The 212,664-nt window shown below is 49.6% G+C and overlaps 7 protein-coding genes and 2 non-coding genes across 16 annotated transcripts; 5 read left to right on the top strand and 4 right to left on the bottom strand.

The window, feature by feature from the left end:
- Positions 1–2,100: 2,100 nt before the first annotated feature.
- On the bottom strand, positions 2,101–71,138 carry FOXK2 (forkhead box K2). Its single transcript, XM_036836293.1, has 9 exons — positions 70,726–71,138; positions 28,989–29,183; positions 26,154–26,301; positions 22,460–22,606; positions 17,161–17,354; positions 16,169–16,344; positions 14,730–15,026; positions 14,299–14,508; positions 2,101–4,876 (listed from the first exon to the last, which is right to left on the bottom strand). Exons 1-9 carry the CDS (start codon positions 71,136–71,138, stop codon positions 4,680–4,682), a joined length of 1,977 nt encoding a protein of 658 aa, XP_036692188.1. The 3' UTR covers positions 2,101–4,679.
- Positions 58,836–58,908, top strand: TRNAG-ACC. Its single transcript has one exon. It is a non-coding gene; the product is annotated as a tRNA-Gly (tRNA).
- Positions 71,139–92,332: 21,194 nt separating the features above from the next.
- On the top strand, positions 92,333–92,404 carry TRNAM-CAU. Its single transcript has one exon. It is a non-coding gene; the product is annotated as a tRNA-Met (tRNA).
- Positions 92,405–95,525: 3,121 nt separating this feature from the next.
- On the bottom strand, positions 95,526–116,202 carry NARF (nuclear prelamin A recognition factor). The gene is made up of 11 exons (XM_036837248.1): positions 116,051–116,202; positions 115,038–115,118; positions 111,883–112,026; positions 109,246–109,378; positions 106,567–106,701; positions 102,561–102,679; positions 101,838–101,967; positions 100,755–100,818; positions 99,682–99,819; positions 99,244–99,401; positions 95,526–97,189 (listed from the first exon to the last, which is right to left on the bottom strand). Exons 1-11 carry the CDS (start codon positions 116,075–116,077, stop codon positions 96,948–96,950), a joined length of 1,371 nt encoding a protein of 456 aa, XP_036693143.1. The 5' UTR covers positions 116,078–116,202; the 3' UTR covers positions 95,526–96,947.
- Positions 116,203–120,607: 4,405 nt separating this feature from the next.
- LOC118886318 (cytochrome b-245 chaperone 1) lies at positions 120,608–126,881 on the top strand. Of its 5 annotated transcripts, XM_036835886.1 has the most exons (8): positions 120,626–120,708; positions 121,082–121,300; positions 121,754–121,881; positions 122,713–122,754; positions 123,357–123,430; positions 124,013–124,109; positions 124,731–124,875; positions 125,293–126,881. In XM_036835886.1, the coding sequence occupies exons 3-8, from the start codon at positions 121,797–121,799 to the stop codon at positions 125,411–125,413; spliced, it is 564 nt and encodes a 187-aa protein (XP_036691781.1). In that variant the 5' UTR covers positions 120,626–120,708; positions 121,082–121,300; positions 121,754–121,796; the 3' UTR covers positions 125,414–126,881. The 5 variants fall into 5 exon arrangements, with proteins under 5 accessions (XP_036691782.1, XP_036691786.1, XP_036691784.1 ...); XM_036835887.1 differs by lacking the exon at positions 121,082–121,300 and having other exon boundaries at positions 120,608–120,708; XM_036835889.1 differs by lacking the exon at positions 121,082–121,300 and having other exon boundaries at positions 120,623–120,699; positions 121,751–121,881.
- HEXD (hexosaminidase D) lies at positions 126,828–144,645 on the bottom strand. 3 transcript variants are annotated; one of them, XR_005017711.1, is made up of 16 exons: positions 144,550–144,645; positions 144,218–144,330; positions 143,865–143,914; positions 141,942–142,082; positions 139,067–139,176; positions 137,271–137,358; positions 132,699–132,863; positions 131,387–131,570; positions 130,477–130,548; positions 130,151–130,346; positions 129,290–129,372; positions 128,281–128,359; positions 128,104–128,205; positions 127,830–127,919; positions 127,315–127,458; positions 127,085–127,223 (listed from the first exon to the last, which is right to left on the bottom strand). XR_005017711.1 is itself a non-coding variant. In XM_036835881.1 (15 exons), the coding sequence occupies exons 3-15, from the start codon at positions 143,877–143,879 to the stop codon at positions 127,037–127,039; spliced, it is 1,512 nt and encodes a 503-aa protein (XP_036691776.1). In that variant the 5' UTR covers positions 143,880–143,914; positions 144,218–144,330; positions 144,550–144,645; the 3' UTR covers positions 126,828–127,036. The 3 variants fall into 3 exon arrangements, 2 of the variants coding, with proteins under 2 accessions (XP_036691776.1, XP_036691777.1); XM_036835881.1 differs by lacking the exon at positions 127,315–127,458 and having other exon boundaries at positions 126,828–127,223; XM_036835882.1 differs by lacking the exon at positions 127,315–127,458 and having other exon boundaries at positions 126,828–127,223; positions 132,750–132,863.
- Positions 144,338–164,218, top strand: OGFOD3 (2-oxoglutarate and iron dependent oxygenase domain containing 3). 2 transcript variants are annotated; one of them, XM_036835883.1, is made up of 9 exons: positions 144,346–144,961; positions 146,984–147,201; positions 150,157–150,232; positions 151,364–151,406; positions 153,544–153,608; positions 154,165–154,221; positions 155,164–155,317; positions 158,601–158,724; positions 162,136–164,218. In XM_036835883.1, the coding sequence occupies exons 1-9, from the start codon at positions 144,423–144,425 to the stop codon at positions 162,270–162,272; spliced, it is 1,413 nt and encodes a 470-aa protein (XP_036691778.1). In that variant the 5' UTR covers positions 144,346–144,422; the 3' UTR covers positions 162,273–164,218. The 2 variants fall into 2 exon arrangements, with proteins under 2 accessions (XP_036691779.1, XP_036691778.1); XM_036835884.1 differs by lacking the exons at positions 158,601–158,724; positions 162,136–164,218 and adding an exon at positions 155,524–158,312 and having other exon boundaries at positions 144,338–144,961.
- Positions 164,219–174,157: 9,939 nt separating this feature from the next.
- On the bottom strand, positions 174,158–178,975 carry UTS2R (urotensin 2 receptor). The gene is made up of 3 exons (XM_036835885.1): positions 178,880–178,975; positions 178,105–178,278; positions 174,158–175,759 (listed from the first exon to the last, which is right to left on the bottom strand). Exon 3 carries the CDS (start codon positions 175,673–175,675, stop codon positions 174,521–174,523), a length of 1,155 nt encoding a protein of 384 aa, XP_036691780.1. The 5' UTR covers positions 175,676–175,759; positions 178,105–178,278; positions 178,880–178,975; the 3' UTR covers positions 174,158–174,520.
- A 24,043-nt stretch (positions 178,976–203,018) lies between these two features.
- On the top strand, positions 203,019–203,597 carry TEX19 (testis expressed 19). The gene has a single exon (XM_036836672.1). It carries the CDS (start codon positions 203,019–203,021, stop codon positions 203,595–203,597), a length of 579 nt encoding a protein of 192 aa, XP_036692567.1.
- The last annotated feature ends 9,067 nt before the right edge of the window (positions 203,598–212,664 follow it).

Genomic DNA, 212,664 nt, shown 5'->3' with positions numbered 1-212,664 from the left:
TCAGAGGACTGTGACAGTTGCTTTATTTATTCAGCCAATGGGTGAGACACAGGGCAGAGACCTCAGAAAGACATTACTAAAATCAGAAATTTTGTGCCCACAGGTTTAGTCATCTCATCAGAGATCACCTGAGAGACCCATGTTAAAATTTAATTTTGTATTGCTATGGATGTAAACATGGAGGGGTAACAACAAGAGGCAGTATTCCACAGAGACCTACAGTGAGTGCTGGCCAACAGGCTATAGTTTAAATCACTACATACTGTGGGTTCTTTCACCTCCCATATTTAGGCCTGAACTTACCATATGGCAACTGCACATAGCTTCATGACATGCCCCAATGTCTTCCTTTTTTTTTGGGCTGTGCCGCATGGCATGCGGGATCTTAGTTCCCTGATCAGGGATCAAACCTGTACCCCCTGCGGTGGAAGCTTGGAGTCCCAGCCACTGGACCACCAGGGAATTCCCCCCTATGTCTTCCTTACAGACGAAATGTGGCCTAAATGTGGGCCTCCCCGCAATAACTAACATGGCTTTTGCTACATGAAAGACCTCTTATCAGAGTTACTGAATTGTTTCCCATACCTGAAGGCCTCCTGCCTTCAACATCTTTTTCTTGGGTAAAGGTAGGTTATCCTGTAGGATAGCTCTTATTTGACTCAGTTTAACTTCAACAAGGTGACCCTAATGAATTACCAGAGGAGCTTTTCCTGAGTGAGAAGGGAGAGGTAAGACCTAACACACTTTAAAGCATCTATTAATACAAAATGGACCGCGCCTAAAGCCCGTGATCTGCGACGAGAAGCCACTGCAATGAGAAGCCTGCGCACCGCAACGAAGAGTAGCCCCCGCTCGCCGCAACTAGAGAAAGCCTGTGCACAGCAACAAAAGCCCAACACAGCCAAAAGTAAATAAAATAAAATACATTTGTTAAAAAAAACAACAACATGGACAACAGATCTGAAAAAAACATTTAGGAACGCTCCCTTTTGTTAGGAGAGAGTCTCAGTACACAAAGAGCAGTTCTTTTATGCTAATAGAACTGTTTTTACACTAGGGCATCAATGTCAAGAACAAAACTCCATGTGAACTCTGTGCTTGAGCTTCCTTTAGCTCCCAAAGGGGACTTCATGTCATTTCAGTATTCCTCCTTCCTCTTACCACCCCTCAGGACATCAGCAATCCACACCACAGACTTTCTAGTAGCTGGACAATCCAAGTGTTAACAGTGTGGGGACTGGAATACCCATGTGCCTATTTAGACAAGAATTTCATCTCATGGGAGGATGTATCTCAGGCTGTTTGCAATGATCTTTCTCAGGCTGAGGAGCAAGTCTGCAGAAGAAATGGCAGCTACAACCAGAACCTCAAAGTAAGTTTGAAAACTGTAACATGATGGATTGAAAGCCAGCAAGACTGTTATCGCTGCCTGTGACCCAATGCCCTTTTCACATGCAAACACTCAATGCCCCCTTTCTTCTGGTGGAGTCAAGAAGCCTGAACTGCTGTCCTCACAGCAGCTCCTTCGAATATTCGCTCCAGTGCTTTAGGCCTTTGGCATGCTCAAAGAGCATTTAAAAAAAGCAAAAAAGCAGTGCCTGCTTAAGCTTATCAAAATGACAATGATACTCTGTATTCAATTAAAATTAATAAAAATATTTTATTGAATTTCAGGAACTTGGTACTTTTAAAATTTCAAATCTTTGCACACAAATCACCACTATACCTTCTAGAATAGTGGAGGTTAGGACTTGAAGATTGTCACTTGTCTCCTTGTGTAACATAGCACAGAAATCCCAAGTCCTGACACGCCCCACCCCCTTCTGACCGTGACCCCGCCTACTCTTGTTCTAGGAGAGGACGATGAGAGGTGTGATGCATTTAAGGAGCTCAACTGTCCGAGTGGAGACTCAACTGACGTGAGAGGAAGATCAATCCAAAAACCATTCATAGACAGCTTGGGATGCGCCACGTCACTTGGCTCACGTGTGAGTTTCCCTTTTGTATTTTTGTCTGGTTCAGGGCGAAGCTGCTGAAATGAAATTTCTAGTCCCTGAGGGAGCTCAGAAGTTTGGCAAAGGTCAAAGCAGAGACTTTCTGAAATGAGACACTTAGGAACCACCAGTGGACAGCCGGGCGGGAGTGAAGTGCAATGTGACTGTTGATGTAGCACCAGGCATCAAGTGGGGCCACAAGGACACAAGCTCATGACTCCTGGGTGTTGAAGGGCTCCTGGGGATTCAAAGCTAAATTTAAAATTTTTTTTAAGTGCCCAGGACATGGTAGTTTGTTAATCTATGTTTTCCTTTCCCTGCCTTCTCCTTGATATTCTTAAATTCCTATGTGCCAATGAATGAGCCAACTGAATAAGACAGAAGGAAAAAGGAAAGAGAATGCCCCACCTTTGAAAAAGGCATGCTCGAGCTCCCAGCAGCAAAAACTATCCTTCTCCCTTCTTTAAGTTTGAGAACAGGGTACTTTTCTTACCTATAAACCAAGCAGAAATCCCTCCAGACCCATAAAGTCTACATTTTAGGCTCAGAAATAATCAACTGATGGACTGGGCTTACGCAGGGAAAATCTACCCGAGTCTTTCTGGACGGTTGTGGAGATGCGTCTCCTGGAGGACGCACAAGGCATTTGCTTAGTGTTGCCCAGGCCATCTCCCCATCAGGGTGGTCTTGTCCACTCACCTCCCCAGAGCTCACGGTTAGGGGGCTGCAGTGGCTATGACTGAGAGGTCTGGAGCACTCAGTGGAGTGACCTGACCCCACATGTAGGACACAGCAGATCCGAATTATTTTGCAAATTGCAAACCTTCTGAGTAAAAAGAAAAAAAATATACATTCCAAGGTATCTGTAAAGTGCCTGGGAGATGCAGATTGCTGCCCTGAGGTGCTCTGATCCATCCGTGCTTCAGTCTGCAAGTTAGATTTTGCTACTGTCACACACGTGGTCTCATTCACATGATGGTTTCGTTTTTATTTTTTAAATGGCTGAGTTATAAATCCAGCTAGTGTGCAGTAATTTCATAATTTTTAATATGCATTATCTGCAACAACATTGTGACAGCTCCATACTGTGGATTGACACATAATACTTAGAACAGGTTTATCATATTTGGTCTTTAGGTAAATAATAAATGTTTTAAAATTGCCTAAATATACCATTCTGAGCTGTTTCATTCCACCAGGAAAATACAGGGGTTTTTTCCTCTCTTTAAAAAAAAATTAAATACCAAAATAACTACATTTAAATAAATAACGTTATGATGACATTTAAAAATTCACAACAAGGCCAAAGCCCTCTTTCTGTTTGCATGCTGCTCAGCTCTGACCCCCAGAACCCTCTGGAAAGGTGAGTGGCTTTCTTCTGGAGGAACATGGGCTGAGGCCGTGTGGGCCTCCTACTTCTCATTCTCTCACCTTTGTTTCCTTTCCTTTCACTTTTATTTTTTGTAGGAGAGAAGTCAGCCTTAGTACCGAATTCAGTTCTAAAAGGTTGAGGGGAATTTCCTATTACAAATCAGAAAGCAACCTAGGTGTTTCCAATGCTTACCGGACGGAGGGCGCCTGCTTCCAAGACCCTTGTATTAACAGGCAGCTTCTGCTCCACCCCAGCAGCTGCTCCTGCCATGAGGGGGGCAAACCGCACCATCATCGGGTGGCCGGCTGGTCGGACGATGCCGAGAGCTGGTGACGGCACCTAAAATAGCGAACGTGCCACGGAGAGATCTGTGATGTTTGTTTGAAAAGGGTGTGTGATAAAAGATTGAATCTTTTTTCCCAAATGAAGAAGTAATAGTTCTGTTGTTTTAAACATACACAATACATAGGAGACTTGTTTTACTTAGAGTGGAAAATTATGCCAGGGACAAAGTCAACACAAAGAAACAAACAACAAAAAGTAGCAAGAAAGAGAAATGGGTAAGTGCAGCTCCGCGAGCCTGGCAGCTCTTTCCGTCAGGGTTACAAGTGGCCCGCGGGTGTCTGTCTGTGTGTCTGTCCGTCTTACACACGGAAATGGAGGTGGATTAAATTCATCAGGTAACTGCTCTAACGTGGAAAATTTGTAGATGTCAAGTAGCTCCATTTAACTTAAACAGGACAGACAAAAGTAAATCATTCCATAGGCTGAAAACAAACAACAAAAACAAACAAAACTACTTTGTTTCTTCTCCCCAGATGAAATCCACACAAAAGGTCCTGTGTGATTCCAAAATTACCAGAGTAGAAATGGAGTGATCTGAAATGTCAAAGACCCCATTATTTTGTAAAGAAAGAAAGTACACCTCAAAATATTCTAATTCCACATGTGAACAACAAAATACTGTCTTGTCTACTGGCGGCGGGGTGGCTCTGGCCCAGCAGGCCCGCTCGCACCGGGTCCGTCCTCCCTCGGAAGGACTGAGAGTATCTACTCGGAGCTAAGCTGAGCGCTGGGCGGGGAGACACTGCCGGAGCCCAGCTTTGCTGCGTGTGGTTTTGTTCAGGGGTGACTTCAGTCTTTAAATTAAGGAGTTTTAAGGCCACCTGGGTTTGTGTTTCCAGTGCTGAGGTGAAGTCCAACCGCAGGGCCCTCTACCCACCGAGGGAACGCGCTCTGAGCGTCGGTGAGAGGCAGTGTCTCCTTTTGGCACCACAGAGTTGACGTTAAAGTGAGAAACACTCTCCCGGCCGCTAGTTCTGGACGCTCTTCTCCCGCACGGCTGCCGGCGGCGCATCCATGCTCAGGGCGATGACGAGGCCCTCGCCATCTTCTGTCTTGACCCGCTTTAGCTCTGGCTGCTCCGCTGGGTCGCCGTTCTGGCGCTTGGTGGGCAGGGAGGCCGACGCTGAGGCGTGTGTCGCCAGCATGTGCAAGGGACTCGCCGCTGCTGTGGAGAGACAGTGGGTCAGCGCCCGTGCTTCTGGGTGGACCCTCGTCCCCGCCAGACCCCTGGGGATCAGAAACCCCACCACACGTTAACCGCGTGAACAGTGAGTCTTTTTATGAACGGCCAGCATCTGTTTATTGCTTCCAGTCGTGTGCTGTCTTGCTGAAGCGGGAGGGGGTAAAGGGACTGAGGCAGTGGTGGGGCACAGAGCAGATGGCTTTGCTGTTTTGGCCCATGGGCCACTGCCGGCTTCTCCCTGATGCAGAGTCCCCAAATCCAGAAGGGGATCGGGGTGCAGCAAGCCAAGCCTGCATCTGAGCCACACACCTTCTCCCGAGCCTGTTGGAAGGGAGCTCTGCGAGCCCTGGGCCGGCTTCCCCACACCCCTCCACCCGAGCCCTTCTTCTCTCCAGTCTTCATCACAGAGGGGCCCTTCCTCCTCATGGGGCTCTCACTGGGCACAAGGGTCTCCACCACCTCTGATCTCACCTGCCTCGTGCTCTGCACAACCAGGCAAACTGGTCGTCCCACACCTGGAAGTGCTGCTTCCTCCAATGGGGAAAGCAGGCCTGGGCTGGGAGGAGCCTGGAGCTGTTCCACTCGGAGAGGGGTGGGGGTGAGTGGGGGGTGGGATGTGTGCTGGAGGAGGCACAGTGACCTGGAGAAGCAGCATCCTGTCCAGGAAGACCCCTGCCCTCCCACCCCATGCCCTCGTGCCCCGAGGGAGGTTTAGGACCATGGCAGCAGGTGGCCAGATGGAGAAAGATATGTGCACAAAGAGCCGGGAAGAGCGACCCTGTCTCCTGAGCATGCCTGAGTCCCAGCAGTGACACGCGTGCTGTCCCGCCACACTGATGTTAGTAACTAGACGTTACGGCTGCTGCAACTCATGACAGTTTGCTCTGCATGCTGCATAAGAGCTGTAAGTATAAGGAGTTTACACCAACCTTTATAACTTTAGGTATTTTAACATACCGCTTTAGCTGGCACAGGGTGATTACAGAATTTCCTCTCAAGAAATGGAACTTGAAGCTAAGTGAAGAGATGAGGGAGGGTCTACAAAATGAAAGAGACAGGAAGCCACGGGACACAGACGACTGAGGTCAAAGAAAGGGGAGCTCTGACACTGCCAGGATGCCAGTGTCCCCACTCTCACCTCCAGATTCAACACCATTCCAACTGAAAGTCCCAGTAGGCTTTTGTGTAGGAAAATTTCATGTGGCCATGCCTTTAGGGAACAAAGGGACCAGCAGCTGGACCCTGGTTAACATGGGGCCTCTGACCACCTCCAGTGTCATCTCTCAAGAACGACTGCTGTGTCACTTTCATGAATAAGGGCATGTGTGGCGCTGGGGCAGCACTGCCACGGAGCCTGGGTTCTTCCAGCAGGACACACACTTCACTGCTGCAGTCCATGGCAGAGACCCAGAGCCCTGGCTAGTCTAGGAGATGCCCCACAAAATTCTGGCTTGAAAAAATGCTATTTCAGGAGGATGTAGTGGCTGTAGAATCAGAGCAGAATGGAGTTAACGCTAGATCAGTGCAAACGGTCAAAGCCTGAAAAATGATGTGACTGGAAGAAGGGGCTGGTGCGCTGGGGCAGGGCAGCAGCGAGCAGGGCCTGCTGTCCGGGAGGCAGGGATGTGGGTGGAGCCTGGGTCCCAGATTCCCAAGCAGGCATGGCGTGGTTCCTAGGCCAGGCTGAGCAGGGTTTTCCGCTAACTGTGAACTGCAAACCCTTAAGAAAGGTGACAGAAAGAAAAGGAAAGGACCAGGACAGTGAGGGAGACTGAGGAGTGGGCAGAGGAGAAATCTCAGCAGGAAGAGTGCAAAGGGGCACTCAGGCCACAGTGAGCAGGTGGGACGCCACCTAAGCATGGCGTCGGCCCAAGACTCCATATCCGACCAAAATGATGAAGAGTCGTTGAAGAAATAACACAGCCATAACCATGCTAGTGAACCACACATGTGCACCTGTGACTGAGGCCAGGGCCAAGAGCCCACCTCACAGCTGGACTCATCCTACCTCTCCACTTCCCATGAACACTGGGCATCAAAATGCCAGGCTTTCCTTTCCGTGCCCTCCTCATGCCCATGGTGGCAGTAACTGGAGCTCAACGCACGTGCCTGGGGAGACAGGCTTCCTTTCCCAAGGGTGAGAGGGCAGCTGTGACAATGTGCTGCACCGGGGCTCTCTCTCGAGGCCACGCAGGCGCCCAGAAAGCAGGGAGAGCACCATGTTCCCGTTGGGGGTACTCTGCCCTCAGTCACATGGTGCCTCAGCAGGAGGGTGACTCAACTCCAGGGTCACCTTCCAAGGGGACGCCAGGCACCATCCTGACCCCTCTCGCCCCCCACCCATCTAATCAGCACTGTCTGCGCACATGGGCAGAGGCCAGCAGCTCCAACCTGGATGGTGGCACGGCCTCCCGGCTGATCCCCTGAAGCCTCCTTGTGGCTGTGAATGCCCCTGAAATACCCATCTTAGGCTTGGACACTCGTTGGTCCCCCAGCTTGCCCGCTTCCCACACCAGCATCCCCTGGCCCTGCAGGTCTCCCTGCCAATGCGCTGTCCTACCCAGTTTCTTGGCTGTGTCCCAGGATGCACTCTCCACTCAGGCAGAGACTCAACTCCCGTCCAAGCATAACGCATGGACACATTTCCTGCTATAGCCCAGCACCACTGCTCCTAAGAGATGCCTGACACGGCTGTGAGTGAAATCAGTGCCCAAAGCTGAGCCATACCAGGTGGGATACCAAGCTGGCAGGTGCTGAGTTGCTGTCCCGGGGAAACACGGGGTAGGGCTTGTCAACTGATCAACACATACCTTGTTTTATGTGGTTTTTGATTAAAGACGATTTAATCTATACTGTTGATCCATTAACACTGAACTCATGCCTGTACTTTCTCCATAAGGCACGTCACAGCCTTCTGTGCCTAGAACACTCCAGGCCTTTTCAGAACCATGCTCAGAGTCCACTTTAAACAGCAAAACCGGGACTTCCCTGGTGGCGCAGTGGTTAAGAATCCACCTGCCAATGCAGGGGACACGGGTTCGAGCCCTGGTCCAGGAAGATCCCACATGCTGCGGAGCAATTAAGCCCCTGTGCCACAACTACTGAGCCTGTGCTCTAGAGCCCATAAGCCACAACTACTGAGCCCGCGTGCTGCAACTACTGAAGCCCGCGCGCTTAGAGCCCAGGCTCCGCAACAAGAGAAGCCACCGCAATGAGAAGCCTGTGCACCACAGTGAAGAGTAGCCCCCACTCACCACTAGAGAAAGCCCACACGCAGCAACGAAGACCCAATGCAGCCATACATACATAGTTTTATAAAAAAACAAAATAAACAGCAAAACCACCAACAAAAATTACAAAACGTGAAAAATGTGGCCCTAAGAAACAGTGAGTAGGACACGTGTTCACAGTGGGAGCTGAAATGAGGAGGAGGGGCACTGCCGAGTTGTGCTCGGCCGGGAACCAGCATGCTGAACTTGAATACTTTGCTGCTCTGCACAAGCCCGCAAAGGACTGTGAAATCAATACAATGAGTACTGATCTGGGAGTTGTAAGTAAATTTCAGTGATCTGCAAGAAATCTGCAAATATGGAATCCACGGATACAGGCTCAAGTGTGTGGGACCACCTACCAGGAGTCCCACAGAGCAGCAGCCTCACATGGGGCGGGTGTTGCAGATGCAGAGGCAGAATGATGCCCCGGAGGAGGCGGCGCTGCCTCACTGCTAACCCAGCCGCGCCCCACCAAGTCCAAGCAGCTCCTCCCCTTGCGCCAGCGGAAGAGAGGTGCTGGTACGGCGGGCACTCTGCCTGCTGCTACCACAACCTGCAAGTGGTTCCCGGAGGACGCTGGGGTAAGTCAACAGAGCACACCACCGGGCAGATGGAGAAGGCTCCCACAAAACCCTTTCACCTCCTCAACACCTAGCAGGGCCTGGACCCCAGGGCAGCACAGGCTGGAGGCTGGGGCCACTTTCTGTGAGAAGGAGTAATACCTGTGAGCACAGGGGAGACTATTTAGGACAACAGGTGAAACGCTGGTCATACGAGGACACTGTCTGCAGGGTGAAGACACCTTTCCTCCCGAGACCACTGCCCCACAAGATGGAGGTCTAGGGTAGCAGAGTCTCCACAAAAATGGACTGAATACCTGTGACCAGAACTGTGGTCCAGTGCGGAAGAGGCTGAAAAGTGGCCAGAGCATGTTGGGTTCAACCAATGGAATACACTGTTTTAATAGACTAAAGGAGAAAACCCACACGACTATCTTAACACAGAAAAAGTATGTGACAAAATTCAACACCCTTTCATGATAAAACTACTCAGCAAACCAGGAATAAAAGGAAAAGTCCTCAACATAGTAACATGTATGATAACCCACACTTAATCAGCTTCAATGGTGAGAGACTGGATGCTTCCCCCAAGATCAGGAACAAGACAAGGATGCCCGCTTTGCCACTGCTAGTCAACACTGCATTCGAAGTCCTGCCAGGGCAGCTGGGCAGGAAAGGGGAATAAAAGGCATCCAAATGGGAAAGGAGGTAAAACTATCTCTACTGGCAGATGACATAATCTTTATATACAGAAAATCCTAACAAATCGACATAAGGAAACCCCCTAATCAAAAAGTAATACAATCAATTAGTATTAGTTTTTGAATTCAGCAAACTTGCAGGATACAAGATCAACATGCAAAACAATCAGTTGTATTTCTATACAGTACCAATGAACAATTTCAAAAAAAATTATGAAAACAATTCCATTTAGAAAAACATTCAAAAGAAATAAAATAGGAAGAATTTTAACCAAGACTTAAACACTGCAAGACTTATATACTGAAAACTATAAAACACTGTTGAAGAAATCAAAGAAGACCTAAATAAATGGAAAGACATTCCACGCTCAAGGATTAGAGAACTTAATATCATTAAGATGGCAATACTACCCAAAGTAATCTACAGATTCAATGCAATCCCTATCAAAATCCCATTTTTTCCCCCAGAAATGGAAAAGCTGATCTTAAAATTCACATGGAATTGTAAGGTATCCAGAATAGTTGGAACATTCTTGAAAAAGAATGCTAGACTCGCTCTTTACGCTGTGACCGAAGATTGAGTTCTCCACTGGATATAATAGTAACTTGATAGTGCTATGTTTTCCGGATGGAGATACAAGCCACTCATACCCATGATTGGTGATGTGGGAAAGTAAAAATAAATGTAAATATCTTCCAACTTAAAAAAAAAAAAGAATGGTGGACTCACACTTCCGGATTTCAAAACTTCCTACACAGCTACAGTAGTCAAAACGGTGTGGTGTTGGCATAAGGGTAGACACGAAAATCAATGAAATAGAACTGAGAGAAATAAATGCATACATCTGAGGTCAACAGATTTTCAACAGTGGAGCCAAGACCATTCAACGGGGAAAGAACAGTCTCTTCAACAAGTGGTGCTGGGACAACTGGATCTCCACATGCAAAACAATGAAGCCGGGCCCTCGCATTATATACAAAAATTAACTCAAAATGCATCAAAGACCTAAACATAAGAGCTAAACTATAAAACTCTTAGTAGAAGAAAACACAGGGGTCTAAGTGTAAGTCTTCATGACCTCAGATCTGGCAATGAATTCTTACATATGACACCAAAAGCATAAGAAACAAAAGGGAAAATAAACTGGACTTCATCAAAATTAAAAACTTTTGTGCATTAAAGACACTATCAAGAAAGTGAAAAGAGAAACCCACTGAATGGAAGAAAATATCTGCAAATCATATACAGGTATCCCCCCACACCCCCCTTTGCAAAAGTTCCCTTTATGCCACTTCACTTTTATGAAAGACCTACATTAGTACCCATTTTTGATAATGGGAAGAAATCTGAAGAGGATTTTCACTTTTATGGAGAAAGGCAAAAAGCAAAAAAATAGGGCTTCCCTGGTGGCGCAGTGGTTGAATTACCATACAACTCAGTAATTTCACTCCTAGGTATACACCAAAAAGAAATGAAAACAAGGACTCAAACCAATACTTGTATATGAATGTCATAGCAGCAATATTCCCAATAGCCAGAAGGTGGAAACAACCCAAATGCCCATCAACTGATGAATGAATAAACAAAATGGAAACATATTTAGCTAAGGAATGATGCACACATGCTACAACATGGATGAACCTCAAAACATTGTGCTAAGAGGCCAGCTAAGAAGAGCCACAATTCATACGATTCCATTCACAGGAAATATCCAGTACAGGTAAATCCACAGAGATGTAAAGTACATTAGCGGTTACCAGGGACTGAGGTAAGTGGGGAATGGGGAGTAACTGCTTAATGGGTGTGAGATTTCCTTTTGGGGTGATGAAAATGCTTTTCAACTAGTTAGAGGTGATGGCTTCAAAATACTGTGAATGTACTTAATGCCACCGAACCACATACTTTAAAATGGTAAACTTTATATTATGTATATTTTATTGAATACCACAATTAAAAAAATATACAGATGATTTGAACCCTAAGGAGACACTGGGTATAAAAGAATTATTGTTGGGACTTCCCTGGTGGCGCAGTGGTTAAGAATCCGCCTGCCAATGCAGGGGACATGGGTTCGAGCCCAGGTCCGGGAAGATCCCACATGTCGCGGAGCAACTAAGCCCGTGCGCCACAACTACTGAACCTGCGCTCTAGAGCCCGCGAGCCACAACTGCTGAGCCTGCGTGCCACAACTACTGCAGCCCGTGTGCCTAGAGCCTGTGCTCTGCAGCGAAGAGTAGCCCCCACTCCCGCAACTAGAGAAAGCCTGTGCACAGCAACGAAGACCCAACGCAGCCAAAAACTAACTAAAAGAATTATTGTTTATTTTTAAAACTATAACAGTGGTATTGTGCTTATATACTAAAAGAGAATCCTTATCTTTAGAGACGCATGCCAAAACAGGGAATGACATGTCTGGATCTGGGTGGGAGCAGATGGGGCGGGTGGGGAATATGGAACAAGGCTGGCTGTGAATTAATTTTCAGAAAGTTTGTCATTTTCCATAATAAAAATTTAAAATACCAAAGCTTCTGATTTTCAAAATTCATTAGTACTAGGCACTGCTTCCCTTTCTTGAGAGTGACTTTCAAGGGTAAGGGAGGTCACAGCTGGGTCATACAGCATCCACATCACACCCAACATCAGTTTTCAAAAAAACCACCATCAGGGCTTCCCTGGTGGCGCAGTGGTTAAGAATCCGCCTGCCAATGCGGGGGACACGGGTTCGAGCCCTGGTCTGGGAAGGTCCCACATGCCACGGAGCAGCTGGGCCCGTGAGCCACAATTACTGAGCCTGCGCGTCTGGAGCCTCTGCTCCGCAACAAGAGGGGCCGCGATGGTGAGAGGCCTGCGCACTGCGATGAAGAGTGGCCCCCACTTGCCACAACTGGAGAAAGCCCTCGCACAGAAATGAAGACCCAACACAGCCATAAATAAAAAAATAAATAAATAAAATTAAAAAAAAAAAAAACCCACCATCAGAATCTCCACTTGCCCACGGAATCTTTCTAAAAGCTGATCTGCCACCTCCTCCCTCCTTCTCAGAAGGTCTGGAACATGTGAGAAATGTACATTCTCGGGTCCCAGGCCAGACCTGCTCAGTTGGGGACTCTGGGAGGGAGCCCTTGAGTGATTCTAAGGCACATGGTATCTGGGAATCAACAGCCTACACCATGGCTTAAGACAGGGAAGAACGGCTCTGACCAGAAATAGACCGTCCACCTCTTGACACCACCTGCTCCCAGCCACACACCAGGCCACCAGGTTTGCCACATCTGGACCACCTGTGACAACCAAGTTATTCATGGAGAAAAGAAGAATGAGGCCTGAAAAACTCTTAGTTACTTAGGAGACACCGGGCTTGAGGAAGAAAGCATTTTAAATGGGCAACTGGTTGCAAACTTCTCAATTTATCCACAAGTGGCATGTTACCTATTACTTAAAAACAAAAAACTCTCAGTGGTTAGTCTTCCCTAGAAAAGGTCACAGATATTGTTCGTCCATTAAATTTGGGGAGGAGCAAGGGGGAAGCAGAATCACATGAGGTGTCTGTCCCAGGTCTCTGTCCCTTAATAGCTCAGTAAGGAAGGATTCAGAGGTCAACACAATTAAGCCTTCTGTTCCCCACCCTCTTTCCAAGAAACTACCTCTGGGCACAGAGAGCTACTTTGAGCCAGTAGCTTCTGATTCTACTGCCTGGAGTCCTGTAGTTGAATCACGACAGCCCACATGTGTGGACAGCAAGCACTCCACATGCCTGGGTGAAGACCCACGGCAAAGACGTCTGAACACCAGTTCCAAGGACCCCAAACTCCTGAGCTGACTTAACAGCCAGCTGGACTCCTACCCTTCACACTGCTCCACAGGACTGGGTGGAAGAAGGTTCTCTGTCCTCTGGTTTAAAAGCCAAGCTCCCTTAGGCTCGTCCATGTCAGAACATCTGCGGGAGTTATGTGCACGGGGCTCCAGAGGGCTTTCAGAGCAAAGAGAACAGGAGACCAGCATTCTCCCCTTCCACCATCAGATACTCTCAAGCACACCCCTGCCCCAGGGGAGGGCACCACCATTGGACAGATCAGCTGGGACAGCCCCCAGGTTGCTTCTAGGCCACACCCAGATGTCTACAAAAGGTGGGAGTATTTTCATCTCTCTGGATAAGTAAGTCCCCTACATACAAACCTTCAAGTTGCAAACTTTCAAGGTGCAAATGTGCAGTCCATCAACGTCAGGCATGGGTGAAACTGCAGCTTGCCCTCCGTCTCCTATTGCTGATGATCCTTCAGCTCTACCATCTCCCACCTCCTCTCCCTCCTCCAGTCAGTAACGTTTCTTGCCTGTTCACTCCATGCCAGCCCCTGTATGCCAGCTGTTGTACTGTACTACTGTACTTTTCAAGGTACTGTACTGTAAGATTAAAAATGTTTTATTTTTTGTGTTTGCTTGTTTTTTATGTGTTATTTGTATGAAAAGTTATTATAAACCTATTAACAGTACAGTACTATACAGCCAATTGTGTTAGTTGGGTACCTAGGCTAACTTTGTTGGACTTACGAGCAAACTGGGTTTATGAACGTGCTCTTGGAATGGAACTTTTTCATATGTAGGGGACTTACTATATTTAGAAATGCTTCTCTCTTCAGATGGCTCCTCCAATGGGAATCACATGGGAGCCAATTCCCACAGCCAATTCCCCGGTATCCTATAGCACTATTCAGTTTCGTATAGTTTAGAAATGCAAATATTTCTTCAGACAAAAAAATTAAAATTGTAACAGTCAGAATGAAAACCTTGAACACCATGCTTCATAAAAGGACAGCAGAGGACCTTTGCTCGAGTTGTTAGCACCCAGTAACCCACGGAGGACACTGCTTACCGTTATTCACCTGGCCGTGGACGGCGGCGGGGATTGGCACCACGTGAGTCCCGTTTTGTGTTACAGTTTTTATTGGAAGCTGGTGCTGACCTAGAGGTGCCTGCTGCACTATGGTGACCGTCTGGACAGGGGTGGTCTGTGACGTCTGAATGATCCGGCCAGCAGCACCTAGTGTGGCATGGCTAATCGCAGGAATAGGTTCTACTTTCACTAAATTCAAAGAAAAGGAAAAGAGAAAAAGTGACACCAACTAATATTACTGGGTAGCTTACAGAAATCTCACTAGTTTGAAGTACAACAAACCAGGCGGCGAGCAGCCCTGCTCCATCACAACGTTACGTAACATGTTAGCAAGGGGGTCAGGATGAACGAGGCTGGTGGGTTTCTAAGAGCTTGAAAAGCTGCCCGAAGTGACTGCTTCTGCTGCTCACCTTTTACTTCTCTGTGGTCTCCATTCTCTTGTGGCTCTGCCTTAGGGGGCGCCAGCACGGCCGCCTGAGTGACCACGGCCTGTCCTGCGACGGTGTACGTGTTTGCCGGGGCCAGTCCGGCCACGCTGGTGACAGACACCGCTGGGATCTGGTGGACGACGTGAACCGTCTGCACGACGGGCTGCTGGGAGGTCGAGGTGGTCACAGGGGCGGCGACAGTGTAGGTAACAGGCTTGATCGTCGGTGGCAGTGGTCGCTGCACGGCGATTAAGACGGGCTGACTAGACAGAGGTGAGCCTACCGAGGACGGGAGTGGGGGTGAGGCTCATACATCCCAAACCAACTAACTATGACCCCTCACTAGCAACATGCAGACTGATTTCAGAAAACAGGACATGGCCCCTTTCACCTGGTAATAATAAAGTCATTCATGATGAAAGAAATGACATATTTAATGGGGATATTTAATGTATATCTAACTGCTAAAAAGGCAATCTCTGCTTTGTTCAGATTTCTTTTCTTTTTTTTTTGGACGCACCATGCCGTATGCGGTACTCCCTGACCAGGGATCAAACCCGGGCCCCCTGCAGTGGAAGCACGGAGTCTTAACCACTGGACCGCCAGGGAAGTGCCTGTTCAGATTTCTTACAACACCTCTTCCCACAGTTCTCTCATGAAAAAGAAAACCTCAACACAAGATATGGGAAGAAGGTGCCCAATGAAGCCTGAAGGAGGGGGCCATGTTCCCCAAGATCAAAGTCTCCATCTTATGATGGGTACAGAGGAGCAGAAGTGTGCAGACAGAGCTGGCAGCCAGCAGCTCTGCCAGTCTCTGTTCTTTCTGATTTGGGCGTTTGGACTCCAGCAACAGGAATGGGGGCTGGCAGGGGGTATTGCCAGCATGGCCAGGAATTCGAATATAACAAAATGCACATTTTGCCAACCAACTAGGAACCATAACAATTACTTTGGACACATTTTCACACTACTTTTTTTTTTTTTTTTAATTCCCCAGGGCACATATTTTTATTCTACATTGCGACTTTGTAAGTACACTGAGAAATGCTCACCTATTCATTAAATAGACATTTTTTTTGCTGCTAATGTCTACTTCATCAAATTTATATTATTTCTTTACAAGGGGAATCTTTTTCATAGATTTTTGAATGATAAAGCAACTAAGAAATGGGTTAATTCTAAAATATTTCAGGCACCTACACAGAGTCATAAAAGAATGTTGACTGATTTTTTTTTTTTTTTAACGCAGTGCAATTAATTTTTCAGAGCCTATAAAATAACATTCAGGTACTATGCAGAAAGTATCAGGCACAAGGTGCAAAGGATCCAAGGCCTCTTGCTATTTCTTCTCTGATGAGACTGGCTCACATGCTCATCTGACCCACCCCTCTCCCACCACACTTGCCCTCTGCACATCTCACCTGGTGCACTCTGGGCAAACCGTGCCTCCTGGATGACAGCGAGTTTGGGCTGTGAGGCACCAGGCTCGGGCTCCAGAGGGGCCGGTGAACCTTCCCTCGACAGGCTCTCAGGGGTCTGGGCGCCACTGGAGTGAGCAGACAGCACTCCAGCATGATTGGGAGAGGCTGGGGCACTTCTGTATGACCAAAAAGAAGACAGTGGATTTTTACAGGTAAAGCACTCACAAAGCTGCCTTGTTTTAATAGGCGTATTTTGCAAAAACAAAGGTGTCATTTGTCTTCTGCCAACCAACTACAGTTCCATAAGTCTTACTTTAGGTGTGATGCCTGTGACCTGAGACGGACACTCAGCGAGGCTGGCATGGCTGTGACAGAGCCACTGTATGCAGGGTGCCGCTGCTCCACACCCAGCACAGGCCGCACAGCATGGGGCGGGACTGGTTGCTTCCCTAGGCAGCTCCCATCCACAGCCAGGCAGCAGGAGCCAGCAGCGTGCGAGCCAGCTGGGGCTCAAGACTTAACGTTACAGTCATTTCTTTTTTTGTTTAAAAACAGAAATCTAATGGAGCTAAAAATATGGATTTTAAAATCAGGCAATTAATACTATATAAACCAATCTTGAGTTTAAGCAGCTAAGATGTAGCTTTAAAGAGCTTTTCACATCCAAGAAAAAGGAAAAAACATTATTCATCAACATGGCATCGTGATATTGCCGACTCATCATATTGACAATATGCATTCAATGAAGCAACAATGTTACATAGGAATGAAATTCAAGTAAAACTTTATAATCTGAATTGTTTCAGACCACTAGAAACAAAAATACATGGGTGGCATCCAACACTTTTTTTTTTTTTCCAAATCCCCAACCCAACATTTAATCATAATGCATTTGGTAATTCCTTCATTTTCAAAAGGAAAATTTACCAATACATCAAAGGTAAATTTACTGACCATTAAATGAGGTCTTTTTGTTTGTCTTTTTTCCTTACCTAGAGGAGAGCGGTCCCAGAGGGGTTCTAAAGCAAGGCACGCCCCTAGGCCGTCTTTTCCTAAAAGCCTGCTCTATTAATTTGCTTTCAGAGGCAGGATCTATCCTCCAGAATGAGCCTTTGCCTGGTTCTTCCTGGGAACGTGGTACTTTGATGAAATAACGATTCAGAGAGAGATTGTGGCGAATTGAATTCTATGAAACATAAAAAAATACGTAGAATTCATATATTTCTTTGCTGAGAAATAAAAATGTGCCCCAGTTTTAGTGCCCTGCAAAGGTCCTGCAGCTCTGTGCTGGAAGGAACCGGCCCTCCCCAAAGTGAAGGAGGAACTGCGGGGTGTGGCTACTCAGAGGCTGCGACATGGCTTCTACAGAGGAAAAGACACAAGGACACAGGGCACTGTGAACAGCATGGCAGGATGGGCACCAGGAGGCAAGGAAGGGAACTGGGAATGGGGAAGGGGTGAGAAATCTACACCACACAGAAAGAGGCTATTTCCAACGGGAAAAACGTCAACTTCCACCTTTTTACCAGGTAGGAAATCAAGGGCTATCACTGTGACCTCTCCCTGTTTGGAGAAGGACAGCGCTGAGATCCACTATTCCTTTAAAATACTTTTTTGAGCGCAAAATTAGCTTATAGAAACTGTCACAACCTTTAAAATGAATTAATCCAGCATAAGGTATTTGGCAAACCAGCAAAGGAGAAAAAATGAGCCAAAGTTTGAGAAATATTATTGACACCATCTTCCCATAAAAGAACTTCTATATACTTTGATTCTCAAAATAATATTGTGAGGCACATTGAGAAAATTTTTCTCAATTCCTAAGTCCATTCTTCTTTCTATTACAAAAAGCTCAGCTCACAGTTTACACATGATTTGAGGACAGCTCCCTGATACACCGAAATCTGAGACCTCCGAAAGGTCAGGAAAAGCTGGATGGAAGTCCTGAATTCAGATCCTTTCAGCATTTACATTAATGCTTAAATTTAAAATTAATAAACTAGTAAAGTTTCAACCCAAACTAAAATTCTGGCTATCCAAAAATCATTTCTAAGTTCTCCAACTAACTTTCTAATAGAACTGCTAGTCACGACCTGAAATTCTGAATTCCCAGAGGTGGCTCAGAAATCAACACATGTCAAATACTACTTTACAACCAATCTAAGGGACTATTCAAGAACCAGACCAGTCACAGGCCACGACGAACCACCAATGCCTGTGGATGTCAGTCACCTCATTGGCAACATGAAGGGACAGGCTAAGCTATGTCTGTGATTTGTGAGATTGTTTATAAGCAGATGTAGTATATTAGATTTAGAATATATGCATAACCACAGATACTTGCTATGACGTTTTATCATAGGGTTTGGCTGATAACCAACCAACGCCTACCAATCCCTCCAGAAAATCGAATCTGTTATTGGTGCCCCATCAAGACAGAGAAGGCAATCCTTCTCCATCTGCATTCAGACCTTTCGAGTGTGGAGTAGAAGGCAGATTCTAAGAAAAAAGACTGAGAAAAGCCAGCCCAGATGATGACACTGGAGGACACTCTCACTGTGAACTGTGGGTGAGGGTCCAGAGTTCCTGACTGCGCCGTGGGAGGCCGGCACCCAGATGGGAGCTCAGAAGTGACCACTAAGCCACAGTGCTAGGTGACACGTGACAAGGGAGGTGCCGAGCCTCAAGTGAAGGCTGGAACTGCACTGACTGGGGTGAAGTAGGTTCACATGCATGTTGTTAGGAGGAGAAAGGGAGGTTAGCACAGTGGGAATCTGGAGGCAGGAAGTGCTACTTCAGGGGACTGGGCACTAGGATTTCTACCCACTGACAAAGGTCAGGACCAGGATCAGCAATACAGCTGTTCCGTTAACCCTCACACCACGGACAAACTGTACAGTTAAGTCCTTAGGTCAGGGAGTTGCTATTTTCTGTTCTGAAAATGTAACAGAACCCAGTCTGCACCATCAAAAGAGGGTCTAACTTCCTCTGCGCTCCAACAACAATCTCACAGACAAATGACCCCAATTACTGGTCACCTGTGATTCTCCAGCCAACAAGACTCTAGAAAACATGAAGAGGTAATAAGAGATATTTAATGTATACACAGATAGAATAAATAATTGTATTTCTAAGGTAATTTAAGGCCTTTGTAATTTGATCAAACCAAGCTATATACATTTAAACCACACTGATTCAATTCCAGTGATTCAGAAATTATTTTAAAGTATTCAGGGAGAAGGCAGGTTATTATTTAAAACTAAATACGAAGAAAAGGATCTTCAATACTGTGCACATTCTCTTTCCCCCAAATTCTCCCCAGTAGGGGCTGCTTCCCAGAGCCCAGCTGACAAAGGGGAAAGGCACAGAGCTCATCACTCGTGCCTGCTCTGTGCCGTCCTCCCTGAGCACCTCCAGCCTTCCTGCCCGTAACCTACACTTCTCATGGGCAGTTTGTGTCTGTTAGTCCCACTCAGCACTGAGCATTTGCCCATGTGTACTCAGCATAGTAAGGACTTGTAAAGAAATTTAAGGGAAGGACCCTCCAGAGGAGAGTCCAGTGTGCAGGGAGTGGGTGAGCACAAGTCACTCCCTCTACTTTCAGAAACCAGCTCTGATCCTTTCAGAGGCCAAGAGCTCCAGAATTCTCAAACTTTTCAGTCACAACAAATACCTCAATTCTGAGCGGGGTAAAATTATAAGTCATAACAAAGTGAAACATTTTGGCATAAGTATGCAACCAAAAGAGATATGCCATCTTTCCAGCTAGTGTTACTCAGACCATCTTGCTTTATCCTCAAGTTTGCTCCGGATTAATCAATAAGCTTTTGGCATGGGTAGACTGCATAATACCAAAAGTAAGTCTGAAAGGAGACATGGATTTCCATTAAGTGCTCAGAATTGGCGTGGTGGGAAGTGTCCGCAGGCGTCATCTTAGGAACTGAGGCAGAGCAAGGGGCTCAAGCACCGGGACCTGAGCTCCGAGAAGCATGGCACTGCCATCTCCCCTGCCCCACTGGGGAGGGCAGGATGCAGTCTGCAAATCCACACTTGAAAAATGGGCTGTTTTGGTTGACAGTTGGTTTTTTTTTTTTTCTCAAAAGAAAAAGGATATGGGTCTTTTATGAAACAAGGTTGCAAAATAGAAGGCTTTTTGTTTTCATCCAGGAGAGAGGGAATGGGAATGAGCCTTCCGTGTAGTCTGTAAGTGCAGTCCCTCAGGATGGGCAGCTCAGAGAGTCCCATGGCAGAAAACAACACATGCGGGCATGCTGGGGAGAGCAAGGACTGCTGAGGACAGGAATTTGAGTGCATATCCATGAATTAAAGGAGGGCTGGAGCAAGAAAGCCCTTTCTCGCTAAAATAGCTGGAGCAGGAGGTGTGAAATGTCCCAGGAACAGCCTTACACGGGCAAGAGGCGCAGTTCACCCTTACGAACCTTTATCTGGACAGAAAAGAAGATGTTTCAATAAAAACAAGCGTTAATGACAGTTCAGTAGAGAGGGTGTTTATAACTCTCAGTTCTAAGTGGGCTGTGAAGTCACTTCAGGAGCCAGCAGCAATCAGTGTACTCAGGGGTCACCTCCACAGGCCTCGCCTCTCCGTGATCACGGCCCCTCCTGACTGACTCACTCCCCAGGACCCCGAGGCCAGGAGGAGGTCGCCCTTCAGCCTTCAGTCTTCTTTAGCAAGAAAACCCTGTGATGCACGGAATCAGTTCTCCCGTAAATGGATGCTACAAAGCACAGGGAAATATGACCAGAAGGGAAACACACCACTGAAAGTCTGGCCAGGCTTTTCAGAAACACTCACTCCCATTACAACCCAGCTCACTGGCATTTCAAATCATCAGAATTCTACACACAGCTCCTGGACAGGACACTCTGTGACAGACCTCACCTGCCTGTGCCCAGGGAGCTGTGTGACATGGACATGGATATAGACTGTCGTCTGCTTCTGCTTCTTTTGTTTTTCATTTTCTTTGAAGCACAACCTCACTGTTACAGATTAAAATATGGTAAGTACTGCTGGGACCTAATTGTACATCATCTTAAGAGAACTGCCAGGTAGCTGGATACAGAAGTGTTCTCCCGAGCCACTGTTTCCCTCATGGCCAACTAAGAAATGCCACCTTGCTGTGAACAGGAAGGCGGGCAGGGCACAGATGCTCCAGGCCAGGAGGATAGGCTAGGTCTCATTTCGTACCTTTAGTCTTTACATGACTAAAGACCCCTTACAGAGGAAAGAGTCAGGATTTGGCTGGAATACTATTTTTATTACAACACGTTTATACATCTGCAGATAGAAGAAAAAAGTTTTTACCCTCCGTAAACAGAATGGCTTACCCCCTACCCCGCCCACATCACTTGATTATGGTTATGGTTCAACAGATGTATTTTTCAAAGGATCATTTACTCATTAAGCCTCAAAGGAATTCTGTAGCCATTCCTGGTTACTTAATAAATTCAAAGTATGTAAATGTATGTTTCTTCTCTCTTTTGTGATGCTTTTACTATTCCATACTTCAAACTTACCCTTTCCCATACTGTCTGAATTAGTGAGGTCCTGCTAAACACCTAGTAAATGGCCACACATAACACAGACACGCAGAACAAGGAAAAACATACACAATGTAGAGGTTTAAAAATTAAACTAAATTAAAAAGCTAAAAAATGGAAATACTATGCACCAATTTCAAAGTGTCCTCTGAGGAGGCCTGGATTCACAGACAGCCTAGGAATAGGCTGGAAGTACAGGTGGACAATTGAAACAGGGCAGCGCTGTGTTCATCTGTTTTGTATACTGGCCAACTGGAGGAGGTATCTTTTGAAGAAAGGGTTCCTCAGTAAAACAGTTTGAAAACCATCTCTGTGCAAACTTCAAAAAGCTACGTATGTCAGCAGACGTATAGCTAAGGAAGACAGAAGAATGCCAAAGTAAATGGATGGACAAGATTTTTAACTCTCCCTCACTTTAGACATATGAACTGCACTGGTCCAAGAGAAACATCTCAAACGATCCACACCTTTCCCATCCATGGAGACCATAACAGTAAGAAACAGTGCTGAGATTTCTTCTAGAACCACTATTCCCCCCACTCTGCGCTAAGGAGGTCAGAGAGAGTGTGGCAACAGCAGGCCTCTTCCTTTCTCGGCACAAGAGACCCTCACTCATCTCATTCTACCTGTGCCCCAGCTACATACATAGCAGCTCAATTCTCTTCTCATTTGCCAACCAGCATCTACAAGACATGTAACAGAAACATTTAATAACAACTGAAATGGATTTACCTGCCAGCCCTTGTCCGCAGTCCTGTAGTAGGGATAGTTTTTCGTGATGTGCGTATAAATTCCATTTAGGGTGAGTTGTTTATCAGGAGCCATCGTAATTGCTTGTACGATTAATTGTGCATAGGAATAAGGTGGCTTTGAATCATCCTGTGTTTAAGTTAAAAAAAAAAAAAGTATTGAAGTTATCAAAATTTTTACTAAATTTACTAAAATTCAGGATTCTTGACATTTTTGAGCATTCCTATGATAATGCTTAGTTTTCCTTCCTATAAAAGTAATCTAATGTGATGGGGGGAACTCCCTGGTAGTCCAGTGGTTAAGACACTGCGCTCTCACTGCTGAGGGCCCAGGTTTGATCCATGGTCAGGGAACTAAAATCCCACAAGCCGCGTGGCAGGGGGAAGAAAAAAAAGTAATATAATATGATGGGAAAGCATTTGGAAAATTTGGAGGAAGCAAATAGATGCATGTACAGTAGCATAAAAAAGAACATTAAAACCACATAAGGAAAAAGTCCAAATGGTAAAAACGAAAAGAATAAGAAAATGAGAAAACCTGCCTCACCTCAGCAGGGTCCACAGCATGCATACTAAACCATGCCAGAGGACCATCACGTGGCTCTAGCAGTCAAGTGAAGAGCTGGGCCAGGACAGTGGTGGCGAAGGGTGGAGCGAGCCACCCTCTCTCAGGCCCCTGTGGGGGTCCTCATACACCCAAGGAGATGGGGCAGGAATGCTGAACACCCCAGCGCCAGAGTAAGGACCACTCAGAAACAAGTGTCCATCAAGAGGCTCCTCCTGTAAGAAAACCCCACACAGAGGAAAGCACCAGGAGCCAGACGCAGGGTTCCCACACCGGGGTCCAAGGCACTTGGGCAGGCATTGTTCAGGTGTGCAGGGCTGCCATGCACACCACAGGATGTTGGCATTCCTGGTCCCAGCGCACTCAAAGCCACCAGTGGTTCTTTGCCATTGTGACAACTCAGAACCCCATACACGTGCACAAGCCCACTGGGGAGAGGGTGCACCTCTGGCTGTGAACTGGGAAATACACATATCAACAGAGTAACCACAGAACCTAACATTGAATGTAAACAGTAAGCTGCAAAAGAATACATTCAAGATGATATTCCTTATATGAGGTTTAGAAATGAACAATTTAGATATTGTTTAGAGATAAATACAAATAGGCAGACAAGCAGAGGACTGTAGGATGGGTGAGGAAGGAAAGTGAAGTGCCAAAGAACGGAATGCAGGCTTCACCTGTACAGGCTAACTTTAGTCCTGACAGCTGGCCGTGGGCATGTGCTCTGCACTGGAAGACTGAACCACCTGTTATCCCAGCACCCCACTTTTATTAACTTTTTTTATTTTTTAAAATATTTATTTATTTGGCTGCACCAGGGTGTGGCCCGCGGGATCTTCGTTGTGACGTGCAGGATCTTTAGCTGCGTCAATGTAGGATCTTTTTTTAGTTGAGGCATGTGGGATCTTTTTTAAGTTCATGTGGGATCTAGTTCCCTGACCAGGGATCAAACCCGGGCCCCCTGAATTGGGAGTCTTAGCCACTGGATCACCAGGGAAGTCCGTTAGCATCCCATCCGTCCATTCATTCATTCATTCATTCATTCATTCATTCATTTATGGTTGCATTGGGTCTTTGTTGCTGCGCACGGGCCCTCTCTAGTTGCGGCGAGCAGGGGTTACTCTTCGTTGCAGTGCGCGGGCTTCTCATTGCAGTGGCTTCCCTTTGCTGTGGAGCACGGGCTCTAGGCGCGCGGGCTTCAGTAGTTCTGGCACTCGGGTTCAGCAGTTGTGGTTCTCGGGCTCTAGAGGGCAGGTTCAGTAGTTGTGGCACACGGGCTTAGTTGCTCCGCGGCATGTGGGATCTTCCCGGACCAGGGCTCGAACCCATGTCCCCTGCACTGGCAGGCTGATTCTTAACCACTGCACCACCAGGGAAGTCCCCAGCACCCCACTTTTAAATAGCTGATATTTCCTGAGCACTTGGGCCAGGCTCTGCCCTGTCTGTCCCCTGAGTGAGCTCACGCTGAGTTACAGGAAAGGGACGGTGGAGTGGCTGAGCTGGAGTACACACCAGGTGAGAGTACAAAGCCTTCCTCACTGTGCCTATGCTGCTGTGTTTGTTATCTTTCTTCTATACATTTCAATTTTTTAAAAAAGCTTTTTTATATTGAAAAACATAACACAGACAGAAAAGCCCATAATACACCCATATCAGGTAAAAACAAATTTTTGTAAAGTGAACAACAGTACAACCAACACTAGGTCAAGAGAAAACACAGCCCACGTCTCAGAAGCTTCCTCGTGCCCCCTCTGCCTCCCAGAGAGGCCACCACTATTCCTGACATTTTATACTAATCATAACCTTACTGTGACTTAAGTTTTACCATCTAAGAATGCATCTTGAAACAATTTAGTTTTGCCTGGTTTTAAACAGGCAAATGGACTATGGACAAAAATGGAATCCAACAGAGGGTGCCCCTCTGTGTCTGCCCCTGCCCAGCACCCTGTGCAAGAGGCTCCTGGCTGCTGTGGAGAGACAGTGCGCAGCCACGGCTTAACCATTTCCATGGCTATGACGTGTCCTATGACACGAATATACCACATTTTATAAATACATAAAGTAACACTATGCCTGGCTTTATTTTATTTTTTCACGTAGCATTATATCAAGAGCACTTCCATATCAGTAACTATGCCACATAATATCCCCTTACTTAATCATTCTTCCCTCAGTTAGGGGCATTTAGGTTGCTTTCAATTTTCTGTTTTATATGAACTTTTGTTTTGAGATTTTTGTCCATTTCCCTTAAATGAAGTCCTAGAAGGGGTGTTACTGGGTCAAAGAATAGAAATAAGCAGGGTCCTACTGTGGGCCATCAATAATTACCATCCAGGGACTTCCCTGGTGGTCCAGAGGTTAAGAATCCACCTTTCAATGCAGGGCATGTGGGTTTGATCCCTGGTCAGGGAACTAAGATCCCACATGCCGCAGAGCAACTAAGCCTGTGTGTTGCAACTACTGAGCCAAAGTGCCACAACTACTGAGCCTGCGCATGCCGCAACTATTGAGCCCGCACGCTCTGGAGCCTGTGCTCCACAACTAGAGAGAAGCCCGCGCACCACAACGAAGAGCCTGCATGCCACAATGAAAGATCCTGTGTGCCGCAACGAAGATCCCACATGCCACAATTAAGACCCGATGCGGCCAAATAAATTAAATAAATAAATAAAATTTAAAAAAAAAAATAATAATTACCATCCAAAAGGGGAACTGATGTGCCCTCTCTAAAGTGTGTTTGTGTGCATATGTGTTCACATGTACATTCAGACATGTGTGTGTGCAACCTTCAGCATCTGGGACAGGAGGACTAAATCCCAAGAGTGGTCTCCTAGGACACCAGGCAGTGACCTTGTGAGGACCAAGGGTTCAAGCTCTCAGGACCTGGGCCCATAGCTGCCACCAAGGAGGGCCCAGTGCTGAATGACCAAAAGAACGCATCTCTAGTGCCCAGCACTGAGAACATGCTCAGCAATGACCCAACATCCGCGTAGACGTGCACTTCTCAAAAGGCCCTGGGGGGGTGTTCCTTGACATGCAGGCAATGCAGTGAGGACAGCTGGCTCCCCAACAGGCCCTGGGTTCTGTTTCGAGGCTATAAAACATTTACCTTTGGGCTGTCTCCACCTGAAGCTTCCTTCTCATTTTCTGGCTGTGAGTTGTCGGCCATTAAATTGAGGTCAGATGGTATCACACGGCCCATTTTGTACCCTGAAGACCCTGCTCCCCGGGGGCTGGATGGACAGGAGTTCGCAGCACTGTGGACGAGAAAAGGTTGTTCCTATCAGTCTATGGTAAAACGTACATCACACTCTGTTTCAATAACTGACTCTTATTTCAAGGAAAACAAATTTTAAAAGTAAGAGAACTTCAGCATTTTCCATGGAAAAATGGACTCATTAACTCTGTGAAATTTAAGATCACCCTAAGAAATCAGGTATTTGCTTCCACATGTGTCATCTTAGGAACTTACCAAGGACACAGAACCATGCATGATGGCTCCAGGACTCGGCCTGGTAGAGGAACACAGACCACTGCTCTGCTCGCCCCCTCCCACCAGGAAGCTGAGGACAGGCTGTGACAAAGGACATGGCTTCCAGCTACACTGGAAAGGTCAGGGGGAGTCTGAAGAGAGGGGGACAGCAGCGAGGCTGAAGACAGGACGCACAAAGAGGGGAGGAGGCCGTGGATACAGACACGCAGGCTGTGACGGGCTCACAGGGAACACCCAGAAATCAGAAACAGGAACCTGTTTTCAAACATGCACTTTCTTTTTTCACAAGGTAGGGCTTGGCCATGATGCTGAGAATGTTCTGATTCTTGATGTCTGCTGATTAAGAGCCACATTCATTTGTGGTAATTCACCAAGTTATGTATTTAACTTATTCTCCCTTTTCTGTACAGTATTATACTTTACAAAAGAGAACAAGCTACTGAAATGGAAGGATGCCAAGATAAGACTGTTTTAAAAATCCAGTAAGTTATAGAACAGTATGTATGGTTAGATCTCATTTATGTTTTGGATAAAAAAAAGTCAAGTATTGCAAATGTATAGAAAATTTCTGGAAAAAATACCTAAGAAACAGTAGTTACCTCCAAAAAACTGAACTGGAAAGGAGGGGCCCAGGAGGTGGAACAACACACTATTACCTGGCACCCTCTGAAGCACTACTGGACTCTCTACCATGAACATGCACCGTCAGTATATGCACTCACCCACGAAACAAGTGTTTACCGCATGCCAGGAACAACTCTTAAAGCACTGGGGAGAGAGGAACAAGACAGATGGCAGGACCACACTCTTGGAACTCCTGCTTTATGATTTTAAAACTAGCTAACATAAATGAAGGGTCAATGTGGTGAGTGGCCCCACTGGCTGGGTGGTGGTGGGCTCCACCACCGTGAGCTGTCTCAACAGCAGGGGTGCTCTGCTGCTCGGTGCTGCTGGTGGGGTATGAAGAGGGGATGAGCAAGGAAAACAGGATGAAGATGGGGCAGGGGGTGAGGAGAGACTGCATCAGCTCCTGACCCAAACCCTAAAGTTTCCAACCACCTCCAGTTCCCTGAGCGCCCACAGAACTTCTGTCTCCACATGGCCGGGCAGTTTGCCAGTGACCTGACCCTAAGGCTGCTGCTTCCACTGTGGGCCGCTGTCCCACGTGGGTAAACACGGGCTTTCTCCTCTTCCTCTGTGAATTCTGTGCACTTTTCACACAGTGCTGAATAAAAATCGGGCCACCAGCTGCTGACTTCTGCCTACCCACTGCCACACTTACTACCTGGTCCATCTAGTCACATGCAGACCAATTTCAACCAAGTGGGAGAGACAGAGGCAGCATCCTCAGCGGAGCAGCCATGGCAGGGGGCAGAGAAGGAGCCCGAGAGCAGCTGCACTCACACAACACCAAGCAAGGGTGCAGCCAGAGTCTACCTGACACTCCTTCCAGGCCTTTCCAGAAGGATACCTTTCTGTGCATGCTGGCTTTTAAGATAAGAAACAGAAGTGTCCGACTGAAAGCTACAACCCAGAGCTGCCAGTGTTCCCTCTGTGCCCTCCTTGCTCTGCTACATGTAGGGGTCAGTCCCAGTGGACGAGGCAAGGCCTTCTCTGCCTGGAGCCATGCCCTGCGGACACACCTGGACAGTAGGAGCTTGGCTCTCAAGAGAAGCAAATGTGTTCCTTTTGCACCTAAGTCTAACATTACTCACATGGAAGAAGATGCCTGAATACATACTTCACTCTTCTAAGACCCAACAGAACACAGGAGGACCGACCATCTGAGCCCTGTCCTAGGGTCGCGCCTGCTGGTCCTGGGCAATTCCTGACCTGACCCTCAGCTACTGCCCCCTGAAAGCGCGGCACAACATGACCATCTTGCACTGGGTTATGCAGTGGAGAGCACGCCTTGAAGGCACCATCCTCCACTTTCTGAGGCTCCCAGTCTCTCTTAGGACATCAGGACAAACAGAAGTTTGTCACCTCACTGTGGTCAAACTCAGTAATCCAAAGTGTAAGTCATCAAAATTTGCATGAAATTGTAGCAAACCAAAAAACTCAAAATGCAACTGAAAACCCACCTCACACTTTAGACCAATAAGACAAATCATCTGTCCTTTAAACTTACACTCAAATAAAAGAATCCACAAGTGAAAACAAGGAACATTTGGGAACTGTGTTTCACATGCAGGAAACTAAGAGCAAACAGTGCTCAGAAACTAAACAATATTTTAAGTGCCCTCAACATCTCCCTCTCCATGTAGGTCAGCACCAGGGAAGGGAGAAGACGTCGCTGTGTGCTGCTGCCCACTACTGTGACGTACGATGGCTTCTGAATGTCCCACTGCAAGAGGCAAGGACTGAAATTTGGACAGGGTCATGTCCACCTTGGCACATGCACACCCTGACCCCACGGTGACCCCGTCTACCATGGAAGCTGCTGTGTACCTGATGGTTCCTGTGGGGGAGGGGAGGGGGCTGATGAGGTGGGCCATGGTGTCTGGAATGTTGATGGTCAGCGGCGAGATGTGAGCCTGCACGGGCTTCACTGGGGACTCGGGCGCTTCCTGTTTCTCCCTCTTCTCGCTGGACAGGGCAGTGAATGTGATCTTGATGTTTGTGCTCGGGAACCTGAACGTGCACCTAAAAAAGAAAAGCCAACTGTCAGCGTCCATCTGCCGATCGGTGGGCAGGATGCCCCACCCACAACAGGTTGCAGAGCCCGAGTGTCCCCAGACATACTGGAGCCTCGACTTGCATGGAAGAGTTGGAAAGAAGCCCACTTCAAGTTCACCTCACATGTTACAAGTCGATTAATGAGTGAAACACAAAGGAGGCATCACATGATTTAAAAACACTAGTAAGCAAAAACATCATTTAGACCAGCCCAACAGGAAAAAAAAAAAAGGGAGAGGAGACTCAAAAAAGACTCAAATACCACTTAATCTACACTGGGCAGGCTCTGGAGACAGGCTTGGGATCTGGAGATGTGCTCCTGGCATTGAGTAGGTGGAGGCCAGGCAGGAATGCTGCTAACCCTGCAGTGCATGGACAGTCCCATCACAAGGAGGAGGCGCCCCAGGCACGCCCCTCACCTGCTTACCTCTGATGACATCTCTTGCCCAGCCCTTCTCTCAGGTTCCCACTCTAGTCTGTCTGCAGCCAGTAGCCAGGGTGTTTCTAAAACAGCAAGATCTGCATGTGGTGTTCAAAGATACAAAAAGGCCAGCCTCTGTCTCTTCTGCCCTCGGGGCACAGCTCTTTCCTTCTCGAGATCCTTCTCTCATGCTGTCCTCCCTCCACTTTAATACCCCAGAGGCCCCCACCCCACTGTGGGTCAGACCCCACATCCCTGCCTCTTGTCCGTTCCTCCCCTTGCTCACTACCCAGGGGTCCCCTCCCACCCCTCAGCTGCCTATCCAAGGGTTTCCTTACCGCCCCACACCCTCCCCTTGCTGCCTTGTTCTTCATTTCACTCTGGCCACATGATTCTATGTTACCCCACTTTTGCTTGTTGTCACCCCAATAGGATACAACCTCCATTAGAACAAAGCTCAGTTCACTGCTATAACATGGAGACCAGAAGAGTCCCTGGTATATACAGAGAAGGCCCTCAGTACACACTTGTTGGAATTAATGAACAAGTGCCCAGTTTCATACATTAAAAAGGTAATTAAAACAAGCAAATCACATGAATACAACAAACGGGAAGCCCACAATTGCAGCTGCCCCTTTGTCGTTAGCATGAGATTTGAATAATCAACTCCAGGCCTAGAAAAGAAGGGGATTAAGACCCCACTGGCCTTAATTTCTAGCACAATATATATAACAATTATGGGAGTAAGGAAGTTTCCTCCTTTTCCTCCCATTTGTAGTTCCCAAGCCCCTGTCCTCAGGCGATAGTCATTGTTCAGCAGGAAGGTCAGGCTGTTAGAACAAGCATCGTCACCCAGCACGAGGGCATCCGATCCTGCAGAGCAGTTACCTCTCTGTGCCTGTTTCCTCATCCACAGAACAGATGACAGCATCTTTCTCTGAGAGTACCATGAGGATTAATTCAAATATTTATCAAACACTCAAACGTTTATTAAAATGAAAAAACCAAACTACCTTCAGCCCCACTGTAAGATGTCAATAGTACTTGCTTTTCCTACAGTTGGACACTCGCCATCCACTGTGTTGTTTGTTCCGTCATCATCTGGGAACTCACAGAAGCCCAGACTGCACCAGAGGAGCAGCACACCCACCTGCCTGTCCTCCATGTGCCACGGAAGCAACAAAGCACTGTGCACAATTCCAACACGGGAATGTGAGAATGGGACTCCTCCCTCCCCCAAGGGGTACCTACACGTCTCCCGGGGTTTATTTCTGCTTTCCACAAAATAGGACCACACCCTGCACACTGGCCCTCAGTCTGCACGTTCCCTCAGTGTCACCCACAGGGTCTGTTCGCACAGACGGCTGAGCACTGCCTTCAGGGCTAGCACCACCACATGGAGAACTTCCTTCCTTTGTATCCTATTCCCAAAGTTTCCAATTAAAGACAACAATCGTCTCCACGGCACAGGCGCCATCCATAAACCTCAGGCTCCAAGGGCACAGAGGGCATCTAAAGCAACGCAAGGCACTGTCAGGCCACCTGCTGACAGCCTCTGACCGACAGCATGTGAGAGTGTCCTGGCCATCAGTGGACACTGCCACTAACCCCACCCCCTTGACAGGTGAAAATGGTATCTCTGTTTGCATCTAAGCGTGAACTTCTCATACGTGTATGAGCCATGAAACACATTTAAAAGCTACCCAGGTAGTGTGGTAACTTTGTTTTTTAATCTGAGTTATTATTACATGGGTGAGTTCCTATTAGTGAAAATTCATCGAGTTATGCATGTATGAAACACACTCTTCTGTATATGTAGTATATGTCAATAAAGTTTTTTTTTTTTAAATAAAAAAAGCCATCCGTAGATGGATACAGAAATTGGTAAAATGTTGATAACATGTCAGGGGGTTCACAGCACATATTCTATACTTTTGGGTTAACAGTGGCCTATTTCTTTACCTGGGTTGTGATTACATGGGCACCCATGTTATAATTATAACCGATTTTTCTATGTAGGTTACATTCAAAGCAAAATATATCAAAACGGTGTTTGAGTTCTCTATGGAGTTCCATTAGTGATGAAATCCTTGTTCCCCTTTAGGGAATGTGAATGGCCACTGCTTGACTTTTCTAAGCTAGAAATAAAAAACAGTGGGATAGGGACTTCCCCGGTGGTCCAATGGTTACGACTCGATGCTTCTACTGCAGGGGGCCCAGGTTGGATCCCTGGTCAGGGAACTAAGGTCCCACATGCCACGCAGCCAAAAAGAAATAAAATAAATTAATAAACAAAGCTTAATTACAGAGACTAGGTAGCCCAGCCCACCCTACCCAACATGTTAAAAAAAAATAGTGGGATAATTTTAATTAATTGTTTCACAAAAGTAAAAAGAGCAGCAAAACATTAAAACAGCAGACAAAGCAAGGTGAGTGTCAGATCTCTGTCTCCCCCACACCACCACCAAGAGGCTGTTACATCTGGGCACTCTGGTCCTCGTTCCCATGAAGCACTTCAGGTCATGGAAAGGGTTTAAGAGCCTAAAAGATACTATACTGATTTGGGAAATTAAGAGCATGCTGCCCGGGTCTCACACTGCTTCATACCACCACAATACCTAACACCGTGTGCTCTTTAAAAATACTTTAACTGATCCTGAAAGATTTGTAATAAAGCTCAGTATAAAAATAGGCATCTGTGGGCTTCCCTGGTGGCGCTGTGGTTGAGAATCTGCCTGCCAATGCAGGGGACACGGGTTCGAGCCCTGGTCTGGGAAGATCCCACATGCCGCAGAGCAACTAGGCCCGTGAGCCACAATTACTGAGCCTGCGCGTCTGGAGCCTGTGCTCTGCAACAAGAGAGGCCACAATAGTGAGAGGCCCGTGCACCGCGATGAAGAGTGGTCCCCACTTGCCGCAACTAGAGAAAGCCCTCGCACAGAAACGAAGACCCAACGCAGCCATAAATAAATAAATTAAAAAAAAAAAACAAATATATTAAAAAAAATGCATCTGTTTATGAGAACTCTGAGAAATATGACAGAATAACAGAGAAAAGGGAAAGATTTTAAAATGAACAATAAGAAAAACCAGACAGCAGAAAGCAGAACGGCAAACCCCTAAGCAAAAAATGACCAGGTACTGAGCACCTCTGAGAAGCCGCACAACTTGAGCCACAAATCAAAACTGAAGCAACACAACAGCTGATGGTTTCAAACTTAGGCAAGGACCCTGATAAAAACTAAGTTTCTTTTACTTGAATAAACATTAACAATTTTAATACGAATTCAGAGTTGCAAATATCTTTTTCTTCACCTCTCTCTTAGTCTCCTATACTTGGTGACAGGCATTTTTCTTGTTGGAATGGAAACTCTTACAAATGAGATATGCAAGCCAATGGCTTGGGTCTAGAGCTCTGAATTTTCAGATTCACAAAGAAGCTCTAAGGATTCTGAAGACCTGTTCTTTATTTATTTATTTATTTTTTGGCTGCATTGGGTCTTCGCTGCTGTGCCCGGGCTTTCTCTAGTTGCGGCGAGCAGGGGTCACTCTTCTTTGCGGTGCGCGGGCTTCTCCTTGCGGTGGCCTCTCTTGTTGTGGAGCACGGGCTCTAGGCGAGCAGGTTTCAGTAGCTGTGGCGCACGGGCTTAGTTGCTCTGCGGCATGTGGGATCTTCCCAGACCAGGGCTCAAACCCGTGTCCCCTGCATTGGTAGGCGGATTCTTAACCACTGTGCCACCAGGGAAGTCCCTGAAGACCTGTTCTTTATATATCAATACAAAGCCAGGCCTTGCTGCAAATACTTCAACACTAACATCATACAGCTAGGCAGAAATAAGCCATATTGAAATAAGTCTCCAACCAAATGGAAAGTCAAATTTAGTGATATCTCTATGCAAAGCAAGTTCAAACAATTAACCAATTAGGCAAACTATTCCCTACAACCAAGTCCAACTGGGCCACTTCAGAGGTGTAGCTGGTCTCAGGAAGAGGTTGGCTCCCATACCCTTTACCCCACAGAAGACGAGACAGGCAGGAACAGTGGTCTGGCCCCACAGCACCACTCGGAACGGTGAGTGCAGCAGAGCAGCCTTCCACCTCAGCCCCCACAGTGACGGCAGGCCCCGGGGAGGACGGCCACCATGTCCCCCAGCCTCCTGTCATCCTTCTCTGTCGTGGCACAGATTACTCAGACACACTTCCTGAGTTGGAAAAATCTCCCCACAAGTGGGCTTCATTTCTACCTACTTAAAAAAACACATCTGAATGTGATTCAGACAGTCATTATTAGGATAACTCTGGAGTCCCTCAGTTTTTAAAGAGTATTTTAGAAAGTTTAATGGGACAAGGCCTGCAGATGCCACCCTCATGGCCAGGGCACAAAGCAGCAACAGTGTCCCTGCCATGGGGCACCGAGAAGACACTGCCTCACCTTTGGATTTCCTGCTAAAAATAACAAACCTGGATCTCACCAAGAGGAAACATCAGACAAATATTCTACAAAACAACTGGCCTGTCCTCAAATATTCTACAAAACAATGGGACTTTCCTGGTGATCCAGTGGTTAAGACTGCACGCTCCCAATGCAGGGGGCTCGGGTTCGATACCTGGTCAGGGAACTAGATCCCACATGGCGCAACTAAGAGCCCACATGCTGCAAATAAAGATCCTGCATGCCGCTAAGACCCAGCACAGCCAAATAAATAAATAAATATTAAAACAAATGAACAAAAAACCCCAACTTTCTCCAGCTCCCTAAATCTATGACCTGCTAACTTCCTATCTCACCCCCAGCAGCTGACCCTACTTCTTAAAAAAAAATAAAAATCAACATAGAAGACACAGAAAGGCCAAGGAACGGTCACAAATGAGAGTAAAGTTCAATGCATGTGTGATCTGACTCTAGAAAAAGGGCATCAGTAAACGATTGCTAAGTCCAGTTAAGGCCAGTGGGTTAGGTCACAGTGTTGTATCAACGTTAATTGGTATTGGTACCTGGGCTGTGGTTATGTTAGAAAATTTTTTAAGAAATACACATGGAAATATTTTAGAGGTAAAAATGAATCATGTATGCAGCTTATTCTCAAAATTTTCAGGGAAAAAACAGAGTAATGAAGCAAGTGTGGTAAATGTTAGTATTTGGGGAATCTGGGAAAATGAGAATCTCTGTTCTATTTTTGCAACTTTTCTATAAGTCTGAGTAATTTCAAAGAAAAAGAAGAAAATTTGGAAACTTTCAAGATGTCCAATGCAAAGCTTGATGATCTAGGCTGTGCCACTCCAGGTGTCGCTGGGCCTGAGCCAGGCCAGGAACTGTGTCATGAGCCATGACAAGGTGAGCATAGACACAGTGTTTGGAAACCACTCACTCTTCTACTTGTTCAGACTATACCTTCTCCACAGACAGTCTGAGAGCCCTGCTCTGGGACACACCCTCATCATTATCTATCTTCTATATATTTCAGAATCCCACCAAATTCCAAGGACAATCTTGTGGGACACCTGACACAGTTATGAAATGTCACCTCACTGCAATTCTTATCAACTCCAGACCCTCCTCCAGAGTCTGTTTGTCCCTGATAGTCAGCCTCGGGCTAAGCAGGGAAGTACAACCCCAGTTCTGGAGTTCACAGGACAGGGTCATGGCCACATTCACATAAGTGACCCTGACATCTGTGCCCTCACATTCACCCAACACAGTTGATGTCTGTTAAACCTACACACCATCCCGTCACTGGGCTTCCAGACTGTGACCCAAGAAGCTGTGGTTTGTGGTGACACCATACTCTGTACTCTGGATTTCTTCTCTCCTGGGAAGATTTGTCCCATCCTACATATAACAATATTCACACAGAACAGTATCTCCCAATCACGTTCCTAGAGCACAGCATTGAGTGTCCTGACAGCCAGCATAGGCTGAACCCTGCTGTTCTACAAACGGCCCAAGATCTCTGTGGCTCACAGCAAAGGTCTGGGTCTAGCTTCTACCATCCACCCACCCCATAAGTGGCTGCTCTGCTCCACGTTTCCCTCACTCTGGGGCCCAGGCTGATGCAGTGGCTCCACTGAGGATACTGCTGGTTCCAAGGCAGAGAGAAAAGACAGAAGGAGCGAGTTCCGTGGCCACACCTGCGGTCAATGGGCAGAAGGGCTTACAGCGAGGACCCTCTCCACACACCATCACCTCCCTAGTGTTAGCAATCCCAAGGGATGTCTGGAAAATCATTTCAAGTCCTTTCAGCTATGCAACTGGCCACAGAGACATTAGCTGAGCTGCTGACCTGCTCTCCAAGGGAAGAAATGGGAGGCCAGTTACTCTGTCATTCACCTGTGACAGCTGACAAAGATAATCTAATAAGAAGGGGAAGACAATCCGATCATTTAATCTCGGGATTGGCAAAGGAAAGACTGTGTCAATAAAAATAACATGTCACACAGGGTGGACAGTGCTCTGAGGCCATCGATGACTTGCTATGAGCAGCAGTGATTGCCAAGGAGGAAAGCAACAGGATCTTCCGCATTTGAAGAAATGTGTGGACAGTTACATCCAAGACTGGATCGGGAGATAAGGGGGGAAATGAGGAAACCAGTGAGGAGGCTTCCAAGGAGCCAGGGTGTGCAGTGCTCACACCACGTGAGGCAGTGAGGACAGAAAGAGGAGACGGGATCTGACTGGTATGGGAGATGGAAATAAACGGCCCTGATGACCCACCAATATGTGTGGGCACAGAAGGGAGAAGACCGCAGGATGACTGGCTTCACATCTGGCTCGTGTGACTAAGAATGTTGGTACCAATTACTGAGATGAGGATGGATGAGGAACAGGCTGGGGGGGTGCAATGGCTAAGTGGACACATGACCTCTGAGGTGCCCATTACCCATAATCCCAGGGGGACGTCCAACCAGCCCCTCCTGAAACCTGGACAGACACACTCGGTGTCCTCGGCGGTGAGAGGGTACATTCGCCACATCACAGAGGAGAAAGAGCCTAAGAAACTCAACCAGCAGGCCTGGTGGAAGAGAACAGCCTTCAGGACTCAAGCAAGCATTACCCTGCAGAAGGAAACACTATTGTGGGAGTTTAACAATGGGCTCTAGTCAACCCATAACTCAGTTACGATGGCAAGCCGTGCCTCTTTTTTATCTTTTGCAAAAATGGAAGAAAATTCCATTGGAATTTTGGAAGAAAAATTGGAAAAAAAATTCCTCTTCTTTCCAAACCCTGAGGAGGACTTAGCCAAAAAGGCACTTTAAATGGGCCTATATATACACTTTGATCATTCTCTTCTACTAGTTTCCTCTAATTTTTGACAGAAATATCAAAACTTTTACTACAACCTTTAATGAATTGTAGCCCTTAATCAATCACATTTGTCAGTGACTCATAAATCACTCCCCCACCCGGGGCTGCCTTTTCTGTGGCTCCAAGAGCAACAAGTCCGCACCACCAGTCAGTCCTACCCGCTGGTCACGCTGAGCTGCCACCACCATGGGTCTGAAAGGGCCACTCGGAGCCTGGCGGGTGCTCCCTTCGCCCCAGAAGAGGGTATGTGGAGGGGCAGCTCATCAGCTCAGGAGAGGGCTGCCCCTCAGAAGAGGTGTCTTTGGGAGGCCAGCAGCCACTTATTAAAGAGCACAAGTCACAGGTCGACAGCCTGACCCACTATAAGACAGGTTAGGACAATGAAGACCATACTGGAAGGAGCCCGAAACCCTAAGTAGTCCACACTTTTCTCTGCTGCTCCTTTGCAGTAAACCTCAAGCAACACCTACTACCTCAGCTTGACTTCTTACCCTGAAAAACGCTAAAACATTCTAGAAAACTCATGAAACACAATGGTGTTTATTAAAAGAGGCCACGTTACTATAGTTTTTGTTGGGTTTAGCATGAATTTCTTTTTTATATATAATAAAGCTATTCCTTCTTTTTTAAATTTATTTTTTATTTATTTTTGTCTGCGTTGGGTCTTTGTTGCTGCGCGAGGGCTTTCTCTAGCTGCGGAGAGCGGGGGCTCCTCTTCGTTGCGGTGCGCGGGCTTCTCATTGTGGTGGCTTCTCTTGTTGCAGAGCACAGGCTCCAGGCACACGCGCTTCAGTAGTTGCAGCACACAGGCAGTAGTTGCGGCACTCAGGCCCTAGAGTGCGCGGGCTTCAGTAGCTGCAGCGCGTGGTCTCAGTAGTTGGCGCGCAGGCTTCAGTAGTTGTGGCTTGCGGGCTCTAAAGCAGGCTCAGTAGTTGTGGCGCACGGGCTTAGTTGCTCCGTGGCATGTGGGATCTTCCTGGACCAGGGCTCAAACCCATGTCCCCCGCATTGGCAGGAGGATTCTTAACCACTGTGCCACCAGGTAAGTCCCTAGCATGAACTTCTAACCGGAGCCTCAAAAGCCTAATTCAATAAGACACCTGCAACCTGGGCTCAGGCGCTGCGAGATTTATCTTTGAGTGAAGCACTTTCACTGCACGTTTAGCTTTGAGGTGACTTAGAAACTACACAGCACGTGAAACAACGCTTTTCTGCGTGGACAGGGACACTGCAGGCATGTGGCTAGTTAGTGAGTCAAACAGGCGTTGTGCTCAGAAGGGCCCACAGATGAGGCTGAATGTTCCGTAGCCAGCACCTTGAAATCTCTCCTTAATCATTTTATCTGAGTCTGTGTTTTGTAAGTGAGGTCCAATGGGTCAAAGGACCACAGCCTGGGGCCTGGAGGCTCAGTTCACACACATCTTGCCTCCCACACCCCCTTCCCCTCCACGACCACCCACTGTCCAGGACGGGGCCTGGACAGGGGCACCTTGGGCACCTGGGAGAGTCTGCACTTGCCCCACGAGTACCCCTCCACCTAAGAAAGCTTGATATTAAATGACAAAAACACCGCAGCAGGTTGAGAGAGAGAGAGACCACAAAAGAAATGAAAAGCTTTTTGCAGCTTCTTAAAAAACCGAGGTATAGTTCATGTACAATGTTACATAAGTTTCCAGCGTACAACACAGCGATTCACAATTTTTAAAGGTTATGTTCCACTTATAGTTATAAAATATTGGTTATATTCCCTTTGTTGTACAATATATCCTTGGAGATTTTTGCAGCATTCTTAATCCACACTTTCCTTTTGCACTGGACCCCATGTATTATGGAGCTGGCCCTGTATCCTAAGATACTAGTATATTAGGAAATGGTGCATTTCCATAGGCAGATCTGCTTTTGTACCCACAGACCAGGAAGCCTTGATTCCAGAAACATTCCTGACCCAATTTAGAGAGCTGGTGTTGGGTTTTCCAGCAACACATGTGACCAGCAGCTTCACAACTGCTTCTGAGTTTTTTCTTTGGCTTGGAGAAGAATTTTGTCTGTTGGCCACTTACTGCACTGCAATTCCATTAATGAAGGTACTGGAAAGAGCTGCCTTATCTACTACTTTGCATGGCAATTTGCTGTTGGGGGAAAGGCTGACTCAGAGAAGCACACTCATTTAAAATCCTGATGCCAGGCTGAGGGTGAAGGCAGTACTGGATATTAGTGTAGTCAATGTGATGCTTTGTGCTTCCAGCAGTCTTATAAAAAACCACAGTACAAATTCTACTTTAATTTTCAGTCATTCAAAACATGTTCTAGACTAACAAAGATTTCCGCTAGTTGTAGAAATAATCCCATGAGCCCTCTCTCGCCTGGATCACAAGCCACCACACCCACGGCTCTGGGTGCAGATGGCTGGGTGGGCCCTCCTTCCGTGTCGCTGACGGTAGCAGCAAACAGTCAATCGTGCTGAGCATACAGTAGGTGCTCAGAGAGAAGCGATTACCCCTCTGAGGTGGGACTACTCTTGAGATTACCCCAAACTTGCCCAAATAACATTCACATGAAACCAAAGCAGGCTCTCCAACAGACACCTGACTCAGACTGAACTCATAAGCAAAGCCGTCGGGCAGGGCCTGGGCTCCCTCCTTCCTCTCCCCAGTTCACAGCAATCCCTTCCGCCAATGCAGAAGAGCAGTAGTCTCCAAATATTTTTGATTGTATACTTTTAAATGAAAAATTAAGCAGGAGTCAACATATGACTAATATATCATCAAGAAATGAAAAGGCAAGGGACAGAATCTGAGAAATATTCATAATACACATAGCTCACAGATGACTTGTGTTCAGGATATACAAAGAATTCTTAAAATTCAATAAGAACACAACCCATTAAAAATGGTCAAAGAGATCTTCACTAAAGTAGTACAGAAATGGCTAACAAGCACATGAAAATATGCTCAACATCATTGGTCATCAGTGAAATGCAAGTCAAAACCACAATAAGATACCACTGCACATCCACAGAATGGCTAATATGAAAAAACTGACAAAACCAAGTGCTGATGAGGTCACAGAGCAACTAGAACTCTCCCACACTGCTGGTGGGAATATAAAAGGGTGGGACTGCTTTGGGAAAGTCTGTTGGCTTCTTAGTAAAGCCATTCCACTCTTAGGCATTTGACAAAGAGAAATGAGAGCATCTGTCCACACAGACTCCTTCATGAATGTTCACAGCAGCAGGATGCATAACAATTCAACCTGGAAATGGCCCAGGTGTCCAGCAACAGGTGAATGGATCAACCAATGATGTTAAGTCCATGCAAGAAAATACTTCTCAACTACCACTCAACAATCACAAAGGAAAAAACTGGGGGCTTCCCTGGTGGCGCAGTGGTTAAGAATCCACCTGCCAATGCAGGGGACACAGGTTTGAGTCCTGGTCCGGGAGGATCCCACATGCCGCAGAGCAGCTAGGCCCGTGTGCCACAACGGCTGGGCCTGCGGTCTGGAGCCCGCGAGCCACAACTACTGAGCCCATGTGCCACAACTACTGAAGGCCGCGCGCCTAGAGTCCATGCTCCGCAGCAAGAGAGGCCACCTTAATGAGAGGCCTGCACACCACAGCGAGGAGTGGCCCCCACTCGCTGCAACTAAGAAGAGAGCCCACGCGCAGCAGCAAGGACCCAGTGCAGCCAAAAATAAATAAATAAATTTGCAAAAACAAAACAGAAAAAAAAGTGCCCAAACAAGCAACATGGATGAATCTCAAAAACATGTTAATCAAAAAAAGCCAAACTGAAGAGTACACACTGCATGATTCAATTTTTAAGAAATCCTAGAAAAGATAGAACTAGTCTACAGTGACGAAAAGCAGATCAGTGATTGCCTAGGACTTTCAGTTTAGTGAAGGGGGCAAAAGGGCAGGAGAGAGATTCTGGGAGACAGAAATGTTCTATTATCTTGACTGAAGTTTTGGTTACACAGATGTATGCATCTGTCAAAACTCTTTGAAAGGTACCCTTAAAATAGCTTTGTTTTATCCTATGTAAAGTATACCTCAAAAAACGTTTTTTTTTTTAAAGATTAATGTGGCAACAACACATTCACATATGTATAAATTATATTACTGTACTACACATTATAAAACATAAAAATAGCGACCAAACAGGATGAGAAAAACAATCAGAAGTATATCTTCTTCCAAAATTCTAAAAGATCATCTTGATCTCTTTCTGGGGTACACACACACACTCTGGAGACTAATGTACTAGAGAAAACATCACTTTTATTTTCCCTGTGAGGTTCCAAACACAAGGGCTATAATGTCTAGGATTCTGGAATTTTTTTGTTATATTGAGATAAAACATGGTATAAGTTTAAGATAATGTAAGGTAATGATAAATGCATATAGTGCAGACTGATTAGCACACTAAGGTTAGTTAACATCCACCACCTCAATAGTTACAGTGTGTGTGTGTGTGTGTGTAGAGCTTTTAAGATTTACTGTCTTACCAACTTTCAAATTTACAATACAGTATTGTTACCTACAGGCACCATGTTGTACATTACATCCCCAGGACCTATTCATCTTACAGCTGGAAGTTTGTAATTTTGACCCTCCCCCCTTCACCCACTTCCTCCATCCTAGGATTGTGTTTTTTAAACCACTGATAAGGTTACCAATTACACAGCAGTAAGAGACATGACTGCAACAAGTTCCTTATTAAATGGACAGTTGTTACGTATGTTCGACAATGGAGTAAGGCATTCCATTCTTGGGGCAGCTTATAAAAAGATAATTTCCACTTTATGGGTAGGAAAACAAAAGCATAACCCATAAGGTGTGCTCTCTGAATCGGCAGTTCTGATGCAGTGTCACCCTCCAAATTGAGGTATTGCCGATGCTGAATACCTGCAGGTGCATTTAGACTTCTCACTTATTAGGTCAGCTGCACACAAGAGGTGTGCATTTGCTCAACCTGCAGGAAAGTCTTCTCAAAATACCATGCTGAATGGCCAATATGCACACGAAAAGATCAACGTCATTAGTCATCAGACAAATGCAAAAACCACAATACAATACCACAACATACCCATTAGAAAACCTAAAATGAAAAAGAGAAAATGCCAATGTGACGAAGCTGTGAAGACACCTGAACTCTATCTTACACAGTGTCAAAGAAGTGTAAATGTAGAAAGCGTTTTCCAAAGTGGTTGTACCTACGAAAGCCGAACATATGTACATCCTGTGAGCCACTGGAGCCTACCCAACAGAAACGTGCACGTGCTTGTCAAAACACAGCTACCAGAATCTCAATCAAGTGTTCAACTGAAAAAGTCTTCCACTTAAAAAAAAAAATCTATGAAAGACTCATACAGCATTATCCATTATAACAGCCCCAAATAAAACTACCTAAATGTCCATCTATGGCAGAATATCAAACTGCACTATATTCACATTATTAAATACTTTACAGCAATGAGAATGAATGATCCACAGCCAAGTACAAAAATATGGGCTAATCTCAAAAACATTTTATTCAGTGAAAAGCCAACACCACCCTCTGAAGTACATTCTGTATAACTCCATGTATATGAAATCAAAAGCAAACACTCTACACAGTTTAGAACTCAGGATAGTGGTTCTGTGGCTAGGAGGGACACATGGCAGGCTTCTGTGTGCTGACAAGGCAATGTTTCTTAACTGGGGGCAGGTTACACCGTGGATTCTCATTAAGCTTTATACTTAGGATCTATATTGAGCTTTTCTGTATGTAGATTATACTAAAAACAAAAATAAGAACAAATTGTAGAGGGTGACAAGACTAGAGACCAACTAAGAAAGTACTCCAGAAGGCCAGGTGAAAAATCGCTAAGTCAAGAGCTATGCAGCAGGAAGGTAAGGGAAAGATCTGAGAAATGTTCAAGTGGAATGAAGGGGACAAATAAATAACTCTATGAATTCAGAGAAGCAGAGCAGAGTGGGGAGAGTGTGAGCCCTGGTCCTAGATAGACATCAGCTCACAGGAGGAAAGGAGGATACTTGAGCAGAGAGAAACAGCAGGACTGCAGACTCTGGGCTGGAGGACAGCCACCTATCAGCATCTTACTCTTCATATCCCACCACAATGACTTGCCTTCAAGGCCTCTACCTTATACAGGCCCACAACACCTTGTTCACAAATTCCAAAAAGCAAACAGCTCCAAAAAACGTGATCTGAAATGATTTGCAGCCAATTCTGATCTGAACTGAGAAGGAGCTAATTCTAGCCTTTAATTATCCCACTTAGAAAATTCATGTGTTTTGTAACAGAAATTCTAATGTGTTGAATTACAGGGTGCTGGGAATGTGAAACAATATACAGTACACACACTGTACTACTTTTCTAAAATCCAAACTACTCTTGATTCTGAAACACCTCTGGCTCCTTAGGTTCTGGGCGAGATCTGTGTATGCCTGCTGGGTTAGAAATGGTACCATTTCCTTAAGAATTTCTCCAGAAATAATTCTGATTGTTGAAGGGGAAATCAGATGGCTTATTTCAAAAAAAAAAAATCCATTAAGCTACTGTCCAGAGTAGAATATCAATTAGTATTTTTGTTGCTGTCATTAACAGGCAATAAATGTGCATGGCACAAAATTTAAAAGCCACGAAATAGTAAAAACAGCAAGACTCTCTCTCACCGCTCCAGTTTCTAGTGACAGCTCTCAAAGTAGACCCCAGAACTATTCAAACAAACAAGTAAACAAGCAAAGAGAAGCCTGCCTCAAGAGGCAAAGGCCCTGGGTTCCAAGCAGACCAGCAGTGTCTGCCTCTCTGCTCACTGCCATTTCTTCAACTCCCCACTTGTGGCGCCTCCCCACACCCCAGAGTAGCTCACAAAGCCCCTTAAAAGAAGTGTTCATCTGTGTGCAAAAAGGCTGTTTCACCTACTGCCTCGCTGGTAACTAGCATCTCACTTGTGAATCATGTCTGACCCTCAATAATTTGATTAGCCTCCACAAATGACCAAATTGCAATGTGTTTTTCTTTTTTAAAAAGACATTTCATCAGAAAATTCTGGCACAGGCTACAGCATGGATGAATCTTGAAGATATTATGCTGAGTGAAATAAGTCAGACACAAAAGGACAAACACTGTAAGATTCTATATGAAGTCCCTAGAGGAGTCAAATTCATAGAGACAGAGAGCAGACTGGTGTTGGCTGGACCAGGGGAGGGGAGGATAGGGAATTAGTGTCTAATGGGCACAGAGTTTCAGTTTTACCAGAAGAAACGTGTTCTGGAGGTGGTGGTGTTGCACAGCAGTGTGAATGTGCTTAATGTCACTGAACTGTACACCCTAAAGATGGTTCAGATAGTACATTTTATGTTATGCGTATTTTACCACAATTTAAGAAAAAAATTTTAAGAGCACATACAATTGTGTCAGAACATAGTAAGCACTCAATAAATCTTTATTGTTTCTTTCTTTATTTTTTAAAGACATTTCACTGAAAGAATTTGACGACAAGCCTGACTGGGAGAAAATATTTGCAAAAGACATACCTGATAAAGGGGTGTTATCTAAAACACACAAAGAACTCTTAAAACTGGACTAGAAAACAAATAACCCAATTTAAAAATGAGCAAAAGGGCTTCTCTGGTGGCGCAGGGGTTAAGAATCCATCTGCCAATACAGGGGACACGGGTTCGAGCCCTGCTGCGGGAAGATCCCACATGCCGCAGAGAAACTAAGCCCGTGCGCCTCAACTACCGAGCCTGCGCTCTAGAGCCCAGGAGCCACAACTACTGAGCCCGAGTGCCACAACTACTGAAGCCCGCACGCCTAGAGCCTGTGCTCTGTAACAAGAGAAGCCACCCAATGAGAAGCCCGCGCACCACAACAAAGAGTAGCCCCCGCTCGCCGCAACTACAGAAAGCCCGTGCGCAGCAACGAAGACCCAACGCAGCCAAAAATAAAAATAAATAAATTTATTAAAATAAATAAATAAAATAAATAAAAATGAGCAAAAGAGCCGAACAGACAACTCACCGATAAAGATATACACATGGCAAATAAGTATAAGAAAAGATGTTCCACATCATATGTTAATCAAGGAAATGCAAATTAAGACAATAATGAGATACAACCACGCAGAATGGTAAAAATTGAAAACAGGGCTTCCCTGGTGGCGCAGTGGTTGAGAATCTGCCTGCCAATGCAGGGGACACGGGTTTGAGCCCTGGTCTGGGAAGATCCCACATGCCGCGGAGCAACTGGGCCCGTGAGCCACAACTACTGAGCCTGCGCGTCTGGAGCCTGTGCTCCGCAACAGGAGAGGCCGCAACAGTGAGAGGCCCGCGCACCGCGATGAAGAGTGGCCCCCGCTCGCCGCAACTAGAGAAAGCCCTCGCACAGAAATCAAGACCCAACACAGCCAAAAATAAATAAATAAATAAATTAAAAAAAAAAAAATTGAAAACAGTGGCAACACCAAATGTTGAGAAGGGTATGGAACAATAGGAACTCTTATTCATTGCTGGTGGGAATGCAAAATGGTTCGGCCATTTTGGAAGACAATTTGTCAGTTTCTTATAAAACTAAACATACTCTTACCATATGATCCAGCACATAAATAAACTGTGGTCCATCCAGACAATCCAATATTATCAAGTACTAAAAAGAAAGGAGCTATCAAGCCTTGAGAAGACAGGAGGAACCTTAACTGCACATTACTAAGTGAAGGGAGCTAATCAGAAAAGGCTACATATTTGTGTGATTCCAATTCTGTGACATCCTGAAAAAGGCAAAACTATGGAGACAGTAAAAAGATCAGTGGTTGCCAGGGGTGGGGTTGGAAGAGGGAGGGATAAATAAGTGGAGCACAGAGGATTTTAAGGGCAGTGAAACTACTCTGTATGGTACCATAATACGGTGGATACATGTAAATATACACTTGTCTAAACCTATAGAATGTTCAACACCAAGAGTGAACCGTATTGCAAACTATGGACTTTGCGTGATTATGACCCGTGGATGTGGGTTCATTGACTGTACAAATATCCCACTCTGTTGGGGATATTGATAGTAGGGGAGGCTGTGTATGTGGAGGCAGGGGGTGTATGGGAAATTTCTGGACCTTCCATTCAACCGTGCTATGAACCTAAAACTGCTCTAAAAGTATTTTACCCCCTTACCAAAAAAAAAAAGACATCTCAAAATATTATTGATAGAATGTCCAGTTTTTAGTTAATATTTCCAAATAGTTGAGGGGGGAAACAGATTTAGAAAACACTGAGCCCCCCACACGGGAAATGACCTCTGACTTGTGGCCCCTCTGGAGACAAGCCAAAAAGGCCTTGCTACAGTCAGACACAGGCGTATCCACACAGCCAACATTACGCCTTCTAATCAGCTCAGGAAGTTGAACCAATTCCATATCTCCTTCTCATGGAAATAACCTAAACAGTAGCCAAAGGCAGGCCGTTTTAAAAGAAACAGAGAAAAACAAACCCACACAACACAGCAAGCACCACCTGCACACTGGCTGACCGACCCCTGGCTAATACAGCTCTAACCCACCTCCCGCCAGGCTCCTTCTCTATGTCTCACCCTTCCCACCTCCTGAGCCCACAGGAGCTTTAAGACACAATGTAGTTTAAATAGTTAAGTTAAGCATAATAAAACCATTTTTCAGAAGTTTGCCAAAAGTTTTGTTTTGAGTGTCATATCTGGTTGTCACGCAAGTTGTCAATTTTTAATATACAGATTTAATAAATTAAAAATTTAAATCATTAGACATTCAGAATCTGTAACTACTTTTTGAAATCCCAACTCCATAAAATTGCTTACTTCAGGAGTACTTTTTTCTTCCACACATGCTCTCCTCCCTCCCTCTGTGAGAGAGGCTGGCCTGATGCACACCTCCGCCCAGAGGACGGCCTGTTGGTGGAGCCAGAGACCAACGCACTCCAGTGTGGACCCACCGTCCCAGAAGGTGGCAAGTCAGTCCTCCAAGGGGGCCGCTGCACTCCAGCCTACACAGTATTAACAAATGAAAAGGCTTCCCACTCAGCAAGCCCAGGTGCCAAGTGCCAGGAAAGCCATCCACTGCTCACCTATCCATATGTGTGCCCTCCGCCATCACTCTTGACAAACTACTTGAAAAAAAAACTCAGAAAATGAGTATTCAATGAAACCTATGATGTTTCTCCTCTAAACCTCTTCTTAATATGACAAATGACACAAATAAAATAAATGGTACTAGGTCCAAAATTATTAATTATTTTACTGAACTATTGTTACTGTTGTTGTCTTTTCTTCACTTCTATATATAAGCAAAAAAAATTTTAATGTTTGATTCTTTGTAGTTCATCTCAGTGTAACTAAATTAAAAAATTTAACATTTAAATTTACATCCAATTAATAAGTTGTTCTAGCTGTAGATGCAAATTTAAAATACTAGTAATTTCAAATAAACCAAATTTAAATATAAATATTTGACCTAAAAGTCAGTCAGCTTTACAGTTGTAAAAGCTTCAATACTCTTTCATTTCTCCCTCCCACACTCACATCAAGTTTTCAACTTCAAAAAGAAATCCCATCACCTCCCAGTTTTAAAAAAATTTTCTATCTCACCAGAAAACAAACCAGAAAAGGAAAGAAAATAAGATTCTCAAGGACTCATCATCACTGCCTGGGTTGGGTGGTCTGTAAGCCCCTCCTCAGTGTGGTAGGGGGACAAGTCCTTCACTGGGCTGCCCATGGCTAAGCATGGCTGGAGGAGGTATCTTAAGTTTGGATGGGGTTTCTACTCCATATAAAAAGAGTAAAACACTTTGCTCTTTTATTTTATACCACAACACAATACACAGAGGAGCCCCTAGCAGCAGTCCAGAGGGCAGCTTTCCACCATTCGTATGCCACAGACAACTAAAGGACCACCAGAGGATTCTGGGAGAAGGAAGAGAACTGCTAGGATGGTAGAATCAGGGTGATCTTTCCTTTTGCAAAATGAACTCAATGGTGCTACATGTCACTTTTAATAAAAAGAAAGAACATTTAAAAACAGAAATGTTCATCTGACACAGGAACAGCAATTCTAAGAATCTACTAATTCAAAATTCAATCACAGTATTGTTAATAATAGCAAAAACAGTTAATCTAAATGTTGAACCACAGGGGATGGTAAGGTAATTCACAGCACGTCCAACAGAAGGAAGCTCATGCAGCATGTTTTAAGAGTTAACACCATGAAAAAAAGTAATTGAGTGAAAAGAGGAGACAAAAATCCTACCTATAAAGGGAGTCTCTACTATTTAAAAAACAAATTTAAACCTATTCATAGAATAATGCACATATGTTTTGTGCCAACAGTGGCTACCTACGGATGGTGAGATTACAGGTAATTTTTCCTATCCCTTTTAATTGTTCCAAATGTTCTACTGCAAACATTATATTATTTTAAAATTTACAATATTTCAAAATAAACTTAATTTGATCATTTAAACTCTAGCCCACAGCCCCACTCAGCTGTCTGCTGGAGGTCAGCCCTCAAACACGTGCCCAGAGGGTGATGCATGAAGAGCCTTCTGCAGCAACTGCTAAGTTTTATACGCTTTTTCCTGGAGAGTGCTTTCTAACCTCAGGTGCCTACCAGAAGCTGCTGGAGAGGTTTTCCAAAGTATACACGCACACAAACACACACACACATCCCTCCCACTGTCCCCTCCGCCAGTCTCTGCAGGGAAAGGGAGGTCCAAGCACCATTTTTCAAAAGACCCCCATGTGACGGTAATGCGTACCCCTGGTAAAGAGCCAAAGGTGGGAACAAAGTTGGACATTTGGCACCACCTCACAGCCCATCCCAGTAAGGGGCTGAGTCAACTAGGGCTCCCACTTTGCCTGCAGAGCAGGGCTTACTCAGGTTCTAAGCACCAGGTAGGGCCAACACATCACCAAAATGATAGTAATGAGGCCAGTGAGGGGTGCGAGGCAGACACGTACTGCGCCTTCTGCTCTTCCGAGAGGGAGGGAGCAAAGGCGGCGGCCGGGGAGCATAAGGGCTGAGAATCCTGAACCTGGGCAGGGCACTCTGACCACAGGCCCCACAAGTCTGAGCGACAAGCTCAGCTTCCAGTGCACTTCCTATCTGCTCCTCACTGTGTGTACCACCCCAAATGCTATGTTTTTGGCTGACGTCAAAATTGGAAAGGCCAAAGAAACCTGTGCCTTAATAATAAATCCTGGGGATTTACCAGTGCCTCAAACTCAACAGGTCCAAAACGAAATCCAGCCACTCCCCATCGGTTAGGGCAGCGCTAAGGTGTAGGTTTACTCCTAGGACCTCCCCACCCCCGCAGCACGTGCTGCCCTCTGACAGGACCCGGTCCTGTTGAGGTGCTGGTCTCAGCACCCTGTCCACTACAGCCTGTGGCCCACGCAGAACCAACCAGTATGCTTCCACCTCTTCTCATGTTTTGAAACAGGTGACCTCCTGGGAGCACCAGCCTAGATCCTTCCCCTCCCTTCAGTCAGGAGGGAATTCAGGTCCACAGGAAAGCAGGAAGAGTCTAAGGACATCACCACCGAGAAAGACACAGGAGACAGTGGGGAATGGAGACATCACAGGCCCTGAGAAGCACCTGAGACCACCTCAGTCCCTCCTCCTCCATAGTGGAGCTTCTGCTTCAACCAGCTTGAATTCCAGCACTCCGCAGGTCAAAGGGGGCCCAGGACAAGAAGTACACAGAACAAAGAAAGGACAATGAAAACTATAGGACAAAACCAGAAAAAACACCAGACTAGAACATTAACGCCAGAAGGAAAAACATAAAGGGCATATACATAAGCCAAAAGATCTGTGTTATCCTCTTGGACAGGGCTTAGCACCTGCTCTGTCTCCCATGTGCTCAGACTAGTCAATGTCAGCAGCAAGAACCATTAACTAGAGCCTAGAGGTCTGTCTGCCTGATGCCCACAATCCCCTCACTCCTGCGAGCTGCACCACACAGTATCCCTGCTCCCTCCCTCCTTGCAAGGGCACCTACAGTTGCCAGCTTACCCACATGCTCTTTCAGTCAGGTAGAGCCATGAATTCCAGTGCTAAGCAAGAAGATGCACAGGAAGTGCCTGGGACTCCAGGAAGTGCTCACCCTGCTGCCTGGAATGCAGGGGTAATGCTGGAATGCTGGCCATCAAACATTACAAAAACAAGAGCCATAGTAAATTCATATTTTTAAAATGAGAGAGAGGGACTTCCCTGGTGGCGCAGTGGTTAAGAATCCACCTGCCAACGCAGGGGACATGGGTTCGAGCCCTGGTCTGGGAAGATCCCGCATGCCGCGGAGCCACTAAGCCTGCGCGCCACAACTACTGAAGCCCTCTTCCCTAGGGCCCACGCTCCGTAACAAGAGAAGCCATGGCAATGAGAAGCCCGCGCACTGCAACGAAGAGTAGCCCCTGCTCGCCGCAACTAGAGAAAGCCCACACACAGCAACAAAGACCCAACGCAGCCCCCCACCACCACAAAAAAATAAATTAATTAAAATAAAAAAATAAAATGAGAGAGAAATACACTTCCATGTGTACAAAATCCCTCATCCATAATTCTGAAATCACCAAAGTCTGGTTTTTTTTGTTATTCATTTGGCCACAAAGCCTGATCTGAAAGCGGAAATGTACATGTTTCTCTGCAGAAACAGGATATGACTGAGGGGTAGCACTGCCCAGCCTTTGCAGAAGATCCCAGGAGCTGATTTATACATAAGCACTGGGTCACCCTTCTACAATCCCAAAGCATTCGGAATTCCAAAAGATTTCTGCCCCGCAGGTCTGTGCAAGGATCTTTTTAAGGCCCTGCTAGCTTCTGTCTAGTCATGAGCAGCAAAACCTAGGCCTGGCTCTGCATCCATCTCCAGCCCCCCTCTTCTCAAGTGCAGCACCTAACCCTAACCCCCCACCCCCACCCCACCGCCGTGTAGTCATGATCGTCCTTCTGCTCAGACCACCAGAGCTCCCTGGCTGACGAAGGACAAACTCCTGGGCAGGCAGGGTACTCCCTAGCCTCAGGCCCCATGCCCATCAGTCCACATACGCAGCTTTCTAGACTGTGCCTTACTCCAACTACCCCCAGCCTCCCTGTCCCCACATGCTCCCTCCCACCAAGGCAGGGCCACATCTTCTTGGCCCTCGCATCATAGCCCTGCCTGAAGAAGCTCAACTGCTGGGCCCTCGAAAAGCCAAGGAGTTTCATTGTGGATTCTTGTTTATTGTGAGGGAAAGACTTGAGATCAGAGAGAGGCAACATTTACTATAGTTTAAAGTACTGGGGACTTCCCTGGTGGCGCAGTGGTTGGGAATCTGCCTGCCAATGCAGGGGACACGGGTTCCATCCTTGGTCCGGGAGTATCCCACATGTGGCAGAGTGACTGCGCCACAACTACTGAGCCTGTGCTCTGGAGCCCACAAGCCACAGCCGCTGAGGCCCGTGTGCCTGGAGCCCGTGCTCTGCAACAGGAGAAGCCACAGTGGTGAGAGGCCCGCGCACCACCGATGAGGAGTAGCCCCCACTCGCCGCAACTAGAGAAAGCCCGCGCGCAGCAACAAAGACTCAAAGCAGCCAAAAATTAATTAATTAATTAATAAAATTGCCCATGCTCAAGCTCCAGTCCAGGCTAACTAAATCAGAGTTTCTAGGGGTGAGGCTTGAGCATCAGTGTTTAAAAAAAAAAAAAAAGTACTGACCTCTCTAAACTGGAGGTGCCCTGAGGCCCTGCCCCTGCTTTGCTCCCCATCTGAAGCCCCCGGGCCCACCCCAACCAGAGAAAGGGCAGGCACCCAGACATCTAAAAAAGCACAGTTACTACACGGAAGGAGAAGAGTGACCTTGAACTGTCCAAAGTACAGATGCCAACAACAGACAGGATGGTCTGGGGCAGAATCAGGAAAAGTAATCCCTCTTTCCTTTCAAAAATGAAAAGGAAAAGAAAGCTTTCTTTGCCTATGTCCACAGATAAAAACTTTAACACAAGCCCAACAAATAAACAATTTATTTTTGATGAATCGGATTTTCCTTGCTAGCAATCAGAAAGTTAGATCTAAAGAATAAAATTCCCATCAGACTGCCCTATGAAGGCAACGCAAACAGAACATAGAAATTTCAACACGTGGGGGCCATGCAACATTTATGCCAATAACTGACTTCACGTTACTTCCTATTCCTCCTTTAGAGCAGGGGGGCAATCCTCACATGGCTGAGAATTGGAGATTATTTTTAAAATACTCATTCCTAAGAGCTGACAAGCAGTGACATCATCTACTGATGGGCACAGATGCCACAATCCGTGGACACAGCCTATTCTAGGAACAAGACACACACAGCATTTCAAAGCGAGACTAAATGTTCTTCCATGTCAAAAGAGTATTACAAAATAAGCAAACATTCACTTACATCATCACAGCTCTTCAGCCTATTATATAACATACACAGGCCACTTCACAGTCACAAGGCAGGTCTAGAAGCCACAGGGAGTGTAATTCACTTGCTGCAGAATATGAATAACTAATATGCCTAAAAAACACATTAATCTAAATCAGAGTAGTCAACTTTTAGATGCAACAGTTTCTTATTAAACAGAAACATATGCTCATTACAGTAATTTTTTTAAAAAGGAAAACAGAAATGTCAACCCATGATGCCCATTTGAAGATAAGCATTCTTACCATCTTAATGCTGTTTTAAATGCAGATATGCATCAAGTATGCCACACACATACACTTACATTTCTAACAGATGGAATTACACCACACATGCTTGTTCTTTAACTTTTCCTGCTGAATACGAGACTTTCTTTCTATGTGAATAAACACACTTTAATGACTATATGGTATTTCCCTGGCCATGAGTAATTTACATATCTAAATGCAAAAAATAGATTAGAGAAATCAGTGCTATTAAAAAGCTTATTTTATTATTAGAGAAATGCAAATCAAAACTACAATGAGGTATCACCTCACACCAGTCAGAATGGCCATCATCAGAAAGTCTACAAATGGACTTCCCTGGTGGCGCAGTGGTTAAGAATCCGCCTGCCAATGCAGGGGACACAGGTTCGAGCCCTGGTCCGGGAAGATCCCACATGCCGCGGAGCATCTAAGTCCGTGCGCCACAACTACTGAGCCTGCGCTCTAGAGCCCGCGAGCCACAACTACTGCAACCCGTGTGCCTAGAACCTGTGCTCTGCAACAAAGAGAAGCCACTGCAATGAGAAGCCCACACACCACAACAAAGAGTAGCCCCGCTTGCCGCAACTAGAGAAAGCCCACGCACAGCCATGAAGACCCAACGCAGCCAAAAAGCACATTAAAAAAAAAAAAAAAGTCTACAAATGATAAATGCTGGAGAGGGTGTGGAGAAAAGGGAACCCTCCTACACTGTTGGTGGGAATGTATATCGGTGCAGCCACTATGGAGAACAGTATGGAGGTTCCTTAAAAAACTGAAAATAGAGTTACCATATCATCTGGCAATCCCACCCTGGATCCTACGGGGCATATATCTGGAAAAAACTCTAATTCGAAAAGATACATGCAGCCCAATGTTCACTGCAGCATTATTTACAATAGCCAAGACATGGAAGCAACCACTGACAGATGAATGGATAAAGAAGATGTGGTATATGTATACAATGGAATTATTACTCAGCCATAAAAAAGAATGAAATCCGGCCATTTACAGCAACATGGATGGACCTAGAGATTATCATACTAAGTGAAGTAAGTCAGAGAAAGACAAATATCGTAACACTTATATGTGGAATCTAAAAAATTATGCAAATGAACTTATTCACAAAACACAGACTCACAGACATAAAGAACAAACTTATGAAAAAAAAAAAAAAAGAACAAACTTATGGTTACCAAAGGAGAAAAGGGTTGGGGAGGGATAAATTAGGAGCTTGGGATTAACAGATACACACTACTATATATGAATAAGAAGGTCCAACTGCATGGCACAGGGAACTAGATTCAGTATCTTATGATACCCTATAATGGAAAAGAATCTGAAAAAGTACATGTACATATATATATGAACCACTTTGCTATACATCAGAAACTAACAGCACGGTAAACCAACTATAGTTGAATTTAAAAAAAAAAAAAAAAGAGCAAAAATAAATAAATTGAATAAACATCTTATTGGTTTTAAAAAGAAAAAACAGCCAATTTTAGATTGACCTGTAGAGTTTCCCATCTTCCATCCAATGGCTTTTTCTTGGCCTTGAGTAAAGCTTAGTGCTTTAAAACACTGGCAAGAAAACTGGATGTGGGTTCGAATCTCAGCTCTGCCATTTCCAAGCTATGCAACTTCGGGTTAATACTTCCAAGCCTCAACTCTCAACTGGAATAGGGATAGGAATCAACTCAACAGAACTCACAGAGCAAATGAGAGCAGAAGCTGCAGGTCGGTGCCCCACAGCCTCCATTCCATCCTCAGTACCATCTATATGTAAGAACTTCACCCTTTCCCACTGGCCTACACATGGCAACATTTGAAAACATTTGTAATAACTTAAATGCAAAATTATTTCTTACTTTATGCAAAACATCCTGCAGGTACTAAGAAACATTTATTTAACAAAATCACTATTATGATCTTAACTTTTTTCTAAGGGATTTTAAAGAAAATGAATCAACTTCACGCAGCGTTAAGACTCCTGAAGAAATTTCATATCTTCTGATTCAAAGTATAGACCCTAACAAATTACTAAGAATAGTCAAGACAGACTTATTGGAAATGAATGAGAGTGTGACTTTCATGTCATTTTGCACTCAAGGTAATTTAGAAATTTTGTCGCACTCTATTTCACTTTTAAAAAAATGAGACAATAAGTTTGATTTTATTCAAATATTGTCATATCTCTAAATCCAAGGAAAACAACTGGACTATTTCATACTCAGTGAAAAATGAGAATTAAAAGAATTAAAAATTTCACTGGAAAGAACTAATCAATCAGAGTGACATCAGCAAAATGGCTCAGTAGGAAGCTCCAAGCTCTCGTCCCCTACAACACACACACACACACACACACACACGCAGAAACTGTCAGAACCAATATGTGGAAAACCCTGCAAAGCAGTCAGAAATCTGTAACCACTAAGTGCTGAATTGAGAAAGAGGTACTGGAAGGTAGGAAAGTTTTAGAATTTGCTACCCCTGTCCATCCCCTCTGCAGGGCAGCAGCAGACTTGGTCTTAAAGCATAAATGGTCTTAAAGTGAAGCAGCCTGGGTTGCCAATGTGGGACTGTTTCCCTGGTTCTAGGGAGCAGAGCATATCTTGAGACAATTTATTGCATATGTCTGTTCCAACCTGTCTGAGGGCTACCTGAAGGACTGACACAGGCACCTCTGTGTTTTGCCTACCTCAGAACTCAGGCTGAAAAAGCTTGAAAACACTGCAAATCAAATCTGCCCCAGAGCCTAAGGTGAAAGATTACAGTCCAAATATACAATACAGTGCCTAAGGCAAAAGATGGGGAGAGTTTTCCTGGGAAATTAGGACATTCAAAAGTAACAGTGCAGGGGGGAGAGGGGGACTCGGAATTGGTTGTAAATACTTTGCATATTGTCTGATTAAACACAAACAGATGGGGTGGGGGGAGTAACAGTGCATGCTGGGAAATTCAGAAAGCCACACAGATGCCCAGCGCAAGATGCATGCTCATGTAAGACCTGAGAAGACCCTGGGCTTTCACCTTGGGCTGATCCCCAAGCACAGTGCAAGCCTGACCAAAAGTTGAAGGAGGGCCCAGGCACAGAGACAACTTTCAAAGACTGGGAGATGGGAGAGCTCCTGGTGTTCGAGGAAATCTCTGTCAAAACCCCAGCTGAGGGACTTCCCTGGCAGTCCAGTGGTTAAGACTCCATGCTTCCACTCAAGGGGTCATGGGTTGATCCCTGGTCGGGGATCTAGGATCCCACATGCCACAGCCAAAAAAAAAAGAAAAACCAAACAACAACGACAACAAAACCCCCCACCAGCTGAACACAAGCCATGAAATAGGACTTCAGGGATCACTTTGTCAAGGAATACAGTCTTTGCAATAGCAGTTTGAGAAAATCACTAGGCAAAAAGGAGTCCTGTAACCTTCAACAAATGAAAAACAGCAATCCCTAGGGAAGGTGGAAAATCTGATTTTCAGAACTATTACATTATAACAGTCAAATGTCCTGTTTTCAATAACAAAGAAATTACAAGGCACACAAAGAAACAGGAAAGTATGACTCAAAGGAACAAAATTAATGAACAGAAATCATCTCAGAAGAAGGTGAGAGATAGGACTTGCTAGATAAAGACTTTTTTTTTTTAAACTTTTTTTTTTAATTTTTATTTATTTATTTATTTTTAATGTATGGCTATGTTGGGTCTTCGTTTCTGTGCGAGGGCTTTCACTAGTTGTGGCAAGTGGGGGCCACTCTTCATCGCTGTGCGCGGGCCTCTCACTATCGCGGCCTCTCTTGTTGCGGAGCACAGGCTCCAGACACGCAGGCTCATTAATTGTGGCTCACGGGCCCAGCTGCTCCGCGGCATGTGGGATCCTCCCAGACCAGGGCTCGAACCCGTGTTCCCTGCATTAGCAGGCAGATTCTCAACCACTGCGCCACCAGGGAAGCCCTAGATAAAGACTTTAAAACAACTGTGTTAAGTATGCTCAAATAACTAAAGGAAAACACAAAGAACTAAAGGAAATCAGGAAAACGACGTATTGACAAAAATGGAATATCAATAAAGAATACAAAGTATAAGAAGGAACACCACAAAGCCTGGAGCTGAAAAGTACAGTAACTGAAGAAATTCACTACAGGGGTCCAACAGTATATTTGAGCAGGTAGAAGAATGAATCAGCAAATTTAAAAGATAGGACCAATGAAATGATCAAGTCTGAGGAGCAGAAAGAAAAAAGACTGAACACAGCCCAAAGGACTCATGGGACATCAACGAGCAGACCAACATACACATTTTGGGAGTCCCAAAAGAAGAGAGAAAAAGACAGAAAGAATATTTTTTAAAAAATCACGGCAGAAAATGTCCCAAATTTGATGAAAAGACATGAACCTACAAATCCAAAACACTCAACAAAGTCCGAGTAGGTTAAACTCAGAGGTCCCACACTGAAACATTATAATTAAACCATCAAAAGACAAAGAAAGAATCTTGAAAGCAGCAAGAGAGAAGTAACATGTTACATACAAGCACTCTCAATAAGGTTAACAGCTGATTTCTTATCAGAGACCACCGAGGCCAGAAGACAGTGGGATGACACTTAAAGTCCTTAAAAAACAAAACAAACAAACAACAACAAAAAACTGTCGACCTACCAAGAATTATATCCGGCAAAACTGTCCTTCATAAACAAGGGAGAAATTAAGACATGCCTCAATAAACAAAAGTTGAGGGAGTTTGTTAACATTAGACCTGCCCTACAAGAAAGGTTAGAGGGTGTCCTTCAGGTTGAAATGAAAGACCAGTAAACAGTGACTCAAAGTCATACAAAGAAAAAGATTTCCAGTGAAGATAAACACATGAGAAAATATAAAGATTAGTATTGTGACTATGGTTTGTAACTCCACTTTCCTACAGGATTCAAAAAACAAATGCATAAAAATAATTATAAATCTGGGAGTTCCCTGGCAGTCCAGGTTAGGACTCGGCACTTTCACTGCTGTGGCCCCGGGTTCAATGCCTGGTCAGGGAACTAAGATCCTGCAAAATGCAAAATGCAAAATGCAAAAAAAAAAAAAACTATGTTATTTGGCACATATGTATGAAGATGTAATTTGTGACAAAACATAAAAGGGAGAAAGAAGAACTGTATAGGAGCAGAGTTTTTGTTTTTGAAGTTGATATCAATTCAAAATAGACTGTTTTAAATTTAGGATATTAAATGTAACCCACATGGTAACCATAAAGAAAATATCTTAAAAATACACTCAAAAGGAAATGAGAAGATAATCAAAACAGTTGACTACAAAAAAAATCAACTGAACATAAAAGAAGGCAGTTAGGGAGGAAATGAGGAACCAAAAAACTCTAAGACATAGAAAAGAAAACAAACAGCAAAATGGCAGAGTCCTTCCTTATCAGTAATTACTTTAAATGTAAATGAATTAAACTCTCCAATCAAAATACTTGAAACAAGAAATTTAAGATGTTTTCTTTAGAGAACAAACATTAATATTCATTCAGCAACTCTCCTGCGTCAGGCAAAGGCAATCCATACAACAACCCCATGAAGTCGATGCAGTAATATCCATGTTTACAGAAGAGGACCCTGAGGTTAAGAGATTAAATAGCTCAGCCACAGGGGGAGGGGCTCTTGCCTTCCTTTGGCCAAAGTGACATTATGACAGTGTTTCAGTAGCCTGATGAGCATACAGTGCCTGCCTTAGTCATTCTCAGCCCACCCTCAACCTTTCCTACATGGAGCGGTTTGTGGAGAATAACACAGAGAGGGGAATAACAAGCAACCTCTGGGATGTGATTCTTAAGTGAAGCCCCTTGAAAGCTGCCCTCCAAAGAACAGAAAGGAGACCTAGGCTGATCCAGAGCTAGCTAGGGTTACTGGACACCAGGAGGTGAGGGATGCTCAACCAGCCTTCTCAGTTGAGCTCCACCTCAACCTACAGACAATGCAATGACTCACAGAGGCTTGGTCAGATGCCCAAAGTTAATCTGCAGCCAAGCCAGGATGCTGTTCCAACAGCATGAGGTGTCCTCCAACAACTATAACCAAGGCTTAGCGCACTGCTTTAACAAATAATGGCATAAGTATACAAGTCAGTCACAAATAAAAGCGGTCAAATAATCGTCATTCCCAAAATACTAAAATCACTTTAAAAATTATTTATAGGGACTTCCCTGGTGGTCCAGTGGTTAAGACTCTGCTCTACCAATGCAGGGGGTCCAGGTTCCATCCCTGGTCAGGGAACTAGATCCTGCATGCCGCAACTAAAAGATCCTGCGTGCCTGCAACTAAAAGATCCTGCATACTGCAACAAAGATCTTGCACCTGGCAACAAAGATCTGCGTGCCGCAACCAAGACCAAAAAGTAAATAAATAAATATTTTAAGAAATTATTTATAAAAGTAAAGCTCTTCCCATGAGAGATACACAGGAAAAGAAACCCTAAACATTGAATGCCTGGTTACTAGGAACCCACAGATGTTATAAAGAACTAGATATTTTTCAAAACTGTGACTAACAGATAAATTTGCATCAATAAGAAAATGAACACTCTGAAAGACAACTTTTAAGAGAGAACAAAATAAAAGATCAATGGAAAATAAAGTATAACTTTCAGAGGTGGGGCAGGAGTGGGGGTTAGAGTTGGGCCACCTCATTAGGACAAGGACATGCTCTGGACTGGGCAATCCCAGAAGGATCTCCCCAGACCTCTGCAAAAGTCCTAAGCCAGAAGAACCCCTAGGAGCCTGGCCCTCCTCCAGCCTAAGGCATGAGGCCATAGGAGCCAGGATCTGTGCACCTGCTCTGTGGGAGAAGTGAAGACATATTTGCAGGGACGTAGGCAAGACTAGATCCACCTTGTCTAGCATGGAGCAACACTGAAGAAAAGAAAACTGCATGGTCTGACTTGCTCCTGGAAGAGGTCTACAGAAGCTACCCTGTAGCATGACAACAGTTATATGATCAATGCACATCATCAAGGACATTTTTATTCAACTACAGGAAATTCTGTCCACGTGTATCCAGGCTTCCCCTGACCCCCTCCATGTATCAATCAACTTTAACTTTAAAAAACATATATACAAAACCAAAAAGGCCATTTAGGATGGTCCACCATCAATATAAACAAGAAGACAAGTGCAGGGAACTGTAGAATCAAAGAGTGAATTTAATTTTATTTATAACTGTTCTAAACTGTTTCCTTTGGTGCAATATCTATCAAACACAAACCTTGCAGCCTACAAACAAATTCACCAACAGACACTTGAGTCCTTATCATGTTCCTGGCACTACTCAAGGTCACTGAAGGTCACAGGCCACAGTCCCAGTAAGTGTACAACCTGAGGATGAATGAGCCCAGCCCACGGAACACTTGAGTGCCAAGGTACAGGATATAAGCAGTGTTTAAAACACGTGTGGGCAAGTTCAGAAGGAGACTAGGCAAAGTGGGAACACAAGACTCAAGGAGGAACCAGAATGGACAGTTTACATTTAAACCACATCTTCCTCCACCCAGCTCAAACACCTATAAAACTGATGCTCATAAACCTAACATCCTCCAAAAGTTTAGAAGTGGCAAAAACATAGTATTTTTAATACATCACTTAAGCACTCAAAATGCTATTACAGTCTGAAAAAGACCAGAAAAACACAACACTCTCCAATCTACTTGTTTAGGGTTTTCTGTATCCCATCTGTTCAAGAGTCAAAAGATGAGTTTCATACTGCTGACAACTGGTGACTAAATACTATGAAAAAACGGCATCTGACAGCAGTCTTTCACAGTGTGGATGTAATGACACTAATTCACACTCCCTCACACCATCAGTTCATTTTCCAGGAGAACCAAGACCACAAAAAACTGGAACAACTCCACTAAGACAACTCAGTGTTCTTCTCATTAACCGTAAGTGCTTGTAAAGTAATTTGACCAACCTAACTAAAGCCACTGGATATGCCTGAGCGCACATATTCCAAGGGGGAGAACATCAGGCTACTCCCTAAAGTACTAAGGCCAATCTTCTTACAACCCAGGTTAAGGTTTAGGATCGCTTCCCGTGAGTGTCCTTCCAAAGTTGCAAAGAGAATGATTCTATGCCAGGCCTCTCCACCTCAGGCTTCGTTTCAGAAAGGCACCTGCCACTGAATTAGAAACAAATGCTTTGGTACCTTAAAGGTTGTAAATAGGTACCATTTGTAAGTTATTAAAATTCACCATCTATGGGGCTAAGAATATCATCACACTGTTACTGACTGCTAAGATCACTGTGCTCCAGGGGTCTCCACCGTCCTACCACTGATGCTTGGGGCAGGATCATCCTCTGTTGTGGGGGGGCTGTCCTGTGTATCGCATTATTTTTGGCAGCATCCCTGGCCCCAGCCCACTAGATGCCAGTCGCACCCCCTCCCAATTGTACCAACCTAACATGTCTCCAGAGGTTGCCGAATATCCTGGGGAAGGGAAGGGTACCCCAGTGAGAACCACTGTTGTACTCTGATACCTTTCACTGGATAAGATACAGAAGCACTCTGCAAATGACAAACTGCAGCAAAAGCCAAATAATGTCTAAAATCCCTATGGAATTCCAGCAGAGCACCAAACATATACTCCAGAAACTGAGGCATGCTAGGAAAGGCAGCTTCCTAAGAGGTGCTTTCTAATCTCCCTGCAGCCATTTCCTGGGATGACGGCAGTAACACTTTGTCATGGTGCTCAAGCTGCTTCAAATCACAGAAATGGCAATGTGTGCCGCCTTCAATGTGCCCTGGTGTACTGTGTTTCATTAGCAAACTCAAAAAATCCTCCTTATAAACTAGGACCAGGGATTTCCCTGGTGGCACAGTGGTTAAGAATCCGCCTGCCAACGCAGGGGACACGGTCTTCGAGCCCTGCTCCGGGAAGATCCCACATGCTGCGGAGCAACTAAGGCCATGCGCCACAACTACTGAGCCCGCGTGCCACAACTACTGAGCCCGCACACCTAGAGCTGGTGCTCCACAACAAGAGAAGCCACTGTAACAAGAAGCCCGCATACTGCAACGAAGAGTAGCCCCCGCCGCTCGCCGCAACTAGGGAAAGCCCAGGCACAGCAACAAAGACCCAATGCAGCCAAAAATAAATTTATTAAAAAACAAAAACTAGGACCAGAAGTGTGGGAGCTGACTTACTGTATTATCGTTAAGATATTGTAAACTAGGGGGCTTCCCTGGTGGCGCAGCGGTTGAGAATCTGCCTGCCAATGCAGGAGACATGGGTTCGAGCCCTGGTTTGGGAAGATCCCACATGCCACGGAGCAAATGGGCCCGTGAGCCACAATTACTGAGCCTGCGCGTCTGGAGCCTGTGCTCCGCAACAAGAGAGGCCGCGATAATGAGAGGCCCGCGCACTGTGATGAAGAGTGGCCCCCGCTTGCCACAACTAGAGAAAGCCCTCGCACAGAAACGAAGATCCAACACAGCCATAAATAAATAAATAAAGCACACCTAGTATAGTGTAATTAAAAAAAAAAAAAAAAATTGTAAACTCTCCAAAACCCAGACATAAAAGAAAACATGAGCTACACAAAAATGTTAAACAGATAAGAATACTATCCAAAATGCTAATTGCTTTGGTTAAAAGCTTCCTTATTTTAGAAATCCTCTTTTCTTCATTTAAAACACACAAAAAAACCTTTCTCTCACCAAAGCAAGAATCGTTGAATTTTCACAGTGGAAAAACTTGCTGTTACTGAGGCTGTTGCCTTGTCTTGTGGAATATTTCCACCAATTATGCATGAAGCTATGCTATGCTTCTGCAACTGTGTATCTAGATGAGACCTGCTGATGAACAGGGGACCATAAATGGTGGGGGAGCCACACCTGACTAGAATCCTGTCACTAAATGATCAACATTTGAGAATATTCAAGTAACAGTAATGTCCTAAATCAGCAGCCAACAGGCACATGTATGCTATTTTTTTTTTAAGATTTTTTTGACGTGGACAATTTTTAAAGTCTTTATTGAATGTTACAATATTGCTTCTGTTTTATGTTTTGGTTTTTTGGCCGTGAGGCATGTGGGATCTTAGCTCCCTGACCAGGGATTGAACCTGCACCCCCTCATTGGAAGGTGAAGTCTTAAACCACTGGACTGCAGGGAAGTCCCTGCACATGTATATTATATATGTACCAAGTGATGATGGATCTGTGCCATTACCAGGGGGAACAAAAACATATAGGACCTGGTCCCCACCTTGGAGGACCAGCAGGGGAGAAAGTCAAACAAGAAGACAAGTTCCAGCACAAGGTGATGAGGAGGGAACGTTTTGCCTCACCCAGCTTGACAGCGGAAAGTGTTGCTGAGAGGCTAGTCCCAAGAACGGGCTCCATAACCTACCCCTCCTAGGGGGTCCACAGCACTTTGAATGTCTGAAAAGCACACGGCTGACATTCGAGGCCTGCAGGGGAACCCAGCTTCAGGTCCTCACTGCCTCTAAGAAAGAGACCATGGCCCAAGTTTCAAAAGTATATGTGGGAACTTCCCTGGTGGCACAGTGGTTAAGAATCCACCTGCCAATGCAGGGGACAAGGGTTCAAGCCCTGGTCCGGGAAGATCCCACATGCCGCGGAAAAACTAAGCCCGTGTGCCACAACTACTGAGCCTGCGCTCTAGCGCCCGCGTGTTGCAACTACTGAAGCCCGCACGCCTCGAGCCTGTGCCCCGCAACAAGAGAAGCCACTGCAATGAGAAGCCCGCGCACTGCAACGAAGAGTAGTCCCCGCTCGCCGCAACTAGAGAAAGCCTGCACGCAGCAACGAAGACCCAACGCAGACAAACATACATACATACATACGTACATACATAAATAAATAAAAATTTTTTAAAAAGTAAACGTGGTTTGTGGGACTTCCCTGGTGGCGCAGTGGTTAAGAGTCTGCCTGCCAACGCAGGGGACACGGGTTCAAGCCCTGGTCCGGGAAGAGCCCACATGCCACGGAGCAACTAAGCCCGTGCGCCACAACTACTGAGCCTGCGCTCTAGAGCCCGCGAGCCACAACTACTGAGCCCATGCGCCACAACTACTGAAGCCTGCGTGCCTAGAGCCTGTGCTCCACTGCAATGAGAAGCCCGCTCACCGCACTCGCCGCAACTAGAGAAAGCAGCAACGAAGACCCAGAGCAGCCAAAAATAAATAAATAAATTTATTTAAAAAAAAAAAAAAAAAAAAAGACTCCGTGCTCCCAATGCAGGGGGCCCGGGTTCAACCCTTAGTCAGGGAACTAGATCCCACATGCATGCCACAACTAAGAGTTTTGCATGCTGCAACTAATGAGCCCGCCTGCCACAACTAAGGAGCCGGCAAGCCACAACTAAGGAGCCCACCTGCCGCAACTAACACCCGGCGCAACTAAATAAATGAGAAATAATTTCCTAAAAAAAGTGTATGCGGTTCGTTACACTTCAATAAAAAGGCAGTTTTAGAAAGAAAAACAGTATACTGTAAATTGCAAAGTTCTTCGACTGGACAGAGAAGCCATCCTTCAATTACAAAATGAGTTTGGCCAATGGCATTAATGAACAAGAATCCTTCAAATCAGATGGCAAACAGGACATGACTTTTAACCAGTTCCTTTTCCTGACTTTGCCCCCAAGGCAGAGGCACTTTTCCTTTCCCCCTGAAATGGGGAAGGTTTGTGGTGAAGCCGACATACTGGAGTGGAGGAGAACCAGAACGGAGGCTCTGGGAGAGAGGGCACCCCCAGACAGACCTGGCGTGCTGGACGACACCATCCACGTCCCATGGCCTGGCTTTATCCTCAGGTCCTGGCAGGGAAAAGACAACTTCTCCCAGCTGAAGAAATTTCAAACTTCGCTCACTACTCCCAGAGGCTCTTGATCAATTTACTGCAAACACGTGTGCATGCGTGTGGAGCTATGAACAAGTTGGAGAGTGCTGGCCCCTTGAGGACATTTTCACCCCCATGTCATATTTTCTGTCACGTTAGATCTCCATAGGCCCCTCCACACCAGGACACTGTGATAGATAAAATACAAGCAGCCCCTGATGTCTAGCAAGGGCAAGGGCACAGGCATGGTGTTAACCGTGCCACACAATGTCACTTATTATCCCTGTTAAAAGTGAGGGAACTAAAACTCAGATAGGTTAAGCGGCAGGTCTGGAATTTGACTCCAGTCTGTCCAGCCCCAGAGCCCATCCTTGCCTTCTCCTGATACAGTTAGCTGGCACACAAATGACCACTACAGGTGACAGGTCCCACCATGTAGCCTTGTTCTCAAACTCTGTTAGAAATTAAAATTATTTTAAATCTAACCATCTTAAACCATTCCTTAAGTAAACATTAAAATGAATAGACTGAGCTTTACCACTAGAAGAACTACTAAACACTATGTAAAGTACAAGTAAGCTGGTTATTGGGTTATTTTTAACTTAGTAAAGTAATAATTATGCTAAAATAGCTGCACTGTGTTCCCAATGTCTACAAATCAGTGATAATAAAAATGTATCTCAATTTGCCAAATGAATATATATTGTAGCTTTTAAAAAAAATACAGAGTGGTCATTAAAAGCAATTAATTTGTAAACTGAGCACTTTCCGAAGTGTAAAGCACCTCCGCTCCTCTGCTATGGATCTGCCATTACATGTCGCCCACTTCTGGGTCCTGGACTCCAGCCATCCTAGACCCCAGATCTTAGCTCTGCCTACAAGCTGGTCAGAGTCTCAGGTCATAAAATGAAGGTGTTTCAGCCAACCCTGCAGCCCTGAAACAAAAAAACATGCCAGACCTCACTAGTGGCTCTGCTTAGGTCTTCTAAGAAGACACCCTCGGGACTTCCCTGGTGGCGCAGTGGTTAAGAATCCGCCTGCCAATGCAGGGGACACGGGTTCGAGCCCTGGCCCGGGAAGATCCCACATGCCATGGAGCAACTAAGCCCGTGCGACACAACTACTGAGCCCATGTGCCACAACTACTGAAGCCCATGCGCCTAGAGCCCGTGTTCCACAAGAGAAGCCACCACAATGAGAAGCCCGCACACCACAACGAAGAGTAGCCCCCACTCTCCAAAACTAGAGAAAGTCCGCACACAGCAACAAAGACCCAACGCAGCCTTAAATAAATAAATAAATAAATAAAAGAAGAAGACACCCTCATTTTGGTGGGAATGCAAACTGGTACAGCCACTATGGAGAACAGTATGGAGGTTCCTTAAAAAACTGAAAATAGAGCTACCATATGAGCCAGCAATCCCACTCCTGGGCATATATCCGGAGAAACCATAATTCGAAAAGATACATGCACCCCAGTGTTCACTGCAGCACTATTCACAATAGCCAGGACATGGAAGCAACCTGAATGTCCATCAACAGAGGAATGGATAAAGAAGATGTGGTACATATATACAATGGAATATTACTCAGCCATAAAAGAAGAACAAAATAATGCCATTTGCAGTAACATGGATGGACCTAGAGATTCTCATACTGAGCGAAGTAAGTCAGACAGAGAAAGACAAATATCATATGATATTGCTTATATGTGGAATCTAAAAAAAGGCTACAAATGAACTTATCTACAAAACCTAAACAGACTTACAGATGTAGAAAATAAACTTATGGTTATGGTGGTGGGGGGGGGTGTAAGAGTAGGGGAGGGATAAATTGGAAGACTGGGATTGACACATACACACTACTATATATAAAATAGATAACTAATAAGGACCTACTGTATAGCACAGGAAACTCTTACTCAATACTCTGTAATGGCCTCTATTAGGAAAAGAATCTAAGAAAGAGTGGATACATGTAATTGTATAACAGGTTCACTTTGCTGAAACTAACAAAACATGGTAAATCAATTACACCCCAATAAAAATTTTAAAAAAAGAAGACACCCTCATTTTATCATCTCCTACTGGGAACTCTATCCTCCACACCTCATCTGTGTCCATTCTTTGGGCCTCAGCTACATATCTCAGCGGTTCCCGCACCCACTTCACCCTGGTGATCCACATGGTTTCTACTCCCTCTAACCCTAATATCGCCTCTGCCTTCCTTAGAATATCCACCCTCTCCCCACAAACACTTCTTACACCCCCACTCCCTCCTCCCTCTCTTCACCCAGGAGTCCCACACCCCATCTCCTTCCTCATCCTCCAAAACATCCTAATCACCAAGCCCATGGCTTCCCATGGAGGGTGACACTGCAGGTCACTGTCCTTTTCCCAAGGCTCTCCTCTCTTGGTACACCCCTTCTTATTTCCTTCTTCCTGGTACTGCTATTCTCTGGGAAACTTGGTTCTGCCCAATCCCTATTATCTAAGCAGGACTGAGTCACTGTGAGATCCTTCAGTTCTCTTCTTGGAGTCTTCACCTGCGAAGCTCCAGAAGCCACTGTCTGCTCAGCTTTCTCCTGTCCTCACCTTAGAGGATGCTACCTGTGATTTTGTGAGAAAGTCTTCAAGTGTGACATTACCAAACTTCATCTGCAAGTTAAAACATGCCACATAAGAAAGAGGAGGTGTGCTGTATCACCAACCGATAGGCAGTTAATTCAGCATAGAAACAGGGTCACTTTCTAAATAAACACAACTGCAGTTCTGCATGTTAAATATCTTTGGGCAATAGTAAATTCAACTTGTTCTATTTATGCTTGGCTATTAGATATTTAGGATCTTACTGATTGGAAAATACATCAGATTCACTTGACATTTCAAAGTATAAACAACTGTTAAAGAGTTGTTTATTTTTATTTATAAATTATGCTTAGTTTGCTACCATGGCCACAAGAAGAGCAACAGCAGCAAAACCAGACATTCCTGCCCAACAGATCTTCCTAAAACACTTTACTGCTCACTCAGGCGCCAGACCAGGTCCTTAGACAAACAAGGACCCTGTCCTCAAAGAGAACATTCTTCATTCTCTCGTTGACCACTGTGAAAATGCTCCCCCACCAGGCCCAGGCAAACATCATGCTCCACAAGCCTGTCCCCAAAGTCCTTTCCAGCCTGAATTCTCTCTCTCCAGTGCCTGGATGCTGGCCCAACCACACCTGCAAGGTCACTCTACCTGCCCACTTCAGGAGCCCAGCCCAGGTGGCCCAGGGCTCCCCCACCTAGATCACTCCACAGACCACCTCCCCCCCAGTCCCAATAACACCTGAACCTCCAACAAGTCAGACGCTCCTGGGGAGGAAAAAGTTGCATCTCTGTACACACAGCCCTGCATACTTGGCCAAAAACCAAGGATTTTTGGAAATCACTTGTTTTCTGGAAAACCACACTATGGCACTCTTGTACATATTCAGCTCAAACCCCCGCCCCCCCCCAACATACACACTCACGCGCCGGTCCTCACTAGGCATGGAACTTACCAACCACCATGGAGAAGGTGCTTGTACTCAGATCTTACCCAAACCATTTAAAATACTCACGACACCAACATACAGGATCACAGTCCTCATTTTCCTCTATTCCTCCCAAATTAATACTTTAGTATTTTAATAAAATAGTGAACCATACTTTAAGCCTAAAGTGTTTATATACTCTTCCAAGTCCTCTGTATATAAACTTTTAATACTAACTACAAAATTTAAGTTCATTTTAAAGTTGGAATAAAGTCATTGTTATTCAAATAAGAGACCAACCATAGGTTGTCATATTTTTAAAACTCCTCAGTGATTTTTCAATTCAGTAAGCAAGTATGAAATAAACAGTAACAATACTTATTAACCTCTGGGGACTTCCCTGGTGGTCCAGTGGTTAAGACTCCACACTTCCACTGCAGGGGGCGTGGGTTCAACCCCTGGTCAGGGAACTAAGATCTCGCATGCCTTGGGCGTGGCCAAAAAAAAAAAAATTTCAACCTCTGCGTAATCACTCTAAGTTACATTTGCTTTTAAACTTTCACAATTTAATTATTTTTAATGTTAAAAAGAACTTGGAACATAAAACTGAGTTTAATTTCAAGAAAAAGATTTTTAAAACAATTTCTCTGCATTTAGCTAGCACCAATCGTCTTTACACAGTTTTTTTCCTGTAACCTGTATCTATGATCACCCTACACCAACAACTTGGAAACAATGCCTTACAAAAAGGGAGGTGCTGCAAAATCCTAACAGATATCCACTCATCTCACACTGTAAAAATGCCAAAACCCCTTCCGTGAAAAAAACCACTCCCCTCTGTCAGTATGGGCAGAGGTTCCCAGGCCCAGAAGAAATCCAGGGTTGGTGGTAGCCTTGGTGGCCCAGGGACTCTTCACTGTGCACTAGCTGGAGATGAAGGCCAGAGACCCGGCAACTACCCATCACCTTTTTTTTTTAAGATATTTTATTTTTATTTTTTATTTTTGTTTTGTTTTTTGTTGTTGTTGGTTTTCCTTTTTTTGGCCCTGCCACGTGGCACGTGGGATCTTAGCTCCCCAGGATCAAACCCGTGCCCCCTGCATTGGAAGCGTGGAGTCTTAACCCCTGGACTACCAGGGAAGTCCCCCCATCGCCCTTCTTACTCATCTCCTCTGAAAGCCTCACTCCACTCCTCAAAAAGTCTGAATTCTGCTCCCTCGCATAAAAATCAATTTATTTCCATGTTTGGTAGGTCAACGCAAATGGTTTTGGCTGAATGATAATAAAAGAATTTTCTTCAAAAACCTCAAAGTTCTCAGAGTAAAAATATAACGCTCTTTGCTGTGATGCCAAGTTATTTGTAAACAACAAACTATCAAATTAAAAAGCTGCCATCAGGTACCTACTATCGATTTTATGCAATCTACAGTACAAATACACACAAACAGCGTTCTGGTTTGAAAAATAACATTCTTTGAAATGCTCCCATCAAGATTTAAGGAACTAGCTGGTGCAGCTTTCCAGGCTAAGCAGTAACACAGCACCCACATACAAAAGTGAAGAAATAAAGAAAAGCAAGAGCTCTTATCACCATCTCCAACAACTGAAAGCAGTCAAAAATTCCAGTTTGTGGAGAAAGGTTCTACTTGGAATAATCTAGAAAGCCCCTGAGGAATAATTAGCATTTCCTAGAGAGCAAATTTGTTTTTCAAGCAGACTAAATAACTTCACAAAACCATAGAACCAAGCTGAACTGCTTTGTAGCAGGATTGACAGTTCCTCAAGAAGCTCACTTAATTATACTCTATAACACCTTATAAAAATTTCTAAATAATTTAGTGACTTTTTAAAAAAAGTTATGTTGAAAGTATCTAGTTTTCCAAAATTTTAAGGTTCAGAGCACAGATTTAAAAATCCATCATGCTTCAAGAGCTTTCAATTTTTAGGCTACAAAAAACACAATGAGAGAAAGAAGTCCTTGCAGCTTAAAAAACACACGACTGAAATAATACACTACTGAAAACGTGTAGAACAAAAAGAAAGTAACAGATAACCCAACATCAGTTAAGAAGACACAGATTTTTGTTTTGGGCAGTTCCACCAACCAGAGTTTTGCATTTCTATTCTATACTACCTACATGCTAGTTACGAAAAATATATGCGAACTCCCAGAACGCACACAGTACCCCAGAAAACCTCAGCCCACGTGGACAGCTGCCTGAGCCTCCAGCTTTGGATAGGTGAGGATGGGGGGTCCCGGGCAGGGATTGTAGTCTGTGTTCTGGTCGTGGGTACGGTGGATGAGGTCGGGACATTGGGGTCATGGACTGAGATCCAACCGGGATGATGGGGTCTGGGTCTGGTTCTGGTCGTAGGAAGAACGAGCCCAGATGTCGGGATCTAGGTCCTGGTTGGGAAGATGGACAAGGGCTTGGGGTCGGAATGGGGCTCCGAGTCTGGGTCCTGACTGTGTCCTACTCGTGGCTAGGTCCAGGCGGGGATCGCTGGCCGGGGACTGGGTCCTGTAGGTGGAGGCAGCAGATCCCGGGGGGTGGTCAGGACCCAAATCTGGGTCCTCCTGGTCGTAGGTGGGGGTAGGGGGTCGTGGATCGCGAGTCGGTGGTCCGGGTCGTGGTAGAGGTCGTGGTCGGGGTTCGGGTCCCGCCGGCCAGGCCGCACCCCCGCCCGCCCGCCCCCCCGGCCCGGGCCCCACTCACACGCGCGGCAGCTGCAGTGGCGGCGCCCCGCGCCTTTGGAACACGCCGTCCACGAACACGCCATTCTTGCCGAGGCAGCGCAGGTAGAAGTCGCCGCCCGCGTCGGGCCCGGGCTGCGCCGACGGCTCCGGGGCCGCCCCGCCATGGCCGCCGCCGCCCGGGGGCGTGAAGATCTCGAGGTGGCGCCGCGAGATGAAGCTCGAGTGGCCCATGCTCACGTCCACCGAGCCCTGCGACGAGTTGCGCCCGATGGTCACCGAGCGCTTCTTCATCAGGTACTCGAACTCGCGGCCCTCGAGGCGCGCCACGGCCCAGCCGCCCGGCGGGGACCCGCCGCCCGCGCCCCCGCCGCCCCCGGCGCCGCCGCCCGCGGGAGGCCCGCCCGCGCCCGGGAGCGCCGCGGCCGCCGCCATGGGCCTGCGAGGGCCCGGGCCGCCTTTCGCCGCCGCCACGGAGCTGAGGGCCGAGCGAGGCCGCCGGCCGGCGAGCGACGAGCGGCGGCGAGGGGCGGGACACGCGCGGCGCGCCGCGGGCCGGCGCCGGGCCCGTGACTGACGGCGGCACCCGCCTATAGCGGCGGTGCACGGCAGTGGGGCTACCAGAGGCTGGCCAATGGCGAGGCACGCCGGCCGTGCGCCCGCACGTCGGCCGCGGCGCCCGACGCAGGCGCGGCTTCTGGCGGTCTGGAAAACCCGGTACGGAGCTGGGCGGCCGTGGAGCCGCCGAGCCGACGCACGGCGCCGCGCCGAACGGGGAACCGGGACGGGGCGGGGGCCGGGCCGGGGTCAAGGTCGGCGGGGGCAGGTGGCGGGGGCCCGCACACTCCGCACCCGGCCCCGTGCTTTGCCGCTGCCGTCACGCGCGCATCCTCAAGCGTGGCCGGAGCCTGCCTCGTGTTAGCAGCCGAAATCCACGCGTTTCCACGGTTGCAGTGGCTGTGAGACCCCACCGTGAGTGTCTGCGGGCCGACGAGGAGGGAGAGAAGAGTGGGGAGAGTCCACGGGGGCAGGGGGAGGGTCCTCCGGGAGGAGAGTGGGGAGGGCCCGCTGGGAGGGTCCAGGGGAGCGTGGGGAGGGGGCGAGGGGAGGGGCGCAGGAGCGCGGGCCAGCGTCCCGACGCCGTGGGCCTGGAGTGAGCGGGAAGCTTTCGAGGGCCGCAGGCAGGTCGGGCTCCGGTGGCAGAGCCCGGCACTTGGGGTTCTCTGTGTAAAAACCCATTCTAAAGAAATGGAAATTAACGTGCCCCTCTGAATGCGACATCTGTCTGTCTCATTTGCCGTAGATGTGTTTGCGGTTATAGTATAAACCCCCAGGGGTTAACACTGCTTTGAACCATAAGCGTGGCAGAATCTCCTAGACAGAAGAAAAGTAGTTTCGTTAAATACTTATACGTGGGAGAGATTTTAGGTGGTGTTGAGACAAGAATGGAAGTATTGGGTTTGGCCAATGAGTTCGTTCGGGTTTTCCGTACGGGAAAACCCGAACGAACTTTTTGGCCAACCCATAATAAGTAGGGAACCTTTCATTTTCAAACGAAACACAGTCGATCAAAAGAAAGAGCATCCCATCAAGTATAACTGATGTTTTCAAACCAGTTGTCAAAGTGACCAGTGTGTTGTCCCGAGGTCCTGGTGCTCTGGTGGGGGACAACCACCACTCTACCTGGCATTCGGAAGCTTCCTTGTGATAAAGTAACTGACTGTGTTCGGAGTATATGCTGTGTGTTGTTGAACTTACGTAAGGCCGCTCACTAGAAACGTTCACTTGCTTTTCACATTTTTTCGTCAACACAGAGTGTCCACCGCATGCAGGGAACCCAGGCCTATAGGTATAAAGAGGGTGAGTTTGTCCCATTGAACTGATGTGTCTCAACAATGTCCCTCCTATGTAGACACAAGGCCCCTTGATGAAAAGATGGACAATGCCAGGCAAGTGGAAATGGTAACAACCACACGGTTCTGAGAAGGAAACAGGTCACCGACACTGGGATAGTCAGAAAAGGCTCCAGAGCAGAGGGGGCTTGTACCGGCCCTTCCATCCGTTCCGAGTGCTCAGTAAGCACCCGTTGTATACCAGTCACAGGCCAGGGTTGGACAGAGAGCAGTGAGCAGACCCGGCAGCCACGTCCCATCAGCACGTGTGAAAGAAGGGGCCAAAAGGAAGCAGCACGCAAGATCCATTGAGACAGGGGAAGAGCACCGGGAGATGCTCTCGGGGTTCAGCAGCATCGCTGCTCTTTACATTGAGCAGCTGAAGGCGGAGATGTGGAGGAGACACACCCCACCCAAAGGGCTTACAAACCTTTGTTCTCTCATCTGGGGGTGTGTCCATGCTGGACACAGGTGCAGGAAGAGAGCGAGACCACGGGGCACCTGCCTGGTGGGGCACCTACCTGGTGGTGCTTACGGAGGACCCACAGTGCACGTGTGAACACATATAGGCACAGCCAAGGAGCAGCACATAGAGCAGAGTGAGAGGTCTGAGAGGCGGGCAGGAGGGCCGGAGGAGGAGGATACCTCTGACCTGAGGCCTGAAGGACATGAGCCAGGGCCACGGTGACCTCTGGGCAAAGAGCAAGGGCAATGGCCCAGAGGCAGGAGTACTATATGCTCCGTGTGTCAGGGGCGGGGGGGGGGGCCCTGCATGAGGGGAGAGACAGCCAGGGAGCAGTTCAGAGGCTGCTGCTCCATGGGGCCCTCAGCACCTGAGATGGGAAACCACTGGGCATTTCAAGCAATGAGCAACATGATCCAATTTAACTTTTACAAAGATCAACCTTTCTGCTGTGTGGGACAAAACTGAAAACAGGGAGGCCCATTTGTGTCTCTTATAATGATTCAGGCTACAGAAAAGGGTAGCTGGACTCATGATCCTCAAAGCTTTTTGCGTAAGTACCCAACAAACTAGTTCTGTGAAAATTTGTAAGCTTACACGTTTAAGATAATAGCAGAAATTTCCATCATGTTTAAATAGTTGCAATAGATGCAATTTCCCAAATGTTAGAAACATTGCCTTTTAAAATAAAATCATGGAGACTTCCCTGGCGGTCCAGTGGTTAAGACTCCGTGCTTCTACTGCAGGGGGCACAGGTTCGATCCCTGGTTGGGGAACTAAGATCCCATAGGCCACACGGTGCAGCCAAAAAAATTTTTTTAATAAAATAAAATCATGACATCATTCCTTAAATGTATCAAATGGATCCTGAATGTCACTGTAGTTTGAAACCCACTGTCGTATGTTTTATAAACATATATGTAATTTCTTGGTTAACGGTTAGGAGTTGTATTAAATCCTCTTTTCCTAAACTCAAATCCCCCTGCAATTTTAGTTCTAAATACAGTAAGTGTCTATACTTGAACATTATTTATTTATTTATTTATTTTTGGCTGCACTGGGTCTTCGTTGTGGTGTGTGGGCTCTTTGTTGTGGGCTCCTCTCTAGTTGCCATGTGCGGGCTGCTCTCTAGTTGTGACACGCGTGTTTAGTTGCCCCACGGTATGTGGGATCTTAGTTCCCAGACCAGGGATCAAACCCATGTCCCCTGCATTAGAAGGCAGATTCTTAACCACTGGACCACCAGGGAAGTCCCTGAACATAATTTATTGATGACCCTATTTTTATGCCTGGAGAGAGAGAGAGATTCATATATACATACATATTTTTAATTTGCAGTTCGCTGTGAATTTGTCTCATGATAAAAATACTTCTCCTGGGGACTTCCCTGGCGGTCCAGTGGTTAAGACTTTGCCTTCCAATGCCTGGGGTGCGTGTTTGACCTCTGGTCAGGGAGCTAAGATCCCACATGCCTCACAGCCAAAAAACCAAAACATAAAACAGAAGCAATATTGTAACAAATTCAATGAAGACTTTAAAAATGGTCCACATCAAGGGGCTTCCCTGGTGGCGCAGTGGTTAAGAATCTGCCTGCCAATGCAGGGCACACGGGCTCGAGCCCTGGTCTGGGAAGATCCCACATGCCGCGGAGCAACTAAGCCCGTGAGCCACAACTACTGAGCCTGCACGTCTGGAGCCTGTGCTCCACAACGGGAGAGGCCGCAACAGTGAGAGGCCCGCGCACCGTGATGAAGAGTGGCCCCCACTCACCGCAACTGGAGAAAGCCCTCGCACAGAAACGAAGACCCAACACAGCCAAAAATAAATAAATAAATTTTTTAAAAAATGGTCCACATCAAAAAAAAAATTTCAAGTTTTTTGTTTTTTTTGAGGATGACATCTTTTATTTATTTATTTATTTATTTATTTATTTATTTAAATTTTTTTTTGGCTGTGTTGGGTCTTTGTTTCTGTGCGAGGGCTTTCTCTAGTTGTGGCAAGCGGGGGCCACTCTTCATCGCGGTGTGTGGGCCTCTCACTATGGCGGCCTCTCTTGTTGCGGAGCACAGGCTCCAGACGCGCAGGCTCAGTAGTTGTGGCTCACGGGCCTAGTTGCTCCGCGGCATGTGGGATCTTCCCAGACCAGGGCTCGAACCCACGTCCCCTGCATTGGCAGGCAGATTCTCAACCACTACGCCACCAGGGAAGCCCCCAAAATTCAAGTTTTGATTAAGACTAAAGAGTTGAATTATATTGGAGATTTGTCTCAGTAATGTCTACGGCTTTTTTCCCCCTAACAATTAGTCCATATATCCAGTGATGAGAATTACTAGAATGAGGCAGGGTACAGAATCGGTATTATCCCTATTTTTTTCATAAATGTATGCACATAAGTAAACAGAACTGGGGGAAGTTTTACTAAAGCAACCTAACTGTTCTTTGAACCTCTTCTGTCTGCAGGTCCTACATGAGAGCTGAACAGAGATTGCAGAGGTCCTGCAGGACTGGGAGATGTTGAAGCAAAGAGAAGAGATCTTGGTGCAGCCCAAGCAACCAGCTGGGACACCAGAAAGGCCACACCCTAGAAGACTGAATACAGCTGAAGAGAGGAAGTTTCAACTCAAAGTCACATCACTAGAAATCATCTGAATCAAAACACAGGAAAAGGGACTTCCCTGGTGGCACAGTGGTTAAGAATCTGCCTGCCAATGCAGGGGACACAGGTTTGAGCCCTGGTCTGGGAAGATCCCACATGCCACGGAGCAACTAAGCCCGTGTGCCACAACTACTGAGCCTACATGCCACAACTACTGAAGCTCACATGCCTAGAGCCCATGCTCCACAACAAGAGAAGCCACCGCAATGAGAAGCACACGCACCGCAATGAAGAGTAGCCCCTGGGCTTCCCTGGTGGCGCAGTGGTTGAGAATCTGCCTGCCGATGCAGGGGACACGGGTTCAAGCCCTGGTCTGGGAAGATCCCACATGCTGTGGAGCAACTAGGCCCATGAGCCACAACTACTGAGCCTGCGCGTCTGGAGCTTGTGCTCCGCAACAAGAGAGGCCGCGACAGTGAGAGGCCCGCGCACCACGATGAAGAGTGGCCCCCGCTCGCCGCAACTAGAGAAAGCCCTCGCACAGAAATGAAGACCCAACACAGCCAAAAATAAATAAATAAATAAAATTTAAAAAAAGAGTAGCCCCTGCTCACAACTGGAGAAAGCCCACGCACAGCAACAAAGACCCAGCACAGCCAAAAATAAATAAATAAACATTTAAAAAATGAAAATAAGGAAAAAAGATAACAGAAAAGAGTATTAGAGACCCATGACAAGATCAGAAAGGTCTAATGTACATGAAATTGGACTCTCAAAAGGAAGGAAAAAGAAATGGAACGGAAGAAAATTCTTTTTTTTAATTTATTTCTGGCTGCGTTGGGTCTTTGTTGCTGTGCGCGGGCTTTCTCTAGTTGCAGCAAGTGGGGGCTACTCTTCGTTGCAGTGCGCGGGCTCCTCCTGCAGTGGCTTCTCTTGTTGCAAAGCATGGGCTGTCGGCATGTGGGCTCAGTAGTTGTGGCTCGTGGGCTTAGTTGCTCCATGGCATGTGGGATCTTCCCGGACCAGGGCTCGAACCCATGTCCCCTGCATTGGCAGGCGGATTCTTAACCACTGTGCCACCAGAGAAGCCCCCAGAAGAAATTTTTAAAGAGAGAATGTGTACAGATTTTACAAATTGGTGAGAATATACCAACCCACAGATCCAAAAAGGTTAGCAAAAATAATATATAAAATATATATTAACATACATAATATATATTCCAAAAATACAATAGAGGAGATGAAACAAAATTTTTAAAATACATGAATAATTTAGTAGAAGGCAAAAGAGAAGGAATAAAGGGCAGATGGAACAGATACACAACAGCAAGGTGGTGGCTTTAAACCCAACCATGTCAATCATTACATTAAATGTAAATGTATAGAAAACTACAATTAGAAGTCACAGACTTTAGAATTCCCTGGCATCCCAGTGGTTAGGACTCAGTGCTTTCACTGCTGTGGCCCCAGGTTCAGTCCCTGGTTGGGGAACTAAGATCCGGCAAGTCGAGCAGTGCAGCCAAAAAAGAAAGAAGTTGGAGACTTTAGACTGAAGTGGAAAAAAAACCCCCACCTAACGTAAATGAGTTTACAAAATCGATATAATAACATAACTGCCTAATGTTCAAAGCAAAAATTGACAGAACCGAAAGGAAAAATAACCCACTAATAGAGTTTGAGATTTTAACACGTTGCTATGTAATTAATGGAACAAGCAGGCAAAAAAGTCAGTAAGGATGATTTAAATACTTATTAACTAAGCCAGTTACACTCCATAAAAATGATTATGTACCCTCATCATCAAAACTGCAGTGGTCCAGCCACATTGTGTGCCAGCAGAGTAAGAAGGCACCGGGGAGAAGTCTCAGATTTCCACTTGGGTCTTTCCACTAACTGATGAGTGGTGTGGCCTGGGTCCCACCGTCTTGTCCACATTCTCAGTTTCCTCACCTGCAAGATGAGCCACGGCACGGGCTGCTCTCAGAAGCCTCTTCCAGCTCTAACCCTCCATTCTAAGGAGGCTCTAGGGGCTACCCCAGGATGCTACCCCACTTGAAAACCCTCTTTCTAGAATAAAACGAGATTCAAACAAGGCCTGACACCTCCAGTGTTTATTTTGGGGCTGTCCTGACAGAACCTGCTATCAAAATTACCTGTGATTCAGTTAACAAACTCTTGTGCAGCATTCTCTGCATGCCAGGTACTGCTCTAAGGACTCTGTCTCAGCTGCTGTATCTCAGCCTGAGATACTGGCTCAGGCCATCCTCACGATACACCTCTAGTTGATGGATGCTCTGACTGCCCACATATTACTCCTCGGAGGCACAGAGAGGTTGAATAACTTGCCCATGTCAGCACACCAGTCTATTCTTTATCACTTCACTGGAGAAGCAAAAACAAGGCTTCCTGTGTGCCACTCACAATAAAGAGGGTGCATATTGATGATATAATAATCATGAATTTTGATACTCTAAGAAACAAAAATTCAGAGTAAACTCCAGCACTGCAACTGGTTTCATTTAACAAAATAATATGTGATGAGAACAACTTGTGATGAGAAGTCCTGTGATCTTGAGAATGTAACACCAGGTTTCATAACTTTTCCTAGTAAAAAACCTTCAGAAGCTCATGGTTAGACACCAGATGGAAGCCAGACCCAACAGTCTGTGTTTCCTCCCTGTCCAGCTCCTGCCCAACTTTCCCCATTTCACTGCACCCAGGTGGCATGGAGGACCTGTATATCATCTGCCTGCACTCAGCACTCTCCTCCCACCTATCCAATTCCCTCTCCCTGCACAAAGTATTCCAGTGCTGCAGCAACTCTGCTAGGTTCTCCAGGGCCCCGGACTTCCTAACTTGTGTGTTCTGTGACACTTAGTAACACACTGCCTACCTTGCGTTGTTACTTACTTTCCATACTGTTACTTTTCACTAGTGTGTGGTGTATGTCTTGTCTCCCTGACTCTATTACTGCAAACTTTGAGCTGCCACTCTGAGAGACAGGCATTCAGCGCCCAGCTGCCTCAGGAAATCATGCAGCTCTATCCATCTGACTGGGCTGCCAGGTGCTGCTTTCAGCTCTGTCCTTGGCTATGGGTACCCTATCCATTTTGACAAGATGGAAGCAGCACTTTGAATTGCATGGAAAAAAAATGTACAGAGAGGAGACAAATATTCTAATTTTGGCCAAGCTTTCAGAGGAAATATAAGGTATGTTCATTAAAGTATGGCCCTGCTGGTAATCAGTACTGGAAATTCAAAAGGTATTATCTTGGATAAAAGATAAATTTCACATTTCTGGTTCTCTTTACAGAAAACACAAATACCACGGAGTAAATAAGTCATAGTATCATAAACTTTTTGCTACCCAGGATTCTGAGACGAATGAAATGTTACATTTGATCACACATCCTCGGCTCTGAGGCAGGAATATGGCTGTTCCTATGTTCCTACCTCAGCATCATAGAGCTGGCAGGTAGTAGGTATTTCATATATTTGTCAAACCACGGAGCTGAATTGAGGTCCACTTGATAAAGAAATCCAAATTTATCATATGATGATATCACTTATATGCTAAATCTAAAATATGACACAAATGAACTTATCTACGAAACAAACAGAGTCACAGACATAGAGAACAGACTTGTGGTTGCCAACGGGGAGGGAGGAGTGGGGAAGGAAGGGTTGGAAGTTTGAGGTCAGCAGATGCAAACTATTATATATATAATGGATAAACAACAAGGTCCTACTGTATAGCACGGGGAACTATATTCCATGTCCTGTGATAAACCATAATGGAAAAGAATAAGAAAAAGAATGTATATATGTATAACTGAATCACTTTGCTGTACAGCAGAAATTAACACAACATTGTAAATCAACTATACTTCAATAAAATAAATTTTAAAAAATTTATCATATGACTGTGAAGTTTCAAATAGTTGTGATACAGTCACAACAACCTGACATCAAAACCTTACTGACGTGACTTTTCTTGACAATTCAGGAGGCATTTCATGATCTCACGGTGCCCATGATCATAATTACAAATACCGTTTTTTCACTGGCATGCTATATGTGGAAAAGTACCTGCCAACGTGGAGTTCATCCTGATTGGTTTGGTTAACTATATTGGTATACATCATTAAACAAAAGTAATTGTATTCTTGAATATTGATTTGCTAAGTTGGTTATATGGCCCAATTGATCTATAGAGTCAATATCATCCCAATCAAATCCCCAGCTAGCTTGCTTGTAGGAATTTACAAGCTGATTCTAATATTCATATGGAAGTGCAAAGGATCAAAATGATCTTGAAAAAGAAGAACTAAGTTTGAAGGATTTACAGCTATATTAATATAAATTAAAATAAAGCTGTAATAACCAAGTGAATATAAGATGCCTTCTCTAATTCAGCCTTTAATGAAAAGCTAATCAAATACAGTATAGCTATAGTAATCAAATCAACATAAAACTATACTAATTAAAATTGTGTGCTACTGGTGTAAGAGTAGACAAATCAGTGGAACACAATAAAAAGTCCAGAAATAGACCTCCACATATAGAATCAATTGATTTTCAACAGAGGTGCTGAAGTTACTCAATAGGGAAAGGGCAGTGTGACATAATATATACCTGGCCTGTGCCCCTGGTTCCTGACACAGAGCTCCTAAATCCCTTGGAATTTCCTGGGTGATAGGAGCATCTTTTGTTCTAATGAGGCAACTCTGGGTGGGCTCCTGGATGGGGGCTGGTCACCAGAAAGACCGAGCCAGGGTTAGAAGTGGACGTTTTAGCCCCACCCCCATCCTCTGGGAGAGGGGCTGGAGATTGAGTTAATAATTAATCATGACTATATGATGAAACTTCCATAAAAGTTTCTAAACTATGGGGTTCAGAGAGCTCCCAGGTTAGTGAACACATGCATGTGCCAGGAGGGTGGTACTTCAACCTCACACAGGCAGAAGCTCCATTTAAGACCCTTCTGGAACTCTCATACATTGTTTACGGTAAGAACATACAATGATGCAGCCACTTTGAAGAATGGTCTGACAGTTCCTCAAAAGGTTAAACATAGAGCTACCACATGACCCTGCAATTCTACTTCTAGACATATACCCAAGAGAAATGAAAAAGTATGCCCATACAGAAAACTGTACATGAATGTTCATAACAGAATTATTCATAATGGCCAAAAAGTCAAAACAACTAAAATGTCCATCAACTGAAAAATGGACAAATAAAGTGTGGTATATGGGGACTTCCCTGGTGGTGCAGTGAATAAGAATCCGCCCGCCAAGGTAGGGGACACGGGGTTCGAGCCCTGGTCCGGGAAGATCCCACACGCCGCAGAGCAACTAAGCCTGTGTGCCACAACTACTGAGCCCACGCACCACAACTACTGAAGCCCGCGTGCGTAGAGCATGTGCTCCGCAACAAGAGAAGCCACCGCAATGAGAAGCCTGCACACTGCAACGAAGAGTAGCCCCTGCTCACCACAACTAGAGAAAGCCCGGGAAAAAAAATTATTTTTTAAATTATTTTTTAATTTTTAAAAATTTTTAAAATGTGGTGTATCAATACAATGTAGAATTACTTGAAACCAAAAATTTAAATAGTAATACATGCTACAACATGGATAAACTTTGAAAACGTTATGCTAAGTAAAAGAAGCCAGTCACAAAAGACCTCATATTATATGGTTTAGGAAGTCTACTCAATAAACAATGCTGGAATAACTGGATATCTGAATAATTGTAACAACCACAAATGAGAACTCTGACCCGTATCCTACACCATACAGAAAAATTAATTTGAGATGGATCATAGAGTTCTATGTAAAAGCTGAAACTATCAAGCTTCCAAAAAGAAAACATAGGAAACTATCCTTGTCTTTTGGGTCTCAGCACCCCAAACATGAAAACCATAAAAGGAAAAAAATTGTTTAAATTAGAGTTATGGGGCTTCCCTGGTGGCACAGTGGTTGAGAATCTGCCTGCCAATGCGGGGGACACGGGTTCGAGCCCTGGTCTGGGAAGATCCCACATGCTGTGGAGCGACTAGGCCCGTGAGCCACAATTGCTGAGCCTGCACGTCTGGAGCCTGTGCTCCGCAACAAGAGAGGCCGCGATAGTGAGAGGCCTGCGCACCGCGATGAAGAGTGGCCCCCACTTGCCGCAACTAGAGAAAGCCCTCGCACAGAAACGAAGACCCAACACAGCCAAAAATAAATAAAATTTTAAAAAAAATTAGAGTTATGAAAAAATAAATAGGCAAGAGGCTTGAACAGCTACTTCACAAGAGAAGACATGTGAATGATCAATATACACATGGAGAGATGTTTGGCATCACTAGTCATCAGGGAAACGCAGATTAAAACCACGAGGTACCGGAAGAATGGCTAAAATTTGTAAGACCAACCTTTCTAAGTGCAGACAATGATGTGAAGCAACAAGAACTCTTGTACGCTGTCGGTGGGAATATAAAGTTGGTACCACCACTCGGCAAGAAAGCCTGGCAGCTTCTTACATAAAGTCTTACGAACACACACACACACACACACACACACACACACACACACACACATCCCTACCACGTATGTGTAGATGCAACCATTGCACTCATAGGTACTTACCCAAGAGAAAAGAAAGCAGATGCCTGCAAAATTGCTTGTCCAAGAATGTTCATAGCAGCTTTACTCGTAATAACCAAAAGCTGAAACAACCGGAGTGTCTTCAGCAGGCAAGTGAGAAACAGATGTACGGGATGGGTGCAGCGGGACAGGGGTGCCGCCCCGGATTCCGGGGAGCTGGTGCAGGCTCTCCCAGGCACACCCTTTGGTGCCTCCTAATATAAGCATTTTGTGGAAAGTGTTTTGAGTTTCCACAAAAAGGTCATTCGAATAGAGCAAAGCTGGTAGTGTGGTATCTTCAGACTTGGAGGTTCCAGGTGTAGGAATTTACAAGTTACCAGCACAGCTGTGCTAGGTTGATTCCTGCAGGGTTCAAAACAGGAATCTACACAGCACTGTAATGTACATCAGTGGCAGCCAGCTGTATATTTACTAGGACATCCACACATTAAAGAAATGAAGAGGTGCCAAGACTTCCCTGCTGGCGCAGTGGTTAAGAATCTGCCTGCCAATGCAGGGGACACCCAGGGAAGATCCCACATGCCTTGGGGCAACTAAGCCTGTGCTCCACAACTACTGAAGCCGCGTGCCTAGAGCCCGTGCTCCACAACCACACAAGAGAAGCCACCACAATGAGAAGACCACACACTGCACTGAAGAGTAGCCCCTGCTCCACGCAACTAGAGAAGAGTAGCCCCCACTCTATGCAACTAGAGAAAGCCCGTGCAGCAACGAAGACCCAACGCAGCCACAAATAAATATATAAATAATAAATTAATTTTTAAAAAAAGAAATGAGGGCTTCCCTGTTGCGCAGTGGTTAAGAATCCGCCTGCCAATGTGGGGGACACGGGTTCGAGCCCTGTTCCGGGAAGATCCCACATGTCATGGAACAACTAAGCCCGTGCGCCACAACTACTGAGCCTGCGCTCTAGAGCCCGTGCTCTGCATCAAGAGAAGCCACCGCAACGAGAAGCCCGCGCACCGCAATGAAGAGTAGCCTCTGCTCGCCGCAACTAGAGAAAGCCCGTGTGCAGCAACGAAGACCCAATGCAGCCAAAAATAAATAAATTAATTAATTAAAATAAATAATTAATTTTAAAAATTAAAGAAAGAAATGAAGGGGTGCCAAAATAAATAAATAACATATATATTTTTTTAAAAAGGAATTCCCTCGTGGTCCAGTGGGTAAGACTCCACACTCCCAATGCAGGGCGCCTGGGTTCGATCCCAGGTCCAGGAACTAGACCCCACATGCTGCAACTCAGACCTGGTGCAGCATGCATAAATGAATGAATGAATAAATAAAAAAATAAATATTAAAAAAGAAAAAAGAAATGAAGGGGTGAATCTGCCCAGGTGTGGTAATGGGGATGTGATGTTTGCCCCATGGTCAGGGCTGATCTACCACCTGTTCACCAGGAAAGGCCCAGAACAACACTCTCCCAGCTGCTCATATGAGCTACTCCCACTTCTTAGAATTCTACCCTTTTCCATAATAAGAAACAATAATAAGCATGTCTCACTTTTGTAATTGCAATTTAAAATTACATTTTAATTAAGGTTGGAAAACATAATTAGATCACATAAAAGTTAAAAATTGGTAAAATGTTTTAAACCCTGTCTGATTTTTGGAAAGAGTGAGTTTTATAGGTGAATAATACACACATTCCTAGTTGAATTTCATTCTAAAAAAATGAGAGCTTCAGGGACTTCCCTGGTGGTCCAGTGGTTAAGAATCTGCCTTCCAATGCAGGGGACGTGGGTTTGATCCTTGGTCAAAGAACTAAGATCCCACATGCCACAAATAAGACCCGACCCAGCCGAATAGATATAATAAATTTTTTTTTAAATGAGAGCTTCAGAGATAAATCTTATAATACCAATTTAAAAAAGAAAATACTGAGAATACCCTTAAATTTGCTGATATTAACTGGACATGAAAGTGTGTTTCTAATCCTCTTCCACCAAAACCTCTTCTCCAAAGACCTCCCTTCGGAGCTTTGGAAACAGGGGGAGGCATGTTCCCACTCTCTGTACACCTGGGGGCAGGAAGGGGGTCCTTGGGTGTGTCCCTGCATAGTTCTTCACACGTCACAGAAGCCATTATATATGTGGCTATGTGTACAGTAAGTCTCCTAAATACGAACCTTCAAGTTGCAAACTTTCAAAGATTCCAAAGTGCATTCCATCAATGTGAGTGAAATTGCAGCTTGCCCTCTGTCTCCAATTGCTGATGATCCTTCAGCTCTACCATCTCCCACCTCCTCTCCCTCCTCCAGTCAGTAACTCTTCTTGCCTGTTCACTCAATGCCAGCCCCTGTATGCCAGCTGTTCTATTGTACTGTAAGATTAAAAATGTTCTATTTTTTGTGTTTTGTTTTTATGTATTGTGTGAAAAGTATTATAAACCTATTACAGTACAGTACTATATAGCCAACTGTGTTAGTTGGGTACCTAGGCTAACCTGTTCGACTTATGAACAAACTGGACTTACGAACGTGCTCTTGGAATGGAACTCATTCATATGTAGGGGATTTACTGTACTTACCTCCTGGGTTAAGGCAATGCTCCCAGAAAGGCAGCCCTCAGAATGTGCCCTGGGGCAGGGGGGCCCTGCTCCAGCTGTCTTGTGTGCCTCTGTGCTCTAGGCCACATTTTTTTTTAAGATTTATTATTTATTTATTTATTTTTGGCTGCGTCGGGTCTTAGTTGTGGCACTCGGGATCTTCGCTGAGGCATGCAGGCTCTTTGTTGTGGTGTGCGGGCTTCTCTCTAGTTGTGGTGTCCAGGTTTTTCTCTAGTTTAGTTGTGGGGCACAGGCTCCAGGGCGCGTGGGCTTTGTAGCTGTGGCACACGGGCTCTAGTTGAGGAACGACAGCTCAGTAGTTGCGCACGTGGCCTTGGTTGCCCTGCGGCATGTGGGATCTTAGTTCTCTGACCAAGGATCGAACCCACGTCCCCTGCATTGGAAGGCAGATTCTTTACCACTGGACCACCGGTCACATTTACCTAAGTTTGAGAAGAACACCAGGGATGGCCTGGGAGCGGGGGATGAAGGTGTGAGGCGCGTGCCCCTTGTAGTGACTGGTGTCCCATGGTCAGCCACATGCAGACCCATCTTCGGTTGCCCTTGGCATCGGCCATCCAGCCAAGTCTCCTCCAGGTGACCTTTCTGGATCTCTATGCTGAGGTTAGTGTCCCCCAAAGCCCACATGGAAAACATGCAAAACACAGACAGTAGGACAGACAAGGATTCAATAGCTAAAGGCTATTTCTGAATAGAGGAACTTCTATCGCCTGGACTCAGGGCCCCCAGCCCCAGCCCCAGCCAACCTGGGCTGTGGCTTCTCAGAATTTGTCTGGGCATCTCTGGTCCTCCCATCTCCTGAGCTCTAAGCCTCCAGGCTAACTTTGACTCATGGGCTACTCATCGCCCATTCATGCATTCACTCTTTCATTCATTCATTCACTAGCTTGTCCACTCATCAAACATTTCCTATTTCCAGCTTCATGCTGGGCCCAGTGCTGGATGCCCAGGCCCACAGGGAGCAAAGGGGACCTGGGCCCTGCCTTCATCAGGACAGGGAGGGGAGGCAGCCTTGATTCAGCACTCCTCACCTGGACCAGCAGCCCACATTCCCTCACACATGGCCAGCCCCCTTCCCCGGGTCCCCCTCCCCTCACATGCTCACCCAGACACCCAAATGCAAGACCCGGCTCCCATGGCACCTCCATCAGCCGCCCCGGCCACCTGCCGTGCCGTGAGAACTGCTCCTCCCTCGAAGCTGCTTGGTACCCACCTGGTTCCCAGCTTGCAGTCTGGGACAGTCATTGCGTACATGTTATCCCAACAGGACTCTGAGCCTGGAATTGGAGCTCCTGATTAGGCTTGGCACTGGCCTGATGCAGAGTAAGTTTGGGAAAGTGACATAATGAGTGAATGATTATTCCAATCACTTACTGTCCATTGGCCCATGCAGAAAACTTCTCTGAGCTTATGTGAAGCACGGAGGACCAAGACGAAAACCTTGCCTCATCCTGCTGGCCCTGGGTTAGGGATGAGAAATAGAGAGGAAGCAGGCAGTCAGAACATGAGCATGGAAGCTGAGGCAACTATTTTGTAGAGAATTCTGATGGTAAACATCAAAGCTAAACATGTCAATTCAACATCGGTGCAGAGCTACATCTGTAGGAGACACTGTGCTTCATTTAGGAAATAAAAAGATGAGAAGGGCTTCCCTGGTGGTGCAGTGGTTGAGAGTCTGCCTGCCAATGCAGGGGACACGGGTTCGAGCCCTGGTCTGGGAAGGTCCCAAATGCCGCAAAGCAACTAGGCCCGTGAGCCACAACTACTGAGCCTGTGCATCTGGAGCCTGTGCTCCGCAACAAGAGAGGCCGTGACAGTGAGAGGCCCGCGCACCGCAATGAAGAGTGGCCCCCGCTCACCGCAACTAGAAAAACCCCTTGCACAGAAACGAAGACCCAACACAGCCAAAAATAAATAAATAAATTTATAAAAAAAAAAAAAAGAATGAAAAACTATATGGAAAATACTGTCTCATATCTTTAAAAAAAAAAAAAAGATGAGAAGACAGGGATCTTGCCTCTAACAAATCAAATACCACAATTTTTAAAAGTGGGCAAAGAAGATTTCTCATGTTGGAGAGTGAGTTACAGAGAAGCAAGGAAAGGCTGGAGGAAACCACGTGGAAACCATGAAGCTGGACTAGAGCTAGAAACGTCAGTATGAACTCATTTCAACCTTCATATGACACAGCAAAAGGGCCTGAAGAAATGTGTTTTCCTATGATAGAACTCCTTCACACATTCACCTGTAAATCACTGTATGTGGTGTACAGTTATTTTATTTCATAGTCATGGAGCTCAGTACACATAGGGGCAATAAAAAAATGCATTTGAGTTGTACTTGTACTTGCCTTAAATTCAGATTAACTTTGTATACTTTTAAAGAATTACTGATCATATCAAAATTCAAACAGAAGGAAGTATTTTACTGGAAGGGAGGGGAAAAAAAAGAAAAAAAAACAAAAGAAAAAGTCTGGTAGAAACTTCAAAATATCAAAACAAATGTAACACAATGGAAACTAAAAACGATAATGGTCAAAATCATGAAGGGAAAGAATCATGACATCTAAGAAAATATGGGTAATGAATATGACAACACAGAGATGAAAGGTATTATGAGAGTCAGAACACTCCTAAACAGGAAGCAAAAAACAAACAAAAAAAACAGAAGGAAAAAAAAGCAGAAGGAAGATGATGATAACAGAAAAGAAAACCACAACCAGTCCACTCAGCAGGACACAGCAGGTGGCCCCACCCACTGATTTTTTACTTCATTGATTACTTCACTAAACCTGTTTGAATGAACACTAATTCCCCCAACCCTGTTTAATGAAAAATTCATTCGTTCAAAATTATGATTCCATTTACAAAGAATCAAGGTACAACAGACAAAAGAGATGCTTCTTAAAACATTTGAAAGTTATTTTTTAACAGGAAAACTGCTACAGGATATTGACTAGCCTATTCCAAGACTAAACATTGCCTGTATTGTTTTGCTTGTGTAGTTTTCAACAAGACAGACATCACTTACATCAGACAGACTTTCACATCAGTGGATGTCTTTAGAACTGTCAAAAATCATGAAGACTGCACAAAGCACAAGAACATGTTTACTTGGGCCACACACAAATCACATAAAAACAGAGTAGGCTCCTTCTGTAAGGAGGTCGGAAACACACAGAATGTATGCAATCCAATTTGTGAAGATGAGGAAAGCAAACATGGAAAGTGTTTTTCCATTTCTTCCTGGTCTGACATGAAACACAAATCATGAAATACATGACACAAAGCTCCTAACAAGTCACTGTGAGGCCACCACGGATTAGAGGTGGTTCCCTGCCTCCAGACATACAGGATAGGTTTGGCCAAGTCTGATGGCAACCCTGAAAGAGTATGTAACATCATCAAAAGAATGCAACTCTGGACAATCTTTTCTAAACTATTAATAATAAAAAGCAAAATTTGATTAACCCTGCTAAAGAAAAGACTGAATTATCTATTTACCATATAAAAACAGTATTACCAAATCATTCCCATATGAAGGAGTAATTAAGGTCTGCATTTAAAAATTCCGAAAAAATTGAGACTTCCCTGGTGGTCCATTGGTTAAGACTCCACGCTCCCAATGCAGGGGGCCCGGGTTCCATCCCTGGTCAAGGAACTGGATCCCGCATGCTGCAACTAAAAGAAAAAAAAAAAAAGAAAAAAATATGAGGTGTGTTAGGCAGTTAACTAGTGAAATGTTTTATTTAAAAAAATTTTTTTAATTAATTATTTTATTTTATTTTGGCTGTGTTGGGTCTTCATCACTGCGCGCGGGCTTTCTCTAGTTGCGGCGGGCAGAGCCTACTCTTCGTTGCGATGCACGGGCTTCTCATTGCAGTGGCTTCTCTTATTGCAGAGCACGGGCTCTAGGCGTTCAGGCTTCAGTAGTTGTGGCCCGCAGGCTCAGTAGTTGTGACTCACAGGCTCTAGAGCTCAGGCTCAGTAGTTGTGGCGCACAGGCTTAGTTGCTCCGCAGCATGTGGGATCTTCCCCAAGCAGGGCTCGAACACGTGTCCCCTGCCTTGGCGGGTGGATTCTTAACCACCGCGCCACCAAGGTAGTCCCAGTGAAATGTTTTAACTGTTTAAAGTTTGTGATATTAATCAGCTGTGTATACTTTGCAGTTTGTTGTGGTTACTTATTCTTATCAACATCCACCTTCGTATCTAATTCCGTATTCTTCTTAAAAAGGGAGCTCCAAACTGCACAAGCTGGAGACCCCACCCATCCTGTGCCCTGCGTGGAGCAGGGCACCTGGGGCCCGACCGGGAGCGCGCAGCGTCTTGACAGCAGGGGCATCAATCAGCGCGGCCCCATGGAGGGGGCAGGCCCGGAGTTCGCCCTGTCCCCAGCGCGGCCACCAGGGTCCCCGACCCACGCCACTAAATGCGAAACGTACGCAACCGCTAGGGGTAGACAGCAGCGCCGCCGCCTGAAGCGGACTTACGCAGGGCACGTGACGGCCCTCCCACGTGACCGCGCCCACGTGACCGCCGACGCCGTGCAGAGGGAGGAACCCGGTTCCGCCGAGACCTGGCGAGGTCAAGGCTGAGTCTGGGGCCGCGTGGCCGCCGTCCGCCGCCTCCTTCGGCGACGAGTGGAGCGGGTGCCACGCTTGGCAGTGGGCCCGGGGCCCCGAGTTCGACGGGGCTTAAGGCGGAAAGCGGGGCGGCCTCCTCCCGAGCAATTGGGCACAATTGTCAGCGGGAACGGAGCGCTCCTTCGCTTTGGTCCTGCGCTCTCCCTTCTCAGCTGTGCTGAGGAAACAAAGAGGCGCTGACGCGCCTTTCTAGGGCACTGCCTCTGGTGGTGAGGTACTGAAAAGAGAAATCCTTTCCCACGAGCAGAGACCTGTCATTGTAAAGCCCCGTGGTTTGCTGGGAGCGGTGTTGTGATGGACGCGATGACAGTGGGGTGCCCGAATGGAAAGCAAATAAGTCCAGGTCCGGAATTAGAGTCTGTTCCGATGTGGCCTCACCCTCAGGTGGCTGGCTGCCCGCTCTGCCCCGCAGCCAATATTGGGATTTAGGGTTGGCCACTAAAACTTGTACGTGGGAGTCAGGCAGGGCAGGCTTAGTGGGAGAGTCTCTTTCCCTGTCCCCACAGTTCGGTCCGACGGTTAAGCAAGCATCACTAGGATGGCTGAAGAAGGAGTCTGACAGGTATCTGCAGGTTACCTAGGCCACCTGGTTCAGCCTTTCCCACAGTAGAGACCTTTGGAAGAGCTTTTGTGTGGAATATGAATCTCTCAAATTCTGGACCCGTTCAGAAAAGTCCATCCCCACACCTCACTGGCAAAGAGCTTTGACCCCAACCCTCCAATGTGGTTTTGTTCAGGCCCTGCCTGAGGCATTGATGAGATGTGCTGCCCAGAGGGCTTCCCCCTGTCTTCTCCCAGTGGCCACCTTTTTGCCTCACAGTGTACCTATATGGCTAGATTTATCAGACTCAGACAATATCCTAGACCCGGGTGGTGGAGATTCAGGCTCACGGTACAGCCCTGTGGGTGCATTTCAGGGAGCCTTATCCCCCAAGGCAACTGCCAGTCTGTCTTGATATTCTGAGCCAGGGGCTGCCCCTTGTGCCCCTTGTGCTGGATGTGTCACTAAAGTTGTAGAAGTCCCTGCCTGGTAGCTTTGCCCAGGCCTTTGCTAAAGTTCCTCCCTCATCTTCACTCTCCCTTCAGAGCCCTTGGCAATGTGGTTGTACGTCTGGATTCTAGTTGTGTTCTGCAGTTCTGGGTGTCTTCTGCTTCCACTCTAGATCCACCACTACCTTCCTCTTCCCTAAGACCAACAGGAAGCTGGAGGGCAAGAGAGCTGAGTGGCTGCAGCCAATGAGAGGCACTGGTAAGGAGATTAGAGGTTGGGGGAGCGGGGAGAAGGCCTGGGTATTCCTCAGTTCTTCCCTGCCTAGCTGAAGGTCCACAACCTGCTAGGGAAGAAGGCCACAGCTCCTGTTCTCACTGGGTCCAGGAACTCCAGCTTCCAGGCCTTGGGATTCTGACGGCTCAGCGCTGTGGCCAGTGTGGGACTGCATACCGTGCCTGTGGCTTCATTTAACCCTGCTTGTAGAAATAGTTCCATGCACCCCAGTGTTCATTGCAGCAGTGTTTACAATAGCCAAGAAATGGAAGCAACCTAAATGTCCATCAACAGATGAATGGGTAAAGAAGATGTGGTACATATATACAATGGAATATTGCTCAGCCATTAAAAAGAATGAAATAATCTCATTTGCAGCAACATGGATGGACCTAGAGATTGTCACACTGAGTGAAGTAAGTCAGACAGATAAAGACAAATATTGCAGAAGCTAAGAAAAATGATACAAATGAACTTATTTATAAAACAGAAACAGACTTAGAGAATGAACTGATGGTTACCAGTGGGGAAGGGTGGTGGGGAGGGATAGTTAGGAAGTTGGGGACTGACATGTACACACTGCTATGTTTAAAACGGATAACCAACAAGGACCTACCGTATAGCACAGGGAACTCTGCTCAATATTATGTAACAACCTAAATAGGAAAAGAATTTGAAAAAATAATAGATACATGTATAACTGAATCACTTTGCTGTACACCTGAAACTATCACAACATTGTTATTCAACTATACTCCAATATAAAATAAAAAGTTAAAAAAAAAGAGAAATAGTTCCATGTCCTTTGACTGTCCTGGTGTTCATAGTCTGGCCATAGAACTCCAGCAGTTTCAGTCTCTGTGTTTATTTTTCCTGATGATTCTGTTGGCTTGAGAGAGGAGACACCCTACTATCTGCAACGGCAAGTTCCATGGACACTTTTTACATGAAAAGGTTCAGCACAAATTCAGCGATTTTTTTCCCCCAAAGGATTTATATCCAGAATGTTCTTGGGGGAATAGTTTCTACCTCTTTGAAATGCAAAGTTATTTTTAATTTTTTCTTCAAATTATAAAGCTGAACAGCAAGATTTCATAACACTTTAATTTTAAGCAGTTTTGTATGGATAAAACAGCTTCCTTGGCCATGGGGAAGAAGTAGGTCAAGAGAAGAAGCTGAATTAAAAGGATAGTTTATTGATAATTGGGACAAATTAGGAGTCTTTTTCAAATGATGGGGAGAAACGTTGCTTTTGTTCTTTTCCGAAATCCAACCAGCATCGCTGCAATACAGAACCTGCCACCATTGTCCAAAGACACTCTGGGCTGAAGGTTGTGTTTCTTGACTTTTTTTAAACAGCAGAAAAGGACGTGAATTCAGAGATTTCTCTGGGTAAGAAGTTGAGGGAGGGAGAGCAAACATCCACTTTATTCTTAAAAGGGCACTTGCAGGAGACGCCCTCCCCCCACCCCTTTTCTTTTGTCTTCTGGGCTGTACCCCAGGGAGGCTGTAGGGCTTGTTACAGACAGGCTCAGAGGGAAGGACATTACAGCAGAGTGGCGCAGTGGGAGCGTGCTGGGCCCATAACCCAGAGGTCGATGGATCAAAACCATCCTCTGCTATGAGCTTACATTTTGCCTGCTAGATCTGGCTTTTGGGTCCCCAGCTGTGGGGCAAGGTCGGCCTGTGGACCCTGGTGTCCAGGGGTGGCAACTAGTTCTATGATGTAACGGTTAGCACTCTGGACTCTGAGTCCAGGGATCTGAGTCGAAATCTCAGTGGGACCTGTGGACCCCTTTTGTCCCTTCCCAGGGGCACTTAGGCCAAGGGTGGCCAGCAAAGGGACACAGTGGCATATGGTTCTAAGGCGTAATGGTTAGCTCTCTGGACTTTGAATCCAGAGATCCAAGTTCAAATCTCGGTAGAATCTGCTTTGCCTGTGACCATTTTGTCTCCCTCTCTTGTGTCCCGAGCAGTGGGACACAGGGACATAGTCTGGCACAGGATAGGTGGTAACTCTGAGACCCTGGCAGTCCACCTGATCACCAGTGTTCCCCTTCCCCCCACCCCAGAGGGAGCCACGTTAGGGATTTCCTGATCTCTTTGTTCTTTTTAATGTCCTTCCTCCTGTCCTGCCCCCCAGTTTGGCTTTAAAAAAAGGAGACTAGGGGAATTCCCTGGCGGTCCAGTGGTTGGGACTCCAAGCTTTCACTGGCGAGAGCCCTGGTTCGATTCCTTGGTCAGGGAACTAGGATCCCACAAGCCACACAGCGCGGCCAAAAAAAATTAAAATAAAAAATAAAAAAAGGAGACCAAAGGGGCTCATACTCTAGTTCTGAGATGTCCCATCATGCACATTTAACCTCTAGAATCCCATGTCAGGACAGACAATTACTTAATCTTCTCCACTGACGAGCTTTTAGTGCGGACTGTTTACTCTTCATGCCAACGCAGAAAAGGGTCCATTCAGGTACTGCCCATTGGGCCCCTGGGCGGCTACTGTCGTAGGAAAGGCTCTTGAGAGTGACAGTGCCCACAAGTGCACCTGCTCTTCTCATTGACACCAATACTTCATAGGTCGTGTGCCCAAGTATATGCTTATGTGTGTATGTGTATATATGTATATGTGCTTATATGCTTACATGTGCATGTCCGTGTACACATGTATATGTGTGTGTGCACATACATATGCCTGTGTATGTATGTGCACACATATATGTACACACGTCAGTGTATATGTATGTGTACACATGCACGTGTATGCGTATATACACGTGTGCATGTGTATATGCATAACACACATACCCGTATGTGTGCACGCATATGTCCATGTATATGTATGCATGGGTATGTGCACATGTATGTATATGTGCACATATAGTTATGCACGTGTATATATGCACACACGTGTGTGTACACATATACATGTGTGCACACGTGCATGTATGTGTATGTGCAATTTGATTTCAATTTAAAAATCAGACTTCCGTTCTGGTACCTGCTCTCCTTGTCTTTAAAACGTACGGCTTGAAAATCATTACCTTTCACTCAAAGAACATTGTGCCTAAAAGTTTTCATGAAGCTTGTAAGGAAAGTCTATATAAATCTAATTTAAAAGGAAGTCTTTACAAGGAGACGGTAAGAAAGACAGTTTTTCCTTGAAGAAATCTAGGCTTTTGGCAGCTTCAATGTAGCCTTAGAAATACTAGTGCTTTAAGTCACATACAATTCACTACTTGCATGACTCACTGAGTGTAACTACCCTTCACTCTTAGAATGCTGTGCTTGAGTTCTTTCATCAAGCTTTTGGAAACATCCATGTAAAACTAATGTGGAACACTTTTTACAGGGACACGGAAAAGAAGACACTTTTTCCCAGTTAAAAAGCCAGGCTTTTCACAGCTTCAGTGTAGCCTTAGAAAGACTAGTGCCACGGGTCTCTTATCCAGTACACTACATCTATGACTCAAAAAACCAAAAACAAAAAAACCCCAGAACACATGGCTTATCCTTATTCAGAAAGTCCAGGGGCCAGTCTCTGTCCAAACATGAGACCGTGCTCCCTGCTTCCCAGAACATCAGAGTTGAGGGTTCATTTGCTTTAAATGAATGCTATGTCTGCTGTTGCTGATCAGGAGCAAGGCCAACGCCTGTGTGGAAGGAGGTGGCATCTAAGTACCAAGGTTGGGCCCAAGGTGGGAGCTCACGTTTGGTGGCCAGGTGGCCTCAGGCAAGTGAGCTGCCTGCCTGAGCCGCAGTCCCCTCACCAGGTGAGACACCCCTCACCTGCGTCTGATTGGACTGTGTGAAGACCTGAGGTCTCACTGCAGGCGGTGTGTCCAGAAGCTTCTGTTGCTCAGCTTTGGGCCAGCAGGTGAGGCCACGGAACACCTTTAAGTCAGTGGCAGAACTTAAGAGCCTGTAACAGGCAGTGCCCTTGCCTCACACCCTAGGCCAGCATCAAACTGATGTGTGGGCAGTGCATGAACTCCAATCCTTACTCCAGCAAAGCTGAGGAAGAAGCACCAGTATCTACACTGGCTGGAACTGGACCAAGCTGACAGGCCTGGAGGAAATGGAATTGAGAAATCTGGGCTCGGATATGGTCCAGAGCAAGGGCGCTGGAGAACAGCTATTCACCAGGATGGCCGACATACACACACCTACAGGACATGATCACGGGCCACTGGAGGTATCAGTGGCACCAGGACTCAGACAACAGCACTCCTGTAGGGCAGCTGCTGGGTGTGACACGAATCTGGACCTACTCTGTTCCCCTCCTCATGCCAGGATAGCACTGCTCACTAGCAGACACCCCCTGCACACCACCCCAGCCCGATCGTGGCGCCACCCCTCACTGTGACTGCTCATATCACTTGAGTTATAATGAAGGAAAACCAATCCTCATTCCACTTTCCTCTCATGTGGCCGTAACCAAAGGTCAGCTGCGGGTAGGACCTGACAACGCATGTGTGAACACCCAGCCCCCCAGCCTGGGCCCTGGCCCAGGGGTGTTTTTGTTGTAGCTGGAAGAGGGGGCTTTTGAAGCAAGAGGAGCAGCCCCACCCGACTCCTGGCATCCCTGGCCCGCGGAGGGCTTCGGGCAAAGATGCTCCCCTGCTCCAGGCTGGTGCTGGCTCCCAAAGCACGAGGGAGTTGCCTGGGTGGGGCTGGTGAGGGAGGGCACACGCAGGCCCCTGGCTGGGGAGTCAGCATCTGGTTCACGCACTCTCCACACTCAGACACTCTTCAAGTGTTTATTCCATAATCAGTTACTGTAGAGGATAGAAACCCAATTGTATATAGGTTGAAAGCAAAAAATATACAATTTCACACATTATATCCAGTTGTCAACCCAGATAGGTATACAGGTACAATACAACATAGAGTAGATGAAGGAAATCTAACAGCTCAGGCTTTACAGCACTGAGGGATCCAAGAAGAACGTCACCACCCATGATAACAAAATTCAAGTGCTTTTAACAACCAACTGGAGGCCTATCCACAGACGTCTTTCACAGGATGAGCCCTGACATGGAGTTCCATGATTCCATAATTTCCAATTCTTTGCTAGCCCTTTCTGTTTGTGGGTAAACTGCTCTCTTCCACCTTTCTTTAAGGCGAGCTCACATGAGCACTACATGCCAGGTGGGGGAGTCCCGTCAGGAGCCACGGAGGCTTCACTGAGTCCCGTGGACGAGCCAGGCCCACGGTGTGTGGGAAGGACGCCAGGGAGGAGAACGAGGAGAGGCTGGAGCATCAGGAAGCTGCCTCACCCAAGTTCAGGGTCAGAAGGGCCGTCACCTGCCTGACCCCACCCAGGGAAGGATGGAGGAGGCTGACTGCCGACCACACAGCCTGGCCTGAGCAGGGCAGCTGCCCCTCCGTCCTTCCATCTGTAACACCTGTCACCTTTCGCAGGCCTCCCTCTGCCTCGAGGTGAGTTCACTTAAAGACTGAATGTGAAAGCATGAGTTTGGGACATAAGTTGCCAGAGCCTGCAGGGCCCACAGTTAGAGGGTCTGGTCCCAGGAGGCGGCTGTTACTGCACTCTGGACACCACAGCAGTGAAGAACGCGGCCCACTGTTGCCAGAACTTTTTCTCAAGAAAAGCTGAAAATCCAGATTCATATTTATGAGCCCCCTGATTCCCAAAGGATGCAGTTTATTCACATTCTGGCAAAAACATTTTTATGAATAAAATAAGTGGGTAAAAATAAGAGCCAACTTACTGACCATAGACCACAGACCCCTGCAGCCTGCCCGCTTCCTGTCATTTCCACATCAAATCTCTCTGAGGCATGGGAATCAGAACTTCCGGGGTCTTAGCTGTTCACAGGACACTTTCTGGATTTTTATTAAGCCCAGAAGACAGTACTCTGTCTCCATTCTTGTTCTTTGGAATTTTTCAGTCTTAAAGGGAACTCAAATTGGGGCACCCTTCTCTCACATTAAAATATTCCAATCACATACATATTACGAAGATAGCACCTCATCGAACTGAGGGAGGGGGCTGCTGACAAATGGGGGTAGCAGAGAATTCTGAAAAACCAAAGTAGTAAGAGAAAAGCTGAGCTGTTTTCTTCCAGTGTCTCTGATACCCACACGTGGCAGCTCCTCCATCCTCAGGCAGCTGACAGGCCTGCCTCCCAGCCTCCTCGACCTTCACCACTTGATGTCTCGGCTGTTAGCAGGATGCCCTGGGCCCTGGTACGCGGTATGCAGGGCTTCCTGGACTCGGGGGGAGTCGGTGCCATCCAGCCACTCCTGGTACAGCTCCTGCACATGGGCACTGGTCTCCGGGAGCCGCACAGGGATGTCAGCGTAGATGCCTTTCATCTTCTGCAGCAGGGCCTTGTCCACGCACCCATCCTCGGTCTGGGCTTGGCCTCTGCCGTTAAGGCATCCTGAAAAACAAAGGAAGCTTACTCTTTCCCTCCTTTCACCTTTTTTTTTTTTTTTTTTTGGCCGCACTACATGGCATGTGGGATCTTAGCTCCCTGGCCAGGGATCGAACCCTCGCCCCCAGCAGTGGAAGCACGCAGTCTTAACTGCTGGACCACCAGGGAAGTCCCCCACCTTTCATCTTAAAGTGAAGATGGTTCTGGAAGAGGAGAGGAATGACAGCAGTGTGCAGTGTCTCGTGGCCAGAGCCTGGAGCTGGACCTTGGGCCCCAAGACCCCGGTCACAGGCTCACAGTCCCTGGTGCTTCCTATTCTCTCCTATTCACATTACCCATGAAATGTTTTTACCTAAAGCCGAAATAACTTGCCAACCTTTTAGAACTGAGTGGCTATGTATGCAAATCTGGATTTCCAGTTTCTCTTGAAATTTATCAAAACCAGGAGAGCATAGAAATTATTAATGAACAGCTAAATCACTGGTGTCTGCATAGTGCTTTAGTGTGTGCATCCACATCTGGGCTGCACAGGGGAGGGGGACGGTGGATGGAGACCCATGAGCCCAGAAAGGAGCCCAACACCCTAACACCTCGGCCTGAATAAAGAACATGCCTCCTACGTATTGGTGCTACTTATTTTCAAATGTGTTAGATGATGTCATGACTTGTAAGATAAAAATTCATTTAAGAGAACTTGCAGCGGGACTTCCCTGGTGGTCCAGTGGTTAAGACTCCATGCTCCCAACGCAGGGGGCCTGGGTTTGATCCCTGGTCAGGGAACTAGATCCCACATGCCACAACTAAGAGTTTGCATGCCACAACTAAAGATCCCACATGCCTGCAACTAAAGATCCAGCATGCCACAACTAAAAGATCCCACACGCAGCAACAAAGATCCTGCATGCCGCAACTAAGACCCAGCACAGCCAAATAAATAAATAAATAAATAAAAACATGAAAATAAAAATAGAAGAACCTGCAGCAAATTTCCAAACCTCCCTCCACTTATCCCTTGGCTGCACCCAACAGCTGCCCTCTGGACCTCACGTCTCACTTCCCCAGGGGCCTGCTTCTCTCTCCTCAGATCCCGGCTCCTGCTCCCCCAGCTGATGCTCTAACTACAGGGCACAAGGGAGTCCTGCTGAGCCTCTACCCTGATCGGCATGCAGGTATGGGGTGCCTCTCCTGGAGGGCCTGCATGGACCTCTCAAGCCCATAGCTCCCCCGCTGCCTCCTCGTCCTCATCTCCTGTCCACTCCTCCGTTCGGACCATGGGATCTGCCCTCCGTGTCCTGGTCCCTGGAGCGCGGTCCCCAAGGCTGCCCATCCCCCACGGCCAGCGCTCGCCTCTCTGCCCTCAGCCACCCGCACTGGGGCCTCCTCTCCCTGAGCCCATCTCGCACCTGGATCCGCCCCACCCCCCCCCCAGGTATTTCCACCTGCGTATCTTGTGGGCACCCCCCACCCCCCCCCAGGTATTTCCACCTGCGTATCTTGTGGGCACCCCCCACCCCAGAATGGCACAGACATCCCTGACCCCCTCTCTGAGTTGGCTCTATCACCACCAAGGGGCCTGATGGGCCACAGGGTCAGGGTCAGGGTCAGGGTCAGGGCCGCACGCTCCCCTCCTGCCCGACTCCACCAGCAGGTCCTCTTGCGGGACCCCTACCCCCTCTCATGGGCCTCCATCCATCACACGGGTCTCTCCCATCACTCACTGACAAACCTGGCTGGAGGAGGTAGGGGCCATTCAAGCTACCGGGCAGTTTCAGTGTTCTCGACACCAGTTGCCACACGAGCCGGCTCTCAGCTGGTGCCAGCCAAGCAACTCTTCTCTGGGACCATGTCCCCAAGAGGTTTTCCAAGGTGACATCTCCCAGCCTGCACTTTCCAATATGTGGGTGTGAGGGAAGGAGAGGGACCATCACGCCACAACCACCAGGGCAGCATCCACACTCCCACAAAGCCCTTGGAGCTGAGTGAGGCTGGGGGTGGCCAATAGGGCCCGTTTCCTACAGGGCTCGGAGGTGCCCAGCTCAGCCTGGGCCCCTGAGTCTTACCCCCGGCACAGGCGAGGACCTCCACAAAGTGGTACGGGAACTTGCCCTTCTTCAGCTTTAGGACCACGTTCTGGATGTTTCGAAAGCCATAAGCAGCAGCAAAGCGCAAGAGAACCTCCCCGCTCTTCTCGAGGGTGACCTCCTGGAAGTCTCTGTTCCTATAAAATCAACAACACAGACTTTGATCTGTAGGGTCCTTCCTCTGTGGTTTGAGGATTATTTCCAATCTAAATTTGGAGTGTCAGCAAAATTTAAAAGTCTGTGAATAACACATAAAAGGCCTTTCGATCTTGACTGGTGTAAATTCTATAAATAGGACCTCCCTCCCGGACCTGCAGCTGGCTTTGGGGGGCAGGAATCCTATTTATAGAATTTACACCTGACAGGCAGCGCTGACCACACAGGCAGACAGACAGAGGCCACCCCAGCCCCACGCACCTCAGGGCGCGGTAGGTGACCTCCCCCACGTCCTCATTGAACAGCTCCTTGGCCGCGTGTCTGAAGATGTGCGCCAGGTATCCGTCGGAGCTGGCTCCGTCATGGCGCCTAACCTCCTCTTCCTTCACGTCTCCAAACCTCACCAGGCAGGAAAAGTGACAGCAAGAGTTAAATCCAACTCCCTAAGTTTTATGATCCAAGGTCGCGAAAACCTTTACAAGTATTTAGACTTTGGGCAAAAACCTCATCTGTGTTGGGTTTCACTGGCTGACGTGAAGCCTGCAGGTGCAGGCGTGCCCACCACTGCCCGAATGACTCCTTTCCTCTGGCTGCATGTGTGGCAAGGTACAACCCTTAGAACCTCACAACTCGGGGCACGAGAACTAGGCATCTGAGGGCCACTTGAGAGGGCACACCGTCTGTGCCCGGCCAGGACGAGGCCTCTGGGTCAGCCTGGGCCCAAGCATGGGCTCTGGCCACAGGCACACCAGTTGCTTACATCCTATGCTTACGGTCTGCCTTCCACACCAGGGCCACACGTGGGCCTGACATCACTGCTGGGAGGATCTGCTGCGTAGCCCGTGTGTGCCCTGTGGCCCCCGCGTGCTCTTGCAGTCTGTGTGCACTCTGGGGAACAGGATGCAGCAGGAGTGCGGTCGGTGGTTGGGGTCACCACTGATGGCAGAAACCCAGTCTGCTGCTCTTGGGCAAACGGACCTGAGGGAGCCACTCTGTGTCTGGAGGTGCCCCCCCATCCCCCAGTAGGTCCAGGTGTAACGTCAGGAACATGTGAAGTTCAGGAGTGGGGGGTGCTGATGTCCACGTCAGACCACCAGGTGAACGGTGTCCACTCCATGGTGCTGCGCGTGCATGCAGAGCCAAGGGTCGTACGTAGTGGGGCAACAAAGGGAGTGGCCCCCCAGGCCAGGGGCCTCACCACACCCATGCCTCAGTGTGGCACATGGCCTTACTGTAAAGGAGGGAGGCCTTGGGACATGCACCTGGCAGAGGTCACAAGGTCACACAGGAGGCCCCCAAGGTGCAAGGGTGCCCCTCCCTGCAAAGCCACTTACAGAGTGTCCAGAGCAGCGTCTCTCACCGAGAGGTCACTTTGTTCCATCATCTGAGTGATTTCACCTACAGACAAAGAAGCGACGTAAGATGCCGTGACGGGACATGGCCCACATTTCCTCAGGAGCTGTTCCCGGTGTCACCTCCTTCCCCCGGAGGACATTCTAGGTTACAATGACCTTGGTCATCATGCCTGTCACAGGCAACAGATGCAAAGTAACACTGATGAAATGCCAGGGAAGAGTCTAATCCTCCTTCTGCCTGAAACGGGGGCTTCTACAAACATCTCCCGGTGTTTTTGTTTCCTGAGTGGAAAGCTTTCATGTGGATAGGATGACAGTTATCTGCAACAAGACCAATCGAAAATCAGGACCACTTTTGTATCTCCCTTTGCACAAGGGATCCTGAAGAAACCCTTAACGCTAAGGGTGTATCCTGAACCAACTGCTGTGGTGTCAGGTATGTGTGAGAAGACTGAACATCTGTGAAAAAGAGTAAAAATCTACTGTATTCAAAGAAAAGATGCCCGAGTGTGCTTCTTAGGAAAACCCATCATCTAATGTGAGCAGAGGGCTGTGGCTGAGGCTCTCCCACCCCACTCACCCCTGTCACCGCCATAGGAGCCTGTGCGGTGGGGACCTTTCCATGGGCTTCCACGTGGGGAGTGAGTTTCTGGTCAGGGGACCCACTGTCCTCGGAGGTTGCCAGAGAGCCAGCCACTCTGCCTCCATGCCGTAGGGACCTGTTTTCAAGGCCATTTAAAGTACACCCACCTGGGCTTCAGCAAAGACTTAATCTACCCCTCAACTGATGGCAGCATTCTGAATGGCTCTTGAGGATTCCAGGGAATCACTCCCATCCCAACACTGAGAAGGTGCTGCGGCCTCTCTGCACAAGTCCAGGGGCAGGGCCTCAACGAGGAGTCCCCCAGCAATGTCCCCGGTCACACATGTGCTTTCTGCTTTGCTCTGAAGGAGGAAGCTTCCGTGTCCCCAGTGTGGTTGGGTATCAGGCCCTCACCGTGGACACGCACCGGCCGCGGGGCTGGCCTCCCCCTGCTGCCTTTCCCGAGTCCCCACCCTCACCTGAGGTTAGCACGCAGTCAGTGCCCCGGGAACCCCTCGAGGCCGTGAGAACGTCTTCCTGAAGGGCCTCCAGCTTCTTGTCATAGCAAGGGGCCACGATTGACATGGAAATCTTGTCTGGGGACAGGTTCTGTGCAGGAAAAGCAAATCCACGTTGGGGGCCGTGCAGAAGGGAGGGGGCAGCTTAACGCGCTGGAGCCAGAACATGCCGCAAGGGAGCAGGCCTGGTGCTTTCTCGGGGTCCAAGCCCCAGCTCCCACAGACCTAGTTCCTGAGCCGCAGCACCCCCAAGCCCACCCACGGCACCACCTCGCTCAAGACCTGCTGCCTGGACACTCACAGGGAGAAGCCAGAAGCTGGCCTGTTTCCCCTGAACTATGCACATGGTGACCAAACATCATGACAACAAGCCACTGCTGGGCTGTAAATGAACACCCAGCCATTTTCCCCGCAGACTTTCCAGATGCTTCCCAAGAGACCAGGCCGCCCCTCTCCGTGCCCCCGACTGAGCAGGAATTGGTGGCAATGCCAGAAGCTGGAAGCTGAGTGACCAGGTGTCTGGATGCCCCCTCATTCAGCAGAGTCTGGGGCTGAGACCACCGCGCATGCCTGGTGGAACCTCCCCTGCCTCCCTCGCTACCCTCAGTTCCCATCAGCACCTGTCCGCACATGGAAGCTCGTCGCCTGACCTGCATGCTGCCCTTCAGGAAGAGGCCGGCTTACCTGCCGTCTGGCAAAGTAGTCCTTCACCAGGGATCCCATAATCTGCTGGGGAGACTTGGCAGTGCAGAGGTGGGGGGTGACAGGGTGACCTAGCACTCGCTCAGCATATCGGACCCAGCCTGAGGAGGGAAGGGCCCCGTGTCAGCTCCTCGTGGCTGCCTCACCCAGAATAGAGCAGGACACGTCTTCTTTCAGGAGTGCGTGACAGGCTCCCTCTGACCAGGCCGCCTCTCCTCAGCGGCTCGGCCACGGGAATCCCAGGTGCGTTTGCCACAAAACTGGAGGGTGCTGGGAATGCACGCCTCCCTCGGCCCCAGACCATAGAGAACAGAGCAAGAGGAAGGTAAGAGCTGGGGTAGCAGGTCTCCCCAAATTGAGAACAAGCTTGGAGGAGCAGCTACGAGGTGGTGTCCTGGGTGGCTTGGTTCCAGCTCCACCTTGCCAGCTGCAAAGTTGTTCTCATAGCCAGGATGGGTGGCCACAGCTCAGACAGAAGCCAATGGCCACCAGGCCCACCCAGCTTCACTCACCTATTGGAAATTAACAGCCCAGTAATTGCCCACTTTTAGGACAATGAAATACGAGAAACCCACACTCTCCAAGCAATGCACAATAAGCAGCGCAACCTGCAGCGTGCCCACGGCATGCCCAGCATGGTCCTTAGCATTTCCCCTGAGTCACTGACTCCCACAATGCCTTGTGAGTGCACCACCGCTGCCACAGATTCCGGGGTGGACTGCAGGTCAGAAAGGTCAGCGGACCACACAGCCAGCAGCTCAACCTGCAGGAGCAACAGCCTGCTCCCTTCTCCCGCTGGGCACGACCTGGTGGGGAGAGCGTCCGGTGACGCTGCTGATCCTACAGACTGGTGTGCACACCACAGCACCATGAAAGGGGTGTCGGGGGGGAGCGGGGGGCGAGGAAGCCTGGAGACAAGCTGCCCACCAGAACCCTGGGGCAGCCACCTCCCCAGGCCCACTCCCGGAAGGAGGAACAGCAAGCACCAGCCAATCCATCTGAACAAACTAAACCACAGCCATCACCTGCTTGCAGGCCTGAGCATACTCAGGAAATGTCCATGGTCACCAGCAGAAGCCCCTAAGAGAAATGTTGCTGGAGGATGGCTCCCCTCGTTCCCAGCCTCTGCACGTATACATGGAATGGTTCACATTAAAAAAAGAAAAACTAGGGAATTCCCTGGTGGTCCAGTGGTTAGTATGTAGCGCTTTCACTGCCGGGGCCCCAGGTTCAATCCCTAGTTGGGGAACTAGGATCCCACAAGCTGCACGGCGCGGCCAATAAATAAATAAGTAAAAAGAAACACTATCAAAGGTCGTTGAGCGTTTGCGGGCCCAAGGCCACTCCCACCACAGGTCTGGCTTTGTAAGGCCCCTGTGCACCCTGGTCTCAGCGCCAGTGCCCGCACCTGCAGACTCGGCTTTCAGGCAGACCCCAGCTCCATGCTGCGGGCGAGCGTGCTATGTGCTGTGAAGGCCTCGCAAAAGATCAGGCAGAACACCAGGCAGTAGGAGCCAGGGCCCCGGAGAACCTCCTGGCCAGGGCGGGGAAGAGGACCAAACAGGGATGAAGAGGAGGAACCAGGTCACAGGGTCCGCAGCACCTGGCATAGGAGACCAGACAGGCTAGCACTTTCTCATGGGCACCCCTGATCAGAACTTGCTACCAGCACCGGCGTGGGGCTTGGTAAGCCCCGCTGGCCCCCCAATGGTGGCAGCATGGTGTGGATAGGGCACCCAAATCCCACCCTGTCAGACTACCCACCTCTTCTCAGTGGACCCTCTCTGAAGGCAGAAAGGGAACCTGCTCAGAGAAGTGCCTGGCACAAGGTTCCCACTCTCCAGACACTCTGCTGGGTTGGAGAGATTACTTCCCACACTTCAGCTCAATGAGTGCTCTTGGCGGGATATCACAAAGCCCAAGGCCCATGAGCATGTCCAGAACTGAGCAGCTCAATACCCCCTCTCCCACCCACCCCCAGTGGGCAAAGGTTGCATTGGCAAGGTGGGTGCTCCATCGGCTTGTGGGCAGCAAGGGCCCTGCCCAGATGTCCCTATCCCGGCCTGGATGTGCTGCCCTCCAGTCTGAGGAAGCACGACTGGGACATAGGGACCCTGCGTGCAGAAGCCTGGCGAGTCAGTCCAGGACCACCTATAGCCTGATTCTGCCACACAGGTCAAATCCATCCGACTTGGTGTTGTTTTAATTTCCCTAAGTTGTCATAGGGAAGCAAAACGTTCAGCCACCAAATTCTAGAAAAGGGTTAGGTCCGAACCAGATCTCACCTCATCTCTCTGAATTTGAGAGGTGGCATAAACCTGAAACAACAGTTACAGTTTTGATTGGCTTAGCTACGAAGAGCTCCCGAAGGAAAATGCATCATTATCTAGGAAGAAAAACTTGGAGAAGCTCCAAACCCACGAGTAAACAGCCCTGAGCAGCTCAAGGAGACCACCAAATGCAGCAAACACCAAGCTGGAGGAGGGGGAGTGGCTGGTCTGCAGCAACAGCAGACAGCCCAGGTCTCCACCAGCGCTGTGCTCACTCCAAGGACAGAGGGCTCATTGCTTTCTGCAGGAATCAACTACCTGCTTACTACCCAGGTCAGCAGGGCTAGTTCCTGCCAGGAGTGGAGGCTTCTGTTCCAGGCTCCATCCCAACAGGGCCTCCCACATAAGGAATCCATCGCTATCTGAAGGTTTTGGTGTCAGGACAGCACAGGAATTCCTGTGATCCTGCTGACAGGAACGTGAAATGGGAAGTCTGGAACCACCGCCCTGGGGGCACGTGCCGAGCTCGGGTCATTTTATACTGCCTCTTCCTTGGATGGGTGGGAATAAGCCACAGTGACTGGCTGTGTGGCATCGAGTGAGGGCCCCACAAGGATCCGGTGCTGGGATCCCAGGGGCAGGGGCACCTCAGCAGTGCCCTTGGAGAGCCAGGTGGTTCCCCGAGACCTCAGCTGTGTACATCTACTCCTAAGCAGCTGCAAAAACACCTACAAGGACGTAAACGCAGAAGTGGACACCACAGTCCAGCAAAGTGTGCATTTAGAGTCAGTTTATACGTAGACTCTGGATACAGAAACTGCCTGACACGCCTGGAGAGCTGGGAGCATCCACGTGGGGGGTCACCTTTCCAGGAGGACAACCTACACACCGGAAATAAGCCTCCCCTGATGCTGATCACCTCTCACCAGCCCGTGGGCTGCTGAACAACATCGCTCAGTTAATGAATCAATCCATGGGCCTCTTGGACAGATGGCAAATTTCCTTTCCATGGTTTTACGAGTGGGTGGAAAGTATTTCCAAATTCTAAGCAACCATAATGTCAACATTCAACTTTATTAAATCATAATCCTAACGATTGATGGGTGACATGTAAAATGCTAGAAAAATTTGGAACCATGGTGGGGGAGGAGGGATAAACTGAGAATAGAAACGTGAACAAAAACCTAAGATTATGTAGACCATAACGGGGCTCTCACAGACCTGATTTATTTAGAAATAATTTTTTCACTAAATGTCACTTACCAGTACAGCACTTCCTCCCTTCCCTTATGCATCATCTTTAAACATTTTCTTATTCCAAAACTTTCTATTTTTCCAGAATTAAAAAACCTGTGATAAAATTTCTCTACCTCAGGCACCAAGCTCTATATAATAAAACTAATTAAAGACTGGTTTAAAAAGTGCTCCAGGATGGAATCTAGTATTAATGTAAAGAAATATTTTTTATTATGTAATTTCTATTTAAGCTGGCAAAAGATCCATGGGTGTTCATATTACCTATAATTGTTTGGACATTTGAAATATGTCATACTTTTAATAAATATGTTGGTCGATGTAAAACTACTCAAGGCTCAAACTCCTCCCCAAGACCCACTGACACCTGACCTCATCCACTGCCTAGGCCTGCCCCCAAACGCAGACTGATGTGAAAAGGTGCTTCAGGCACCCAGAGGCCCAGCCGCAGGCCCTGTGCTCACCAGGACAGGCAGAGGTCAGCATGGGTAACGTGGGCTCTTCCTCATTGTGCTGGCGGAATCGACGCACAAATTCTTTTTGACTCTCCAGGATGCTGAAATCTGCAGCGATTGTTGTATCGAAGACATATTGCACCCCTGCAGGGAAGAGAGGCGCATTCGGCTCCACATCACAGAATGTGGGATCTATTCTCAGGGTCTGGAGTCTCAGCGACGAACTGAAAGGGCAGACTCCACAAGCATCGCTAGCTGCCGAAGTAGGGGACTATGCCCTTTACTCTTTCAAACAACAGCACGTATCATTTTTCACAATAAAACATATATATTCTCTCTCTTGCTTCCTCTTTTCCCCTCTACATGTACACAAACACCTTACCGTACTCCATATATAAATTAATGGAATATTACAAGGTACCAGCAGTATTCTCTTCCAATTCACTGGCTAAATTAAATTCCAGTCTGTAATGGTCTTTGATATCTTTAAAATAAACAAAATGAGTAACCTGGCTGAGCATACCTTTATTATGTTGATTTTTAACTAGCTATCTTTTTTTTAATAAATATTTTTCTTTTTTTAAAACTGAAGTATAGTTGATACACAGTATTATATAAGTTACAGGTGTATGGTATAGTGGTTCACATATTTTAAAGGTTATGCTCCATTTATAGTTATTATAAAATATTTGCTATAGGGAATTCCCTGGCAGTCCAGTGGTTAGGACTCAGCACTCTCACTGCCATGGCCCGGGTTCAATCCCTGGTCAGGGAACTAAGAGCCTGCAAGCCGCATGGCATGGCCAAAAAACAATTTTTGGGGGGCTATATTCCCTGTGTTGTATAATATATCCTTACAGTTTATTTCATACCTAATAGTTTGTACCTCTTTACCCCCCACCCTTATAGTGTCCCTCCCCCCCTTCCCTCTCCTCACTGGTAACCACTAGTTTGTTCTCTATATCTGTGAGTCTGCTTCTGTTTTGTTATATTCACTAGCTTATTATATTTTTTTAGATTCCACATATAAGAAATATCACACGGTATTTGTCTTTCTCTGTCTGACTTAATTCACTTAGCATAATACCCTCCAAGTCCATCCATGTTACTGCAAATAAGTTCTTAATATTGGAAAATAAACCTAGGACAAAAGAATGTGCTTTCAATAATTACAATACAATAAAGCAAGCAAGTAATTTTAATATCTGCAGCTGGTCTAAACCTTAAAAGCAGCCAGTTATTCTTAGAAAGAAATATTATAGGGACTTCCCTGGTGGAGCAGTGGTTAAGAATCCGCCTGCCAACGCAGGGGACACAGGTTCGATCCCTGGCCGAGGAAGATCCCACATGCCGAGAAGCAATGAAGCCCGTGCGCCACAACTACTGAGCCTGCACTCTAGAGCCCACGAGCCATAACTACTGAGCCCACGTGCCACAACTACTGAAGCCCGTGTTCCTAGAGCCCATGCTCTGCAACAAGAGAAGCCACCGCAATGAGAAGCCCGTGCACTGCAATGAAGAGTTGCCCAGCTCGCCACAACCAGAGAAAGACCGCGCGCAGCAACGAAGACCCAATGCAGCCAAAAATAAAAATAAATTTATAAAAAATAATTTAAAAAAAGAAATATTATAAATATTGTGTCACCTTAAAGAGTTACCTTAAAAATATCAGTTTCACTGTGGATATATTTTCTTTATTAACATATAATGCCCAATTATTTATTTTTTAAAAATCCCCCCCCTAAAAATAGGGCCTTTCCCTATGAGAAGACAGAGCATCTAATAACTTTGATCTCTGGTAAAACTAAGCTAAACTTAGGCTTTTTAAGATTAAAAGCATGAAGGACGACTTAAGGAGTCCACGCTGGTAGCTGCAGCCTTAGTTTTGGTTGTGGCAGGCAGTGCACCGAGAAACAGCTCCGCGTGGAAAGCAACACGGAGCAGTGAGGCAGGCAGACCGGTGCGAGGACATTTACTCTACGTGTCATCTTATTTTATTAGTAATCCCAATGCATTTACATCTTTAAAAATCCATTGAGGAACAGTAAAAACTCTTATTTGGCAAATGGCTCAAGTTCTCCTCTTCTGAGCCCACCTGTAGGACACTCTGGGTTGGAGGGGAAGTTCTAGTCTGACATGACAGACAAGACAGAAGCATTCTTATCGCTGTTTGAGGCAGTATTACTCTAGTATTCATTCACATTTGAGTCCTCATGTACTGACCTTTCATGCTTCACACAAAGGACATAGCCCATTCCCTTCCTGCTCTGCTCTTCAGAGAGCTTCCTGGGAAACCAGATGCCAATCATTGTAGATGTGATTCTCCATCAAATAAACACCCTCTGTAACCCCTATGAGCCAGGCAACTCGACACTGCTGGGCAAGTGTGGGTCCCAGGTGTCCCCAGCTACGTGCCCTAAGATGGTCATTTGCTGTTCCCGGAGGGGCCAGCCCCGGCCGTAACACAACACCCATCTGCATGGCAAGAGGGTAAGTGACACCAGCCTACCATGCATGGGTCAGAGGCACGGTCCTCTTATGTTCCACAAAACTCTCATGGAAGTTCTTACCTATCTTGTGCCCTTGAAAATTGAACTCTAGAGATTAAAAGGGCAGTTAAAAACTCAAGTTACAAATTCAAATTAAATCAAATTTATTTGCTATAAATAATATCAAAAGGCACCTCACCAAGACTTTTGAGGAAGCCACAGAGTCTTCTGGATGCATCAGTCACACTGAGGCTGAATTTAGCAGCAAAATAAGGCAGAGACTGAGGACATACCGACACTGCCAGCACCTTGTGCTTTGAGGTATCACATTTCTAGGAGAAACAGAGAAGAACATTGGACATGTGGTGATTACACAGGGAGTGAAAGTAAGACACCTTCATGAAAAGTCTAGAACAAACAGAATGTAATAGATGCCCTATGGAAAAACTAATAAAATATACAAGACACTGGCAAGCACAAAGAAAAAGGAAAAAAAAACGAGAATGAAAAGAATGAGACATTCCAAGAGATTTTATCAATTTTAAGAACACTATTAAATCAAAAATATATATATCGATATTATACATAAATGCAAACATCTGGAGAAAATGGATAAATTTAAAGGAAAAATAAAAGTTACGTACAATATTGGACTGTAAATAACTGAAATGACCCATAACAATGAAAATACATGAAAATGGGGCCCTGAGGTCTGTCCCCAAGAGACCTCAAGCCCAGGTCACTTAGTGGCAAATTTTAGCAAATTTTTAAGTAGTAGATGATCCTCATTTTCTGTGAAGTCTTTAATAAGTACCAAAGAAACAAGCGTGAAACCAGGCTATCACAGCCTGAATCCAAAACTAGATCCTGGCAGTTCAAGAAATCCCTAGAAAAATATGAACAAATTGAGTTTAGAAGTGTGCTGACTCATCACGGACACGCAGGATGTAACCCGGGGGAGCAGCATGAGCAAGCATGTCGGGCGTTAGAAAGTCAGCAGTGGGATCCCTTGACCTGGGATTAGAGGAGAGAAGATGTAGGATTATCATGACAGAGACTGTTCAGGTCAGACACTGCCTGCAAATTAGGAAAAGTGGAAACCTGGACAGAGGTGTTCAGTGGTCACTGTCCACCACAGTCTACCTGTGGACTGGTCACAGACAGGACAGTCTGGTCCCGTCCCCATGCCCTGCCTCGAAGCTCAGGCGAGACAACGCTGAGGCTGCCTGTCTCCTCTGGATGGGATTTCACCTTCATGTGACGCCTGGGAAGCCCACACCCAACAAATCCATCAGGGCACCAAGCTGGCACACACTGACCTCCAGCTCCCTCACAAACTCCTATGATGCCCAAGCCAGCCAGGCATGGTTTCTGTGGTTTGTGACCAGCAGCATCCTAGTATAAATTTGGAAGCAGGAACAAGGGGGTGCAAGTTTCAAATGCTAATGGAGAAGGAGAGGCAGAGGGTGGTCTGTCCCCAGCTTCAGGAGCCAGACTCGGCACTTCCTGCCCCTCTGTCTGACACCCTGCCCAGGAAATTGCGAGGGCGCACTCCTCACTTCATTCTCACTCAAATATCACCTCCTCTGAGGGAGCCGATTTATGACCAAGAGGGGATCAGCCTGAGCCCAGAGCCGAGGGCAGCAGGGAAATAGAAACTGCTTTTTCCTGATGACAGCACTGACTGACTCAGCCAAACCCAAAACCTCTCCCACTTCTAAGCTTTCAGTTTCATGAAATAACTAAGCATTTCCTTTTTATGCTAGTTTGACTTGGGTATCCATTTTCTATAGCCAAAATGCTGATTGGTATGAGTATGTACATCTCTTTAATAGCAAAAGATTCTGCAAACATCTATTTAATAGTAAAACTTTACCAGCATTTCCACTAAAGTCTGAAACAAAACATTAGTACTATTTTTTTAAATTTAATTTTATTATTATTATTTTTTTAATTGGCCACGCCACACGTGGCATGCGGGATCTTAGTTCCCCGACCAGGGATTGAACTTGCGATCCCTGCATTGGGAGTGTGGAGCCTCAACCACTGGACCATCAGGGAAGTCCTGACATTAGTACTATTTTTATCACTACTGTTATTTCAGGTTGATTTAAAGGTCCTAGACAATACCATCAGAAGAAGAAATAAGATATACACAGACTGGAAAAGATAAAATTTGTTACCTGTAGTCAGTACACCTAGAAAGCAACCTGGGCCTCACATGGTACCCGCACTGTCACATGGGCCAAAGCGCCCAGCACTGTGTGTAGAGCCGGTACACACACTTCCTGGGAAGCAGCTGTGAGAGCACAGAAACACCCCAGGCCAGAGTGAGGGCGAACAGAGATGTGCTTTACAGCCTCATCTGCCTCCGCCTTTCCTGTCTTTCCCCTTCACCTGTCTTCCTGTCACTACTGGAATACAAGTGACACTGAGTAGTTCCATCTGTACAGGGGGTCTGCAGGGATGAGCTGAAGGACCACAGCCCTGCCCCAGGCTGCAGAGCCTGTGAGGACAGAAGCCCTGCCTCTGAGAATGCCCCAGAGGCAGAGTGGCAGCAGCTGAGCCGCCGCACCATCCCATGACCAAGCACGCAGAGGCCTCCCCCAAGCCAGGGGAGCCTGGTCGGTGGTGCCGGCCATAGCTGCTGCCCACATCAATGAGGGAGTGTGACTGTGGGTGCGGTTTTGTTCTGACAGGGCTATGGAGAGGGTCAACTACAGCAAGGAACACAGGGCCAGGGCCAAGATGCACTCCCCAAGCCCCAGCAGAGGCTTCATGCCTCACCTTGACCTCCACCCACCTCTGGCGCCAGAGAGCGCCCGGGATGCCGTACCTTGTTAAGGTTCAGAACTCGGAAGAAGTCCTTGGCGTTCTGCTGGGAAACCTGGACTCCTTCCTCTGCAGACACACAGCTGTCACAGGCCAGGCAGTCACTCAGAAATATCTTGGCATCAGCCAATTTATGGAATTCTCCTTTCTACGAAAGAAAGATGATGCTCTGGCCTGATTCTTCAACAAAAACTCTTTAATACTTGCTTCTTTAGAAAAAGTAACAGCACAAGCATAATACAGAAAACTAGTGCACAATCCCTGAGACATCCAGGCCAGGCCTGGAGCTCCAGGTGCTGCAGCCACCATGGTACCAGGGTCCCACGGATGGCAATATGCGGGGAGCGGGCCAGCACCGTCAAATGTGGCAGGAGGAGAGTTACACTTCTGGGCTTCTCCTGCCCCCACGCCTCTCCCTGCTGCCACTGGGGGCTCCTGCCTTGGCCTGCTCTGCACTCCCTGTTGAGCTTGCCCAGTCCCACGGCTCCCCACAGAAGCCTCCCATGGAAGCCCGCAGACTGGCCTCCCTGAGAGGCTTAGAACTAACGTATTTCACTGCTGACCTGTGGGCAACAGGGCCTTCACGTCACAGAGCTGTGACGCTCAAACTCACACATCAGTGACTCTGTTCCCTTAGACGCCAAGACAATAACCCTTGGCTGCTTCGTCTTCTCCTGGCTACACCTGCACCCACTTGCTCCCTGCAGCCCCCTCCCTAGGCAGAGGTCCATCAGAACACAAGCCACACCTCCGCTGCTGGAGGCCCTCATCGCCGTCACTCCTCCCAGCTCTCACCTCTAGCCACTCTGGCCCTTCCTGCTCTGGGTCTCCCTGAGGGAAATGCTCCCTGAGAGCCTGGCTCACCCCTCGGACCCTTGCAGACACCTGCCAGAACAGTACCCCCTGGCATCTATGTGTTGCCCCTTCTCCCTGAAATGCAAACTCTGAGGGAGCAACCTTGTCTCATTCCCTTCTGTTCTCTGACATCTCCTGTGTACAGAAGGCACTCAATAAATATTTGGTGGATGAACATATGAATATTCTGAAGCCTATTAGAGCCATTGCAACAAATAAATTCATAACAATGAATATTCTGAAGCCTACTAGAGCCATTTCAACAGCTCCTGATGGTTGTACATTGGTTCTTCTTTCAAACATTTGGTGAGAGAGGGCTTGGGGTGGGGGTGGTGTGGCCCTCCCGTCCACAGCAGCTCTGAACAGGAGTGCACACTGTCACCTCCCTCCCCACCATGTGCCCCGGTGTCACTATGCAGCGCTCACTCTGGGACCTTGTTATGTTGCAGATGCTCATTCAGGAGGTATGGACAGGACCCAAGGCTTTGCACTTCAAACAAGCCCCCAGGTGGGGCCAGAGCTGCTGCTCCAAGGGTCTGGAGCACATGGCTTGGCACACAGGTGGTGCCTAATAGGTACTGTTGAGCAGCACTGAGAGTTCTGCCTCCACTGCCCCTGCAGAGGCGCCCAGGACCACGCTCTGAGCCGCCACGGGCAGCAGGGCTCCCTCCCGGCCTACGAGCCACACGCCACCCCGTCATCCTCATCCTTCTGCAGGCTTTCAAGGGCCAGGCCTGGTTCCTTCCCACCTGTTGCGGTCCTTCCTCTTTCTCCTGCTGCCTCTTAAACACGGGCATTCTCTGCAGAAGCCTATCCATCGGCCCTTCTCTCCAATCAGCCTCACTTCTCAGAGCAGCATCAGGCCCCTACTCAACGTCTCCAATCTCTGCCTCCAGGGAGCTCTCTCCCTCCCAAGCTCCAGACTGATATCCTGCACAGCTCAGTGTCCATGCAGCTCAAACTGCACTCAGCTCCCTGTGCCGTGCCCCCTTTCCTGCTTCTGCCACTCTGGCTGGCCCACCCAGGCCTCACCACCCTCAGCCTCCCAAGTAGTTTCCTTCTATTCTTCCCCTACTCTAGTCAGCTTAAGCCACCTGCCTTAAAACATGCATCCAATCTGTCTCCTTGCCCTTAACACCTTCCCTGTGCCTGATGAGCTTTCACCCCATCCCTACATCCCCCACCCTCAGGGCCCACTCCAGTAGCCACTTTCCTGACTGGCTCTTCCCATCAGGGGGTCCGCCCATTGTGCTGGCAGGGTGCCCACTTAAGCCATGTACACACATTATCTCCCAGCTACCACAGCCCTGGGAGAGAAGTAACCCAACTCCCCATGTCACTGATAAGGAAACTGGGGCTCCCAGGATTAGATGTCTGTCCAAAGTGATGTAGCCAGAGGGTGGGTGTGGGAGGCCCCAGGCCAGGTGCTCTGGGGCTGCGGGGCCCCAGGTGCTCCCTGCCTCTCTTCTGCCTCAGTGCCCTGGGTGCTTGTCTCATCCCCTGCTGCTCACTAAGCCGTACAGTCACCAGAGCACACAGCAGCACTGGTACATGAGGGAACCAGATCGAAGCCTGTCTGACTCAATGTTGTATTAGGACTCCTAAACTAAAGAGGAAACCTGCTGCTTGCTTCTCCCATGTTGCCAATTCTCCATTTCTAAAACCGGTACCAGTACTTTTTAAGGGAAGAAATAACTTTAACCTCCCTGTACCGCATCCTTCTCTCTATAAAATGGGGACAACAGTAGGGCATACTTGAAATGCTCATTCTGAGCACGAAGTGAGATCACATGTATAAAGCACTTTCTCTAGCGCCCAGCTCAGGGTATGTACCCAGTAATTGTAAACTGTCACTACTAGCTAAGGAAAACTTAAAAACTCAAGAACTGAGAGAAGAAACCATTAGAAAAATAAACTTACAGAATTAGGAAATCTGAATTATTTTATAAATTACCTACCTAAAATTACAGAATAGAACTTTTCACTAAAAAAAAAAAAAAAAAAAAAAAAAGGAAGTTTAAACATTACAGCTCTATTTCTAATAAACAGCCAAGGACAACATTTTTCTTTGTCCCTAACATGGTATGTTTTGGCTTGGTGTATTCTGTGAAGAGACGCTATTTCGTGCACTTACCTTGAAGATCGTGTGCCTCCAACTGACTGACCTGCACGTTTAGCCCCTGCATTTCTTGCTTCTTTCTTTCTTACAGCAATGATATACCTGGTGATGTGAGCCCCCAAAGAGGAGAAAAACAGCAGCAGCTGTTTACTCCAGGCTGATACAAAACTGAAAAATCTACTTGCCTCTCCATTCTCGTGGGCTGGACTTGGTACATCGACTGATGCATTCTCTTGGTCATCGGTTTTTGTTTTTTTACTACATTCCTTGAAAAGGCAAAGGAACATATGAAAGAACTTTTAATCTGACTCTGTGAATTTAAAAAAACATACATACTTGCTGAATTCATCGCATGTCTAAAAATCTTTTCTACAGAAATAGAAGCACTTATAATTGTGGACATACAAACACACCCATACACACCTTTATACCTGCATTGTTTGCAGCAAATGAAAACTAGAAGCAATGTGGCCTCTCAAGACAGGTAAATTAATGCCAGACTACCTGGACACGTGTATACTTGGAATACAACGAACTAAGGTTGTGTGTAATGCTATGAAAAGGTATCTCCTGTATAACGTTGAATGAAAGGAAGAGCAAGTGATGGAATAACATTTATGATACGATCCAATTTTGAAAAAACAAACATAACCCCCCCTGTGCATCACAGCCTAGAAATAAGTGGGTAAGGCTATCACAGTTACTGTGGTTACCCAGGTATCAGAAGGCCCAGCCCGTGTTTCCTTCCTGCACTTCTGTATCGTTTTCGTTACTGTAAGCACTAAAGTTTTTAGGTAGCATAAAGCCCCCTCAAAACACTGTTGATCACCATATCGCTAATTCACACTAAGAATGGTGTTTGCTGTGAGTGCCCTGACTGGTAGCAAAGGTTGGTCGGTTTTTCTGGTGGTTTTTGGCTTCGAAGGTACTTTGAAAGGATAGACATGCGCCCCGACGTCACGCCGCCTCCGGGAGACGGGAGCGGGAACCGGACGCGCGGGTGACCCACCCTCAGCGGCCTCCACACCCGAGAACGGGAGCTGCGGGCCGGCGCCCGGAGATTCTGTCAGCGACAAGGCGGAGGCTGAGGCGCTCGGAGCTGCCAGGCTCCCGACGCCCCGGGCTCTGCGAGCGTAGGCTCCTCCGGGCCCCAGACCCTGCCCCGGACCCCGCCCCGGCCCGAGCGCGCGGAGCCCACCTTCCGCGTGCAGTGCTCACACTTCATCTGGAGCAGGGCTGGCAGGTCCGGGTGCGCGGCCTGAGCGGAGCACCGGGAGACGCGGTCACCGCCACCCGCCGCCCGCCACCCTTTGTTGTCTTCGCTCCGACGCGGCCCCACCCCTCGCCGCTCCGCTCGACCAATGAAAGCTCCTGGAGCGAGCGAGCCACAAGCCTGAACCAACAGGAGCGCGTAGAGGGCGGTGCGGCTCCACGCTTCGGGGCTCTGCCTAGGCCAATGAGACCGCGGGAAAGGGGCGGGTCAGGCCCTGGAGCCAATAGGAGCACGCGGGGCGGAGCGGGCGGGACCCCCGCGGAGACCGCTGCCTGTTCGCAGGTGGGTTTCCGCGGCGTTCGGCTCTGACGGCGGCTCTGGGCGAGCTAGCTCACCGTGCCGAAGGGACGGCCCGAGATCGTTCCCAGGGCGCTCGGGCGCGTCAGCTCGGCGCCAGACGCGCGCCCCGCTCCGGGCTCGGGCCGGCCGAGACGGCGCCGCCCCGCCGCCATTTCCGCCCTGAGAGGCGTCACGTAGGCCCGGCGGGGCGGCAGTGCGCACGCGCGGCGGGTCGGGAGCACGTGTCGCCGTCGGGAGCGCGAGGCACCTGTGAAGCGGTGGTGCTGGACCTGCGTCCTTCCGCTGCCTCTAGCAAACCGGGGGTGGTGGGGGGGATACAGGGCTAAGTGGAGACGCTGAACTCTGTCCACTGTGAACATTTTATGAAGTCTGTGCATGGTCATTGTACCATCGGAAATGAGAAATACGCCTGGAAGAAAAGCATGAGGGTGTCTCTATCAAACACCAGCAGTTCACAGGAATCTCAGGAATGGACCCTTCTTCCTCCTAACCTTGGGGGGGAGTCACAGAGGTCAGCAAAACATTCAAGTATATTCCACGTCCCAGAACCTCACTAAGATCTTAAAATTTTCCCCATTAAAACCTTTTTTTTAAAAAATAGTTTTTGGTTCGTACCACTTTTTTTTATAAATGCCATCAGTTAAATTCAGGAGGTTCTAACTGGCTGCCAGATTAACCCATTGTATTACTCAAATCTATGTCAGCACCTCTCAGAAAACATCTTCAATTATCAGCTTGAAGAAAAGAATAATTTTAGGTTGTCATTTGTATATATTTTGTTAATGTTTTAAAAACAACAGTATCATCATGTGTGAAAAAAGCAAGTTACAATTAGTTTAATCAAATGTGTAGATAGTGTCCAGGTTTCTCCAATGGTCTCATCATTTTTCTAGTTTCAATCAGGATCTAAATAAGGTTCAATGTTTTATTAGTCTATATTTCTATTGGTTTGTGTTTGTCTCTTAGAAATCTTTGTTTCTAGAAAAAAAAAATAAGGCTCACTTAGAAGTTAACAAATATAGTACAGGGAGTTCCCAGTCTTAAGGTTTTGGGAGTTTTTTTGGTTTGTTTTTTAAATCTATAGGTTCCATCCACATACCCCCTTCTCTCCTTGCATATCATAAAGAAATCAGGTTGACTGCAGGGTTTTCAGCAATCGCTGACTGCATCCATGTGGAGTTCTTTAGCATACCCTTGTTCTGAATTTTCAGCAAAGGGTAGTTAAAACATTCTAGTGGCTTGATCACAGGTAAAAATTTTTTGGCAAGACTACTTCATAGATGGTGTTGTGAAATCCCTTCAGGGGGTTCTATTTTCTGTTCTTTTTGTGATGTTAATTAGCAGCCATTGATGAGATTGCCTAGATTCATTAGGGTGATTTTTGAAAAATTATTTATTGGCTGTGTTGGGTCTTCGTTGCTGCGTGTGGGCTTTCTCTAGTTGCTGCGAGCGGGGGCTACTCTTTGTCGCGGTGCGCGGGCTTCTCTCGTTGTGGAGCACGGGCTGTAGGGTGCGCGGGCTTCAGTAGTTTCACACGAGCTCTAGAGCTCAGGCTCAGCAGTTGTGGCGCACGGGCTTAGCTGCTCCGCGTCATGTGGGATCTTCCCAGACCAGGGCTTGAACCCTTGTCCCCTGCATTGGCAGGTGTATTCTTAACCACTGCGCCATCAGGGAAGCCTCATTAGGGTGATGTTTTACTCCTATCATTTCTTCTTCACTTATTAGCAGGACTACTTCCATAATGAGAAATTCCTCTTATCCACTATTTGATTATGCTGTTGAATTCTTCTGACAAGACATTAATAGTCTCTTTGCTTTTTTAAAAATAAATTTATTTATTTTATTTATTTATTTTTGGCTGCGTTGGGTCTTCGTTGCTGTGCGCGGGCCTTCTCTAGTTGCCGCGAGCGGGGGCTACCCTTCATTGCGGTGTGCGGGCTTCTCATTGCAGTGGCTACTCTTGCTGCAGAGCACGGGCTGTAGAGTACAGGCTCAGCAGTTGTGGCGCACGGGCTTAGCTGCTCCGCGGCATGTGGGATCTTCCAGGACCAGGGATCGAACCCATGTCCCCCGCATTGGCAGGCGGATTCCTAACCACTGCGCCACCAGGGAAGCCCAGTCTCTTTGCTTTTTAATACATTTCCCTGTACATTTCTTACTTCAGACCTGACATCAGTCTCACTGGAGGCACTCTGCTACAAAACCACTTAGGGGTTGCTGGGGAAGGTGGTGGATGCTGGGTGCAGTTGGCCAGTGTGTATTGTAAAAGCTGGACACTGGAGAAGCCCTGTGCACTGCAGGAGCCTGTGGATCCAGCACAACAGAACCAGAACCAGGAAAGGAAACTCTTCCTCCAAGTGTCTCCAGCACCCTCTACTGACAAAGCTTAATATCATGCCAGAGAGCACAGAACAAAATAAGGGCTCAGATGCATTTTCATAGAACAGGCAATGAAGTCTGAATTTAGAACAGAGATATAATGCATTGATAACTGGCAAAATATGCAGATTTTACTCAGTCCCCTATTTATGGATTTTGTATTTATTTCCAGACTTTTGCTCTTATCAGTATTCAGCAGGATTTTAACCAAATCAGACATCATTTGTTCACTCATTTAACATTAGTAGAAAGCTAGTGTAGGCTTCATTTTTAAATGGCTTGTACTCTAGTACAAAAGGTGAAATTATGCAAATAACTGTAATGCAAAGTAGAATTTTCTGGGTATCAACTCAGTTCTCCCTAAGTCCTAAGGAATTAAGATCACTTTCAGCTGCACCAAGCAAGAGGGACTTAAAGGAGGTGCTAACCAATTCAAATGGACCTTCAAGATGGTGTGGGATCTTACCCGAGAAGGCATTTCAAGAAGATGGAATGTGAGCTGAGGCATCAGGTCAGGAAACCTGCCACATTCAGGCAGAACCTTCTTCTGTTCCAGCTTAGAGCATAAGTTCTCTGAGTGTGGTTCCCAGAGCAGCAGCACATGTACATTTCAGGCCCCATCCACTGCTGGGAACAGGTCCAACAGTCTGTGTTTCAACAAACCCACCAGGTGATTCTGAACCACAGGCGGAGAGTATATGGAGACTGGTAAAATAGAAAAGTCATCTCCAAATTTTTGACATTGTGCCTATATTGATAAAACATCTAGGATTATGCATATCTATGTATGTATATTTCTTTATAAGGTAATATGCACTGTGTATTAATCTTATGTAAATTATAAGACACATGACAATAGATATAAAAACATAAAATAAGTAGGAATACAAGCTCTAGTACGTTTTTCTAGCACTCCACAGATCATCTTGACCATCCCAGTTTGGAGGTCACTGAAGCAGGCAGTGGCCGTGTGGTGGAGGCTCTCCTGTAGGGTCCTTCTCCATCTGGTGGAAAATAGAAAGGCAAGTCAGGGTCCTGCTTGGGGCCTCATGTGGGGGCTGTGGGGACAAGTGCTGAGTGTGTTGGTGGAGAGTGGAGCAGGGAGGCCACCGAAGCGGCCATTCAAGATTTTCTTGGAGAAAACTGTCTCTCTTACTACAATCCTCCTTCCCAGACACTGGGGCAAGCTTCTGAGCAGCAGAAAAACTGCCATCACGAACATGTGAATGTTCAGTTTCCCCAGCTACACTGAGTTTTTTGCGGGTCAAGGATCTCTGGTTTTCCCCTACCCTCCTCCACTGTGCCTTGCAGCATTGTTCAGATTTAGTTTTTTAACCTGTTGATATTCTTACTGGGTTCGCAATTGAATCTGCAGATCACGTTCGGAGAATTTACATTTTTACAATAATTTTCCAGTCCATGAACAAATATCTTAGTTCTACTTTAATATTTCTTATTAAAGTTTTTACAGAATCTACCATAATGTTCGTACGTATCTGTTGTGAGGTTAACTACGTACTTCACGTTTTCTCACCATCCTAAGCGGATGTTTCGTGGTACAACTCACCTCACCTTCCTTTGCGGACTTTCTAAAGGTTGTGACCCCAAACGCTATCTGCTCAGAGCCCGGGCGCGCACACCACACCACGCGGCCGCCTCTGCTGCTCCGTAGGCAACCTCCCGTTGTAGCCCCGCCCGTTCTCCCACCTCGAAGGCTGAATGGGAGATCAGAAGTTAGCGTCCGCCCGCCCGCCCGCCGGTCCGGAAGTCAGCTGTCCCATCCGCCCCCGCGGGTCCGGAAGTCAGCCGACATAGCCCCCAGCTCCGGAAGTCGGAGGCCGGCGGGTACTGAAACCTAGAGGTCCCGCCTTTCCCCGCGTCCGCGTCCGCGCCCGCGCCCGCAGGTTAGTGTCCGCGGTGGACGCCCGGGCCGTTCCGCCGTCGCGGGTGGGAGGTGCGGGGTGGGCTGGGGGGCGGCTCCCGCAGCCGGGGTCCTGCTGGGAGCGCGGTCTCGGTACCCGGCCCGGCTCAATGCCCCGGAGGCCTGGCGGCGTGCGAGCCGGGCGGGGCGCCCGGTGTGGCCGCAGGGGTCAGCGGGGCGTGTCTAGGGTGGCTTGTGCCGGTGACAGGCGTGATCTCGCCCCGCGGGCGGCTGAGTCGCGCGTGGAGACAGATGAGGCATGTCAGGGAAGGAGCCGGTGATGTCCCAGGATCCTGGCTTTGTTTGTGTGAACTGAATTAACTATTTGTTGTCAGAAATTTGACTTGACTTCACAGGGAATATCTGAAAAGCTACCCAGAACGGGGTCCCTGGAGCCAGCAATTCGAGCGTATTGTAGCGTGCAGGGCAGAATTCTCCACGTGTGGAAGATCAATCCCCTTTGCTGACTCGTTCATTAAACCGGTGCTCTGGACTCTCCGGACCCTCCGCTCCCTCTGCTGGGTGCAGACTGTTCTTCTTGGCAGCTGTAGGAGACCGCAGAGCTGGCTTTTTCGGTCAGTGCCAATACAGACTCAAACCATGATGAGACTTTCAGTTCCCTTTTTCAGAGGCCAGCACAGGGAAATGAGGGTATTCTGGTAGGTTCCGGTAGGGTGCTGGAAGTTTGAAGCCTGCTGGGGGCTAACGGTTTCCAAGAGACTGAGGTTTCCAGGTAGGAAGGGAGCAGGTGATGATCAAGTGCTTGTTGATGCTTTGTGAGTCGGAGCAGGGGACAAAGCCCCAGTGCAACCATTACAACTGAGCAGAGAAGAACCTTCCTTACAGGTCTCTGGGGGATTAAGTGACTTGGCCGACCACAGAGACTGCAGTCAGCACGGGCTGACTGGTTCCTGAGCCTGTGTGGGCCTTGCTAGTGGGCAGCCTGGCTTCCTGTTCTGGAGAGGAGCTGGGTTCTTGTCTGTTGGCAGTGGCGCGAGGGCTCCAGCTGTCTATCTGCCCTTCCCCAGCCCCCCGGTCTCCTGTTGAAAGTGGTGGCAGCACGTTCCAGGGATGTATATGCAGGTGGAGACACGCACCAGTTCCTGCCTCCATCTGAAGAGGGCTCCAGGCATCAGGTCCTGGTCCCTGCTGGTTGGTAAGGATGTTCATATTTCTTCTCAAGTTAAAAATCTAACTTTAAAAAAGGATGAAAATTAAACTAAAATTTTCCGTGGTTCTACTACCCCAAGATATAGCAACTATTGTGCCTTTCCAACTTTTATCCTCTACGCGTGCTTTTACAGATGATGTGTGTCTGTCTTGTCTTTTTTCACCATTTAACATCCTTTGGTTAATACTCTGCATGCTCTTCTGAGGTCCCCGTACTTCCCCTTTTGCTTGTTTTCATACACCCAGTCCCAGGTATCTGATTTATGTCAGGGCCCACATGATGGAGACAGGAGTAAGGCGGCGGGGGCCCTGGCCTCCATCCCTGTCAGTACCCGTTGGAGGGCCCTGCACTCCCTAGGCAGCTGCACCATGTTGATTGGAACCTAGGTGTGTGGGGAGACGCTGCTGTGCCTTCAGCAGCCTGGCTCTGGGCCTTCTTTCCCAGGACTCTGCCTGATTTGTCTCACGTGCCGGGTTGTGATTCTTTACCTTCACTCTTGTCTTCATTCCACACAATGTGCCATCAGTGGGTAAAACCCACGTCAGGTTCCTCTTTCTGGTTCCCCCGTCAGCTCTGCAACCTCACGTAGGTATGTGTCCAGTGAATACTGTGACTGGTGTAGAACGTTCTTCTGAACAGACTTCCCGGTTGTTTCCCCCACTTCTGAGCCTGGTGGTCTTCTTGCCCCCTGCTCCCTGCGCTCAGCCATCCCTGGCAATGGGAAGGGCCTGCTTACCTGGGTCTGTGGGTCCTGGGAGGAGTTGGGCTCTGGGCTGGTGGTGGCCCAATGGGAAGGTACCTGCTTTCTCCTCGCAGGAATCTTGTCGATTGGCCTGGCTGCTGCCTACTACAGTGGAGGTGAGATGCATTATCTGCCCCCCAGGAACTTCCTCAGCTGATGGGAAGAGGGAAAAAAGGAAAGCCCATCATTTGTAATCTGCCAGGGCATGGCTTTGGGGACTGCCTCTGCCTCTAAATTGTTTGCGGATGTGGCCCACTTCCATGTGCTGGTGTGTCCCCCGCACCTTACGTTTTTCACTTATATCTTCAGCATTTTCATATATCATAAAATATTCTTCAGAAAGGCACTCTTGTGTCTGCCTCGTGTTCTGTTTCAGGGATGATCCGTGCTTTCAGCGGCTCCCTGTAAGCGTTCCCACCTTTCTGCTCTCACTCACCATGCTGTGATTGTCATCACGAGTAGACACCCAGGGGGAGAGTGAGGGCAGAACTGGTGGAGCACGTCCTGTCCCAAGTGACAGGGCCCGCAGTGCTAGGTGGCCATGGCGGGGGTGGGGTGTCCTTGCAGGCATGGGCAGCAAGCCAGGCCCCCAGGTGCCACTCCTGCCCTCGGTCTGGGAAGCAGCTGTGCTGGGGAGGGGGCACCGTCTCTGGGCACGTTGGCCTTCGCCCCTCTGCTGCCTTCCCTCGCCTGATTGTTTCCTTTGTTTGCTCCCCAGATAGTCTGGGCTGGAAGCTCTTCTATGTCACGGGCTGTCTATTCGTGGCCGTGCAGAACCTGGAGGACTGGGAGGTGAGGCCAGTGCAGGAAGGGTGCCCAGGCTTTTGGGCTCCTGGGCTTCCCTGCAGTGCGAATCAAAGTAGGAAAAAAGGCTCCAGGGGCCTAATGCCCTGCTCCATCCTGAAACTTGAGCTTAGTGGTTTCTGGATAGCAGGACTTGTCCTCTGGACATTGCCTGTCTATGACCATCCCTAGGCGAAGGAATCCTCTAAAGCTGTTGTTCTCCCAGAAGTTCTCCTAGAAGGGCAAGGCCACCTCCCTCGCCTCCCTTTTGTCCCTCTTCACGTGTCCTTTGGGTTGCCTGGCCCCAGTATTGCTCTCTGACTGCCGATCTCCATTCCCTCGTTTGATGACCTTGCCCACTGTGCTCGCTTCTCTTGAGTGCGGAGAGGAGAGGCTCCTGCTTTTCACACCCCAGCCCCTGGAGGGATCAGGTTGCAGGGGTTTGGGGTTCTGACTGGGATGGGAAGGAAGAGGGGCTGCCTCCTTGAGTGTCTGCTCTGGTGAGGGTGGGGACACAGTCGGCAAGTCTGTGTGTGTTGGGCTGGCTCACAGGCTAGCAGCCAGGTGACTGCCTTGTGTCTGGTGTTCTAGGAAGCCGTCTTCAATAAGAGCACCGGGAAGGTCGTGCTGAAGACGTTCAGCTTGTATAGGAAGCTGCTGACTCTCTGCAGAGCAGGCCATGATCAAGGTGAGGCGTGGGGAGTGAACAGGACACAGGTTACTCTGGGATGGACGGAGGGCGGCGAGCGTCTGTGTGTGATGGCAGGGAGCAGGCTTGAGGCCTGGAAATGGGCTGGGTCCAAGCTGGCCACTCAGTGACCAGAGTTGTGTCCTGCCTCGTGGACGCTGTGTACCCCAGATGTGCACTGGCCCAAAGGAAATTGCTGGGCAGCCCCCAGCTTAGTGACTGGCCGCTAGAAACCAGGAAGGCATTTTCCAGCAGTTGGGGAAAATGAAGCAGAAAGCTGGGCAGCACTGTGCTTAGCCGCCTCCTGACATGTTAGACTGAGAGAAGGGGTGGGCTTTTCAAGGCAACGGTGGGCCTGCTGGACATTCCTTCTCACCCAGACTGGACATTAACCAGCAGCCACACAACCCTGCACTGCGGTCAGTGACCTGTGACATCTAAGGTCAGGGTCTCGGCATCCTCTGGGGCCCAGCCTCAGACATGGCGTGACACGTGCTCTCTGCTTCATGACAAGCGTGATGTGATCCTCTGCATCGTGGCCCTGAAGCAACTGTGCCAGCACCCAGGTGGGAGGGGCAGGGTGGGTGGGGGACACGGCCACTGACAGGGCCCTGCCCACAGTGGTGGTCCTGCTCAGTGACATCCGGGACGTGAACGTGGAGGAGGAGAAGGTCCGGTACTTCGGGAAGGGCTATGTGGTGGTGCTTCGGTTTGCCACGGGCTTCTCCCACCCCCTCACGCAGAGTGCTGTAATGGGCCACCGCAGGTAAGTTGAGGACGGGTGACTTGATTGGCCAGGGCTGCCCCTCCCCCTCACCCCCAGTCAGGTGGTCCTCCCCAGGGACTGCCCAGCACGGCAGGGCATGGAGAGAGGCCTCAGGAATGTGGGGGAGGAGGTGAGGCCGGGGGGCCAGGCCTGCCACCACCCACTAGGGGGAGGTCAGGGGTCCCCACAGGGACAGAGAGGGGATGGGGACGTCAGGGGTCCCTGGTGGGCATAGAGGACTGGGCTAGTGTCAGGTGAGGGTGGGGATCAGGACTGAAGGTGCTGGGTCCTATCCTAGTGGGTTACCCTGGAGGTAGATACCTGGGGTGAGACTGGTATGGTCTTGTGGCTGCTGCGGGGTGGCCAGTACCTCTGTCACAATAACCCACCCTTCCTCCCGGTGCCGGTCTGGACCAGTGATGTGGAAGCCATCGCCAAGCTCATCACTACTTTCCTGGAGCTGCACTGCCTTGAGAGTCCCGTGGAGCTGTCTCAGAGCAGTGACAGTGAGGTCGATGGCCTCGGGGACCAGAGCTGACCTCCACGGGACCCCCGCCTTGGTTCTGGTGGGGCCCCAGCAGGACTGATGGGCCGCCTACAAATCCTCCTCCTCAGCTCCTGGCTGTGTCCCTGGAAGCCCCAGGGCAGGACCCTCAGCCGTTCCTGCTGCTTGCTTCTGTCCTCTGAGCAAAACCACAGTGGAACCTTCTCTGCAGGCTCCGAGGGGTCCAGAGAGGGCATAGGCCTCAGATCTGTCTCTTCCTGGAATCAGACAGCCTGCTGGGGCAGTGGCCTGGTGTGGACAGGCCAGACGTGCTAGCTGTGTGGGGCTCAAGGCCTCTGAAGTGGGAAGCAAGAACACCCAGGGTCCCAGGGTGTGAGGGCCAGGGCTGAGCTCTTTGGGTTGGGAGGTTCACCAGGACCAGGTCCTGAGGGTTGTGGTGAGGTGCCAGCGGGCCAGTGCAGGGCCAGCAGCTGGGTTAGGCTCTGAGGATGCTGCTGCCACATGTCATCCCCAGGAATCCCATCTCCTGCCCTGCTCCCCATGCCCGTCCCTCCCCGCAGCAGGACGTCCTCAGTGGTCAGAAGTGAGGTGCTTGCCTGCGGAGCTGCCGGGGCTCAGGGTGGACGCCAAGGGGCACAGCTGGGTGGTGTGCTGCAGCCACTCCTGAGGCTTCCACAGCCCCCAGACCGCTGTCCACTCAGGTGGCTCATCTCGAGTCCAACCAGGATTGCAGCCGGGCTCTCACAGAGAGGATAACGTCCTGCCCCTGCCCCCAGTGTAGGCAGAAGTTCTCTCTTCTAGCCTTGTGCAGCATTTAAAAACCTGGACCCATCCCTCAGAGCCCAGATTCCCAGCTTCTCTCGAACTCTGGCGCTGGGCTTGTGTGTTTGGGCCCAGAATCGCTGGGCTTACGGCTGCCCCTCAGCAGCGCCTGAGCAGCTAGCTGCAGCCACCCTCGTGGAGTCTGGGTGCCAGCCACACTGACCCTCAACTGCACTATTGGTTTTCTCCTGCTTTCTCTGAACCTAGGCTCCTCCGAGGTACAGCATGTGCCCAGAGCACCTCTGAGTGAGGGACCCATGAGGCTGTGCACCTGGGAACGGCTGCATGGATCAGGGGTTCTGAGGCTGCCTGGGTGAGAGACAGCAACTTCCAGGGAACTCCAGAGAAATGAGATCCTCTCCCTTATCAGTGGTGGCCGCCAGCCAGCCCTTAGTTTGGGCACAAGGTCATTTAAACATGCCAAAGTTAGGTTTCTAAATGGTTAAACCTGAAATACTTTTTTCTTAAAAGGTGTGAAACAGCTATGGTTGGTTTCTTGTGTGTTTGCCCCTGGGCTGGAGGAGGGAGGGCGTTTGGCCAGCTCCCCTCTCCCAGGGCTGGGTTGGGCGAGGAGGGTCTCCAGACCATCGTGAGGGCCAGTAACTAAGTCTTTCAGATTTCTGGCTTCCACTCTCCTTTTTATTTTGAAAGAATTAAAGTTCTAATGCTGATCACTGCATAGGCCCAGAGTGTCTTTTCCTTCCATGTTTACTCTTGTTTCTGTGGGCGCTGTCTGCTGGCATGGCTGCCCAGGGCTCAGGAGGCGCACGTGGGGCTGGGTGCAGCTGGATGGGGGTGCAGGGAGGCCGACAGCCTGAGCTTGGCCCCCTCCCCTCAGGGGTCCTGACCTGAGTCAGGCCTGGCGCCGGCTGCCTCACCCAGATCCTGCAGCAGAGCCTGCAGCCGCCGCAGGCTGGGGCGCACGTTCTCCTCCAGCCACTCCTCCACCGCGTCTGGGTAGAAGACACGCTGCAGGGCAGCCTCCAGCTCCCCCACGAGAACGCTCCACCTGGCCAGGAGACTGAAGACCAGGAGGCAGTGAGCCTGCCTGGCGAGGGCCCTGGGGCATACCTCATGGCCTCCAGAACCCCACGGGTCAGTACATCCCGTACCTCAGTTTACTCATCCATAGAACAGGGCCGTTAGCACCAGCCTCATAGGGTTGTTGGGAATAAGTGAATGACTGTCACAGTTTGACCTCTGAAACTAGAAGGCACTTCACAACTGGCTGGCAGGGTTTTTCTTGGTGCATGAACCTGTTGACAGTTGACTGCATCTTATACTCAGTAGGGACAGTCTGTGTTGGCCTCAGAGCCAGGAGAGCACTGGGGAGGGCTGGCTGGGACCCTGTCCCCATGGTGACACATGCAGCTGCAGGGCCAGGATCAGCCCTAGGCAGTCTGGTTCTATGGTGAGCCCTGGACCCTGCTCAGGGCATCTGGTGACCCTCACCCTCTCAGGCAGGAACGCCCCAGCTTCTCTAAAGCCTAAAGGCACAGCTGATTCGGTTGAGTCACCTAGGAATCCACGGCTGCAATACCTAGAAAGCTTGTCCAGAAAGCTGCCAGCATGCAGTAGAGGGTGGGCAGCCTCGGGGATGGGCACGGCTGGGAGGGGTGTGGGCTACCTGAGTGCCTGGGGCTGGATGTGCTGGATCATGACGGGGTGGATGAACTTCCGTCTGCGATGGTAGGGGCTGAACCAGCCGGTCACATACCTGGGGGCAAATCCACACACATAGGTAGGCACGCTGTGGCTCGTAAGGCAGACTCGGTGGTTGTAAAATAAGACCTTTGAAAATCTGGTAGAAATTTTAAAAGGTTGTTTTCCGCCCAGAAAGTCTTGCAGGATTGGCTGGCCCTCACCCTGCCGGGTGGGGGGTCACTCCCCTGCCCACTCACCTGTCCCTCTCCAGCAGCGCATCCACAGAGCTGCACAGATGGAGGCTGACTTGTGTGATGAGGTTCAAGATGTCGCTGCCAGGGAAGGAGCCGGCCCTCTCACTGCACAGGGAGCCGCTGTGCTGAGGATGCATCCAAATATTGGGGGACAGGCAGGGCTGGGGGTGAGGGTGTTACCTCCTGAAATCCGTTGCTTCCAAGCTCGAAGTCCCAAGAAAGTTCTCCACTCTTGCTTTAACGTTTTCGGCAAAGCCTCCTAAAACCAACCACAGACGGAGGTTGGAGGGGCCTCTGGAGGAGGAGGTGGCCTGGACTCTGTGCTGGCTGGACCTCCTGGCCCTCAGGCATGGGTGGTGGGCAAAGCAACTGAGAAGGACTGCCGGCCAGGCCCAGCTGGGCACATGCTGACCTCAGGGATGGGTTAGCCCAAGGCTACTGCAGCCTGGTAGGGAGGTGAGGACACGCTGGAGGCTCTGTGCTGCCTGCCTCCTGGGGAAGGGGTGCCAAGGCCAATGCGCTCCTATTAGCACAGGCATCTGCTCTGTTGTCTGTACCTTTCCCCAAAGAGTTCAGAACTGACACTTCAAAAAAGGATAAGCCAGAGTCCCAGTATCTGTCCTTCCACCTCCCTGTAGCTCAGCACAATACAAAGTGTTTATTTTTCAGTCCTCACTTTCCTCAACCACCTCGACGTTTTTCTGTGCCAACACCACATACGTTGCTACTTAAATTCCCACCTGGTCCCGTATAATATGCAGTTTATGTAACCAGGGCCTCGTCACCAACCTTGCCTGCTGGTCTCCTCTGTCTCTAAGCACCTACGCCCACACCTGGCTGCTCCCTCGAGAACCAGAAGTGAGGGAGCTGCCCCTCTGGGGCCACACCCACCAGCACTGGGCATTCAGGCTATTTATGCAGCGAAGGTGGGCCCTCTCCTGCACCCTATCCATGATGAATTTTCTTGTGGGTTCACTGTGCCTGCAGGGCATGTCCCCCTAACTTCCTGGTCTGTGTCCTGGTTTAGGCTCGAAGACCCGGGCTGCAGTGGGGTGGGTGGGTGGCTGAGCCGGGGCCATGGGTGTGTTCCCCTCTCCTGCACTGGTTGGAAGACCACAGTCCAGCCCCAAGGAGGTGGCAGTTGGGGGCCCCGGGCACTAGGCTTCCTGGGAGGAGCAGGGGACCATACCATGTAGAAGCACCTGCAGACAGACAGCCAGGGACGGGATTCCCACGGGCAGCAGCTCGCACAGCACAGAGAAGTGGTCATACCTAAGTCCGTGGGAGAGGGGCGCTCAGCACAGCAGATGCTCAAACACGAGCCACCGCGAGACAGGACAGGGATCTAGAAGCTTCTGCAGAGCGTTTGCTGCTTCCGGAAGGTTCCATGGCTTTGCAGGAACCCCACCCAGAGTGACCTGCCTGGGCTTAATGCTCTGTGGTTGCCACCCTGAAATCCCTAAGTTAACCTCTGACTCAGCTTTATGAGTGAGGGCTGAGGTCCAGTGGGTCAGCCCTGCCTCCTGCTACCTCCTGTGGGTTCAGGGCCTCCTGCTCTTGGTGTCAGGGCCACCTGGCCTCCCCCTCAGGATGGGACCTGAGGCCAGGACTTGCCTGGGACCAGGGGTTTACCTGTAGCTCTACTTTTCAAATGGTGTGAAATCCTAAACAAGCCGAAGTCTGTCCTCATGCCTCTCCCAACATGACCTCGGGCAGGGAGGCAGGGCGGGGTGAACATGCAGAGACGTGTGGTTCGGACAGGGCATGGGCCAGGAGGGCCAGTGCCCTAGGGCCCTGAACACCCCGAGCAGCGTCCCCTCTGCAGAGTGTGGCGTGAGGGGCTTGACCCCAAGTGGCTTGCTTTGTGCAGCTGGTCCTTCCACACCCTCCTCAGAGGGCCGGCTGCTTCCCCTTGACCGAATGGCGGGAAGGACTGAGGCCCAGACTGGATGGGCCGAGGAGGGCGGTGTGTCCTAGGTGACGGGAACCGCTTTGACCCTCCCGGGAAAGGCCGGCCCCGAGAACGTCCCTGGGGCCTGCATGGCCTCACCTCTGCCAGCCAGTCAGGACGATGCCCTGCAGCGTGTCCGCTGGCACGCTGCCCGCCACCTGCAGCCACTGCACGTGGTTTCTGAGGTGGTGCTCGATGGGGGTCAGGGCCTGGCTTGCCCCCGTGGCTCCCTTGAAGGCACTGGCGGCCCAGAGCCAGGAGAAGCCGCTCTTCCGGTATTTCTCCATGAGGAGCGCTGGGTGAGCAAGTGAGAGGTGTGAGTGGCAGACCCTGAGGAGGTGCAGCCGGGAAGCCCGAAACACACACTCGTCCGGGTGGAAAACCGGGAGGAGCCCATGACCGCTGGGCTCTGTTCTGGTACTGACCCTTGCTGTGGACGTCCAGGTCGGCCCCGTAGTCCCAGAGCACAGGCTCCACCAGCTGCGGCACCCTCGATGCTGGGGGTGGAGAGAGGCTGTGAGGGCGTGTCCCTCTAACTCTCCCTTCTTGCGTTAAAATGAATTTAAGTACAGACTCAATACTATGCTATGATTTTGGCTGTAAATGCCGCAGCCACAAGCCCAGCCGGCTTTGGAAGTGACTGGACACTGCTGGAGCTGCCCGGGGTGAGCCCCAGGCCAGCGGTCCCAAAGCTCCCTCGAGGGGGACATGCTGTCTGCACGCGGGGCCGGCCCAGGTGCAACAGGAACATACCGCTAAGTGGACTTAATTGTAATTAATTAAAACCCAAGTGGCCACGTGTGGTAGAGGCTGCAGCGAGGACACCTGGGTGGGCCTTGCGGAAGCATGGGCCATGACCTCCCTGTCTCAACCTAGAGCCTCAGGCAGGCTGGGCCCCGGAGGGCTGGGGGCCCACTGCTTCCCTCCACCAGCCGGTGTGAACCTCAGTAGAGGCCCCTGCAGGGCTGGCCGTGCAGGTGTGTGGGGCCGAGGCCCCTAGAAGCACTGGAAGCTCTCAAGTGCCACCAGGGGCCCTTGCCGCCCCGCACCCCCGCCTTTTGATGGCCAGCGCCCCTCGGGGCCTCGTGCTGCTCTCTGGGTCAGATCTCTCACAACAGTACTCCTGGCAAGACTCCAGGAGGCCTTCTAGGGGAATGGCATTTCCACATGAGAAACGGTCCTAACAGGATGGTCTGGAGTTAGCTTTGGTGCGGATCTACTACACGGTCTCTCCTTGACAGTCGGGGGCTCAGAGTAGCTCGGCTTCCTTCCCTCATGGCACCAGGAAGCGCCCTGTGGAGCTTGGCCGGCCCCCCAGGGCCATGCCTGGCCGACCTGAGAGCTGGTCCTCGGGGATGTCCCGCAGCATGTCGTCCCACACCAGGGGCGTCGTGGTGGGGTGCTGGGCCTGCACGTGGCTGGCCACCGCCTCCATGTAGGACAGACACAGCTCTGCTCTGGTGTTGGGCTCCTGCTGCAGCCACTGTCTTGAGTCCTCACCCTCTCCGAGGTAGTAGACCTGGGAGGAGACACAGGTGGGTTTGCCCCAGGACCACCCATCCTCACCCACGGGTTCACGCTGTGGCCTGGGAGACTCTCGGGGCAGCTGCCCATGGGGAGGAGACAGTGAAGGGTGCCCTTGCCTTCTGCACCGAGACCCGAACCTCGACTCAAGACTCCCTTGAGCCTGGGCACAGGGGCTCCACAGCAGCCAGAAGGTGGAAATAACCAGACGTCCAACAACACAAGATGGATAAACAGAGCGTGGCCCATCCACACGCTGGAACGTCACTCAGCCACGCTGGAGAAGGTGCCCAGTGAGAGAAGCCCACGCACGGGGCAGGACTCCATTTATGGGGTGCTTAGGGGGCAATGCAGAAATGGAAAGGAGACTGATAGATGCAGGGGCGGAAGACAGGGGGGCGGGGAGATGAGAGGTCCTGCAGTAGCCGGGGGGAGGGCTGCACAACACGGAGAATGACTTAAAAGTTACTGGATTATTCACTTTAAAGTGGTTACAGCGGTAAATTTTATGTTATGTGTATTTTACTACAAAAAAAGAGATTTTTTTTGAAGAAGAGGATCAAACTCTGGGGTAAAATGTCTACAAACCACCATCCTATCTCAGATGCCCAAGCTCAGACGAGCAGAGGCCTTTGGGTCACTGTGCTCGGTGGCTCGGTATCTTCCTGGCCACTGTGTTTCTCAAGGACAAGGAGGGCACCTCTGGGAACCACCTTTCTAGCCAGTGCTCCACGGCCCTAAAGTGGTATTTCCTTTCTCCCACAGTCCAAAACTGCACTTCTTCAATTGGAAGAAAGGAACCGGCTCAAACTCATGGCCACACTGACCCCGAGGACGTGAATGTGCCGTAACCAGGGGCTGCTCTGCTGCTGTCCTGTGGGTGCCTGCACCCCACTGCACCCTGCTTGGCTTGGCAGGTTCGCCGGCGTGAGATCACCCGTCAGCTGGGACCAAGGCCCTCACTGGGGACATCTCCTCGGCCAGCACTTCTTTATCCTCGGAACTACTTTTCTATTTAAGAGAAGAACCCACGAGGTGGGAGAAGGTGACCTTGAGGTGAAGAAAAGGGGCTGCTGCAGAGCTGGGGGAGCCGCCTGCTGGCAAGGCAAGGCAAGGCACCCACCTCGTCACAGCCGATGTGGAGCCACCGGGCGCCCGGGTGCAGTGCCATCACCTGGTCAATCATGGCTCCAACCAGTGCCAGGGACTCCGCCTTGTGGGGATTCAGGGTGTTGGGGAAAAGTGCCACTTCCCGGAGGTGAGCAAGAGCCTCGTGCTTCAGCACAAACTGTGGGGAGACAACAGGAAAGCTGGTGACCCTGGGGAGGAGCTTGTCCCCGAGCTCCCTGAAGTCCGGCTCCTGCCTCTGAGTCCTGATGGCCTCACGTCTATTAGAGTCCCCGGAGGGGCCGGCAGGGCTGCACTGCGGACCAGAGCCAGGGTGCCAAGTGGGCGGGTCTCTGAGCAACATGGCTGCTTGGTCAACAGCCCTTCTCCCTTCCAACTCTGACTGGGCTGAATGAGAAAACGGAAAAGACAGCTTCCCTTCACAACAGAACTACACACGGGTGGACTTCTTGCTCAAGTGAAGGGGCTGGCAAATCCTCTCCCCAAAACAAGTACAAAGTGGAATGATTTGTCCAAAATGACCGTTTTAGGGCTCCAGAAACCAACCAAAGGTGAACAACGAATTGGGAAATGCGTGTTCATGAAAGGCTGCCATAACTTTGGGTAAAAACAGATTCTGCAGCTTCTGCCTAGGTGCTCCCACCCCCCACAATGGCTGGCTGCGGGTAAACCCGGCCTTTGGGGACCTGTCAGTAAAAGTGGCAAACTGTTCTGAATTCTGCGGTCCCCATAGGGCGACAGAGGTGACACATGTTCTCCTTACACACCGGCTGGCTGGGGCCACACACACCCAGGGGCCCGAGCAGGCTGGGTGGAAAGCAGAAGCCGCGGCAGACTGAGAACTGCCTGAACCCTGAGTGTGGCCCCCCAATCCTTGTGGCACAAGGGGGGGCCTTATGGGCTCGGGCACAACCACCACCCAAACCCTGCGGAATCATCAGCTGTGAAGACCGAAGAGTGACCCCTAGGGCAAAAACCAAAAACAAGAATACAAAAACAACAGAGGCATCCGTGACCACACACAGCTGGGGAGACAGATTAAATCCAGGCAACTTACACCTACCCATGGGGGGAAAAGTCAGACTTGCTATAACATATGATCTGAAATGTCCAGTTTTCAACCAAAAATTGAGACATGCAAATAACTGGAAAGTGGGACCCAGACTCAAAGAAAAAACAGTTCTATGGAAACTGATGCTGAGTGGGCCTAGATGTTGGATTTATCAGACAATTATCTCAAAGAAACTATTACGACTATGTTCCAAGAATTAAAGGAAGGGCTTCCCTGGTGCTGCGGTTAGGAATCCGCCTGCCAATGCAGGGGACACGGGTTCGATCCCTGGTCCAGGAAGATCCCACATGCCGCGGAGCGACTAAGCCCGTGCGCCACAACTACTGAGCCTGTGCTCTAGAGCCCGTGCTCTGCAACGAGAAGCCACTGCAATGAGAAGCCCCCGCACCGCAATGAAGAGTAGCCCCCGCTCACCGCAACTAGAGAAAGCCTGCGTGCAGCAACAAAGACCCAATGCGCCAAAAATAAATGAATGAATGAATGAATTTTTTAAAAATTAAAAAAAAAAGAATTAAAGGAAACTATTTACAATAAGGGAAATTAAAAATCCATTCAGGGGGAATTCCCTGGTTGCCCAGTGGTTAGGACTCTGCGCTTTCACTGCCGAGGGCCCAGGTTCAATCCCTGGTCGAGGAACTAAGATCTTGCAAGCCACGCAGTGTGGAAAAAGACAAATCCATTCAATGGGCCCAGCAGCAGATCTGAAATGTCAGAAGAGTCAGTGATTGGAACAGAAGATCAACAGAAATTATTCAATCTGAGTAACCGAGGAAAGGTACAAGAAAATGAACAGAGCCTCAGAGACCATAGGGCAACATCCGAGCTACCAACGCATGAGCAAAGGAGTCCCAAAAGAAGGGGACAGAAAAAAACATGAAGAAATGGCCCCAAACTTCACAAAAGTGAAGAAGCTCATCAAACTCCAAGGAAGATAAAGGCAAAGAAACCCAAACCTGGACACATCATAACCTAAAAGGCACATTTAGGGGAATAACACAATTAATGGCTGACATATGACGTTCGTGGTTTGGGAAACTCAACACAGTAAAGAGGTAATTTTCCGCCAAAACTGATATACAGATTTAACACAATCCCAATCAAAATCCCAGCAAGGTTTCTTGTAGATACATAGAGAAACTGAATCTAAAATACATATGAAGAGGCAAAGGAACTAGAATAGCCAGAATAATTCTGAAAAAGAATAAAGTTGGAGGAATCTCACTACCTGATTTTAAGACTTACAATAAAGCTATAACAATCAAGATAATGTGGTATAGACAAAGGGATAACACATAGATCAATGGAACAGAATACGGTCTAGAAATAGATTCTCATAAATGTGGTCAACTGATTTTTGACAAAGGTGCAAAGGCAATACCAAATCTCAAAGAAAGCAGTCTTTTTGACAAATGGTGTTGGCACCATTGGTCAAGCAGTGCCATACTACATGCAAGAAAAATGAACCTCCACCTCACACCTCACACAAAAACTAACCCCAAATGGATCATAAGTCTAAATGGAAAATGTGCAAGTGTAAGACTTTAGAGGAAAACAGGAAAAATCTTCATCACCTGGTGACTGGCAGAGTTCTTAGAAATGACATCAAAAGCATGATGCATCGAAGAGAAAAACCGATAAACTGGACTTCATCAAAGTTAAAAACTTTTGCTCTTTGAAATACACTGTTAAGAGAATGAAAGGACAAACTGCAGATTGGGAGAAAATGTTTGTAAGTCACGTATCTAACAAAAGACTTTGTCCAGAATACACAAAGAATTTAAAAAACTCAACAGTTCAGAAAGTAAAATGCGCAAAATCCTTGAACTGTGCTTCACTGCTGAAGAGGGTATTCTGATGCAAGTGACCAGACGTAGAGTCTTCGCCAACCCTGCTGACACCTTGATTTTGGACCGCTGTCCTCCAGACAGTGAGAGAACAAATGTCTGTAGTTTAAGCCGCCTGGTTTGTGGTCCTTTGCTATGGTAGCCCCAGGAGACGAATCCACCGTAAGCGCAGAGCAAGGCCACTTAAGGAGCAGGAGGGCGTGGGACGATGGAGCTGTACTTGAGGCGCTCAGACCAGCTGTGGTGGGGAGCAGGGCGCGGGGTGGGGGTGGGCGGAGTGATGCTGGGAGACCCACTGGAGGACTTCACAGCAGGTCAGGCAGTAATTTAGACAAGGATGGTGACAGTGGGACGGAGGGAATGCTGATTCAGGAGGCAGAGGAGCAAAGGGTAGGACCTGACAGTAGACAGGAAATGCAGCTGGTGTCGGGGGTTGGGGATGGTACAGCCCCTCCCTGAGGCTGGAAGGGGCCTCTCAACAGAGACACCAAGCAGACAACTGTAGACTAGAACCCAGGGTCTGCACTAGAGACAGGGGTCCTGGGAGTCACTGAGGACAGGAGAGGGAAGCAGGAGGGGAAATGGCTTTGTCCAGAGAAGGAGTGTGAAGTGAGTAGAGGGCCCTCAAGAGGTGCCATGGGGACAGCCAAGTCCAGTGCAGCTACAGGACAGCACATGGAGAAGATGCCGGGCACAGCCAGAGCCGGGGACCAGGAGGCCGTAGGGTTTAGGAGAAGGGGGTTGTGGGTAATGAGAGCGTGTCGGGACCGGAGCCCAGAGAGCACAGCAGGGAGAGTCAACCAGGAGAGCTGGAGGGCAGATGGTGGGAGAGAATCCCTGAACAGGAAGGAAAGCGCCATCACTGGGAGTGAAAGTGAAGATGTGGGGGAAGGACTGCTGATAGATCTAAACGGAGCCTGAGAGCCATTAAATCAGTATTATGTTTAATTTGCTTCCCCTTATCTGAGGCAGACGTGAAAAATATTTTTGAAGATCACATAGGAGCTTGGGAAAATATTTTCAACATTAAGTGAAAAAGGAGAACACAGAAAGCACGTTTTCTTTTTTTTTAATAAAGTATTTTTTAAAAAATATTTATTTATTTATTTTGGCTGTGCCGGGTCTTAGTTGCGGCACATGGGATCCTTAGTTGTGGCATGCAGGATCTTTAGTTATGGCATGCGGGATCTGGTTTTAGTTGTGGCATGCGGACTTCTTAGGCGCAGCATGCATGTGGGATCTAGTTCCCTGACCAGGGATTGAACCTGGGCCCCCCGCATTGGCAGCACAATTGAACCCGGGCTCCCTGCATTGGGAGTGCGGAGTCCTACCCACTGGACCACCAGGGAAGTCCTAGAAAGCACATTTTCTTAATGTTGTATTTCACCTCGCACAATAATAATTTGATGAATACACGTTAAAAAGGAAAACAACCCAGTCTGCAGGGCTCTGTGGGAATCAGGCCCCCCATCCAGCTCTTCTCCTCCCCTCCTTGGACAGAGGGTGCTCCCACCTAGAGCTCCGAGCTCCTCAGCTGTTCACAGAGCCTCTCTGTACAGTGCTGAGCTGCTCCCTGCCTGTGTCTGGCCCCGTCCGTGCACCCCTGAACCCCACACCTGGGTACCAGGTAACTTCCCTTCCTCCCACTTACCTCCATGTGCCCAAATGTCTGCACCAAGGGAATGACCTCCAGCTCATTCAGTGTGGCCAGATGCAGGATCTCTTTGATTTCGGAGGGGCTAGAGAGACCAAGACCACCCAGAGAGGTTCACGTTGGCTTCCACTCAGGCTCCCCCCAACCCCCCTCGTCAGGTTCCTGGGGGAGTCTACTGCGGAAACTAGCAGGGTCGCTAACTCTGAAAAGCCCAATGGATATTCTTAAGTTTTCAGAGAAGACTCCCATGCTAGAATTTAGGAAAACGATGCTCTGTTATATCAAGTAACAGTTTACTTCTTGTGAGAATAGTACCAGCTATTCTGACCCAAACTCGACAAGAGGCTAAAGTCATTTTACAAGAAACTAGGCCACACAAGCAATCATATTTTAGAGCAAGGGTGGGAAGACAGGCCTGAGAACAAACACACCACCTGTTTCTGTACAGCCTGTGACCTAAGAATGGTTTCTGTTTTAAAATTGTTGAGAAAACTCAAGAGAAGAATATTTTGGGACATGTGAAAATCGTATGGAATTCATCCTTCAGTGTCCACAAATAGGGTTTTATTGGAACACAGCCATGCCCACTCATTATTATCACCTGTGGCTGCCTTTGCCCCACTAATAGTTGTAACAAAGATCAGATGGGCTGCACAACCTAGAACATCTACTGTCCGGCCCTTTATAGAAAAGGCTGGTGATCCCTTTAATAAAGGAAAAAAAAAAAAAGTTTCAAGATTCGGGTGGGAGTGTCCCTTCAGGCCAGCATTCCGTCGCTGAGGCCACTGAGGACGCCATGCTGGAAGGGCCCACTGCCTGCTCCACCGTGAGTTGTCATTTGTGAATTTATCTCAACTTCTGTATGTGTTCGAACCATCTCTAAAGTTAACCAGTTCTATAAATGAATTGATTGTATAAAGTTCTGTCTTTAAATATACCTTTTTCAAGCTTCACGGGAACCCTGGCACCTTTTTCACTTTCAAAAACAAAGGAACAAAACGTGTTCATTGTAGGAATAAACACGAATGCCTCCGCCATCTCACCACATTAAGGCTCTGGCTCATGCCTTTCCGGTTTCCTGCCCACACGTACGTGCTGGGAGCTCTACCACGTGGAGCCAAGCTGCCCTCTGGAACGGCTGGGCTGCTTTACAGCCCACCAGTGGGAGGCTTGCTTTTGCTCACCCTCGTGGACACAGAGCATTATCATTTTTTTAAAAGCTTCACCAATTTGGTAGCCAAAATGGCATTTCACTGTTATTTTATTACTATCATATACTTATTGGCTATTTTTCTTTCTTTTTTGGGGATCAAAATGTTCTTTGCCCATTTTCTTTTGGGCCATTTATTACTGATTTACATGGATACCCATAATTTTAAAGCCAAGTGGGGTGCACCCATGACCACGCTATCTGGCTTCACTGATTCTGATCCTCTCCCTTTTAATCCTCACTTTCCTGGTGAAGATCCCACCTTAAACAGTAGCCCTCCTTCCCCTGCATGGACACCTGTCAAAGTGTCCTCCACACACTTCACACCCAGACAAGACTGAAACAGATCACAGCGCTTCCTCGTGGGGGATCATAGCTGATGCTTATTTTCTTTTAAACGTTTCCAAATTCTCTTCAGTGAACCTGCTTTATTTTTATGATTAAAGACACGCATTTAACAAGACAGAAGAGGACTGTCCTGCTGTCGTTCAATTCTCACCTGGCCTCCCCTCCCTTCCAGGTTGCCGCCCCACACACCCCATTTTCTCTGCAGAGGCATCGCCTTGCTTGGCGGCTCGGGTACCTGTATGCGTGCTTGGCCCTCAGCAGCCTCAGGTGGCCCTCGTAGGGAAACATGTCTTCATACTCGATGAGGAGGCCGTTTGCACCCAGGGCACGGAACAGGGGGAATATCTGGGGGAGAGGGGGATGTGATGAAGAAATGACTATTTGAACAGAAAGTGACACAAGTGAAGCTCATGGACTTGTTCTTCCAGCTGATGGACATGGATTGTAGTTGATCTTTGTATTTTTCCCGTGTACTCCGTGTGACGCCAAATCAAATTCTAATGTAGTGATGTGTTCATTTTATATAAGGGGGCGGAATGGGGGGGGGAGCTGGGGCAAGGGGAGCCTACAGGGCTCTGGAGGGTTACTGCAGCACCTGGAAGGAGCCTAGAGGAGGGAGATGAAGGAGGAAAGAGGCTGTCCCACTGTGCTCATGGGGTCCCTCCCCTGGTTCTCCCCCACTTCTTTCTCTACCTTTATCTCAAAGAACATGGATCCCTATCCTCCAGGACTTTTAGGACTGTGTCTACTGTATACAGGACTGAGATTTTCTTCTAGCCTGGCATCACGGCCAGGGGTGGGCGCTGAGGGAGGGGGCTCCTGCAGAAACTTAGAATAGTAACCCACCTCCAGACAAGGGCCACTGTGAGTTTTATGTGATTTGTAGCATTCTTGTTGATGTTGCTATCAGAAGTTTTCTTTCCCCAAGAATATGGGGATGTTCTGAAGCATGCTGGATGGAAGGAGGAAATCAGCTTGGGACTAAGAATTAGCTGGGATAATTGTAAAATGGGTAATCAATAATTGACTACAAATTACAAGAAGAGGCAGATTGTGGAAAGGAGTCAAACCAACCCAGGTCGGTCACTTACACAAATGGAACATAATGGTTACAGCATTTTCGTATTTTCCTCAGCGTTTTTGTTCCTGGCTTCCCTTGTAGCCTTTCGGCCGTCTGACCACTGGGTGGCCTCTTTGGCATTTCTATTGGGGGTGGTAGGGATCCTTGGTGCTGTGGGTGGCTAACAGGCTGCTAAGCTCAGCCTAAGGGTGCCACCCAGCCAACTTGTGGAAACAGGAGGAATAAGAAATTGTTGTCTAAACCTCTCTGTCAGCAGCAGCAGGTAATGAAATGGGGGCTCCAGCTACACATAAGCTGGATCTTCTTTGCCTGTCTTCCACATCTATCCATTTGTCACCATGCTTTTATCTCTTCACACTTGACTTTTTCTTCTCGGCCATTTATTTCCCAATACTGTTTCCCATGGCGTCTATTCACTTTTGTTCTTTTTCTAGTTTAGTCTCCGTTTCTGATTTTCTTTTTTGCTTTTGCTTTCTAATTCATTCCCGAGTCTGGAGGCAATCTTTTCACAACCTCCTTCTGTCTGGCTGTCACATTTCTGGGCTTTTCTATTTCTGACTTATGCTGTTCTTCCATAACTGTATCACTTTCTTAGCATCTCTGCTCTGATTTTGAAATACTGCGGAACTATGTCATCTGCTTTGTGGTCACATGTTCCTGGTGCACCTTCACTGTTACTCAGATCATCGTCCTCTTTTTTCTTACAGTGTCTTTGTGTGGCACAACCACACTCCTTTTCTGTTGCTCATTTTTAAATGAGATGTGTTTTCTTGTGTTTCTGAGAGCAGGTTCTTCTGTTCGGGATGGAGCTAGGCCAGCCCAGGGCTCCCTCTGCTGCTGTTACATAAAGGATTAGCAGTTATGGACTTTGTGCAGCTACTGCCATAGCACGTGGTCTCCACTCCCTCTGGATCCCGTCCCCCCAGTATTTGAAACTTCTCTCCACTTCACCCACAATGTTCCTGCCCAGCTCAATGTGGATTTTTTCCCCAACACTGTGTCCTTAGTGTGGGCTCTGTCCTTCTGGAAGAAGTTTCTGGAAGGTATTTTGGAGTGCTTTGAGGCCTTGGGCACTCATCCTCAACCTGGAGCCAGGGACGACTGGCCCAGTTTCTGACAGACCTTTACTAGTTGGGCTCTTTTCTGGGTCCTCTGGTCTTGACATCATCTGAATTCTTTTTTCTCTTTCCTCTACCACCCCCTGCCCGGCTGCTAACACCACGTGGGTGTTGTGCTGTCGGTGGTTTGGCCCCACCCCTTGCGTTTTGGAATTCACGGGGATACCCTGATGCCTACTTTTGATTTAGAGTACATGTGTTTTCTGTGGCTGCCCTAAGAAGTCACCACAAACTGGGTGGCTTGAAACAGTAAGAATTTATTCTCTCACAGTTCTGGAGGCAGAAGTCCAAAATCTAGGGTGTCAGCAGGGCCATGCTCCCCCTCTGAGGCTGTAAGGGGAATCCTTCCTGCCTCTTCCAGCTTCTGGGAGTTTCCAGCACCCTTGGTCCTCCTGGGCTTGTGGATGCATCGATTCTAATCTCTGCCTCTGTCCTCATGTGGTACCTTCCCTGTGTCCTCACATCATCTTCCCTCTGTGTATGTCTCTGTGTCTAAATTCTCCTCTCCTTATAAGGCTACCACTTATTGGATTAGGGCTCACTCTATCTCCATATGACCTCATCTTATGTCAATGACATCTGCAAAGACCGTATCTTTAAATCAGGTCACATTCCAAGGTCCGACAGGTTAGGATTTAAACATATCTTTTTGGGAAACACGATTCGGCTCACAATGAAGAGGTTGTGTGCTTCTTTTGTCCTTTCTGTTTTTCCTTTTCCTATCGTGGTTGCTGTCTGCTTTGTGAGGGGATTTGGGGGAAATTCAAAATCTATGCTGCTGCCACCACCGTGCCCCAACTCAGAACCCACAGTTGTGTTCCAAGCACACGTCTACAGAACACTGATTGTTCACAACTTCATAACCAAACCCAAGGCAAAGTGATTCTCTAGAGGAGAAAGGGAGCTCTCACCTCCGAGAGGTAGCAGACCCTCGGTGGGGCTCCTTTCAGGTCCAGATGAACTAGTCGCATCTTAAATGGTGAGGAACCCGACATCATACTATTTTTTGTGAAGTCATGCGACAAAAAAACCTCTTGTCTGGGCACTTCTTCCTAGTGGAGAAATTCAGGGTTATAGACTCCAGAGGCTCAACTGGCCTGGTCCTTCCAATGTCTGTTTCAATTCTGATATGAACTGGGAGGGAACTCATTTCACCAACATGAAATCGAATCAAGATGTCTGTCTTGGGACTTCCCTGGCGGTCCAGTGGTGAAGACTCCATGCTTCAGACTTCCCTGGTGGCGCAGTGGTTAAGAATCCACCTGCCAATGCAGGGGACACGGGTTCGAGCCCTGCTCTGGGAAGATTCCACACGCCGCAGAGCAACTAAGCCCGTGAGTCACAACTACTGAGCCTGCGCTCTAGAGCCCGCGAGCCACAACTACTGAGCTCGCGTGCCACAACTACTGAAGCCCGCGCACCTAGAGCTGTGCTCTGCAACAAGAGAAGCCACCACAATGAGAAGCCCGTGCACCGCAACAGTAGCCCCTGCTTGCCACAACTAGAGAGAAAGCCCGTGCACAGCAACAAAGACCCAACGCAGACAAAATAACTAACTAACTAACTAACTAACTAAATAAATAAATAAAAAGACTCTATGCTTCCACTACAGGGGGCATGGGTTTGATCCCCGGTCGGGGAACTAAGATTCCGCACGCCACGCGGCGCAGCCGAATCTAAAAAAAAGATGTCTGTCTCCATGTTCAAACATAGGGACCCTTGCCAGTTAGTTGTGATTTGTCCCTAAAATAGAACAGCATTGTTTCCTTATAAAATGGCTATAATCTGTAATAACACAAATGACTGCAAAATAATTTCTTGTTTTAAAGATCCTCTTATCCTATGTATACTATGCCAGTGAAAACAGGCAAATATCTCAAACACTTTTCAGGCCCCACAATATGATGTTTTTGTAGAAAATTTATCCTCAATTTTGTTCTACTTTGAATAGCGTTAAAAACAATTATATTTCTAGAGTTCGAGTCAGCTTGGTTGTACGGAGGAAAAAATTCTAAAAATTTATTCTAGGTCAGAGAAAACTGTCTATGATTTAAAATAGGCCATTGATAATTTAAAAAACAAGTAAGCCACAAGTTAATCAGTGCTGGCTAGTTTATATTAAACTAGAGAAAGTATCTGGATGATACTGAAGCAGCTGGGAAACAGTGAAATCTTATTTCTTCTATCATAAAACACAAAGGATTAGATGGGAAAACGAAAGACAATCTTTGTGTATTGGTCATATATTCAGCTCAGTAATTCAAACTACTCATTCTGTGCAAGGATTCATAAATCCCTGACCTTAAGGAATCCATAATATAACAGAAGAAATAATATAATGCACACAGAAACCAATCAGTTTGATTTTTTTAAGAATAAACTATATTCAAGACAGTCTCAATGAATGACAAAGTTCTTAAAGCAATTACCTAAATTACCACTGAGAAGTGGATGAGTTTAAGACAAAGCATTCTGAAAAACTGCAACGTTTTAAAGCTGAATTGTTTTACGTTTAAAAAACACCCCCCCCCAAAAAAAACCCCAAATCTATTTTCCTGGGAATAGAATTAAAAGAAAAAAAAATTTTTTTTTAAATATTTTCCTGGCTGCACCGTGCGGCATGTGGGATCTTAGTTCTCCGACCAAGGATCGAAGCTGCGCCCCTTGCATTGGAAGTGCAGAGTCTTAACCACTGGACCACCAGGGAAGTCCCAACAGAAAAAATTTTGAGCTGAGAAGTCTGCCTTGGTCCTGTGTGTGCCTCCTCGTATTCAGAGAGAAATCCTCCTATTATTCCTGTAGCCCTAGAGTAGGAATGAACACAAACATCTTACCTGCATCAGACACATTCAGAGTTGTTTACCAATGTAAGTTGCTGCAAAATCTAAAGGAAAAGGAGAGGGAGAATTCAGTAATCCATCTTGTGAGCGTGTAGTTCTTTGCTTTGATTCCCTCCTGCATGAAGTCTATAGAAATGTGATTATTTCAAAGACTTGGGTCAACTGTCATTATTGTTACCAGACAACCTGGCAGGTCTGCAATTGTCCCAGTTCCTCGGGCTTCCAGGTAAAGTTACCAGGAAATGGCATCTGATTTCCCCAGTTTCGGGATTGTTGGGCAGATCTCTTTTCTTGTTCAATGAGTCTAAGTAGGTTTTCTTTTCCCCCTGTATCAGTAAATTACTCACCTTCTTCAGACTTAATCCTCATGAATGAACCTCACTGCTAATTCCTCTCTTTCAGAATCAGGTGTCTCCACAGGGCTGGTTAAGATCTTCTTGCCCACTGGACGTAAGGTTCTCTAGGGAAATTGAATGTTGTAAACAAAGCATCAGGGCCTAACGGATACATGTGTACTGAGCACCAACTGGACCCAGTGCCCTCCAGTGTGGCATGGGCCGGGGGAGAGGGGCGTGGAAACCCCACAGAAGAGGGTGCGGAGTCCCTGGGAGGAGGGCTTGGAGAGACCCCGGGGTGGGGGGAAAGGGCTTGGAGAGCCCCGGGAGGAGGACTTGGATACCCCCGGGAGGTGGGCTTGGAGACTCCGGGAGAGCACGCACGGCGGAGCGAGGACACACTTCAGACGAAGGCTTGGAGGCTCGTCGGGTTCCGCGGAAGGCACGGGAGGAGGAGGGGGCAGGCAAGGGCGGGTGCGCCGCGGATGCGCATGGGTCCCCGTTCCGCCCCGCTCGGCGCTCGGCCTCCGATTGCTCAGGCCTGGCCACCAGACCGGAGGTCGACGGCGGAACGCGTCGCTCCGCGTCCCCGGCTGCGCTGGTCTCGCGCTACCTCTCGCGGCGCTCGTCCCGGGCTCGCGGCGGATCCCGCGTTCGACCCGGCTCCGCGGCGGCCTGGCCAATGGCACCTCAGAGGAGGGGCGCTCCCAAGGCGCCCGAGGGCAGCGGGGCAGCGGAGCGCCGGCGCCCGAGCAGGTACTGGGCAGCGCCGGGAGCGCGCGGACAGCGGCGTGGGCGGGGCCTGGTCGAGGGGGAGGGGCCTGGCCTGGAGGGGCGGGGGCGCGGTGTGGCGGGGCTGTGGGCGGGGCCCGGTCAGGAAAGGCTGGACCTAGTGTGGGCGGGGCCTTTCCCGGGACGGGCCTGCAGTGTGGGTGTGGCCTGGCCTCGAGGGGCGTGGTATGTGCTTGGGCGAATCGGGCTCTAGAGGGGTGTGGTCTGTCTGGAGGGCGTGGCCTGCAGAATCCCGCGAGGCCACCGCCAGGAGGGTCGGGGCTGGGTGGGGGGCGGCCCAGGAGGGGGGCATCCCGTCGGGAATCTTCTCTGACCTCTCTCACCCATATGTACCAAGGGTTCCACCCCTGGCCTCCCGCACGGGGACGACGGCTCCGGGACCCCCATCGTCTGGTCTCTGTGTACTTTCTTCAGGGCTGTGCACGTGAGGGTTCCCCGTTGGGGGGCCCGATGAAAAAGTGGTCTCATCACGTAGCCTTCGAGGGGATTCTGCCTAAAGCTTTAAGAGCCAGGGGTGTATTTTAATCATTCCAGTATAAGTTACCTTGTCGTCGTGCTTGCCCCATGGGCCATGGACCTTGCTCCAAATCCCCTTCTGTTTTGGCAAGATTCTTGGGGTGCAGCTTGAGCGAGCTTACCCTGAACAGGGGTGCTTATTTTGAGGAGACCTCCAGGGGAGTGTTGCATCCGAATCTGGCCCGGGAGGCTGTTTTTTCCCCTCTTGTCTCTGTACCTTCCTCTCTGTCCCTTTCTGTCTCAGCAGCCGGGCTGTACCAGGCGAAGGTGTCACCCACAGCTTTGCACCTGCAGTTAGGGTTCCAGCCCCTGCTGCTGAGATGAGCGGGCAGTCGCCCTGCCCCATTCGGAATTGGGGAAGAGAAATGATGGGGCCACCGGAGTGAGGTGTCCACCCTGGTCTAATTAGAGGAGGCCAGGTGGGCTGGAGGCTAGACAGCAGTTCTAGGAGTGGGGGTGGGGGTCTTTGTGTTCTGGGCAACTATGCTCCCGGTTTAAAATGATCATGTATTCACCCAACCTAGTCTGACTGAGCTGTGCCCACCTTGGGATTTATTTAATCGGAATTTGTGTGTTATATATATAGCAATTTGAAGTGTGGAGAGACATATAAAAATAGAAGGCAGGCTCCCTGCTTTTAATCATATACTTGAAGACATGAGGTGCACCTCCTGAAAGGATGCCTGGATCTCTTTTCTCATTTCTGCCAGTGCTTCAAGCCCTTCACATTTTTCTTAGATAACAGAGTGCACGGCTGCTCAGCTACACACACGTGAAAACACACGTGCATGTACACAGACACACATATGCATGGTTATATACCACCCAAACACACATAGACACACATGTGCGTGCACACACACACATGCCTACAACTTCTGCACAGGCAGTGTGAATCCCACAGTTAACCTGGGTGGTACAGAAAGTGTATTACTGGTGAATCATTTCTGTTGTACTTGTATTCTCTTTGTGGCTGGCTGGTGGTTTTAGTGAAGTGGGCTTGACTCATGCTTAACTTACTTCACATTGTGTGTGTGTGTGTGTGTGCGCGCATGCATGCACACACACATGCACTGGGACCACATGCATGGGGTTGTGGCAGTCATTTTTGGATGCAGGCAACGTGATTGGGGCCACAGACTCTGCCAGGACCTCACAGACAGGTTCTCCATGGGCCTGGCCAGGCTAGGAGGAACACCAACAGGCAGTTTATCTTGTTGCCCTTGGGAACAAGTGAGCCCTGTCTGGTCACATGGGGTGAGGGGCACGTTCCCCACCACATCCTCCCATGCTGGCGAGTGCCTCTGGATTGACTGAGAGTAGCTCTGACAACGGCCAGCGTGGGAACAGTTTAAGTCTGTAACTAAGGGTGGGTGTGGTAACTGGTCCTTATGGTCTCTGGTCATTGTGGTCTGCATTTTCAGCACGTGCAGGTGCATTTGGGTGACCACAGCTGTTTTCTGTTCTCAGCACCAAGAGTGTCCGGGCACCTCGGGATGTGTGGAAGAAGTGGCTGAGAGTTGCCGTCCTGGGGGCCTGCACCACGCTCGTCGCGCTCCTGCTCTGGGGCAGTCTGGGGGGTGATGACAGCATCACTGAGGTCCTAGCTCATCGAAGTGAGGTCCTGCCAGGCAGGTTCATCGAGGTGCCCTGCTCCGAGGACTATGACAGTCACCAAAGGTTTGAAGGTACGTGATGCCGAGGTGATCCGGGAAAGAGCAGCATGTTAACATGGAATTCAGTGTGTTCAAAATGCGTCTTTTTTTGCTACAATGAATTGATGGGAATCAGGTTGAAAGTAGTGTGGGGGTGGGGTTGGGCAGGTGACCTTCCTCCCCACCCCCGCCTGCTGCCCCCTTCCCCCATCCCCAGTTGGTTAGCCCACACCTGGACCGGGAAGTGTGGGTGTTTCAGGCCCTGCCTGTGCAGGGGCAGGCCCACTGGTCACTGCCCAGGCCTCACTGCCCAGGCTGTGGCCATGTTTCACTGAGGCCCCCCACACTGTGGGTGCCATCTGATGGAAGAGGCGGTTTGCCTGGAAGGATGTAACAGAATTGGGATGGTAGTGATGAGCAAGTGGAACCCAGAAAAGGCATTTTCTGTCTTAGGGTGTTGTTACTGCAGAAAATGTTGCAACAGGGAACGGAGATACCAGAGGCCCTTCCCCCATGTCGTGTGCCCCATCCCAGCGCCTGCCTCCTCTGCTCGAGGGCAGCAGTTTTAAAAACCTAACCAGAGTGACTGTGTTTTAAAGACAAAATTCAGTTTATTTTTCTCTTCAGAGCAATGCTTTGGACTTGAACCAAGAAAATATTGCTAAATCCTTCCACCAAGGGGCGCCGTTGTGATGCACACAAGCAGGGTTTAGACGAAGGGAGGCAAAGACGCGCCCAGGGAATGGGGGCTGCCTTTCCCCTCAGGAGTCAGGAAAGTGGATAGGTTCTGTTGTGTGCATGCTCTCTCTGTCTTGGTCAGCTTTTTCACTCTAAAGTCCCAGCTTTTGAGAACGTATTTTTCCTACCCATTTAATAATTTATCAACATTAAAAACAGTTGGAATGAGGTGGAGGGGGAGTTAGTGTAGACGGGTATGGGTTTTCAGTTGGGAAGATGAGAAGGTTCTGGAGATGATGGTGGGGATGGTTGTACAACAATGTGATCGTAGTTAACACCTCTGAACTGTACACTTTAAAATGGTTAAAATGGTAAATTTGGGGTTATATATATTTTACCAAAAAAAAAAAAAGGTGGAGTGTGCATTAAAGCCTCTGGACACCCCCCTCCCTCGCCCCTCTCTCCTCCTGTAGCTGACAGGGGCTCCGCCTGCCCTGGACCTGTGTGTCTGGGTGGTGTGTGCGCGTGTTTGCGGCGTGTGCACTCGTGTATGTGCACTGACATCGTCAGCCACTCACAACTCACTTTCTCACCCAAATTATGCTTTTGATGCTCATTCACGTTGAGCATGTTGTGTCGCTGCTGGATTTTAAGATTTCAAGGTCGATGGGGTTTGGGTTCTCTCTAATTGCACTGTAGCTGGAGACTGTAACCTGTATGGTACAGACCTTGTGACGCTGAACCGACTTTCCTTTTGGGCTAATATGTCTTTGTTAACGTTGCACGTGTACCTGGAAAAATGTGTTTCTGAATGGCTGCTGCAGAGCTCTGCGTGCTTCCTAGTTCACGCTCATGTGTACAGACTGTCTTCTTGAACTTCTGTCTCGCCGTCCACAGTTACTGGGAGCCGCGAGGCAGGGTCTCCACTGAGACTCTGGGTCTGGTGGCCACCTCGCCACCAGAGGTGTTTGAGGCGATGTCACTTGGTGCTTTTGTTGCCCCTGCATTTTCCTGGTGAAACTGTTCCTGTTATCAATCTTTTCCCCTCTCACAATTCTTTTGTGTTAAAGTGTATTTGTTGATATGATGTCGCTCCCCAAGCTGTCTTTCGGTTATCATTGTTTTTGCTTTTACCTTCAACCTTTATAAAAAGCATTTTTGTGTTTTAATAAAAACATGTATATTAATAGATTGTATTTAGCTCCGTGGAACTGAGGCACCCCTCCCCTAATGACCTCCACGTAGAAGTTTATTTTTCCCACATGACGAGACCCAGAGAAAGGCACCCCAGGCCAGCCTGGCTCCCTGTAAGCGCCCCAGCTCTCCCGCTCAGCGTGTGGCTCACGTGGTCCCAGGACAATCGCTCCACCTCCAGGCACGTTCCAGGCAGGAAGAGGGAAAGGAGGATGAAAGCTAAAGGTCAGCCAGCCCAGTGTGTCCTGAGAGTGTCCCAAGGCTCCATCTCATCGGCCAGGACATATCCTAGGGCCCACCCAGTGCGAGGCAGCCAGCCTGCCCTTGGCGCCAGGATACCAGGGGCTTGCTAAGCTTGTCCATCTCTGGTGCTCTGCCTCATCCTGGCCCCATCTACCTGACCCTGGCCCTTTCCACCCTGACCCTGGCCTTGTCCACCCCAACCCAGTGGCAACCCTGGCCACTTTAACCCTGGTCCTGTCCACCCTGACCCTGGCCGTGTCCACCCGACCCTGGCCACTTTCAGCCCGACCCTGGCCCCGTCCCCATCCAAGCTCCCCCATCCTCCTCCCTCTAAGCAGCTCAGCCCTAGGTGCAGAGGCAGGAGGAGGCAGGGTGGAGTGTGTGGTGAGCCCTTGGGGCAGCTTTGCCAGGCGCTGCAGAAAGATAGTGACTACAGTTGCAAGCACAGCTTTGGTCATCCAGGAGGCACTAGCCAACGGGTCTGGATCTGTGGTCAGTGATGGTTCTAGAATATCGTGGATGCCGCCTCTGGGCTGTTTTCTCAAGTGTGGGCAGAGTGTCAGCTGCTTCAGGAGTGACCCGCCTGTGTGGGGCTGCCAGGACCACCCCCTCCCAGTGAGATGTGTGTACCGCAGGGGGTCTGCTTGTACTGGAAAGTCACCGTTGCTTCTCTGAAATTCACATCTGACCGAGTGGCCTATATTTTATTTGCCAAACCTGGCCCCCTAATCCCATGGAAGGCAAGGCCCCATCCCACAAAATTCCGTTGTCCCTGGGGAGGGCCGCCCACAGGTGAGTCCTTGACAGCAGCAGGCAGCTCTTTTGTCGGGGTTCAGTGGGGATGGCGTCTCATCCTGGCTCGACTCTCTCCAGGCTGCTCCCCGAGGAAGTGTGGCCGGGGCGTCAGCGATGCCATCATCACCAGGGACGAAGCCCGGAGGATTCGCAGGTACACGTGTCTCTGAGCTTCTGTCCTGAATGAGCAGGAGAGTGGGGCTGTGGGTGAAGTATAGAGAATTACTACTAAAAGGATGATTTAAAGAAATTCATTAGAATTCCCTAAGAATTCCTCTTTGCACTTCCAAGGCAAAGAGGGGCTTTTCTGATTTCCAGGAGGAGAGGCTGTTGTCATCAGTGATGCAGTTGCTGACGGAACCTTCCAGAGGCCTGGGCCCTCTCCAGGGGCAGCAGTTCTGGCCCAGTGGGGAGGCTGGGGGGATGCTCTCCCGTCAGCCATTGAGGGGCCCAGCAGGTGCCTGTGTAGAGACAGTGTGTTCACCCAGCAGCCCCAGGCAGTCACTAGACTATTTTCGTCTCCTCTCCAAAACTGGTTGGGATTAGCCCTTCTGCCTCCTAGCCGTGACTCATGACAGGGCAGGAAGTCTTACTCAGAAGTAGTTGGCACTGGATTCTTCCTTATTGTCTTTTAAAAACAAGATCTTGAAGCTTTGATTTTCCAACAAGGAGTTCAGACACAAGCATGTGCCCAGCGGAGCAGCGTCTGGTCCGCATGCCGAGCTGCGTCATGAGGGGAGACGCTCCTCCTGTTTCTAGATAACATTGTAGAGGCTGGTTGGGTAGGGAGGGTCCCTGGTGTGAGGGATGAATCCAGCCCCCAGTCAGTTTCCCGGGCGGCCATGAAGCATCTGTCAAAGGCACCAGAAGCCCCTGCATCTTTGGTGACGTGGGTGGTCCTGTGAGCTCCAGCACAGGCCACCATGTGGCCTCTGCCTCCTGAGCTGGTGATTACAAAGGCTGCCCCCCAGCCTGTGATGACAGGAGAGGGACCTTCCAGTGCAGAGGAACCCATTCAACTCAGCACGAGGTCTCTGAGCTAAAGATGGAAACTAAGCCCACTTGTCCCCAAGCTATGTCATACGTGGTTAACGAGATGGTGACAAAATATTAACATTTACTCACTTAGCTTGAAAGTCAAGTCCTTTGGTCTAAACATGTGGTTTTGTCATAAACATTAAGCAGTCTGTTAACGTTGTGTTAGTCATGCTGATTGATATGTGTCTAGATGTATCATAGATGATGCTGTTAACTGAATCCTGATTTAAGACGGTCTTCCCCACAGCATAGCCGAGAAGGGGCTGTCCCTGGGAGGATCTGACGGAGGGGTGAGTTGTGTGCCGTTCCTGCTTCGGTTTTCTTTTTAACCCTTTAACTTTGCTCTCCCTCCGAGGGGAAGGCGAGGGCGCCGGGTGTGCAGGCCCTGCTCCTGGGAATGAAGTGCCCCCTCCCTTCACAGGAGGGCTGCCTCGGATCACATCTTTGTGTCAGACACCCTGGCTGGGGGCAGTGGGGGGAAGTCGTAGGCAGGGAGTGAACAGAGCGGGTGACGAGCAGGGGCCCTTTGAGGAGGGTGACGGCCCTGGGAATGGGAGAGCCAGCACGTGCAGGAGGAGCTGGCAGGAAACAGTGAGGACCATGGAAGGCGGAGGAGGCTCCCACAGATGCTGCGTGGGACTGTCATCCACCAGGTGAGACTGCAGGGGGTCTAACAGTGGCCCCTGAAAGATGCATCCACCCAGAACTGTAAATGGGACCTTATCTGGGAAAAGGGTCTTTGCAGATGTCATTAAGTTACGGGTCTCAAGATGAGATCTTCCTGGATTATCAGGATGGACCCTAAACCCAATGACAAGAGTCCTTGTAAGAGGAAGGCAGAGGGAGATTTGAGATTGAAGAGGAGGCCATGTGAAGATGGAGGCAGAGGTGGAGTGATGTGGCACAAACCAAGGGACCCCTGGGACTACCAGAAGTCCAAAGATTCAAGGAAGGATCCTCCCCTGGCGCCTTTGGAAGGAGCGGGGCCCTGTCGACACCTTGATCTCGGCCTTCTGGCCTCCAGAGCTGGAGAGGATGAATTCCTGCTGTTTTAAGCCTACTGTTTACAGCAACCATGGGGAGCTCGGACAGGCCAATGCAGCTCTGTATCTCATCCGCTTCCTGGGCAGGCTCAGGAGTCCACCCCTGCGAGCATCTTACGTTGGCCGGAGTTCTCGTGTGGTCCCAAATGGGGATCTCCTCGCCTGGCATGTGGGCCCGTAGGAAGATCCACTCTCCTCTGCATAGTTTGGTGAATATGTCCATGAGTCTTTTACTCTGCAGACTCTTTCCTCTTGAGTTCTGAAAATTAAGCTTCTCCTTTTATTTTGGTTCAGTTCAGGGGGAATATTTATTAAAAACCTATTCGTGCGTGGACTCATCTTTTACTCTCTGCTCAGCATTTACTCGGGAAGTTGTCTTGCAATGAATCATCCAGGTTTGATACCTTTAAGTGCAGTTAACATTTTTAAAGCCCAAATTGTGTTCAAACAAACCCCTGGGCTGATCGCTGCATCCATGACAGGGTAGAGGTGGTCCGTGCTGGCACCCACTCCCCTCTCAAGACATGGGGAAGGCCCCCCAGAGGCAGGGTGGGCAGGGGTGGAAAACACTGGCTGTTCATTAAAGAGTTATGACCCAGCGATTCCACTCCTGGGCATTTACCCAGGAGAACAAGAGCATCTCCCACGATGAAATGCTGTCCCAGTGTCACAGCCACTTCATTTACAACAGCCCTAAGCTGGGAACAGCCCACGTGTCCGTCTCCAGGTGAATGGACCAACAAGTGACTCCTACCCAAACGATGGGTGCCCCTTGGCCATGAGACAGTGGGCGGCAGGTACCTGCACCGACGTGAGGGAGTCACAGGGAGGCAATGCTGAGTGAAAGGAGCCAGGCCAAGAGCGAGTGCACCTGCGTGACTCCAGGACCTCAGGTTCTAGAAAGTAACCAACTGCTGTGGCAGAAAGCCCCTGGGGAGGGGCAGGAAGGAGGGGTTGCAAAGGGTGCAAGGAAATTTGGGGTGATGGATGTGTTTACTATCCTGGTAGTGATGGTGGTTTCGCTGATGCATGCCAGCATCAAAACTTACCAAACTGAACACTTTAAACAGGGGCAGGTCGTTGTGTGTTGGTTATACCACAGCAAAGCCGGGGGAAGGGCTTGTTCTTAGACCCATGGAGGAGCTGTATCTGTGTACCGTTTTCAGAATTTTAGACCAGAGAGTCTTCATTCTTAGGGCAGGAGAGAAATATCCACCGTCACACACCTTTGTCCAAATGTCTTGAAACCCAGCCCGTGTGCATCGTCGCCCTGACCTGGGTGTACAAAGATGGGTCTCGGGAACATGTGTTTAACGTCGGTGGCTTTTAGAGCTCGGTCGCCTGCCAGGCAGCCCTCACGCCGCCCTGCCAACGTCTTTTCCAGGCGTCTATCCTGGACCTGCACTCGGGGGCCTTGTCTGTCGGGAAGCACTTTGTGAACCTGTACAGGTGAGAACCCCGGGGTCGAGGCGGGGGGCGGTCTCTGCTCGTTTCTTAGCTGGAGACACCTGAGTGAGGCTTGCATGTATGGGTCAGAGCGGCTTCAAGTCTTGGGTAAACTGCGACGTTTGCCGTCGGGCCAAGGCCAGATGAGAACTGGAAGGTGCACCTCTTCCGAGGGGCGGGGTGCTTGCCAGTAGCTTCAGGGAACAGCTTAGTGAGGAATGGACCAAGGGGTGGGGTTGGAGGGAGAGGTGGGAGAGGTGAGTGGCAGGCCAGACTCCTGAGAGCTGCCTCCTGAGAGGCTTTGATCTTCCCCAAGGGCCAGGAGAAGCAAGAGATTCCTCCAACCTTGATAAATGTCACCCCACCTGCCAGGTACCTCCCTCCCACCCTCCTCCCTTTTATCACACAGTTATCATTGTAGAAGGAGCAGCTCCACGATAATAAGGACCAGCTGGTTTTCAGGGACTTGCTGGTTAACTGGAGGAAAGGCTGAATTTAAAGGAAATAAGGAAACATTAATAAAACATCATGTTTGTTAATACTCCTTATTTTTTCACAGATACTTTGGGGATAAAATACAAACTATCTTCTCAGAAGAGGACTTCCAGTTGTACCGGTGAGGGAAGGAATGCCCAGGTCAGGAGGGGGGAAGGTGGCAGCGGGGCTGGGAGTGCTGGGGTCAGTCCTGCAGAGAACTGGCCCTCAGGTTCCTGGGTGTGCACGTGATACCCTGTCCCACGTGTGCGGACCTGTGTGTGCATCTGTTCACCTTTCGCCTTTGCCAGCCCTTGTCTTTCTGTAGTGTTACCGAACCCAGGTCCGGCTGCTCGCTGCTCGAAAGCCAATTCTTGAGAGACAAGTGTTGGTGGGAAAGGAAAGGTTGCTTTATTTCAGAGGCCAGCAACCGGGGGAGAGGGTGGACACCTGTCCGAGAACCAACTCCTGATTGCTGCTCAGGGGACAGGGGCTTTTAAAGGGGAGTTTCAGGTTATATAGGCAGAGGGAGGGAGCAAAACAGCATAGTCAGTTCTGACAGTCATCTTGAAACCAGTAATGTGGTGGTCTGATCAGCGTCACCTTGGTGGTTTTAAGTACAGTTAATCTTTAGTTCCAGGGTTTGTTCTCATTTCTTTGAGGCCAGTTCTCGGAATTGTGTGAAGTGGAGCAGCTTATGTCATGGCTTCAGTTTGGTCATCATGTACTCATCCTCCTCTACCCGGTGGGGGCTTCAGTATCTGCAAAACAGCTCACAGGACACGGCTTAGAATATTATCTATAGCCCTTAAGGAGGAACTAAAGGTCCTTGACTATGCTTAATGACTAAACTTATTATTTGGTCTCGTTTGACTATTTTCCTTTGTTTCTGCATTTTCTCACTTCTCTGATTAAACTTATTCTTTGGCTAAAGTGTTTCCACAGACAAAAGGCAGGCTGAGAACATGGGGGTTGGGGGCAAGGACCGGAGGGTCCTGCTCCGTTTCAGTGTCACATGGTGCGGGCCCTATGGGCCCGGGGAGAATTCTTTCCTGTGTGGCTGACACCTGTGTCCTCTCGGCAGGGACCTGCGGCAGAAGGTCCAGCTGGCAATCGCCCAGGCATTTGGCATCAGCGCGTCCTTGCTGCACCTGACGAAGCCCACCTTCTTCTCCCGCATCAACAGCACGGCGGCCCGCACGGCTCATGACGAGTACTGGCACGCGCACGTGGACAAGGTGAGCGAACCTGGGGCTTGTCCACCACGGCCCAAGCTGGGTGCTGTCTGTTCACGTGGTCACGGTTTTAGAAGTTTCCTCTCTCACTGATGCGGTCGAGGAGATAAGATTTGTTTCTCGTGTGGTGAGGTGAGAGAAGACTGTGAAAAGCACTTTACAGAACAGTGAGGGCCTGATGGGGACCATCCTTTGCTACTTGTTCCCAGATGCAGAGCTGTCTCCACCTGAGCTGTGAGCTTCATCGGATGTCACCTGACCCGGCCTTGATTGACCTGGCCTTTCTGTCGTGTGGTCTCCCCTCGGGCCTGCGTCCCGCACCCTGCCCAGGAGGCCCCCTTCTCCCCACTTTTCACCTTTTCTTGGGAAGATCTCTCGACCACTCCAGATTCTGCAGATTCCCCTTCCTTGATCTCTTGTTGTTCCCTAGACACAGTGGCACCTAATCAATCAGTGGTCCTGATCAGCCACAACTGAAGCCCTGTCCCGCCTGCACTGCAGCCACTGCCCTGCCCCACTCAGCCAGCACACGCAGCGTGGCGCCAGGGGACAGTTGGCCGCGGAAACGTCTGAGGGCTGTTGGCGGTCACCCCAGCCGCGGGTGTGCTCAGGTGACCCAGATAATCTCTGTGTCGCTTGACCCTGGAACAAAGGAAGCGAAGTGAAAAATAAGCAGAGGGTTTGGGCAGAAGCTCGCAGATTGGGCTTCTGCCTGAAATTCAGTCAGACATTCATGTGTTTATAATAATCTCGACTGAGCTCGATGGAGGAGGGGAGCACTTAAATGTGGTTAGTGAGATTGAGGAACCCAGTATTTAATTAAATTAACTTAAATTGAAGTAGCTTTATGTGGCCAGTGGCTTGTCTGAGCCAGAGCAGCTCGGGTTAGAAGTGTGGGCTTCGCCCTAAGGAGGCGTACAGGGTGTGCTTGTTCTCTTCCCGTGTGCTTAAGGTTGATCAGTGGGTTCGGACTGATGCATCCACGATCAGGCTTCCTGTCTGCCCTCACTTCATGGCTCTAGCAGCCATTGACCCATTGATAACCATTGCCCAGGTGCATTATTTCATTAGGGGACCAGGACCGAGACCTTCAGTATAAGATCGTCGTAGATATTGCAGAGGGAAAAACAGGGTTTTATGGGGTTGAGGGCAAAGACGACGTGTGTGGAGAACAGACAGGTTTGCACAGCAAGGAGCCTCATGCGTGGGACGGAGTCCAGAGAATTTCCCTGCAACGAAGGAAGAGCAGCCCTCCATGTACCGGGAAGTGTGGGTTCAGGAAAGACAACACTGAATGTAGCCTGGTTTGGTGATCCAACTTCAAAGGAAGAAAGATAAGGAAGAAATTCTTCAGGCAGAGAAAACGAGTTAACAGTGACAAGTGGGGTAGCCTCAGACATCTCAGAGCCAGGAGGCCTCAGGACAGGGTCTACAGGACCAGGGTGGCTATCACAGCCAAGGGGTCACTCACACATGGACACAGCAAAGAGACATCCTCGCACGAGGGGACTCCATGCATCTGCTCCTTGCCTTGAGGCTCTCCAGCCTCTAGCTCAGGACAGCTCAGGCCCTGCCGGCCTCTGCCATCCCCGTCACCTGCCATAACCTGCCTCCTTCCCAGATCACTGTGTTCATGTGGGTTTGGGGTGGTTCCTTTGCAGAATCTGAGCTGGGTGGGTAGGAGAGGGTCAGGCTCCTGGACACCCCCCGCCCCCGGGTCTCTTTTATGTTTTATGCAGGTAGTGGACATGAGGTTCACTGCTGAAGTGATTCAGAAGCACTGCCCTGGGCTGTTCTCAGGTTTAGGTCACTTTGATGTTTGTTTGGTGCCCTGATGCTGGATAAGGGGCCCCTAAATGGGGTCTTGGTGGGGGAGGTGGAGGGAGCTCAGGTCTGTGTAGAAAGTCCAGTCCCACAGATGGCGTGGTACTGAGTTCATGAGAAGGTGACGGGGACTCAGTCACCTTGGCAGGCTTGCTGCCTCTCCCTCCTGGTCAGCCTACCCTCTCTCAGGAGATGACCACTGTCATGGTGATGGTGGTCTAGCTGCTTGCAGGGGGAGCGGGGCTTTTGGACTTTTTGAGCCTTGATCAAATGTGTTATGGATATTGACCTGGGGCTTCTGTGTACTGCTCCCATGGTGCCTACAGGTGTCAGTAAAATCATTTAAGAATCCATCCTTAAACACAGCAGCTCAGATAACAGGAGCCTGGGGCTGTGCGATAGGGATAGGGCACTGGTAGGATGACTTTGGGCTGCTGTCCTTGGACTCTTTCATTCTTCCTTATCTCTTACCCCAGTCTTGCTAATTGAATGATTCCTCAGGCTCGGAGCTGTTATCATGTGATTAAAATTCCTTGTACATGCAAGTCACTATCTTTGCGTGGAATAGCCTATCTCACTGATTCCCTCTATTAAGTAGGTGCTAATTTGTGTGAGTTCTTATGTCCTTGGAAACAACACCTGCTTCGCACATTACAGACAACAAACTCCTCTATCTCACATTGAAATCAAGTTCTTCATATGGCACCCCTTACCTATAATAAGTCCTGAAGATCCACAGATGGGACAACTATCTGGCCATCTTCCCTCCCGGACTTCAAGGGGTCCTTGGGAAACAAATGATAGTGCCTCCTGTTTACATTATACCCAGGCCCAGAGGGTCCACGCTCCTATGAGCCCAGAGCACAGATTTCACCCCCCATCCCCTGCTTTCCACCGCCCACGCCGTCTTCCAAAAGAACGTCCACGCAAAGAGGGCCAGACAGGAAAAGACAGACAGCGTAGCGTGGGCACTGGGTGGTGGTGGTGGGGAGTTAGTGTTTAATGGGAACAGAGTTTCAGTTTGGGAGGACGAAGAGTTCTGGCGATGGTCGGCGGGGGTGGGTGCACAACAGTGTGAATGTGCTTAGTGCCCCTGAGCTGTGCACTCAATGATGGGTAAAGTGGTAAATTGTATGGTTTGTGTATTTTACCACAATTTAAAAGAAAGCCTGGGGTGCCCACATCTGGAGAAAGAGCGGAAGCACCACCTTTGCTCCCTGTGCTGACGCGGGAGGGTCCTGTGGGTGGGTGGGTGGCGTGGCGGCCCTGGGGGTCACGCGTGTGGGCTTCTTGGCGTGGGCTGCGCCTCTGACTGCGCGGGGAGCCAGGCAGGACCGCACGCCTGTGCTCAGCAGAGGGTTTTCTGTAGTTGGGAGGCGGCGCGAGGCCTGGGTCTGTCCCTTCCTGAGGAGCGAGTCCTCCCGCAAGCAGACGGTGACACGCCCTCACGCTCTGCCCGCAGGTGACCTACGGCTCCTTCGACTACACATCGCTGCTGTACCTCTCCGACTACCTGGATGACTTCGGTGGCGGGCGGTTTGTGTTCATGGAGGAGGGGGCCAACAAGACGGTGGAGCCGAGAGCAGGTAGGACTCATGGGCAGGCCTTTCCTGGGATGCTGTGTTTACGGTGTATCCAGTGTGTCCATGGAGCACGTTCGTCAGAGGAGGAGGCGGGCGTGGCCACGGTCACTGCTGTCACTGCGGAGTGAGTTCACAGAGCCAGCCCCCGCTCCATCCCCTGTAGTGACTCGAAGCTTAAGATGAGGCAGTGATCCTGACCTAATGTCGGTAAACCGCACGAAGCACAGGGACCTGCCTCCCCGACCTGGTGGTCCCAGAGCTCCCGCTGCCCCCCGCCCAGCTCGGACACTCAGTGCTGCTCAGTGAGCGTGCGTGGAGCGAGGAATCGTCCCCTCTCCTCCCCAGGTTTTGGGGTGGGGAGGGGCGGGGATCCCCCAGGGGCTTCCTGAGGGGCAGCCCAGGCCCCGGCCCAGGCCCAGACGAGACTCAGAGACAGAGCCAGGCCATTTGGCTCTGGCCTGGGCGCCTCGACTGTGCAAGCACCATTCACCTGCTGCCGTGGCTCACCCGACCCCACAGCGTCACCCTGCTTACTGGGTGTGTAGCTGTGTCCATTTCCGCCTGGCAGCAGGCAGCTCAAACCAACGAGGCTGTCCACCTGTGTTGGTTTAGAACGTTCCCGTTAACCATGAGGCAGTCCTGCAAGCCACTGAGTCCAAATGCTCCATGCAGTAGCCCTGAATCCATGCAGAAGTGGCTTGGACATCAGAAGGTGTAGAAAGGAAGTTAAGCAGCTCAGGGCTGGCTCTCTTCCCTCGGGGTGAGTGCTGGAGGGGGGCAGACCCAGGCGCAGGTCAGCGGGCAGGAGGGGCTCAGAACGCCCTGCAGCTCCAAGGATTTAATGGACCAAGAGCCAGAGAAGCTGCTGGTGCTAAGGCAGCTGGTGCTAAGGCTGGGGGTCACATGTCACGTGCTTCTGGGAGGTGTCCAGGGATGCTTGTGGACTAAGAGGAGAAATACAGGTGGGTTCCAGAAACTGAGATGACTTTGTATTTTTGGTTACTAAGTTGCCGAGCTAAATCCCGCTTTAAAGAAGTGGGTGATAATCTAATAGTTGTTTACTGAAAAAAATAAAAAGCCAGAAAGCAGCGTTCATGAATGCTGAAAGTTTCACGTTTCTGGGGTTGGGTGGGCCGTCGCCTCCGTGTGAACGTTACGCCTTGTAGGGTGAGTTACCAGCGCCGGCCTGCTGGTCACTGCGTGGGTGGTGATTTCATCCCAACAGTTTTCCTCCTGGTTCTGATGACTGGCGGCCTGCCCTCGGGTTCTTCCTGGCGTTTGTGTCGTGCCCGTCATTGTCTTGATCACTCTGGATTTCGGAGCTGTCAGAATAGGTGTGGGGCTTAACTACTGGTGCATTAAAAAGGAAAGAAGGTCTTAGGCAAGATTGTGAGCCCGTGTGGGCCTTTCCTCAACAAGCTATCACGTTGACGTTGGGTTGGGTCAGCGGATTCCCCTTCCAGGTCGACAGGACGAGAGTCACCAACTCTGTCCCATCCGCACAGACGTCACAGGGAGCCTGGCGTTTGGCAGGGAGCGTGATGCAGCTGCTCCGACAGGCTGTGCCAAAGGGGTTATCATTTTCCCGAGAAGAGTTCATTCTCTCTTATGGAAATTAACAGGAAAGTAGGCTGAATGTTTTCAGTTTTCCCACTTACTCACTTTCCAGAGCCCTCCGTCCCCTCCTGTGCATCCAGGTTTCCAACAGGTACATTCCCCTTCCGCCTCAGCATTTCTCAGAGTGCAGGTCTGCTGGTGATGGTTTTTCTGAAAATGTCCTTATTTCACCTTTTTTTCTAAAGGATATTTTCACTGGATGTGAAATTCTGGATTGGTGGGTTTTTTTCCTTTTTCTTTAAAAGCATCGTCCCTTTCCTCTGGCTCTCCTGTTGCTGTCACCGCTGTCACTGCCCCATAGTAGCTGCCTCTTTGCTCTGCCACCTCCAGGATGTTCTCTAATCTCTGGTTTCATCAGTTTGACTATGATGTGCCTCAGTGTGGAGTTGTTTGTATTTATCCCACTTGGAGTATTTATCCTGCTAAGCTTATTGGATTAAAAGTCAAAGTTTTCATCACATTAGGGAAAGTGTTGGTCATTATTTCTTCAAATCGCCTTTTCCTGCCCCAGTATGAACCTCTCCTCTCTCCAAGGCTCCAACATGAATGGTGGACGGTTTCCTATTGTCCCACAGGCCACGAGGAGCTTCACTTTTCCTCAGTCCTTTTCTTCTCTGTTCTTTGGTGCCTCTGTTTGCAAAGTGTGCAGAAATGCTGGGGGGCGGGGGGATGCCCAGAGACCCCCACTCTTGCTGCAAGTCGGCGACATTTGATAACTGTGTCTGGAGCAGGGTGGCGGCAGGGGGGTGCACAGATGGCATGGATGGGCAGACGGGCCTGGCTACGTGTCCGAGGTCTCAGGTGTGACTGAAAGTGGAAAAACTGAGGACAAAACGTCCTTTAGCAACATGAGCCTCAGAAAGTGGCGTGACTCCAGATTGCTCTGGGAAAGAGTGTTTCCTTCAGGTCAGGGGCGGCCTGGCTGGTCCAGAGGAGGGTCTGAGTTCCTGGTGTCTCCAGGCCCCCATGCAGAGGTTTCCGTGTGTCACACGATTTCTTTTGCTCCCTTGTTTCCGGGCAGAGCACGGTTCTCTGTTTACAACCAGAAAGCAGCAGACTCCGGGGTAGACTTTTCTCCTCTCTCAAAGATTTAGCAGTCGAGTTCCTGGCAGTGGCCTTTTGAAGAGAAATGAAGTTGTCATGGGACATTTGGTGCAGGGCCGTGTGGCGGCGACGCGGCGCCTACAGGATCCCAGGGCTCCTCCCCCACGATTCTGTAACGGTCAACTCGTTTGTCCTAAAAAATCTACGGTGGTGTGTATGAGGCCAGTTAAATACAGAAGCACATAAACACGGGGTTCTCTGAACACAGATGGGTGGAGGGCCCCCACTCCAGGACGCTTGGAAGCCACCTCCCGAGTCCTGTCTTCAGCTGCCCTGGAGGGAGCTACAGGTGCTGGGTGTTTGTCTCGACGTGTCTTTCCTGATCCTTTGCTAAAACATTGTCATCACCTTCCAGGGTTTGGTTTTGTTCCATGTGTGATTAGAAATAAGATCATAAGGTGGGCCCGAGGAGGTCACATGGCTTGTAGAAGCCCCTGGGGGTGGCAGCAGGGCCTCACCCCAAGTCCAGGTTGCCCCACAAAGAGCCCGCGGAGGCTGGGCCGGGTGCTGGGGTGCCCTTCGTCCTGTGCGAGGGCTCTCCTGCTGGTTTGTCTCCAACCCCCGCCTTCCTGCATCAGCTGTTTCTCCAGCCTGCCGGGTTGGTTGTGTTGCTGCATTGGCCTGAACACAGGTCCTCTGAGGCCCGGCCACGCATGTGGCCTTGAGGTCATGCTCTGCTCTCCTCTCTCCCAGGTCGGGTGTCCTTCTTCACCTCGGGGTCCGAGAACCTGCACCGGGTGGAGAAGGTTCACTGGGGCACCCGCTACGCCATCACCATCGCCTTCACCTGCGACCCCGACCATGGCATCGCGGACCCAACGTTCACGTAGCCCCGGGAGGCCTGTCCAGCAGCCCTGCAGGGAAGCAGTCACGCCGGATACACACCCCTTCCCTCTCGCTCAGCCCATTTCCACTGAACAAGGTGCCTTACGAATCATCCTGAATTGTGATTTGCTAACATTTGATCATTTTTCAACTGTGAGTAAATGGAGGGAACCAGTTTCCCCTCACAAGCATCAGCGTTGGCTTTGCTATGCTGACGTGGGGCCCGGGAGCTGGCAGGGCCACCCTGCCCTCCTTTTCTCAGGAAGGGATCCCGTGCCCGGGGTGGAATCCCCGTTTGTCAGCAGACAGAGGGTCATTACCCGGCCACTGGAGGCCGACTTAAGTGTGGATGAAGCTGAGTGGGGCCAGCAGCCTCCACTCGGGGAAGCAGCATCAGCATTATGGCACCTTGGAGAAGGTTCTGGGGGCAGGCGGCTCTGGGAACAGCAGCCGGAGGGCTGGGAGGGCTGATACTGCTGGATTCTGGGTGGAGGCCAACATCTGATGTTCTGGCGGCTCTGGGCAGAGCCCCCAACACTGCTGGCCACTGAGAGTCACCCTGGCACCATGTTCATGCCAGGCTGGGCTCTGCCCCATCACCGGCCAGGGTCCCTGACACGAGGTCCGAGTGTGTTCCCAGCGTGGCCGTCTGCAGCTCGCCTGGGGCCTTCTGCCCAGCTGAGGGTCTGTCTGCTCAGGTTCAGGTCTTAGCAACTCTCTTCTCGTCCTGGAGCTGTCCATGCCTTTTACATAAAAGTAACAGTCAGGGGAGCCAGGAATAGTAAATAAACTGGCCATGGGGGAAGCCTGGGTAGCACGGCCCCAGGATAAGGGCGGCACGTCCATCAGTTGGCTTCTGCCAGGGTCGGGCAAGGTCCCAGGGCCGCCCCACAAAGCAACTGGCCTGGGGTTTGGGCACCTTCTGGGAGAACAGCCGATCACCCCCTGTGAGTGTAAAGGGATCCCCAGAAATGGCTATGGGAGCAGGACTCTCCCGGCGAGCCTGACCCAGGAGGAGCCTCAACACTTTCGCCTTCGCCCACCCAGCATGGACATGTGGACACGGCCAGCGCAGCCCCACGCGTTCCCCACACTCTGCAGTCACAGGGCTGCTTGGGCTCATACAGAAAGGGGCAGCATTCCTGGACCCTGGGACGAGCCATTTGCGTGGCACCTGAGGAGGCTCCATGAGGGTCTGGAAGCCAGGACCCCTGGGTCCGCCCCTCGGTTTGCCGGTGTCCCTCCTGCACCGTGGTGATGATATGCGTGTCTCAGGGCTGTAGGGGCCGAGCTTCCACGTGCAGACAGTGGCTTGGGATCTGCCCCCTTCTGGGTCATGGTTGCAGTTTCCAGAAAGTCGGGGCCGCCACCCACATGATGGCCTGGATTGTGGTTCCTGTTTTTAAAGGACTTTGGGCAGATCTGGGAAGGATGAAGGCCACGCTCTGGGTGGTGGGCAGGGCTGACCTTAGGGTTGGCGATGCTTTGGGGACACTGTCTCTAGGTTGGACCAGCTGGCCTCAGTCCTGTGCAGGAAAATATACCCCCTCCCATCCAGGTTGTCCTCTGGCTTCTCCTGTCTTGGCTTTTCAAAGGTTTGTTGCTCTGGTCTCAGGTTGAGATGCGAATTCTGACAGGAAAGCCCCGTGCAGGCCTCACTTTGTTCTGTAACCTTCATGTTATCTGAATGACGCCTTACCCTCGGTGTGAGGATGGGCAGACGTTCTCGGGCATTCCACAGCCCACGTGGCCACTCACTACATCTAAGGAGGGGCGGGTCTGATGGTTTAGTTGTGGTTGAAGTGCTTTGGAAATAAGTAAGGTATTGGTTTTAATTGACATTCTTTGCTACTTATCCTGTTCATAATCATCACAGAGGTACTTGGACAAAGAAATAAAGATATTTGGGCAAAAGCAAGAATGTCCTTCTTTTCAGAAATTCCCTGGCGGTCCAGTGGTTAGGATTCTGCACTTTCACTGCTGAGGGCACGGGTTCAATCCCTGGTCGGAGAACTAAGATCCCACAAGCCACTCTGCGTGGCAAAAAAAAAAAAAAAAAGAATGTCCTTCTTTTAAAATGAGAGAAGATGCGTAGCCCATGCCGGTGACCCCCAGAAGCGCTCACCTGGGGCCGCGTGGGCATCTCCATTCTACGGGACGGTCCTGACTGAGAGCAGACGTGGTGTGTTCCAGGGAGAAGAGGACATTCCTGGCACGTCCTCTGCTGAGTGATTTATTTCCTAATAAAAGTGTTTAGTCTGAATCAAAGAACATGAGCACTGGTCTCACTGCTGGAAAGAAGGGGTTGCCGCTCCGTCTCTCCCGGCAAGCTGGCCGCCAGGGCCAGGCCTGAGCACGGCAGAGCCTCCGTGAGAGCGGAAGCTGAAACGTCAGGTCAGGAGCTGACCCAGTGGGACGGGGTCCAAGCCAGCTGCGAGTTACCTCACCTGCCCCGCGCAGGAGAAAATGGCAGAAGATCCCAGAAGCAGAAGTGGCCACAACGTGCCAGGGAGGGTGTCCAGGGAGGGCATGCAGGGCAGGTGTGGCCCCACCATTTGTGTGGGAGTTGGGCTCGGCCAGTGCAGGGAGGGTGGGGTCCCTCGTGTCCACCTTGAGGCTGCTTTGCCGGTCACTGCCTGGCACCTCCGCTGTGGGGGACCTCTGCTTTCTCACCAGGTGGGCAGGTGTGGCTGACTCCTCGCCTTGCCTTGGGGTTCCAGGAGGCTCGGAAGGTGCTCGGCGGCGACAGACAGCGGGACCGGGCGTGAGCGTGGGCGGGCGGGAAGGATGTGGCTGTGGCATCCCCGTGATTAGGGCGGGGCTAGTGGGCAGGGGCCGCAGAGCAGGGCGCCATGGCTTCAGGTGGTTGTCGCAGGGGCCACAGGGATACAGCTGGCGGGACGGCATGGGGGTTGCTGTTTATAGAAATCTCCGCAGCTGCCCAGCCTGTCTCAGGGCTGGCCCCAGAGCAAGAGACCAGCCTGTTTGTTCCCCTTTGAGTTACAACTGGAACCACCTCGAATGGTCTCGGGATCCATGCTGGTTCTCAGTCCTGATCTTCTAATCCTGGAGCCACTTCGCTTCCGTGTTCTCTCCTCCAACCCGGTCTTCACAAGAGAAGTGGGACCGAGCTGCCCCAGTCCCTGCCAGCCCTCAGCCCCCAGGCAGCACTGGCTCCTGGGCATCTCCTGGGCTTGTGCTGTGGGGCCTCAGGCGCAGGTGTTTCTCATGCCATCCAGGGAAGTGGTCCCAGCCACCAGCCCCCTAATTGGTGGCATCTCTGCCCCGCGGTACTGGCTCATTTGCCTTCTGAAGTCACAGCGTCTCAGAGCCTCCCACACCTTCTAGAGGTTTTCACAGGGAGGAAGAGTTTGGGGACACCTGCTCATCCCTGACACTGGGGGCCGAGGACCTAAGACCCCAGCAATGTGAGTCCTGAATGACGCAGCGTATTCCAGAAACCAAGCCAGTCACACCAAACTCAGGGCCCTGGCAGTGCTCAGCCTGGAAGGCAGGGGCCGGGGTGTGTCGGGGGGAGGCAGGTGGGGGCAAGTGGGAGCAGCAAGAGTTTATCCCCCAGCGTGTGGACAATCTGAGAAGTGTTGACAAAGTACAAAGCAGTAAGACAGACGAAATGACATAGCAGATTGAGGCCAAGCAGGGGAGAACACCAGTGAACCAGATGTCAATCAAACTTCAGGCCTGAGGCTCCTGGCGGCCCCGGGGAAGAGGGAAACATCCTAAGTCCACATCCAACCCATCTCGGGGTCTCCTTGGATGCACTGACACATAAATACCAGTTTCTTATCTTGATCTTGAGTTTAAGGCCCCCATTCCGCCCCAGGAATGGGCCCTGCAGGCTCCTGTCTACTAACTCGGCCCCTAGTGGCCCCTCTGTACCTCTGTTCACCCTCGGGGGCCTGAACCTCCCCTGCTGGCCAGCACACCATGCCCTGCAGAGTGGCAGGGAAGGCTCTGGACCAGCACTGATGGCTGTGCTCTGTCCCCTGCAGATCTGAGGCCCCACCTTTGTTGCAGCAAAAAATAAAAATAAAAAAATAGAAATGAGTAAACGGCCTTAGGCACATACCAACCAAACAGGCCTGAAAGTTAAGCAATCTCAGTTATTCTTTAGCTGTTACTACTAACACTTGTAGCTAGACTTGTCCTTCACAAAGCTAATTACTTCCTGATTCCATATGAATTATACTCTGCACCTGGCATCCTTCTCACCCTACACTTCCTTGTAGGATTCTGCATCTCAGAAGGAAGAAGGTCACAGCTGATAACTTCAGGGACACTAGCCTGGGTTGCTGAGCTACCTGACGCCAGCTTTTGGCTGAAAATATGCAGAAGAAAAAAAAAAAATACAAGACCTTCATTGCTTTGAGCCTTATCACCTACCCATAGACCATGAGCTCTGGAATATAAAACTCTCTCCATTCCCAGGAAAAGGGGGGCACAGTTCTCAAGGCGCTAGCCTGCTGTGTTCCCCCTTTGCCAGGCAAAGAATAAGAAAAGCTATCTTTCTCGTTCCTCCAAAACTCTGTCTCCGTATTTCTTTTCAGCATCGGTGCACAGAGAGCCAGGATTCTTGGTATCACCTCGATGTTCCTTCCATTTCAGCACCTTTGAGGCCAAGCAGATCCCAATGGAGCTGGGGGTGCAGGTGAGCCCCCATTCCCGAGAAGGCCAGTGGGGGCTCTGGGAGGGCTGGGCCTTGCCTGCCCCAGCGCAGGGCACCTCTCCCACCCTGCAGCATGGGGGTCATGGCTACCACCCCCCATCCCAGTGAACACGCAAGGTGGAGGCTTGGAATCTTGCTGCAGTCACACACCTGGCCAGGTGCCCAGCTTGAGCCCCCTGCCCCCACCAATCGTCCCTGGGTTTCCCAGGCCTGGGGGCATTCACCTGTCTCCTCCCATGCCCCTTGTTAAAGAACAGACAGCTGGGGGGGGTCTCTTAGGAAGGGCCCCATTCCTGGAAAAGTCCGGCGAGAGGAGGAGGGAGGGGAGAGAAAGGGGGAGGTGGGTGGGCACCATTCAGGGTCTCTGCACACCCAGGGTGGGTCCTGGACTAAGACGTCCTCCCCAGGAAAAAGTGGGCCACGTGCTTATACCTGCTGCCCCCTCCCAGAGTCCCCAGCCCCCCACAAGCTCTCCCTGACCACCCCACGTAGCCAAATCTCCCCCTCCCCCTGCCCTTACCCGTAGGGGCTGCAAGGGGCTTAGCAGGGCTTGTGGGGTGAGGTGGACGTGGCAGTGAGGTGGGGGCCACGCAGTGGATGCTCTCCTGTGCCCGTGTCTCTATGAGGCCAATGCAGGGCGGGGGTGGAGTTGCTGTTTCCTGGGGACCCCTGCCCTCCACGCCCCACTGGCCCCTTGGAGCCCTCGCTGAGGCCTCACATCCAGGGTGTGTGGGTCTTGCCTCCTGGGGCATGGCATCAGGCACACACCCCTCAGAGGGGGAATCCAGACCCCTCAGCCAGCTCAGGACCTGCCCACGAGACCCCAGCTAGCACCCCAACCTCGCTGTCAGCTCAGGCAGCCTTCCTGCATCCATCACAGGTGGGCATGTGGGCTCGCGTTGATCCTTCAGCACCTCCCCCCATCCCTATGATCACCCGTGCACCAGGACCGCCTCCCGGCCACATCTCTGGTGGAGAAGGCTCCTGGCTTCCAGCTGCCTGCTGCCCAGCCTGGCGCATTGTGGGGCACACAGGGTCCATCCCAGCTCTGCCCAGCCACCATGGGCTGGGGGGAGGGGGCAGGATGAGGAGAGGGGTGGGGGGCACTGGGAGGCTGAGGGCAGAAATGGAGGTCCCCCCAACATCAGACCCCAGTCCCAGCCCTGACTCGCCCCGGCCCTGGGGAGGAATCTTGGTGCAGGGCAGCCAGCTCTGACACCCGGGCAGCCTCGGTATTTCACACTGACACATAGTTTTGGGGTGAGACCAGGCTCTGGGCTTTCAATCACGCTGCGGGGTGCCTCGAGCCACAAAGGGCAAAGGCGGGTGGATGCTCCCAGCTCCTGCGGGTCCCGGGTCCCGTGTGGCCTGGTTCCTTAGCTGTGAAAGAGGAATAAGAGAATTTTGTATAAAAGATGACCCAGTGGTGAGCTCGCCAAGGGGGCCACCTGAGGGCCAGGGAATTTGCACATGGAGGAAGGGTAGAGAGGGGCTGGAACACTGGACCGGAGTCCCCAGGCCACCTACCGCCCCAGCTGCCTCCTGGCTCTGACCCTGCTCACCACTCAGGCCTGCCAGGCCTTGGTCTCCACAGCTCCAGGAGGGGAAAGGTGGCAGGACAGAGCCATCCAGCCTGGGGGCCCGCTCTGGGCAGCTCAGGGGATGGGGCTCTCCTCTGGGCCCTCACGGGGTCCCAGGAGAACTGGCCCCCACCGCTCTGTGGGGCTGGGCCCTCGGCCGGCCTGGAAAAGGCAGGAGTCTGGAGCTCCTGGCTGCTGGCCATTGGCAGCCTCTCGGGCTTCCTGCTCAGAGCGTCATCTGTCTGGAATTCCAATGGAAAAAAACCTGCTCTTGCAGGTGGCCCTGTGGCTCTCAGATTCCCGGTTTGGTGGTTTGCAGATGTATGGGACCCAGGCTAGATTCTGGTCATCCCCACCCCCTGCCTGGGATGGGGGCTCCCACCTTCTGCTGGCTGAGCCCCCTCCTCTCTCTTGCATGCTGGGTGTGTGAGTGAAGGTGCCGATGAGCTGAGGGCTTTCTCCAGGGCAAGAAGGAGCCCCAGCACCACTCCCCAAGGCTGGCCCTCCAGGTGACCTGGATCAGGAACACCAGTCAGCTGGGCGTGTTCAGGTGTGGAATCAGGTAAGAGTTCAGGTCTCTGCAAACCTGAACTAGGCCACCCTACCAGGCAGGGCCACTGTCACTGTGTCACCCATGGCCCCAGGCACTGCCCCCCAGAGCTCCATTTGGTGAGGACAGTCTACAAGAGCAGAGAGCTCCCTAGGCAGGTAAAAGTGGTGTGTCTACTGGTTGTAGGTGCAACTCAATTCCCAAAGAATGACTTCCTGGAAAAATTAGGAGTAGAGGAAACTTTGGACTGCGTGTGTATCTTTGTTGATGAGTAATTTACACAAAGTGCAGCAGCCCTGGGCGTGCAGCCTGGTGACACGCACTCTGTGCGCTGGTGTGTCTCCTTGCGGAGCTGGGCTCTCCCTGGGCTCTCCACCCCCGGGGACCCACAGAAGGTGGCAGGGAGGGGCTCAAGGCACAGCTTTCTGGACTGGGCCAGGCCACTCTTCTGGGCCTGAAAAAACCCACAGGTCAGCAGCCAAATCCTGGCCAAGCCTGAGCCTCTTGGAAACTGACTGGCCTGCGAAGCAGGAATGTGCTGCACCTGGTAAATCCATCATCCATCATCCGATCCTCCGCCACTAGGCTCCTGGATCCCTGCGCCTTCTGTGAGCTTGGCTGTGAACTCGGCTGTGAACTCACCCGCCTCTGGCTCCTTCCCCACCTTCCACCAACCCCCTCCACCACCTCCAGGAAGACAGAAGACAGAATAAGAGAGGGCAGCGGGTCCCTGGTGTAGGGACAGTTTGTCCATTCATTCATTCATTCCCCACTGGGTGCTGGCTGCCACTGTCCTGGTCACAGGCCCCACCGCCTGCCTGACCCCTGTCCCCACTCCTTGTTTTTGCTATAGGAACCGAGGGGAGTGGGGTGGGGAAACTCAGGGAAGAGGGTGCAGGGGGTGGGGATGGGGCCGGGGACATGCCCCAGGCCTGGCACACAGCTCCCTCCCGATGCAGCTGGGCACCCAGTCCCCATGGCTCTGTGCCCAAGGTCTTCCAGAGGAGCTTCATGCACCACCTCCAGCAAAGGCCTCCCTGCCCAGCCCACACCCCATTAACCCAGCTTCAAGGGAGACCCCCGGAACCAGGTCCAAATTCACAAAAACTTCCACCTGAGCACAGTGTCTCACAAAGGGATCCCAGTAGCCGTCTATGAAAAGAAATTCGTTCCCCCAGTGCAGGGTGGGGGTTGCCCTGGGGCAGTGGTCGGGACTGAAGTCAGCGCAACAGTGCCTCCAAAGAAAGCCGTCAGGAGCACCATGGGCTGAGCCTGGCCTTGGCATTTTGCCTCTTCACCTGCAAGTCTGGGTGTTGGGTGGATGGCATTGAAATGTCAAGACCTCGTCCATCACCCTGAGTGACCCTCAGCCCGAGTGCTCATCCATCAGACAGCCGACAGCCCTCCCGTCCCCACTACTGACCACCACTGCCCTGGAGGCCAGGGCTGGACTCACACAGAAGGTCCACTCAGCTCCTGGCATCCAGTGCTGTAGCAGAAGAGTGCCGGCTGCTCCTCCTGGTCCTCCCTGTCATTTCCCACTGTCTCCCCCTCCTCTCTCCCCCATCCCCTCCTCTCCTCTCTCCCCCCATCCCTCCCCTTCTCTCCTTCCTCCTCCCTTCTCCACTCCCCCCGCTGGCTCCTCAGCCCAGGAAGGCGGTAGCCCCAGGTGAGGCCTCCAGTTTGCAGGAGCGCGGTCTGGATCTGATGCTTGCAGAGTGGACAGGGGCACTGTCACGATTTTCTGGAGTGGTGGCTTGTGTCCCCCTCCCTCCATGGTTATGTGTAAAGTAGCTCTGTGCACAGCTCTGGTGGTCCCCTGCTCAGGATGAGCAGATGCTATCATCCAGGGCGTCCAGTGCAGGCTGTTGCGGCACTGGGGGCCCTGACAATGGGGGAAGGATGCCCGGGCAGAGGCCCAGGCCCACTGGCACCTGTGGGGGCCTGAGATTCTGGGGCAGGCAGGGAAGGGACGGGATGCAGGCAGGGGAGCAGCCCATGCTGGTGCCGACAGCACCTGTGCCCACCCCAGGGGGACCCTGCAGGACAAGGCCCCTCACCACAGGCCCAAGAGCATCTCAGGCTCCAACTGTGGTTGGGGAGTGTGGGAGTTAAGGTCAGAGGGCCCCAGCGCCCGGGGGTGAACATCCACCCGGGGCTTCCCTGGCTCTGTTCCCAATGACCTGCCCCCACAGCGTCCACACTGCCAGATCTCCAGCAAAACCCTGTGGTCTTAAGCGTCAGATACCATGAGGGAATTTGCAGAGTGAACCCTGGGTTCTGAGCCCTCCTCCCTGCCTTTGAACTGTTGGAAAAGACTCGGCATGTGGAGCAGCCCCAGCCTCCCAGCAGGATGTGAGAGTAACCAGACCTGTGGACACGCCTGGTCAGTGCCTTCCTGGAGACAGGGGACAGGAGACCTGGTCGGTGCCTTCCCCAGGTCACAGGGGGTGGTGGTGACCTGGTCAGTGCCTTTCTGGGGACAGGGGAAGGTGGCCAAAAGGGTTCCGATGACCCATAGAAGCAAGACGATCCATAGTGAAGATGGCCATGATGATGTCCCTTTCTCTCGAGGGGCCCTGCCGGCTGCCCCTCCCTCAGTACATGTTGCCAGGTGGGGAAGCCCCAGGTGGCTGGGCCAGAACTGTAGGCGAGGAAGCCTGGACTCACTCCCGTTGGAGGCCAAGGTGATGAGGATGGGAAGGGGGGTGCCCCTGCCCCCCACAGCCTGCGGGCAGCACTGCCCTCCCCGCCCCTGCCCATCTGAGCAAGGCCTGTGGCCCTAGCCCCACAGACGCGTGACTCTGAGAGACGGTCACCGTCCGGAGCTGCCCGTTCTTAATCCGAGTTTACCCAGAACAGCTGCTCTTTTGTCATAAAACAGTGCCTGCCCCGTGGGAGGGCAGTGTGGGCAGTATGGAGAGGCCAGGAGGACAGGAGCCCTTACGCAGGGCAGCTGGAAGGAGCGGCAGATGCACAGTCCTCCGGGAACAGTCCAGAGGTTCCAGAGCAGCGACGCCTCCACACAGACGCGCACACGGGTGTCCACGGCAGCCCTGTTCATTTGCAGAAAATGTGGCAGCAGCTCAGATGCCCAAAACCGACACGTGTTCATCCAACGGGGCACATTCAGCTCTGCCCACGCTGTGCAGCCTGTTCCCGGAATGTGGCGCGTGAGGCTCCTCCATGCGGTTGGAGGCCTTCCAGCAAAACTGGAGGTTTCCGGGAAAGAAGGAATTCTACCCAAAGGCTGCAGCATCTTCTGCTGCCTGAGTTTCCAGCCCACCACCCCATCGACGGATCTCAGACGTGCCAGCCACTTAATCGCTGAACCAATTCCTTCATAGAACCTTCTATCATTTATGTCTGTCCTATTGGTCAGTTTCTCTGGAGCTCCCTGCCTGACAGATGTCCTGAGACTGGATTGTGATGATGGTTGCACAACTCTGTCTTTTCACTGAAAATCATTACTTGCACTTTAAGCGGGTGAGTTTTATGGTGTGAGACTGCCCCCAATAAAGCTGTAGCATTTGAACAGGAGCCCTCACCTGCTAGAGCCGGTTCTAGCCATGCCCCGGTTAGCCCCTCACCCCGGGACCCTCTGCTGTCCAGCTTGCCAAGGGCTGGGCACCATGCCTGATGGGCTGATGACTGCGGGTCTTGAGCCAGACTAGGCCTCCATAAATCACCCGTCCCTGACTGGTAGGTCCTGGGGGCCCGGGGTGAGAGGAGAGGGAGAGGCTGTGGGCGGTGGATCCAGGGAGCTCGGCCAAGCCACAGTAGGCCAGCGGGAGTCTCCTCGTGGCTGTGTGTGTGGGTGCACAGGCGTGAGAGCCTGCCTAACATTTTTAAACATTCTGAAACACTCAGGGTGTCATCATGAGGTTCCCCAGAGGCTGGGTACTTCCAAGCAGAAGATGGGAGGACAGCCCCTGCAGCTGTCCCAGGCCTGGTGATGGAGGCTCGCCCGGCCCACCTGGGAACATTAACCAGGATACTCAGGTCTTAAGTTTGGAGCCAAAAATGTAACTTCTTCAGCATCACTCCGAGAAACAGCGCACAGAGCACCTTCACACATGCAGATGAATGGGGGCTGCAGGGCCACTTCTGCGGGTCTCAGTTTTCTAAGTTTGGGGCCTTCTCAACACATCCTGGAATCAGGATTTGGGAAGCATAGACCCAGGGTCTTGGTCAAGGTACAAACTTTGGGCTGTTTACTTCCAAAAACATTTGGGGTCCCAAGTTGCACTGGTGGCCTTAGACCCCATACTTAGGGGCCAGCGGGGAGGGAGGTGTAGATCTCCACCTGCCCACACGTTAGGATCCTGTCAGGGTCTTGAAAGGGGTCCAGGAGGGGCCTGGTCGGTGGTGAGTCTGATGTGCAGCCAAGGCTGAGACCCAGCTGTGGGATGTGAGCTGGGGCCACAATGTGGAGTGTACAGGCCACTGCACGGTGGGGTAGGGGTGGGGAGAGGTCCAAAACCTTTCCCTGTGGTCAGGCTCTCTGCGGGCAGGGCCCAGTGGTCTTGATGTCCACAGGAGGCCCAGCTCGGATGCTGCACACATGAGATAAACCCCTACGTGTGTTGTACGATCCACCCCCTGCCTGACTCCCACCCCACCAGGTCTGGGGAGGGAGAGGCAGGTGAGCTGCCGAAGGGAGAGGAATTCTGGCTCATGGTTTCAGTTTAGGTGCCGAGTTCCTGCCCTGGAGTGATGCCCCAGCTGCCCCTCCTCCCTGAGCAGGTTGAGGCTGCTGGCTCCCTGCCTCGCCCCAGGTCTCAGGCCCCACATCCAGGGCCCTGCTCAGGCCTGGTGGCACCCGCCCACCGTGTCAGGAAGGCCGAATGGCTGGACGTGTCTCCTCCCCAGCCAGGTGGACAGGCTCATCCAAGTGCGGGGGGACGTCCTAGGGGTCCTGCCTCCGTTGGCATCCCACCCACACTGCTGCGGCAGGACAAGGCTCGAAGAGCTCAGAGTTTATTGTTCCAGGTGCTGAAGCTGTGAGGGGTGGAGCCACATGGGAGCCGGGAGGGATGGGGAGAGGGCCATGCACCAGCCAGGAGGAGGGTCCCATGCAGGCAGCCTGTGTGCCTACACGCTGTCACCTGCCAGTGTGTGCCCCGCCACGCGTCATGTAGGCGCTCACATCTGCTGCAGTGAAGACTCCACTCGCCACCGTTTTCAGAAGCTGGTCCTGGGCCTGAGCCTCCTACAGACCCTCACAGATGGATGGGGCAGGGGAGACTTCTGGGCATTACGGGGAAGGTGGCTAGGCTGATGGAGCTGAAGTGAGTGATGGGAAAGGGAGAGCAGGGAACTTTCTGGAAGAGGACTGAGGAAGAGAGGCAGTCAATGGGGGAGTCCAGGAGTGGCCTGGCTCTGGGGGGCCACTCCCCACCCCCAGTCCAGCGCCCACGTGGAGGCCAGGGACGCTCAGGTGCAGAGCCCCCTAGGGGCCGCCTGGGACAGCGCGATGGTCTCGCTGGCCTGCTGGCTGCTGGAGGACAGCGAGCGGCCTGAGCCGCGCTGGCAGCCGGTGCGGCCCTGCGGGAAGCTGTGGATATCCACGGGCCGGTGGGCGCCCCTGCCTTGGAGCGAGCGCTGGCGGTAGTCGCGGTAGTTCTTAGTGAGCAGCGTGTAGAGGAAGGGGTTTACGCAGCTGTTGCTGTAGGTGAGGCAGGTGGTCAGGTAGTTGACGATGCGGGCGGAGCGGGGCGTGAGTGGCGGGGTCCCGCGGTACTGGGTGAGGAGCTGCCACAGCCAGAAGGGCAGGAAGCAGGCCCAGAAGAGCAGCACGATGCCCAGGATGAGGTAGAGCACCCTGGGGTTGGGTAGCCGCCGCGTCTGCGTGAAGGAAGCCCGCTGCGACTGCCAGTAGGCCCGGGCCAGGCGGACGTAGAGCAGCCCGATGACCACACCGGGCCCCACGATGCTGGTCCCGAAGAGCAGCGTCAGGTAGGTGCGGTGGGCGCGCTGGCCCCAGGCTGGCAGGCAGAGGCTCTTGTGGCCCCTGCGGACCAGCCGGATGGCCAGCATCATGGGCAGTGCCAGCAACAGCGCCAGCAGCCACGTGCCCAGCGCCAGGACCTTGCGGTAGCCCTTGGAACGCTGCACCATGTCCAGTGGCCTCACCACGGCAGCATAGCGCTCACTGCTCATGAGGGTCAGGGTGAAGATGCTGGCGTGCATGGTCAGGAAGTCCAGGCTGAAGAGGACACGGCAGCCCACGTCGCCGAAGTGCCACGCCTTGGTAACATAGGTGGCCACGATGAAGGGGATGCTGAGCAGGTAGAGCAAGTCCGCCAGCGCCAGGTTGATGACGTAGACGTACATGGAGGCCGAGGTGTGCAGGAAGCGGCACATGACAGCCAGCGTGTACAAGTTGCCCACCACGCCAACCACGCCCATGGCCGAGAGCACCACCCCAATGGTGCCCGTGGCCACCAGGTCCTCCAGGGAGCTGGGCTCCGCTGGGCTGGCCCACGAGCTGTTGAGAGATGCATTGGGGGTGCCAGGCGGCTCGGGCATGGGGCTGCCTGTCGTAGCCAGCATAGGGAACCTGCTCAGTGGCTCTGGACTCAGCGCCATCTCTGCCGCCTCACACTGGGCTTGGGGCTGGGGCCTGCTGCTCCTTTAGGCAGAGAAGGGGCATCTGTGGATGACAAGCTCGTCCTGCGGGAGAGGATGCCCATTAAAGATGCAGGTCAGGGGGCTTCCCTGGTGGCGCAGTGGTTGAGAATCTGCCTGCCAATGCAGGGGACACGGGTTCGAGCCCTGGTCTGGGAAGGTCCCACATGCCACGGAGCAACTAGGCCCGTGAGCCACAATTACTGAGCCTGCGCATCTGGAGCCTGTGCTCCGCAACAAGAGAGGCCGCGATAGTGAGAGGCCCGCGCACCGCGATGAAGAGTGGCCCCCGCTTGCCACAACTAGAGAAAGCCCTCGCACAGAAACGAAGACCCAACACAGCCAAAAATAAATAAATAAATTAATTAATTAATTTAAAAAAAAAAGAGATGCAGGTCAGGCACCCCCTCCCACTTCCAGGAGGCCGTGAGAGGACACAGTTCCCACTGGGCTAGGGAGGCCTGCAGAGGGATGGGGTTCGCCAACTGCAACACCCCCTTGGGGACTCTTCGTTCAAAACTCTAACACTCTGCCTTGTTTCCCCAGCTATGTAGGGGGACCACCTAGACCAGCTGCTCCCCATGCGTGCCCCGGCAGCACCCCCACCCTGGGCCTCAATGCAAGTCCAAAGGCCTCTGGGCTGGCTGGACTTTTTTTTTTTTTTTTTAATTGAACACACAGAGTTTTATTTTACCAACTCAAATTTTCAACTTATCAAATTATAACAGTTACCTCAGGGCTGCAAGGGACCGTCTCGTTTTACTGTGTGCATTTACTGCCTGAATTTGTTGTAATGAGCATGTATTTTGTAATGAAACCTTTTTTTCTAGCAGGCAACTCTCTCAGACAATTCACCGGAGTGTCTTGTCAGTCTTTATATTCTTTAGCATCTTAAACATTAAAACATTCTTTGAATTCAAGATAAGTACCTTGATACATAGACCAAACTGAGCTGAGGACTGGAAGACTGATCGAGTGTGTTATTTAGAAATTGCAGTTGGGAGCACGAGCAGACATTTTAACAAATTGCTGGACTGCCTTTGATGGGGCCTTTAGCTTTTGGACTTCCCTTCATGCTTAGCAAAGTGCACTGAGGAGAAGTATCTTTGGTGCTCCAGTTTCTCTGAAATCAGGATACACTGCTACCCTTTGCAGCAGCTGCCTAGAATCTGGCTGGACTTTTCTGAAAACCAGAGTGCAGCAGGCAGCCCGCGGGGGTGGGGTCAGCAGTGGATGGAACCAGGAGTCCTCCCTAGGCCTCCTCACTTCCTCATCTGTGAAGGGCAGGGAGGCCGTGCTGACCCCTGCATCCTTTCTCCCAATTTATTTCTCCTGTATGTTTTAAAAAATACATTTTGTTCAGATTGCAAAAGTAGTACCTGCTGACTTTAAAGTTCAAATAGGAAAATACGTTTGGTAAAGAGGGGAAAGCCCTTGTAACCTCTCTTTATCCACATGCGGAAAACGAGCCTTGATGCCTACCTCCCACCACACGTGAAAATAATTCAAGATGGACTGTGCACCTGTATGTAACAGAGTGAATCAATTAATTAATCAAGTTCTGGAAGAAACATAGGAGAATATCTGCATGACCTTGGGAAGGCAAAGATTTCTCAAAAAAAAAAAAAAAAAAGAGCAAGAAATACTTGCAATAAAAGACCCATCAAGTGGATTTCATTAAAATTGAGAACTTCACTGAGAGAGTAAAAAATGTAAACCATGGACTAGGAAAAGATTATCAGAAGACATATATCAGACAAAGAACTAGTAATCAAAATATATGAAAGAACTACAAATCAATAAAGACTAATGACTCATTTGGAAGAAAAAAAAAAAAGACAAGATTTGAATAGGAAATTCTCAAAAGAAGATGTCCAAATGGCCAAGAAGCACATGAAAGGATGCTCAACATCATTAGTCATCCAGGAGATTAGGGTATAAACCTCTGCACCCTCACCAGGATGACTGGAATCAAAAAGGCAGATCCCAAGTGCTGGGAGGATGTGGAGGAACCAGATTCCTGAACTGCTGGAGGGGCCATAGAATGGTGCAGCCCCTGTGGAAAGCAATCTGGCACCATCAAAAAAATAAAGTTGGACACATGCATGTCCTCTCATGCAGCAGTTCCACTCTTAGGTTCGTGTCCAAGAGAAATGAGTGCAAATGTCCACAAAAATCAAGAGTGAGAATTTTCACAGCAGGCAGGAGCTGGAAACCACCCAACTGTCCATGAATAGTAGTGTGGATAAAGAAACTGTGACCCCTCCATAAAAATGCTCTGAGATGATGAAGAAGATGGAATTACCCTACAATCAACAACTTGATGAAACTCAAATATGCTATGTTGAGAAAAACAAAACAGACACAGAGTACACTGTGATTCCATTTACCTGAAGTTTGGGAGCAGGCAAAATCTCTATGATAGCTGTTGCCGGGGTGTCAACTGGTAGGGGGCACTGGAGAGCACTCTGAGGGATGGACTTGTGCTGTGTCCTCATGTGGTGGTGGTTACACAGGTGTAGACACGTGTAAAAACTCACGGAGTTGCACGTCTATGACCCGTACTGTGTGAAAATTGCCGTCATAAGAAAAAAAGACCTAAAACTGGAAATACTTGAACTGAGAGGAGAGGCCCCTCTATTGCCCCATCTCCCCACATCCAGGGAAAACACTGGCACCAGGTTTTTTCCCTCTACAGGTCCAGCGTTCACACTAACACGGATAAACTCGGAGCGTGCACCCGACGTGGTCTGAGCCCTCCGTGCAGAAGGGAACCTGAGTGCAGAGATGCCGCCCCAGACCCCCTCTCCGCGGGACCCGGCCCAGCCTCGAGTCTGGCGAGGGCAGCTGGGGGCCTTCCTACTGGCCGGAGGCTCCCTCTCCGGCCGCCGCCCCCCGGGGGTCAGGGTTCCGGAGCCCTCCCCCAGGGGCTGCAGCGAACCGAGCCGAGGGCGCCCCCGGGAGGGACGCGAAGCCCTCGCCGAGCCCGCGGCGCGCACCTCACCGCTCGCCACCCGAAGCGCCGCACATCCTCCCCGAGGCGCGAGGAGGGCTCAGTGGCCCTGCGATCCTACCTGGCACAGTGCGGGCCGGCGGGGAGGGCGCCCCGCGCACCAGGTCCCGGCCCCCGCCCCCGCCCCGCACCCTCTCAGCGCCCATGCCCACCTCGGTCACTGGGCCATCAGGTCTGTGCGCCGAGCCCCGGGGTCGCGCTCGGGACGTCCTCCTCGCCGCCACGCGTCTCCGGGAAACTTCCCGAGGGCTCCGTCCCGGACGGGAGCGCGGAGGAGCGTGCGGGGTCCCAGCGGCGCGTGGTGGAGGGGAGCCCGCCCGCCGGTCCCGCCGGGAGAGCCTCTCTCCGCGCCCAGGCCCCTGTCGCCGCCGCCACCTGCCCGGCCGCCAGCTGGGAATGCGCCGCGGCCCTGCGCCCGGCCTGGGCATTAATAACCCGGGGGGGGGGGCCGCGGGAGGGAGGGGGGGCGGGGATGCGCTGGGGCGGCTGGGGAGGCGCGGGGATGGGGGAGGGCAGCCGGCGCGGGGGCGGAGGGGGGCGCAGGGAAGGGGGCAGGTCACGCCTCGGCCGTGGGGTGAAGCCGAGTCCAGGCAGGTTGCAGCCCTTGCGCGGGGCGTCTCTGCTTCCCTTCGCCCTCTGCACCCCACCCCTCAGTTTCCCAGGCACTGAGCGGTTGTCAATCAAGCCCTGGACCCTCCCGTGCACCTGGTGGGGACACAGTGAGGGGGTGGTGGTTCTGAGACACCAAGGCGGGGCCGCGACCCAGTGGCATTAATGACATTCATAATGTGCACTCGTCACTACTTCCAAAACCTTTTATCAACCCAAACAGAAATTGTCCCCATTAAACAACTCTGCATCCCACCCCCGCAGCCCCTAACAACCACTATTCTCCTTCTGTCTCCATTTTTTATTTGACTACTCTAGGAACCCACCTCCTGTGAGTGGGATCATACAGTTTTTGTTCTTTAGTGTCTGGCTTCTTTCACTTACTGTGATGTCTTCGAGGTTCCTCCATGTTGTAGCAAGTGTCAGAGTTTCCTTCCTTTTCAAGGCTGAATACTATTCCGTTGTTTACACACCACATTTGTTTATCCCTTCATCTGTGATGGACTCTTGGGTTGTTTTCCCCTTTTGGTGATGGTGACTAGTGCTGCTATTTTGATTCACAATTTCCTGTTCCTTTTATGGATCATATTTATTCCTTTATCTCTTTGAAAAATCCTAACCATCATTAATTGTCAGGTCTTTTTCAGATGACTCCATTTTCAGGGAGCCTGGGACCCTCTGAGCACTGCTCTCCACTCCTCATTGACAGATGGGGACCCTGAGCCAGAATGCTCTTGGCATGGGGGTGTGCCTGAGTCACACCACCGCAGCTCGCAGACAGGTGGACTCATGGACAGGTCTTGCTCTCATCCTCCTGCTCTCTGGGCAGGTATTTCAGGCTGGTCGGCCTCATGGTGTTCAGGCCCATCTGCTGCCTTTGGTCCAAGCACCCTGTAACCCAGAGTGGGCCCAGGCTACAGAGAGAAACCTCCAGGAACACAGCCAGGGCCAGCTGCCAGGGTCACTGAGCAGCCCAGCTTGACACAGGCCCTCAAGGCCACAGGCCAGGATGTATGGATGACCAAGGATAGCATCTGCTTAAGTGTTGGTCAGCTCCCTGCCCATCTCAGAGAAGACTTGGTCTCATCTCCTGGTCATGATGTCCTGCAGAGCTGCAGGCCACACAGCCCATGGCCTTCTCTCTATTTGCACCACGAGGGAAGGACAGACACCCATCCAGCACGCATGCTAGACAGAGCCCATGGACGGTAGGGTAGGGGCTGGGCTGTCCTAAGTGTGAAAAACAGAGACCAAGGGTGGAGGAGGGAGATATTGCAAGACACGAAGGTGCTGGTGGCCGGTATGTCCCCTCAAGGGGTGCCATCAGGGAGATACCTGAGAACCTTCCTTTACGGCACAGAGTCCTCAGCCTGGATCTGAGAGGATCCAAGTGGCCGCAGAGGTCGGAGGGGCGAGGAGAGGGGACCGGGATCCTGCAGGAAACTGATGCTGCTGCCCTCGGGTTGGTGGACCCCCCTCCCTAAAACCTACTGTGCTCTGTGCAAACATAACTCTGCCCATCTCTGATTCACTTTATGGACCATTAAATCATAAATCATAATCATAAAGCCCCCACTTTCCACAAATGTGACTTTAAAGCTTCGCTCTGCATATAATGGGTTCATTATGTCTTGAAATGATAATTTTTCTGCCAGAACTCTTTCCCAACTGTATTACTAAATTACTGGGCAAATGAGTTTCCATAGGCAGAATCTGGCTTCATGGAGTCTCTTCACAGGTGCCCATCCAGCCTGACCACAGACTTGTCAGAGACATGTCCTGTCACTGCCCTGTCCCACACCCCTCAAAAAAAATGCCTGGGAAAGAGAAAGGGGAGGGAGCAGGAATGGGGGTGGGGGGTGCACAGGCCTTGATGCACCCCTGAGAGCCTAGGCCAGCCCCTCCCAAGAGAGCAAAGACTAGGGGTAGGCCGGAGCTGGGCAGAAATGGCAGGCGTAACCCCACCTAGGGCTCAGTCATGGGCAGAGGCTGCCTGGGGCCCAGCTGGGGGCACCTGCCCCAGAAGGAGGTCCCAGAAGTGACACACCTGCTCGGCCAGCCCCCACCTCCACACCAGCCCAGGGCCCCTCTGCAATCAATAGCTAACTGTGTTTTCCAGGAGACCCTTCCCTTGGTGCTGCTGCTAACGTTATTACTTGATTTCAGTTTCAAAAACAACATTTTCCCCAATCCTTGTCTCAAATACCCAAGATCTGAGACCCAGCTGGAGGGATGAGGATCTCAATCAAACCAATTAAAACATGCCCAGGTCTCCAGCTGGAGGCGGGCCCCTATAAATTAACGGAGAGTCTCTAGCATCTGAGCGATCCACGTGACTGAAGTGCAAAGCTGGCATGAAACAGCATGGAGTTCGGAGAGGTCCCGACTGAAAATGCCCGAGCTCGGGAAAGCTGGATGCAAGGGAGAGGGAGGAGAAATGTCAAGTACACACAACATTGTCTCTCTCAGAATCGACGTTGGGGTCCCTAGGGAAGCCACGTGCGCCTTCTGCCTTTTAGAGAGGTGCTGCATGTCCAACACTGCCGCCTCCCAGGTCCCAGGGGCCCACTCAGGCTGGGTGACCTGCAGAAAAGGGCCCCAATTCAGGATCCATGAAACTGCACGTTCTGAGTGAAGAGGCTGGATGCAGAGGCCCTGAGAGCCCTTCCAGGGATGGCAAAGGTGGGAGTCAATGCAGGAGTGAAGGCGGAAACCCCAGGGGCTCCAGATTTCTCCTGAAAGCAGTACAGCCGAGGCCAGATGTCCTCACTGTGTCGGTGAACTCTAACTCCTGATTCTGTCCAAGTAACAGACTGTAGAGGCACCTCTCCCCTCAGCATGGCCATCACACTCCTCCCTGCCTCCCTGGGAAAGGAGGTCAGGACACCACCTTCGTCCTGAGGCCCTTCAGCCCCATCCATGAAAAGAGCAGTGAGGTGCCTGAGCCCCCAGACTAATGGAGGGGTCTCTGCAGCAGCCAAAATCCAAGAGTGGGGGTCTCTGTTGCTACAGAAGAACAGAGGTGAAGTCTCTCCTGGGGACTTTCTTTGCCACCACCATCATCACTATCAACTTCATCACCATCTCCATCACCACCACCATCATCATCATCACCACCACCATTTCCATCACCACCACCATCATCACTATCAACTTCATCACCATCTCCATCACCACCACCACCATCATCATCATCACCAGCAGCAGCAGCAGCAGCAGCAGCATTTTTACCTTCACTCAGTACATAATACACACCTGGGCACCCCCATCTAGCTCAAGTGACAGTATTTTTCCATATTTGCTTCAGATGGTTGTTTAAGGAAATAATGCATCCCCAGTCCTCCACATTCCCATTGTCCTCTCTCCCTAGAGGCACTGCTGGCCTGACCTTGGGGCGACTCCCAAAGTTGTTTTTTTTTTTTTAATTTATTAAAATTTTTTTTTGTTTTTATTTTTTAATAGATCTTTATTGGAGTATAATTGCTTCACAATACTGTGTCAGTTTCTGTTGTACAACAAAGTGAATCAGCCATATGCATACATATGTCTCCATATCCCCTCCCTCTTGAGCCTCCCTCCCATCCTCCCTATCCCACCCCTCTAGGTCATCGCAAAGCACCGAGCTGATCTCCCTGTGCTATGCTGCTGCTTCCCACTAGCTAACTATTTTACATTCGGTAGTGTGTATATATCAATGCTACTCTCACTTCGCCCCAGCTTCCCCCTCCCACCCCGTGTCCTCAAGTCCATTCTCTATGTCTACATCTTTATTCCTGCCCTGCAGGAATAAAGGTTCATCCATACCTTTGTTAGATTCCATATATATGCGTTAGCATACAGTATTTTTTTCTCTTTCTGACTTACTTCACTCCATATGACAGACTCTAGGTCCATCCACCTCACTGCAAATAACTCAATTTCATTTCTTTTTATGGCTGAGTAATATTCCATTGTATATATGTGCCACATTTTTATACATTCATCTGTTGATGGACATAGGTTGCTTCTATGTCCTGGTTATTGTAAATAGTGCTGCAATGAACATTGTGGTACATGTCTCTTTTTTAATTATGGTTTTTGCAGGGTATGTGCCCAGTAGTGGGATTGCTGTGTCATATGGTAGTTCTATTTTTAGTTTTTTAAGGGAATTCCATACTGTTTTCCATAGTGGTTGTATCAATTTACATTCCCGCCAACAGTGCAGGAGGGTTCCCTTTTCACCACACCCTTTCCAGCATTTATTATTTCTAGATTTTTTGATAATGGCCATTCTGACTGGTGTGAGGTGATACCTCATTGTAGCTTTGATTTGCATTTCTCTAATTATTAGTGATGTTGAGCATCTTTTCATGTGCCTCTTGGCCATCTGTGTGTCTTCTTTGGTGAAATGTTTATTTAGGTCTTCCACCCATTTTTTGACTGGATTGCCAAACTTTGTTTTTGATCGTGTCTTTTCCATGTGAAATTCATAATGTGCTTTAAAATTTTTGTAAATGGGACATACTGTACCTATTTTTTTGCACTTTTATCTTTTCTCTCAACTTGACAGATACGAGCTCACTTACCCTCTGAAAGGCTCTGTGGCCCCTCCCAGGGCTGGGAACACTGCCAGCACCACAGTAGATGTTTCTGGAAGGGGCCTGCAGCACAGAAGGTGGGATACCACATGCCCTGTGTCTACCTCCCCTCCATTTGGGTCCCACTTTCTCTGTCCTGTGATCTGTCCAGTGCTCTTGGCCTAGTTCCTCACAGACACACGCCAGGTCTGCACTTATGGGGCTGGTGCAACGTCGACTGATAAAATACAGGACCCAGTTAAATTTTGTTTGCTGATCACAATGACAAATAATTTTTAATGCTATTTGGGACATCTGACAGGAACATCCCTCCACAGGAACCCAGGCTGTGAATGTAAGCGTAATTGTTTGTGCTGCTGTTTTGGATTTGAGAGAAAATCACCACGTAACTGTATGCAGTGGGAAGGCCAGCATTTCCACTAAAGGCCAGAACTGACAGCAGCTCTTTTATTTATTTTTATTTTTTTATAAATTTATTTATTTTATTTATTTATTTTGGCTGAGTTGGGTCTTCGTTGCTGCGCGCAGGCTTTCTCTAGTTGCGACGAGCGGGGGCTATTCTTTGTTGCGGTGCGTGGGCTTCTCACTGCAGTGGCTTCTCTTGTTGCAGAGCACGGGCTCTAGAGCACAGGCTCAGTAGTTGTGGCGCACGGGCTTAATTGCTCCGCGGCATGTGGGATCTTCCCGGACCAGGGCTTGAACCCATGTCCCCTGCATTGGCAGGTGGATTCTTAACCACTGTGCCACCTGGGAAGCCACTGCAGCTGTTTTAATGGAAAGAGTGAATTAATTCACATTGGAACGGCATTGCCGGGAGGTGGGGGCTGGGAGGACACTGGGGGCTGTTCTTCACAGGTCCTCTGGAAAGAGAACGGACAGTTATCCCTACTCTGGGCCAATGTGCTACAACTTTCACATTTGATTTTTTTTTAATTGAGGTGAAATTCACATAACATAAAATCAACTATTCAGTGGCATGTAGTGCATTCACAAAATTGTGCAAGTATCGCCTCTGTCTAGTTCCAGAACATTTTCATTACATCCATTAAGAGACCCTACATCCATTAAGCAATTATTTCCCCCTCCCCCTTTCCCTCAGTCTCTGGCAACCACTCATCTGCTACTGTCTCTATGGATTTGCCTATTCCGGACATTTCATATAAATGAAATCATACGATATATGGTCTTTTGTGACAGGCTTCATTTACTTATCACACTGTTTTCAAGATTTATCCACCTTGCAGCATCAGAACTTCACTCCTTTTTATGGTTGAATAATACCCCTTTGCACGGCTAGATCACAGTTTGTTTATCCGTTCGTCAGTTGATGGACTTTTGGGTTGTTTCCACCTTTTGGCTATTGTGAATAATGCTGCTATGAGCATGTGTGTATATGTTTTTAAATTATTAGGGTATACAGCCAGGAGTAGAATCACTGGGTCGTATGGTAATATATGTTTAATTTTTTTAGGATACATTGGATTTTATTTCATCTTCACCATAACCTTGCGAGTTGATGTTTTCCCCCCATTTTCAGATGAGAAGAGCTGAGGAACCAGCTGTAGCCTCTTGGCAAAGAGCTGGGGCTCTTGCTTGGATCCTGCTGCAGGGCTGCCTTCTCCTTACCTCCACATCCCCACAATACTGCAAAGCAGATGGGTCATTAAAAAAAGAGTCTGCCCAAAACAAGGGTTTGCTGGAGTGATGAATAAACGGACTGTTTAACCTGGAGGAACAGAGAGAGGAGGGAACGAAGGCAAGACCATGCTGAGTTTATTTAGAAGAAGAGCCAGGTGCACGTTCGAATACAGATTCCAAGTCGATAAATGCCCACAGAATTATGAGATCGTGTTAAAATGAAATGTTTTGAATGGCTGCTGCATTAATGCCTTCTCTCTATCTAATTAGCATCGGAAGTCTTCATGATTTAAGACCTGGAGACTTACTTCTGAAAGATACAAGAGAAAAAGACTGCCCCCAAAATTCGATGAAAGGATCTCATTGCTACTGTTAATACCTAACACAGCAGCACCCCCTCACCCCCCACCCCCCCAGAGTGGACCCTTAGATCTGCATCTTTCACTGAAAGGGATACAGCCCATCCTTGAATCATTGGAGGCTATGCCAGCTGAGACCCGCAATGGAGGATTGTAGAAACCTCCAGATTGGTCGTTTATAAGAAAGAGAAACTGCCAATTAAGAGCTTTTTCCTGGCCCATAGCACCCTGGTGACAAGACCTCCAGAGCTTCCTTCTCCAGTGAGTCTGTGCAGAGAATAGGTAGGCTGATGCATACTGCCCCCTACTCCTGGTGTCATGAACATTATTAGCAATCTTTGCACATGGTTCTGCCTCTAGTTGTTTTTGTTTTTGTTTTTTTTAATATCAAGGGCACATATTTAGATTCATTAAAATCTGTATTTGATGACACACTCTCATTGTTGTTCAAAGCATTCCCTTTCTTATTTTAGGCGTGTGTGTATGTATTGTTCTTTATAATGTGATAAATACCTATGAACACCATGAGCCAAAAAACTGACCAGAACCCTCATCTGGCCTGTGCTGCTCCCCCCCTCTGTCCCCTGCTCCCAGGGGATTTAAACATGTAACAGTGACTCCACCCAGACACTGAGACAAGGAGGCCAATCCACAAGGACTAGTTGAGGATAGTCAGCACAGGGGCTTGACACAAAACTCTTATTGCTTTATTTAATTAAAAAAACAAAGAAACGGGAGCTAAACTGTCAAATGCATTAAATGGCCAACATTTGAAACCAGGTCTTCTCCCGCTACAGACTAGAGTGTCCAGTGCTGCTGACAGCGTCCTGTGGAGCCCCAGAGACCGTCTGGTGATCCTGTCACCCCAGACTCCTGAGTGTGCCGGGGAGTGTGTATCCCACCCATAACGTCTCTCCCCAAGTCCAGGGCAGGGCTGGGGCATGGCACTGCACCCTGCTCTCCACGCCACACTCTATAGCAGTTGTTCACACCAGCACATCCTTGTCAGTGTCATGTCCCTAACTCCATGACAGTTGACAGGTAAAAACTTCCCTCTCCAATATTGGCATTTGTGTTGCTTCCCCCTTAGGCTGTGGTGGGTCCCGTTTCTCAGTCTCTGGGCCACTCACCATTCTTCCTCCCCAGGCCCAACTCTCCAACCTTTGCTAATTGCTAATTGCTAATAACAACCCTGGCTGCTGTGGAGGGGTCAGTCCTTCCCAGCCTCTGGTGTCCTGGGGAAGCCAGGACAATGGTGACCACTTGGGCCTCAGTTCCTCAGTTCAGGGGCCCTGGGCTGAGCATCTGAAAACATGGCAGCTCCCCCAGGGCTGAGGCTCCCATGACAGCCAGGCTCTCCCCAGGCCCTCTGGGCCCACTGGTGCTGGGATCCCATCCTTGGGTGGAGGACTGTGGCCTAGAGGCCGAGTCCCCCTCCTCTGCCTCCCTCTTGGTCCAGGGTGAATAAGAGAGGATGGTGAATCCCCTCTTAAGCAGGGATGAGTCCGCAGGGACCAGCTCTTCATTCTGCCCTGGAGGAGAGGATTCCAGAATGCTGAGCCTCCACCGGTGCAGGTCCTGCTTCTGGGGTGCAGGTCCTGCTTCTGGGGTGCATCTTGGAGTCTCGCCACCCTCACCTCATCAGGCTCCAGTAGCAGTTTCCAACACTGGTCGGGGGTCCTCAGGGCCCATCCTGGCTTCATCTTCCAGAGGTAGATGGCATCATAGCAGCCCACCATAAAGATGACCTGCAGGTCCAGTAACGAGGCCTCGGCCTCAACAGGGTCCGTGGCCCGGGTGGTGCCCAGCTCCAATACCATGGGCTCCCGCCGGGGGCAGGTCCACTTTGAAAACCTCCTGCCATGGAGGAGAGGGGCTTGGCCAGTGTGAGCAGGTAGGGAGTCCCCCAAATCTCCAGGGAAGGCTTTGGGTCCAGTCAGCATCCTCAGCACCCAGGCCCAGGGCTGTGGCATCCTGAGGCTCCAGCTCGGTGGGCACAAAGTGATCGTCCAGGCCCACCTCTTCTGACTCCACAGGGCCTGACGCCAGGGTGCCCGACCCCCAGTCCACAGACCCACCCAGTGCAGGCTGCCCTTGGCCCTGCCCCCAGCTTGGTCCCATCCCCGGGGATGCCCCCTGCTCAGACCCTGCCTCAGTGTGGTCCATCAGCTCAGGGTCCCAATCTTCATCTTCCCAGTCTTCCGGCTCCAGCAACTGTCTAAGGTCCAGAAAGGCAGCCTTGAAGCAAGCGAAGCAGACCCTTAGCTGGCTGCCATGTTGAAGCTGGTACATCCAGGATGTGTAGAGGTAGGACATGCCCTCCGCCTCACACCGCATGCTGACTGGGGGGCACATGGCCACGCCGCCTACAGGACTTGCTGGGATCTTAGGGGGTCTGGCCCACACGTGCGGGGCACAGTGAAGTGCTGGGGGGGCAGGGAGGAGGGGGCGTGAGAACGAGGAGGAGAATGGTGCGGATCAGGAGGAGGACAAAGTTGTTTCCTGTGTGGGGATTTGGGGTGGGGGTGGATGAACTGGGTCCTAATCCAACAGGGACCTGCAGAGGTTGGGAGGGACAAACTTCTGGAATTATCTTCAGCTGATGCAAGTGTTCTGTCCTCTGGGAACTGCAAAGGAAAGCAGTGAGGTTAGGGCCCCCCAGCAGGCAGGTGGGAGCAGGTCACGCAGGGACGAGTTGGGTGCAAGGACCTTTGGGGTCAGACCCGGCCCTTTCGCTCTGCCTCTGCTCAGTTTAGCTGATCTGGGGCCAGTGGGCCACACAGCCTCTCCCCCATCCAACTCCCTACCCTCCCACCTCAGGGATCCCCAAACCCAGTCCGCCTTGCCTGATGGAACTGAAGGAAACTGAGGCAACCTGTCACAGCCTGAGGGAACCTGAGAGAACCTGACTGAACCTGACAAAACCTGAGGGAAACTGTCGGAACCTGATGCAAGCTGTCAGAACCTGAGGGAACCTGTCAGAACCTCAATAAATCTCACAGAACCTGTCAGAACCTTATGGAACCTGACAGAGCTGTCAGAACCTGACGAAACCTGAGGGAACCTGACAGAACCTGAGAGAATCTGTCAGAACCTGAGGAAGCCTCACAGAACCTGAGAGAACCTGACTAAACCTGACAAAACCTGAGAGAAACTGTCGGAACCTGATGGTAGCTGTCAGAACCTGAGGGAAACTGTCAGAACCTGAACAAATCTGACCGAATCTGACAGAACCTGACTGAATCTGAGAGAAGCTGTTGGAACCTGACTGAACCTGGGAACCTGAAGAAACCTGTCAGAACATGACAGAACCTGAGAGAAACTGCCAGAAACTGAGGGAACCTGTCAGAACCTGAGAGAATCTGTCAGAACCTAAGGGAAGCTGTCAGAACCTGACTGAACCTGAGGGAACCTGTGAGAATCTGATAGAACCTGAGTGAACCTGCGAGAACTTGATGGAACCTTACTGAACCTGTCAGAACCTGATGGAACCTGAGGGAACCTGTCAGAACCTTATGGAACCTGAGAGAGCTGTCAGAACCTGACAGAACCTGAGGGATCCTCACAGAACCTGAGAGAATCTGTCAGAACCAGTCAGAGCCTGACCAAATCTAATAGAATCTGACAGAACCTGACAGAACCTGAAGGAGCCTGACAGAACCACCCCCACCTGAGCTAGCCCGTCTGGCCTGAGGCCACGCTGGACCACGGGGGCTCTTCAGCCTCCAAGCCCCACACTCCACCAGCCCGCAGGCCCCAGACCCTCTCCTCAGTCCGAGGGGCTCTCTCCTGGCCTGGTGCCTCCCTCCTGTGGGCACCTGGGGGGAAAGGAAGGGACAGAGCCCGCCTGGGCATATAAAGGGCCATTTCCCATAGTGCTCTGGGCTCATCTGCATATCTCCCATGAGCCTCAGCCCACCAGGAAATGAAACTACTGAGTCATCCCCGTCCCCCGCAGGAGAGCCTGTGCAGCCCCCAGGGGAGGGCATGCCTGTTCCCCCAACCCTGTCCCCAAGGTGATTGTGCCTGTGATATTTGCTCCTCTGAGGGCTGAGAAGACTGTTCCCATCAGTGTTTCATTCTGCAGGTTTCTGAAATTGTGTGGGCAAGCATATCTCTTATGGTCATTGTCCCTTCATGGGTCCCTTGGGTGACCTACCTGGTCACGGGTCCTGTCCTTCTGTGGTTAAAATGGATTCCTTCTTTGTATCTCTTGATTAAAGTTTCTTTATGAATTTCAGAAACTGATCGATTGCCAATTATTTACATTTTAAGCACATTTCTGTCTCTTTGGCTTTTCACTTTTAAAATAAAGGCTCTTTATCTACAAATAATAATACAAGTAATAAATAAACACTGGAGAGAGTGTGGAGAAAATGGAAACCTCCTACATTGTTGGTGGGAATGTAAATTGGTGCAGCAACTATGGAGAAAGCGTGGAGGTTCCTCAAAAAACTAAAAACAGAGTTGCCATATGATCCAGCATATATCCAGAGAAAACTATAATTCAAAAATATACACACACCCCAATGTTCATAGCAGCACTATTCACAATAGCCAAGACATGGAAACAACCTAAATGTCCATTGACAGGTGAATGGATAAAGAAGATGTGGTATATATATATATATACAATGGATTATTACTTGGCCATAAAAAAGAACAAAATAATGCCATTTGCAGCAACATGGATGCAACTAGAGATTATCACACTAAGCGAAGTCAGAAAGAGAAAGACAAATACCATATGATATCACTTATATGTGGAATCTAAAACACGACACAAATGAACATATCTACGAAACAGAAACAGGTTCACAGACATAGGGAACAGACTTGTGGTTGCCAAGGGGGATGGCGGATGTGGGAGGGAAGGATTGGGAATTTGGGATTAGCAGATGCAAACTATTATATACACAATTTTTACAAATTGTAAAATTTTTTGTTCTAATTCTGTGAAGAATGCCATTGGTAGTCTGATAGGGATTGCATTGAATCTATAGGTTGCTTTGGGTAGTCTAGTCATTTTCACAATATTGATTCTTCCAATCCAAGAACATGGTATATCTCTCCATCTGTTTGTGTCATCTTCTATTTCTTTCATCAGTATCTTACAGTTGTCTTTTGCCCCTTAGGTAGGTTTATTCCTAGGTATTTTATTCTTTTTGTTGCAGTGGTAAATGGGATTGTTTCCTTAATTTCTCTTTCTGATATTTCATTGCTAGTGTATAGGAATGCAAGAGATTTCTGTGCATTAATTTTGTATCCTGCAACTTTACCAAATTCATTGATTAGCACCAGTAGTTTTCTGGTGGCATCTTTAGGATTTTCTATGTATAGTATCATGGCATCTGCAAACAGTGACAGTTTTACTTCTTCTTTTCCAATTTGGATTCCTTTTATTTCTTCTTCTTCTCTGATTGCCATGGCTAGGACTTCCAAAACTATGTTGAATAATAGCGGCAAGAGTGGACATCCTTATCTTCTTCCTGATCTTAGAGGAAATGCTTTCAGTTTTTCACCATTGAGAATGATATTTGCTGTGCGTTTGTCGTATATGGCCTTTATTATATTGAGGTAGTTTCCCTCTATGCCCACTTTCTGGAGAGTTTTTATCATAAATGGATATTGAATTTTGTCAAAAGTTTTTTCTGCATCTACTGATATGATCATATGGTTTTTATTCTTCAGTTTGTTAATGTGGTGTATCACATTGATTGATTTGCATATACTGAAAAATCCTTGGCTTGCTGGGATCTCGCTTGATCATGGTGTATGATCCTTTTAATGTGTTGTTGGATTCTGTTTGCTGGTATTTTGTTGAGGATTTTTGCATCTATATTCATCAGAGATATTGGTCTGTACTTTTCTTTTTTTGTGAGGCACTGTTTTTAGAGCAGTTTTGTGTTCACAGCAAAACTGAGGAGAAACTACAGAGAGTTCTTATATTCCCCCTGCCCCACACAGGCACAGCCTCCCCGTCAAACTCTGCACCAGATGGTACATTTGTAACCATCAGTGAACCTATAGTGACACACTAGTATCACTCAATGTCCAGTTTACATTAGGGTTCACTTTTAGTGTTGTTCAATCTATGGATTTGGACAAAAGTTTAATGACATATGTCCACCGTTACAATAACATACATGGTAGTTTCACTGCCCTGAAAATCCTCTGCGTTCTCGCTATTCATCTCTCCCTATCCTCATCCCTGACAACCACTGATATTTTTTTCTCCATAGTTTTGCCTTTTCCAGAATGCCTTATAGTTGGAATCATACAATATGTAGCCTTCTCAGATTGGCTTCCTTCACTTAGTAATATGCATTTAAGTTTCCCCCATGTATTTTCATGGCTTGATAACTCATTTCTTTTTAGCGCTGAAAATTCCATTGTTGGGATGGACCACAGCTTATTTATCCATTCACTTACTGAAGGACATCTTGGCTGCTTCCAAGTTTTAGCAATTATGAACAAAGCTGCTATAAACATCGTGGGCAGAAAAAAAAAAATCTTGTGCAGGTTTTTGTGTGGACATAAGTTTTCAACTCATTAGGCAAATACCAAGGAGTGCGATTTCTGGATCACTCGGTAAGAGTATGTTTAGTTTTCTAAGAAACCGCCAAACTGTCTTCCAAAGTGGCTGCACCATTTTGCGTTCCCACTAGCAATGATTGAGAGTTCCTGTTGCTCCACATCCTGGGCAGCATTTGGTGTTGTCTTTGTTCTGAACTTTGGCCATTCTGATAGATGTGTAATGGTATCTCATGTTGTTTTAACTTGCAATTCCATAATGACATATGATGTGGAGCGTATTTTCACGTGCTTATTTACCATTTGTATACCTTCTTTGGTGAGGTGTCCGTTCAGGTCTTTTGCCTATTTTTAAATCAGGTTGTTTATTTTCTTATTGTTAAGTTTTAAGAATTCTTTGTATATTTTGGATACCAGTTCTTCATCAAATGTGTCTTTTGGAAATATTTTCTCCCAGTCTTTGGTTTGTCTTCTCATTCTCTTGACAGTGTCTTTTGCAGAGCCGAAGTTTTTATTTTTAGTTAAATCCAGCTGATGGATTATCTCTTTGATAAATTGAGACTTTGATGTTACATCTAAAAAGTCATTGCCGGACTTCCCTGGTGGCCCAGTGGTTAAGAATCCGCCTGCCAACGCAGGGGACAGGGGTTTGAGCCCTGGACTGGGAAGATCCCACATGCCATGGAGCAACTAAGCCCGTGCGCCACAACTACTGAGTCTGTGCTCTAGAGCCTGTGAGCCACAACTACTGAAGCCCGCACACCTAGAGCCTGTGCTCTGGAACAAAGACACGCCACTGCAGTGAGAAGCCCGCGCACTGCAATGAAGAGTAGCCCCCACTCACCGCAACTAGAGAAAGCCCGTGCGCAGCAATGAAGACCCAACACAGCCATAAATAAATAAATAAATAAATAAATAAATAAATAAATAAGTCATTGCCGTATCCAAAGTCATCTAGATTTTATCCTGTTATCTAATAGGTGTTTCACAGTTTTGCATTTTACATTTAGGTCGATGATCTATTTGCATTGGTTTTTTGTGTAGGATCCGTGAATAGATTCATATTTTTGCATGTGGATGTTCACTGTTTGCAGCACCATTCGTTGAACAGACTATCTTTTCTTTACTGTATTGCCTTTGCCTCTTTGTCAAAGATCAGTTGACTATATTTATGTAGGTAACAGACACTTTTTAAAACAAAGACTTGTTTAGAGCCTTTTAGATATAATCAAATGTTAATCTTTTTTTTTAAAAATTTTTTTTGTCTTTTAAAGTATATCCTACAGTTCCAAGGCCATGATGTTAGTTTACTTCATCTAATTCTTACTCTCTAATATTTTTGTTTGCTTCTTGTATTAGTCAGCCAAGGCTGCCATCAGAAAATACCAGAGTGAGTAGCTTAAACAACAAAAACTTATTTTCTCACAGTTCTGGAGACTGTAAATCCTAGATTAGGGTTCAAGATGGTTGGGTTCTGGTGAGAGCTCTCTTCCTGACTATCCAGATGGCTACCTTCTCACTGTGTCATCACATAACACAGAGAGGGAGATCTCTCTCTCTCTCCCTCTTATAAGGCCACAGTCTTATCTGATTAGGGCGCCACCCTTATGACTCTATTTAACCCTAATTATCTCCTAAAGATCCTATTCCAGATGTAGTCATATTGCGGATTAGGGCTTCAACATATGAATTTTGGAGGGACCAATTCAGTCTACAGCCCTTCTCTTTGCATTTTTATACAAAATGCAATTTAAATGGAAGTTGCGTTTATTAATAGTATAAGAATGTAGATAGGCAGCTTTTGGGATGGTTTGCCAAGTTAATTGGGTAAGTCAGTCCTTCTTTCCAAACTTCAACAGATATATTCAAGCACACCAGCAACGTCTCCCCCTAGATGTTTGTCGAGCACCCCAGAATGAAGGAATCAGCAGTCAGCAGCTGGGCCTGGATTGGGCAGTGCCTGCAGGAAGGAGACACAACCACCTCTAGAATTAGACAACAGCGAAGGTTCTTGGATAAGTGGCTCCCAGATTTTGCCGCAGGTTAAAATTTTCTTGGGAGGTTTGAAGAGTCCCAGTGGCCACATCGTAGCATGTGGCAGACACACCTAAGGTGACCTCCAGTCAGTCACACCCTCCCCGTGATTGGGGGTGGAGCCTGTGATTTGCTTCCAACCAAAAGCAGTGGTCAAGGTGGTGGATGTCACTGCCTTGATGAGGTTACATTATGTGGCAAAGTGTCCCTTCTGCGATGACATTACCCTAAACACAGCTCTTGCTCTCTCCTGCCGGCCTTGAAGAGGGACAGAGCCATGTTGTGAACTGTGGATGGGAACTGTGAATGGCCTCTGGGACCAGCTGACAGCCAGGAAAGCCAAAGCCATCAGCCCTACAAGCACAAGGAAGTGAATTCTGCCAGCTAAGAGCACAGCCCGGCCAATACCTTGGTTGCAGCTGTGTGAGATCCTGAGCAGGGGGCCCAGCCAGGGCATGTCCCTACTCCTAACCCATGGAAACTGAGAAAATAAATGTGTGCTCCTTTAAGCCACTAAGTTTGCTGATCTGTTACGAAGCAAAAGAAAACTTACATTCACCCCTTACCAATGATAGCGGAATTCACACATGGGACGCAGGCATCAGTATCTTTTTAAACTCTGCAGGTGCTTCCAAAATGTACACTTCAAGAACTAGTGCCTAGACCGCTGGGTGAGGTTAGAACTTTTCACAGATATTGGGTCCTTTGATCCCTCCTCCCTCCCTGGTAAACGTGGTCTGAGTCCAGTCGATACCCAATCCAATCTCCACAGGGACCCCCAGTAGCCATGGTCCTCTGACCACTTGATTGCCCCACCCTGTGACTCAAACACCCCACCGTGACCTGCCACAAACTGAGTAATTGGTCCTGCCTCGAGTTCCTGACCCACATGGCCCTCATGGGTCCAGAGTCACGGTCGGGAGGCCAGCAGGGCCCAGAATCTGGCACCCAGACCTGTCCACTGCCTAAAGCCCACCCCTACAGTCCCGGGACACATGAGTTCTCACAATGGAGAAAGGCGAGAGAGAAGATGAGGGTCAGTGGGGCTGACAGACCAGAAGGGCACCAGGATGACTGCCCTGGTCAGTTTAGGGCCCCATTGCCCGGGGGGCTGGGCGCAAACACTGGTTGAAACCCGTGGGAGGAAGGAGACCGAAGCCCTACCGTGTGCCCCCAGAGCACCAGCGCCTTCGAGCTGCAGCAGAAGTTACCAGTCTCACCCACTCGGCCTTCTGCAGCTCCTGAGGCTCAGAGAACATTCCAGAGAGGTTTGTGGGGTGGACACATTCCTGCTCCTTCTCTGGCTTGGTGACCTCCATCCTCAGGATAGCCAGCCATCACAGCATTCCCAACCTGCTGTGTCCCCGGGCATGGCCCTTGCATCCCTGGATGGGTTCAGAGGCAGCCTGGGTCGGTGCCTTTCCCAGGCACAGGCTCTGCCAGCGCGTCCGGGAATCTGACCTCAACACGGCCAGTCGTGCCCAGAGAAACCACCCAACCCACGAAGCCCTCAAGGCCCCACGGGCTTGGATGCGTGGGCAGGTGACCCAGCTGGAGTCAAGCCCTGACAAGAAAGAAAAGTGTGTTTAGACAATCAAGTGACTCACCAAATAAAACCTTCTTGAAAACTGTTGTAATAATCAAGATGAGGAAGGGATCACTGCCTATTCCAGTGAAGTCCAAGTACTTGGATCTTAAACATTTACATCGTTGCTCTTATATTACAAAGCAAAGTCCAGCCCTTACCTCCAGTCTCCATATTTGCGCCAAGCACTTCAGTAGATTTTTATTGGCTTTTCCCTCTCATTCCTCCTCACAGGCAATAAAGGAGGAGATGAACAGTTTAACACTTTCTTGCCTGAATTCACTACAGAGAGTTCTTCAGAGGGACACTGCCTGTTGATGCAAAGGAAGACCTCTGCTTCCACAGGGAGCAGGCACCCGGTGAGGCCCAGAGGCCGTGAGACACCCGCATTGCCGTGGAGAACAGATGTGCTCTGAAAAGTTGCTTGTCTGTTGATTTTCTATTTTTTTACTGACTTGCCCATAAAACTAGAGTTGTGTTTCCAAAAGGAACAAAAAGCCACAAAGACAAGGACGAATAATAATTCTCTGACCAACTTATGCTAATAAGACTCAAAGTCAGCCATAGTAATGAGTAAGGTTCATGAGTTTACTGTAAAATAATGTACAGAGCCACTGGTTTCTGTCTCTGCAATCCCCTGGGGTATAATTGGGGTCTCACACGAGTGGGGGCCTCTAACACCATGCTCCGGTTTCCCTTAGAGGCACATACTTCTATAGGGACATTAAATTTTGAATGCCATGGTAAATCTGAAGAAATAGCAAATATCTTGGATTTCCATTTTCATATCACTTGCACCTAAGTGTGTGAGAGTCATTTTCATTTGTTTTCTTCTTACCATTAGAATTTTATAGAATCAAAGAGTTCAGCTGCTTCTGTTCTCCTTCTGTCCTGACTGGTCTTTGTCTCACATCCAGTCACGGTCCCATCATCCTTTCTGCCTCCAGCTACCACCAATTAGAGGTCTGACCTCAAAGGATACCTTCCCCCAACAGGCCTTTTGCCTTTTCCAGTCTCCAGGCAGCACAAACTTTGGGGGCTTCCTGGGGGGATAACATATTGCAGATTGCGCCTCCTTAGGCAGGGCTTGCCACGTGTCACACTGCGGGGACATGTCCTGTGCGTGGCCGCACTCTCCACGACATCGCCCCGGACTTCTACCATCTGAAATTAAGGTGTTTCTCTGCTGAGGAGATTATTGTTAGCTCCTCCTCACTAAAATGAAGCCTGCAGAGCAAGAAATGGCACGTGTTTTTTACCCCCTGAATTCCTCAACCCAGGACAGGCCCTCAGCAGGCATCTGTCCCATGGGTGGGCGGGTGGGCGGGTGGGCTGTCAGTCCCAGCAGCAGGAGTCCCACTGGGCTCCAGAATCCAGCTGCACTATGTCACTGCAGCTGGACCTCCATGTAGGGGGAGACATGCTCAGCCCTCCATACCAAGTTGACCTGCCAGACTCAGATTTGGGGCTGAAAGTTCTGTGTTTTACCAGAACGAGGTAAATGATATTGTCAAACGATACTAACAGGCCATGTCTTATAGCAGGAACTTGGGCTGCAGGGTTTCCAGGGAAGGGCCGCCGTGGACACAGTGGGGCCACTGCGGGAGTTGATGCTACAATCCCAGCTAGGAAGAGGGCACGTGCGGGAGGGGAATGCTCACGGGAGACTCAACATCCCGGGCAGACGCGGGAAATCCGTTTAATTCTTCCTTCTCTCTTCTGCTGCTGCTTCTCACAGCAAATGTGCATTTCGAGTCTCTGTGGCACCAACCATCTGTAACTGGATGAATTCATTTTCTTCTCAAGGGTTGTAGGAACGCCCTTTAGAAACATGGATGGTTTGTGCAGAGATTTCATTTTGGAAACATCTGGGCAGCAGAACCCTCTTCATATCTGACACTGAAGGGAGATCTTTTTTTATCATTGTTTAAGCTTGTTCTGTCAGGTGTGGGGCATGAAAAAGGCCAGAACAAGAGGGAAAGGAGGTGTGTGCTCCGAGAGCCTGGCTTTTCTCAGCCCCTTGGGAAGATGCTTGTGACAAGTTGTCCCAGAACTCGGAGCAGAGGGCGGCCTTGAGCCTCCACTTCTGACTCATGGGAGCTTCTAGTTCGGCCCCGTACAAGAAGTCGGCTTCTGAGAGCTAGGACACTTCCCATGTGTCCTGAGAGGAAAGATGTTTCCAGAATTCCAGAGCTGGACAGGAACAACTGAGAGCACAGGATGGCTGAACAACGTCCCCGAAGATGTCCACTAATCCTGGGACCTGTGAGTATGTCACCGCACACAGCAGAGGCTTTGCAGGTGTGATTAAGTTAGGGACCTTGACGTGGGGTGGGCGTGGGGGTGGCCTGGACGCCAGTGGGACCAATGGCATCACCAGCATCCTTACAAGGGGAGGGGGAGGGGGGCAGAGTCAGAGAGAGAAGGCATGAGGACGGAAGAAGAGGTCACAGATGATGCTGCGCTGCTGACCTGGAGATGGAAGAAGGCGCCGTGAGCCAAGACGTGTGGCTCCTCTAGAAGCTGGGACAGGGGAGGGAGGGATTCTCCCCTGGAGCCTCTAGAAAGAACCAGCCCTGGACCCACTGAAGACATCAGACCTACAGACTCTAAGAGAAGAAACTGTGTGGCTTTAAGCCACTGAGTTGTGGCAGCCACCGCAAACTCACAGGATGAACGTGCTTCTGCCTGGATGGTTCTGGGGGGCTCTGGAGTAGGGGACATTGAGACGTCCCATGTACAGTGCGCTCCCTGAGGTGGAGGCAGCCATGTCGAGGGTGGCATCCAGAGCGGGGATGGGTGCCTCCCAGCAGAGTGTGACCAGAGCTAGGCTGGGCTGCTGGTCACTGCATGTGGGGACACGGGGAACACGTGATGATCACTTGCTGGGGGATGTTCACCCTGAATCTGGCTCTTCTCACGGCTGCTGCAGCTGCTGGAGCCTCCACTGCCTGGAAGTAACCGTGGCAATGGCACGGCTGATGGATGTGTGTACAGCCGCTCAGGGTCTGAGTGCACGTGGAGGCTGTGGCTACAGGGGAGCTTCAGACACTCACAAGGGTTGACATGAAAGAACCTGAGGGTGGTTCCAGGGGCTCTGGAGTCATCCCCCCAAGGGCTCTAGGCAGCGGAAGACCCTGGGAAGGAGGTCCAGCCCCGCCATGGTCTCGCGGGACAGCACTCACCTCGCCATCCTATCCATTCACCGAGTGCCAGTCCCTGGCTGGAGTCTGGAGGTGTGAGGGTCCACAGTCCATGGCAGCCTAACAGGCAGGTGCTGGAGGGCGGCTGGGGGAGGTAAGCAGTGGGGAGAGCCGTGCTCAGGACTCCAGCCAGGAGGGGCTGGTCTAGACCCCACCACCACCCACAAAGCACTTCCAAGGGCTTTCAGTGGCTTCCAGAGCTGTGGTCATAGCACATATTTATTCTAGAAAATTAGGTGAATATGGAAATCTATGAAGAAAATTCAATAACTCACAATACCACCACCCAGAGGTAATCACGCTGATATTGTGTTTCCATTCTTTATATGCTTGCAGACATGTGATACCCAACATGTGTGCACAGGGCACAGACGTACCCAGATGCACGGCACTTATGTATGCACGGCACTTATGTGTGCACGCGGGCAGGAATCCACCTGCATGTATCACACCTGACAGTTGCACACGTGGCCACAGATTTTTTTCTTCTACAAAATCAAGGCAATACTATGTACACACACAGGGACTTCCCTGGCGGTCCAGTGGTTAAGACTTTGCCTTCCAATGCAGGGGGTGTGGGTTCAATCCCTGGTCGGGGAGCTAAGATCCCACATGCCCCTCAGCCAAAAAAACAAAACATAAAAACAGGAGCAATATTGTAACAAATTCAATAAAGACCTTAAAAATGGCCCACATTAAAAAAATATTTTTAAAAATACTATGTATACAACTTACAACTTGCTCTTTTCTTTTCGCTGGGCAGATGCTGATCACTTCACAGTAGATCTTCTTTGAAGCTTGTTGTCTGTGGCTGTGTGTGTTCCATCGTGTGGCTGTTTGTGTTCCATGGTGTGGCCGTATCCTGTGCATTCCTACCGGTGGACACTGATATTGCTTCCCAATTTCCACTCCTCACGTCGTTCCAAAATGGACCTCCAGTTTTGCAGTTGTAAACTTATTCCTGTAAATATCAGCGTCTTTGCTGACCTCTTGCGGGACTGGGTTGCAATCTTCCTGTCGTGCAGGATCATTCCCTTCTGTCTTTCTCATGATGTTCATTATTGTCTTCGTCCTTGGCCACTGCCTTTGGTTTCTGAAGAGACCTGAGGGGAGAATCCACGGGTCTGAGGCTCCCCAGGCTGTCCTAAGTTCTAGATCGTTCCTTCCGTGGACCTACCCGAGCATTCTGAAGGGTGCGTGGATGTTGGGAAGCCTGTGCCCATGTCTCCATGACACCGAGAACAAGTCGCTGTCCCTTCCAGCTTGGGAACTGCTCCAGAAGCCTTGCTGGCCCCCAGTGTGGGAAACTGTTTCCAGAACCTCGCTCACGTCGTCCTGGCACTGTGCTGGCCATTTGTTCCGGCCTGTCTTTGGACAATTTTGCGTCCTGCAAGGACAAGCACTCAGCACAGGGCAGGGGCAGTTAGAGCCTGTTGAACAGACGTGTGGATGGATCAATGAAAAACCAATGACCAGAATTTTATAGATGTAAAAATAAAAACAAATAATCTAAAAACTGGCATTTAAAAAACTAGTCCTCACAAAGAGAGATCTTAGTTAATCATGTCTGAATTCACTGAAGAAAAATTGATTGAAATATTGAGGATATTGTTTCTCTTGCATAACCCTAACTCTGTCGTCAGGAATGATAAGATTTTTATAACAAAACATATTTAAATTGTTATTGAATTCACACGGATTAAGAGCAAGTTTAATCATTTTCATCTAAGAAGTGATTATTCTTTGAAGAAATTATAATATTAAAGCACTGGGTTTAATATATGAACACATGATTAAACTTTTTACAATTTTGAAAAAAAAAAAAATCAAGGACCGCATCCACAGGAAGCGAGACTGTCCTCTGATCCTCCGTGCTAATCTGGAGTGGATCCGGAGTGGATCCCTAATGCCGGGAGGGGGAGGGAATGGGAGGATGGGGGCTGCCCCCGCCAGGTGTCTAAGTGCCTTCACTCCCCTACGTCTCACACACACACACACACACACACAGCCGGGAGAGCCAGGGTGGGCAGCCCATTCCCACCCAGGCTCAGGGTCCACGAGCCAAGACTGTCACCTTGAATGCTGGAGTCCATGAGAGCTCACGGCTGAGGGCAGGCCCCTCGATGGTGAGCCCCAGTGTCGGGTGGCAGAAGAAGGTTTGACAGGCCAGGGTTCAGATGCCCACTCTTGGCCTCCTTGCCTTTATTTTAAAAGTGAGAAGAGCCAAAGAGACAGAAATGCGCTTAAAATGTAAATAATTGGCAATTGATCAGTTTCTGAAATTCATAAAGAAACTTTAACCAAGAGGTACAAAGAAGGAATCTATTATAACCACAGAAGGCAAGGACCCTTGACCAAGCAGGTCACCCAGGGGACCCAGGGATAGAACAATGACCATAAGAGAGACACTTGCCCACAGAATTTCAGAAACCTGCAGATTGAAAGAGGGATGGAAACAGTCTTCTCAGCCCTCAGAGGAGCAAATATCACAGGCACACCCTGCGGACAGTGTTGGGGAAACTGCCCTGCCCTCCATGGGGGCTGCACAGGCTCTCCGGGGAGGGGCGGGGGAGTGGGGGGAGGGGAGGAGAGGAATGACTCAGCAGTTTCATTTCCTGGTGGGCTGAGGCTCATGGGAGATATGCAGATGAGCCCAGAGCACCATGGGAAATGGCCTTTTATATGCCCAGGCAGGCTGTAGCCCCCTCCTTTCCTCCCGGGTGCCCGCAGGAGGGAGGCACCAGGCCAGGAGAGAGCCCCTCGGACTGAGGAGAGGGTCTGGGGCCTGCGGGCTGGTGGAGTGTGGGGCTTGGAGGCTGAAGAGCCCCCGTGGTCCAGCGTGGCCTCAGGCCAGATGGGCTAGCTCAGGTAGGGGTGGTTCTGTCAGGCTCTTTCTGTCAGGTTCTGTCAGATTTGGTCAGGTTCTGACTGGTTCCCTCAGGTTCTGACAGATTCCCTCAGGTTCTCTCAGGTTTAGTCAGGTTCTCTCAGGTTCTGTGAGGCTTCCTCAGGTTCTGACAGATTCTCTCAGGTTCTGTCAGGTTCCCTCAGGTTTCTTCAGGTTCTGACAGCTCTGTCAGGTTCCATAAGGTTCTGACAGGTTCTGTGAGATTTATTGAGGTTCTGACAGGTTCCCTCAGGTTCTGACAGCTTGCATCAGGTTCCGACAGTTTCCCTCAGGTTTTGTCAGGTTCAGTCAGGTTCTCTCAGGTTCCCTCAGGCTGTGACAGGTTGCCTCAGTTTCCTTCAGTTCCATCAGGCAAGGCGGACTGGGTTTGGGGATCCCTGAGGTGGGAGGGTAGGGAGTTGGATGGGGGAGAGGCTGTGTGGCCCACTGGCCCCAGATCAGCTAAACTGAGCAGAGGCAGAGCGAAAGGGCCGGGTCTGACCCCAAAGGTCCTTGCACCGAACTCGTCCCTGCGTGACCTGCTCCCACCTGCCTGCTGGGGGGCCCTAACCTCACTGCTTTCCTTTGCAGTTCCCAGAGGACAGAACACTTGCACCAGCTGAAGATAATTCCAGAAGTTTGTCCCTCCCAACCTCTGCAGGTCCCTGTTGGATTAGGACCCAGTTCATCCACCCCCCACCCCAAATCCCCACACAGGAAACACCTTTGTCCTCCTCCTGATCCGCACCGTTCTCCTCCTCGTTCTCACGCCCCCTCCTCCCTGCCCCCCCAGCACTTCACTGTGCCCCCCCACCTGTGGGCCAGACCCCCTAAGATCCCAGCAAGTCCTGTAGGCGGCGTGGCCATGTGCCCCCCAGTCAGCATGCGGTGTGAGGCGGAGGGCATGTCCTACCTCTACACATCCTGGATGTACCAGCTTCAACATGGCAGCCAGCTAAGGGTCTGCTTCGCTTGCTTCAAGGCTGCCTTTCTGGACCTTAGACAGTTGCTGGAGCCGGAAGACTGGGAAGATGAAGATTGGGACCCTGAGCTGATGGACCACACTGAGGCAGGGTCTGAGCAGGGGGCATCCCCGGGGATGGGACCAAGCTGGGGGCAGGGCCAAGGGCAGCCTGCACTGGGTGGGTCTGTGGACTGGGGGTCGGGCACCCTGGCGTCAGGCCCTGTGGAGTCAGAAGAGGTGGGCCTGGGCGATCACTTTGTGCCCACCGAGCTGGAGCCTCAGGATGCCACAGCCCTGGGCCTGGGTGCTGAGGATGCTGACTGGACCCAAAGCCTTCCCTGGAGATTTGGGGGACTCCCTACCTGCTCACACTGGCCAAGCCCCTCTCCTCCATGGCAGGAGGTTTTCAAAGTGGACCTGCCCCCGGCGGGAGCCCATGGTATTGGAGCTGGGCACCACCCGGGCCACGGACCCTGTTGAGGCCGAGGCCTCGTTACTGGACCTGCAGGTCATCTTTATGGTGGGCTGCTATGATGCCATCTACCTCTGGAAGATGAAGCCAGGATGGGCCCTGAGGACCCCCGACCAGTGTTGGAAACTGCTGCTGGAGCCTGATGAGGTGAGGGTGGCGAGACTCCAAGATGCACCCCAGAAGCAGGACCTGCACCCCAGAAGCAGGACCTGCACCGGTGGAGGCTCAGCATTCTGGAATCCTCTCCTCCAGGGCAGAATGAAGAGCTGGTCCCCGCGGACTCAGCCCTGCTTAAGAGGGGATTCACCATCCTCTCTTATTCACCCTGGACCAAGAGGGAGGCAGAGGAGGGGGACTCGGCCTCTAGGCCACAGTCCTCCACCCAAGGATGGGATCCCAGCACCAGTGGGCCCAGAGGGCCTGGGGAGAGCCTGGCTGTCATGGGAGCCTCAGCCCTGGGGGAGCTGCCATGTTTTCAGATGCTCAGCCCAGGGCCCCTGAACTGAGGAACTGAGGCCCAAGTGGTCACCATTGTCCTGGCTTCCCCAGGACACCAGTGGCTGAGAAGGACTGACCCCTCCACAGCAGCCAGGGTTGTTATTAGCAATTAGCAATTAGCAAAGGTTGGAGAGTTGGGCCTGGGGAGGAAGAATGGTGAGTGGCCCAGAGACTGAGAAATGGGACCCACCACAGCATCAGGTGGAAGGGACCCAAACACCTGTAACTGGGAGAGAAGTTCTCTGTCAAATGTCATGGAGTTAGGAATTTGAGGCTATTCAGGATGTGCTGGGTGAGTGGTTGCCGTGCAGTGTGTGAAGTGGAGAACAGCACGCAGATCTGTGCACCAGCCCGACCCTGGCTGTGGGGAGGGACGTCTCAGGTGTGACACACTCCCAGGAACACACTGGACTTTGGGGACCACAGGGACATGTGCTTGCCTTTACCCAATGGCCTCTGGGTTCCACAGGACCCAGTTATCAGCACTGGGGACTCTGCAGTGGGAGAGACCTTGTTTCAAATATTGGCAGTTTTATGCAGTTTGCCTATTTAGTTCCTGTTTTGTGTCATTTTTAACTAAATAAAGTCATAGAGTTTTGCATCAGTGTTGTCCAGAGCTCTTCCTCAGAAAGTCTTTGTTGGTTCTCCTTTCCTCTCCCTCTCAGGAACAGATCAATCCTGGCAACTCCCGCTTCCCCAGTCACAGTTGACCAGGATGGCTAAGAAAATCTATAGCTTCCAGGTTAGTGATGGTTAGGAAGCCTGAGGGTGACCCTGTCTGGGCCTTTCCTATTTCAATCCCTGGGAAGGACAGAGGATTGGCCCAGAGAAAGTATTCCTGGAAGAGTGGAAGCAATGGTGAGCAGTGTCTGTTTCCCCTTCTTCCCCCAGATAGTCTGATAACCAAGTGAATATCCAGTCAAAATCCCAGGCATGTTTTATGGAACTTTGGATCCAACACACACGAACACATTCACATTCACACTAACTCACACCAATGACCTTGTGACATAGGCACGTGCCATGCAGACCTTTGGGTGAATAGAATGTCAATAAATTCTGGGGTCAACATTTCACATCTGTGTGATGACTGTTCTGTGATTGGTACTGGAAACCATCAATCTCTAAACATTTAATGAGCCCTACTGTGCACCACGCACTGTTCCAGGCCCAAGGGATATGTCAGTACAGAAAACAGATGGAGGAGGGTTCTACGGGATGGAGTTTCCGCTCTAGGAAGGAGACGGGTGATAAAAGACACCTGAGAATGGAGAATGTGGTGAATGAGGAGAGTCAGATGTGCCAAGCGAGGCACTTTCCAGAGAGCCTTCCATCCCTTCCAGCCCACCCCTCCTTGTCTTATTTGCTTTGCCCACCTACTGACCTCTTGTTGCCTCTCTCCTTCCAGGGGACCAGGACACTGCAGTGTGGAAGCATATCCACGTGCCCTGGTCACGTCTCTCACCAGAGCTCTGTGAGACCGGGAACCTCTGTAGTCCGTCTTCTCATGCTCTGGTCATCATGCATTGAGAGACTGTCCTTTAAAAAATAACCTCCAGTATTGTTTGCTTATTTCAAAATAATGCATATCCATCGTCCAAAATTTAGGAAACAGATAAGTAAGTAAGAGGAAAATTAACATCACCGGTAACACAACTCTCAGAGAGAGAGAGTGCTGTCGATGTTTGGTATGTATTGTACTATTCATTTTTCTGTAGATATTTAGAATTTTTTGTCTAAAAATATGTTTTTTTAAAGTGTGGTCTCTGCATGTTACTCTTAAGTAGGAAGAATGGCTTTGCGAGGTGCAGGAAGAGAGGGCCCGGGCACCGACATCCAGCTGTGGCCAGCACTTCTGGGCTGGGATCTAGGTGAGGTGGGTATTATCATCTGCCCCGGGGCAGGTCCAAAGCCTGGTTGAGGCTCAGAGTCCACTATTTTCCCTCATGGCCAGGGCTTCCTCTTCTGAATCCAGAGTCTGTGGCTGGTCCAGAAGCCCCAGCAGGTTGTGTAGACAATAGTCCCTGAGCAGGAAAGGAGCAAATGTGTGTGGGAACCACAGAGCCCTTTGCCTGAAGGGGCACAGGGGTTTCCTCACCATATGCATGTCCTTGCCACTGTAGCCGGACACATTAGCAGATAACCTGACACCGTTTAAAGGTGGGTTTCTGGGCAGCTGGGGACCAAGTTAGGGGGTGGGGGAGGTGGAAGCAGAGCCCCCTCCTCCCCGGGGTGGGGTTTCACCAGCAACAGCAAGGGCAGAGGCTGCCCTGTGGAGTCAGCAGAGACCTGCTTGGGAAGATCTTTGACACAGCTTTAAGCAGCCCCGTGAGTGGGGGGCACTGGTGTTTCTTGGGGAGAGGTCAGGGAAAGGCCCGACAAGGTGCTCCAGAGGTTCAGACCTCTGGAAATGCTGCCCCCAGACAGGCCAGACCCCAAGCCAGTGACCAGGTCGGGCCCAGGGCAGGGTCTGAGGGCACAGGTCATCCCTCAAAAATGCCTTTGCATCTGGCTGACACTCCTCCAGCCTTTGGGGTTCCCAGCCCCATCTCAGGACCACACAGACCACCTGGGTTTACTGTGTTTGTTTCCCTGGAATGTAGCAATATTGTTTTTTTCTTTCAGAAAGTTTACATGGGAGGCTAGCAGCCGAGACCTGATACCTCAAAATGTCCATCTCACCTCACAGCTAAAAGCCGCCTCTTCTTGCAGAGGGTTCTGTTTTCAGACCACCTGCCCTCCAAATTCATGGTGAGCACAGCCACCTGCACGTGTCGGGAGAGGGTGGCTGGGGTTCACCCCCTTGTCTCGTGGGTGCCTGAGGCAGGTGGGGTCACTGCAGGCTGGGTGGGGGATGGCAAGTGAGGGGGCGGAAGGGACTCGGCTGAGTGGTGCTGATCTGGACAAAGACTCCCGCTCTGGCCCCAAGTGAGAAATGGAGAGGTGGCCCCATGGATGTGGAACCCGTGAGCCAGAGACCCCTTTGCTTAAATACACCAAACATGAAAGACGTAAACCTGGGATGCTCCTGGTAGATTTTCTTTTTTTCCCTCTCATCACCCTATAAAAATGTCATCTCCTTAAAAACACACATTAAAGGAAACTGAGGAAAAATGTTGAGGATTAAAAATTCTGGGCAAATCATAGCGATGTGGCCTCAGCAACTGCCGGCCTGCCCTCATGGAGACCAGGCTCATCACTGTCTGTCATCGGAGTGAAAGGCTGAGGCTCTCGATGAATAACACATTTGTCAGTTAAAAACAGTTTTCATATTCATTTCAGTTTAATCTGTTCGTGTTGAAGTCAGAGCAAAACCAAACTTGTACAGAGAGTGAGCTGGGAGGGTCAGACATTTGACACAGGCACAGGCCACATTGACTCAACTTCCGCTCCATGAGGATCCCATCCACAGGCCGTGGACAGTCCTGCACTGGAGAAGCCACCGAACGTACGTGGGCAGCTGTCGTCACCACCATGGATCCCACTGCTGGACGCAGTGGGGGATGCCACGAGGGGGTGTCCTGAAGGGATGCCAGGAGGGAATCATGAGGGGACACAAAGAAAGGACACTATGAGGGGATAATCATGAGGGGGCCAGGAGGAGACACCATGAGGGACACATCATCAGGGGATGTCATGAGGGGACACCATGAGGGAACATCACGAGGAGATGCCATGAGGAAAATATCAAGGGGGGCAGCCATGAGGGGACTCCTTGAGGGGAGCCGTGAGAGGACGCTCAGAGGGGATACCAGGAGGGGATGCCATGAGGGGACACCACCAGGCACACAAACGGCCCCAGGGGGGCAGCACAGCCATGCCTCCTGCTTTACCACACTGGCCCAGCTCCCAGCTCCAGCTCCAGGTGGGTGGGCTCCTGGGCTCCTGCCAAGGCAGTGGGCTCTGAGCTGCCTCCCTTCTCCAGTGAAGGTGGGGGGAACATGCCCACCCCTTGCCAAATGAGGACCTCACCTGGAAGCAGGAGTGTGGATATGACAGCCCCTTGTGTGCAAGGACCCTTCTCAGGCGCCCCTGTCCCTGCTGTGCATTGCACTTTTTTTTTTTTTTAATTTATTTTACTTGTTTATTTTTGGCTGAGTTGGGTCTTCATTGCTGCGCGCGGGCTTTCTCTACTTGCAGCGAGCAGGGGCTACTCTTCGTTGTGGTGTGTGGGCTTCTCATTGTGGTGGCTTCTCTTGTTGCGGAGCACAGGCTCTAGGCACGCGGGCTTCGGTAGTTGTGGCTCCCGGGCTCTAGAGTGCAGGCTCAGTAGCTGTGGCGCACGGGCTTAGTTGCTCTGCGGCATGTGGGATCTTCCCAGACCAGGGCTCGAACCCGTGTTCCCTGCACTGGCAGGCGGATTCTTAACCACTGCGCCACCAGGGAAGCCCTGCATTGCACTTTTGTTTAAAGACCCACAACTAGAGAAAACCAGCACATAAACATGAGACTGAATCACACCCATAAATCTTTGGGTGGTGAAAAGATTATGGAAACTAGGAGCTTCCAGGCGCCCCTGACCTGCCCCATTGGCCTGTGGCAGGGCCCTCGTTCCTGGGGATCGCAGGGACACTGGGGAGCAGCCCTGGGGCGGCAGCATCCATTTCCAGGCCTGGGACTCCGGCACCAACTTACCATTTGCCAATGGCATCCCCTGGTGGTGACTTCAGGCTGCGTGGACTGGTGTGTCCCTACCCCAAACCACGGCCTCCTAAAAGGAGCCCCAGCCCAATGAGTGCCGGCCCAGCTCCCGACAGAACCAGAACTAAGGGCCTGTCCTTTAAAACCTCCAGAGAACTCCCGACTCTGCGATCTGCTCTGGCCTCTGTTTTCTGATCTGTAGAATCAGGACGTTGACATGGGGTCTTCAGGGTCCTGAGTCCTCTCTCGGCAGAGCCCCATCTGGTGGGCTGGGGGCATGTCCAAACCACCCCCCAGTCCAGTTCTGCTGCCACCCCAGCCCTGGAGACCTGCTGTGAGTGTGCACTGTGTACATGTCTGTGTGTGCAAGTGCAGGTGTGCAGTGTCTAAGGTGCATGCATGTTCCCCTGCCACTGGGCTCGTCCCCGGGGCCCTCACAGCAGGTACCTTGGTTCCCAGGCCCCACCCATCCAGTCCATTTCTGGTGAATTGAAGTAAATAGAAGACTTGATTAATACCTTGGGGTACAGAGGGCTGGGCCCCAAACGCAGGGACCACAAAGTTACAGGACTGAGAACCAGATGTTGGCCAATGCCACCTTTGGGGAGGGTTTTCTGCTTGCCTGTGTTTTCCATGGCTTCTAAAATGAACAAGAACTGGGGACTTCCCTGGCGGTCCAGTGGTTAAAGACTTCGCCTTCCAGTGTAGGGGGTGCAGGTTCGATCCCTGGTTGGGGAGCTAAGATCCCACATGCCTTGTGGCCAAAAAACCAAAACATAAAACGGAAGCAATATTGTAACAAATTCAATAAAGACTTTAAAAATGGTCCACGTTAAAAAAAAATCTAAATAAATAAAATGAACAAGAACTACTGTGGAAATAAGAAAACATACGACTGTAACATTCTCACTCTGTCTGCAGCCCATGTCCACAGTCTGGGTGGGGCAGAGACACAGAGAAGCATCGAGAAGGGCCAAGGGGGTGACCCATCCAGGCTCCCCCTGCAGATGGAAAACCCAGGCCGTGCAGAGGCTGATGCTGAAAATCTTGGCTCTCTGTGTACTAATGCCGAAAAGAAATACCGAGACAGAGTTTTGGAGGAATGAGAAAAATGGCTTTAATCTTTGCCTGGCAAAGGGGGTAACATAGCAGGCTAGCACCTCAAGAACTGTGCCCCCCATTTCTGGGAATAGAGAGAGGTTTACATCCTGGGGCTCATGATCTGCGGGTAGGTAATAAGGCTCAAAGCAATGAAGGTCTTGCTTTTTTTTTTTTTTCATCTGCAAATTTACAGCCAAAAGCTGGTGTCAGGAGGCTCAGCAACCTGGTCTGGTCTCCCTGAAGTTATCCGCGGTGACCTTCCTCCTTTTGAGATGCAGAATCCTATAAGGGAGTGTAGGGGGAGAAGAACGCCAGGTGCAGAGTATAATTCATATGGAATCAGAGAGTGATTAGTTTTGTTTAGCTTTGTGAAGGACAAGTCTATCTACAAGTGTTTGTTGGTAGTAACAGCCAAAGAATAACCAAGATTGCTTAACTCTTGCAGGCCTGTTTGGCTGGCATGTGCCTAAGGCTGTTTACCCATTTCTGTTTTTGCTGCAACAAGGCCTGTGAGTGGGGTGCAGGTGTGCGGGGTGCTATGTCACTGTGCTGAGCTCCACCGGCGGTGGGGGGCCTGAGGCCACCCAGCCAGGACTGATGTGGCACTGTCCTCAAGGACCGTTTTACTTCTTTCTGTGACAACTGAGATTCTCTGCAATAAACAGGCCGTGGTTGGCAGCATGGGCTCCCACAAACACTCCCTGTGACTCTGGGAGCAGGTGACGCTGCCGGGGGGACTCCAAGTTGGGTCCTGGAGCTGATCTTTGTAACACAACTCCAGGGGCAGTCACGCTTTTCTGGGGCTTACCCTGTGCCAGGCCCCGGATGACATGCATGTACTTACACAGGGCGTTCAACCCCAAGACAGTGTGAGGCGAGCGCTGAGAGGCTTCAAACAACCAAGTTCACACCGGCTGATGGGGCCCAGAGCCCCGACAGCCGGGTGTGTCCCCTCAGCTGGGCTCCAGGCTGGGTCAGGCCTCCTGAGAACTGGAGAAGCATGAGGTGCCGTGTCAGAATCCAGGGCCCTGCATCCTGGGCCAAAGGTCACCCTCACACACAGAACCTTCTCTGCAGCCTGTTCAGGGCCTGGTGTTGACTGGTTCGCACCCTGGGCATCTTGTTCTGAAAACCACACTCTCTGCCCTGAGGGAACTGGGGAGAGGGCTCGAGAAGGGCCCGTGCTTGGACAGCATGCGTCACGATGAAAGGGCTTGATTCCAGGGTCATTTTGGCCTAAAACACCATCTCTTAACATCTGTGCTTTTTGAACACACCAAGTAATAGGGCAGAGTGACGTGCTGTCCCTGCGGTGGGATGGGGCCTGCCTAGGGAGGAAACGACACACCTTATGTCAGACAGCCCATGCACAGCCCTTGGTTAAAGCTGCAAATTCTGCTCCCATTCAAAAAGCAGGATTCTAGGTGTTGGACTCTCAAGACATTTGGGCTAAAATGCGCTCACATCCTCAGCCCCAGACGACACAGGAAATCTGTGAAAATTTAAATGTGGTTGTCAGGACTTCCCCGGTGGTGCAGTGGTTAAGAATCCGCCTGCCAATGCAGGGGACACGGGTTTGATCCCTGGTCCAGGAAGATCCCACACGTTGCGGAGCAGCTAAGCCTGTGCGCCACAAGTACTGAGCCTGCGCTCTAGAGCCCACGAGCCACAACTACTGAGCCCACGTGCTACAACTACTGAAGCCCGCACGCCTAAAGCCCGAGCTCCGCAACAAGAGAAACCACTGCAATGAGAAGCCCGCACACCGCAACAAAGAGTAGCCCCCACTCCATGCAACTAGAGAAAGCCCGCGTGCAGCAACGAAGACCCAACGCAACCAAATAAATAAATTAATTAATTAATTAAAAATTTAAAAGTAATAATAAATAAATAAATGCAGTTGTCAACTACAAATTGGCATTTTCCATTGGCACTTGCCGTCTACCTCTACGAGGATTAAATCATGTGCTGCTGCAGCTGCTGACTTTCAACACCCCCTGAAGGGAGTTCAGGTGGAGAGCAGAAATGAGGCAGTCTGTGCTCTGGTAAAAACTGGCAGAACAGGTCTTCAGATAGTTAGATATTTTCAGGACCTGAATTTATGAGCCCAATTCTTGTATCTCCTTGTATCTAGAAAAGCACTAAAATCCTTCATGGTGACATCTGCTCCTCGTGACTAGCAGTAACCCGCACGAGACTAGCAGAAACCTTCTGTAAAAAAATATGTGCTTGATTGCATGTACTCCCCCTTCACCAAAATCACATATATACTGACCTTCCCCCCTGCTTCTTTGGAGCAGTTTCTCAGAGCTATCCGAAATGCTCTCTCCCGGGGTGCCGTCCTCATTTTGCCCCAAATAAAACTTAACTCACAACTCTCACATTGTGCATTTTTTTTAAGTCGACACTGTTCTCCCGGTAATAGAAGAAGTTTAAAAGTCCTTTACATCAGTGGCTTGGTGGCACAGGACTGATGGGTCTTAGAAGATGTTTCCCCACTTGCAACCGTTTTATAATTAGGAAAACCACTAAGAGAGATGCTATTAAACCATGCATGTGGTCTCCAAATCTAAGCTGCATGCAAGTCAGCAAAGGAAGCACGTTTCCCAAGCATCAGGAAACCAGGAGGGCCAGGAATGTGGTGGAGGAGGTAATGGAATCACCCACTAATTAAAGCCATTGATGCCCCAGGCCTGGCTTCCAAGCCGCTGAGGTTGAAAGGGCAAAGGGGCTGGGCTTGTTGCTCCCCTGATTCTGGGCACTTATGTTTCAGGAAGGAGGAGGAACCTGCTGCTTTTGCAATAGGCTGCCAACTTCCACATTTCTGCCCTGTGA

Source organism: Balaenoptera musculus, chromosome 20 (assembly GCF_009873245.2).
Source record: "Balaenoptera musculus isolate JJ_BM4_2016_0621 chromosome 20, mBalMus1.pri.v3, whole genome shotgun sequence".
NCBI lineage: Eukaryota > Metazoa > Chordata > Mammalia > Artiodactyla > Balaenopteridae > Balaenoptera > Balaenoptera musculus.
This window is presented reverse-complemented; position numbering and strand designations above follow the sequence as displayed.

Coding starts and splice junctions, on each gene's coding strand:
- FOXK2 (XM_036836293.1), bottom strand. CDS start 71,138: ATGGCGGCGGCCGCGGCGCTCCCGGGCGCGGGCGGGCCTCCCGCGGGC. Junction 22,607..26,153: donor CAGGTGGAGACAGCCCAAAG/GTAAATGTTTTA, acceptor ACTTAAACACAG/GATGATTCAAAGCCACCTTA. Junction 14,509..14,729: donor AGACCACAGAGAAGTAAAAG/GTGAGCAGCAGA, acceptor CTTTGAATTTAG/TGAAAGTAGAACCTATTCCT.
- NARF (XM_036837248.1), bottom strand. CDS start 116,077: ATGAAGTGTGAGCACTGCACGCGGAAG. Junction 109,379..111,882: donor GAGTTCTGAACCTTAACAAG/GTACGGCATCCC, acceptor TGTTTCTCCTAG/AAATGTGATACCTCAAAGCA. Junction 101,968..102,560: donor ACTACTTTGCCAGACGGCAG/GTAAGCCGGCCT, acceptor TTTCCTGCACAG/AACCTGTCCCCAGACAAGAT.
- LOC118886318 (XM_036835887.1), top strand. CDS start 121,797: ATGTATATGCAGGTGGAGACACGCACCAGTTCCTGCCTCCATCTGAAG. Junction 122,755..123,356: donor TGCTGCCTACTACAGTGGAG/GTGAGATGCATT, acceptor TTTGCTCCCCAG/ATAGTCTGGGCTGGAAGCTC. Junction 124,110..124,730: donor CAGAGCAGGCCATGATCAAG/GTGAGGCGTGGG, acceptor CCCTGCCCACAG/TGGTGGTCCTGCTCAGTGAC.
- HEXD (XM_036835881.1), bottom strand. Junction 129,373..130,150: donor GTCCTGACTGGCTGGCAGAG/GTGAGGCCATGC, acceptor CCACGGACTTAG/GTATGACCACTTCTCTGTGC. Junction 128,206..128,280: donor GAAGCAACGGATTTCAGGAG/GTAACACCCTCA, acceptor CTCCCTGTGCAG/TGAGAGGGCCGGCTCCTTCC.
- OGFOD3 (XM_036835883.1), top strand. CDS start 144,423: ATGGGCCGGGGGAGAGGGGCGTGGAAACCCCACAGAAGAGGGTGCGGA. Junction 154,222..155,163: donor GAGGACTTCCAGTTGTACCG/GTGAGGGAAGGA, acceptor TCCTCTCGGCAG/GGACCTGCGGCAGAAGGTCC. Junction 155,318..158,600: donor GGCACGCGCACGTGGACAAG/GTGAGCGAACCT, acceptor CTCTGCCCGCAG/GTGACCTACGGCTCCTTCGA.
- UTS2R (XM_036835885.1), bottom strand. CDS start 175,675: ATGGCGCTGAGTCCAGAGCCACTGAGCAGGTTCCCTATGCTGGCTACG.
- TEX19 (XM_036836672.1), top strand. CDS start 203,019: ATGTGCCCCCCAGTCAGCATGCGGTGTGAGGCGGAGGGCATGTCCTAC.